General features: G+C 42.2%; 4 protein-coding genes across 24 annotated transcripts; 2 read left to right on the top strand and 2 right to left on the bottom strand.

Annotated features, from left to right (window-relative positions):
- Window positions 1–60,030: 60,030 nt before the first annotated feature.
- Window positions 60,031–101,753, top strand: OPTN (optineurin). 3 transcript variants are annotated; one of them, XM_072825815.1, is made up of 14 exons: window positions 60,031–60,204; window positions 67,656–67,832; window positions 68,443–68,645; window positions 72,784–72,966; window positions 75,526–75,599; window positions 77,512–77,646; window positions 85,634–85,736; window positions 86,965–87,080; window positions 88,490–88,639; window positions 89,002–89,095; window positions 91,955–92,113; window positions 94,678–94,808; window positions 96,756–96,835; window positions 100,851–101,753. In XM_072825815.1, exons 2-14 carry the CDS (start codon window positions 67,667–67,669, stop codon window positions 100,976–100,978), a joined length of 1,722 nt encoding a protein of 573 aa, XP_072681916.1. In that variant the 5' UTR covers window positions 60,031–60,204; window positions 67,656–67,666; the 3' UTR covers window positions 100,979–101,753. The 3 variants fall into 3 exon arrangements, with proteins under 3 accessions (XP_072681916.1, XP_072681913.1, XP_072681915.1); XM_072825812.1 differs by having other exon boundaries at window positions 96,753–96,835; XM_072825814.1 differs by having other exon boundaries at window positions 60,037–60,204; window positions 67,638–67,832; window positions 96,753–96,835.
- An 11,133-nt stretch (window positions 101,754–112,886) lies between these two features.
- Window positions 112,887–220,703, top strand: MCM10 (minichromosome maintenance 10 replication initiation factor). 16 transcript variants are annotated; one of them, XR_012030977.1, is made up of 23 exons: window positions 112,887–112,972; window positions 115,037–115,128; window positions 118,035–118,208; window positions 118,305–118,646; window positions 119,426–119,527; window positions 119,659–119,799; window positions 121,470–121,644; window positions 123,853–124,018; window positions 125,593–125,760; window positions 126,853–126,969; window positions 128,907–129,106; window positions 130,458–130,558; window positions 131,844–131,954; window positions 132,041–132,158; window positions 133,561–133,789; window positions 135,079–135,223; window positions 136,236–136,354; window positions 138,059–138,172; window positions 140,518–140,663; window positions 150,460–150,502; window positions 150,589–150,688; window positions 162,837–163,048; window positions 168,375–172,741. XR_012030977.1 is itself a non-coding variant. In XM_072825798.1 (22 exons), the coding sequence occupies exons 3-21, from the start codon at window positions 118,091–118,093 to the stop codon at window positions 150,670–150,672; spliced, it is 2,739 nt and encodes a 912-aa protein (XP_072681899.1). In that variant the 5' UTR covers window positions 112,887–112,972; window positions 115,037–115,128; window positions 118,035–118,090; the 3' UTR covers window positions 150,673–150,688; window positions 218,972–220,703. The 16 variants fall into 16 exon arrangements, 15 of the variants coding, with proteins under 15 accessions (XP_072681899.1, XP_072681897.1, XP_072681895.1 ...); XM_072825798.1 differs by lacking the exons at window positions 162,837–163,048; window positions 168,375–172,741 and adding an exon at window positions 218,972–220,703; XM_072825796.1 differs by lacking the exon at window positions 162,837–163,048 and having other exon boundaries at window positions 168,378–172,741.
- UCMA (upper zone of growth plate and cartilage matrix associated) lies at window positions 135,934–170,745 on the bottom strand. 3 transcript variants are annotated; one of them, XM_072825810.1, is made up of 6 exons: window positions 170,550–170,745; window positions 170,152–170,217; window positions 169,954–170,049; window positions 165,510–165,608; window positions 151,068–151,108; window positions 135,934–136,253 (listed from the first exon to the last, which is right to left on the bottom strand). In XM_072825810.1, the coding sequence occupies exons 1-5, from the start codon at window positions 170,605–170,607 to the stop codon at window positions 151,089–151,091; spliced, it is 339 nt and encodes a 112-aa protein (XP_072681911.1). In that variant the 5' UTR covers window positions 170,608–170,745; the 3' UTR covers window positions 135,934–136,253; window positions 151,068–151,088. The 3 variants fall into 3 exon arrangements, with proteins under 3 accessions (XP_072681911.1, XP_072681912.1, XP_072681910.1); XM_072825811.1 differs by lacking the exon at window positions 135,934–136,253 and adding an exon at window positions 149,851–149,986; XM_072825809.1 differs by lacking the exons at window positions 135,934–136,253; window positions 151,068–151,108 and adding an exon at window positions 160,128–160,559 and having other exon boundaries at window positions 170,550–170,741.
- Window positions 204,667–222,696, bottom strand: LOC140633368 (phytanoyl-CoA dioxygenase, peroxisomal-like). 2 transcript variants are annotated; one of them, XM_072825807.1, is made up of 9 exons: window positions 222,276–222,691; window positions 218,875–218,933; window positions 217,342–217,452; window positions 216,353–216,521; window positions 213,537–213,618; window positions 212,013–212,194; window positions 209,793–209,942; window positions 207,090–207,224; window positions 204,667–204,977 (listed from the first exon to the last, which is right to left on the bottom strand). In XM_072825807.1, the coding sequence occupies exons 1-9, from the start codon at window positions 222,348–222,350 to the stop codon at window positions 204,924–204,926; spliced, it is 1,017 nt and encodes a 338-aa protein (XP_072681908.1). In that variant the 5' UTR covers window positions 222,351–222,691; the 3' UTR covers window positions 204,667–204,923. The 2 variants fall into 2 exon arrangements, with proteins under 2 accessions (XP_072681908.1, XP_072681909.1); XM_072825808.1 differs by lacking the exon at window positions 209,793–209,942 and having other exon boundaries at window positions 222,276–222,696.
- Window positions 222,697–233,890: the final 11,194 nt, after the last annotated feature.

The raw sequence follows: 233,890 nt of genomic DNA, 5'->3' as shown, positions 1-233,890 counted from the left end.
AGATAGAAAAGACATGTAAAAGTGTAAATGCAAAGCATGATTCTGAACTGGGTCCTTTGCTATAAAGGACATTATTGGGACAAGTTGCAAAACTTGAGTAGAACCTGACATTTCAATGATGACAATATATCAGTGCTAATTTTTTATTTCTACGGCCTTGAGTGTAGAAAATGCACACTAACATATTTGCAGGTAATGGGGCATCATGGACCAATTTATTCTCAAATGGTTCCAGAAAAATTTGTTGGTACTAAACCTGCAACTTTTCTGTTAGTTTGAGGAAGTTTCAAATTTAAAAAGGAAGGAAAATTAATAAGTGGAATAATGTTTAAAAAGGACTGGCAGGAAAAATTTGCCCTTCCAGATATTAAGGTATACTGTGTAGCTACAATGCTTGAAATGGTAGTAACTATGCAAGAAGCAACTGGCATATCGGGAGAACAAAAGAGATCTTGTTCATAAGAACTTAATATAGTATGTGGGAACGACCCAAATTGCCAAAAATGAGGGACTGCTTTATAAACTGTCACACATTTATAGATTAAATATTTATCACAATTGAACATATTTTAATAAATTCCAAATGACATGCACATGATGTAATGCTAAGTGAGAGAAGAGTAGAAATGATCTGTGTTCACATGATGAATTCTTAAGGTTGTCTTGACTGTGGTGGTAGCCATATGGTCATTAATTTTGTTTCATAAATCTGTTCTACATATTTTCCTGACATTTGTTACAACAAAATATCTTTAAAGGACATCAAGACCCTTTATAATATGGACTATATTTCAAATATTGAGCTGCTAAATAGATCAAATTTTAGCAGTCTCCCATGCACATGAGGAACCATGTTCCAAAAAAGTTAAACCATTGCTGTCTGGGAGTGGATAGATACCAAGGCCAGGATGTGGACTCCTCTGTGCTTTGGCCACAGCACTACCCTGTGTCCTCAGCATTAGTGGTGAGAGGGACAACAGCTACTGTGATTACATGCCCCCAAAAGTATGTCAGACAGTGAGCTGCGCACTTTACACATATCACTCATCTAACCCTCACGGTAGCCTGCAAAGAGGATATATTACTCTCAGTTTTCAACTAAGGAAAAGCACACAATATTGGTGAATGAAATAGCAGTTCAGACCCTAGTGCACTCATTAGATGAACACTAATTTGCAGCTCTATGTCAGGCTCTGGAAAGATATTGGAGACATAAAGATGTTAAGACAAAATTCCTACCCTCCAGGAGCTTACTATCTTAATGGACTCCAAATTTAGGCCATTCCATCTATGCCTACAGCTGTTCTCCAACAGGAGTTCCTATCTGTTTTGCCTAAATACAGCCCAGTATCAAATACTTCTCCCAATAGCAATCAAGTTACCTCACCCCAAAGTTAGCAAATGAACAAAAAACCCCAGTAGCTATGATTTAGAGTTATCATATCTGAATTAGATTCAGAACTTTCTTTGTATGTTTGCCTATTCTTTTACTACTGTACATAGAGAATAGACCCAGAAAGATTGACCAGAGACCAACTTAAAGATAAAAGATGTTCTTCCTCTTATATCATATTTCCTACTCATGCAGTGCCTTTCTTGGAGGCTCCCAATGCAGCTATGTAAATGTTAACTCGTTCTTCCTTCTGGTATCCTTGGGAGGCAGGAAGCCAATGTTATTTCATAGATAAAGAAGCTGGAATCCCAAGTGGTGAAATGCCTTACCCGGGGTCACATAACTATAGGCAGTTAGGGGTGCTGGGAATGGGGCATGGGGTTAGGAGTCCCTGCCTGTGGCCCCCTGGCTCCCAAATGGGACCTCCTTCTTATGAAATAACTTTGTATGTTAAAACTGTTGGAATCTTGCCCCATCATAGGAATGTTATGGGACTGCTGAGAAAAAACATTAATGCATGGTACATTTTCAGGAGGTGGATTTATAATATGCAGCCACTGTCTATAATAGTTGAAAATACATCCAATTTGGAGACTAATATTTAGCCAAAATGACCCTTCCAGTGACCATGAGTCTATGACAATCTGTCCTATCGAGAAAGGACAGAAACAGGAGCCTAAAACTCATGGAAGACATCTCAATCTACGCCATTTTGGTGTCTGCATTTCAGGGGGGGAAATGAGCTAAGTTTGGAGTTGACACGTACCCCATAACAATGCAGTATGCTTCCTTCCTTACTCTACTGCCTTGGTGAAGACACTACCAACAGCCCCCTTCACGGCTGGAAAAACAGAAACAGGGAGACCAGTTGATTTTTCAAGTAATCAAGATGAGGCTTTAAGATTCTTGCTATAATTCTAAGTCCATCAAATCAAGTTCTCAACATCCTCTATGTAAATTTTCAAATATGAAATGGAAATACAAGGCATGGGTTGAGCATTTTATACTCTACTCTGTAATCATCACTCTGTATTTGTTTCAACATCTATGTTTCAACTACTATGGGCCAGGCACTATTCAGGTCCCTGAAGGAATAAAATGAATAAAATAGAGATCACATGCCCATATGGGGTACACACATCCACCAAAAGTCAAATTGATACTATCAATAAATTGGGGAGAGGAAAAATGGCCTTTGAAGGCATAACCCTTATCTTAGAAAGAACAGCTTGAAAATCTAGTTCAACATCTTCTTTAAACACCTTCATTTAAATGTATGTGTAACTGACAAGGTTAAAGTAAAGCATGCCAGGTGTCAGGTGAGTCCCTAAGAAGATACGCCCCCTTTATTTATGTTATAAATAACAACAAACCCTTGGAAGGACAGCAAAGTGGTTTTCACTGACCATCCTTTCACATCAATATCCTTGGAATGAAATGGTAAAAAAATAAAAAATAAAAAAAAATAAAAAGTCAAAGTTAAGGAGGGGTGGAAAGAGGGTATATATGTGATTATCATAAAGCTGCCCTGAGTTTCCCTGAGATACTGTCAACAAGTGGCTCTTTCCCATAGGAAGTGAAGTCTCCTGGGGAGATAGTAGAAGCCATGGAGGCTGGAGTGGAACAAAGTTTTTAAAAGGGAAGAGCCCTCCTGCTGACGGGAAGGCCCACAGCTGGGCCCACTCAATAGACTGTAAATTCACAAACTGTGCATCCTAGACCAATTTTCACCTCTGCGCACTTGCATGATATCTCAACTCATCAGTATCTGCTCAGGGAATGTGCACAGCCGATGGAATAGCATGCATGGGAAAGTTTACAAAGACTCCAAACATACATACCACTATGTGTTTTCAATCTGCTGGTTCAATGCTTTTGCCAGCTGACGGAAGAGTTAAAATCCTGTTGAAAAGCTTGCGGGAGAAATGGCTTCTTATTCTAGAGAAAGGATCTTACAGGATTTTTGGCTTGGTAGGACATTGTGATGACCATTAAGAAATGAATAGAAAGTGTGGAAGAAGTTTAGGTATTCTCGTGTTTACTACAAAAGCACTGTATTAAAGGACTTAACAAATATTGCTCTGAAACATAAATGAAAGTAGATATGCTGATTACAGCCCTTTTTGGGCATCTGATTCGTTTATAACAAACCCCAAAGGCATCACAATTAATGTTTTTTCCCTAAGTGATTTTTCACTTACACTCTGCATTTATTAACATTTCTATCTGTGCTCTCATTGCAAAGACGTAGTTGTGGTACTTCAGCAACTTCTATGCCTAAGGTAAAGTACTTTGTAGAAGAATATCTGCTTTTTCCAAATTTTCCATTACTGACTTTATTCCACTTAAAAATATTATGACTTAGCGCCAGTGACCCCACTTTTATATGTTACAGCTTTTAAAAATAAGCTTTCCAAATCTGCTTTAATAATATGAACACTAGATATAGTGACTGGCACTCATCAGGCGCTCAATGTTTGTTGAATGAATTAACGGATATGTATGTTCCATAGCTATAAATGTACAACTTCAGCTTTTTGAAAGTTTGTTCCACACTAAAACTATTTATTCAGTTTACGTGTTCTCTTGTGTATTGAATTTGTATGTTTAAACTCAAAAGGGTAAAAAAGAAATAAACTCCAAAGGGTGGGCTTTGAGGGGTAGATTATAGCTATGCTATAAAAGAACTAGAAATGTTCTGCTAATTATTTACAAATGAATTTTGTGGAAATAACTAAGCTTAACATTTACCAATACAAAGTACATCTAACTCTTCTGGAACCACCTTTTATTTTTGTTTGTTTGCTTTTCCTTTTTTTTATATAAATTTATTTTTTATTGGTGTTCAATTTGCCAACATATAGAATAACACCCAGTGTTCATCCCATCAAGTGCCCCCCTCAGTGCCCATCACCCAGTCACCCCCACCCCCCGCCCACCTCCCCTTTCACCCCTCCTAGTTCGTTTCCCAGAGTCTTCGTGTTCTGTCTCTGGAACAACCTTTTAAAGTAAACCCATTCAAAGTACACCTGTTCCTTCCCATCTGCGTACTCTTCTCAATCACAGCTTGATCTTGCCCCCATTTCTAGATCTTCACTAAAGAACAGTTCCCTCCATTTCAAGCGTCTTTGGAGTTAGTGCCCTCCTAGTTGTAGTGCCAAACTTTAGGAAAACTTGTCTTTAAAAACTCTTGCAGCTTTTTTCAAGAATAAGTTATGAGAATTTCAACTCAGACAAGCTCATGTCCTATGACCACCTTCTCTTAGTCTTTTGCTAAGGTGGTTCTGCCCAGAGGAGCAATTCCTTTGCTTAGTTCTCTCTCCTCCTTTCCATGGGGAGAGAATGAAGAGAGAAATACAGAGTGATCTGCCCTGAGAGTGTAAGACTTGTCTTGTTCCTCAACTGGTGACTTCCCCACATCTCATCACCCAATGGGTAGATTCTCCTTCAGGAAGATGGTTATTGCCGAGGGATAAGATTCTTCAGTCCTCTCTTTCTACTCTTCTATTTCTCTATCCCCTCCTACCTCCATCCTCCCACAAAGGATGAAGATTAATTGTTTTATTGATGAGATCCCAGGGCATTCACTAGGTCCCACCTACCAGTGGGCAGGTTCTTGGTACCTTTAGGGGTGCCAAGGGTAACAGGTTAGCAGACCTCTTTCTCTTCAGCCTCCTCCTGTGTAGACTGTGAAAAAGCTGAATTCTCAGAGCATTCATCTATCCTTTTCCCACCTCTTCCACACCTGTAACAGCATGCTAGAACAGGCTTGGGGATCCACACTTCTCTCTACTTCTCTCCCTTCCCGAAGTTTAACCTGAGTGGGTTGTGCCAAGATTTAGATTCATGGTGGAAAGTAGGAAACTCCTCTTAGACCATGAACCTAACATGCATGCTTCAACTCAGTTTTTACCAAAAAAACCAGCATTGTCTGGTACCAGGGACTGCTCAGCTATAAATATAGCAGCACAGGGCATCTCTCATTATATGAACATACATTATCTGATCTGTTGAAGAGAAGCAAAGTCATCATAAAGCAAAACTATGTATTGATAAACTGACTTTTTATAAAACTAATCTCCAACCAAAGCCCTTTTCATTCAAGACATCAATATCTACCCCACCATTATAGCAGATAATAAATTCAAATACAGTAGAGGTGTACTGTGGAAAGGAATGGTAAATACTGCAAAAGATGCAGAATTTCATGAAATTAATGAAAGAAATGTTGCAAAACTATTTGAAATATATGATGACATAGCACAATTTTCCAGTTAACAAAGAGAAAATAAACAAGAACAATAACATAAAAGATACTTTAAAGATACTTTTAATACTTTAAAAGATATTCAGGTCACCCGGGTGGCTCAGGGGTTGAGCATCCGCCTTTGGCTCAGGGCACGATCCCAGAATCCGGGATCGGGTCCCACATCAGGCTCCCTGCATGGAACCTGCTTCTCCCTCTGCCTGTGTCTCTGCCTCTTGTGTGTGTGTGTCTCTCATGAGTGAATAAATAAAATCTTTTTTAAAAAATATATTCAACTATCAAAAGATTAACAAGCACTTGGGAAAAACTAAATATAACTTATGAATACTTTTACAAAGAATAGCCCTTTGATTATATGGCAAAAGTCAAATGTGAAGTGAAAGATATTTTATCCTGTTGTTACACAATTTTATCTAAAAAGTATTAGCTTTCTGTTTGGCTTATCCATTGCTGTGTAACAAACCAACCATACATTTAATAATTTAAAAGAATGACAGTGTAATATTTCTCACAGTTCTATTAGTTCATCTGATAGTTCTTCCACGTCACATGTTATTGACTGGGATGCTGGATTGACAAGGAACTCCAACATGACATCATTCTCATGGCTGGAAGTTGGTGCTAGCCATTAGCTGGGTGTCTAACTTCAAGTGTTTTCTGAGGTCTCAGTTTTCCTCTGCATGGCTGCTTGGGTTTTTCATAACTTAGTGTCTACATTTCAAGAAGTACTGCCCCAAGAGAGCAACACCCAATGTACAAGTGCTTACCAAGTCTCCTATTGCATCAAACTTGCCAAATTCCCATTTTCCAAAACTGATCACAGAGCCAAGCCCAGAGTCAATGTGGGAGGGAATACCAGGAGATAAAGTTCACTGAGGGCCACCAAAGTACAGTCTACCCCAAAGAACCCTCTGGCTTCTAATGGGTCATGTCTATTCAACATTCAAGATACACATACCTTCTTCAAAGATCCCAAGGCCTCATCCCATTATGCCATCAAGTACAGACTCTCATCATCTAAGTCAGGTCTAGAAGCAACCAAATTCTCTTGAGTGGAGCTCTTTTTTTTTTTTTAAACAGTTTTGTAGTATTAACTATTTATTTTATTTTTTTTAAGATTTTATTTATTTATTAATGAGAGAGAGAGAGTGAGATAGAGAGAGAGGCAGAGACACAGGCAGAGGGAGAAGCAGGGTCCATGCAGGGAGCCTGACGCGGGACTTGATCCCAGGACTCCAGGATCAGGCCCCAGGCTGAAAATGGCACTAAACCGCTGAGCCACCTGGAGCTCTTTTTGATCTGAAGAAGTGTGAACTAAAGAGACAAGTTTTCTGGTCCTCACACAGCCAACATGCAATGAAGAATCAAAACAAAGAAAGCTGCAGTAGATACTTCTACTCAAAGAGGTTGAAAATGGGAGGCACACAGCAGTTACTGGTCCACGGCAATCTTGAAATCCAGCCAGGCACATGTAGCCAGTTTCTTGATAATGATTCAGTTCTATTCCCTGAGAATGATTTTCTGTGGCTCTAACCTCCACCCTCTGTGCTCTAGACTCTGTTATGAGCTATTATTTTCCAAAGAGAAATGACCCAGGGGTACATTTTTTTTTCTCAGCTTGCTTTCTCCTCCCCATAGGAGTTTGAGGATCTTGAGGCATCTTCTTATTTTGAATTATCTCTGTCCTTTTAATTGTGTAATTTAATCACATACTTTGTAATGTTTTGAGAGAGAGAGAGAGAGAGAGAGCATAGAAGGAGAGGGAAAGGGAGAAGCAGACTCTCCACTGAACAGAGAGCCGAACACGGGGCTCAATCCCAGGACCCTGGGATCATGATCCAAGCTGAAGGCAGATGCTTAACCAACAAAGCCACACAGGTGTACCACATACTTTGGTTTTTTTAGATATCAAATTATAATTCACCTTATTAAATAAAACCACACTCACGAATCTCTTTAAGAAAATCCTTTCTGTTTGGGACTCCAAATCAGAATCATATGGGAAAATATCCCTTAGATTCTTAGAGGTCTTCTTGTCTAGGATCTTTGAGATACTCCTCATATCTTTCAGAGGCCTTACTACAGACCTCGACCCTGAGGGTATATTTCACTACCAGCACCCTGGGTTTCATCTTCAAACCAGGCCATTTCTTATTTGAGAAAATTGTTTTTTATAGAGACTGGGGATGAAAAATAGCTTTATTATCAAACCCTCACATTCTAGCCCCTCTTTAGCTCAAATTCCGCTGGAAATTTGTACAGTTCCTTCTTTGGTAGAGCTTGTTCCCCCTGTGCTTTAGTATAGGCAGCTAAAAGAAGCCAGATGGTACTTTCCACATCCTCCCAGAAATCTCCTTAGCCACATCCACAAGTTCACCAGGTACCCTTTCTATTTCCCATAATACCACAAGCAGTTTTGATCATTGTTCTGCCAACACATAACTCAGGTTCCCTGTTCTTCAGCTTCCGATGGGAATTTCCTCACTAACTTCCAGCCTCCACTAACAATCTCCTTGTGATTCCTCCAAATTTCTCCCTTCCTTCTACAAGACTCAAAGTCAATGCCACATGTCATGGCAAGACCCCACTTTCAGGTAATAGTTTCAGTTCTAGTTATTTGTTCCTGTATGACAACCCACCCCAAAATTTAGCCACTTATCACAATTTGTTACTTCTTAGAACTCTGTGGGTTGACCTAGAGATTATTATGCTTCACATATTGTTGGCTTGAGATGTCTAAATGGACTCTAAGTGGAGTCTGTCTAAAATGGATTCACGTATGTGGCTGGAAATGGTACTAGCTACTGGCTGGGAACTCAGTTAGAGTTGGCTAGAGGGCCTCAGTTCTCCACCATGTGGGCCTCTTCCCATGGTTGCTTATGGTTTCTCATAGCATGGTGGATGGGTTCCTAGAAACATCCCAAGATAATAAGGCCCAATGTGCAAGGATTTACCAGTCCTTCACTTGCATCACTCTTGCTAATGTTCCATTGGCCAAAGCCAGTAACATGGTCAAGCCCAAAATCAACATGTAAGAGGACTCATACAAAGAAACATGGTTCATTGAGGGCCACCAAAATGTACCACACCCCTCAAGCCAACACTTGATTTATTCAGCAAATGATTAATGCATAATTATCATTATAAAATTATTTTATTAATTATGAGCTGAAATAAACTTTTATAAGTTTTTGTTTTATTTTTCGAAAATCCTGTTTTACATTGTCTACTATGACATTTTGGTTCCTACTTTAAGTGGATTCCATTTGAATGGACTTTTTCTGGTTATTCTATTTCCCATTTGGTTTTTGTGCCTTAGTTTCACTGTCAGGTCAAGATCCCTTTGCAGAAGAAGAGTCACAAAACAGAATCTGGGCATCACTAGTCCTTGGAAATAATACCATCATAATAGCATCCACATATTAGCCCTCATCCTGACACAGTTTCTTAACTTCACTCATAGAGAATTAAATGGTCACTCTCTCAGCAGCCAACTAGGCACTGGTAGGCAGATGTGGCTTGAAATTATATACAGTAATACCTTCCTCATCAAGCCTAATAACCTACAGCTTTAACAAACTGCTTCTGTCTGAGAATTCTTTTTTTTTTATTGTTTATTTCTTAATTTTATTGGTGTTCAATTTACTAACATACAGAATAACACCCAGTGCCCGTCACCCATTCACTCCCACCCCCCGCCCTCCTCCCCTTCTACCACCCCTAGTTCGTTTCCCAGAGTTAGCAGTCTTTACGTTCTGTCTCCCTTTCTGATATTTCCCACACATTTCTTCTCCCTTCCCTTATATTCCCTTTCACTATTATTTATATTCCCCAAATGAATGAGAACATATAATGTTTGTCCTTCTCCGACTGACTTAGTTCTGAAAGGCCTAGAGTCTATACAAAGAACATTTAAACAAAGATATACTTTTTAAATAGAGGTTTAATTTTGTTCTCTGCTACATGTGTAAGTTTTAAATGAAACTTTAAAGAATAAAAGCACTTCATGTTTTATAAGACTATGCAGTCTACATTTGGCATTGGATAGCTGGGCTATGTCTTCTTTACATAACGATAGAAAAAATCTGGAGGGTCTGAAATCACTGAGATTTAGGATGCACTCTCCATTTTTATTTAATCCTTGATGAAATTACAGGTGATTTGTAAAGGACAAAAAACAGATTTAAAGTCCAACTAAAAGGTATATATGTTGACCATTTTGTTTTTCTCCCATGAGATTCTCAGCTTAATCTATACTAGTCTATGTAACATAAGCTTTTTTTTTTTTTACCCCAGCATAAATCTGACAGGTAGTGTAACTGAAACTAATCAAAATGCTTCAACAGAGCCAATAATTTCAACAGTGCTGTTTTGAGCCGCCCCAAGGGTGTTGTTAACTATTTTTTCATTTCCTTTTCTTAAACAGATCTATCATCTTACCAGGCACAAACTTTCTATTCCTTTCACCTAACTTCATAAGCAATTAACAAAGAATGCCCCCGCTTTGGAGTTTTGTCATTTTAACTTCAGTTTCCATGGTAATCTCAGTCATTTTTAAAGGACCTATAAATGCTGCTTCAGTATGAGCTCTGTTTCTGTCACATTTGAAAACAAAACTTCCAAAGGCAAACAAGCTAGTCTGTCACCAAGCGAGAAGGTAGGACCTTTATTAGGGATGAGTTTGTGAGAAGCATCAGTGTCTGGGGTTCATACGTGAATTTCAATAGCAATTCCTCTGCTAACAGCATTTCCCAGAACCCAAAGTATACCTCAGGAGGTGGTCCACTGTACAGCAAACTCTTTCAACAAATGAATACTGTCTTATATTAAAGAATATAATGAGAAAGAGATTCAATAGCTTACTTCAGAAGTACTTTCTGTTAGTTATGATATATCAGGAATTTCTTCACATCCCTTAATATTGTGAAGTCTTCTCCTTTTTCTTTCTCTCTGAATTCTCAGTACAGTAAAACACTAATCATTCATTCACCCACAGACACCATTCATTGAGCAGCCACCATGTGCCCATATTGTATATCAACATTCTACTGGATACTTTATCATTTCATCACTGTAACCTTACAAGGTAAATATTTGCTCCATCTCATTGATAATGAATTAAAGCAATAAAGCAACTATTGATAATAGTTAAAGCAACTGTTGCTTTAACTTGCCCAAGTTCTCATGGTTATACAGCTAGTAAACGCTGGAGCCAGCATTTAAACCTCATACTCTATCTTCTCAATTAGTGATAGAAGCCAAGATCAACACTCCTTCTAGGGAGATATCATTATTCTGCAGTAGAATATTTACCATATGTTTGACTAGGACCCCTTGGCTTGCATGGCCAGGTTGATGCAAAAGACAGTGTCACAATGCCAATAAATCAGAGGAATAGCCCAAAACAGAATTTAGAACACATGTGACCCAGACCACCCAGACATTTGAATGACCTTATTAGGGTTTCAAGTTTATTTTTTTCTAATATGAGTACTCAATTCTCAATTCATAGAGCACCAACAGATGATAGAGAAGAACCAAACTTCTAGGAAATTAAATGGATTGTCTTATTTCTCATACACACACACAGGCACGTATGCGCCCACACGCGTGCGCGGATGCACAGGATCAGTAGAGTCCTACTACTAGCCCATAGGATCACCTCACATAATGTTGCCAATTTTTTAACAACCTAGACCTCATCCACTTAGTAAATGGTTTGGGCAGAAGTACAAGGAAGATTAATTGATGGCGTACAAGCACATAGAAATAGGAAATAGATGGACAGTAAAATCTAAAGGGCATTGCCTCTCTAATAGTCACATCTACCAAAACCAAGATTCTGCCCCTTTACAAACAAGGTATCTTTCCAGACATTGCTGGACTATATAAATGACCTGAGGACAGGAAGAACAGTGTCTTAGTCCCTACCACACCACAGTATCCTGCAAAATGACAGCTATATATTATTAACACTCAACAGATATTGATTGGAATTTCCCTCTGATTTAGAGTACCCTGTTCTACACCTAAGCCAAGTATGTGGGTATGTGATCAAGGATGAAAGTGGACCCAGATGAGTTACCAGCTTCTCTCCCTGTGCTGCTATGGTGTACTCTGATCCACTGCCTTTACCACAGGTTCTACCTCCAACTCTCAAACTTCTGGAAATTTCCACAGCATAAGAAAAGTTGTTTTGACGTTGCCTCAAAAATCAGTTTTGTTTTGTTTATTTGAATTCAAAACACAAATAACTAAAGGAAATTTACAAAACCCAGTCCTAGCATCATTTCAGGATGCCATAAATAGAGAGCACTGGTGCGCTCTCCATTTCCGGACCGTAGTCTTACAGATGGAGCCTTTACTGGGTGGAAGTGGCCTCTGCATGGCTTCAGTGCATTTTGCTCCTATTTCTGCTCTAGCATGTCTTAAAGTATTTTTTCTTCTAACTCCCCAAGAGCTAGACAAAAGAAATTCACTTTTTGGCATGACTCTTATCATGGTCTGGTAACTCGGTTCTGGAATGAATGACCATATCCTTCAAAAACACTTTGCCAGGACAGGCCTCCTACCCTATGGGACCCTTTCAAAAAAATTCAACTTTCCTGTGGTTCCACATTTGTCATTTTGGCTAGACCTGTGAGCTTTTCAAGGACAAGAAACATCGTGTTTATATATGTTCCACTGAACCAAGATTATTCTGCTTATTTGATTCGTATTAAGAAAGGGCGATGTTATCCAAAGGTATTTGTTAAAATATCAAGAATACTAAGGAGCTCCCAAATACATAAAGCAAATATTAACAGACCTAAGGGGAGAAGTAGACAGCAATATAATAATAATAGAGGACTTCAATACCCCATTTCCATCAATAGTAGATCATCCAGACAAAATCAATAGAAACCATTAAACACATTGAACCAGATGGACTTGACATTTAGAGAAACTTTCATCCAACAGTAGTGGAATACACATTCTTCTCAAGTGCACATGAAACATTCTCCAGGATCAATATTAAACCACAAAAAAGTCTTAATAAATTTGAGATTGAAATTATATCATCTTTTCCAATCACAATGGTATGAAACTACAAATCCATTAAAGGAAGAAAACTAGAAAATTCACAAATATATGAAGCTGAAACAACGTGCTATTGAAAAACTAATGAGTCAAACAAGAAATGAAAAGAGAAATTTAAAAATACCTTGAGACGAATGAAAATGGAAATGCAACACACTAAAAGTTATGTGATACCGTAAAAGCGGTTCTAAGAGGGAATTTTATAGCAATAGACACCTACATCAAGAAAAAAGAAAGCTATCAAATAATCTAACCAAGAACTAGAGTAAGTTAGAAGAAATCAAGCCTAAAGTTAGCAGAAGAAGAGAAATAAAGATGAGAGTGAAATAAATGAAATAGAAATAAAAAAGGCAATAGAAAAAATAGATAATCAAAAGCAGGTTTTTTAAAAAGTGTAAACAAGTATAGTCTAGACAAGGCTAGCTAGACTAAACAAGAAAAATAGAGGACTGAAGTAAATAAAATTATAAACTAAGGAGAGACACTATAAGTAATACCATACAAAAACAAAGGATTATATGAAATTACTATAAACTATATGCCAATGAATTTGACGAGGTAGAATAAATTAATAAATTCCTATAAACATACAACCAACCAAGAATGAATCATGAAGAAATAGAAAATCTGAATGGATCAATTCCTAGTAAAAAGACTGAATCAGCAATCCAAAATCTCTAAGGAAGGAATGTCCAAAATCTTCAGACTTGTCCAAATTCAGCAATACATTAACAGGATCACACACCACAGTCAAGTAGTATTTATTCTGAGGATGCAAGATAGTTTGACATCCACGAATCAATCAACATGATACACCACTTTAACAAAATGAAGGTTAAAATTTTTATGATCATCTTATAAATATATTTGATGTGGAAAATGCATTTGATAAAATTCAACATCAATTCATGACAAAAACTCTCAATGAAGTGAATATAGAAGGACTGTACCTCAACATAATATAGGCCATATATGACAAACCCATAGCTTGTACTCATACTCAATATCATATTCAATGGTGAAAATGGAAAGCTTTTTTTCTAAGGTCAGGAAAAAGATGAGGATATCCACTCTTACCATTTTTAATCAACATACTACTGGAACTCCTGGCCATAGCAATCAGACAATAAAAAGAAATGAAAGGCATCCAAATTGGAAATGAAGTGAAGAAGTAAAACTATCTCTGTTGAAGAAAACACAAGTAAATGGAAAGATATTTAGCATTCATGGGTTAGAAAAATTAATATTGTTAAAATTTCCAACTACCCAAAGCAATCTACAGATCCAATGCCATCCCTAAGATGGTATTTTTCATAGAAATAGAACAAACACTCCTAACATTTGTGTGGAAGAGAATTGTATGGAAAACAATAGTCAAAGCAATAGTGAGCAAGAAGAACAAAGCTGGAGGCATTACACTTCCTGATTTCAAACTGTATTATAGAATTATAGTAATCAAAGCAGTATAGTACTGGCATAAAAACAGGCACATAAATGAATGGAACAGAATAGAGAGACCCCTCCCAAAAAAAAAAAAACACCCATATGTGGTCATTTTTGACAAAAAAGTTAAAAATATGCAACAGGGAAAGGACCATTTCCTCAATAAATGGTGTTAGGATAACTAGACAGCCACATTCAAAAGAATGAAATTGAACCACTTTCTTGTACCACACACAAAAATAAACTCAAAATGTTCTTAATATTTGTATGTTAAAGACCTGAAACCATAAAACTCCTAAAAGAAAATATAGAGGGTAAGCTCCTTCACATCAATTTAAGCAATGACATTTTTTTATTTAACACCAAAAGCAAAAGCAACAAAAGTGAAAATAAACAAGTGGGACTATATAAAAGTAAAAAGCTTCTGTACAGCAATGGAAATCATCAACAAAATGAAAAGACAACCTACCAAATGCTGAAAAATATTTGTAAATCATATAAATGATTAAGCGGTTACTATCCAAAATAAATAAAGAATTCATACAATTCAATAGAAAAAAATAATTAAAAAGTAGACAGAGATTATAAATAGACATTTTTCCAAAGGCATACAACTGGCCAATAGATACATGAAAAGGTGTCAACATCACTAATCATAAGAGAAATATGAATCAAAAACACAATATGAAATATCACCTCATACCTGTTAGAATGCTATCATGAAAAAGATAAGAAATAAGTATTACTGAAGACATAGAGAAAATGAAACCCATATGTACTGCTGGAAAGAATGTAAACTGGGGCAGCCACTATGGAAAACAATATGGAGGTTTCACAAAAAATTTAAAATAGTACTACCATATGATAAAGCAATTTCAAAATATCCACTTCTGAATATTTATCCAAAAGAATTGAAATTGCTATCTCAAAAACATATATGTACTTCTATGTTCATTGTAGCATTATTACAATAGCCAAAACATGGCAATATCCTGAGGGTCTACTAATGGATGAATAAAGACAGTGAGATAGATAAATAAAATATTATAATATATAGAGATATATATAACACATGGAATATTCCATACATTACTCACATAATATTCCATGTAATATATGGAATCATGAAATATTATTAAGCCATGAAACAGAAGGCAATCTTGCTATTTGAGACAACATGGATGAAACTCAAGGACATTAGGCCAAGTGAAATAAGTAAGACAGAGAAAGAAAATATTGTTATAATCTTATATATGGAATCAAAAAGCAAAAACCAAACTCATAGACACAGAGAACAGATTGCAGTTGCCCAATGGCAGGAGGTAAAGGGATTGGTGAAATGAGTAAAGGTCATCAGAAAGTACAAACTTCCAGTTCTAAGATAAATAAGTCCTGGGGATGTTATGTAAAACATGGTGACTCCAGTTCAGGATACTGTATCACATATTTGAAAGCTGCTGAGAGTATAGATCTTAAAAATTTTCATCACAAGAAAAAAATTTTTGTAATTATGTGTGGTGATGGATGTTTAACTAAATTTACGAGGGTGATCACCTGGTGATATATACATATAGTAAGATCATTACATGACACACCTAAAATGAAGACAATGTTATATGACACTTATATATCAACACAACATATATTATTTAAAAAAAAGAAAAGAAAAGAACAACAAGGTGTTATGGTCACCACCCACATACAACTCATGGTTCTTTGACTTTAGGCATCCTACAGTTGGAACCACTTGGGATGACATTTCAGAAAATGGACTTGAACGGAAATGTTCAGACAAACAAAACCTTTTCCCCTAGGGAGAAAAGCAAAAAGGAGCTGAAGTGTCTAATACTACCAGGAAGTGCCCATCCACCAGTGTGAAGGAATAAGGAGAATGTGGGAAACAGATTGCCCTGGTGAAAAGAGCTGTTATCATGAATCCTACTTTATCTCTTTTGAACTGTGGACATCCATATGTTTACCAGTATTTCCAGAACATTAAAAAAATCCATAAAATATATAGAATTTTAAATTTCAGGTAAACTGTTCCAAACTTTGCACAGATACCTCTTTCCCAAAGGGTTTAAATGAACAGTTGTTTTTAAAACTACGCTTTCTCTAAACTCAACAGAAAGTAAAGGCCTTATATTGAGTACTTTTATCACACAATTAACATCCATATTTCTATATAAGATATTTAATTTTTTTGTGTTAAATTATTTTGATAAAAATTTCCAAATGTACCCCAAGAGTATAACAAACACCAGCTACCAGTTATCCACTTAATAATCATCATTTTGCCATATTTCTTTATCATCAATAACTTTTTTTAAGGCTAGAATAGATTAAAGCAAGACCAAGTTTTCAAGTCGTTTTGTTTCAATAGGCATGTTAAAAGAAAAGAATGCTCTAGCACATAACCATAATGCCATTAGCATCCCAACAAACTAACCTGATACCCAACTTCATAAAAGTACCTCAAATGTCTAAACAATCTTTTTTACCATAAGTTTGGTTGAAACACTATATAAGGTATTATGCATCTTAAGTCTCTTTTATATTTCTTTTTTTATTATTTTTATTTAAATTCAATTTGCCAACATATAGTATAACACCCAGTGCTCATCCCATCAAGTGCCTTCCTTAGTGCCCATCACTCAGTCACTCCATCCCCCCACCCTCTTCCCCTTCCACAACCCTGCGTTTGTTTCCCAGAGTTATGAGTCACTCATGGTTTGTCTTCCTCTCTAATTTTTCCCCACTCAGTTCCCCTCCTTTCCCTTGTAATCCTTTCACTATTTCTTATATTCTACATGTGAGTGAGACCATATGATGATTGTCCTCCAATTGACTTATTTCATTTAGCATTATACCCTCCAGTTCCATCCATGTCAAAGCAAATGGTGTGTATTCGTCCTTTCTGATGGCTGAGTAATATTCCATAGTGTACATATATTACCTCTTCTTTATCCATTCATCTGTCAAAGGACATCAAGGCTCCTTCCACAGCTTGGCTATTGTGGACATTGCTGCTATAAACACCAGGGTGCAGGTGTCCCAGCATTCACTACATCTTTTTTTTTTTTAATTTATTTATGATAGTCACACACAGAGAGAGAGAGAGAGGCAGAGACACAGGCAGAGGGAGAAGCAGGCTCCATGCACCGGGAGCCTGACATGGGATTTGATCCTGGGTCTCCAGGATCGCACCCCTGGCCAAAGGCAGGCGCTAAACCGCTGCGCCACCCAGGGTTCCCTCACTACATCTTTATCTTTGGGGTAAATACCCAGTAGTGCAATTGCTAGGTCCTAGGGTAGCTCTATTTTTAACTTCTTGAGGAACCTCCACACTGTTTTCCAGACTGGCTACACTAGCTTGCATTCCCACCAACAGTGCAAGAGGGTACCCCTTTCTCCACATCCTCGCCAGCATTTGTTGTTTCCTGTCTTGTTAATTTTAGCCATTCTCACTGGTGTGAGGTGGTATCTCATTGTGGTTTTGATTTGATGCCAAGTGATGTGGAGAATTTTTTCATGTGCTTATTCTCCATGTGTAGGTCATCTTAGGAGAAATGTCTGTTCATGTCTTCTGCCCATTTCATGACCAGATTGTTTGTTTCTTGGGTGTTGAGTTTGATAAGTTTCTTATAGATCCTGGACACTGGCCCTTTATCTGATACATCATTTGGGAATATCTTCTCCCATTCTGCAGGTTGTCTTTTAGTTTTGTTGATTGTTTTCTTCCTGTGCAGAAGCTTTTTATCTTGATGAAGTCCCAATAGTTCATTTATACTTTTTTCACACTAGAGCATTGCCCTCCCCACTTCCTCCCCATGCCGTTGGGTAGTTGAAGAAACTGGATCAGTAGTCTTGAAGAAATTGTCACACTATGGATGTGGTTTCAAAGCCACTCCTAAGCTCTGAACACTCTGGTCAGGTGAGATTTCCCAGAGGAACATTCTTGGGTCTTGTGGGCACTCTATTGCCTTGTTTAGTGAAACTGGCAGGTGTGCAGTCTGAGTGTCCACACAACCCGGTTCCCCTAGATCTCGGTGAAGGGATGAAACCGATCACTTAGAATCCAAGACACAGCTTTTTCAGGGAGGTCCCTAATAGATTTTACTGGAAAGCTGGAAGACCAGAGTAGCATTCCCATAACTCATTTATGAGAGAGAGCAGCCTAGGGCTGTGTAGGAGCTCTGCTGGGAAAGAACAAAAGTTGATTGTTGAAGAGGGGGGAAAAAACAACATTTATTTCCAGAAGAGGAAGCTCGTATCACAGACAAATATATAGGACTTACTAACGCTTAGAAGTAGGGGTTTAATGTCTCTTGTTGGAAAGGCACGTAGCAAGAAGCAGCCTGGGGTGCTCAGATGCGTTTGTTTTGTCTACCCAGCCCCATTCCTTTCTTATTTGCAACACAGAGCCCAGGATCTGCAGATTAGAAACAACAATCAAGATGATGTTTGTACAGCACCTTGTTCCAGGCAGTTCAGAGCACTTGGCAGGCAGCCTCTTGCTCAAGGTGCTAGAACTCCCAGGTGGGAGGGATTTATGGGCTGGCAAGGAGGCTTGCTCTGTACACCCCTCCCAGCAGTCCCAATGGCTTGTTTTGGCCACCTCTTACACACCTGCTTTCGAGGAGACTCCTTCAGTTCCCACTCAACCTGGACTTCTTTCCGGGGTCCAGTTTCCTCTCCACAATCCAAGCAAGCCGGAACCAGAGCCCCTGGAGTAATCAGAAATTAAACTCCAAAGATACACCTTTTGACAAACTGGGAGAACTGCCCAAATGCAAACATGCCTTTGCCTCGGGTCCAAGGAACAAACATTGGGCCGCTGCCAGCTTCATGCCAGGCTTAGCGCTGGGACGTAAAGGGCATGTTCCAGACCTGTCCTCTGGCAGCTGTCACTCTGGGCACCGCTGTGCTCTTCTACGCATCTGTGATCTGTCTCTAAGAAGTACTTCCCTAATGGATTACCACGTAAATTTTTATTCTGTCATTTACACTGTTGTTCAAAGTGCCTTGTGCTACAAATCGATAATAAATAATCTGAGATATGTAGTAGGTTTTGCCTAGGACTATAAAACATTTCACCAACATTGCCCATTAATAGTAAATTAACACCTTGTCTACAGATGGATAGTAGCAGTAGGGCAATAAAGTCAACAGATGGCAGAGGAAAAATTTGACCCCTCTACTAATTTGCATTCTGACCTCAGGCAAGTCACTCCCCACTCCCTGAACCCTGGTGTCCTCTCTCTACACAGCATTGTCAGCTGAAAGTCCTATGACCCTCTACTCCTCTCCCCACCGTATTTGGAAATGTCACAGTAACTGCAGCAGATGCATTAATGATGTTAGGGGCCAGGGCAGGGTGCTGTTTCTCCTGCACAGGAACATTTCACAGAAAAAGTTTTTCTGGCCCCAAATGTCAAAAGCCCCAAATTGACCCTGGGTGGTCACTTACACCCAAGTAAATGACCTCTAACCCCCTACCCAGTGTGACAGACTACGTACAACTGTCTCCGAAAGTTCAGCCACAAAGGGATTAGGCTCTATGTTCAAGCAGTCCGTCTCATGCTCAGTGACATTTCAGAGGGCATATCAGTACCAGAGGTGAGCAAAGGGAACCAGCAAGGTGACTACCATCTGCAAGGGCCCCACCCACTGTTTCCCTAGATTTGCTTTTTAAGTTCCACCGAAGAATTTAATATTTGTAACCCTGTCAACATGTGTTAACATGTTCACCAGCCCTAGATCAAGTCACAAAAGCAAGCAGGTCCCAGCCTGAGTAACCATCAAGTTAAGCTGTGCTCCGAAGTAAATAGCTGGAGCCAACCAATGAGAACAGGTTTAATAAGTTCCAGGTGGCTAACCTCCTAGTCATCTGCACGCGTGAACTTCCAGGGGGTCTTTGAGGCTGATCCCCGGCTATTTACAATGCTTCAGTTCTCTCTTTAGCAAATTATTTCTTTGTGTGTGCTAAGAGGCCTGAAATGATTTACCATCTATCTTAACTACGTATTTACTCCTTCACGACTGAGAGAATCCATCACTTTTAGAAATCCCACTTATAATGTTCTTGAAGGGTCAGCTTCAATGAAATACCTCACACTGAGGAATCAAAAATCAAGGCCCCAAAAATAGAGTAATTATTTTATATTTTATATATTTAATTAATATATGTCTAGCAGCTTGAGAAAAAAAAAGCTCTCCTCAAAAGTTTGCAAAACACACACACACACATAAAGCATAGAGAAAGTCAACTTATTCAGCCAGAAATATCTATTAACTTGGGCCTTTTGAGGTTAATTGAAACAGATTTAGCACTTCAGTTGGTTTCTAAGTCTTTGTCTTCAATTAAAAATAAAAACTGAAGCTGGATGATTGGTATTTTGACATGCAACCAAGTGTTATTTCTGGTACAACTATACAAACTAAAACGCCACTTGCAGCAAATCTTGTGCATTTTTATGTGAATGTTTGTTTCTACTCATCTCATCTTGGCTCCACACCATCGTATCTTGTTCCACATCAAGTATGCATATGTGTTGACTTCCCCTTCACTGTCTGTAAGTCTATTCCAAGCTTCTGGCAAAGAATCTTGATGGAGACCCCCAGGAGAGGCCAGCAGACAAGGACACTGCACGAACACCCATCACCAACTCCAGCTGGTGGGCTCACTAAGGCCATGAGAAGTGGGCCTCTCCAGACCCGGAAGATCCCAATTGGTTTGCTTTCACCTTGGACTAGAAAAGACTCCCAGTGGCAGTGAGACGTAATGGATAAAGTATAGATTTTTTACGACAGAGGACCCAGATCCAGGTGTTAACTCCACCATTTCTTGCAAATCACTTCAATCCTCTGAGCTCCAGCTTCTTCATCTCATGCAGCAGGCTGTGGTAGAGAGTAAATGAGAGAAGAGGGAAGCACTTCAAAGACTGCGAACCTACAAATTAATGCTAATTGTTGAGATGGTGATGGATGGACTGGGCTCAGAGGCCTGGACCAGCTGTGAGCTTCCTATTATCTGAGAGTTTCTTGGATTAGGGCAAGAATGATGTGAGGGCATGTAAGGCAGTGAACCAGGAGGTGTCCAGAGGTCAAGTTAACACCGTTGGTTATCAAGTCTAAAGGGAAAGAGTGCTGGGGCCAGGAAGAGGAGAACGTTAGGGGTAAGGTAGGACATTACATTGGGCAGTGAAAGACCTAGAGCTGGAATGATGGATGGATGGATGGATGGATGGATGGATGGATGGATGGATGGATGGGACAGACCAGAGCGAGGGCTCCATAGAGGGAGGAAGTGTGAAATGGGCATGGGGCAGGAGGGACAACCTGAAGCTGATTCAGGCCAAACATTGCCATCTCTGGGTCCATACCTTTTCCTTCTCCTTAAGTGCTACTAGACCCAGAGGCTTCAACTTCCTGCTCGGTTACCCCTGAAAATAATTTTTTTAAGTGACATGTCTTCTCAAACCCTTTAAGGTTAACATCTAAAATATCTCTTCATCGGTTTAAATAGTTACAAAGGATATAACTGCTGGCAAATGGATATACTCGACACTAAAAAATAAAACTCATATGACCTTCAAAACTGTTTCCAGTGCCATAGCAATTTGATATCCACCATAATTCATTTTAAATATAAACCAAGAAGCAAAAAATTATTTCATTTACTCCTAAAATTATATTTCCATTCTATTTTCCCCACATAAATGTATGATAATGTAATATTTTCTGCCTGAAATCCTTTTATTGATCACCCATAATTATCTGCAGCAAAAATATGTATAGAATTTGAAATTAATCTTGCCTGTTTTAATTAATTTGAAGTCAATGTTTAAAATTTCCTGTGACTATATAACTCTAGGTATCAAAGAAATATTTCCAGACTGAGTTATCATTATAGATATTATTAATATACAATTTATGAAAATAACAGAAATACAATGTTTGCAAATAATTATTCAACATAAGATGAAAAATTTTTTGGAAAAACTACTCGTCATCAGACTTCTTAGTAAAATAGATGGGATTTCTTATGAATATTATTCCCATCTTCCCATTACGGTTGCTACAGTTATTATAAGCACTCCGAGGCCATTTTCACAAAAGTAAGATTAGAATGGAAGGGTTTTATCATAGCTATATCAATTCCTGAGCCCCTTCTGATACGGTAATCTATCATCAAAGTTATTATTAATGATCTGATTCGCAGACAACTCCATTAAGTCTTCCCTCAATTTGCATGAAAGCAAAGAATTAGAAATCATCAGAGTTGCAAGATTAGTCAATAGACACATTCACGTTCTCAAAAAAAAAAAAAAAAAAACAGCATTTGTCAGGCACCCCAGAGAGCTGCGTATCCTGGGGCAACGGAGCATCACAAGAAGGGCAGCCAGTGTGCAAGAAGAACAGAAAAGAGGCTCCGCATCCTGCAGGAATGGCTCACTGCCACCCGGCTCTCTGCAGAGCAATTAGAGGCGAATGTGCCCATGGAAGTGGTGGACCTAGAATTTTTTTTTAATCCTTGCATTTATGTACTCTTAGCAAACCTTTGTGTTAATTCCCACAAGGTAGGTCTCCAAATGTGAAGCCCATTGGGCTAGGACCTGAGCGTCACTGGAGCTGGTGACCCTGGACAGCTGGGGCTTCTCTGACTTCTCCAAACGGCATTCTCCAAACTGGGTTTTGTGGAATTTTAGTGCCCTTTGAAATGTTAGAGATTCCCAGTGAGGAAGAACTCCCAGGTCAAAGATGCTTGGGAAAAGCTTCCTATTATTATGTACCCCTCTGAAGAGATTCACAATAAAATCTCAATATTAAAGGCTGAAGAAACCTGTCTCTTAAGCAGGTTGTTTTTTTTTTAATGCAGAATTTCCCAAACGAAATTTGATCCAGTCCCATTTTCACACACACACACACACACACATACCCTGGAGAATACCTAGTTATATATAAAGGCACCTTAGTAGTCTGCTATGGTCCTGACAGCTCCAAGCTGAATCTCCCGTGTCTTCCACTACGTGGCCTGACTTACCCAGGACAACTGCAGATCTCTCGAAAACACTCCAAGGAGACCAAGACCTCAGACTGCTTTGTTTCATGGACTCTGGTACCTACGAAGGAAATACTACCTTTTGCTGTTGATTTCCTATTGAGTTCATCCATTTTTATTTTTCATTTTTTTTAAAGAGCTATTTATTTTAGAGAGAGCAAGCACAAGTTGGGGGGAGAGGGAGAGGGAGAGAGAATCTTCAGACTCCCCATTGAGTGTGGAGCCTGACACAGGGCTCCATTCCAGGATCCTGAGATCACGACCCGAGCTGAAACCAAGAGTTAGATGCTTAACCAACTGAGCCACCCAGGTGGCCCAAGTTCATCCATTTTTAGATAGAGGCCCTGATAGAACAGGAAGGTTCCTAGGCTGTTGACTTTGGGTAGCAGCCTCTGGGGCCATGAACTTGAAAGTGCTTCCCAAAAAGCCACATGTGGATGATCAGCTTGGTGCTTTCCCAGGTGTCCCCCTGGGTCCCCTGGTCCCCTGGTCATAGGCATTATAGAACAAGCCAAAAGAGGGTTATAATTAGATGCAAAGTAAAAACCCAAACATATATGAGTGGGATGTGTATGTGGGAGAGAGACATCGTGTCTCCGTAGATGACTGTTTTTCATTATATCCATGGCCACGTGGGTTTTAACCATCTATTTTGAATTTTCCATCTTTTCGTTGCAAAACATGAAAAGTCAGCTATATAATAATAATGGTTATGAGCACACAAAGTTCATGTGTCACAGCTGGAGGGAACAGTCCAGGAACGAGGGCCAGGTCACCTGACGTGACTCCTGGTTTAGAACCTCTTAGGTATCTGATTCCTATAAGACATCACCATTGAAAGTAAACAAAAATATGCCCCTGCCACCCTTTCCCTTTATTCACCAGAAAGACTACCAGACTCCAAGTTAGAAATTACTCAATATCCTGTACATAAGCCCTGAACATGTTGGTTAGTGTGAAGATCCAATTAGACGCTTCATTTTTGACTGGAGCTCAAAATTCAAACAAATCAGTCAATACCTGCTGGAAAAGGAGTTTGGAGAGTGGGCCTGCAGAGCACCTTTCCTCTTGGAATACAGGAACCACAAGGTATGTCTGTGTCTCCATTTGCACTACACACCTCCTCAGAGCAGGCAAGGTGGATAGAGCCAAAGGTCAACAACGCTGATTACTGACTCTACCTCAGCCAGAACCCACTTTGCTCTTTGGAAACCTCTGCCCTCACCTGTGAGGCTGGAAACTCATGCATTTTTATGAGCCTCTGCAAACCAAGGTGCACAAAATTCAAAATAGCTGCAAGAAAAGAGATGAAGAATCAAAACTCGCTTTTGATTGAAACCACTTGAGATTTCTTGGAGAATTATCCCCCCTAATCCCTTTCGTGGGAAGAGAAAGGCAGCAGAAGCCAAATGATTGGCCTGCAGTGTCAGAGGGAGTGAGCCTGGGAATATGAAGGAAATAGAAGAGCCCTCAGCCCTCCAGGTGTGGGGTTCTAGGAGCTAAGGTTGGGAGAAAGCCCCCCTGGAGTAGCTGGAAATAAAGAACAGGAGCAGGACCAGCAGCTGGACACTCACTTGAGGGGAAGGAGGTTTTCTAAAATCCCCCATCAGCAGGCCGTCCCCATCGGGGTGGGGGAAATGCACAGGCAGCCAGGGGCTGTCACCTTTCCCTTGGCAAGGAAGGGACCCCCACCCCGTTTCAGGACAGCTGATGCCTTACATCCTGGCTCCATGTATGCGGGTGTGGAGCACAGCTGGAGCGGATTTTCAGCACGCCTGCCTCGGCCTCTTCCCCAAGAAACGATGTTCTCCGCACCAGCACAGCTCTGGGGGGAGTAGCTACGGGGGGCGGGGGGGGGGGGCGCGTAGAAGGAACCTGCGACTCCAGGACACTTTCCCATCCAGACCCACAGCATTGCCTAAATCTGTTGTTTTGTTTGTTTTAAAGATTGTATTTATTCATTCATGAGAGACACAGAGAGGCAGAGACACAGGCAGAGGGAGAAGCAGGCTCCCTGCGGGGAGCCCCATGCGGGACTCGATCCCGGAACCCCCGGATCACGCCCTGGGCCCAAGGCAGACGCACAACCGCGGAGCCACCCGGGCGCCCCAAAGCTGTTGCTCTGATTCCGCTGGAGACACAGCCGCAAACCTGAAAGGTGGACAGGTGAAGTCAGCCCAGGTGTTAGCCAGGATGTGAGGCGGACTGGAGGGAAACTCTGTCATGGTCCCGGAGGCGTGTGGCAGGGGAGGGTCCGGTTTCAGCCCGTGAAAGTGGCTGCGCCCGTGGTCGTGGCCGTGACTGGGGACATGGCCGTGCCTGTACATGTGGCCGTGCCCATGGACGTGGCTGTGCCCGTGGATGTGGCTGTGCCCGTGGACGTGGACGTGGCCGTGCCCGTGGACGTGGCCATGCCCGTGCATGTGGCCGTACCCATGGATGTGGCCGTGCCTGTGCATGTGGCCGCGCCCGTGGACGTGGCCGTGCCCGCAAGTCTTGCGACCGAGGGAAGTGCAGCCTGCAGGGGCAGCGGGCAGGCACGGCCACTGTCGCTGTCACTAGGAGGGAGGAACCACGTCAGGGGGACTACCCAAAGCTCTAGACGTTGGAATTCCTTTAAGTTATTATTCTGACTGCCCCCAGGTGAACCTCAAGTATCTCCAACCGCTATGTTTTATTTATCTATTTTGATCACGGCCTGCAAAGTAGGTTGTTTGCTTGGAGAGGAAAGGGGGACTTCTCTTTCAACACTGCTTTGACGTTAATATAACGCATCCCTCAGCACGACGGGTACTGGTGAGGAAAGCCCTGAGGTGTGGCAGAAAGATCTTGGCTTTGGTCGCAAAGGGGTCCTTCGGGTACAAATCCCAGCTCGGGTGTCTGGGCTTACAGTCCCAGTCGCAGTGGTGTGGTCCCAAAAGGGGGAATGACAGCGCTCCCCTTAAAGAGTTGTTGTCAGCATTGGAGACTATCTGTAAAGCACAGAGCACCAGGGGGCATACAGATGGCAGTTGTCACTACTGTTATTATGGTATGATTACTGTTCCTTCAAAATCAGGGAAACAGGAGGGGGCACCAGTCCATTAAGGACAGAGTGTAGATACCACCAAGGCAGGGCTGGGGTAGCAGCGGCAGCGGCTGCTGGAGATGGTGGCCAGGAGGTCAGGAGGTGGAGTGCCTGAGACAGGGAATGATCGGCGCCCCCACCCAGGGGAAGGGAGGGCTGGGAGGATGGTGGAAAGGTAACGTCCAAATCACCAGACAGGAGGGGAAGTACTAGACTGGGCAGGAGCAGGCTTCAGGACCCAAAGTTCTGCAACAAGATAAGCAGACATGGACCAGAGCCTAGAAAAGTGCTGCTGGGGAGGTGACAAGAGGGGCTCACTTGTCTAGGTTCCTCCTGCACAAGGTGTGCAGCTACTCACCTGAGGGGTAAGGATAGGAGGGCCCCTCCTCTGGGACTTTAGGAGGAATCTGGAATGTGCAGACTGCTAGGGTGTACGTTCTCCAAACTTTGTTTATTGCTTACCTGATGAAATTAGGTACTTTCCATATACATATTTTTATTTACACGTTATTCATCTGCATTGATTACATATAAAATATGGCTTAGATTTTTAAAACACATACATGAAATGGGGCACCTGGGTGGCTCAATCCGTTGAGTGGCCAGCTCTTGATTTCACCCTGGGTCATGATCCCAGGGTCCAGGGACTGAGCCGTGAGTCAGGCTCCACACTCAGCGGGAAGTCTGCTCCAGCATTCTCTCTCTCCCTCTTCCTCTGCTCCTCTCTCCCTCCCCACCCCTCTGCCCCCACTGGCTCACTCTCTAAAATAAATTAATTAAAACACACACACACACAGAGAGATCTCCTGTACAACACCATACCCATAGGTAAGAGTACTGTATTGTGCACTTCAAGATTTGTCAAGAGAGGAGATCTCATGTTAAGTGTTCTTACATAATTTTTTTTTAATTGGAAGTTTCAGTGGCTTTTTTTTTTCCCTGCCCCTCAGTGGATCTTCTTGCACACCCAATTTTGGATACTCCTCACCCCCAAAACGGGAGGTGGAGGAGGCAGGGGAAGGGCATTCGCCTCCATTCTCAGAAAGGTAACAAATCCTTTTTCTTTCTCTAATACCAGTCATCTGAAAGTGGAGTTATTCGCATTTTTTGTTTCTGTTTCTGTAGGTCGGAGAGGTAAAATCAGAGAGAGAGGAAAACGTTTGACTTATGTAATAAAAGCACACGGAGCCCACAGCAATGCTCTTTAGAAAAACAGGAGGTGATAGAAACAGAAAGATTACCACTTCTGCAAGTGAAGGATGTTGACTCGTTATCTTGTGTCACTTACCCCGTGCCTGGTACTTTGTCTGTACACCACTGGGACCAAAATAGGAGCTGCCTGCTCTGCTCCTCGTGAGGTGTATGGGCAGGCTCTAGGTCACACAACTCACCGTGTCAGTGGCACAGTGTGGCACTGGGTGCAGCCAGGTAGCTGTGGTAAGGCCCAGGGATCGCAGCAAAGGTGAGCCTCACCTGCTTTACCTGCTCTCAGTCCAGCTATGGCTCAGCCTTGTGTTTGTCCTATTTAGGGCCCGGATTCAGCCCTCCCCGTCTTCGTGCCTACCCTCCCGCTGCCTGGAATGCTTTGGTTCCTCCCCTGCAATCCTCTCCAGATACTCCTTAAGTCTACTCAACTTACAAACTCAGCTTAAGCTTTTCAAAATGGATCGCTTCCACTGATTTGCCCCCCAACTCAGTATCAGTTCCAAGAACTAGTTGTTTATTTGCATTTCTGTCTCCCTCTGTTTTGCCATGAGCTCCATGAGGGCAAGGAGTGGGTCCCCCTGGCCTAAGAGTCTCAAGCTGATGGGGGGGACTTCAGTAATTCATGCTCCTGGAACTCCCCCCAGTGTGGGTCCAAACTGGGGAGGCCTCAGCTCCATGTAGTCATTCAGGGACTCAGTGTGGTGCCAACTCTGCCACCTTCATCCTATGATTCCAAGGTCATGCTGGGCATTGATACCCAGCTAGAGGAGGAGGGGAAAGCACAGGAGACTCATCGGCCAAGCCTGGAAATGGGGAAGATGAGGATCACTTTCTGCCACACCACAATGGCCACAGCTCCGGCACTGCAACGGAAACCAAGAAGTATAGTCCAGTTGTGCGCCCAAGAGGTGAGGAAGCAAGCTCAGTGGTGAGCCAGCAGCCTCTGCCACAGCGTCCCTGGCCGACTCCCACTCCCTGTGAGCCCTCAACCCCAGAAGAGGTGGGTGAGCTTGCCTCTGCAATGAAGGCAGGGTTTTGCAGGGAGCTTGAGCACATTTTCTCTCAACATCTTTCCAGACTTGTGCACAGTGCCATCTGCTGCTCGGAATCAAAAGCAGGAAGGGAGGTGGCATTGGGTCTGGGGATCTGAGGAACCCGGTTAAGATAAAGAGCCAGAATTTAGTGCTCTGGAATCTTCACTGGCTTGGTAACCAGAGGAGATTAGAGGAAATTGATAAGGCAGTCATTTTCTTTTCTTTTTTTTTTAATTTTTTTATTTATTTATGATAGTCACAGAGAGAGAGAGAGAGGCAGAGACACAGGCAGAGGGAGAAGCAGGCTCCATGCACCGGGAACCCGACATGGGATTCGATCCTGGGTCTCCAGGATCGCGCCCTGGGCCAAAGCAGGCGCCAAACCCCTGCGCCATCCAGGGATCCCCAAGGCAGTCATTTTCATCTCCGACCAGTAACTGTGAGGACAAGGGAGAGGAGCTGCTTGGGTGGTTTTGAAAGACTTAATTTTTCTGTGAAATTACTAGGAGGTAAACAGAGAAATGAAAATCAAGAGGAATATGTGAACGTTCTTATGTTGGAAGGAGCTAAGTCCAAGGGAGCATTTGATTGGAGTCAAAAGACCTAGATTTGACCCCTGGCTTTGCCACTAGCAGGCTGTAGTTTCCTTGGTTTTAAAATGAGGGAACAAGAAGATATTTGTAGGGCAGCTCCCGTGGCCCAATGGTTTAACTCCACCTTAACCCCCCGAGGTGCGATCCTGGAGACCCAGGATAGAGTCCCACATCGGGCTCCCTGCATGGAGCCTGCTTCTCCCTCTGCCTGTGTCTCTGCCTCTCTCTCTCTCTCTCTCTCTCTGTGTGTGTGTGTGTGTGTGTCTCTCATGAATAAATAAATAAAATCTTAAAAAAAAAAGAAGATATTTGTAGACCCCCTTCCAGCTGGGAGTTCTAATCCAGTCATATAATAGACCCTTTTTTAAAAGTTTTTATTTAAATTCTAGTTAGTTAACATACAATGCAACATTAGTTTCAAATGTAGATTGAGTGATTCAGCACTTCCATACGTGACATCTGACATCGGGAAAAGTGTGCTCCTTCATCCCCATCACCTGTTTCACCCATCCCCCAGCCCCCCTCCCCTCTGGTGACCATCTGTTTGTTCTCTATAGTTAGGAATCTGTTTCTTGATTTCTCTTTTTTTTCCCCTTTTTTGCTCATTTATTTGTTTCCTAAATTCCACATATGAGTGAAATTATATGCTACTTGTCTTTGACTGACTTATTTTGCTTAGCAGTATACCCTCCAGCTCCATCCATGTTGCTGCAAATGACAAGATTTCATTTGTGGCTGAATAAATATTCCATTGTGTATATACACCATATCTTCTTTATTCATTCATCAATTGATGGACACTTGGGCTGTTTCCATCATTTGACTATGGTAGGTAATGCTGGTGTAAACATAGTGGTACATAGATCTCTTTGAATTTATATTTTCACATTCTTTGGGTAAATACCTAGTAGAGTGATTGATAGGTCATAGGGTAGTTCTATCTTTAACTTTTTTGGAACTGCCATCCTGTTTTCCACAGTGGTTGCACAAGTTCACATTCCCACCGACAGTGCACAAGGATTCCCCTTTCTCCACATCCTTGCCAACACTTGTTGTTTCTTGTGTCGTTAATTTTAGCCATTCTGCTAACAGTGAAGTGATATCTCATTGTAGCTTTGATTTCCCCGATGAGAAGTGAATTGAGCATCTTTCCATGTGTCTGGTAGCCATTTGGTTGTCTTCATTAGAAAAATGTCTTCTGCCCATTTTTTAATTGGATTATTGGGGGGGGGCATTGACTTTAATATGTTCTTTACAGATTTTATATCGGATATGTCATTTGCAAATTATCTTCTCCCATTCCATAGATTGTCTTTTAGTTTTGTTGATTGTTCCATTTGCTATGCAGAAGCTTCTTGTTTTGATGAGTCCCAACAGCTTACTTTTGCTTTCATTTCCCTTATCTCAGGAGACCTAGCTAGAAAAAAATTGCTAAGGTCAATGCCAAAGAGGTTACTGCCTGTGTTCTCTTCTAGGATTCATATGGTTTCAGGTCTCACATTTAGGTCTTTATCCTATTTTGAATTTATTTTTTTGAGTATGGCATAAGAAAATGGTTTTCCCAACACCATTTGTTGGAGAGATAGTATTTTTCCCATTGGATATCCCTTCCTGCTTTGTTGAAGATAAGTTGGCCATATAATTGTGGGTTCGTTTCTGGGTTTCCCACTCTGTTCATTGATCTATGCATCTACTTTTGTGCCAATACCATACTGTCTTGATGACTACAGCTTTGTAATAGAACTTGAAGGCTGGAATTGTGATGCCTCCATCTTTGTTTTTATTTTCCAAGACTACTTTGGCTATTTGGGGCCTTTTGTGCTTCCATATACATTTTAGGATTGTTTTGGTTCTGTGAAAAATGTTGGTATTTCGATATGGATTGCAGTAAAAGTGTAGATTGCTTTGGGTAGTATAGACGTTTTAACAATATTTGTTCTTTCACTCCATAAGTGTGGAATGTCTTTCCATTCCTTTGTGTCATCTTCATTTTCTTTCATCAATGTTTTGTAGTTTCCTGAGTACAGGTCTTTCATTTCTTTGGTCAGTTTTATTCCTAGATTTCTTATGGTTTTTGTTGCAATCATAAATGGGATTGATTCCTTAATTTCTCTTCCTACTGCTTCCTTATTGTTCTATAGAAATGCAACAGAACATGAAAGACTCCTAACTCTGGGAAACAAACTAGGGGTGGTGGAAGGAGAGGTGGGCGGGGGGTGGGGGTGACTGGGTGGCGGGCACTGAGGTGGGCACTTGACGGGATGAGCACTGGGTGTTATTCTGTATGTGGACAAATTGAACACCAATAAAAAATAAATTTATTAAAAAATAAAAAATAAAAAGAAATAAAAAAAGAAATGCAACAGATTTCTGTACATTGTTTTGTACCCTGTGACTTTACAGAATTCTTATATGAGTTCTGGCAGTTTTTTAGTGGAGTCTTCTGGGGTTCTATATATAATATCATGTGACCTGCAGATAGTGAAAGTTTTACTTCTTCCTTGCCAGTTGGATGTCTTTTATTTCTTTTTATTGTCTGCTAAGGCTAGGACTTCTAGTAATTATGTTGAATAAAAGTGGTGAGAGTTGACTTCACTGTCTTGTTCCTGACCTCAGGGGAAAAGCTCTCAGTTTTTCCCCAGTTAGAATGATATTGGCTGTGGGTTTTTCATATATGACCTTTATAATCTTGAGGTATGTTCCCTCTACACCTTTGTTGAGGGTTTTTATCATGAATGGATGTTGTACTTTGTGAAATGCCTTTTCTGCATCTATTGAGATGGTCACATGGTTCTTATCCTTTCTTTTATTAATGTAATGTATTGCATTGATTGATTTGCAAATGTTGAACCACCCTTGCAACCCAGGAATGAATCCAACTTGACTGTGGTGAATGCCTTTTAAAATTCATTGTTGGATTCAGTTTGCTAGTATTTTGTTGAGAATTTTTGCATCTATGTTCATCAGGGATATCAGCCTATAGTTCTCTTTTTGAGTGCTATCTTTATCTGGTTTTGAAATCAGGGTAATGTTGGCCTCATAGAATGAATTTGGAAGTTTTCCTTCATTTTCTATTTTTTGGATAGTTTGCAGAGAATAGATATTAACTCTTCTTTAAATGTTTGGTAGAATATGCCTGTGCAACCATGTGGTCCTGGACTTTTCTTTGTTGGGAGTTTTTTGATTACTGATTCGATTTTTTTTTGCTGCTTATCAGTCTGTTCAAATTTTCTATTTTTTCCTGTTTCAGTTTTGGTGGCTTATATGCTTCCAGAAATTTACCTATTTCTGGAAGGTAAACCTATTGGGATTGCCCAATTTTTAGCATATAATTTTTCATAATATTCTCTTATAACTTTGTATTTCTGTGATATTAGTTGTTATATCTCCTCTCTGATTTGTAATTTTATTTGGGTCCTTTCTCTTTTCTTTTTGTTAAGTCTGGCTAGAGATTTATCAATTTTATTGATTTTTTTTCAAAGAACCAAATCCTGGTTTCATTGATCTGTTCTATTTTTTAAATTTTGTATCATTTATTTCTGCTCTAATCTTTATTGTTTCCTTCCTTCTGTTGGTTTAGGCTTCATTGATTGTTCTTTTTCTAGCTCCCTTTGGTGTAAGGTTAGATTGTTTATTTGTGATTTTTCTTGCTTTTTGAAGTAGGCCTATAGTGCTATAAACTTCCCTCTTAGCATCACTTGTGCTGCATCCCAAAGGTTTTTGGACTGTTGTGTTTTCATTTTCTTTTGTTTCCATGTATTTTTATTTATTTCTTCTTTTATTTCCTTGTTGACCCATTTCTTGTTTAGTAGCATGTTATTTAGCCTCCATGTATTTATGGTCTTTCCAGATTGTTTCTTGTGGTTGACTTCTAATTTCATAGCATTGTGGTCAGAAAAGGGCCATGGTATGATTTCAATCTTCTTGAATTTGTCAAAGTCTGTCTTATAGCCTAATATGTGATGATAGATTCTGGAGAATGTTCCATGTACACCTGAAATGAATATGTATTCTGCTGTTTCAGGATGGAATGTTCTGAATACATCTGTTTAGTTCATCTGGCATATAGAACCCATTGTAAAGATGGTAGCTGAAGCCATAGAAATACATTGGATCCCCCGGGGAGAATGGCTTTTGTTTCCTTTTTAAAAAAAAATCCAAATCCATATGTTTTAACCTTCATATAAAAAACATCTATTTCTTGCATTTAAAGACACATAAATTGTGTATTTTTTAATTAGGTGAGGACTCACTGACTGATTGGCAGTTGGTGATGAGGGAAGAGAGTTTCTAGGTTGGTATAACAGGGCAGCTGATGAAGCCCTGCAACTAATAACAATAATAGTTAACCCACCTGTGAGCACCTACTGTGAGTCAAGCACATTCTAATTGCTTTCCATAGGTTTTCTCACTTTCCACAACAACCCCTGTGAAGAGCACAACTGTTGGCATCTTTCACAAAAGAGAAAACTGAGGAGGCACCTGAGTGGCTCAGTTTGTTGAGCATCTGCCTTTGGCTCAGGTCATGATCTCAGGGTCTTAGGATCGAGGCCCACCTTGGGCTCCCTGTTCAGCGGGAAGTCTGCTTCTCCCTCTCCCTGTGCTCTTTCCTCCCAACTTGTGCTCTTTCTCTCTCTCAAACGAAATCTTTAAAAAAGAGAGAGAGAACTGAGACTCAGAAAATACTGGTGGAAGAACAAATGAGGGAGGAAAATGACAGATGAAGACCTCTCCACCAAAATGTGGTGCTATGCTCCCTCTCACGGTACAGACTTGGTGCTGGGATGTGCACTCTTCCCCTGGCATCTAGGTGGCCTGATGGAGCAGGAATGGAAGTGGCATGATGTTAAAACACAGATATGCCCGTGCCATGCTCTCCTCGGCCCCTTCTCTTGACTCCATATTGATCCCAAGGCAATCTTGGAAGCTACCTATGGAAGATGGCAGACCCTTCTTGAGTCTGGATACCTAAATGACCTTGTAGAGCAGACCTCCTGTGCCACATGTCACCCTCCACCTCCTGGCCTACCTTGGAACATGACACAGATGAGAAATAAATTGTTATTGGGTAAGCCACTGAAATTTGGAAGTATCTTAAAACAGCAATTATAGAGAGTGAATATCTTGCTATATCTGAGTAAAACTGAGGGGGAAGTAAAGATGAGGAATAGCATCTTGAAATCGTTGGGAAAACCAGGGGATGGACAGCGGAGACACATGGGGTTGCCGTTAATGCACACAAATCCACCTGTGTGCTTGATCGTAAGTAAATAACAGAGGGAAAGAATTTTCTCCTTCTGCCTTCTCACCCCATAGCCATAGGCTCTAAGCAGGCGGTGAAATGGGAGGTATGAACCTGCTCATTCTCCAGGCGGTCTCATTTCCTTCATATGTCCTCACAATACGAACATCTCACCACTCCGAGTAGAACTCTAGTCTGTAATGAAACAGTTTTTTGTACATAATGGCACCAAATTGGAGCCAGCTGTTTCATCTCTTGTTCAACCAAAAAAAAAAAAAAAAAACAATGAACAAATCTCCCGTTGAAGAAATGTTGTTTTTCCTCAGACCCTGGTCTGAGAACTCAACCTCACAGAGGATGTGATTCTCCTGCGTAAGTCTGGGCATTACTGTTTCCAGGAGGGCAGCTAATTTGTGCGAGAGGATTGGCTCTCTTGGGGAGTATGAAGAGAGGGCCAAAGATGGAACCCTGGGGGCCCCAACATTTGGGAGGCAGAAGGAGGAATGTTCTTACAGGCTAAAGAGCAGAAGTGGGAGGTGAAGTAGGAGAAGGACCAGGAGTATTTAGTGCTCCCCAAACCAAAGGAGAACCGAATGCCACAGAGTGAATAACATTGTTTCAAATGTAAAAATAAAAAAAAAAAAAAAGCAAGCTGAAAAAAAGGACTCTGCATTTGATAATCAAACTATCACTCGTGACTGTTGCCAGAGCAATTTCGGTGGAGCTGCAGGCATAAAAATCAGACGTTGATGGATAAAACAGTGACTGAGCAGTGAGCTGGAGGGAGCAGGGCTCTGAGATGTCTGGTACTTGGTCAGGTCCGAAGGTCCGGATGAGCTCAGAGAGCCAGCCCCTTCATCCTCCACCACCATTTTCTCACTGTCCAAGTACTCTCGAACTCAGTTTCTTTATCTGTAAAATGGGTTTAATGATCCCTGTCCCAGAGGTTTCTGAGGATTAAATGAGAAAACAGTTGTGATGGGCTTTTAAGAAACTAAACAACTTGGAATGCAAGAGAAATTTTGGGCATTCCAGGTATTGCAAAATCTTCCTCTCAGTGAGGATAGCCAGGCAGCCCAGCACCTGTCCACAGGTGCCACACAATCCATCTCCTAGAACTGTATCACTGAAGTGCCCGAGGGTGATGATTTGAGGAACATAATCAGAGCAGCCCTGTGAAACCCCGTAGTTCCATTGCCGGAAAGCTGTTGAAGATGTTGTGTATTGCATTACAAATTCTCCTCCTAAGCTGACCTGGTGAGTGTCCTCCCAGGTCACAATGGTGTAAGTAATTGTGTTTCTCCTGAACAATGGGCCTGTTTTTATCTTGCAACCGATCACGTTCCACTTTTTTGCAGTGATAACCGGGAAGCTTAGAGACAAATGTGTGGTCCACCCATTGCAGGTAGAGAAGACACCATGTGTACATTTTTGTACTAGACTCCTCTCCAGTACTTTATGTCCTTGTTACTCTCATTTAAAATGTGTGATATTTTATATTACGCATTCTTAGAGTCTAAATGTTTGCTGTTACAAGAGAAGATAGAATTTTCTTGGGGGGGTGAATAATTTTTAGCCCCATATTATAGCTGATTTTCTTTTTTTTTAAGATTTTATTTATTTATTCATGAGAGACACACACACACAGAGAGAGAGAGAGGCAGAGACACAGGCAGAGGGAGAAGCAGGCTCCATGCAGGAGCCTGATGTGGGACTTGATCTCGGGTCTCCAGGACCAGGCCCTGGACTGAAGGCAGCACCAAACCGCTGAGCCACCCGAGCTGCCCTATAGCTGATTTTCAAATATATATTAATACCTCTCCAGTCTACCTAGATATCCTATAAAGCTTGTCCTTGTGTATCCTCCTTAATACCAGAGCTCATGACAGTAGCTGACACCAACTGAACCCCTGCTATGGGCTGTTCTAAGTGCTTTTATATGTATAAATTCATTACTTATCATAAGAATCCTACTTATGTCTGCTTTACAGATAAGACAATTGAGGCCCATAAAAATTAAGTAATTTTGCCAAAGCTACACAGAAAGTGATGGACCTAAGATTAAAAACCCAATTCTTTGGCTCCAGAGTCTGTGTCCTTTCTCACCAAGTATGGAGTTAGAAAAATGCCACTCCTCTACATGCTCAGAGACATAATACTTTAAATATTTGATTTCTGATGCTTTGTACGATACTGGCAAAAAGCACTGAGGAAGGAGAACAAGGTAGCTGAATTAATTTTTTTTTTCATGTAATGAAATGGGCCAAAGACAGCTAAGAAAATTACCATATCTAAACATAAGTATTAGGAATACAGCTCTCTTTGTTAAATAAGTGATTTTTGATTCAACTAATCTCCCTCCCCTGGCTTCAAACAGTCCTAATCTTTCTCTTAGGGTGCTAATTGCCCATACCTGTCATGTGCCTTATCATAATTTTAACTTTTTGAAGGCAGCTGGATGAAATAGATATCAGTCTATGAGGAAAACAGGTTATTTGTAATAAACATGTCATGTCAAGCGTTTCTACCCTTCATCAACTTAGCAAAGTAGAGAGTGGTCCAGTTGGATATTGAAAAAACAAGGAAATGACGTTGCTGGTTCAGGAATTTATGGCTTCTCACCCTTTATTTCTCCTCAGAAGGCAGTTAACGAGATTATACTTTTAATCGCTGGCCGTGCATTGCCACTCTGCTATCTTTAGAGTGGCATTGCACGGCTTATGGATGATAATAATATTCTTGCTTAATAAGGATATGAAGCTAATGCTGTTCCCACATTTCAAATATCCTACTCCCTCTCATCATTCAGGCCCCAGGCCATGTCCCACCCTTTCCACAGAATGGTTCCTCCTTCCCTGAGCATGCCAGCTCACGTGGACAAGACTTCTTTCTCAATCCCTGCAATACCCTTTGACACCCATACCATTTCTACAAGCACAATACTTAACACCTGACATTGTCATTCATGTTGCTACGAGAATCTGTAGCAGGCATTATAAGTTCCTTTAAGCAGGAACAGAGTTTCCTTATATTAACTATGTCCCACAGCACCAAGTTCAAAGGTAGGGCACCAGAAATATTAGGTGAATTATGTGTTCAGAAGAAAGGGAGGGAGTGAATGAATGAATGAATGAATGGAAAGAAGTTTGAAGGTTTCTGTGATTGACTAATCCTGCCTTTGCTTAGGGTAGTATTTCTCTAAGGACGGTCTTTCCACCTTCTGCTCTGAATTACTCGAAATGAAGAAATTAACTATAAATTCAAATTCCTGAGCTCCATCCCCAATCCCTACAACCAGAATATCTGGAGTTGGGGTAGGAATTTGCATCTTAACAATGTACCCCAGATGACTCTTTTATTTTAAGTAGGCTCCATGACCTGGAGCCCAATGTGGTGCTTGAACTCAGGATCCTGAGATCAAGACCTAAGCTGAAATCAAGAGTCAGATGCTTAACAGACTGAGCCACTCAGGTGCACCCCCAGCCCCCAGCCAGGTGAATCTTTGGCATACTACTGTTGAGAGCTACTGTCTTATCAGGGTATGTTTACAAGATATTTTTTAAATGATGAATTGGAATAATCTGGATTAAACACTGTTCCTTTCCATTGATTTTGTAATTAAGCTCAAATTTGTAACAACCTGGGTGTCATACTCTTTGTAAGAAATCAACTCTCATTGGGCTCAGCGGTTTAGCGCCACCTTCCACCCAGGGTGTGATCCTGGGATCGAGTTCCACATGGGGCTCCCTGCATGGAGCCTGTTTCTTCCTCTGTCTCTCTCTCAATCATGAATAAACAAATAAAATCTTTAAAAAAAAAAAAAAAAAAGGAGATCAACTCATAAAAGAAAGGGATTAAAAAAATTTTTTTTCGCAAGCAGTGTTGTAAATCCACTGGAATTGAGGTAAATCGCAAAGCCCATAATTACATACTATTATGATTCAATGACACTTCTGCCTGTAGCATCAGTTCACTTGAGTTTTTTAACTTGCACATTTCCCAAGAGAAGCCATATCCCTCTGGGCAAACTGTGGTAGGATCTTAGTTTGGTCTTCAATGTATGATCATTGGACTATCTCACAAATTCTCTCCTTGTGTCTTCCCTTTTGAAATGTCTCCATGTAGGGGCCCCAGGACACAGACAAAGAACCATTTTTCCAAACTAGGGCACTGGTTTGCTCTAGTGCTCTGGAAGCAGCTTCTATTCTGAGCAATAGGACGCCCCCAAACACAGCAGGAATAAACCCCTTCTTCATATCCTCCTCCTTATCTGATGCAGACTTTTTATTTCAATGGGAGATTTTTCTTTTTTATTTAAGATTTTACTTAGCACAGGGGAAGAGCAGAGGGAGAGGGATAAGCAGACTCCTCACTAAGTGTGGAGTCTCGAGGCACCATGGGGCTTGATCCCAGAACCCTTAGATCATTATCTGAGCCAAAATCAAGAGTTGGATGTCCAACCAACTGAGCTGCCCAGGCACCCCTTCAATGGGAGAACCCGGTAGGTCTACCATGACCACTCAACTCTATTTTGCTTTTCTCTTTCTGCAGTAGAGAACAGCCTCTCTCAGAACCCAAAGCTTTGATGTCACCTTCCATAACAGGCACTGTGTGCATATGGGTCCTTCCTAGTCTCTGAGAGTGCAGGAAAAATGCCTTGAAAGGAATTTCACTGAATTGGCTCTAGACAACTTTGAGTCTTTTTTCCTAATCCTCTACTTGCATGATAGTCATTGAAATTCAAGTCACCTGTTAGGATTGAAGAACTAGAGAAATGGGACCCTTTCTTCTGGAGTTTCCAAGTTAATAGTTTCAAAACTGAGTTCCCTGCTGTGGTCACTGGAGCACACTCTTTCATCTTCTCCAACATTTAAATTCTCTTTATAGGTTTTTAAATACTTTCTCAATACCCTTTTTTGAGGTGTTTTCATCACAAGTATGCACGTGCACACACACATAGACACAGACACATACAAGTTTCCCATGTCTGCCCCATATTTGGGCACTACTTTACTAGGCTATCTCTTGTGTTTCACCTACATTTCCATTATTCCACAATAGTGCCACATTCCAGGACAGGCAACCGTTTTCTTGTCCACTTCTTATTTTGATCCACAGGTCACACTAAAAGCAAAACAAAGGGTCTCAAGGGGCAGCTGGCTGGCTCAGTTCGTAGAGCACGTGACTCAATCTCTAGTTGTAAGTTCAAGCCCCACGTTGGGTGTAGAGATTACTTAAAGATAAAATATTTTTTAAAAAAGAAAGGGCCTCAGACAGACAATATAAGTGCCATGTTTAAGATGCTGGCTTCATAGAAATAGATTTCATGTTTTCCAGAGGACGATGTGCATCCTACTATAACCAGTCGTTTGGTGCCATCTGCTGGACACAAAGCATCGCAGGTTGAGGGGAAGCTGATCTGGTATAACGGGCATCAGGTACCCCCTGCATACCTGGAACTGTTCGTGCTGGAAGGATGCTCTCCATCCCTTTATGACAAATAAACTCCCCAACTTTTAAGAAATATCTCAAAAGCCAAGGGCCTTTTCTATTCCTATTTCCTCTGCACTTCATAAAGCGCCTTTGTTTATTTAGTCGAGCAAGTCAGGAGAACTAAGGAGCTCATGATAACCAACAATTAGAAGTCACGTTTCCTTTGTCACTGTGTCCTTAGAATCCAGCATAGCAACTGGCACATGGTAGCAGCTCTGGCCTTGATTTTGTTTTGTTTTTCTGGCATTTTTTAAAGATTTTATTTATTATTCATGAGAGACACACAGAGAGGCAGAGACATAGGCAGAGGGAAAAGCAGGCTCCTCGCTGGGAGCCTGATGCGGGACTCGATCCCAGGACCCTGGGATCACAACCTGAGCCAAAGGCAAATGCTCAACCACTGAGCCACCCAGGTGTCCCTGTTTCTGTGGCATTTTGAATGCAACTGTAAGCAAGTATTACCTGAGGTGGGTGCAGATGACTCACAGAGATCTTTATTTGAAGAGAGAGCTTTCTAGACTTCTCTGCCTCGGTAGGTCCTTAAAAGCTCTTAACCAGAAATCTTCCATATCTTATGTAATAAATCTTTATTAAAGGAAGAAACACCATAAGTAAAAACAAATCAGTAACAAACTCTTGGACGGGGGCAGGAGAGACTAAGATTTTGCATTCTAGATACTCCATGAAACCGAGCCTAAAACTGGAGCAATAGTAAATGCCTAAAATATATTTTAAAAACTGATAATTAAAATACTTGCTCAATGTGCTAGTTAATTTTATGTGTCAACTTGGCTCGGCCTTTAGTTCAAGTTGTTTGATCAAACACCAGTCTAGATGAGGCTGTGAAGTTATATTTCAGATGTAATTAATATTTAAATCAGTAACTGTGAGTAAAGCTGATTACCCTCCATAATGTGGGTGGGCCTCATCCAATCAGTTGAGGGCCTTAACACCAAAGACTAAAGTTCCCCAAAGCGGGAATAGCTTCCGGTCAAGACTGCAGCATAGAAACCCTGCCTGAATTTCCAGCCTGCCTACTCACCCTGTGGATCCCAACCCTCTCTCATCTCACTCTTTCTCCCCATATAGAGAAAAAAATTTTCTCCATCTGGAGAACCCCAATATATCCAGTACAGTACTTCAATGTGCATGCTACATCACTGGTTCTCAAACTGATAGGCATTAGGATACACACCATTTACATCATTGTCTCTGAGAGTACAGCCCAGGCGCCTGTATATGTAGTAAGTTCTACAGTTGGTACAGTAAGTTTAGCAATGTGCATTACACCGGGTTCGATTAAGACCTTTTTGATACACGTTATGTGCTTATTCTTTATAGCCCATATATATTCTTTTTTTAAAAGATTGATTGATTTGAGTGAGGGGAGAGAGGGCCAAAGGAGAAGAAGAAAGTGAGAAGCAGAGTCCCTGCTGAGTGCAGAGCACAATGTGGGGCTCAATCTCAGAACTATGAGATTATGACCTAAGCTGAAATCAAGAGTCAGATGCTGGAACACCTGGGTGGCTTGGCAGTTGAGCATCTGCCTTTGGCTCTGGGCGTGATCCTGGTCCCAGGATCGAGTCCCACATCGGGTTCCCTGCAGGGAGCCTGCTTCTCCCTCTGCCTGTGTCTCTGTGTCTCTCATGAATAAATAGATAAAATCTTTTTTTAAAAAAAGTCAGATGCATAATTGACTGAGCCACCCAAGCACCCCTAGCCCACCCATATTTTTTATGTGCTTAAAGAATATATTCTTTATAACCTGCATAGCTTATTCTTTATAGAAAGGGGAACTAACGTTTATTAAGTACCTCCCATGTGCCAAATCCTAGACTAGGCTTTGAGTATATTATCTCATATCTCACTCAACTCTCGTGTTATAGAGTAGACCTAGTTATCTCAAGGTTAGTAACCTGTTCAGGATACACATTCATTTGTTCATCAGATAATGCAGAGCAGCTGCTATGGGTCAGGCACTTTGCATGGCCCTGGAGCTGGCAAGGTGAATGAGAGACACGGTCCCCTCATGGAGCTAATTCTCTCGAAAGGATAACCAATAACAGTCAAGTGAACAAGAAATGAATACTGCCACAGGGCATGTGGATTGTGCCACCCAGGAAATGAGTAACGGGAGGTGACTGAGTAACTGGAATGGATCCACCCTGAGTTAAGTTAGTCACAGAGGGTGAACTTCAAGCTCAGACCTGCCTTTGTCAAGTTATACCGGAGCTGCGTGTGCAGCACCCCAGTGGAGGCATTTCAAGGAGGCAGGTCGACAGACCAGCATGAAACTCAAAGAGGTCTGACGGGGGATATAAGCTTAGGTGTCACCACGGAGAGATGGGACTTAAGGACATGGCAATGATGAAATCCCCTGGAGAGAGCTCACACACAGAAGCAGAGCCCAGGAGCAAGACCTGAGGAGGATTCCAGCCCCAGACATCAACAAGAGAGCACCTGCTGAGGCGAGGCTACCTCCAAACAGGCAGCAGGAGGACCAGGAGAGAGGAGTATCAGAAGCACAGCTAGTGCATGACGGGTCCAGAATTCAGATCTGAGGTCTGTGTCCATTGCTCACTGCATTCACTTGGTGCATTTGGAGAGTGGAGCATTGCGTTTGTATCATGCTCGGACAGCCACGCTGGCGTATGTTAGCTCAACTGATCCTAATGGCTTTAGAAGGCGAGCAAGGCAGGTGTTACTGTTTTACAGATGAGGACACTGATGCTCAAAGAGGTGAGGTAACTATTGGATGGTGGAGCTGGGACCTAGCCTAAGTCTTCAGATTACTGGCCAAGCATCTTTCCTGCTTAGTTCACATTCTCAAAGATCATTTTTATGACTTCTTTACCAACAGGGAAAATCTTGCCTTTTTAAGAAAGTATCCATTTGCATGAGATAGTGTGCAAAAAAAAAAAAAAATGTTGCAAATTACTGGTGAAGAGGTTATCTGTGCCAAATGTAGGCAAAGAGAATGCACCCATTCCAGTGTCAGAGATCAGAACATAGAAGAACAGGGAAAGAAAATATGGATTGCGGGTTTTAAAAATAAAAACTCATGTATTTTATTTTTTCTTGACCTAAAATCTGCCAGTCAAAGCTCCCAGGGCTTTCTCTCAACTCCTTGGCTTCCAACACATCATTTTAGTGACATTAGGGAGACAGCTAGCTACCTGCTGAAAGACCTGGGAGAGCTTTCAGCCTCAGGACCTGAAGGAAAAACTGGAACTTTTGACCTAAAACTTAGTCCATCGTCACTGAAAGCAGGAAAAGCACATCTCAAAGGCATCTTGTAGTTTTGGGGGACTGCACTCTCCAAACATGAGAATAGATAGATGACAGTCATCATGGCAGTATAAGTGGGAGTGGGGGCAGAGGAAGTGCTCTTTCAGCCATATGGCAAAAGTTCAGCTACTGAGACAGCTATGTGTGGGGACAGTCTTGATGAGCCCCGACCGTTTGAGTTACCTTCCCCGATGTGGAGGTAAATTCATCTTTGAGATGACTCCAGCTCCAGCTTCCATCTGACTGCACCTGCATCTACAAAACAAAATAGGGCAAGAGCTGCCTAGCAGACCCCATCAAATCCCAGATTCATGAGCAAAATAATTGCAATTGTTTTAGGCCACAATTGAGGGAGGAGCAATTGTTACACAGTAATAGGTAAATAGACAATTGTTAAACCCCCACCTCATCCCCAACACACACATGCAACTTTGATAATCGTATTTTAGTAATTAAGAAGCATTTATTGCTTAATTTCATGGGTACCTGGGTGACTCAGTCGGTTAAGCATCTGCCTTCAGCTTGGGTCTCATGACCTCAAGGTCCTGGGATGGAGCCCTACATCGGGATCCCTGCTCAGTGGGGAATCTACTTCTCCCCCTGCCCACTCTCTCTCTCTCATGCTCTCTCCTTCTCTCTCAAATAGTCTTTAAAAAAAAAAAACTTATTCTAAAAAGTGTTTTTTTTTATTAATTTCAATGAGAAAACCACTGTTCTATATATACAAAGCTGGGGGGATGCAGAGCAAACACATGATCTCTCCCTCAGAAGATTTTAGACTTATGAAAGAAAAACCAAGAACAAAACAAAACCCCATAAATACAAGGTTGTAAGTGCAGTAATCAAAGCCTGATGAGATGGGGCAGCTGACTCAACCTGCCAAATGGTCGGAGGGAGTTTCAGCTGAACTGAGCCTCAAAGGAAAAAAAAAGAAGAAGCCAAGAAACGACACCGAAGAGGTAGGCAGGGTTGTGCCTCCAAGAGCTCAACGCACTGGTAAGGTGCATGGATTGAATCACCCAGGAAGCCATCAACGTCATTTCTGCAGGGGAGTGGCATGGTCAGCACTGAGTTTAGCAGCTGGCTACAGAATGTCTTGAGGGGAGAGAAGTTTGGAGAGGGATGGGCTGAGAAGCACCAAGGAAGTTGGGGCCAGTGTGGACTGGAGCTGGTTTGTCCCATCTTGCAAAACCCAATGAAGTTTTTAGAAATTTGGGGGAAAGACTATTGGATGTCTTGAAATCAGCCATGGTGGTAGCATTTATGCCATAGACATCAGGCAAAAGGTACAAATCAAGGCTTCCCCTCAGAGCTATCTGTTAGTCACCTACCAGCACACTACTGATGGAGGCAGAGATGCTAACAGATTCCAAAAAAGCTTTAAAAATGTTGTTTAATGGGTCAGGTCTTGATGACTAAGTCAATGTGGGAGGAAGAGTCAGAGGTGCCCCTAATTTCTAACTCATACAACTGTCTGAACATCCATGACATGAATCGAGTTGAAGAATAGAGAGAGAAAACCAGTTTGGCCAAGGTGATGAATTCAGAGGTTGTAACATGTTGATTCTGAAGTGCCTAAAGGGTCACAGCAAGCAATCGGTCAAGAGGGTCTGAGGCTGGAAGAGACCAAGAGCAGGACCAGGAGTGGGAGAGAGACTTTCCAGGGTGAGGAAGGAGAGCGTTGAGCAGTAAGCATCAAAGTGCACTAAGAGGAGTATCGGGAAAACAAATTTCAGCTGTGAGGGAGGCCAGATGGAGCACTCAGGGCAGCGAGAAGAGAACACAGCAGCTACGTGTATGATCACAGCTGTGAAATGCAGCAGAGGCATCAATAAAATAACACAAGGGAAGCATCTATAAGTCGTGCATCCTATCACATCCCCTTGAGGTACAAAAAAACAGCATTTCTTTAGTATTCAGACCACAGTACGTTCCCAGCTGTAAGTGCCAGCAGCCCATTCTAATGTTCTTAAGGTTCCTATCACAGGTAGGATCTGAAACCCCCAGGCAGGCCTATACTGTGAAAGAGAACCATCCGAAGAAGTGTCACTTTACAGAGAAGGGGCAGGAGAGGTGGCAGCCCTCCACGGTGTCTCTGCTAAAAGCCACCAGTTCCATGCCAGGGATTTGAAACCATTGAGGCTTTTGATGTAGGATTTGGGAGGCAAGATTGCCTGTGTCCTCAGTTTTACCTTGAGCTATGGTGCTACATGCCAAAGTAGGGCAAAGCTCCAAGGTACTACTCGATGTCACACACTCACACTCACACACACACATACACACAATGCAGCCATTTGCCCCAAGACCCCCTATCCTTTGGTGTGTTTGGGACAGAAGCAATGACAGCATCGGTGACCTGCTGTGCGTGGAAAGCACCCCCCCCCATCAGGTACCCCAGGGTGCTTTCCCATCAGCTGATCTTTTTCTAACTCTCCCTGTCCCATTAATCATGCTAACACAGGTCAGGGCAACATATGTCTATGCCAAGTGTTTCCTGCAGGAAGAGAGGTAGGAGGGAGCTCACTTGGGGCCACCCTCCTGGATCTTGCCCATTTATTTACTTCATCCTGGGGGCAGGGCAGGGGGAGGCAGGGTGACTTAAATTTGGGAGGACTCAATGCTGCACATCACATGTATTCCCTCCCTTCTGTTTTTCTTCTCCAGATGGAGTTGCCCATGAAAGCCTGAGCTCTACTTTGCTCCCCCAGGGTCCCCAGGGGCGTGGTTAGCCGGGCAGGGCCTGGGCCAGGGTGTCTATAAAAACTTAGGGAGCCAGTTTCCCCAGTAGATAAGCCACACCCTCCAGCCAAGCCTTAATCAGTCAGAGGAAAATGTTAATTTTCCATCTGCCCTTCTCTCTTATCTTATTTCTCAATTTGTTCAGAAGCCAGGCAGGGAGGAAGATCTTAGACACAGCAAAAGGGCTCTCAGTCAAAAGCGTTCAGGAAATACTGACTCCTGTGTGAATAATTCATGTCAAAAAAAAAAAAAATTCATGTCAGCATTTTTAAAGGCCATGGAAAGGGAAAGGTCCTATTTTCAGAGCTCCCCACCCAAAGCCCCTGACAAAACCACAAAGAGAAAAGTTTCTAGTGTCTGTATCCTTCCTCCCTGAAAGGTCTTGTCCCTTGAAACCATCCCAGCAACATTTACCTATGATCGAGGTATGGGATCTACCTCAAGCCAGGGTCCCAGCCCCTGCCTGAGGAAAAATTAGTAAGTAAGCATGCTTGGGCACAGGTTCCCCAGAAACGTTGCAGCTCAAGAGCTAAAAGGGGCGATTCCCATAGCTCTTCCCAGAACAAAGAAAGTCTGCTCCTGGATGACTGGGGTGTCCCAAGCCAGAAATAGAAAGGGCTTGAAATGTCAGCTTCTTCTGCCAAAAAGCAATTCTTCATCCTGTTACACATCCATTGAATTTAGCGACGGGAGGTCCTCAGTGTTTTTGGACAGAGCCAAAGGGTTCTCAGCCAGAAACATTCAGGAAATACTGAATTCTGTGTGAATAATGCATATCAGCATATTAAAGGGCATTGAAATTTTGCTCCTAAATTTTGCTTAACAGAGACTTTTTGACCCACAATCATCCCTTTCAGGCCAAAAACCTATGAATGCCTTCAAGGAGCACTGAAAATTCAGGGAGTCCAATATCATTTAAGACATCTGGATACAGGGGCTCCTGGGTGGCTCAGTTGGTTAAGCATCTGCCTTCGACTTAGGTCATGATCTCAGGGTCCTGGGATCAAGCTCAGTGAGGTCCTGCTCAGTGAGGAGTCTGCTTCTCTCTCTCCCTCTGCTCCTCCCCCTGCTTGTGCTCTCTCTCACTATTTCAAATAAATAAATAAAATATTTTTTTTTAAAAAGACATCTTGGTACAGAAAATTAAAAAGGATGCCTAATGGTTGTAAAGAGAAGAGTAGAACCAAGACAGGCCTTTTTTACTTCATGATGGAGTTATTTTGGAAATGGTAGGGACCACCGTTATGTTTGTAGGCCAAGGGAGGAAGCCCCAAAAAAGGGATAGATGGTCAATAGGATAAACACAAATAATCTCAATCCCTCAAGGAGTTCATAATCAGGTAGCTTTGACTTGGTAAATATGTCCTGTGTCAATGTAAATGAGAGGAAGCCTCAAACGTAAACGTTGTAAATGCAAAATACATTTTCAGGTATTTCCAAAGATGTTGGCCCCCACCATTTCAAGTCACTCTTGCCGATATTTATTTTTTTAAGATTTTATTTATTTATTCATGAGAGACACAGAGAGAGAGAGAGAGAGAGAGAGAGAGAGAGGCAGAGACCTAGGCAGAGGGAGAAGCAGGCTCCCTGCAGGGAACCCAATGCGGGACTCAATCCCAGGACCCCAGGATCACAACCTGAGTCCAAGGCAGACACTCAACCACTGAGCCACCCAGGTGTCCCACTCTTGCTGATATTTAAAATGTAAGGCAGTTGTTCTTAATATTGGGGGTGTTATGAAAAAAACTTGAATTCCCTACAAAGGCTCCTACAATGAGCATCAGGGATTTACCCCTCATTTCCAGACTACTCCCCAGAGCTGTGGTCCAGAAGTCAGAAAGTTGCAGCTGCCACCCAGAGGTCAGCAAAATGCAGAAAACCATTCTCAGTGGTCACAGGTGTCCACAACCTGGGGACTGAGAACCAACAAAGGTATGCAAGAGGGGTACAAATCCACCTGTTGAAGCCCACATACTTGGTACAGCCATAACTTTCCCAGCCTGGCACAGATGGATGTTTTAATTTAAATTCAATTTTCCAACATATAGTATAACACCCAGTGCTCATCTCATCACATGCCCTCCCTAATGCCCATCACCCAGTTACCCCATCCCCACACCCACCTCCCCTTCTGCAACCTTTTGTTTCCCAGAGTCAGGAGTCTCATGGTTTGTCTTCCTCTCTAAGTTTTCCCCACTCAGTTTCCCTCCTTTCCCTAATGATCCTTTTCACTATTTCTTATATTCCACATATGAGTGAAACCATATAACTAACTGTCCTTCTCCTATGGACTTATTTCACTCAGCATCATACCCTCCAGTTCCACCCACATCGAAGCAAATGGTGGGTATTAATCCTTTCTGATGGCTGAGTAATATTCCATGGTGTATATAGACCACATCTTCTTTATCCATTCATCTGACGAAGGACATTGAGGCCTCTTCCACAGTTAGGCTATTGTGGACATTGCTGCTGTGAACATTGGGATGTGGGTGTCCCAGTATTTCACTACATCTTTATCTTTGGGGTAAACACTCAGTAGTGCTATTGCTGGGTCATAGGGTAGCTCTATTTTTAACTTCTTGAGGAACCTCCACACTGTTTTCCAGACCTGCTGCATCAGCTTGTGTTCCCACCAACAGTGCAAGAGGGTTCCCCTTTCTCCACATCCTCGCCAGCATTTGTTGTTTCCCATCTTGTTAATTTTCCCCATTCTCACTGGTGTGAGGTGGTGTCTCATTGTGGTTTTGGTTTGTATTTCCCTGATGGCGAGTGATGCGGAGCATTTTCTCATGTGCTTATTCACCATGTGTAGATCATCTTAGGAGAAATGTCTGTTTGTGTCTTCTGCCCATTTCATGACCAGATTGTTTGTTTCTTTGCTGTTGAGTTTGATAAGTTCTTTATAGATCTTGGATACTAGCCCTTTATCTGACATGTCATTTGCAAATCCATTCGGTAGGTTGCCTTTTGGTTTTGTTGACTGCTTCCTTTGCTGTGCAGAAGCTTTTCATCTTGGTGAAGTCCCTGTAGCTCATTATTGCTTTGTTTCCCTCGCCTTTATAGACGTGTCTTGCAGGAAGTTGCTGTGGCCGAGGTAAGAAGGGCTGTTGCCCATGTTGTCCTCTAGGATTTTGATGGATTCTTGTCTCACATTTAGACCTTTCAACCATTTTGAGTTTATCTTTGTGTATGGTGTAAGAGAATGGTCCAGTTTCATTCTCCTGCACGTGGCTGACAGATGCACTTTCTAAGCCCTATCCTGAAGCCTCATGGTAAGGGAGTCTCAGAAATAGAGTTTCCAGACTTCTAGCCTCTCTGACACAGGGTAGAGTATAAGACCATAGGGATACCACTTCCCCGTCCCTTCTCTATGGTCACCCCTGTCCCTCTCCCCATGAAGAATCAACAATGGGACATTCAGTGACAAGACCAGATGGAAGCTCTGGAAATCAACACAAGAGGAATCAGAACCCTGGAAGTGGGGTGGGTAAGAGAAAAGTACAGAAGGGTTATGGGCGACAGAAGGGAAAAAAGTAGGAGGTCTGAAGGGAAAGGGGCTTTTCTCCTGACCAGAAGATTTTGGCCCTGTTGGTGCAAGTATGGTCTGGCACCAGTGGAGAGTGGGAGCAGGGAGCTAGTTGCTTAGCAGAGCAGCCGTGGCTACACAGACCTTGTGAACTCTGTAATGGCTGAAGGCAAGATTTTTTTTTAACGAGTTCTTATTAATTTATTTGACAGAGAGAGAGAAAGCAAGCACAAGCAGGGGGAGGGGCAGAGGAAGAGGGAGAAGCAGGCTTCCCACCCAACAGGAAGCCCGACCATGGGGCTCAATCCCAGAACCCTGGGATCATGACCTGAGCCAAAGGCAGATGCTTAACCAACTGAGCCACCCAGGGCGCCCCTGACAGCAAGAGTTATATCTCCTTTCAGAGTTTAAGACAAGGTCTACACTGCTCCCTCCCTTTGGTGATCGTATAGTTGGCTGAGGAGCTCTATAAAATAATCAAATCCAGTTCTCCGATGATCAATGTAGGGTCTTTGTGTAAATTAGAAAAAGGAATTGCTTCCCTGGGGAGAGGCAGTCACACTCCACAGTGCACGGCTGGGTGCTGTGTAAAGTGCCAGCTGCCCGGCAGCCTGCATTGCTCCCCACGGCCAAGCGCCACTATGCCACCAATAGCCTGCACAATCGTGCGGAGCGGCCTCAGGCAAATCCTCGCAAGACTAAACCACAGTAAATTCACATTAGCAAATTTATATACAGAAAGTTTGGGCCGTCTTACTCACCATTAAGTCTTTTTTTTCCCCAGACTATTTATTTATTTAGTTGAGAGAAAGGAGAGAGAGAGCTGCAGAGGAGGAGCAGGGGAAGAGGGAGAGAGAAACTCAAGAGAACTTCAGGCTGAGTGCAGAGCCCCACACAGGGCTTGATCTCAAGACCCAGGAGATCCCGACCTGAGCTGAAACCAAGAGTGGGGCACTGAATGCCATCCAGACAACCCACCACTAAGTCATTTTTTATTGGCTTTTTCTTCCCCATTGGTTCTTAGTTATCATAAAAAGATTCAAGAGTTTAGAGACAGTGCTGAGAAGGATCAAAAGGATTTACATGCTATTCCAAAGATAGAAGGATTCCAAGTCCATAGCAGAGATACAAATCTTGGAATCAACGAAGGGGAAATGTGAAATGAGCAAACCAGTGTTTACAAACACAAGGAAGGAACATGGTGGGAAGACATCCCCTAAAATCCAGCAGAGTCAATATCGGCTATAATTAGCACCAGACACTAAGTGGGATGAATCATATCGAAAAATGAGTTTTTGATCTTGAAAGTTAACATGAGCCCCAGGGATAGAAGCTAAGCTGAAGATCTCCCACAGATGACATTCTAGAAATAACCAAAGCCACCAGGTGACTATTATGAGACAGGTTGTCTCTCACCTGCCTGCTCTTGTCACCAAAAAATTAGGCAAAGGAATTAAATGAGGCAATAAGCAGCATCAGCGAGATAGGATGAGAAAGAGGAAAGCATCCTTTTATTAACTGAATATTGAGATACATGTAGAATTAGGTTTAGAATAAATTTTCTCCTCAAATTCTCTAGGGTCTGAGTAAGGTCCAAGAAATATATAGCTGACCATATAAACTATATCTTGCAGCTTACATATAATGGCCAAATCTGTAGAGAGCCGGTTTTATATAACAAGTTTATTATTTAGCATGTATGAGCATATGTAATCAAATAAAGAACACAACCAGGGCAGCCTGGGTGGCTCAGCAGTTTAGTGCTGCATTTGGCCCAGAGAGTGATCCTGGGGACCTGGGATCGAGTCCCACGTCGGGCTCCCTGCATGGAGCCTGTTTCTCCCTCTGCCTGTGTCTCTGCTTCTCTCTCTCTGTGTCTCTCATGAATAAATAAATAAAATATTTAAAAATTTTTTAAATAAAATAATAATAAATCTTATTATTTAAGATTTAGCATGTAAATCCTTTTTTATCTTTATAAATCTTTTTTTTTTAATTTTTATTTATTTATTCATGAGAGACACACACAAAAAGAGGCACAGGTACTACCCCACAGGTACTTCACTTACCTATCCCACAGGCACTTCCCACGCCTGCCCCATAGGCGCTTCTCACACTTGTCCCACAGGTCCTTCACTCATCTATCCCACAGGTGCTTCCCACACCTGCCCCACAGACACTTCCCACACCTGCCCCACAGGCGCTTCACTCATCTATCCCACAAGTACTTCACTCATTTATCCCACAGGTACTTTCCACACTTGCCCCACAGGTGCTTCCCACACCTACCCCACAGGCCTTTCCCATACCTGCCCCACAGGTACTTCACTCATCTATCCCACAGGTACTTCACTCACCTGTCCCACAGGCACTTCCCACACCTACCCCACAGGTAATTCACTCATCTGTCCCACAGGCACTTCCCGCACCTACCCCACAGGTACTTCACTCATCTATCCCACAGGTACTTCAGTCATTTATCCCACAGGTACTTCCCACACCTGCCCAACAGGTGCTTCCCACATCTGCCCCACAGATACTTCACTCACCTATCCCACAAGTACTTCACTCACCTGCCCCGTAGGTTCTTCAAATTCCTCAGATAGGACTAGTCATCTTCCCACCAACACGAATGTCCATCTGTGCTCCCATCTCAGCTAATGATTCTACTGTCTATACAGTCACCCAGGGCAGAAATTCGTAATTGTCTTCAACTACTCTTTTCTTCTCATCTGTCACATCTCATCATCCTGAAATTGTCTGCTCCACCTGTATAAAAACTCCCAAATGTATCCCCCCTTTTCATAACAGAGTCCAATATGGGACTTTATTTGTAGCTGAGACGGAGGTCCCCGATTTCAAGCTTACTAGGAAAGGCCCAAATCTGAAACAAAATCCTCCCTGCTGGTGGATCCCTGGAACTCCTCTAACAGGCAAAGTTTTTATCACAATGTTAGAAATGATCTGAAATGCAAAAGGGTCTGGAAGGGTGACAGCCTGCATTGAAGCACACCAAGGTGTCACTTCCCTATCACATAGCCTTCCAGTGGGAGAGGTGATGGCACACACAGAGAGTGAGGCTGGGAAATCAGGGAGTGGGAGATCAGAGCAGGAAGGAAAGGGTGTAGGGGGGCAGAGAGAATTCGCTGGGTGATATTTCATGAACACATAGGCAAACAAGGTATGCTTGAGCCAACCAAGCCAGAATCAACTAAAATATACTTTTGCACTGAAGGTGAGTAAAGGAATTCATGAGGACATGAGCCAAGGCACAGGAAATGGTTTTATAAAAAGATCCACAGAGATTCTTCTCTTTTTTCTGTAATAAACAGAACGAAGCAGTTTCCCAGAATTTCAATAAGACCCACTGAATGGGAAAGCTCTACATTTATGTAAGATCTCTGAAATCATGGCAGTGGGAAATAATGCCTCAGCACTTCCAAGTTCACAAATAGACCTTCCTCTTAGAGTGTTCACAGCCAGCTTTTCAAAGCTTGGCCCCCACTGCCATAATATTCCATGAATATCCAATTGTCTCTGCAAGAAGCGTATTTTGGCTGAGACTTTTCCCCCCTCCCTGGGGTTGGATCACATTAACTTGGTGAAAACTGCTTTGTGTGAATTGCTTTATATGACTTCCACATTGGAATGACTCCTGTGTAATCAAAGTCATTTTTTCCCTTAGTTTCCAACAGAACCAGAAAGAGGAATGGATGAGGACAGGAATGTCAATAGAGTCATTGGTTGCAAAATGTAATGCTATATTAGCTGGAGAATTGACCCATGGACCTTAGGAAAGAAAGAAATGTGTTTCTGGCATCCACAGTTGCGAAGATCTGAGGAGACCAACCCTAGAGAAAGCTGATTTGCTTCTCAGCAGAATATCATGTCTATAAATTTAGTAACTGTCTACTGGCCTATGATGAGGGGAATAGGACCTCTGTCCACAAAACCAGAAAAGGGTGAATGTAGTGTGCTGAGGGGAGCACTGAGGCTTTGTGGGTACAGAAGGTCAGGGACAGTCCAGCTAAGATTTTGTGTCCAGGTTTATCATAGTCTATATGGAAGCCATGAATGAATACATTTTTTTCAAGACACCTGCGACTTTTCAAATTGCAAAGTCACTTATGATCATTTAACTAGCCAAGTATTAAGCCAGCTTTATAGAAATATGACAGTTAATTTTACGTGTCAGCTTAAAACTTGACTGGGCCATGGGGTACCCAAATATTTGAAAAACATGATTCTGGATATTTCCATAAGAGAATTGTAGCATGACTTTAACATTTAAATGAATAAGACAGAATAAAGCAGATTGCTCTGGTGTGGGTGGGTCTCATCCAATCAGTTGAAGGCCTGAATACAACTGGATGCTGACCCCTCCTCCCAAATAAGAACAAGTTCTTTCTGCTTGACTGCCTTCAGCTAAGGCATCAGTTTTTTCCTGCCTTTCAGGAACAACTTCATGGGTCTCAAGCCTGCCAGCTTTTGGACTGGAATTACACCAACAGCTCTCCTGGACCTCAGCTTGCCAACTGCAGATCAAGAAGCTCATCAGCTTCTATTGGCATAGCCAATTCCTTATAATAAATATATTATTTTGTATACATATAATTCAAATTGAAAAATCAAAATAAAATTGTACAGACACGGGCAGCCCCGGTGGCACAGCGGTTTGGCGCTGCCTGCAGCCCAGGGTGTGATCCTGGAGACCCGGGATCGAGTCCCACATCAGGCCCCCTGCATGGGGTCTGCTTCTCCCTCTGCCTGTGTCTCTGCCTCTCTCTCTCTCTGTATCTCTCATGAATAAATAAATTTAAAAATATTTTTTAAAAATTGTACAGACACACACATCTATCCTATGGGTTGTTTCTCTGGAGAACTGTGATTAACATATGAAAAAAGAAGTCTAAACTGAAATTCAGTTAATTTGGCATCTACTAAAACAGAATACCAAATATAATGGACCAAAAGGAATGCCGCTTTTTCAGTGTTGGAGGAAGCTAAGAGATCACCTGCCCCAGCGTCTCTACTGATACTGATACAAAGGCCAAAGCCCAAGGAACTTTGTCCCTTTCTTGTGTTCTCAAGTCAGAACCAGGTAGCCTGATACCCAGAACTGTGTCCCCTACTCCACCCTGCACTTCTGAGAAGTGAGAAATTTTATTCTAGAAAAGAGTAAGTGAGATGGAAAAAAGACCAATCACATGGGCTTCAACAGTGACAGATGAACTATTTAATCAGAAGCAAGGAACTCTGTAGAAAATGAGACACCCAGGCCATTTCTCACTCACCAGGCATACAACGAAGACAATGGCAATGCTTTGCAGACCATGATGAAGAGCTGTGGTGTCTTAGAGTGATTATGTTCCCGAATCACCGGTTCTGACTAATAAGTACTTTGATAGAAAATTTTGTTTCAGGAATTTTTAACAGTTCGATAGCAAAACACAGAAATAAGAATTGAAGGTGTAATCTACGCTCTGCTTTGACTTGAGAGAAAATGTGCCAGAGTCTAGGATAGTGTCTGTATGTACTTAATGGAGAGGAGCAGGAATTAATTGTTAGGTAGTAGCATCACTATGGTGTGTGTGTTTTTTTAATATTCACAGAGGACCAATGATCCCCTTAAAGATAAACACTGACTCCTCCCCAAAGAGTTCACTGTTTCAAGGTTTACAGTCATGAGGCAAAGGAGAGGAATTAAAAACAGACCACATTCACGCTGTGCTCTGGCTTTTTAAAAGCAGAGTCATTGTTCCTAGCATTCAGGATACTTGGCTTGCAAACTGGTGGCAGGTTAGACTCTGGTCCCACAGCTCTCTTCCGATGGAAGCCTCCACTACACACCTCATTCCTCCTATGGCAGATACCATTAGAAGAAATACACAGGCTCCTCTGAGTCCCTGTTTTCAATCCTTGGGGGTGTATACCTAGGAGTGGAACTGCTGGATCATGCGGCAATGCCATTGAACTTTCCCAAGGAACCCATCCTCAGAATATGTGGAGCCAATGATGAACTGAATCTAACTAAAATTCAAAGGAAGCCCAGACCCAGCTCAGCTGCAGAGGGGATGATGGCCATGGAGCTAGACCACCCATCCAACAGAAGAAGGGGTGTACCCTTCATCAGACCTCAGGATTATTTGCTTCTGGCTCCAGGGTGCTTTTTGGTGTTGTTTTTGCAGCTCTACTGAGGTATAATTTACATTCTATATATTTCACTCATTGTAAGCTCAATGTTTCTAATTAGGCCAATAGCACCATACAATGATTGTTACTATCAGTTTTGGAATATTTTCATCACCCCCCAAAATTCCCTTGAACTCACTTGCAGTCAAAGCCACTTCCAATCCCAGGTAACCACAGTGCTGCTTTCTGTTTCTCCTTCCCTTTTCCAGACATCTCATACATATGAAATCACACTACAGGTAGACCTATAGTATAATTGAGGTGTTTTTTTTTCATAGACTTTATTGTTAAGTTGCAACATACATGGTTTAATACAACAAAAAAGTATTTAATCAAGTGAAAAATAATAAACTGAACAATAAACAAATCAATACTCCAAACAAAAAATTTTCCACTGGAAGCATGTTACGATGGTATGGGGTTTTGTTACCACCTTACTGCAATTTTCCTATGTGTTACTAGCCTACATAATCATGCAGATGTGAATGGAAGTTTGAATGATTATATAAATAAAAAGTTTGTTTACTGCAGAGAATCATTTCAAAAGGAAGCCAAAGTAGGTTTGGAGAACATTATTCAAAAACTTCTCCACGTCGTTAGGTTCACTTTATAATCTACGAAGCTTAAGCTGTTCCTCTGGGTCAATGCCAACCTCTGAGAGGCACTGACAAATGTCTTTTCTTTGGTCACCCCAAGGCCAGATAACCTCAATCACAGTATGGTTATAGGCAAAGGGGCTGAGGCTCGACTCTGTGTTGCTCCTGAGACCACCAACCTCTACCCCTCCCATGCTGCCCTTCATCTGCTGTGAAAGCTCTCCACCTGATAAAGAAAATTTCAACTTATACTGCTGTGGGCTCTGCTCCTGGGATCTCAGGGAAGCTATATTTTTAACTTTTACCAAGATCAGAATGATTTAACCAAACTTCAGAGCACAGGCATTATTTCTGCTGTGAGCACACTTTATACATCTGCTTCATTAGCAAATTACCTAAAAGAAACATTTCTAGAGTTAAAGAATCTCCCTAAGTTTCCATATGTCTGGGCAGCCTGGCAGGCTCAGCGGTTTAGCGCTGCCTTCGGCCCAGAGCATGACCCTGGAGTCCCAGGATCGAGTCCCACGTCAGGCTCCCTGCATGGAGCCTGCTTCTCCCTTTGCCTGTGTCTCTGCTTCTCTTTCTCTTTGTATCTCCCATGAATAAATAAATAAAATCTTAAAAAAAAAAAAAAGTTCCCATACCTCTAAGCCCACAACTGTGTACATACTAAAACATAAGAGTTTGTAAGTTTCTGAAATGTCTTATGTCATGGTGAATTGTAACCCTTGATGTAAAAAAATATATGTATTTATTTAACCTGTATGTTGACCCTGTATCAAACATTCTTTCTCAGGAGCACTCTCTTCTTTGTGAAGATAGTGTATCCAGGGCAGCTGTCCTTACTTGGGCTCAAATAAAACTTTCTTCCTTTTTTTCTTAGAAGCTAAAAGTTGGGGCGCCTGGGTGGCTCAGATGGTTAAGCGTCTGCCTTTGGCTCAGGTCACGATCCCCAGGTCCTGGGATCGAGCCCTGAGTCAGGCTCCCCATTCAGCAGGGAGTCTGCTTCTCCCTCTGCTTGTGCTCTCTCTTTCACAAATGAATTTTTAAAAATCTTTTTAAAAAGAAACTAAAAGTCTTGTTCATTTTGCTTTGACACATACCACCTGGCTTCTCCCCCCTTCCCTCCAGGACACCTGGGGTAGATAAGGTATAGAATGATAGTTTGTCCAAGAGTCCTGCAAACACCCTTGAGGTAGGAACCAAGGAATGAACTGCCTTCTCCAAACAGAAGGGGTGAGAGGGTGGGGAGCAGCACAGAAAGCATCAAACAAGTGAATATCTCAGTAAATATCCTGCCACACTGCTCTGCATTCACTTACCACAAAACCACAACAGTGAACAACTAAAAGCGTGTTATAGTTTTAGTTTTATCTACCCTTAGATTCCATCTACTCACGGAAGTGCGAGAGGGAGGAGGCACCACCCTGGACTAGGCAAGCGAAGAAGCAGGGCAGGCTGTCCCACCAGCAACAATAGCAATGACACTGTGCCCCAGTGTTACTGTTACTTGATTTAGCCCTTCATCCTCACAATGGCCTTCGGCAGTCGGAGCTGTAGATCCAGATCCCTTATTTAAAGCCTTCGGAATAAGCTCCAGTTTTAGAATTCAGAATTTTTAAGAATTCAAAAATCTCAAAAACTCATTGAGGATTTTTAATATCTAAAAAGGTGATACAGTAATGTATTGCAAAGTATGTAATTTATATAACATACCTCCCCAAGAGTGTCTGAAGCAGATCTCATACAAACCAATTAACGCATCTTCAATGAAATAAATGATCCCACGAAGTGGTCTAAAGACTGCAAGTAACTTTCCATCGGTTTAGGTCAAGGTTTTGCCACCAAACGAAGTAAGAAAGCCTTTGGGTTCTCAGGACTTTTTGGATTTTACAGATAAAGAGAATGTGGCCCAGCGAGATCAGGCAACTTGCCCAAGGTCACACAGCTAAGAAGCTAAGAAGTGGCAGGGGTGCGCGATGCCTCAGGGCCCCCCTCCCTAACTCCCTCCACCAGAAACCCAACTCCAACCTCAGTACTCCTCAGCTGAGGGCAGCCTGTAAACGACCTTCCTCCTGCACCTCCCCGCCCCCAAATCCTCTTATACTCATTTTATCTTACCTTAATATGGTTTAAAATAGTAGAAGGAAACCCAGCGGGAGTGGGATTCACCCCAGAGACCCCTGCCAGACCCCGGGGAACTGAGTGTGGGATCAGGTGCTGCCTCGCTACCCTTCTGCCCAATTCTAGAGTTTATTCACTCACAGGTGGTATAAAAGACCGGGCAGGGGGAGCCCGACCAAAGCAGTCGGTATTGAAAGTGAAACTGAATCCTTCCGAAATCCCAGAAGAGGGCGCATCGGCCTTTTCCCATTTGGATTCGGCTTTTTGCCTTGCCTTCCAACCATTGGGCAGTTTGGACGCACAGCCACGTGCTGCGTATGACCACGGAGCAGAGTCAGCATCTTCATTACTAAATCAAGTTCTTTCCCCATATGAAGTCCTTCCCCCCCCCCCTTGGTTAGGGGTTAGGGTTAGGGCATGTGCCTGGTATTTTGCAGTTCAGAGGCTCCAGAGAATAAAACCCCAGGTTTCTGCTGGGGTCACGGTTGACGGTTAGAGTTAGGGTATAAGTCTGGTGTTTGAACTTCTTTTTGATCTTTGGCACAAACCTATTCTCAGACCCTCTCCTCCTCCCCTTCTCCCATTTCTGTTTTCTCGTCTTGCACCGCCCGGGAGGAGACCCTGCCCAGACCTTGACCTCACTATCACTTGCCTTCGGTGTCCTGGGTCTGCGTCCTTGCTCAACCCTCCTCGCTGTGCCTAGGATGCAAATTATTGTGGTTCTTTTTCCTTCCTCGTCTGGTTTCCTCCCTTTTCATCCTAATCCGGAGGCATCTTCCCTCCTCCGGTACAGTAGATCAATACTTCTGCTTGCCTAAACAATCCAGGTCACCCCAGTAATCCCACCTGCCAGGGGCACCCCAACCATGCCGGCGTCAACAGTTGGCCTGTCGCCTGGGACAAAAATCCTGCAGGCTTTGTGTTTTTAATGAAAGGTCTTTTTTTTTTTTTTTTTTAATTCATGAGAGACAGAGAGAGAGAGAGAGAGGCAGAGACACAGGCAGAGGGAGAAGCAGGCTCCAAGCAAGGAGCCCTATGTGGGGCTCGATCCCAGGTCTCCAGGCTCACACCCCGGGCTGAAGGCAGGCGCTAAACCGCTGAGCCACCCAGGCTGCCCTGAAAGGTCTATTTTAAGGGCAAAGTCGGATGGAAAGCCATGCAGGCTCAGTTTACTCCATCTAGATGCAAGGCTTATAACAGAGGTGGAGGGTTCGCGCAAAGCATGCCTCGGACGGCCTCCTCTTGCCGTGGGGCGCAGCGACCCCTGCGGCTCCGGCCTCCTAGAGGGACCCCAGCGGAGGAGACCGACTCCGCAATAGCCTTTAATTGATAATTTATTTAAATGATCACGACGGGTTACGGCCGTTCACAGGCCCGCGTAGCCGTGCTTTCCCGGGTCGGGACCTCTCCTAGATAGAGACGCCGGGTGGGACACCGTGCCCGGGAGGAGGGGGCGGGGCCTGCGGGTGGGCGGGGCCTCGGGGACGGGGCTGTGGGTGGGCGGGGCCTGGGCGGGGCTGCGGGTGGGCGGGGCCTCGGGGACGGGGCTGCGGGTGGGCGGGGCCCGGGCGGGGCTGCGGGTGGGCGGGGCCTCGGGCGGGGCTGCGGGTGGGCGGGGCCTCGGGGCGGGGCCCGGGAAATTCCCGGCGGGGCGGGGAGGCGGGCGCGGCGGTCAGCTGAGCGGCGCTGGGCGGGGTCGCGAGGCCGCGAGTCCGCCCGAGGCTCCCCGAGCGCGCTGCCGCCGCCCCCCGCCGGTGCCCAGGTCGGCGTCTGCATCCGGGTCCGGAGCCCTCCCCCCGCGGGCACCATGGCGAGGAAGCAGTGACCCCGAGCGAGGCCGGAGCGCGGGCAGGGGTGAGCGGGGCCGGGGGCGGGCAGGGGCGCGGCAGCTCCCTTGCGTCCTTGGAAGCGGTTCCCGCGGCCCCACCCCCCTTTTCCCTGCGACCCCGAGTCTGTCGGGGTGTGGGTGGCGGGGGATGGGGATGGGGCGTCCTCTAGACCCCCCGTCGCTGCCGCCGCCCGGGGGAGGGTTTCCAGGCCCGGGGGTGGGGCGGGGTGGGAGGGATCCTGACCTGGTGGGAAAGGGCATGGGGGGCGGCCCTCCCCAAGCGCCCCCCTCCCCTCTTTTACCGGCCCGGCTGACCGCAGGTGACTTCCTCTGTAGGGCACGGAGGTGGTTTAAGGGTGACATCCTCCCGCAGCTTGGGAATGATTGTACAGCCAGTTCCTCTCTGTGTGGGGAGTGGTTAAAGGGACACCTTTGAGAAACAACCACCAGCTCCATGTCTGTCTCTGGGCATGTACGTACATACACGGTGAACACTCAAGGAGGCTGAGAACCCCAAAGGAATTGTTTATACTGTCGGAAAGGTGTGAGCTGGAGGCGGAGTAAACATCGCTGGGAGAAAACGAAACCCAGATTCTGGTCTGGCCTCCTCCTCCTCCACCCCCTCCTCCTCCTCCAGGAAAACTGTTGTATGGAAATGTATGCCCCAGAGCTGTGGAAGGATGAACTGGAAAACAGAACCGTTGGCCAGTGAAGGTGGTGTTAGGTGGGACCTCAGAGCCTCAGATCTGGTTGAGCAGGGCATCCCTACTAACTCAGGAGCCAGCTCCTCCCCCTGCTCTTTGCTGAAGGAGAGAAGAGCTAGGCAGCCCTGGCTACCTCCCAGGATATGCCTGCCCAGTTTGTACTGGGCTGGAAAGATCCTGGAGCAGAGGCTGAAGCCAGGAGCTGTCCTGGAATGGAGAAGGTAAGTGAAGTTTAAATGTGGCCCGGAGAGAGAGGACAGTGACTGGAATCTTCCAAGTGACTGATCTGTTTTTCAGAACTGGGCCAATTCTAGTGGTTCTTTGTACATGGTACACAACATTATAAAAATAGCCTCTTTTTTTTTTTTTGTAACTGATCTCAAGTTGCATATTATGCTATGGAATCCAACTAAATCCTCCAAAAAACAAAAACAGGCTTTATTCTTGAAAGGAATTGGCCATTGTACTACAGAACCTTCTCCCTTAAGTAAGGATGCGTGGGTATTTTCTTCTCCTAGCCCTGCTTTTTCCGAAATTTTTTTAAAGATTTTATTTATTCAGTCATGAGAGACACAGGTGGAGGAAGGAGCGGGCTCCCTGTGGGGAGCCTCATTTGGAACTCTATCCCAGAATCCCAGGATCATGATCTGAACCAAAGGCAGAGGGCTTAACCACTGAGCCACCCAGGTGCCCTTCCAAATTTTATAGACACTTGGGTTATTTGATATGTTCTTTGGAATCAATGGGATTAGTAAATCCAAATGAAAAGGAAGGAATTAAACTCTGTTTTTTAAAAAGTGAAGTCTGTTTCATCCAGAGAAAAATATTTGGAAGGTTTGACATGTATATGAGGATGGAATGCTAGAATGCGTGTTACAAAATGACACCCAGATCTTTTAGGGATGACAAAAGAAACAGTATTAATTTTCAAAACAAGTTCTGAAAGTTGAGTTCGAGATTCTGGAGAGGAGTGCCGTAGAGCTGTAGAAAAAAATACTACTAGCACCGCTGGCTTTGTCACCTACAGAGCAGAAAGTGTTTTACAATTGCTAGACCTTAAAATACCTCGTTACGCTGTATTTTCATTTCATTTCAACGAACATTTACTGAGAGCCTGCTATGTGCCGCTCACAAGGAAAAATAAAATAGAGACCTTTGCTGAAGTTTGATGCAAGATAGACTGGAATGGGAGGATTATAGGACTTTGCAGAAAGAGCCAAGTGCTACTGGGTACTTAGAGGAAAGAACTTTAACACAGGACATGCATTTCAGCCGGACGTGAAACTGTCTGGTGAGTATTTGCCAGAGCAAAACTGTGGCCAGGCATTTTGTGCAGAGGGGAGAACAAAACAGAGACAAGGGCAGAGAAGCAGAAAAAATCAGGGAACTGTGAACTCTTTCATATGCCTTGCGTGTGAGTGGCATGGTGATGGGAGATGATACCAGTGGGTAAGTGGGGGCCAGACTCTGAAAGGCCATGTTTTTCTCATTTGGGAGCTGGAACTCTGTCCTGTATGGGAAGGGTTTTAAGCAGGAGAGTGACTTCCTGCTGGGAAAGAAACCGTGGTGGTAGTGGGACTGCAGTGTAAAGAGGTGAGTCAGACCACGTAGGAGGCTATTCAGCAAGTATTCTAGGTACTGGGGACACAGTGGTGGACAAAAGAGACAAAAATCCTGTACTCTGCGGAGTGCAGCATTGCTGTAATTGAGACAAGACAAGAAGGGCCTGACCTGAGCTGGCAGGGATGGGAGGGAGGTGCAAGTGCCAGCACTCGGTCACCCCTCAGACTCGAATGGAGCATCAAGACACTCCCAGGCTCCTGCATTATGTGATAAGGTTAAATCGATTTCCATTTTCTGTATGTTAGCGAATTACCAAATCAGAATACCATTTCTGGCGTAGAAGCTTCTTTTACCCTCTTAAAAGGATATATACTTTGAGTTCTTTTCCTCTTAATAGGATACATACTTTGAGTTCTTTTTCCAGGATGATAATAATTTTAGTTGATGCAATCTTGGGTTCTTACTCAGCCCTCTCATGATCCCAAACCAGAATTTGCCAATAGCCACTTATTGTTTCTGATCAAGAAATAGGTTTGCACTGTTTAAAATTAATTTATCCATGTGCGGATTAAGCCTGTGAATGCTTATTAAGCAAATTTGGAACGTCAGCCATAGCAAGGTAAGGGCCTGGACTTACTTTGTATTATGCTGGTTGGTCCAATGTCCAGGGAGTAGAAGTCCGCATAAGGCAGATTTTTGTTCGATACAAAATGACTTTCTGACAATGGTAGTGGTCCTCCAATCGAACGGGCTGTTGCCTGCTAGTCATTGCTCATATCTTCTGTCATTGAAGCCTTTCATGCCTGGTCTATATGACCATCTTCCGTGGAGACCAGATAAGACATTTTTGCATCGAATAAGTTGGAGTGGATCATTTGTAAGGCCACCACAGAAATAAGATTTAAGCTCATGCTCACATCCACAAAGTCAGGTCATTGATATAATTACTTGACTTGCGAAAGTAAAACTGACATTTAAGAATTCAAACAGATCTGAGAATAAAATCCAAGAGGTTTTGCTTTTGCTCTTCCACATTCCAGGTGGTTTGCCTTCTTCCTTACTGGTGAAATCTTGGCAAATCCTGTGCTAAATTAATTCACCCTTCTGTAGTTAAATACCACCTTAGCTTAGGAATGACACATTTCAGGAGTGCCTGGCTGGCTCAGTTGGTAGAGTTTGCGACTCTTGATCTCGGGGTGGTAAATTCAAGCCCCATGTTGGACATAATAGAGTTTACATTAAAAAAAAAAAAAAAAAGAACAAAGAAAACACTGACACATTTCAGATCCAGATTAGTTGGATTTTTATGAGAAATTCTGTTACTAAAAAAAGAAAAAAGAAATTCTGTTACCAGATAGAACCTTGGAATAAATGACTTAGTTTCAATTTCTATAACCTTTGAAGATGTGTGCAAGAATTTTATAATGCAGGGATCCCTGGGTGGCGCAGCGGTTTGGCGCCTGCCTTTGGCCCAGGGCGCGATCCTGGAGACCCGGGATCGAATCCCACGTCGGGCTCCTGGTGCATGGAGCCTGCTTCTCCCTCTGCCTGTGTCTCTGCCTCTCTCTCTCTCTGTGTGACTATCATAAATAAATTTAAAAAAAAAAGAATTTATAACACATCTCTGTGTTCAATTGAAAATAGCTTAAAATGATGTTTAAAGATTTAGAAAATACAGCTTTCTCTGATGGGTGTTCTACCAATAGATATTTCACATAGGCAGTGTATTCGTAACTCATAATGATGCCCCCAAAATACCTAAAATCATCGGATGCTTTTTGAGCCACCAAAAATCAAATGTATTGCTTTTGGTAAAAATTTGGTAGTAAGTATTTACATGCTTATGTTTGGCATATATGTTAACTTCTTATTACTCTGACATTTCAATTACCAAATAATTTTTCCTCACAGTGCTGGAAAATAAAGTGTTGGCAATGATTAGTACAGGCATATGTATTAGTGAGAGAGGGTGGCATGACCATAATGGTGCTGGGGTGTATGTGTTGGATGGTAGGGTTGGGCCTTCCTAGAAACTCAAGAATACTTTTCATTTGCTTTTTGAGCTGAAAGCAAATGTAAGAATCATCATTTGTTAGACAAGTCACTAAATTACCATAAGAGGTCACACATTTAGTTGAGGCACTCTGTTTTTTCTACTGTCCCCCTTAGCATAACCCTGCTTTTTTGCCCCTTCTGTCCTCCTAATATCTGGGCAACCTGATAAAGGTAGGAGCACTGATATAACTGGTAGAACCAATTTTTAACTTTATTGTGGTTGTGTCTAAAGGAGGTACAAAGGAAAGTCGAAGAACAATACCTGGATAATTTTCAAGAGAAAATCTTTCTTTTCTCCCCTCTCCTGCCCTTTTCTCTTCTCTCCATCTCTCCCTTTTCCTCTCTCTTGGAAAAACCATTAAGGAGAAATGTGTATATAATAAAATGAAACTAAACACACTGGTAGAGAACTGCTTAGGAACTTCTTTTAAAAAACATCTATTGAATGTTTCCATTTACTTTTGCAACGTGTGTTATAATCATTGAATACCTGAGCAAATTGAATGTTGACAAGTAAATGATCCACATTGTAAGGATTTAAAAAAAATTTTTTTTTGTTTAAACTCAATTTAGTTAACATGTAGTGTATTATTTGTGTCGGAGGTTGAATTTAGTGACTCATCAGCTGCCTAGAACACCCAGTGCTGGGGCTCCTGGTGGCTCAGTGGGTTAAGTGTCTGCCTTCAGCTCAGGTCATGATCTCAGCGTCCTGGGATCAGGCCCCAGCGCTGAGCAGGGAGCCTGCTTCTTCCTCTCCTTCTTCCACTCCCCCTCCACTTGTGCTCCCTCTATCTCAAATAATAAAGTATTTTAAAAAAGAAAAAAAACACCCAGTGCTCATTCCATCAAGTGCCCTTCATTAAGAAGCCCATCACCCATTGACCCCATTCTCCTACCCACCTCCCCTTTAGCAACCCTCAGCTTGTTCCCTAGAGTTAAGAGTCTCTAATGGTCTCTTATGGTTTGTGTCCCTCCCTGTTTTTATCTTATTTTATTTTTCCTTCCTTCCCCCTATGTTTATCTGTTTTGTTTCTTAAATTCCACATAGGAGTGAAATCATATATTTGTCTTCTTCTGACTGATCTCGCTTAACATAATACCCTCTAGTTCCATCCACATTGTTGCAAATGGCAAGATTTCATTCTTTTTATGGCTAAGTGGTATTCCATTGTATATACATATATACCACCTCTTCTTCATGCATTCATCTTTCAGTGGACATCTGGGCTCTTTCCATATTTTGGCGGTTGTGGACACTGCTGCTATAAATGTTGGGGCACACTGCCAGGGTAGGTCTCTTTAGTATTCCTGTTATTTAGTAAAAACCCACGTTTGTGAATATTAGCTCTAACATCATACTGTGCAAAAATGAATTTTATGGAAAGCCAGAAACTGGCTTTCTCCAAATTACTTTTGTCTAAATTATTTTATACAAATTATTGGGGGGGGGGAGCAGTCTCTTCTAGCCACTGAATGCTAAGAGCACACTTCAGCATAATCTCTTTTCTAAATGCATTAGAATACCTGAAACAGATACCTTCTAAGGCTCATAGTTGAATAATATGCCTCATCAGTGTTTTTCACTTCCTAAGATTGCCACCCTCATTAAAGCATTTCATGGGGCTGCCATTCTTCAGATGGCTGCTCTGGGGAGAAGAGCCATGGTAGTACTGTCTCTCATGGCCTGCAGGCTCCTTCAGACCAAAAGCAGGTCACCATCGGGCTCCCTGCTCAGCCTGCTTCTGTCTCTCCCTCTTTGCCCCTCCCCCAGCTTGTGTGTGTGCGTGCTCTGTCTCTCTCTCTCTCAAATAAAATCTTTTTAAAAAATGAACAAAACAAAAACAAGTCACCAGGCTCTTGAGTCCAGGGACCTCCAGAGAACCCTTAGGCGTTGCTTCCAGTTGGGGGGGTGGGGGGAGGAAGCACCACACCCTGTGTGTTTGGTTGCATCTTAATATATGGCCAGCAAGAATGACTCTTAGATGTTAATGATACAGTGATGTATCAGAGTGCACTTATCTCTCTCCATCTTTCATGACAAGGCTTATCATCATCTTCATGAAGCACAGAAAAGAAAAAGAAAATATTTGCCTGTAGCATGTCACCAGTTATCAGATTCCTGTGTATGCCCAGGTGGAAGCACATACTAAGTGGATTTGGGATACACTTGTCTATCTTATTTATATCCACATTGACCCCTGTACAAAATGAAGTGGTATGCTTAAAATATTCTCAGGACATGCAGTAAGTGGGCAAGATACCTTAGTCTTTTTAGTATGCCTTGCAGAATTATCAAATACAGAAGCATAAATATTCAGTAGCATCTTTATTGTATTACATGGCTGGGTTTTGGTCTTGTTAATTAACAATATTGCCAATATTGTTGCATGTCTTGTTAAGTGACCTTGGCTGAGCTATAAAGCCTCTGTGAACTCAGCTCCATATCCTAGAAAATAACTATCCAGTTGGGTTTTAGTGAGGATTAGAAACTGACATGTCTGGTGCGGTGATTCAGCACATAGTAAGCATCCAAAATATGTTTGTTCTCCCTTTCCACTTAGCCAAAAATACAAGAGATAAAATATGGAGATTTTGCAACAGTTTCGGCCAAAATAAAAAGAGCTGAGCTTTAAAGATTTGCATAGGAAAACCAATTTAAGGATCCTTTACCCACATGCACGAATATATGGAAGCTTTCTTGAATTCCTCTCTTGGATTCCCAAGTCTCATGATATCATTGTCTTCTCTCCCTCCTCCATCTAGTGGCCCCTCACCACACCCACAGACACACTAAAGCTAAAATACACTTTTTTTTGTTTAAAAGGAAGAACCAGGGCACCTGGGTGGCTCAGTGGTTGAGTGTCTGCCTTGGGCTCAGATCATGATCCCAGGGACATCAGCCTCCTTGCAGAGAGCCTGCTTCTCCCTCTGCCCTGTGTCTCTGCCTCTATCATTCTGTGTCTCTCATGAATAAATAAATAAAATCTTTGGGGGGGAAAAAAAGGAAGAACCAAAAATGTCCAAAATACAACTGGAGAGGAAATAGACAGCTTTTGGAATACTGAAGAGCAATTGCCAGTGGATCTGTGGGACTTGTAGGGAGACCCCTTGCTGAGAAAAGATGGCTCTATTTTCAGGTTGTGACATTTCCATAGGTCCTACTGCCATGTCCCACCAACCACTTAGCTGCCTGACTGCAAAGGGGGACAGCTCCAATGAAACCACAGGAAATGGACCCCCCAATCTGGCTCACCCAAACCTGGACACCTTCACTCCAGAGGAGCTGCTGCAGCAGATGAAGGAGCTCCTAACTGAGAACCATCAGCTCAAAGGTGAGCAGCACCTGGCCCCTATGTTTCTTCATTCACCCTGGGCCTTGGTGAATGAAATATTTTTGCAAAAAGGCTTGTTGTTGCATTCCCTCCTCTCTGTTTCACTAGCAGGAGCAAGAGCAGAGTTTAGCTTATGGTAAGACTAAAATTGTTTCCATTGTTCAGTTTGAGATACAGGTAAGAATAAAAAGCACTTGCATACCTCAGGCAAATGGCATAATGACATGTAGTCCATTTAGAAAGAAACAGGAAGAAAGGCTACTGTTATTACAGAGTTAGTCCTAAATAGTTCACAGAAGGCATCCTCTGTCTCAGGCCATGGCCTCTGGCAGGACTAGTGTTCAAATGAGTCCTCTAGCATGTGTGCTGTAGTAGAGGTATCCAAACCCATTTTGTTTTCTGGAGTCTTTGAAGCACTGGAAATGACACTAGACCCCCTAGTCCTATCTGGAAGCAAAAACCACCCACCTTGGTCTTTTTCTGGCCAACCCTGGGGTCCAGGCCAAGCATGGCGTCTTTAGATTTAGAACTATGTGTGAGGGTGGTCTTGGAGGTTGGATTCATCAAATCGATACTGATGTAGGACAATCTCATTCCGAACCCCATGCAGAAGCCATGAAACTAAATAATCAGGCGATGAAAGGGCGATTTGAGGAGCTTTCAGCCTGGACAGAGAAGCAGAAGGAAGAACGCCTTTATTTTGAGGTACAGAGCAAAGAAGCCAAAGAACGCCTCATGGCTTTGAGTCATGAGAATGAAAAATTGAAGGAAGAACTTGAAAAACTAAAAGGGAAAACAGAGATGTCTCTTAAGGTGAGCAGACTGATCAGTTGTGATTTGATTTGATTAATATTTAAAGTGTAATCTCACTTGTCTAGACTTCTAGATCAAAACCTTTCATGGTTCAGGCTAGATGAGTATTTTGCATCTTCTTGAAAGAATTGTTCTTGCTGAGAAGGCTGGTTGCAATATCAAGGGTCGTGTACAATCTCTGTTGGGGGAAGGAAATTTGTACAGTTTTGACCATATTGATTATAGTCAAAAGAAGGTTGTAGTCATCAATCAGTATTTTGTATTCATTATAGATGATGCAGGAAAACCTCTGCCTAGAACCATCCAAGTGTTAGTTTCTAGTTTCTCTGATATAAAATAACATTTTAAAAGTCTGTTACTCAGAAGTTTTACTTACTGATCTTATCCTTTCCCCAAGCCTAAAATAGAGATTCCTCCCTTTACATTTTACGTCTGTTTTTGAGAAATGGCGTGACATATGTCATGTTGTGATAGGAGGCTATCAGGTTGTCACATTTTCATTGACCCAAAGAATCTGAGAAATGTGCCCATAGCCAAGAGTGGATGTCAAAGATGTCAGTGAAAAAATATGTATCAGAACACATGTGAGGGCAGCCCAGGTGGCTCAGCAGTTTGGTGCCACCTTCAGCCCAGGGTGTGGTCCTGGAGGCCCAGGATCGAGTCCCATGTCGGGCTCCCTGCATGGAGCCTGCTTCTCCCTCTGCCTGTGTCTCTGCCTCTCTGTGTCTGTCTCTGGTCTCTCATGAATAAATAAATAAAATTAAAAAAAAACCCACATGTGAACCACCTGCCCATATTCTAAGGCTCACTGGATATTGTTCATTAGGGTGCACATCTGCCGTTCCTTCCCAACCTGGAACTTAGCAGCCCCCTGAAGGATAGAATCCCAGACATCAGTGATTTTCCTTGAGATACCTTGAACCCTGTTGATCTCTTATTTCTTGGGTAAAGTATGCAAACAAAGAAAAATAAGAAGAAATAACAAAAAAGGGATGATACAGAATAACATGAAGAATGAAAAGTTGTTTAGAGAAATTGTGGTTTATGTCAGTGCTTTATTCATCAGTCCCTGCTCATGGGATGATGTGAACATTCTGCTTTAATATACTTACATTTGTATAGGAAATGACTCATTGTTGATTAGATTTATCACATCTGATGCTTCAACTTGTCTTACACTTCAAAGAACACTAAGTCACTTCTTTGGGGGAAATCTCTTAGTATCTAAATATTTTCAAGATAGGACCTAGGATGTATGAATAATTTTCTGCTCCCTGGAAGAAAGTATCTTACACTGTTTTCCTCTTTTGGCTTTGGGGATGTGAACTGACAGTTGTCATCAGCCTGGTGGGGCCTGTCATATTGAGGAGCCTTCCGGAAGCAGTTTGTCTGCTTGAAATAGTCTGCCTATGGGTTTTCTGAAAAAGTCCTAGTATTAGAAGAAGTTGAGAACAGAAGCTAGAGCTCTAGACAACTTCTTTCAATGCAGAAGATCAGGTGAAACAAGCCATAAGCAAAAGCAGGACTCAGAAGTGAGTCCTTGGGACAGAGGTATGGGTGCTTGGACAAAGAGATATTTATGGGTCTTTAAAACCCTTGGTCATCAGCTTTCTCCCCCTTAAATGTGCCTTCCAGGCCTGCCTATTACCTCCCTGTCTCTTTAATTTTTATTTCATGGACCGGTTGAGGTGATTTGTAAAATCGAGGCTCTCATCTTCCTGACTTAAAGCTCTCAAAGCCTCTGACTTGTCTCACTCTTGCTGTCCATCCTTGGTGCTGTTCCTCCAGGGATTCCCCTCCAGCCACTAGGGCCTCTCATGTGTTCTATGCCACACAACGAAGGGATTAGGGAATTTCTTTTGGAGATCTGCCTTCTGATCCTTAGGGTAAGGCTGAGGTTTTAATGGTTCTTTCCCATTTCACAGAATTATACATTATAAGCATCTGTAGAGAGAACTTTTTAACTTTTAATTGTACCAATTGCTAGGCAGAGGTCATTAGATGGATGTTTCCTCTAGGATTCTAAAATGGCATGTTAGTCTGGGCGGATTTCCCGGACAGCAAGATGAAGACATGATACAAGTACACAAGAAGGAGAGCCATTGTGTTGCATGAAAATCAATGGCCGGCACTCAAAAGTGGAAAAGACAGTAACAAATAGTGGAGTTGAGGTTGATCAGAGAGATTAAAAAGTGTGACTTCTAGTCTAAGAAGGGAATGGAAAGAGTCTCAAGTAGTAAAATGAAGAGAGATTTAAAATGTTATTTTGTGAATTGTTTTATGGCCAATCAAGTAGATTCAGAATTTCCAAACAATGGTGAAGGGATCCTTACCATTGCAAAAAAACAAAACCTGACAAGTCTGCAATTCTAGGATCATCTTATATCCCTGGTCCTTGGACACTTGCTTAAAACTCTGTTTCCTACTCTTATACCAGGGTGGTTTTAAAAATCCATTCTGGGCCACCTGGGTGGCTCAGTTGGTTGGACATCCAACTCTTGATTTCGGCTTAGATCGTGATCTCAAGGTCGTGAGATCAAGACCTACGTCAGGCTCTGCACTGGGTAGGGAGCCTGCTTGGGATTCTCTCTCTCTCCCTCTGCTCCTCCCTACCCTCGCTGACATGCTCACTCACCCTTTAAAAAGAAGAGAAAAAAAATTCCATAAAATGTCCTCAAAGGGGTCCAGTAAGAAAATGCAAAGATTCCTAAAAAAAGCATGGCCTTCCCCTTACCCACTTGCTTCCTATTTCCAGGCTAAGCACCTCTTCTTTGATCTCCCCCACCCCCTTCACATTTACATTTCTTTCAGATGAGTCATTACCTAGAGAGGATGCAGAGGCTGATAACCTTTTGCTGCACACCTACCTCTTCAGCCTCACAAAGAGTTCTTTTCTCTCAGGCCCATAGTGGTTTCCTGGCAAGAGAACACTCCCAGTAAAGGAAGAGCACGATCTCACTGGTGTGAGGGGTGCTCCCATGATACATGTTAATACCTTTCCTTCCAGGTTTTAATAGTTCATGGACCAGCTGGTTTATGCATGTCCTCTCTGGTGCTTTCTTGGTTTTGCTCCCAGCCTTTGGGTCTGTTTGCAGTTCCTTAGGAAATCTATTCACAGGCATGGGTGTGTGTGTGAGAGAGTTTTCTGAAGTGTTGTCATTCTCTGATAATCTCAAGTATATATTTCTGGCGGCACCATGCCCAGAAAAGCAGTGACAGTTTCCTGAGGAGGAAATCAGAGAGGCCTGCCTAGTAGGTCACAGCTGGAAGGTACCACAGAGACCATGTAGCACCTCATCTTCCTAACTCAAGAAAACCAAGCCCAAGACATTAAGTGAATCTTCTCAAGGCAACACACACAGGGATTAGCAGGGTGTAGACTGGAATCTGTTTACTCTACCCCGGAGTGAGAACACTTCATGTAAACAGGGTCCATCTCTGACAACTTTGTCATGTGCAATAATTGTAATGAGGAACACAATACATACTGGTGTTAGCAAAATATGAATACTTACCAATGTTTATATAGGCTGAAAGTTAATTTTTTTACCTTTGGTAGCACCCTCTGAATGTTCAGTTTTCTTATTCTCCCCAGGGTTACTTTTAGCAACCTAAAAACACCATCATAGAGTATGATAGCCACCAGCTTGCATGCCTGAGAGAATTTTGGACTTTTCATGGTCTTTTGCCATTCATGTATCAAGTAATGAAATATTTTGGTCCTTTGGCTTCTGATTGTCCATGATAAGTATGGGGAGAGTAGGGTTGGGTCTGCATCTGTGGGAGAGGAAGAAAAGGCAAGAGGTTGATTCTGGTAGCTTTTTGTCCTTTTTGACATTTTGGACTACAGTTTAACAGTCTACCATTGACAAAGTCCGATTGGTCATTTTCCTATCAGATTATTCTGTGGGCTAAGGAAGCTTCTCTTTCTTGGCATGAGGTTATTTTAACTTTCTATTGTTTGGCTATAATAAAATAATGTAAAATTTTCCATTAGAATTGATGTATCAATATAGATCTCCAAGAAAAGGCTAGAATTGTCTACCATAAGGCATTGTTGCCTTGCCAGTGGGTGTGGGGACACTTGAGTGTGATGGCCAGGTGTGAGTTTGATTCACTTTCTTTTTGTCATTTCCAGGACCTGGCTGGGGACCTCAAAGCCCCCAAGGCAGAAGCAGACCAGGAAGTGGAACAGCTGAAGACCCAGGTGGCCTATCTTCAAGCTGAAAAGGCCGATCTGCTGGGGATTGTGTCTGAACTCCAGCTCAAGCTGAACTCAGGCGGCCCCTCGGAAGACTCCTTTGTGGAAATCAGGATAGCTGTGAGTGTCCCAGCTTTGATTCAGTTTTAAGCAAATTACAGAACCTCACCTAGACACCTAGATTACACCCTATGTCTCTTCAACACATGGAAGCCAAAAAGTGGAGAAGTTTCAACATCAACATCGCCAAGATAAATTGGCTCTTGTTTTTAAGTAGCACATAATCCTGGGGCACCTGGGTGGCTCAGTCAGTTAAATGTCCATCCAACTCCTGATTTCAGCTCAGGTCCTGATCTCAGGGTCCACTCCCTGCTTGGAGTGTGGAGCCTGCTTGGCATTCTCTCGCCCCCTCTGTCCTTACCCCTGCTCACGCGCAAACATAAGCACTCTCTCCCTCTGTTTCCCAAAAAAATAGTGTAATATAATTCTCGTGAGGTTTATCATGGCTGAAATGGAAGACAATTGATTACCTTTTATGACAAAAGAGATAGTTTCTTTTTCCTTCCCATAGGTCCTGGCAAATTAGACATTTTATGTCTGACCTAAAAAACAAAAGAGGGCAGCCCGGGTGGTGCCGCCTTCAGCCCAGGGCGTGATCCTGGAGACCCAGGATCGGGAACCACATCGGGCTCCCTGCATGGAGCCTGCTTCTCCCTCTGCCTGTGTCTCTGCCTCTCTCTCTCTCTCTCTCTCTCTCTCTCTCTCTCTCTCTCTCTCATGAATAAATAAAATCTTAAAAAAAACAGAAAACATAAACTTTTTCAGACCAGGTCCTCAGCTGTGTCTGGCATTGCACTTAGATGAGCAGAATCCTGAGCAAGTGCAGTGAACTGACTTTTAGACAGTTTTTTTTAAAGATTTTTTATTTAAGATTTTATTTATTTATTCATGAGAGACACAGAGAGAGAGAGAGATTTAGAGACAAAGGCAGAGGGAGAAGCAGGCTCTATGCAGGGAGCCTAACGTGGGACTCGATCCCATGTCTCCAGGATCACACCCTGGGCTGCAGGCAGCACTAAACCGCTGCACCACTGGGGCTGCCCTTTAAGACACTTGTTAATAAGAGAACCCTTTTTTCAGACCAGCCTTACAAGGAACCTCAGTTTATTAAAAACAAGAAGTGGAGAAAAGAGTGAGCAGAACCGCTGGGGTTGTGATTGAGGGTCCACCTTGGCTTTGCCCCCGCTTCTGACAGCAGCTGCCCGGGCACCTCCGGGAGCAGAGTTGGGAGCCCACGGCATCTGACACATTTTGGTGAAACCAAAACTGAAGTGAGATCAGTGACGTGGTGTGCGCTGGGCCATTCTTGAGCGCATGAGTAGCATCTGTTGTGACCGAGTCTGGGTGTGTGGGTGGTCCCGCTAAATGAAGAGCAGGGCAGCTAGGTGATGGTCGCTACATGAATAGCGAGGGAGAAAAACAAGGATTAGACCTTCTGTGATACACACTGTGGCATTTTAGCTTTGTCAAACTGCACATCTGACATAGGAAAAGAGATAGCGCCTCTGAGAAAGAAGCATGTACCTTGTAGATAATATCTGGGGAGCTTGTAAAAAGCCAAACTCCTGGGTGTGTTGGAATTATTAGCGTATGACTTCCTTTGCCTTCCAGTTCGTTTGCTGCACTAAAGAGTAACAGCCTGGGGAAAGGGCACTTAATACCTCGGCTCCCCATGCCCCCTAATAAATCTTTGGGTGTCTTCAAAGCAGTTGAAATCAGGAGAATTGAAATACCAGATGGAAAGCACACTTCTGTAGACAACCAAAGATGATGAAACACAAGTTTGATCAAATAGCTTTTACCTTTTGCAAATAACTGGCAAAATTCAAGGAGGCCAAAGAACAGATGAGAAGTTTCCAAATGAGGCTTCTTCCTTTGAGGTGCACAGTTAGCATAATATGCTGCTTCACTGATCTGATGACTGACAGTTATTTTTAGCGTAAACATGCTTTTCTTGCCTGGCTTCTGTGAACTAGAAAACATTGCCCAAGATTTAGGAAGAATGTACACATTCAGAATTATCTAGAACCATCTTTGTGCATTTTTGGAAGATTTTCCTGCTAGCTCATTAAAATATAAGTGTCTTTCAAATCATTTAACTGGTCTTAGACTTCTTGTTCCTTAAGTGGCCCACGATGTGTTCACATTTCTGATAGGAGCCAACTTTGTGCTTTGGGAGCTTTGCCCACAGAAAACAGCCTCTTTTTCAGCATTGCTTCAGCAAGTTCTGACATTTTGCATTTTAAAGGCCTGTACAGGGAAGGCGTGTGGAGTTGTCACTAGCTCTATATGACCTTAACTTGAGAGAGAAGGGACCTGCCAAGGAGAGGGAGGAGATAAGCTTTCATGTGTTTGGGGTCAGGTTGACTATTCTGGATGAGACACCAATCTTCACACCTTGGCCTAGATATTTATAATCCTGACAGGGTGTGCAGGGTGAGGGAAGAAGGGTAGATTTCCATTCCATTTCCTTGACCTTGGTTAAACATCTCGCATTTAAATGTTGGTAGGTTCCTTGGGTTGCAGGTCATCAAATTCTTGATCTTTTGCCTTTTTCTCTTTCATAATTTGTCTTGCAGACATTATCATGTTAAAGCACTTTCATTTCTGCCTTTACAGGAAGGAGAAGCAGATGTGGCAGTGAGAGAAATCAGGACAAGTCCTGGTCCCACGAGAACTGATTCCGTTGACACGTATGTGAAGAAGGGCTAGGGCCGTCGGAGACACCCTCGGGCAGTCTTGTCACTTGCAGCTCGCCACTGGGAGGTCAAACATCTTGGCTGCACAAGTTGATTCTTACTAATTTATGCCTTTTAAGAATGTCGGTTTGAATGTGATTTGGTGTTGCAGCCCAAACTGGCAGAGAATAAACACTATGTGTGATGCCTTTGTGGGCTAACAACCCTCACCACTCTGTTGAGAGGCATTTCATCTGCCATAAGATGAGAAGTGAAGACAAACTTGTCCTTCATCAAAAGACTCCTGCTTCCTGATTTGTTTATCAGCACAATTTGACCTGGACCAGGCTGTCCAGCTCGATAAGTGGGATGTTATCATTTTGTCTTCCCTGTTCATTCCCAAGGATAAGCCCAGGTGACTGATACTGAGTAATCTCTAGTGAGGACTGCGAGTGTTCTGAGTCACCGCCTTACCCAGTGGCCAGATGTCTTACCCGTGGCGTCTCAAGTTGACCTGTTCCCAGTAGATATTACGTAGCATACATCTTAAATGGCAGAGGGGCTTGGAGGAAGAGATGGCAAAGGAGCTGGGCATTTGAGCCTCTCCCCATTGCAGGCTATTGACTCATCCCATGTAAGCAGGTTACTGTTGTATTAGTCTATTTGAAAGAGACAGTTACCAGAGAATTTCTCTAGGAATCTTTTCTAAGGCTTTTAGTATCTTTTTTTCTATAACTTGACGAATGTTCTTATAAAACATGAAAATGGGCTAGTTTTTTTTTCCCCACTTATGCTCCCAAGCCCTTGCATCAGGGAGAAAATAAGTGTTAGTATTCTATCATCAAACAGGGCAGTTGGTATAAATGAAAGTTACTCCCTAGCTTAGTTAGCAGTTCCTCAGCTTTTCCCCTGTATTGCTTTTTTAATATCGAAAGACTTTCCTGGAAGTGGTGGGAAGGAAGAAAGCCCTGTTTGAAATTTCCAAGCCACTTCCTCGTCATTTATATCAACCTGCCAAAACCACTTCCTCTTTTAAGCCACAGGTTTGTTTTTTTTTTCTCTAAGGTTTTATTTTTAAGTGATCTCTACACTTAGCGTGGGGCTTGAACTCACGATCAAGAGTCCCACGCCCCTCCAAATGAGCCAACCAGGTGCCCTGAGCCACAGTTATGTTTTAATAACAGCTTCCTTACCTCATTTGAAAATATATTAAGGAGGCAGAGATTGATTTCTGGGTATGGAGTTCAGAGTCTGGAACTGGGATTTAATCCCGGCTGTTTATAAGAGGTGTGAACTGGAGTAGGTGCCATGAGCATCGGTGCAGTCACCCGGGAAGTGTAGTTACTGCACCGGTGGTCCTGGTTTTGTTTATCATCCAACAGCTTCTTGATGTAATCAGATTTCAAAGTCAAGGAAAATATTGTACATTATCAACAGTGCCTATATTTCTCTGCTGTAATTACATGAAATCAAAAACAAACACTATTTTCTTCTCCTAACTTGAGAATATCAAGTTAGAGAAAGGCTGGTGGTCCGCATGTCGCCAGGCTGCACGCCTGCTCGTAGACTTTGTGTGACTTTCCTCTTCTATAGGAAGGCCGGGCACAAGAAACCAGGGCCACCTCTGCTCCACCATTCTCATGGGTACTGGGTTCTAATGTTATGGGCACACTGGCTATTTGGAGAAAGTGAGCGTGCGCATGCAAAGTGAGCCTACCCGAGAGCCCCCACTCCTTTCTTGGAAAGCACAGAGGAGTATGGCCCCAGTGGTCACAGGGCCAACTGCGTTTGGTCTGTAAATGAGAATTATTTGGAGAGTGTTCTGGAAAGAAGTTCCTTTATGTTGGTTCCTGTTACATTCTTAGACACTTTGACATTGGTGTTTTCTGATGAAAACCTGTTAATCTTTATACTGTTCTTGATGTAGGAACAAATCTACAGAAGGTGCAAGGAATTATTTGGAATTTGAGAAATTAACTGTGAGCCAGCTCCTGCTTTGTCTAAGGGAGGAAAACCAGAAGGTGGAGAGGCTTAAAACTGCACTCAAGGAAGCCAAAGAAAGGTATGAAATAGGTAACTCTAAAGTATGCATACATTGCTTTTTTTTAAACAGTTTTGTTGAAATAGAATTAAGACACCAAATAATCCATCCATTTGTGTATAGAATATTCACAGGTTTGCAGCCATTACCACATGATAATTTTGGAACATTTTTTCCTCCAGATAAGAAACCCAGGACCTATTGGCACTGATTCCTCATTCTTCCCAGTAATCAGTTCTCTGTCTCCAAGATTTGCCTTTTCTCAAGACTTCATATAAATGGAACCATTTAATATGTGGTCTTTTGTGGTTGACTTTATTTAGCGTCATGTGTTCAGAGTTCATCTATGTTGTAGCATTGTATCAGTTCTTCAGTTCCTTTTTCATTGCAAAGTAATAGACCATTGTGTGACTAGTCAGCATCTTGTTTATTCATCATTTTGTGAACATTTTGGTTCCCACTTAATATTACTTCTGAACATTCATGCAGTTTTTTGTGTGGACATTTTTTTTAATCCCCTGGGGGCATCTACCCAGGAGTGGGATTACTGGGTCATTGGCAACTGTGTGTTTGATAGTTTGAGGAACTACCAAGCTGTTTTCCACAGTGACTGCGCCGCTTTATGTTTCTACCAGAAACATATGAGGGTCCTACTTTCCTCTACATCCTTCTTAACCCTTGTAATTGTCTTCTTGATTATAGCCATCCTCATGGAGTTAGAGTGGTACCTCATTGCGATTCTGATTTCATTTTCCTAGTGACTGATAATGTTGAGCATCTTTTCATGTAGGTCACTTATAGATCTTCTATGAAGAAATATCTATAAAAAAAAAGAAATATCTATTGAAGTCCCTTGCCTATTTAAAAAAGTTGGATTTCCTTTTCATTACTAAGTCATAAGAGTTCATTATCTATTCTAGATGCAAATCCTTTATGAGGTATATGACTTGTAAATACTTTCTCCCGTTCTGTGGATTACCTCTTTACCTCTTGGATGCTATCATTGACAGCACAAAAAGTTTTTTTGGATGTAGTCCACTTTATCTATTTTTCTTTTGTCACTTGTGCTTTTAGTGTTTTTTCTAATGAACCATTGACTAATCCAGGGTCACAAAGATTCACTCCTATATTTTCTCTTAAGAGCTTTTTCATTTTAGCTCTTACATTTAGGGCTCTGATCTATTTTGAGTTTGTGTGTATGATGTGAGATAGGGGTCCAACTTCATTCTTTTGTCTGTGGATATCCAGCAGCACTAATACCATTTATTGAAAAGACCATTCTTTCCCTCACTGAACTGTCATGACACCCTTGGTGGAAATCAGTTGGTCGTAAATGTAAAGATTAATATCTAAACCTTCAATTTTATTCCTTTAATGTATATGTCTATCCTTTGCTAATACTACACTATTTCAATTACTACTGTTTTGTAGTAAATTTTGAAATCAGGAAGTATGAGTTCTCCAACCTTGAAAGATCATTTTGGCTATCCTGGGTTTCTTGTTTTTCTGTATAAATCTTAGGATAAGTTTGCTAATTTCTGGGGGTGGGGGGAACCAGCTGAGATTTTGTTAGGGATTGCATTGAATCTGGAGTTCAGTTTGGGGAGCATTGCCATCTTAATAATATGAAATCAATTGATCCATAGAAGATAACGCATAGATTTATTTAGGTCATCTGTAATGTATTTCAATGATGTTTTGTCATTTTCAGCATACAGGCCTTAAGCTACTTTTCAAAATTAGTTACTATGTATTCTAGCCTTTTTAGTGCTGTTATACATGAAATTGTTTCCTTAATTTCATTTTTGGAGTATTCTTTGCTTGTGTACAGAAATACACAACTTTTTTCCTTAATTTCATTTTTGGAATATTCTTTGCTTGTGTATAGAAATATCACAACTTTTTTATATATTGTACATTGATCCTATAGCCTGAAACCTTGCTAGAATCATTTATCAGCACTAATAGTTTTTTCAGTGGATTCCTTTGCATTTTCTTTATATAAGGTCACATCATACTCAAAGAGAAAGTATTACTTCTTTCTTACCAACAAGGGTACCTTGTATTTCTTTTTCTTGCATGATTTCCCTGGCTAGAACCTCTAACACAATGTTAAATACAAGTGGAGAAATGTTAAATACAACATGGTTGTTTTGTTCCTGATCTTAGGGGGAAAGTGCTTTTACGAAGTATATATTAGCTGTAAGGTTTCATAGATGCTTTTATCAGGTTGAGAAGCTCCCATCAATTTCTAGTTTGTTGCACTTTTTATCATGACAGGTTTTGAATTTTGTGGAACACTTTTTCCATGTCTATGGGGATGATTACGTGGGTTTTTTAAACTTCTATTAATATGATGTATTTCACTTATTGATTTTCATATGTTAAACCAGCCTTTCATTCATGGGTAAATCCCATTTGGTCATGATGTATAATCCTTTCTATATGTTGCTAGTTTGGGTTGCTAGAATTTTGTTAAGGATTTTTACATCTTTATTCATAAAGGGTATCAATCCATAGTTTTCTTGCCTTGTGATGTCTTTGGTTTTGGTAGAAGGGAAATACTGGCCTAATAGAATGTGGTATACGTGTATACACATATGCACTTACTTTGGAGTAAAATTCATCTGTGTTATAGAGTTGTGAAGTCAATGAATTCTTATGTGCAAATGCACTTTTTAGAAATGCAAAATGCAAAAAAAAAGAAATGCAAAATGCTAAACCATGTAAGACATGGGAAAGGTTATGCAATAGGGTTCCCGTGATTGCAACATTTAATCATAAATATACTATGACATAATTAATTCTCTCAGACATTATAAATGGCTTGTTAATCTTAAAATTATAGCACTGTAAGAATTAGCACTTTCTAACTGAAGCAACTTAGATTTTTTTTTAAGATTTCTTTATTGGGGGTGGGGGCATAGGGCAAGGGAGAGAGTGTCTCAAGATCATGACTTGAGCCAAAACCAAGAGTCAGATGTTTAACTGAGCCACCCAGGCACCTGAAGCAGTTAAAATTTTTAACTATAAAAAGATCTTTTCCTAAAATATGAAACATAAGTTATTTATTCAGATGAGGTTAACCTGGAAGACACATCAGCAGTGGTCCAATAACTTATTTGATAGCTTGTTTCAAAAGCTACAGAGGGCATGCTGGCTGTTCAATCCTAGGGGTTTACATCATATCCTACTGTTGTCCCTTAGAAAATTTCAAAGGTTGACTTCTAGGAGACTAGGGCCATGTATTCTAATAGAGCAAAATATTCATCCTATCTTTTAGACAAATCCCGAAATATAGTAACATGCATAGATAGATGGTAAGGTAAATAAAAGCACCCTTTTTACACCTTAATTACCACAACTGGTTTTTAAAGAGAAGATGTTCCACTTTGAAGAAGACCATTACTACCTATGAATAATCGGCATGTTTGTATGAAGGTAGAGGGAGATGCCAAGATGATACCATGTGGCAGGACCTAGAAAGCAAGTAGGTCAGACACCAGAGAGAATACCGCTAGACTCCTAACATGTCTGAATGTAACTGAGCAATTTCTCCATTGGGGAAGAGCATGGAGAAACCATGCAAATTTTAAAGATGTAATTATGCATAGAAGTAAAAAAAAAAGTTCCATAAGAAAAGGAAAAGTGTTCAAGGCACAGAGTTCAACTGAGTACTCCCTGTGTGTGCCTAATAACGTAAACACTGGGTAGTTATCTAACTGAATTTCAATATAGCCAATTTTGGAAATGGAACAGGTAAGCTGGGTCCAGGAGCATCTGTGGTATGTGAGTTCAGCTAATTGTGTGTTACAATTCAGTAGGATTTAAGTCTGGTGCATGGAGGTAATTTAAGTCTGGTGCATGGAGGTAATCATGTTTGTATTCTGTGAGCACCTTTACTCCACCGGTGTTCTATCCACCATTCTCAGAAGTCAAGTTTAGCCAGTAGTTCATGCATACTTAGACAACATTATTAGCTTTCATGATGAAAGTGTCAACTTAGGAATTTGCTAATTATACCTCCTTCATATGATGTATGTAATTCCTACTTTCAGAATAATTATAGCCTTCTCTCTGCAGCTATAGCTCTTCAGATAGCACTAGGAAGTCAGGCATGCCTTTGAGATGGCTCTGTTTATTCTCCCACCTTAAGCACCTGTAAAGGGTCCCTTTCTCAATAGTATTAAATTTCTACTCTGTAAGCCAGCCTTCTCTCAGTATTTGGTAACTGGCAAGTCAACAGTAGTTAACAAGACTTCATGTTCTCTGGGTGGGTACCAGAATGGTGATTTCTCCCTTGCTGGGATAGGCCCGAAACCAAGAAATTAAACCCCTGATACCTGGACAACTTGGCTTGCTTTCCAGGCTGTATAGGATACAATGAAAATGTATTTTAAGACCCAACATGTCTCTCTCTCAGACAAGTGAGTCTTCAACTATTTTCATGAATCACAACAAATGGGTATAGACAGTATAAAATTTATTCTGATAACTTTTAGGAGACTTGTGGGGAAAAGGGATCATAGATTGAGGTTTTTTTCTCATTGTTTTCCAGGATTAGTATTTCATGTAATTTGCATTTTCTAAACAAATTTGAACTGATAGCAAGTAAAGAGGGGGAAAGTGCATAGCAAGAGAATCAAGAGGTAGCAGAGACAGTCAGTCCAAGATGAAAATTTGCCCTAGGAAAGTAAAATAAATGATCATTCAAATGTAGATCAGAACCCTAGGTCATGCTTGAGTGACATGAAAAAGGCTCATCTATCAACCCTGCCGCAGCTGGCTCTTAACCCATTTAAGCCTGTCTTAATGAAACAGTGCCTGTGCACCAGTTAGCCTGCCTTAGCCTGAAACAATGCCTGTGCACCAGCTAGGTCTGGCACTTTGCAATGGCTCTAGCTATTTTGATACTTACCTCCATGCACCAGACTTAAATTACCTCCATGCACCAGACTTAAATCCTACTGAATTGTAACACACAATTAGCTGAACTCACATACCACAGATGCTCCTGGACCCAGCTTACCTGTTCCATTTCCAAAATTGGCTATATTGAAATTCAGTTAGATAACTACCCAGTGTTTACGTTATTAGGCACACACAGGGAGTACTCAGTTGAACTCTGTGCCTTGAACACTTTTCCTTTTCTTATGGAACTTTTTTTTTTACTTCTATGCATAATTACATCTTTAAAATTTGCATGGTTTCTCCATGCTCTTCCCCAATGGAGAAATTGCTCAGTTACATTCAGACATGTTAGGAGTCTAGTGGTATTCTCTCTGGTGTCTGACCTACTTGCTTTCTAGGTCCTGCCACATGGTATCATCTTGGCATCTCCCTCTACCTTCACCCTAAGGAATTCCTTCACTGTCTTGTGTTCCATCACCTGTTTCCTGAATCCATTGTCTTTCCTACTCTTTTTTGAATGTTTTTTTGTGTTTTTTTTTTTCAAACACAGTTCACTACATTTCCACTAACTTACTGAAAAAGAACATATGGGCAGTATATTTTCTGAGACCTGTATATCTGAAAATCTCTCCTGCCTTTATACTTCATGGATAGTTTGGCTGGGTATAAAATTCTGTAATTGGATAAGATTTTACCTCCACGTTTCAATAACATTGCTTCATTGTGTCCCAGCTTCTGGTCTTAATGCTGAGAGACCCACTGCCATCCTGGTTCTTCATCTTTGGGAATGAGACTTCTCATGTGCTTTGGTTTGAGCCCGTTTTTCATCTGTTTATTCTGGACACACTTGGGCTTTTCGTTCTGCAAACTCATGTCCTTCAGTTCTTGAAACATGATCTTGAATTAATTTAGTGATAATCTCTTACCCTCAGTTTTCTTTGTTCTCTCTTTCTGGCATTATTAGTATTTTGAATTGGATCTCTTCTAATTTTCTTAGCTCCTTGTTCCTTTTATCTCTCTCTTTTTTCCCCTTCTGCTAGATTTGACCAACTTTGATCTTCTGATTTTTGCAAGCGAGAACCTTTGAATGTTCCTTTTTACTGTGTTCTACTTTTTGTGGTTATAATGTTTCCTCCTATCTCTAAGGATATTAGTGATACTATTTTGACTTTTTCCCTCCACTGGCATTTTCTATTTTCAGTAAGTTACTTTTTCTGTTTCATATTAATATTTTCCTTAAGTGTCTGGCAATCTTGGCTGTTTGACCAGATTTAGCAGAATTATAAGGTGTTAGAAGCTGAGCACATCTAAGGAGATCTGGCTGGGAGGTTTCCTTGGGGAAGCCCCACATCAGGAATTTTAAATCTTGGGGCATTTGGGTGGCTCTGTGGTTGAGCATCTGCCTTTGGCTCAAGTCGTGATCCCAGGATCCTGGGTTCAAGTCCCGCATCAGGCTCCCCACAGAGAGTCTACCTCTCCCTCTGCCTGTGTCTCTGCCTTTCTCTCTGTGTCTCTCATGAAAAAATAAATAAAATCTTTAAATGAATGAATGAATAAATTAATTAATTAATTATTTCTTTAAAAAATTTAAATCTTTTCCCTTATCCTGGTTACATACTACAGAGGAGACTCTTCCAGCCTCCTGCCTGGAAGATGTTGAAGTTCTTGAGATGAGTAGAAAAAGGTGGGTGAAGGTCTTAGTGTTCTGTGTGTAACTGTGTGTCAGTTCCCCTTATGGAAGAACCCACTTCTCATCTCTAACATCTCAACCCAGAAACCTTTTATTTTGTGATATTCTTTCATTGTAGGCTCCACACCCAGCTTGGAGCCCAACATGGTGCCTCAACTCACCACCCTGACATCAAGAGTCAGATGCCCAACTGACTGAGCTACCCAGATGCCCAACTGACTGAGCACCCTTTCTAGTTCCTCTCTTTTTTTTTTAAGATTTTATTTATTTATTCATGACAGATACAGAGAGATAGATAGAGAGAGAGAGAGAGAGAGGCAGAGAAACAGGCAGAGGGGGAAGCAGGCTCCATGCAGGGAGCCTGATGTGGGACTCAATCCCGGGTCTCCAGGATCACACCCCAGGCTGAAGGCAGCACTAAACCACTGGGCCACTGGGGCTGCCCCCTTCTAGTCCCTCTTAAACAGGCTCCACCTTTGTCCCCGTGTCCAGAGGAATCTGATGTCACTGACTCCTGAGCCTTCGGGTCACCATAATGTCAATTGGATTATATCTTGGCTTTCCCTGCTATGGCTTCAGACCTAGCCTTACTGGGCTGCCAAATCAATTCATTCATAGCCATGCCCCCTAAATCTTGCTGTTATTTTCTCTCCCTTTCTCTTTGTTCTTGTATGTTATGGCTTTTTTTTTTTTTTTTAAGATTTCATTTATTTATTCATGAGAGACAGAGAGAGAGGCAGAGACATAGGCAGAGGGAGCAGAAGGCTCCCTGTAGGGAGCCAGATGGGGGACTCAACCCCTGGGCCCTGGGATCATGACCTGAGCCAAGGGCAGATGCTCAACCACTGAGTCACCCAGGTGCCCCTGTATATGGCTTTTTAAAAGTCATTTTGGTGGCATCTAGGTGGGAGAAAAATATATTCAGTTCACCGTTTTTAACTAGAAATCTCTTCTTTCATTTGCATTTCTGTTGGGCTGGCCTTCAGGTGGTTATTATTCAGTATAAGAATGTTGGTACTTTTTGTCTATTTTTCCTTTCTCTGCTGAATCCTTATAAAGGGACACACTCATGTAACACACATGCATGCAGGTACATACACACAAAGACAGATTTTAAAAATATTTCTGTGTATTACTGAATACACAGAAAGAGGCAGTGTTTTTCAGTGTTTGTGATGATTTATGCCCATCTTTTGCCTCTGCATGAATTCATGCTTTAACTCCTGTCTAGCCAATTTTAGGATGAAAAGCTAAGCCCAGAAAGGTTAATAGAGTAAATGTAGAGAGATTTTGAAGCCCCTGATCCTTTATCCAAATTTCAGACAATGTTCTTTTTAGTGTTTCTGCAATTGTTATTCCTCTTAAAGCCAAAGAGAAAGTAACTTTAACATATTCTGTATTTTTCAGAGTTTTATATTTTGAAAAGAAAGCCAGTGGTGGTTCTGAGATTGAGACCCAGACAGAGGAGAGCACAGAAAAAGAGAAAGAAGAGGAGAAAGGCCCAGAAACTGTGGGTACTTAAGTTCTAAGGCTGTTGTCACACCGCCATTGTACATAAGAGTCATATCTGAAGTCAAGTCTTGTGCTGTTATTAGCTTTAGAAACAGAAATAATTTTAATGTTGGATATATTCTGTTTCTCTCATATTTCCTTGTTCTGATTTGAATTTCATCCATAGTAAATTGTAGTGAGATGTGTTCCTATCCCAGTTATTGTAGGGAATCATACCTCTCTTCTTTTTTTTTTAAGATTTATTTATTTTAGAGAGCAAGAGTGTGCGTGAGTCAGGGGGAGGGACAGAGGGAGAAGGAGAAAGAGAATCCCAAGCAGACTGCCCTCAGAGGGCAGAGCCCAACACAGGGCTCCATCTCACCACCCTGAGATTAGGACCCCAGCCCAAATCAAAAGTCAGATACCCAACCAACTGGGTAGGCTGCCCAGACGGCCCTATCTCTAAACTCTTCATGACTGATTTTCTTTCCTAACTTCGTGAATGAAAAGATCCACCAGCAAAGAAAGCAATTTTGTCCACTTTATAATGAGATCACTTGAGAATATGACCCAGAAACTTGAGATAAAATTGAAAGACCTTGATTCTACCCTACTACTGGTTTGAATGAAATAGTTTGAATGAAAAGGTTTATGTTTCTGTAGCCAGTGTTCTGTGGCAACTCAGAGATGTGCATTGGAGCCTGTCACACAGTCTTAAGCTAAGGGAAGGTTGACGAAGCCAGGAGGTTTTAAGTGCCGCAGTCATCCACATGAAAGACATTTATGTAAGATGCTCACTTTAGCCAGTTCATTTATTCAGCAAATATATGTTGCATGCCTACTATATGCCATGCTCTGGGCTGAGTCTCCTACTTTGAGAGACCAGAGAATATTTCAAACACTGAGATCAAGAGATAACCAGTTATGACAGTGCATCCAAATTGATCAGTTATGTAAGAAAAACAGTTTATATATAAATATTGCCAGATGTATTAGTGATTATATATGTAAATTACATATTATGAAATGTAAAATGTTATCTGTAATTAGTAAATGTAAACATATAAGGGAACAGAGTTGTATCTAAAACATTTCTTTTCATGTAAGATATTTAGGGCATTGATTGTCCAAAATTTAATCACCGGTCTTCATTGGATACTAATGGTTCACTCTATTTTCCCACAAAGAGAGTCATTTAATCTCTGATATGAATCACTTGTGCATGTTTGGAATTTCTTGAATGACAGGTTGGCAGTGAAGTGGAGACATTGAACCGTCAGGTGACAACCCTATTTAAGGAGCTTCAAGAGGCACATACAAAACTCAGTGAGGCTGAGTTAATGAAGAAGAGACTTCAAGAGAAGTAAGAATGAGAGATGAATTTTATTCCCCTTCAGAAAATGGACATTTTTACAAAATGTATTACTATGTGTAAAAATATGGCTTTGTTACTATGTTACCCAAAGAAAAATAGAAACCTAATTAAAATATGAATTCAGAAAATGCTAACATCAAGATTAATGTACAGGTTCATTTATAAATATGAAATACTTGCGGATAGGGGGATGGGGCCCAGGGAAATCTGATTCTGCTGTTCAGAGATGTTTGTTATGCGTACTAGAGTCTCTGTGAGGACCTGTAAAAAAGCAGTAAGCCCAGTTTTCTGTGACTTATGTGAGCTGACAATATTGATGTAAGCAAACATAAATGAAAACTGCCAAAGAGAAGGAAGAACTTGAGTGAGATTTATTGAGGACAAAATTCATTTTTAGTCAATTATGAAGGCTAATATTTAAACTGAGACCTTTGCATTTGCTTGTTTTTCTTGATGTAGCAAATTACTTGAAATTTAGAAAAGCTAAGTTGATGTTGTTCTTTTGGATTAGTTGGCAAACATATATCCAGCACAACACATGAGTGTACGTTGCCTTAGAGCTACAGTATTATGGTAATCTGGCACAGCCTAGCAGCTAAAGGACTTTGGACAAACAGACTTAGTTGACATATGGATCTGGAATTTATCTGTGGTATTACCTTGGGCAAATTATATATTAAGCCTCTGTGAGCCTAGTTTATCATTTGTAAAACGTACGCGTGTTGTTATCCCTACTTCATAATATTGTATTGAGATGTTTAACATGCTTGGCATTAACGCCTTGCATATAGCAACCATGAGTTCATATTTGCTATTATTATATTGAAATTCTCTTTCTGAACTTAGGGAGCTTCCTTTTCCCTTATTAAATCCTCGCCAGAAGTCATATTCTTTGTGCTTAAGGGAACCCAGACTTCTTAAAATATTGCAGATATCCATGGATCACTATATGAAAAGCATCTTTAGCCAATTACTATTTTGGACTATATCTGACCAACAAAAATATACTTGCGTGACTACTGAAGACAGTTATTCCAAGCGGGCCATAGCTTGTGTGGTCTTAGATCTGCACTTTTTTTAATGTTAAGCATAAGGGTTCAAAATTGTGTAAATTTCTTTTCAAAAAAAAAAATCTGTATTTTTTTTTAATGTTTAGTCATGAGGGTTTAGAAATACTACTTGCTTCTGGTAAAGAAGCAAGGAGGATAAAATATTTTATTTTTTTTTGCCGTTATATCCTTGAAAAATGGAAAAATGAAAAATCCTAAAAAAAAAAAAAAAAGAAAAATGCAATCCTAAATTTCTTTGTGTTTGCTACATAATCTTGGGATTTATTTAAAAGCCACTGAGAAATAAAGGAGTGTTGTTTATCCTCATGAAAATTTGATATTTCTTAGATGTCAGACCCTTGAAAGGAAAAATTCTGCAACCCCATCAGAGCTGAATGAAAAGCAAGAGCTTGTTTATAACAACAAAAAGTTGGAGCTACAAGTGGAAAGCATGCGATCAGAAATCAAAATGGAGCAAGCTAAAACCGAAGAGGAGAAGTGAGTATCCCATGACTGAATGACCCCTTGCTAGGAGAAGATAGAATAGTACTTTTATAAGATTGGAATTAGGATTTAACAACAAACTTTAAACTTTTCTATGTAATTGAAGGAGTACTAAGAGACTTTTCTGAGGAGATAAAATTTGTTCTGCTATAACAACATTATTAAAGTTCCTTGTAACCTATAGATTTTTTTTTAAATATTTTCTTTGAGAGTAAGAAAATGTCAGCAGGTGGTGAGATGGTAAAGGTAGGAGAGACGATTTTGCTAGTTGAATGCTCGGAAGAAGATTGAAGAACAAATCTAAGTTTTTATCATATTTCCCCCCAATATTCAGTTTCTTAATTTCTTTTGAATAGGTCCAAGTTAGCCACTCTCCAGTTGACACATAACAAGCTTCTTCAAGAATACAATAATTCATTGAAAACAATCGAGGAACTGAAAAGGAAAGAGGTACTCATAGAAAAAAATTATTTTCATGGCCCCATAACAAACAGGCTGTAAACATTTTTATATGTAAAGCAGTTGTGTTAATCCTTGAGTCTGTTTTTCAAAGGTTGTTCTTCAGTTTTATAGTTGATTTCTTGTGTCTAAGTGCGTAGAACTTCTGATGGTCCACCTGTGTATAATTTGCTTCATGTGCAAAGATCGTGCTAATGTCCTACAGTCAGGGAGTAAGTTTTTAGCACTTCTTTTTTTTTTTAACATTTATTTATTATTTGAGAGAGAGAGAGCATGGTGAGCCTGGGCAGAGAGAGAGGGAGAGAGAATCTCAAGCAGACTGCCTGCGGAGCACAGAGCCCAACTCAGGGCTCGATCCCACAACCCTGAGATTATGACCTGAGCTGAAATCAAAGAGTTGGCTACTTAACCAACTGAGCCTCCCTGGTGCCACAGCCTTTAGCATTTCTAACAGGGTGGGTTTGTAGGAGAGCTACCAGTGTGGGCTCCCACAGGAACAGGGTGCAGCAAGATTGTGGGCTGCCACTGGAGGGGTTGTCTCCATGGAGCTGTTACAGGGCTAGCTTGCTGCTGTCAGTGACCTGGAGACCCTGGATTCACCAGATTGCAACTTACATTAATAGAATGCCAGTGTGGTGCAGCAGTTTAAACATGGGTGGATTTGTGAGGTGTGATAGGCATTTTAGTTAACCGGGTGGGGTCAACCTTTTCATGCTACATATGCATATCAAATTGTCACCCTGTTCACTTTAAATATCTTACAATTTAATTTGTCAGTTTTACTTGGATAAAGCTGGGATAAATAAGTGAAGATCATGGAAGCTTTGAATTAGTAGAAGGGGGTCTTTGAGTTTAATATGCTTATAAATGTACTCTTCATTTTTCTTTTTTTTTTTTTAAAGTTGTATTTCTTTTGAGAGAGAGAGTGTGTGCACAAGCGGAAGGAGGGTCAGAGGGAGAGAATCTTTCAAGCAGATTCCCTGTTGAGGGCAGAGCTCAGTGATGCAGAACTCAATCCCACAACCATTTAGATTATAACCTGATTCGAAACAGATGCTTAATTGACTGGGTCATTCAGACATCCTTGTTGTTCTTCTTTTTTTTTTTTTTTTTTTTTTTTGATAGAATATTGTTCCTTTCTAGAAGCTAGTAAGTTTTTTCATTATTTATTTATTTGTATTTAATTGAAGTCAGTTGACCTACAATATCATACTAGTTTTCATTGTCTAACATAGTGATCAGATGTTTATACACATTATGAAATGCTCATGATTGTAGTTACTATCTGTGAGCATATAAAGTTATTACAATAGTATTGACTGTACAGTTGATCCTTGAATAGAAAGGGTTTGCACGGGTCCACTTAATGTGCAGATTTTTTAAAATACAGAACTATAAGTGTGTCTTTTTCTTCTTTGTTGTTTTCTTAATAACATCTTTTCTCTAGCTAACTTTATTGTAGGAATACAGTATATGATACATATGTGTTAATCCACTAAATTATTGGTAAGGTTTCCTGTCAACCATAGTCTGTTACTAGTTAAGTTTCTGGGGAGTCGAAAGTTACATTGTGAATTTGCGACTCTGCAGAGGGTCAGTGGCTCTAACCCCTATGTTGTTCAAGGGTCAGCTATATTCCCTCTGCTGTACTATACATCCCCGTGACTTATTTATTTTATAACTAGAAGTTATGTGCCTCTTGGTCCCCTTCATTCCCATATCTCCCTCTCCTCTGACAACTACTAGTTTATTCTCTGTATTTATGTTTGTTTCTATGTTTTGTTTTTCAAATTCCACATATAAGTGAAATCATATGGTATTTGTTTCTCTGACTTACCTCACTTAGCATAGGTGGACCTCTAAGTACATCCCTGTTGTCACAAATGGCAAGATTTCAGTCTTTTTATGGCTGAGTGATACATCTATGTGTGCGTACATGTATAGATCACATCTTTATCTATTCAGCTATTCGATGGATATTGAGGCTGCTTCCATATCTTAGTATTGTAAATAATGCTGTAGTAAAAATAAGCATGGATATATCTTTTTTAATTAGTATTTTCATTTTCTTTGGATAAATATCCAGAAGTGGGATTGCTGGATCATAGGGTAGCTCTATTTTTAACTTTTTGAGGAACCTCTGTACTGTTTTCTACCGTGGGTATACCAGTTTGCATTCCCACCAACAGCCCAGCAGGGTTCCTTTTTCTCCACATCCTCACCAACACTTGTTCTTTTTTGTCTTTTTGACACTAGTCATTCTGACAGGTGTGAGGTGACCAATTTTTAATATAAACATGTTTCTTTTCCTCTGACTTCACCAAGTAACAGTAATATCAGTGGGGAAGATGACAGTATCAGCAAGTTACAACCTCACTGAGATCAGGGTTTGTTATTATTTCCCTTATTTCAGTGGGTTTTTTTAAATTGTTTTAAACTAAGAAAATGTAATTTGCAAGCTATAAGTTAAATGAATACAATTTTCTGAGTAAGTTATCATTGATTGCTAATTAACAGAACAGTTTAGAAGCCAATCACTTAAAGAAATTAAACTTCATTTAATATTTTACTAAAATAGGTTAAATTAGGGGCCCCTGGGGGGGCATAGATGGTTAAGCAACCGACTCTTGGTTTTGGTTCAGGTCGTGATCTTAGGATTGTGAGATCAAAGCCTCACGTTGGGATCTGCACTCGGCACGGAGCCTGATTGAGACTCTCCCTCTTCCTCTGTTCCTTCCTGACCTCACTTATGCCCACATGGGCTCTCTCTCTCTCTCAAATAAATAAATCTTAAAAAAAATAGATTGGATTATTTCACAGCCATTTCTAGAATAATCTTGTCTCTTTCAGTCAGAAAAAGTGGATAAGGTGATTCTGCAAGAACTAAGTGAAAAACTGGAACTGGCAGAGAAGGCCCTGGCTTCCAAGCAGCTTCAGATGGATGAGATGAAGCAGACCATCACCAAGCAGGAGGAGGACCTGGAAACCATGACCGTTCTTAGGGCTCAGGTAAGCTGTGGTCTGAAACATGAATTGAGTAAGGCCAACCTTTATCGTATTCTCATTTGGAAAAGCAATCGTGTTTAAAATATATTTTTGGATTTTATATAATTCCCACCAATATATTAAAAAAAAGTTTTATTGAAGTATATCATGTGTGGAAAGTGCACCAAATTTTTAAGGGTATAGTTCAATGAATTTATCCACTTATGGTTGATAGGTAGTTAGCTTATTTTCAATTTGGAGCATTATGATTATCGTTGCTCTGACATTCTAGTGCCTGTCTCTTTGTTTGGTTTGTGCGTTCATTTCTGTTGGGTGCATATCTCGCTAGTGGTGGAATGGCTGGTTCATGGAGTACACATATTACTCAGTGTTACTAGATGTCGCCAACAGTTTTCCGAAGTCGTTGTACCAGTTTTTACTCCTATCAACAGACTCCCCATTGATCGACATCCTTACCCTTACCTGTATTATCAGAATTTCAACCCAAGCCCTTTATAGCAATTCATTTATTTGAGTACCTCATGGTATTGTTGTCATATCCTTTGTCCTTCTGACATTGGTTGTGTTTTTGTTTTTTTTTAAAGATTTTATTTATTTATTCATGATAGTCACAGAGAGAGAGAGAGAGAGGCAGAGACACAGGCAGAGGGAGAAGCAGGCTCCATGCACCGGGAGCCCGATGTGGGATTCGATCCTGGGTCTCCAGGATCGCGCCCTGGGCCAAAGGCAGGCGCCAAACCGCTGCGCCACCCAGGGATCCCCAATTGGTTGTGTTTTGATAGGTACTCTCACTCATTCAGCCACTGCTTTTTGAGCACCTGTAACATGAGCCACTGTTGTCATTGCAAGGCATGTATAGGAATGGACAGAACGACCCAGGTCTGACTGGCTTAAAGCTAATCAGAGAAAGAAGTAAGACTATAACTCAAATTGAGATCTGATTCAAAAAACCCCATGATGCATCAATGATAGCATAAAATGTTGGACCATTCACAGATGGCAGGAAGTCCCTTAAAATGACCTTTTTATTACATGGTTGTAGTGAGGGGAGGTTGGTAACTAAAACTGTGATAGAATATTTAAATTTTTATTGATTTTACTTTTAGAGATAAACATTTTTATCCTAGAACCATAAAATTTTGGGGGAAAAAACTCATTTTAAATCTGGAAAGCTAAAAACTGGTGTTAGAGTAATGTTCATTTCACTCTTGAGTTCATTTTTACTTTAGAATTTTGTAACAGGAAATCATATCACGCCATAATATTTATATATTTCTAGATAAGAAATTACCCTCCAGGGCAGCCCAGGTGGCTCAGTGGTTTAGCACCGCCTTCAGCACAGGGCGTGATCCTGGGGACCCAGGATCGAGTCCCATGTCAGGCTCCCTTCATGGAGCCTGCTTCTCCCTCTGCCTATGTCTCTGCCTCTCTCTCTCTCTCTCTCTGTGTGTGTGTGAAATAAATAAATAAATAAATAATAAATAAATAAATAAATAAATAAATAAATAAATAAATAAATAAATAAAATATTTAAAAAAGAAAGAAATTATCCTCCAATTTAGCAGCTGAAACAACAACAAGCATTTGTTATCTTCGAGTTTCTGTGGGTTGGGCATCCAGGAGTAGCTTAGCAGGATGATTCTGGCCCAGAGCCCCTCATGAGGCTGTACTCAAGATCTGTTTCCAAGCTGGCACGCTCACATGGCTGTGGGCAGGAGGCCTGAGTTCCTCACCCTGTGGGCCTCCAGGGTGTACACAGGCAGCTTGCACACCCTCATGACATGTCAGTGAGCTTCCCCTACAACAAGTGACCCAGAAGAGAACAAGACAAGCCACACACCATCCTTTCTGCAATATCCTAGTGGTTACACAGGTTGGCTCTATTCATTGTGGAAGGGGACCACATAAAGGTGAGGATCACTGGAGCCATCTTGGAGGCTGGCTACCATTGTGGGAAATGGCATAGAATGTGGGCATCAATCTTGGTTCAAGTGCTGGTTTAATCACTTACCTAATTTACCCAAGATTGAGCGCTGTTAAACTTGTAAATGCGAAATGAGCATAGCAATTCCACATTGCTACGTAGAATTTTTTGATAAAGTGAAATGAGGTAGGAATACAGGCACCCAACATAGAACCTTGTACATGTTTGGAATTTAATAAATAGTATCTATTTATTATTATTATTTAAAATTAAATTTAAGACCAGCCTTTATAAATATAACTGGCAGAGTAAGTAAGCTATTAAGCTAATCTTGAATATTATTTTTTTAAGAGGCCAGAGAATCTTGCTGAACAAATGTTACATGTGGTATTTAAACCACCTATATCAGTGTCATTGTCAGGTTCTAATTGTCTAACATGCTCACACATGCGCGTGCGACTTGTCTCCTCTCTGAAGGTGGTTGGAAAGTCTCAGTCGCCACACTGGTTTCCAGCAGGAATATGTGCACCCATTACTTACAAGGCATATCATATGAGGCAGCACTCTGTCTGCACCCCATCACCAGGTGGGTGAATCTACATTTGCCTAGGTGGTGACTTCTGCCTCTTTTACCTTCTATCAGATGGAGGTTTACTGTTCTGACTTTCATGCTGAAAGAGCAGCAAGAGAGAAGATACATGAAGAAAAGGAACAGCTGGCGCTGCAGCTGGCAATCCTGCTGAAAGAGAATAATGCTTTTGAAGATGGAGGCAGGTAAGGCTCGGGAAGGCTCAGGGCACCCACCTGGAGCCCAGGGCACAGGCTGAGGACAGGTGGCCTGTCAGAGGTGGTGCTTAAGATGAGCTGTAGAAATCACCCTGAGTACACTTCACTTGATTGTGTACCTGACACTCAGCATAACTTAGGAAGCTTGGCAGCATCTTGTAGGAACATGATAAGTTCTTTGCTTTTGGACGTGCTGTATAAACATGACCACATGTGTTCCAAAGTCCTATCCTGCCGTTGTCAGTGACATATAGTCTTAACACTTTAAACAATTCTGTAATAAGCTTTAAAAGGAAATATTGCTCAAATTACTTCTTTCTTTTAAGTTTCCATTTTGAGGGGCTCCTTGATTGCTCAGTGGTTGAGCACCTGCCTTTGGCTCAGATCCTTATCCCCAGGTCTTAGGATTGAGTCCCGCATCAGGCTCGCCACAGGGAGCCTGCTTCTCCCTCTGCCTGTATCTTGTCCTCTCTCTGTGTCTCTCATGAAATAAATAAATAAAATCTTTAAAAAATATAAATTTTCACTTTGAGAAAAATTTGGAACAGAGACATAGAAAAATACAGGGAATAAAATGACACCATGATGTACATATATTGTTGAGTAGTTGACAGTTACATATATTTGTATGTCAACTGTAGTTGACAGTTACATATATTTATTTGCATCATGTGTATTTTATCAAAAGAAAAAAGGGTGTCATAGGCGAAGTTGGAGGCTCCTCTGTTCACCACCCTTCATTAGTGTTTCTCTCCTTGCCCCATACTGCCTGGATTTTGGGGAGTAACATACCCATCCGTTTTATGCTTTTATGTAGTATCAATACAATATCTATGTCATGTCTTGAAACAAGGTAATATTAATTTCTCTATGCTTAAGCTACAAAGTGATCACCAAGTATTGTTCTACAGCTTGCTTTATATAAATAACATTGTGATTTTGAACTCTGAGGGTGTGTGTGTGTGTATGTGTGTGTTATACACGTGCAGATATATTTCATTTTCTTTAATTGCTCTATACTGTCTTGTTTCAGAAATATGCCACTTTTTTTTAATCCATTCCCTTATCAGTTGACAGTTTGGTCATTTACTAGTTGATTTTTAAAATCTTAATTGTTAGTATCTTTCACTAAACTATGTCCTAGTGCCAATAACATTTAAAAACTCAGGTTAGGGCAGCCCGGGTGGCTCAGCGGTTTAGTGCCGCCTTCAGTCCCGGAGTATGATCCTGGAGACCTGGGATCAAGTCCCAGGTCAGGCTCCCTGCATGGAGCCTGCTTCTCCCTCTGCCTGTGTCTGTGCCTCTCTCTCTCTCTCTCTCTCTCTGTGTGTGTGTGTCTCATGAATAAATAAATAAAATCTTAAAAAATATATATTTAAAAAAAAAAAACTCAGGTTAAGGGGCACCTGGTTAAGGGGCTCAGTCGGTTAAGTATTTGCCTTTGGCTCAGGTCATAGTCTCAAGGTCCTGGCATCGAGCCCTACATTAGGCTCCCTGCTGAGTGGGAGCCTGTTTCTCCCTCTGCCCTTACCCCAGCTTGTGTGTGCTTGCTTGCGCTCTCTCTCTCTCAAATAGTCTTTTTTTTTTTAAGATTTTATTTATTTATTCATGAGACACACAGAGAGAGGCAGAGACACAAGCAGAGAGAGAGAAGCAGGCCCCCTCTCAGGGAGCCCAATGTGGGACTTGATCCCAGGACGGGGATCACACCCTGAGCCAAAGGCAGATGCTCAACTGCTGAGCCACCCAGGCATCCCAATAAATAATCTTTAAAAAAAATTTTTTTTAAACCTCAAGTTAATTCTTAAGATCTGTTTTTTATGGACCTTATATCTTTTTTCAACTCTTTTTTTCCAATACTGTTGAATACCTGCTTAATGTTGCCATATGTCAGGATTTTAGAACATCACTGTGTGTTACTTTTTATCCCAGTAGGCAGTCTTTGATGGAGATGCAGAGCCGTCATGGGGCAAGAACAAGTGACCCTGACCAGCAGGCCTACCTCGTCCAGAGAGGTGAGTCGCGTGTGATTGTAAGTATTCAGGGTCTCAGAGAAGACCTATCCTATGAAGAGAATGCTTGAAGACAAATTTCACTACATTCTGCACAATTCCAGCTCAAACTACGAAAGTAAAGCGTGCCTTTCAGTATTACTTCCCCAGTACCCCGCTCTCCATACCTTACCAACTGAATCTGGACACCATACTTCTTCATGCTGGCAGTTAAGGCCTGGCATAGCCCAGCTTTTAACCTTTCCCCCTCTAATTCCCTACAGTTGTTAGCCAAATAAATCACTCCCTATTCCTTGAACTTGTACAAGGCTAGTATACCTCCTTATGCACGTCCTTCCCTCACTCACGTCCCTGTCTCCCTCCCGTCTCTTTCCAGTGAACTCCTACCCCATCTGTAAAACCCATTTCAAATACTATCTCCATGATTCCAGCAGAATGTGACCTCTCCCTCCTAAATTTTCAAAGTACTCTCTTCCTGTTGTAGCACTTGTCTGCTGTTTTATATTATAATTCTGTGTTCTAAATGTGCTCCTAAGTACCATATTAACTAAGCTCTCTCAGAACTCGTATCTTTACCCATTACCTAGTATTATGCAATAATAATGTGAGCATTTACTGAGTTTACTGTGCACAAGTACCATGCTGATCACTTCGTACACATTATTTCTTGTGATCCTCACAAAATTCCATGAGTTATAAATGATCACAATCTTCCAGAAGATGAGATTAAATAACCTAGGATCACAAGGTTAGTTAGGGGCAGAACTGGCCATGGAACCTAGGCTTATCCGACTCTAAATGGTACTATCATGTAATAAGTTGTCATCTAGTTTTTTATCACATCCAGACTTCAGTTGTCTAAGTGAAATTGATCGTGGCCCTCATTAAAAGTATGATGCTGTGTTTATTACATGGTTTAAATACATTAGTCATAATGTTCTGTAACATATAATAAATCCCTATGTTATAGTACATCAGTGAAAGGAAAGTAGTAGTCTTTCTACTACTAGAGAAATCTAGTAGTAGATTTCTACTACTACTGGAGTCTAGATTTGAAAAAACGTAAAATTCAAGGGGTCGAAGACTGACATAGCTAGACAAAAAGTCACATGGCCACTGACATGAATCTTAGTTTAAGATGCCATCCTAAATTTCACATAAAACTGGCATTTTAACCTTTCTTTGATGGTGGACCAGTCTGAGTTCCTTCCACATGCCAACTGATTACCAAGGCAAATTCCCATCACAGTGTTGGGAGCAGCAAGGAAGCAATGTTAGTGTGTGTCATCGACTGTTAAATCTTTAGGAAATTTCTCCTAGTATTCCTCCTACCCCCTTCTCTTCCTGTTCCCCCACCAAAGTTCTTTTACAGGAAGAAATAGGTTAAAGTAATTGAGGTTGAAAATAAACACAGTATTCATGGGGCGTATGTGGAAGTAGCAGGTAGACAGACGTGAACATTGGCCTCAGGCATGGTTAGCGTCACAGGGTGAAGCTGTGCTCTTCTTTGGAACTACATCTACCCACCTGAGCACCATCAGACATTTTCTCTAATCCGATTTTAAGTATCCCAGAAACACCCGTCTATACCTCTTTTATCAAAAGTGCCTGCAACATTGTTTTGAGTCCAAATAGACAATCTCTTGCACCTGAATTTCTTAGAGGAAGATTTTCTTTTGTCATAATTAAAGAAGGCACATGCCTATTTATGTTTAAAAAAAAAAAGTCAAACACTCTTTGACTTGTATTTATAAACTAAAAACCATCACAGAAAAAAAATAAATAAAATAAAAAAATAAAAACCATCACAGAGTACAGATTTAGTCATGATAATCCTACATGCTTTTTGTCTTGTAAAAAGCAACATTCCAAATAGAGACTGCATGAAAATTTTTATTTTTTTATTATTATTTTCTTAGCTTCATAACAAAGGTGCCTTATCTTCACCATAAGTCATCCTTATTTATGGTCTTCTGTGGCCGTCAATGCATCTGCCCTGATCCAGGACTCTCAGCTGAGAACTAAAAGGGAACTAAAAGGTACAAGGCAAGGTCAGGCCTGCAGCAGTGTATAGCCTAGTTGGAGAGACAGGCTCTGCACAGAAAAGGATGGATTCATAAAACAAGATAATATTTAAGTAATAGAAATAATGCTGCTGGAGGTCAGAGGACAGGTTGATGACTGAGGACCAGGGGAGCTGAGAAAGGCCTTGAAAAGGTGTGACTTTAAGCTTGAACTTGAAGCTAGGATTCACATAAGCACAGGATGAGAATGAGGGGTCCAAGGCGGAGAGGAATGTGATGTGTTAACAGCAAAAACCTTGGGCAGCCCCGATGGCTTAGCAGTTTAGTGCCACCTTTAGCCTGGGGTGTGATCCTGGAGACCCTGGATCGAGTCCCACGTCGGGCTCCCTGCATGGAGCCTGCTTCTCCCTCTGCCTGTGTCTCTGCCTCTCTCTCTCTCTCTGTCATGAATAAATAAATAAAAAATCTTAAAAAAAAAAAAAAAGCAAAAACCGAAGAAGTTTTTTTTATAGCAAAAAGCCAGGAGGTACAGAGAACCCATTAATGGACTAATAGCAACAATCAAAGTCTGAGTGTCGAAACCTAGATCAGCACCTAAAAAAAAAGGCACAGATGGAAGCAAAAAAGTTTAAAAATGAAGAATCAGCAGTCGCTGATCAGTGACCAGTTGTCATCTACAGTGGAAAAAGTTGGCTGAGCCATGATCTAGGATCATGATACCACGAGAAAGTCCCCAGCTTTCAGAACTCATGTCTGGGGATCAGTATTTCTATTCAAGGGTGCTTCTGGAATTTGCTGAACACACACTGTCTGCAATAGTCTCACATGTTATTCAGTTCAAATAATATGCTCAGAAGCCAAAAATTATGTATAAGGTTGCTTCCACTGTCAGCCTCCAAAAGCAAACATTTCAGTGGGCCAACTGAAAGTCTTGAGACCAAAATGGTTTGCTTTGGTCCAGAAAGGTCAGACCAAGGAGATGTCCCAGGAGCTGGAAGTCATTTCCAGTTTTCACACGTGGGACCTACTTAGAGTCAAGGCTTATCTCAAACATTCTTTATTTTTTTGAAAAATTTATTTCTTTATTCATGAGACACAGAGAGAGAGAGGCAGAGACATAGGCAGAGAAAGAAGCAGGCTCCCTGTGGGGAGCTTGATGCAGGACTTGACCCCGGACCCCAGAATCACACCCTGAGCTGAAGGCAGATGCTCCACTGTTGAGCCACCCAGACATCCCATATTTAATTTAGACCTGACCCTCAGTCCACTTCCAAAATTGGACAAAATGACATGACCTGTTGTTTTGTTCTTTCTCATCATTGACTTTGCCTGAGCAGCCTTTACTTATTCTTAAAACTCCTCTCAAGTGCAACAGGTCTCGTCAGGGGACCTTTCTCTGTCGTCCAACTAACCCACTAACAGGACACAGTGTGACACTTCCGTCCTGCACTCTGCTGTCATTTTTCTCGCCCAAAGTCCCCACCGTCTCTGTATCCCTCTCTACAACCTCCCAGGTACTCAGACCCATGGGCCAAATGAATGTCATTATTGTCTATGCTTCCAAGAAGGTTCGCACTGTTGTGAGATTTCCTGCCCACATGCTGCTCACTGTTTTCTCCACCTTCTCTTCAGCTCATATCCTCATCTATCTTGTTCCTTCCCTCAAATATTCTTGTTTTCATTAGAACACATATTGTCCTGTCCCTAGAACTGAAACCACATATTTTCACATGCCTACAACCTGAACTAGAGCCCAAATCACAAAGTAATAGGAAAGCAGGTACCATTTTGGGAGATTTTTCTCTGTGTATAGATTTCTTAAGTTAATAAGGACCTCCCCTCCCCCAACAAAAAAACCCTTTATTCACTCCCCACTAGGTATCAGTCGCAGAGCTTAATGGGTGTTAACATTAATCACCCATTATTAAAATCAAACAAAGTCACTTGCAATGTGAAAGAAATGGAATAGCTTTTCATTGAATGCTTATTCCCAGGAACTGAGGATAGAAGCTGGCAGCGGCAGCAGCAGCGTAATATTCCGATTCATTCCTGCCCCAAATGTGGAGAAGTTCTACCCGATATAGACACACTCCAGATCCACGTTATGGACTGCATCATTTAAGTGTTCAAATGTAACTTCCCCCAAACCGTTGGTAAATATCAGATTTTTTCCTCCAAGAGTTGTGCTTTTGTATTATTTGTTTTCACTCAAACATTTTGCCTCATTGTGTTTTAGGAGAAAGAAAATCAAAATGTTCTAAATAAGACATTTTCTGTGGATTTCCTTAGAATCCTTAACATACGATTCTTCTGATAATAGATTATTTCTTTTTTCTTTTCTTTTCTTTTCTTTTTTTTTTTTTTTTTTTAATGTTCTGTGTATGTGAGCTAAACTGTTCATGAAGCTAATGAGTGTGAGACATCATGGGACAGAGTTAATGTAACCAAAGGAAGAGGCCTCACAGATAAACTTTGAGGATCTTTTCAGGAGGCAGGAAAAATGATCACAGATTTAATCAAGAAAAGGACCTTTGTAGTATTTTTTAAATAAATTATATTGTTATTTTTCTCCATCCATTTAAGACACCTCTGTCTGGGGTTGTGTGTATGTTGGGGTTTTATTGCAGCCACAGTAATTATACCAAAGTTATGATATGGCTCTTTTCATATGAGCACTGTGGGCTTTTGCTTGATTGTTAGGACGAGTTACACTGGCATACATGAAGTACATACATTAGGTTTGCTGGTTTCATGTGCCACAGGTATACAGGCTTATATAGTAGATGGTTTATTAATTTCTAAAAAGCACTGTTTACTGTAAATTTTCCTGGATTAAGCTGTATATATATAATCACAAAACTAGGTATTGCAAAATAAAATTTTGCTTTTGAATCGTTCATATTGTTTGTATATGACTGGCCAATTTCATGAGACATGTTTCCCATATTCAGCTTCATATAAGCGTAATACTTACTCAGATCTGTTTTGCGAATTCTGTGAATATGAGCAAATCCCTTTACTAGAAACAACTGTGTGTTGTTTGAATTTGAAATTATTCTTGCTAAGGAGGTAAAGAGAGAGGGATTTGCTGTATTTTGTAAACCCACAGTTTACTGAGATTAACTAATACTAGGCTAGTCATAGAAGTAAACAATGTCTTTGTCTATATCCTAAAACATTTAAAAGAAAATTAAAAGATCTCTGTTTGGATTTGTTTTAATAATATCTCTTAGGCAACTTGATTTAATACACACACACACACACACACACACACACACTGTTCTTCTAGGAATGCCTTCCCTCAAGGGGAACTGTTTTACCAGACCCTAACCTGCTGGGATATTATCAGAGCCTGACTGACCTGGAGGAAAGGAGATACCCAACTCCAGCCCCGCTCTAGCTTTACTCCTCTCACTCAAGGAGGAGAAAAAAAGTCTGAGAAGCACTTGTAAGGTCACAGCCCAGAGGCAGAAGCTCAGTAAGACTGAGAGCTTATCGTAGGACTGTGGAATTTTTCTCACCCATACCTACCTTACCACCACATCAACAAGGTGCTTGTATAATAATGGGATTACAACTGGAGAAACCGCTCATCTTTGGGTGTATTGAAGAAGAAGTATATAGGGAAACTCAAAGATAACAGAACAAAACAAGGACACCAGAGGAAATTTTAGCCTATAATACCCATAGCTGCAGCAGATAGTAAACATAGTCCAACTCTTAACCAGGTAAACATAAAACCTCACACTACAGACTTATTTACCTCAGTTCCTTTTACCTACTACATCATTTCCATTTTTCAACAAGAAATTATGCTACATACTAAAACACAAAACACAGTTTGGAAAGATAGAGCAAACGTCAGATATGATGAATATAAGACTAGAAATTTAAAACAACTATGATTAGTATTGTAAGGGCTCTCGTGGGAAACGTGACAACATGCAGGAACAGAGGGGTAATACAAGCAGACACATGGAAATTCTAAGAAAAAATTTAAAAGATATACTAGAAATCAAAGGTGCTATAACAGAAATAAGGAATGCCTTTCATGGGCTCATGAAAAGACTGAACATGCCCGTGAAAAGAATCTGTGTGCTTGAAGCAATGTCAATAGAAACTTCCAAAATTTAAATGCAAAGAGAAAAAAAGAATGAAAATAGAATATCTAAGAACTGTGAGACAGTGTTTTAATGTAATATATGTGCAATGAGAATATCACAATAAAAAGAGATTGTATCAAGTAATTATGACTGAGAATTTTTAAAAATTAATGACAGATACCAAACTACAGATAAGGAAGGTCAGAGATCACCAAGCATGTTAAATACCAAAAAATCTTCGCCTAGGTATATTGTATTCAAACTGCAAAAAATCAAAGGCAAAAAGAAAATCTTGAAAAAGCCAGAAGGAAAGAAAACTTACCTTTAGGAGCAAGAATACGAAATACATCAGATTTCTCTTCAGAAACTATGCGAGCAATAAGAAAGGGAGTGAAACATTTAAAGTATTGAGAGAGAAAAATCACCATGTAACTCTGTGTTTATGGAAATTGTTCTTCAAAAGCGAAGGAGAAATAGCTTTCCTAGACAAATAAAAACTGATGAACTTGTTGCCAGTAGGCCTGCTTTGTTAGAAATGTTGAAAGTTCTGCAGAGAAAATGGAAGCTACATGGGTAGGCAGCCCCACTGGCCCGGTGGTTTAGCGCACCGGCTTTGGCCAGGGGTGTGATCCTGGAGACCAAGGATCAAGTCCCATGTCAGGCTCCTTGCATGGAGCCTGCTTCTCCCTCTGCCTGTGTCTCTGCCTCTCTCTCTGTGTGTCTCTCATGAATAAATAAATTAAATCTTTAAAAAAAAAAAAAAAAAGGAAGCTACATGGGTCAGAAACTCAGATCTACATTTAAAAAAAAGGAAAATCATTAGAGAAACAATAAATGAAGACAAACTCATGTTTTCCATATTATTAATTGAACAGATTAACAGTTGGTTCAAAATAATAATAGCCACATGTATTTAGTGATTATAGCTAATGGATTAATGAAGTGAATAATAGCAATATTATAAGGGATGGAAACAGGGCAAGCAGGATATTCTATTACAGGGTATTTGCGTTATACATAAAGTGGTATAGTGTTCCATGAAAGTGAACTTGGATTGGTTGTTTACATTGCAAACTCCAGTGCAACCACTGAGAAAAGAAATGTTAAAGAAGTTTATGCTGAGATATGCTAAGGGAGGAGAGAAAATGGAATAACATAAAATGTTGAGTTAAAATCAGAAAAGCCAGAAATAGAATGAAAGACAATAGAAGAAAAACAAGGGCAATGGATAGAAAACAGTAACAATTATAGTAGATATTAATACAATTATATCAATAGGTTAAATATCATTGGTCTAAATATACCAATTAAAAGACAGAAATTGTCAGAGTGGATTAAAAAAAAAAAACAAGCTTCACCTATATGCTGTCTGTAAGAAACCCACTTTAAAGACACATAGACTGAAAATAAAGGGTGGAGAAAGAAATAGCAAACTAGCACTAATTAAAAGAAAGCTACGGATGCCTGGGTGGCTTAGCAGTTAAGCTGCCTTTGGCCCAGGGTGTGATCCTGGAGTCCCGGGATTGAGTCCCACATTGGGCTCCCTGCATGGAGCCTATGTCTCTGCTTCTCTCTCTGTGCCTCTCATGAATAAATAAACAAAATTTAAAAAAATAAAAAAGCTAAAGTAACTATACTAGACTTCCAAGCAAGAAGAATTGTCAGGGATAAAAAGAGATTACAAAATGACGAAAGGGTCAATTCTCCAAGAAACATAACAGTACTTCCTGTATATACACCTAACAACATAGCATCAATATACATAAAGCAAAAACTGATAGAATTGCAAGCAAAAATAGATGAATCCAGTAATACAGTTAGAGAATTCAAAATCTCTATCAGTAACAAACTGATAAAAAGTAAAAAAAAAAAAAATAAGTAAGGATATAGTTGAACTGAGTAACACTATCAACAGGATCTCACATCTACAGAATACTTCATATTCTAAATATAGCAGAATATGCATTTTTCTTAAGTTCATGAAGAACATTTCACCGTGATAGACCACATTCTGAGCCATAAAATACAGCTTAACAAATTTTTTAAAAATGCAAGCCATACATTATATGCTCTCATACCACAATGGAATTAAGCTAGAAATCAAAACCAGAAAGATACCTGGAAACCCTCAAACATTTGGAGATTTAACACACTTGTCAATAATACGTGGGCTAAAGAAGAATTCTCGAGAGATTTAAATAAATTTTAACTAATTGGAAATATAACACAAAATTTGTGGCTGAAGTGAAAGCCATGTTTAGCAGATATATAGCATTGAATGAAAAGATCTAAAATCGGTAATTGAAGCTTCCACTTTAAGAACCTAGGAAAAGAATGGCAAATTAAACACAAAATAAACATAAGAAAATAAATAATAAAAATTAAAACACAAATCAATGAAATTCAAACCAGGAAATCAGTAGAGAAAATCAATGAAAATGAAAGCTGTTTCTTCGAACTAGGGGTGGTAGAAGGGGAGGAGGGCAGGGGGTGGGGGTGAATGGGTGATGGGCACTGAGCGGGGCACTTGACAGGATGAGCACTGGGTGTTATTCTGTATGTTGGCAAATTGAACACCAATAAAAAATAAATGTATTATTAAAAAAAGCTGTTTCTTTGAAATCAACAAAATTAATAAACCTACCTAGCTTAATTAAGAAGATGGAAGACACAAATTACCAGTATCAGTATACCAGCAATGAATGACTGGAACTTTAAAAACACAATAATAGGGATCCCTGGGTGGCGCAGCGGTTTGGCGCCTGCCTTTGGCCCAGGGCGCGATCCTGGAGACCCGGGATCGAATCCCACATCGGGCTCCCGGTGCATGGAGCCTGCTTCTCCCTCTCCCTCTGCCTATGTCTCTGCCTCTCTCTCTCTCACTGTGTGACTATCATAAATAAATAAATAAAATTTAAAAAAATAAAAAATAAAAAATAAAAATAAATAAAAATAAAAACACAATAATAACAACACATTAGGGGCAGCCCCTGTGGCGCAGCGGTTTGGCGCCGCCTGCAGCCTGGGGTGTGATCCTGGAGATCCGGGATCGAGTCCCACGTCGGGCTCCCTGCATGGAGCCTGCTTCTCCCTCTGCCTGTGTCTCTGCCTCTCTCTCTCTCTCTGTGTCTATGAATAAATAAATAAAATCTTTAAAAATAATAATAATAACACATTAGTACCAAAATATTAAATACTTAAGTAGAAATCTAATAAAATATAAGATCTAATTAAAGGAATCAAAGAGCTAAATAAATAAAGTGATATTTCGTATCCGTGTATAGGGAGACTTAGTATCATCAACTTGATCTACAGAGTCAATTACAATCCCAAGAAGTTATTTTGTGGTTGTTGACAAAGTGATTCTAAAAGTTTATATGAAGACACAAAAGACCCAGAATAGCCAACAGATTATAGAAGGAGAACAAAGTTGAAGGACAGACACTACCTGCCTTCAAGACTTACTCTCAAGCTACAAGAATCAAGATTGTGATATTGATGAAAGAATAGACAAATATATAAATAGAGCAGAACAGAGCACCCAGAAATAGACCCAGATAGTCAACTGGTCTTTGATAAAGGAGAAAAGGCAATTCAGTGGAGAAAGGATAGTATTTTTAGGGAGCGATATTGGATACCCACGTAAAAACAAAACGAAACAACAACAACAACAACAACAAACGAATCAAGACACAAACCTTATACCTTTTACAAAAATAAACTCAAGCCACAGACTGGAAGTCAATCTTTACAAAACATTATCTGATGAAGGACTGGTATCAACATATACAAGGAATTCTTAAAACTCAGCAACATGAACGCAACCCAATTTAAAAATGGGCAAAAGATAACAGATACCTCACCAAAGAAGATATATAGTTGGTAAATAAACACATTAAAAGATGCTCGACAACATGTTATTAGGGAATTGCAAATTTAAACAATGAGATACCACCACACACTTACTAAAATGGCTAAAATTCAAAACACATCAAATGCTGGAGAGGATCATGAAATAACAAACTGTCATTCATTGCTGGTGGAAATGCAGAATGGTGGTTTGGAAGACTCCAGGGGTTTCTTGTAAAACTAAGTGCACAATCCTTGGTACCTATCCAAATGAATTGAAAAGTTATGTCCACACAAATCCTGCCCATGAATGTTTACAATAGCTTTATTTCATAATTGCCCAAACTTGGAAGCAGCCAAAATGTCCATCGATAAGTAAATGCATAAATAAACCATGGTACATCCATACAGTGGAATATTATTCAGTGCTAAAAAGAAATAAGCCATCAAACTGCAGAAAGACATGGAGGAACTTTAAATGTCTATTGCTAAGTGAAAGAAGTCAATCTGAAAAGGCTGCATGCTGTATGATTTGAACTGTACGGCACTCTGGAAAAGTCGTAACTGTGGAGACAAGATCATGGATTGCCAGGGGTTAGGTGGAGGGAAGGATGAATAGGTGAGAGCACAGGATTTTTAGGGCAGTGAAACTATTCTGCATGATACTGTGATGGTGGATACATTTGTCAAAATCAATTGAATGTATAAGTATGAATCCTAATGTAAACTGTGGACTTCAGTTAAGAATAATGTGTCAGTGTTGGCTCATCCATTGTAACAAATGTCCCATACTAGTGCAAGATGTTGCAGCTTTTAAGTATAACAGAAATCAAGTATATGAACCAACATTCTTAATGGAATAACAAAAGGTACCAAAACTGCTTTGCTCTTAAAAGCAAATAAAAAATAGAAATAATTGTAGTCTTTTGAATCCTTTGATTTAGAGTTTATCATTTTAATAATTACTGAAATAACATTATGTTCTCATTGCAAACATGTTAGTCATCACTGAGTAGCTTTTTTTTTCTAGCTAAGTACTTGCAAAGCTGTGAAATACACAAAAAAATATTCATTCAGAAACTCTCTGTAAGTTGATGGATTTAGATAGCAGTTTGGGCTTTTTAAATATATGGAGCCATAATTATGGGTAAAATTTATTTTGTATATATGTACATGTATTATATTTTAGTAGTAGTAGTAGTAATAGTAGTAGTGGTGGTGGTGGTGGTGGTGGTGGTGGTGTTATTATTTGCTGGGTTTATAACCCAGAAAGGAAGAAATGTGTTGAAGAAGTGGAAAAAATGTGTTGAACAGTCTTATGAATGAATTAAAACCAGCACGGCTACTGGTTTTATTGGCTTCCCTTTGGAAAATATCAGTTGAGGTAACTACAGGAAGGAACATTCCTCCTTGTTTAAAGTAACCTCTAGGTTGATTAAAAAGCAACAGATATTTCCTTGCACAACAGAGACAATATTCTGTTAGTAAAATCAGGGCGATGGGATTTCCCCTCATTCTCTAAGTAGAGAGGTTGCCTCTGAGCAAGGATAACGTTTTTCTCAGGACAGGATCTTTGTCCTCAGACAGACTCAAGTTTTGGGATAAGACTCTAGAGAGTTCTGCACATATAGCAAGAAGACATGAATGCAGATGTAAACAGATGCATGCAGGGAGGAGTTGGTGGTGGAGGAGCTTTGGAAACTGGCTATTACTCTCAGTATAAGGTCTGACTTTCTGATTTTGAATAGCATTGCCTGCCAGGCCTTGGATGGAGGAAGTGGTTTAATCACCTGGTGCATTAACTAGATAGACATACTCAAGGACATTCTGCTTCTACAGCCTCTGCTTTGGAGAGCTCAAGTACACTCACTTCACCACATGCCAGGCCCACGCGTGGAGCCCTGACATATTCTCCATCTTCCGTCACATAGTTTAAAGGCACCTGCTGAAATCTGCACTGTCACCTCAGAATGAACTGGCCATCTCGCTCCTGTCCACAGCAAGCTCCTTCTGGACACTCCAGTCCATTTCTTGAGGCGCCAGGTATTGCCAACCGGGCCATCATCCTCTCCTTTTCCTGTGAGAGGTCACTTTCTTCGGCCAGTTCTTTTGTTCCCAAAGCAGACAGACTTTCCTGTCTGGTGTCCTCTAAAGCTTTAGAACCACTGTTGTAAAAGATGCAGTGACCACAAGGCTGAATGCAGAATGTTGGGTCCAACCCTCAGTTTCTGATTCAGTAGGTCTGGTGTGAGGCATGAGCATTTGATTTCTCACAAGTTCCCAGGAGCTGCAGCAGCTACTCCTCCGGGGACCAGCCCTGGAGAAGCCCTCCTATGTCATATTGATATTTGCCATTTCCTTCTTAACACACTCTTTCCTCAGCATCCTGGGCCATCTCTTTCCTGCAGCTTCACCACTTACACTGGAAAACTCTGGGGCCAGGATACAGGCAGAGATCCTACGTGTAAAGTTTTAAAGTTTAGAAATAAAGCTCATAGTCTCCTTGGAGTTTCGTACAGAAGCATGGCACCTTGAGAATTGGGCCCCAGCCCTGCAAACCCTGCTTGTCCTCTCACCTGGACTCAGTTCTGTGTAGCACTTGGCAGCCTCTCTCCACCCCTCCCTGCTGTTCAAGCTCCCTTTAACTCCCACTCTACCCACAGCCCACCCACCACCAAATAGCCACCCCTACAACAGAGGGATCTGACCTCAAGGACAGCTAGGGGAAGAGGACACGCCAGGCCTCAAAGCAGACTCAGAGCCATTGGGTAAGAAAAAATCCCAGGGTCCCAGGATTAGAGCTTTGGCTATCAGGGGCTGCCCAGGGTTTGGATGAGTGCATCCCATCGGCCCTGGGACACCTCACCCTGTGGAGGGACAGTGACATAGCTAGAAGAGGATCAACATAAGGCCACATGAAGCTTAGGCCTAGACCTAGGGCTAAGAGTGGCACTGCTTTCCTAACCACTCCAGCTGCTCCTGTTCAGCTTCTGTCGCTGGCTCACATGTCTCAGGTTTCTGGCTTTCAGGTTCTTAACTCAGAGTGTCTTTGGGAAAATACGTGAGTCCCCTCAGAAGGTATACAAAATCTTGAATGTAGGAATGTACATTTTTCTTGAGGAAGAAAAAACATTTTCCTTCTGTCCTCAAAGGCGTCCGAGATCACCTATGCCAAAAAGATAAGAACCACTGCAATACGGACCTCTCTTTTGAATCCCACATCTGCAGATCAAGTTTTTCTAAAGCAATATCTTTCATACCTCGTTCTGAAATCTAAAACCAAGCCTGTCTTCTCCCCTAAACCTGTTCTATGCTTCCTATGTCCCCTACATCAATGGATTGCCTCAAAAACCACCCTAAACTTTGGTGTTTTCCTACCTTTCTCCCTTCCATCAGTGGGTCCTGAAACTACTCTCCTAATTCTTTCTCAAAATCACCCCAATAATAATCTATCCCTCACTGGAGGGAAACTTGAGAGCTTAGATCGGTACTATCTTCTACTTCTTGCATGGATTTGGGTGCAAAGTAGACCTGGAAAGTCAAGTTGAAGAAAAGAACTTTGGGAAACAAATCAGAATTAGTCCAGGAATGTCTGCATAATGGCCAGTAAGTCTGTGATGAACCTTTACAATTAGATGTGGTGATACATTTAATTTTCTTCAATTTGATTATATAGTTCCTCCATTGCTGTGAATTTCTCAACACTAGCCGCTCTCGAAAGTGGTATTATTCCCATTCCTGGGACACTATAATAAGCTCAGATAATAAGGAGCATTAATGCTCCATTAGGACACAGGGAAAAAAATCGATGTAGATGGTATCCAGACTGTTTATTTTCATCCTAAAGCTGATTTTAGTTTTTCTGAAAACAAAGTCAAACACAATGGATACAGTCTTACATGGAATAACTAGTGGGGCGATGCAGGGCCTGAACAGTGGCTGCAAGAGGGGGGATTTTAAAAAAGACTTAAAATGGTTATTTGCAAGTCCCAGGGAAAGACAAAAATATGCTCTCACTCATAAGTGGCATTTAAGAAAAAAAAACAGATGGGGGCCACCTGAGTGGCTCAGTAGTTGAGCATCTACCTTTGGCTCCAATCCTGATCCCGGAGTCCTGGGATCACGTCCCCACATCGGGCTTCCTGCAGGGAGCCTACTTCTCCCTCTGCCTATGTCTCTGCCTCTCTCTCTGTGTGTCTCTCATGAATAAATACATAAAATAAAAGAAAGAAAAACAGACGAACATGTGGGAAGAGGAAAAAGAAAAAAGAGGGAAACAAACGATAAGAGACTCAATGATATAGAAGCAATGGAGGGTTGATGGAGGGAGGGAGGGGAGATGGGGCGAAATGGGTGATGGAAATTGAGGGCACTTGGGATGAGCACTGGGTGTTGTATGTAAGTGATGAAGCACTGAATTCTACTCCAGAAACCAATATTGCACTGTACGTCAACTAAAATTTTAACTAAAAAGTTAATTTTAAAAGTCATTTGTTCCATCAAAAACTCTTCTGCTTTAAATTCTGTTAAATTATGTAATTATTTAATAAGCTAACTTTAATTCTGCACTTAAACACGGCAGTCCTCAGAATTAGGTACAAACACAATTTTTAGAATGTAAATACCTAACAAAGTCTGAATTTTACTAAAAAAAAAAAGAAAAGAAAAGGCAGCTCTGTGAAAAACATGGTCTCCTAACAAGTTAACCTGACGCCAGTTACAATTCTGCAAGTCTGTGTACTGTCACAAATTCCTCGGTCAAGAGCGATTTCTACCGCATTAAAGAATGTCATCTAGACTTCAAGTCTCATTTTACAGACGATGAAGCAGAATCCCAAAGGGACAAGTTGCTTCCCCAAGGTCACACACAATCAAAAGTGAACCAGATTTGTGTTCCCGGGTCCAGCCATCTGCACTGAACACAAGAGGCTGTGAAATAACCAAGTAGCTTATTCAGATCCCTCTAGGATCCACCAACCACAGGACGTTTGCATGGGCGGGAGAAACGCCTGGAATGTGCGCCCTGTAGGAGAGTTCCCGGCCTCAGGCCTCACCCTCCGGGTGGAGGCTCCTCAAAGGGTTAAAAATAGAGCTACTCGGGCAGCCTGGGCGGCGCAGCGGTTTAGTGCTGCCTTCAGCCCGGAGCGTGATCCTGGACACCGGGGATCGAGTCCCACGTCGGGCTCCCCCATGTCTCTGCCTTTCTCTCTCTGTCTCTCATGAATAAATAAATAAAATCTTTAAAAAAAAAAAAAAATCTCCCCTACGACCCAGCAATTGCACTGTTGGGGATTTACCCCAAAGATTCAGATGCAGTGAAACGCCGGGACACCTGCACCCCAATGTTTCTAGCAGCAATGTCCACAATAGCCACACTGTGGAAGGAGCCTCGGTGTCCATCGAAAGATGAATGGATAAAGAAGATGTGGTTTATGTATACAATGGAATATTCCTCAGCCATTAGAAACAACGAATACCCACCATTTGCTTCGACGTGGATGGAACTGGAGGGTATGATGCTGAGTGAAGTAAGTCAGAGAAGGACAAACATTATATGGTCTCAATCATTTGGGGAATATAAAAAATAGTGAAAGGGAATATAAGGGAAGGGAGAGAAAATGAGTGGGAAATGTCCTAACTCTGGGAGATGAACAGGGGGTGGTGGAAGGGGAGGGGGGCGGGGGGTGGGGGCGGGGGTGGGGGTGACTGGGTGACGGGCACTGAGGGGGGACTTGAGGGGATGAGCACTGGGTGTGATGCTTTATGTTGGCAAATCGAACTCCAATAAAAAAAATACAAAAAAAAAATCGAGAAGGAGGCTCAGAAGGACTGCCCCAGAGAGCGTGAGGAATTGCGTCCGACCTCCGGTGTAAACGCCCTGCAGGACGCTCGGGGGCGCCAGAACACTGCGTCTAAGGCGCCCGGCTTCACCGGCCGGAAACTTCCCGGCCGCCACCCAAGAGGGGCCCTCGTCACGTGGGCCAATCAGATGGCTCTACGCAGCCGGGCATTTCGCTATCTCTTCCGGGTAGCTCACGCCAAGATCGCTGACGTAGCCAATCACGCGGCCTTACGTGAGCGTGCGTCTGGCGTCAGGGGAGGGGTGCGGCCAAGTTGGAATTTTGGCGGGTCTGGCTGCCGGGCGGGAGCCGGCGCGGAGGAGGGTAAGAAGCGGGGCCGTGGGCGTGTGGCTGGTCTCCGACGGCTGGTCCCGGGAGAGCGTGGAGTGGAGGGTGGGCGGCGCGGAGCCCCGGGCGGTGAGGCGGGCGACGCCGGCGCGGGGCGGGCGAGCGAGCGGGCCGCGGGCGGGTGGGCGCCGCGTGAGGAGCGTCCGCAAGGTGGGGGCGCCGCTCGCCCGGGCTGAGGGGGTGCCGCGCGGTGGGCCTTCTCTCTGCTTTAGGGGCCAGGTTTGTTGTTGGTTTTTAAGATTTTGTTTACTTATTCCTGGTTTTTAAGGCTTTATTTACTTATTCCTGAGAGACACACAGAGGGAGGCAGAGACGCAGGCTCCCTGAGGGGAGCCGGATGTGGAACTCCGTCCCGGGACCCCCGGGGTCACGCCCTGGGCCGCAGGCCGGCGCTCGACCCCTGAGCCGCTCAGGCACCCCTGTTTGGGTTTTTTCCTACAGGAACCTTTTTAAATGCCTGCCGAGTGCCTGCGATGTAGGCATTGAACAAAAGAATGTTTTTGTTCGTTCATTTTTTTTTTTTTTTTAATTCACGATTGGCTCCTAGTCCCTGAAAGTGTGTTTTGCGCAGGCCTCCAACATCACTTACGCCCTGCAGTTTAGGCAATAAAGAGAATATGGGGTAAGGAGCACACCGCAGTGGAAAGTGCTGTAAAGTCGCGGAGAGGGTGCGAGGCTTGGGGGGGACGCTCAGAGAAGTGGGAGCCTGTGGGGTGAGAAGGAGCCGGGGGAGCCTCTCCCCAAGAGCCCGAGGCCTAGGGAGCACTCCGTGTTTGGAGGAAGCTGAGGGCAGGCTGGCCTGATGGAGCAAGAGGTGGCGAGAGGGAGTGTCCATTTCTTCATAGACTTTTAAATTTTGTTCTAAGGCAAAAATCATTACAGAATCTTTTTTTTTTTTTTTTTAAGATTTTGTTTATTTGAGAGAGTGGGCGTGCAAAAGTGAGAAAGGGAGAGGCAGAGGGAGAAACAGACCCCCGCCCCCCTCCCGGCTCAGCCCCAGGACCCTGAAGTCAGGACCTGAGCTGGGCAGATGCTTAACCAACTGAGCCACCCAGGCAGCCCCCGGCTAAGGAATCTTTACTAAGGGAATACCACGGTTTACGTTCCTAGAAGATTATGAAGGAAAGAAAAGATTATTGTGGCCACTGTGTGGAGAAGAGGTAATAGAGAGACGAGACCAATACCAGAAGCTCATGCAGTCGTTGAGGCAAAAGACTGAACGATATTTTGGAGACAGCCGCTATGGGCTCATAGCAGTTGGGTGGTCCTGGACGTGAGGGTGACGTAGAGTACACGGCTCTGGGGGGAAAAAGACGCTTGGTCATAGGGATGAATGAGACCGTTTGCTTACCCTCAGGAAGGTTACAACCCAGCAGGTTTCCCAGGAGACAGTACAGTGTGGTGTACACAGTAGTTCCATAGAAATATTTGTCGAGTAAATAAAAAGGAAGCATCATAATGAATGTTTGACGTTGGACAGACCAAGATTAGCTATGAAGTTCGTATTAGTTGAATAGTAATGTAGAAGAAAATTTCCTTTTTTCCCCTCACAGTTCTTAAAATCACTTAAATGAAATAAGACAAGTGCACAGAAGTATACGAACTTACCTTACTTAGCTCTGCCAAGTGTAGGTTTTGCTAAGTAGTACTGAATTGAAATCCTGATGTGACAAGGGTGCAACTAAATAAAACCACTCACTAGACTGCTGTGGATAAGGTAACTGTCACATGTGTCACAGTCAGTAAAATGGGATAATAGCTCTAATATTTAAGCCACCCTCAATAATACTTGTTCCCAATTTGTCCCATCCACATAATCTAGTATCCTACAAAGGACTCCATATTGCAACCAAGTTTCTATAACCACAGTGTGAAGTCGTGATAAAGTGGGATGGTGTTGGTGGTGGGGATGAGAAATGGCCAGATTCTGGATGAGTTCTGAGCTTCAAGCCCATAGGATTTTGAGATCCTAAGTTTATTACATATGCTTCGTGAGAGAGCAAACAATCAAGAGTGACTTTTCCCATGCTGATCTCGTAGCATAGCCGAGATTCGACATTATTGCCATTTCCTGAGCACCTGATTCTCCTTCGAAGTTCTCCATCACAACTGTTCTCTTCGCGGCATGGATGGTAAGTTCTGTTTGTTTCATTGAAAACCACCCTTTTGTCCACAGTAGATTTGTTATTTATTCTACTTACAAAAAAGCAAAAGTACCACACCCTTGAGTATTGTCTGAGTGGTTTAGAGAAGATCTCATGTCAGTGAATGTTGCTCGTTTTAATCAGGTGGGATTTTTTTCTCCTGGTAGTGGTGATTGTCTTTTATAATGGTAGTTGGTTCTAAGGTCTCTGCTAATATTAAATGTCTTAGTCCTCTGAGCAGCCATATTTTTTATCCTGGAAGACAGATGTTTAGTATAATTTGTCACAGATGAGACTACCAGAGCAGGGGTTTGAACCCAGGCAGTCTGACCTCAGAGTTCACAATTAGTATTGAAATCTGTTGAGGTAAATTTAGTCTAACTCTGAATTAAACTCTTGTCCTTTCTAATCTTACTTTGTAAGGGTACGTACAAAATTTTACCTAGTAAAGAGATGCTACTGTAATTAGCAGAGCTTAGCTTGGGAGCAGCACAAAAATGATGATACTGGCTGCAGAGAGACCCTGACTAATAAAACACATTTTTTTTCTGGTTGTGTGATTGCGCTCATTATCTGAAACTGGATTTTGTTTTTAAATCCAGGTTTATTATACCCTGCCCTTTTCTTTCTTTCTTTCTTTTTTAATTTATTTATGATAGTCACACAGAGAGAGAGAGGCAGAGACATACGCAGAGGGAGAAGCAGGCTCCATGCACCGGGAGCCCGATGTGGGACTCGATCCCGGGTCTCCAGGATCGCGCCCTGGGCCAAAGGCAGGCGCTAAACCGCTGCGCCACCCAGGGATCCCTACCCTCCCCTTTTCAAAAAAAGTAGAACCAAATGTTGTTGAAACTCTTCCACTATGATAACATGTGACATTGATTATACCTTTGGTAGATTAATAATGTCCTGTTTCCTAAAATCATCAAATTATCTTCAGGGCAGTTAATGTATATATATAAAGCATAGTTATTTGCTATGAGACAGTTAAGAAAATAAGTGGCAAATGGTATGTGTTTTCTAAGAAATCATTGTATCTAATAAGCATTCATTTGGTTGGCACAGTGTTAACAATTTGGTCCCATATAGATGAAATCGAAGTGTTTACTGGTGCTAGGGATACACGTTTGAACAACATTTCTGCCTCCATTCTAGTACAGAGAGCATGATGATAGCAAGTAGGAAAATACCAGGTAGTTTGTAAGAGAGAAGAAGCTAGAATGAATTTGTATGCTGAGAGGAATGCTCCAGAAGATAGGGAATAATGGGCGATGTTGGGAAGAGAGCTGGTGATTATAGGCTGAAGTCCCTGAGGAGCTGAGAGGAAGAGGGTCTAGTATATATAGCAGAGTGAGGAAGCAGGGAGATTGGGTCAGCATACCATGCAGAAGACAGGATTTTTGGTGGTGCATGAGTTAAACCAGGATGGGAGTTATCACAGGATTATCTCTGGTGCTCTCCTGAAAGAAAATGGGGTTGAGGAAGGATATGGAGGCCAGTTGGTAAAATTTGTCACCTGGGGCTCCCAGTGGTGTGAGCCAAGGTCTCTTTTTAGGGTGTGCTCTCTTCCACAGCTGGGAACAAGACAGAGGAGGGTCTTTTGGCAGTCTTGAGGCAATGTGGCAGTCTCACCCCTTGCACAGGGAGCCAGACTGCCTCTTCTGTCTTGCTGCACCCTGCAATTATGGAGTGTTTGTTGAGTAAGCAATTCAAATTATTATGCAACCTTTGACTTCAAACTTTAGACCCTTTTATCAGATTCTAGGCCATAAGTTTGGCTACTGGTCATTTTCCATCTGATGAGAGTGCAGAGTGGTGGGAAGAATACTGTTTGCTAGCCTGGATATCTCCATCCTAAGCCAGGATCCTGTGCTGACCTGTCTCACCACACATGGCCCTGAACAGGCCTTTGACCTCTCTGGACGTCAGCCCTTGTCTTTGAAGGGAAGAGGATGCATGAAATATCCTTGATGTCTTTGCTTTAAAATGGCTCAGATTTATAAAGGATTAATGCCCAAATAGAAAAAACGGTCACAGAAAATAAGCAAATCAAGAAAGAAGAAATCCAAAGGGCCAATACAGTAAACAATTCTTTGCTTTGTGAGATTTCTGGAAATGCAAATCAGAACAATGAGATGCCTTTTAAAATCATCAGACTAGCACGAAATTTGAAGTGAAAGATATTAGTGAAGGGGTAAGGGAGAAATGGTACTTGCATACAATGCTAGTGAGAGTATAGCCACTTCGGGAGCAGTTTGACAGTGTCTGGGAAAGATGGAAAGTATGCATACCCAGCAGTCCAGCAATTCCAGTTCTGATAGGTATTCTCAGGAAACTCACATGTATGGCAAGGCAGATTTTTGGTTGCCACCTAGTTTGTGGTGGGAAAGTTGGAACTAGCCCATCTGTCCTTAACTGGAATGTGAGTTAATAAAATGGGATGGTCTTATGGAATGCCATCTAGCAACTGAAAGAAGTAAACTAGAAGTCTGTGTTTTGATTTAGATCAATCAGATATGCAATGTTAAATGAAAAAGTATGAAAAATACCTGCCCCTTCCACCTTAGCCTGGTGCCCACTAAGCACTTGGGAAGAGGAAAGATGAACACAAGACAGCAGAGTCATTTCAGTTGCCTTTTTTTTTTTTTTTTTTTTTTAAGATTTTATTTATTTGTTCATGAGACACAGAGAGAGAGAGGCAGAGACACAGAGGGAGAAGCAGGCTCCTCACAGGGAGCCTGATGTGGGACTCGATCCCAGGACCAGAATTACTCCCTAAGCCAAAGGCAGATGCTCAACCACTGAGCTTCCCAGACGTCCCTCAGTTGCCTTATTTTTTTTTTTTTTTAATTTTTCTTATTTTATTTTTTTTAAATTTTATTTATTTATGATAGTCACACAGAGAGAAGAGAGAGAGGCAGAGGCATAGGCAGAGGGAGAAGCAGGCTCCATGCACCGGGAGCCCGACGTGGGATTCGATCCCGGGGCTCCAGGATCGCGCCCTGGGCCAAAGGCAAGCGCTAAACCGCTGCACCACCCAGGGATCCCCCTCAGTTGCCTTATTAATGGTGAATGTTTTAATTCTCTGTGCTTTTTCTCCAAAGCACATTTGATACTTCCATTGATACTTTTTCTCAGGTTTATTTTCGATCCTTTTTCCCCAGGGGAGGAAGATGACTTATCTCTGCTCACTGCACTGCTGGAGGAGAATGAGTCTGCCTTGGATTGTAATCCAGAAGAAAGTCACCCCTTGACCCAGGAGGATCGTGAACCCGACGCCTATGATGAGCTCTTTGATGCGGATGACGATGGTGAATCTTACTCAGAGGAGGCCACTGATGGAGAACTGGGAGAGACTGCAGTGCAAAAGGAAAATTTGGCCACTCTCTTTGGAGATATGGGGGACTTAACAGATGAGGAAGAAATTCCCACACGGCAGTCACCTGAAAATAGAGTCCCCCCCGCTCCTGCTCCCAGTCAGGGGAAAACTAATCAAGAGTTGCAAGGTGCCCTAACTACTAGCTTTTCTAATTTCTTCAAAATAGACTAGGTGGAGCCTGATGGTTCTCATCAAAGTAGCTGCTGAGTCAGGTGGAGATAAATGGCTTGGCAAAAAAAAAAAAGCGTGGAACTTAGATAAGACACTTAAGGCAGGCATTTCAGCACGTAGAGGCCCCCTGTCTCAGTGTCAGCCAGCTATAATTGGTCCTTCCCACAATGGCTCCAACATCTTTCGTGCCTATTACCAAAGAATCTTACTTAGAGATTTGTATGTGGAGCCAGGGTCAAGACTGCTGGCTCTTCCACAGTCTGTTTGGGCAGGAGATCCATTTCTGAACAGAAGCTTTGAGGAGCGCCCTTTTCTTATTTGCGACATCGGCTCACACAGTTTGAAATTCTAATAAAATTCAGTGGTTGGATGTTTCTTATGGTAAAAGAGCCCTTATTTATTGTATATTAATTATGGTATTCAGTTTATAAAATAATAATCATTCCCTGATACCGAAAAACTTGTTAACTGGGGATATGGATCTATGATATTTGTCAGTAGTACCAGTTCCTAACCAGCTTAGGTATTATAGGCTTGATTACTGAAAATACCAAGTTTCTTTCTCTGAGGGGCCTCTTTGAGGTACAAAAGTTGGTGGTAGTTCTCAGTATGTGAATATACTGCCTTAGAGTTTCAAGGTGGGGGAATGGCACCAAAAATAATTCCAGCATGTTTATCACGTATTAATATTTCTTCTATTCTGGATCTTAAATCAGTATATTTTTTCTTTTCTAGATGAACTAAGGAAGTTGCAAGAGCAGATGAAATGTTTGCAAAAACAACTAGAAATAGCAACAATTAAACAGCCTACAAGTTCACCCCTTCCACCTAAATCTGGTAATCAGACTGTTAATTCTAGGAATACTATGCAATTCCATTATTAAGAAATTATAGCATTACTTCTGCATCCAGCTGCTGGTAAAATAGCCTTTGAGCCCCTTTCTGAATTTCCTTTTCTTTTAATAAAGTAGATAAGTCATCACGTCCACCTCTTAAAGAGAAGAAAGTTCAGAGAATTCTGGAGTCGACGTGCTTTTCTGCAGAGCTTGATGTCCCTGCTCTCCCAAAAACCAAACGAGTGGCTCGGACACCAAAGGTTTCACCTGCAGGTATAGTACTCAAGGTCTCCCTGGTTTTTCACTACTTTTGCTCTATTTGAAATTCACTGTCATATCGGTCTGCAGGGAGCACTGTCATCTCTGCCAATGGGAGAGGGCCAGAGCTCTGTCTTGTCTGCCTATTGAGAAAAGTAAGTTTGTTGGGAATGAGAGCCATTGCTGTATTTTGTAATCTTTTTCTACATCTCAAAGTGCTTAGAAAATCCTTAGGTACAAAGTGGATATTCACTAAAACAATGAATTGAAGTTTTCTTAAACTCTGTAGTCCTGTAGTTGAATTGTAAGTATAACTACTGGCTTGAGTTCTCGTGCAGTCTAGAGATTGAATCTTTGGGCTTGTGAGTTCAAGGCACAGATTCCTTTCAAAATGGCTAAGTTTTATTTGAAGCCAAGTTGTATTAAAGCAGACGGTCCATTCTTTGGAGAAGATTTCTTTGTCTGGAGTAGAAATGTACACTCAGATATCATTCTAGTTCAACCCACATATAAGCACACAATTAAAATGGAGAAAATATGTAAGCCCTACATACTGATTTTGTTGCATTGCCTCAGTTTGCAAATGGTGGTAATAATTCTTCAGAAGATCTAAGACAAAATGGTCTGGATAACAAGCTCAGAGTAAGCAGCATATTCCTAACCATTCATGTTCAAAAAGGCCCTTTTGAATAGCAGTGACGTATGACCTAATCGCAGGGAATAGCAGCTTCTCTGTATTTATATTTGACATAAAATATATATTCTGCATATCCACTTATGAATGGCATCCTTTCCTTTAGGACCTTTGACATTACTAAGGTATTTCATTAGGTCGTGTCCAAAGTTTAGTTTTAAGGCGTGGGGCATGGGTATGCTTTCTAGTGATTCTAAAGTTCTAGGATTGTCCTAGCTCCTAGCTTGGAAGCAGTGACCCAAAGTTTCTTTGAGGGTAAACAACAGTGTTATTTATAAGAAAGTGGTATTTTTTAAGGAAAACATTCACATTTTCTGACCTTCAGGAACATTATCAAACACTTCTAGAAGAAGAAAAATACAGGGATATTTAATGCAAGCAAGGCAATAAAATACCCTGGTTCCCCTAGATCACCATCACCACAAATAAAATCAAATGAAACAATGGAATGAGATGAAACCAGAAACGAGAGCTGACTTTAGGTTTTCTTCAGGTAGAGGTTGGTCTGCACACAAATCACTAATCATTGCTCCCTGAAGATGGATCTTACTCCCTTGTGGAGTATACCACAGCACTCTGTATGGGGAATACTCAGGAAATGTCATTGCAGAAAGGAACTGTGTTTGAAAGCAGCACTATAGTACAGCCACCACCTGCTACATGTGGCTAATTAGGCTTTAATTGGATGCAGTAAAATTAGACATTGATTTCTTTAGAAACATTCATCCATTTTAAGTGCCCGGTGCGTGTGGCTGGTAGCCACCCTATGAGACCGCATCGGTATAAAACCTTCGCATTGTCACAGGAAGTTCTTTCGGACTGCACTGCAGAGATTTGGAGGGTAGTACAGAAATGGTCTTGTGGGCTTCCTTTGTTCTCAAGATTTGGTTATTACATATGTTGATTTAAAAAAAAACAATATTATATAAACAAATTTTGTAAGGATCAGTATGATTTTTTTTTTCCTTTCACTTTTATGTTAAATTTCTAGAGCCCAAAAGCTCCTCTTCAAGAATGACAAGTACATCCCCTCAACCACTCCGAACTACTCCTGGAAACAAACCTAGTGGGATGGCCAGAGGTCAAAATGCAGGGACCCCTAGGAGTTCTGGGGAACCGGCTCAGACAGTAGTCTCCGTGGAAGCCTTCTCAGGCCTGAGGCTCAGGTCAGTAACTGTAAAGGCGTCTCACTTGGTTCTCATGCCCCACTAGATGCCTGTCCTCCTTCCCAAGGATTGAACCTTCTAGAAATGACATGTTTGTACAGCAGATCCACTTAACACCAACATCTCTTTAATTTGGCAAACGTTGGCAGTAAGACTAGCCATAACATCCAGTATACTTCACATGTGAAATGTCTAAAGGCGATTTTTTCTTATTTGAGTGATGAATAAAAGATGATGTATCTGTAAAAGGGAAATGGACAAGTAAATAATAGTATATTTAATCAGAAACTGTGATAGAGATTATTTTTAAGTCCATAAAGGTGTATCCAGTTTAACCAGAATAGTAGTGACTTCTTGTAACTAATGTTAAGAAAAGGACCCTGTGCTCTTTTTCTAATAACTTTTAAGGCAAACTTATGTCCTTTGCTTCAGTTATAACTGTGGGGAAATTAAGATACTCAGTTAAAATAGGAATAAGTCCCAGGATCATTTGAGTTAAAAGCTTTTCAAATCTTCTGTGCTCCATATCACTACTCCATTGTATCTCTATTCTGTCAAAGCCCAGGGCAGAGCAGTAATTCTTACTCTGAGACCAGATTGCTTTTAGTATAGTCCATCTGAGTAGCTAAGTGCAATCCCTTTAGAACACCTAACCCTTGTCAATCTAAACTAAAACTACTAAGGTCTTAAATTATATAATATTGAGCAGAGGGAGAATAAGCTGCCACCATGAAGTAAAAGCATATTGTAAAGACTCCATACTCTCCAAAATTAGAAGAAAGTATTCAGTATCTTAATTACATCTGAGACAGTCTGTGGGCTGGGATACAGTAAGAGCTATGGTTTTCACTGCAGGGTTTTTTTGTCTTAAGGTAAACCACCCCCAGCAAGATGATAGTGCCTGCTGTAACCAGTTCTCTGTTGAAATTTCCCACAGAGAGATGTTGCTAATGAAAGTGTACATGCAGTAGTCAGCCCAAGCTTCTGAGTGGCCTACAGATTTAGGGGACCACAATTGTTTGAATCTCTTTGTAATTGTTGTACCTGGATCTCAGGCTCTGAAAATACTCCAAAGGGCAGTAACGTGATAGTAATCTATTAATTCACAGAAATCAAGCCACAAAAAGGATTTCTCTACCTACATCAGTGTTTTTCTCCCGAATATTCTTCATTGCTTCAGAGTTAGCTCTATGACTTTTTATTTCTAAAGATCTTTGAAATAATCAAAAGGCATGTTTTATTCTGGTTTTTCTTTTGTTTTTGAATATATAATATGATCTAGTACGGAATAGGTATTAATATTCCCCTAGAGAAAAATAGCTTTTGCAAATCCACCAATGTTTGGCCAGTCATTAGGATTAAGAAAATATTAACTGAAGCTAGATTATAAGCTTTTATTTATTGTTATATGAAAATGTTGGGTTAAAAAAATCCAATTAGAAATTAAAGACCCTGGGCAGCCCGGGTGGCTTAGCAGTTTAGCGCCACCTTCAGCCCAGGGCCTGATCCTAGAGACTCGGGATCAAGTCCCACATTGGGCTCCCTGCATGGAGCCTGCTTCTCCCTCTGCCTGTGTCTCTCTGCCTCTCTCTCTCTGTGTCTCATGAATAAATAAAATCTTTTTAAGAAAAAAAAATTGTAGACTCTGAAATTATTACAGAATTGATGAAATTTAAATCTTATTTTTAATATCAATTCATTTTGTATTAAAGTCAAAAGAGATTACTTTCAAAAGACTATTATAACATATGTTATCATTTATAAGAACTTAGAGTGTGTACAGTCTTGTTTTCTGTATAAGCTCCAGTTCTCTATCCAAGTAAGGATAAACTAGCCTTAAGAATTATCTTACTTTGGGCACCCTAGGTGGCTCAGCAGTTTAGCATTGCCTTCAGCCCAGGGTGTGGTCCTGGAGACCTGGGATCGAATCCCATGTCAGGCTCCCTGCATGGATCCTGCTTCTCCCTCTGTCTGTGTCTGTGCCTCTGTCTCTCTCATGAATAAATAAGTAAAATCTTTTAAAAAATTATTTTTATTTATCTGCCATAAAAATCTTTCCCTTGTCCATACTATATAACTAAGCCTCTCTGAGAACAAGTACTTCAGAGAATATTTCTATCCGTAACGTCTCTTCTAACCAACCTGCTACAGTGCTAAGTAATCTTTTATTAGAATGATAATCTAACCATTGCTGGTTTCTTGACCCAGGCGGCCTCGAGTGTCCTCCACAGAGATGAACAAGAAAATGATTGGCCGAAAACTGATCAGACTGTCTCAGCTCAAGGAAAAGATGGCAAGTGAGAAGCTAGAAGAAATAGACTGGGTGACTTTTGGGGTTATATTGAAGAAAATCACTCCGCAGAGTTGTAATAGTGTAAGCCATCTTACTGATTTCTTAGCTGCTCCATCACAAGCTGACCGTGGGGATTCATGTTCTTGATTTCTCTACCCCAAGCCTATTAGTTTTTATTTTGAAATAGCTGCCAGTGAGTTCACAGATTGCCTCACCATCGTTGGATTGCTATCTGAAGGTTAAATACGTAAAGAATGTCCTACTTACAGACCTGATTGTACAGGGTCCTTGGGCTTTTCACTGTATTATTCCTGCCGTATTTCACTGGTCATTGTTTTGGTGGCACAAGGGTTGCCCCTGTGATACTGTCATCCCATTTGAGGGGGAGAGGTCGAGTACCTGGATCCTCTAAAGAGCCTTTCTAGAAAGAAGAGGTCAGCCTCAGAAGTTCTGAAATTGCTGACTGTGCCAGCACAGTGCATATTACAAAATATCTAACAGATTTTAAAATTGCAGTTGACGGAGAGGTAATAAGATGACTTTGTGGTGTGGGAAGTCAGTAAACCTGCATCCTAAGCCCCATTCTCACTAGCTATGTGGACTTAGCCTGACCTTTAATCTTTAAGTACTTTCATTTCCATATTTGTAAAAGGAAGGAAATGGCTTTTGTTTATATCAGAATTCTCTTCCAGCTCTCAAATACTAGGCTTACTCATGCACAATCCTGATTTCATTCTCTAATTGAGATCTTGGTCAATCTTATATTGTTCTGCAAGTCCTGCTCTAGCCCTCTTACTGTTAAAAGTGAAAGTGAACACATCTGGTTCTTTTAAGTTCTTAATTGTGTCACTACTGGTATTGTGGCTGGTAATGACTAATGACACTGGCTGTAATGATTTGAAATGATAGGTGTAAAATTTTATTTGAACCCTCCCAAGAAAGGAGTTGTACAAATCCATGGAAACATAGTTAAAACACTTGAATCCAGTCAATAACTCAGCATAACCTATAACCACACCCATTCCAGGATGCCTGTGTGAAATAGCTTGATTGAATATTCAGATTATTTTGCCTTAAAAAAAAAAAACTGAAAGTGGACATTTTTATGTAAGTGGTTAGCATTTTGAGTTGCATTTCTTCAGATATAGAATACTTCTGAAATTTTACAGTTAAACATAAACCAGTTGTCTTTAAATATGCTTTTGTTTTTCTTGTAAGTTAGGCAAAGATTGAATAGCACAGAGCTGACACCTTTTTATTAATATTAATAATATAATTAATCAGTGATAAATAACAGATCCACTAAATTTATATCAATAAGTCATTAAATGGTAGTGCCACAACTTGACTGGTCCTTTTAATATTGTGTGCATGTAGTTAGAAAGGTGGTGCTATCCCATTGACGATTTAGACCTGAGAATTAGAGACTTCACTAACGTGTGTGCTTCTGGCTTGTCTTAATTTCATTTCTAAAATGAGAAAGGTAGTAAATACTAAAGCCTAGAGGTAGGATTAATTCACAACAAACAGGCATTTTCAAGATTATACAATAAGACTGGTTTATGTTTATATATGTTCCCACAGTAGAGGACTTGAAACACAGTATAGCCCATTGTGCAAAATTTATTAAAAAGAGGGGTAAATATTTATTCCAGGGGAAAACATTTAGTATCTGGCGACTGAATGATCTCCGTGACCTGACACGGTATGTGTCGTTGTTCTTATTTGGAGAAGTTCACAAAGAACTCTGGAAGACTGAACAGGGTACTGTCATAGGTCTGCTCAATGCTAACCCCATGAAGCCCAAGGATGGTTCAGATGAGGTAAGAATCTGTTTCCATGATCTTTCTTTCTCTTTCTCTCTGGTTTTTACAGCTGAGCCAAATTCTGTCAAAAACTGGTCCATCTCCAGAACTGAGTCATGCTTTTATATATCTCCAGTAATCTAGCTTTTTGTTTGTTCCTCACCCACCAATATTCTGAACTTCTGTTTACTCTTAAATGTTTCACAACGATTGCTTTCATTAAATCTTTCCACATTAGTTCCAAGTTTCCTAGAGTGTTTTAAACTGTTCTGCTCAGGTCTCCTTACATCTTCTTCATAGATCTCCATTGGCGGCATCAAGCAGGCAGGATTTTATAGTTGATTCCATTAGTTGTACAGCCATAACTGCAACTTAGAACCAGAGTGATTTCATCTTCTCAGCAGCAGCAGAGGTTCCTGCTGCTATAGCCTGAGATCTATTGTGAATAGCAACAGACCTTTTCTCCATCCAACCAGCAAGAAGTATCATTTTGTTGTTACTATATGTTATCATTAATACAATAAGGGAGAGTGAGAATCAAAATTATTTTCTTTTCTTCCTTTTACCAGAGAACAGCAACAGATCTTCCATCCTTACATATTAATCCCAACATAGACAATGTAGTGATGTCAGGGCCAATGTCTATGAGCCTCTCAGCCTTCTCCTCTTGGTCACTGCATGGCTTTGAAGCTATTGCCCTCGTACCACCATTCAAGGCAGGAGTGACCCAGCCCTGCCCTGTCTGCTTTTTTGGGACCTCCTGAATCAGTCTCCTTGGCCAGAACGCAGTCCTGTGACCATCACTACCTGCAAGGGATGCTGGGAAAATGAACAGGATCCGTCACCTGAGGCTGAGCGTTGGCCCACGCAAATAAAATCCAAATTCTGCAGCAGAAACAAAGGAGACAGGAGAGAATGGATACTAGATAGAGAATTGAGCATATCTCCTATACTCCTATTCCTAAAGCTGCTCTATAGGGTCCTGGCTTCTAATTCCTATAGACTGCTACAGCCTCGCTAACTCCCACCAGCCAGCCTCTTACTCATTCTTGCTGATAAAAGGCCATACCTTTGTCAGCTTTTAACTCCCATTCTGTGTCTTCTCTGTAGGTGTGCTTGTCTGTTGATCATCCTCAGAAGATCTTAATCATGGGTGAGGCTCTTGACCTAGGAACCTGTAAAGCAAAGAAGAAGAATGGACAGCCGTGTACACAGACTGTTAATTTGGTTGGTTTCAACTCTGTTGGGATAGTTTCTGATGAGGACGGGATCTAATGTGACTAGATTGTAGATAGCATAGTGGTAATGGTCAATTTGGAACAGAGTTTCCTACATAACAGAAAGCACAAAAGTAAGAAAATTCGGTGTGTAGTTAGTAACTGCCAGTTTAAAAAACTGAGGACAAGAGAAGGATTTAATCTCTCAGGAAAGTGATCTTTTATTGCCAACTGACTGGAAGGTATAAGGAAGACAGATTTTTAGTTTGCCCTAAATTCTGAGCAGTGCCAGAGATCAAACAATGATGAAATGCACTGAAAACCTTATTTTCATTTCTTTAAGTCCAACTTGTATTTTCTTAGAGCCTTTTAAAATATAAGTCATAACTTAAGATCCTCATGTACCATACAATTCACCCTTTTATGTACAGTTCAGTAGTTTTAATGCTGAGGTGTGCAGTTATCACCACTATGTAATTTCAGACCCCACCTCACCCCCACGAAACCCCATACTCCTTAGCAGTCACCCCCCCATTACCTTCTTCCCCCAACCCCTGGTAAGTACTACTCTGCTTTCTGTCTTTATGGATTTTTCTCCTTTGGACATTGCATGTCATGGAAATGTACAACACGTGACCTTTTGTGTCTAATTTCTTTCACTTAGCACGATGTTTCTGGGATTTGTTCACATTGTCACATGCATCAATATTTCATTTTTTCATGGTCAAATAATATTCCATTGTATGCGTACAGCAGTTTGTTTATTCATTAGTCATTGGGCATTTTATCAATAGTGCTGCTATCAGCATTCTTATTATATAGATGGATGGATGTTTTTAGTTTCCTTGGAATTTCTGGGTTGCCTGGTAACCTCATGTTTTGGCTTTTGAGAAACTGCCAGACTGGTTTCCAAAGTGGCTTTTACATTCTCACTAGCAGAGAGGAGGGTTCCATTTTTTCCACCTCCCAGCCAACCCTTGTTTCTATGTGCTGCCGATGACAGCCATTCTAGTGGGTGTGAAGTGGTGCTACTTAGAGTTCTGTGAACAAATTAAATGGCGGGTTTTGGTTTCATCACCTTTTAGTTCCCTCCTTGCTTCCTAATAGATGAGCTAGTGAGCAGGAAATAGCAGGAGGGAGATAGTTGGAGAAAGAGGTCTCAAAAGAAAGTGCTTGATGGATCTCCACAGACCAGTGTGATCATTAAAACCCTATTGTTGCCCATCTAAGGCCTCACCCAGTAGAATGTTAGCATGTTTCCCCTTTTTTTTTTTAAGAGAGAGAGTATGCACGGTGGTGGGGGCAGGTGGTAGGAGTAGGAGGAAAGGGAGAGAGAAAATCTTAAGCAGACTCCACGCTCAGTGTGGAGCCCAACATGGGGCTTAATCTCACAACCCTGAAATCATGACATGAGCCGAAATCAAGAGTCAACACCTAACTGACTGAGCCATCTGGGCACCCCTGATTTGTTTTATTCTTAAATCAGTTTGTATTGAGGTAAAATGCACATAACCTGTAATTAACCATTTTAAAATGTACACTTGAGTGATATATTCAGCATGTTTCCTCTTGTGCAACCACCAGCTCTCTACTTTCAAAACCTCACTACCCCACAAAAACACCCTATACCCATTAAGTAACCACTCTCCACCCCGCTCCTCCATCCCCTGGTGATTGGGCCTAGTGTATCTGACTTCTTTTATTGTCAAGGTAGAGCGAGGGCTTATGGGGTGAACAGTATCATTTTTTCTTTCACCCAACTAGAGCTCTCAAGTGGAATTTCAGAGAAGTCACTGCATAGCTGCACTTGAGGAATGGCCCTGGAGATCAGTAGCGGGGCTCTACACTCAGTAGCACCCCATGAAGCTGGGAGAAAAGAAAGTGTTTATTGACACTGTCCCCGGGTATGTCACCATAATCCTGATGCAGACACTCTTCCTTTTACAGAATGACTGTGAGTACTGTCAATATCACATCCAGGCTCAATATAAGAAGCTCAGTGCCAGGCGAGCTGACCTGCAGTCCACCTTCTCCGGAGGACGAATTCCAAAGAAGTTTGCCCGCAAAGGCAGCAGCCTAAAAGAACGGCTATGTCAGGATGGTTTTTACTATGGAGGGGTTTCTTCTGCATCGTACGCGGCCTCAGTGTGAGACATTCTCTGGGGCTTCTTTCAGGACAGGGATCTTGCTTGTCTCCTTATAAGAACAACCAAATGGTTGTACTTCCCTGTAATGGTCCTAGAAGACTTGTACAGGTTTGCTCTTTCATAAACTCACTGCCCAGAACAAGGTAGACAAGGACCTCCTTTATTCCCAGGGAAAGAGGAAAACACAGGAGGTGGAGGGAAATTAGGTAAGTTGTGTCATGATGGTCTTTAACATAGAGCCCACACTTCTTTGGCTTCTAAGGTAAATAGTGCAACTTTGTCAGGGTTGATTATACGGCCACTAAAAGTCCACTAGTCCTAGTGTTGGCATCCTCTAAGTCCTTTCCCTCACAACTCCTACATTGAAATGATAGACCTCTTAGAGGCCATGTTTAACTCAGTGAAGTAATAGCAGTGAAGCCTCACATAGGATTGGGATGCTGCTGAGGCAGACATTCGTAGCCTCTCTCCTGGGCATGTCAGGCCTTCCATAGAGTCCTTGAAGTATGTGATCGATGGCCTTGTCCCTGTAGAATAGAAAGCACATCTGAGGACATGGCCAGTGGGAACCTGTCACAAAGGAGCTACCACTGGTTGAGAACAAAACATTTTGTTTCTAGGCTCACAGAAATTGGGCAAGGGAACTCTCACCTCTTGCCTAATTTATCATATCAAGCACATTTAAAATAATGCTTGTATTTTCACAAACTACAAAAAGCAGTTCTACATTATAAAGATGTATCTGTATATATACAGTTCAGCCAAAAGGAGACAATAAAAACTAGGTGTAAGATAATCATTCCTTGCTATATATCCTTCTAGATATGTTTCCAGTAATACAAAATGAGATCATACTGCATCTATACTTTGCAGTCCCCCCACCATAAAATAATTACTGCTTTCATTATCGAATATGCATTTACGGCATTATCTTTAGCAGCTACATTGTTTTTTACATGGCTCTGTGATAAAATAGTTCCTTGTGGATAAACATTAATGATATTTCTAACTTTTAACATTGAAAACAATATTTTACGCCATTAATATCCTAAGTTTTTGCCTAGTCCTTAATTTTTTAAGGTAAATTTCCAGACTGCTTGATCAAAGTGGTGGCATATTTTTTATTTTTTTTTTGCCATACTGCTTTTCCAGAATGGCCTTCACCAAACTTGGAGGTTGCCTGACATGATGCATCAGCACCTATATTGTAGGACTATGGTATTAAGAAAGTTTCCTTATATAGTGCTTTGAGAAGCTTCGACAGTTTGTAATAAATGAATACTTCTGTGCTTTCATCAGAGCATTAGATTTTAGTGACTGTCCTTTGGGGGGGTGACTCTTGTCATTTCAGTGCGGCTGCTGTTGCTCCTAAAAAGAAGATTCAAACCACTCTGACTAATCTGGTGGTTAAGGGGACAGACTTGATCATTCAGGAAACCCAACAAAAACTTGGTAACTTTGTTTCTCAATACTATATTTCTTTCTGTAGCTTAAATATGTAGTCTTTAGGATTGAAAATGGTCACAGTCGTTCATGCCCTAAATTATAAATACCCAGTCATCACTATAGTTACCGAGTAATGTGGCCTAAGCTGAAGCAATCAGGCTTGCTTGGCTGCATCTTAAGGAAAGCATCTTTTTAATCATAGCTGAGTCTTTATGTAGATGCTGTATAAATTTTCTTTTCTTTCTTTTTTTTTTTTTTTTTTTAAGATTTTACTTATTTATTCATGATAGACATAGAGAGAGAGAGGCAGAGACACAGGAGGAGGGAGAAGCAGGCTCCACGCCGGGAGCCCAACGTGGAACTCGATCTGGGGACTCCAGGATCGCGCCCTGAGCCAAAGGCAGGCGCTAAACCGCTGAGCCACCCAGGGATTCCCTAAATTTTGATATATCTGGTCTAACTCTTAATGTCCAGCATTAGAATCAGTAGTATAAGGTTCCTGGCCAAACCCATCGTTACCTTCTTGTTAAAACAGATCTTACTCAAAGAATGACACCTCTGCCCTTTTCACTTGGGGCTTTGTTCCTAACAGTAGTGAGGGCCTAGCACAGACCCTACCCATAGTGCACGTTCCAGACATAGTGTATGAAATGATCCCACAGACACTGGTGTTCTAATCATAACTTGAAATAAGATCTGCTTGTCATGCCTTCAGAGTCCTATTAGTTTGATGTTAGAAGCTAAGGATTCTTTTTTTCTCTTGGCATTCCATGTACTTCATTTACAAATGACTGGGTTGTGAATGCAGTTTTATTTTTTTTATTTTTTAAAAAGATTTTATTTATTCATGAGAGACACAGAAAAAGAGGCAGAGACACAGGCAGAGGGAAAAGCAGGCTCCATGCAGGGAGCCCGACATGGGACTCGATCCTGGGTCTCCAGGATCATGCCCTGGGCTGAAGGTGGCGCTAAACCACTGAGCCACCCCGGCTGCTGCCCTGAATGCAGAGTTTTATTTTTTATTTATTTATTTATTTAATTATTTATTTATTCATGAGAGACAGAGAGAGAGAGAGGTAGAGACACAGGCAGAGGGAGAAGCAGGCTCCAGGCAGGGAGACCGACATGGGACTCGATCCTGGGTCTCCAGGATCAGGCCCTGGGCTGAAGGCGGTGCTAAACTGCTGAGCCACCCAGGCTGCCCCTGAATGCAGAGTTTTAAAAGTAACATCATATAATCTCAAACTGTTGGAACTTTGAGTCCTCTAAAGCTGATGTTTGTATATTCCAGGAATACCCCAGAAGAGCTTGTCTTGCTCTGAGGAATTCAAGGAACTGATGGACTTGCCTACATTTGGAGCCAGAAACTTAAAACAACATTTAGCCAAAGCCAGGTTACCAGGTAGAGTCAGCCTGCCCCTGCTCCTGTGCCCACGCCTGCGTTCCCACAGCCCTTCGGAGCCCCTCAGTCTGTGGCTTGTGTTTCAGGGATAACAGGAAGCCCGAAACCTGCTTTCCAGTCTGTCTCAGCATCAGCCCTCTTAAAGCAGCAGAAGCAGCACATGCTGGAGATGAGGAAGAAGAGGTCAGAAGAAATACAAAAACGGTAAGAATAATGGGTTTAATATTTCCTATTTAGATAGTTTATCTCTGGGATCCTCAGAACGTCTTAATGGATTTCCAAAATGTGGCTTTAAATTTTTAGATGCTTGGATAGCTTTTTAACTTTGAAAGTTCCAAAGCAATTTTAACATAACCTAAGAACACAGCCTTTCGGGTTCTGTATCTCTGACTCACGCTGGTGAATTTGAGACCAGGTGGTACAAGTTATAGTAATTAACACCCCAACACCCCGGGTTAGAAGGGAAAGAAGGAACGCTTAAAAAGGGTATTGTGAAAGGGAAAAGCACATGTTGACCTCTATCTCTCATTTTTTAGTTCTACCACAGTTTTTTTAAGTACAGGCTAAGCCAGTAAATAGATTTTACAGTTGTTCACGTAAATGATAAAAGTGAGGCAGTGAAAGTGGAGAGTCATTTTAGAGGCAGAAACAAGTGGAAAATGGTGCAGAAGGTAAATGAATCAAAGATTCTTAAACTCAAGTTATCAGAATAGTGATAAGAGTATCAGTTTAGAGATGCTTAACAGGTATGGAGCACATGCTATACATCAAATCAACGGTGTCTCTTTTAGTCCTTACCATAGTCTGTGAGATGCTGTTATCCTTGTTTTATGAGTGATGTAACTGAGTGCCAGAGAGCTGGTTGGTGATGGAGTCAGGTTTGGACTCATTCATACCTGTTCTGCCCTAGTTAAAACAGTTAGGCTGCCCCAGATCTGGGCCACTGAAAGGTAGATGGTTCAATAAATAGGAAAGTCCACTTTAAGCTACCAGGAAATTCTTTGGAAAAATCCAGAGCATAGATTTGGCTTCAGGCAGGTGAGTTTGAGGTGCTGATGGAATATCTCTGGAACTAGTCATCAGCCTGTCACTTACAAGCAGTAGGATCTTGGCCCTCAATTCCTTCATCTGTAAAATGAGAGTTCTGGACTACATAATTTGTGGCACCTGTTGTTTTTCATTAGCCCTTTTGACTGCTTACAAAATAAGTCACCATGTGAATTATGTCTTTCTGTGAAGGATTTTCACATATATCCTGTGTGTTACCTTTTCCCAGTAAACTAAAATGAGACCTTCCATGAGTTTCTGAAGGTCCCAGCTAACCAGAGAGCTGGGAATACAGCACACATCTCACCTTCAGGGCTATGTTCTGTTGAGAGGCACCCACAAGAAAGCCAGTTGGCAAAAATCAGTTCTAAATTGCTAAAACAACAAGAGCTTATGCAATGAATAGTCAGTTACCAGAGTTAGGAAAGCCCGCACATTCTCAGTGTGTGCTGGTCTTGACCATGGAGGAGCAGCTATTTTACTAGTGACTACTTACCAGCTGGTGGCCTATCTACAGTGTCCCAGTCAGCATATTTTGTGACTATGTATTTCTTTAAAGATTTCTCCAAAGCTCAAGTGGGATCAAGAGCCCAGCCGTGACACCCTCTTCTCAACGGGTCCCTTCCCAGTCTCTGCAAACGGCGGCTGTGTTGCCCAGCCTGGAAGGAGCACCAGCCACACAGATGCCCAAGCTGGGGCGAGGCATCTCAGAAGGAGATGACGTTCTCTTTTTTGATGAGTCACCACCACCAAGACCAAAACTGAGTGCTTTAGCAGAAGCCAAAAAGGTGAGTGGCATCAATTTTTTTTAACATTTGAATTTGCATTCTGTAGGCTGTAGCTGGAGTTGAAAGAGAGTAATAGATATTTATTGATCATGAAAATTAGAGTGAAAGGAATATCAAGTGATAATGGCATCAACATAATGCCACTGGTTCAATCCAAGAACGTTACCCATTCTCAACACTGTTCCTTGTGAGGCTGAGGGAGATGGTCTAAACTCTGGCTGGCCTGAGGGAAGCAAATTCTGGGAATTATTAACACAAGACTGTAAAATGGTGATTTACAGAATCCTTCTTTGAAAGAAATCTTACACAGGAGCTAAGTTGCTCTGATTGCCATGCTCAGAGCCCCACTTTTCAAACACTTCGTGAGTCAACCCGAGCCCCAGTAAGAGCCTGTCTTCTCTTTGTCCTAGTTAGCCACTATCACCACTTGAAGGGCAAAGGCTAGTCATAAGCCAGAGCTGCACCTGCAGTAATGATAGTGATAAGAGCACCTGTGATCTTGGGTCATGAGTCCAAGCCCCACCACAGGTGTAGAAAAACAAAAAGCCCTGTAAAACAAAACGATTGGACATGTGCTTGTGGTATATACACACATGCTGTTTAGTCTGTATAGATTCGTGCTTTGCCCACATTCTCTCATCTGCACAGCCTACTAAACACTATCATCTCCATTTTATAAATGTAAAACCTGAGGCTGAAAAATTAAGTAATTTACATAAGGTTACAAACTAGTAAGTAGCAGAGCTAGAATCTTATCCTGATTCTGTCTGATTGTAAAACAAACTTCCACAGTGTTTATGTGGTTCCTCTATGGTTCCTGAAGGCTGTAGTGTAATGATTTTATTTTTTTTTATTTTTATTTTTTTTTAGTGTAATGATTTTAAACTTGGTATTTAAGTAAGCTGAAACTTTATTAGCTTATAGAGCTGTCTCCATACTTTAAAAAAATTTTTTTTATTAATTTTTATTTATTTATGATAGTCACACACACAGAGAGAGAGAGAGGCAGAGACACAGGCAGAGGGAGAAGCAGGCTCCATGCACCGGGAGCCCAACGTGGGACTCGATCCCGGGTCTCCAGGATCGCGCCCTGGGCCAAAGGCAAGCGCCAAACCGCTGCGCCACCCAGGGATCCCATACTTTAAAATTTTAATAACTGGGTAATGTTATAAAGAGAAGATATATTTTGCTAATTTATATTTGAGAATAGAATTCACTCGTTAATAACTAGAAAAGGGGTACAGGGCTTTAGATAACTGTCTCATTAAGATTTTTTATCTTTTTTCTAGTTAGCTGCTATAACCAAATTAAGAGCAAAAGGCCAGATTCTGACAAAAACAGACCCAAACAGCATTAAAAAGAAGCAAAAGGACCCCCAGGATGTCCTAGGAGTGAAGGACCGTGTAGAAAAGAACCACAACTTTTCTCCTGAAGGTACTGTGGGTTTTAGAGTAAGCAGTGGGAAGGCCGCCGCCATCTGTAAGATGTTCTAAACCATAACCAGCATCCCTGATACCAGAAGTTTTTGTTTTACTTAAATTTGCCTCTATTACAGTACCTAAATAGAATTTCTGCAACTGGAATTGACCTTTTTTTTTTTTTTAATTAGTTTATTTATTTATTTATTTGAGACCGAGAGAAAGAGAGAGGCAAAGACACAGGTAGAGGAAGAAGCAGGCTCCATGTAGGGAGCCTGATGTGGGACTCGATCCCTGGTCTCCAGGATCACACCCTGGGCTGAAGGCGGAGCTAAACCGCTAGTGCCACTGGGGCACCATTTTCAATGATCACATTAAGTTGAAGTGAAATTATACACAATCTAAAAGCTTAAGGAAAAGATTACTTGGGACGCCTGAGTGGCTCCGTGGTTGAGCATCTCCCTTCAGCTCAGGACATAATCCTGGGGTCCAGGGATCGAGTACCACATCCGGCTCCCCACAGGGATGCTGCTTCTTCCTCTACCTATGTCTCTGCCTCTCTGTGTGTTCTCATGAATAAATAAATAAAATCTTAAAAATAAATAAGAAAATGATTACTTATTAGATCTTTGTACAGAGATATATTAGTATAAAGATTTACTTTGAAAGAAGTAGAATTTGTTTCCAAATTGCTATTTTTATTTTAAAAACTATGAAGTTGGCGGTGACATTTTATTATCGGTTTGTAAAAAGGAGTTTTCTTGACATTACTTATCATCATAGTCTGTTCCTGTCTTAAGAATGGAAGAGATTCTAATCCAGTGGTTAAATCTGCCATTCCCCATATGCTAGGGCCTACTTGTCAGCTCACTCCTCAAGAGTTTTTCTCTGCTGGTACCGATTGGGGTAAATTAAATTTGAAGGGCCTTGTTGTCAGAGATGGAGAGAACAGGAAGAAGCTGAGTCCATGAGGCTCCTTGGCTTCCTGAAATTTCTCAGTGACGGCTACTGTTTCCTTTCTGCTCTAGCTGAAGATGAGTTGGAGCCTGCCAGGAAAAAAAGGAGAGAACAACTTACCTACCTGGAATCTGAAGAATTTCAGAAAATTCTAAAAGCAAAATCAAAGCACACAGGAATACTCAAAGAGGTAAAAGCCAAAAAAAGGTCAAAAATGATAGTGCTGCCCTTCAGACTCGCACTTTGTCATGGGACTAAGAAGAATATTTCTTCGACCTCAGCCAAGACATAGTTTTGTCTGAGTTGACTTCAAGGAACAGGAACATTCTTGATAGAATTTAGCTTTGCCTCTGTCCTTGTGAAGAATATCATTTATCTTAATTTTAATAGACATCGATGTTATAAAAATGTTGCTTTCTAGGTATAGCTTTGAATTTATCTTTCAGTGGTTTGCCACTATAGCTGTTCTTTTGAATATCAGTATAGGGGTACCTGAGTGGCTCAGTAGGTTAAGTATCTGCCTTTGGCTTAAGTCATGATCCCAGGCTGGGATTGAGCACCGAATTGGGCTCCCTGCTCAGCGGGGAATCTGCTTCTCCCTCTGGCTCCCCTCCTCCACTCTTACCCTCTCACTCTGTCTCTCTCAAATAAATAAATAAGCTTTTCCCAAAAAAGGGTATCCATATCCTATGTGTAATGTAAAAATGAGAAAAGGAAATATTTGTATTAAAAATATATATTTGATTACATAAACATGTAGGCACAACTATCCCAGAAGAAATAAGAAAGTTGTCAGAGGGTTGGGTTATAAACGTAAATAAGACAAATAGAAATGAAGCCTTAGGTGTGGGTTTTTTTGGTTACTTAAATACCATGGGTCTGTTTCTCTGACAGTGTGATTTTTTTTTTTTTTTTTTAACAATAAATACTCCAGGGAACCTTTTGAACACACCAAACTATGGTTGTCCCTCTATATACACGAGTTGCCTAGTGTGCTCTTGGTATATTCAATGTATATTTGAATGATGCACAAATGTTGTAGGGTCGTATATAAAGCAGTTAGTTTTGAGAGTTATAATGGGGTTTTTCATCCACATGGGTACCTTCTAAAACAGTCAAATGAATCCTTTCATATCAAGGGACTGTTTGGTGCATTGCGGGTGCAGTTTCCCTGGTCCCTGCGAGTAGCAGGGAGGGGTAGCAATCATTGGGATAACAAAACAAGGGCTCCCACCAATTTTTACGGTGTCTCCATTAGTGCCAGTACTCTGAATGCTCTGCTCTGAATGTTGTGCTTTTGATAAAACTACTGACTAATCAGACAGTTGTGTATCCTACCACTCTACCAGACCAGAAACTTGGCCCGAAGAGGTGCCGAGGCCATCCCTGAGAGGTTGCAGAATTGAGCTCCTGGTCTTTGCATCCACCAGAAGCCTTGGGCCTTGTGCAGCTGCACTAACTCCCGAGCTCTGAATATCTCTTCCCTCACCCAAGGATGGCTCCTGCCAAGTGCTCGGTCTAGAAAATAGTATCAAATAGACTCGGCTGTCATAAGTGGAGAGGCACTGAATACCTTCCATAGCTTGAGTCTATACGGGCACAGGAGAAATAATTCCCTTCTGGTGCACACACTCAATGTGATGACGCTGTTAATAATGTTAGTATTTAAGTTTGTATTTCGTGTTTTAAAAATCACCAGGTGCCTTCAAACCAGTTCTTGGAAAAAGTAAGAGCTTATGTCTACTTATGATCATCTTTTGGTTTGCAGTTCTTTGAGTTCTTATCAGGTGTCCTCATAACAGCTTGTCTCTGGTGGTTTTTACTATTATTGAATTGGTGCCTGAGTACAAGTTGGATTTGGTGCAAGGTCTCTTGTATGCCTTGTCATTTCCAGGCTGAGGCTGAGCTGCAAGAACGCTATTTTGAGCCATTGGTGAAAAAAGAACAAATGGAAGAAAAGATGAGAAGCATCAGAGAAGTGAAATGTCGAGTAGTGACATGCAAGACGGTGAGTGGAGGAGATGGTTCTAACCCTGGGCCCTATTCTGAGCTGTTGTGACTCAGCAGAACATGGAGATATATAGGATATGGGGCCATGTCTTGTGACTGGAGTCCTGCACAGGTCATTTAATTAGGCTGGAAACCAAGTGGTTCACGACAGCCAAGGACCTGGCTGCCAGCTGACTTGGTCTCTGAGCTCTGGTGGCAGAGCAGTGGCAGTGAGATTCTTCTCTCATTTGACCACAGCTCCTGGTTCTGCAGGCAAGCCTTGAACGTTGGATCCAAGTTATTCTTAACTGTCCTTCTCAAGTTTCTAGCACATCCATAGTCCGTGGTTCACATTCCTGGGACATGTATGATTTCCTTTGGCATCACATGTTATGACCAACTACTATTGTTCCTTTCTACTCAGGGCTTAACTTGCTAAATTGAATCTCAAGGCAAAGTGTAAATTGCATTATTTTCAGTGTTTGCAGAATTTTTACACTAAATCCATTAGAAAAATGATAATACCCTTGTCCATCAACATTGACAAATAGGACCAAAAAATAGTTCTTGCAACAGTATCCTTTCATTACCACTCATTTTATACTGCCTGGCTAATCTTCCTTGTAAGCATACATAAGAGGAGGAAGAGGCTTAGCTTACCAAGTACAATTTTCTCTGTCTTTATTCCTTTTCAAACCTCTGACTCTCCTTTACATACATACGTACATACATACATACATACATACATTTATTTTTTATTTTTTTATTTAAGATTTTATTTATCCATTCATGAGAGACACAGAGAGAGAGGCAGAGACACAGGCAGAGAGAGAAGCAGGCTCCATGCAGGGAGCCTGATGTACGACTCAATCCCAGGACTCCAGGACCACACCTGGGGCCGAAGACAGATGCTTAACTGCTGAACCATCCAGGGATCCCCTCTCCTTTACATTTAGAGGATGGCCCTGAACCAGCTGTCACCCCAAAAGGCAGGGCTGCCTTTGAAAGTTCAGAATAAGTAACAGTTTTACTTCAGATTAACAGATTTTATGCTGATACAATGGCAAATCTAAGGACATAGCTGGTGTTAGTTTCCCATTGCTGCCCAAACAAATAACCACCACCTTGATTGTTTTAAAAGACACAACTTTTTTATTTTGCTCTTCTGTAGTCTCTGTGGGTCTCACAGGATTAAAATCCAGGTCAGCCAAGACTGTGTTCCTTTTGGAGGTTCTAGGGGAGAATCCATATACTTGCCTTTCCAAGCTTCTGGATCCCACTCATTATTCTTTGGCTTGCAGCCACTTCCTCCATCTTCAGAGCCAGCCATGGCAGGCCCAGCCCTTTTATCACATCCTCTGACTGCCTCCCTATGGTATTCCACTTCCATTTTTAAGAGCCCTTAGGATTCCATTGGGCCCGTCTGATAATCCAGGATCATTTCCCAATCTTAAAATCCCTCTTTGCCACATTATCTAAAATGCTCATGGGTTCTAGGGAGTAGGGTATGTATGTCTTGGGCGGGAGCATCTGTTCTACCTACTACAGCTGGCATACCACTCTGCTCTGTATTTTTATGAGGCTGCCAGAACCAAAAGTTACCAGAAACCATATGGTCTGTCCCAGCACCTACCTGTTTCGACGTTCACCCTTCATATCCTTCCTTCCTTTCATTTAAATGTCTCATACAATTCCATTTATGCCAAATACAAAACCAGACAAATGAATCTCTGCTGTTAGAAAGCAGGGTAGTGATTATGATTGGAAGGGGGCATGGGGAGGGCTTCAGAAGTACTGGGGAGGTTCTCTTAGTATGGTGCTGCTTTTTGTTCCTATTTTATTCAGTCATTCTGAGGATCAGAATTACAAGTCAATTATTATCATCTCCATTTGATTTTGCTGCCTGTGAAAGAGGAGTAATTATAAGCTTACATCCTTTTCTGAGGCTTTTTAAGAGGAAATGCAAGGGCTACTGCATAGGCCCCACTGTCGGTGTCCTATAACCAAGCAACTGGAGTGAATTTAGGACAGACCTAATGAAGCTATTGAGAGGTTCCCAGTGCTTTTGTCTTGATGTTACAGAAGGTTATTGTACTTCATTCCTGCCCCAAAATTGTGTCAAACACAAGAAAAAGTGGCATCATTCTGCAAGACTTGAGAAATCATAGGCATCACCACAGCTAGTAGATAAGGCGGTGCTCATAGCTACCTGGGTGGTGGTAAGAAAACAGATAAGCTCTGCTCATAGCTACCTGGGTGGTGGTAAGAAAACAGAAGTTCTCTGGAACAGAACACCCTCCTAACAGCCAGTTTCTCCTTCAAAGCTCTTGACCAAATGTGTACCCTTCTATTGATTATATGCAGTGCGCCTATACCCACTTGAAGCCTTTGGAGACCTGCATCAGTGAGCAGCACGACTACCACTGGCATGACGGCATAAAGAGGTTTTTCAAGTGTCCCTGTGGAAACAGAAGCATCTCCCTCGATAGGCTCCCCAAAAAGCACTGCAGGTAGGATTGCCTGGTGTTCTTTAACCTTCTTTCCAGTTCCCATATGATGCCATTCTACTGGAACATTGGTCAGTCCATTTTGAGGGTCAGGCCTTCTTTCCATCCCTCTCACAGCTCCGGGTCATCTCTAAAAGCTCATGGAGAGAAGGGACCCTTCCCTCGTCACTGCTTTATCCCCAATACTTGGTATAGTGCCCACCCCATGGTGGGTCCTGACAAATGCTTGTTGAATAGATGACAGAAGTCATTTCTCTGAATGTCCTGGAGTTGCTGGGACAAGAACTAGGGAATCAGAACCAGGATATAATCTTAGAGCCATGAGCTAACTAATTTCTGTGGCCACTTTTGCCTTGGGAGCATTGGTGGAGCATTGGTTGATATTCCCTTTAGGATATCTATTCCATTCAGTTTTTCTAGTTGTTCTCAAAGCACTTGTCTAAGGTCTATCCCACTCAGAAGTAGAATTAGGATCACATTTAAGTGAATAAAACAATTTTGTGGAAACTAATAATAATGTCTTTTGTGGGGACTAATAATGTCTTTATATATGAAGTCATCCCTTTTTAAGATCATGAAGTATCTTTCCATTTATTCATCTAATCCTCTGGCTTTTATTAATTTTTAGAATTATCTCCACTTCAGATGTTGAATATTATTAATTCTTAGATGAATCTCGTTTTTGTTGATGCTGTGAATGGCAACTTATTTTTTAGTATTTTGTTGTTGCTTATTGGTGTAGAGAAATGTTATCAAATTTTTTATATGTTGATCTTGCCTCTGGCAAGCTTATTAAACTCTTATTAAACTAGTAATTTGTCTGTTAATTTCTCTATGTAGTTCATCATCCACAAACAGGCAGTTTTACCTGTCTTGTTCTCATCCTTAATACCCTCTATTTCTTTGTCTTTCCCAATAGGGTTGGCCAGACCTCCAATACTTTGTTAAATAATAGTGATGATAATGGGCTTTCATTTCTTTATCTTTAAGTGAATATATCCTTCACAGATTTCTCCTCCAAGTGTAGCCTTTACCAACTTAAGGAAAGTTCTTGTTATTTCCAGTTTACCAAGATTGTGAGTAGATATCTTTTTTTCATTTTATGATCTTATCCTTTAGCTTATCAGTGTGTTGTTACTGACTGATTTCTATATGTATTTTGCATATTAACCCCTCATCTGATAGATGACTGGCAAACATTTTCTCCTGTTCTATAGGTTGTTTTTTCATTCTGTTACTTGTTTTTTTTGTTTTGTTTTGTTTTGTTTTAAGATTTTATTTATTTATTTATTCATAGAGATGCAGGGAGAGAAAGAGAGGCAGAGACACAGGCAGAGGGAGAAGCAGGCTCCATGCAGGGAGCCCGACGCGGGACTCGATCCCAGGTCTCCAGGATCACGCCCTGGGCTGCAGGCGGTGCTAAACCTCTGCGCCACCGGGGCTGCCCTCATTCTGTTACTTGTTAATTTTGCTATGCAGAAGCTTTTGAGTTTTGATGTGGTCCCATTTGTTGATTTTTTGCTTTTGTTGCTTGAGCTTTTGGCATCGTGTTCAAAAAATCAGTGCCAAAACCAATGTTGATGAGCTTTTCCCCTACATTTTCTTTTAAGAGTTTTATAGTTTCAGATCTTACATTTAAGTGTTCCATCCATTTCAAGTTAATTTTTGTGAGGGATGTGAGATAATGGTCCAATTTCCTTGTTCTGACTGTGTTTCTCCAATTTTCCCAGCACTGCTGGTTGAAGAGACTGTCCTTTCCCCATTGGATATTCTTGGCTCCTATGTTGAATAGCAGTTGAAATATTAGTTGACCATATATACTGGGATTTAAATCTGGGCCTTCTGTTTTACTGGTCAATATATCTATTTTTGTGCCGATATCATACTGTTTTTATTACGATAGCTTTGTAGTATAATGTGAAATCTGGAAGCATGATGTCTCCAGCTTTGTTCTTTTTTCTCAGCATTACTTTGACTATTGAGGATCTTCCCTGGGTCTGCACAATTTTTAGAGTTTGCATTCATTTGTTCTTCTGTCTCTCTCTTTGAAGAATGCCTTTAGTATTTTGATAGGGATTACATTGAATGTCTGCAGATTCCTTTGGGTAGTTTGGCCATTATAACAATATTAATTTTTTCAGATCAATGAACTGTGGGTTGTCTTCCCATTCATTTGTGTCTTCAGTTTCTTTCAGGAAAGTCTCGTAGATTTCCATTCACTTCCTTGGTTAAATTTGTTACTAAGCCTTTTATTGTTTTTGAGTATATCCTGAGTGTAAAGGAAGGCAATTGATCTCTGTGTGTTTATTTTTATTTATTTATTTATTTATCTATTTTTTTTTTAATTTTATTTATTTATTCATGACAGAGAGAGGCAGAGACACGGGAAGGGGGAGAAGCAGGCTCCATGCAGGGAGCTGGATGTGGGACTCAATCCCGGGTCTCTGGGATCTGCCCCTGGGCCAAAGACAGCGTAAACCGCTGAGCCACTGGGGCTGCCCTGTGTGTTGATTTTTTATCCTGCTGCTCTACTGATATTGTTAATTAACTCCAGTGTTTTTTTTTGGGACTGACTCTGGGATTTTCTACATATAAGATATGTCATCAGCAAATAGTGACAATTTTACTTGTTCCTTTCCAATTTGGATACTTTTTATTTCTTTGTCTTACCTAATTGCTCTAGCTCTAGCAAAGATTTCCAGTACTGTACTGAATAGGAATGGTGAGAGTGTGCATCCTTGTCTTGTTCCAGATCTTACAGGATATGCTTTTATTTTATCCCCTTGAGTATATAATGTTCTGAGTTTGTCATATGTGACTTTTATTATGTTGAGGTATGTTCCTCCTATACCCAATCTGTTAAGGTTTTTATTATGAAAGGGTGTTGTATTTTGTGAAATGCTTTCTCTGTATCTATCAAGATGATTGTGTAATTTTTATCTTTCATTGTGATGGATTAAATTTGTTGACTTGAAAGAAAAATAAATTTGTTGATTTGTGTATGTTGAACCATCCTTGCATCCCAGGGATAAGTCCTACTTGGTCATAGTGTATAATCCTTTTAATGTGTTCTTGAATTTGATTCACTAATGTTTTATCGAGAATTTTGATCTTTATTATTTCCTTCCTTCTGCTAAATTTGGGCTTAGTTGGTTTTTTGTTTTTCCTGGTTCCTTGAGGTATAAAATTAGATTATTTGAGATGTGTCTAATTTGTTAATATATGCATTCACTGCTGTAAACTTTCCTTTTAGAACTTCTTTTGCTGCATCCCACAATATTTGATTTGCTGTATTTCCATTTTCATTTGTTTCAAGATAATTTTTTATTTTAACCCAGTGACTGCTTAGATATGTGTTGTTAAATTTCAACATATTTGTAGATCTTCTCACTTTCCTCTTGTTGATTTCTACTTTCATACCATTGTGGTTAGAGAACACAGCTGTATGATTTAAGGTTTCTTAATTGCTAAGATTAGTATTGTGCCTGTCCTGTGATCTACTCTGGATATGCTACCTGCACTTGAGAAGAGTGCATGTTCACTGCTGTTGGATGGGTGTTCTGTATATGTCTGTGAAGTCCATTTGTTTTAAAGTGTACACCAATTTCCATGTTTCCTTGTTGATTTTCTTTCTGGGCAATCTATCCATCATGATACTGGGGTACTGAAGTCCTCTACTATTACTGTATTGTTATCTGTTTCTCCCCCTAAGATCTGTTGGTATTTGTTAATATGTCTCGGTGCTCGGATGTTGGAGCATACAGATTTACAATCATTCTGTCTTCCTGATGTATTGATTGACCCCTTTATCATGACATAATGACCTTTTTGTCTCTTTTCAGCTTGAAGTCTATTTTTGTCTGATGTAAGGATGGCTCTATTTGCCTTCTTTTGGATTCCATTTGCCAGAGATAACGTATTCCATCCTTTCACTTTGCGCCTGTGTGTTGTTAGAGCTGAGATGTGACCCCTGTAGGCAGCATATGATTGGGTCGCTTTCTTTCCATCTAGCCATTCTGTGCCTTTTGACTGATGGATTCAATCCATTTAACTCTTGGATGATTATTGATAGGTCAGGATTTACTACTCTTTTTTTCTTCTTCTTCTTCTTCTGATTTTTTGGTCTCCGCATTGTTTCCTTTTCCCATTTCTGCTTGCTTTTTAAGTTAGTAGTTTTCCATGGTGATTTGCTTAGTCTCTCGTCTTTTATGTTTTGCGTCTCTGCTCTAGATCTTTGCTTTGTGGTGACCATGAGGTTTCCATAAAACATCTCTTCAGTAAAATACTCCTTTCTCTGCTGTCAGCAATTTATCTTCACCTATAAAGCTTATGTCCTTTTTCTCTTCCTTTGATATTTTATGTCATAAATTATTTCCTTTGTGCTGTGATGTCATCACCAAGGAGTAGCCATAGTTCTTTTTAATGCTCTTTTGCTTTAACCTTTATACCATAATTAAGAGTTTAATACAATATTCCAGAAAAAATTAATTTTCTGATTCTGACCATTTATCACTTTAATCAGAGTTTCATGTATTTCTGTCTGTTTCAGCTTGAAGAGCTCCTTTCTGTGTTTCTTATTATGAGGCAGGTCTAGTGGTGATAGACTTTTCAGTTTTTGTCTGTCTAGGAAAGTCCTGATTTCTCCTTCCTACCTAAATTTAGGATAATTTTGCAGAATAGAGTATTCTTGGCTGGCAGTTTTTAATCTTTGAATATTTTTCATGTCATTCCACTCTTTCCTGGCCTGTAGAGTTTCTGCTGAGAAATCTGAGAGCCTAATCCTTTGTAGGTTTCTACCTCCACCCCACCCCACCCCACCCCCCTGTTGCCTTTAAATTTTTTTCTCTATCATTGACTTTTGACAGTTTTGATACAGTTTTCTTGGAGAGATCTTCTTGAATTGAGATAAGAAGGTGTTCAACTAGCTTCATAGACTTTGTCCAGGTTTAAGGCATTCTCAACTATTATTTCATTTAAAAACTCTGTTCATGTCCTCCTCTCTTCTCCTCCTGGAATACCCATCATTCTTACTTGAGCTTTTCCAGTGAAATCTATTTTCTACATGGAATCTCAGAGGACTTCATTTCTTTTTTAAAACATTCGTTCTCTCACCTCTCCCATCTGCATCATAAATTTTTAGGTTTCGGTCTTCTGGCTCACACATTCTCTTTTCCATCTGATTTGCTGTATTTCCAATGCATTCTTTTACATTCTCCATCTTACTTAGTTCTTCCACTCCAGAATTTGTTTAGTTCTTTTTTAGAATTTCTTCTGTGAAGTTCTTCTGTTCATTAATTTTATTTCCAAGGTCTTTCTAAGTTTCCTTGTAGCTTGCTGAATTTCTTCATAAAAGCTCTTTCAAATCTTTATCAGATCAGAATGTTCTTTGGACTCTTTTGCTGGAAAATTGTCGGGTTGTTATTGTTTTTATTTTTAATACTAAATTACTGTGATTTGTCATGGTGTCTGAGGAAGAGTGTCTCTGCCATCACATTTGATGTAATGAGCCCTTTTCTTACTTAGGCAAAGTTTTGTTCACTTTGATTCTGAACATTCAACCCCTTGGTAATTAGGAGCCTTTCTTTTGTTTTCCAGAAGGTGGCACCATAGCATGTGTATTTTGGTTTCTCTTGGCAGAGTGCACTAAAAAAGTAAATAAAAATAGAGTGGGGGGCTGTGGCCAACTAAGGGGAGGTATGTACTTAGCACTCTGGACTTTGAGTGAGCCCAGAAGTCCATGGGCCTGAATCCCTGGGCAGGCAGGAGGAGACACTTCCCTGTAGTATCTCCAGCTGAAGAAGCTGCAGGATGGTGGCGGACCCCCACTTAGCACCTTCACTCTCTACCTCCTACCAGAAGGGTGTTGCTGACCTGCCATCTCTATGACCACTCCCCTCCTTCTCTGTTTTTCCTGCTCCAGTTCACCCCTGATAACCTGGTATGCTGTGGTCAAGTACATTTTTTTTTTTTTAAGTTGTCCAATTACTTGTAAATCAAAGGGGAGAAGAAAAAGGAATAGCTCCCCTTTTGATGATCACATCACCTTCAGAAGTATCCTTTCATTCTTTGCGTAAACCCTACCTGAGGGGATCCCTGGGTGGCTCAGTGGTTTAGCGCCTGCCTTTAGCCCAGGGCGCCATCCTGGAGTCCCAGGATCGAGTCCCACGTCGGGCTCCCGGCATGGAGCCTGCTTCTCCCTCCTCCCGTGTCTCTGCTCTCTCTCTCTCTCTATCATAAATAAATAAATAAATAAATCTTAAAGGTTTGTTTTTTTTTAAAGTTAGCATTTAAAAAAAAACCTACCTGATGTTTTTTTTTTAATCTGAAATTCTATTTATCCATTCCACTCATCTCACCAGTTCTCTGTATTTAAGAGTCTGTTTTTTTTGTCTCTTTTTTTCTTTGTCCATTTGTTTTGTTTCTTTTTTTTTTTTTTTTTAATGTTTATTTATTTATGATAGTCACAGAGAGAAAGAGAGAGAGAGAGAGGCAGAGACACAGGCAGAGGGAGAAGCAGGCTCCATGCACCGGGAGCCCGATGTGGGATTCGATCCCGGGTCTCCAGGATCACGCCCTGGGCCAAAGGCAGGCGCTAAACCGCTGCGCCACCCAGGGATCCCTCATTTGTTTTGTTTCTTAAATTTTCTCTGACTTATTTTACTTACCATTATACCCTCTGAATCCATCCATGTTGTTGTAAATGGTACAATCTTAGTCCTCTCTATGGCTGAGTAATACTGCATTGTATGTGTGTGAGTAGGTAGGTATAAGTTTCCATAATTTGATTAGTAAATAATGCTGCAGTAAACAGGGCTGCACATACCTTTTCAAATTAGTGTTTTCATTTTCTTTGGGTAAATCCAGTAGTGGGATTACTAGATCATAGGGTAGGTCTGTATTTTATTTTTTACTCCATACTGTTTTCCACAGTGGCTGCAGCAGTGTGCAGAGCACCATATCCTCAACAACACTTGTTATTTCTTGTCCTTTTGATTCTAGCCATTCTGACAGGTGTGAGGTGATATCTCGTGGTTTTGAATTGCATTTCCCTAATAATCAGTGATGTTGAGCATCTTTTCATGTGTCTGTTGGTCAACTGTGTGTCATTAGAAAAAGGTCTATGCATATCTTCTGCCCATTTTGATTGGATTATTAGTGGTTTGGGGGTTATGTCAAGGATTTCTTATTTTAGTATGCAGTTATATTCAATTAGCTAATATTTTATGAAGGTTTCAATTGCCTAGCTCCACTTATATGCAGATTTTTTTTAATAACTATGGTATAGTACCTAAATGTATTTTCTCTTAGGATTTTCTTTCTTTTTTCTTTCTTTTTAAAGATTATTTATTTATTTATTCATGAGAGACATACAGAGAGAGAGAAGCAGAGGGAGAAGCAGGCTCCATGCAGGGAGAGAGAGAGAGAGAGAGAGGCAGAGACACAGGAGGAGGGAGAAGCAGGCTCCATGCAGGGAGCCCAACATGGGACTCGATCCCGGGACTCCAGGATCATGCCCTGGGCTGAAGGTGATGCTAAACCACTGAGCCACCCGGGCTGCCCAGGATTTTCTTAATAACATGTTCTTTTCTCTAGCTGACTTTATTGTAGAAATATGTGTTAATTGACCATGATCAATAAGGCTTTGGTCAGCAGTAGGCTATTAGTAGTTAAGTTGTGGGGGGAGTCCAAAGATACATGCGGATTTTCAACTGCACAGAGGCCAGTACCCCTATTCTCTCTCATCTTCTTCAAGGGTCCACTTGTATATTTGTAAGTGAGTTAGACGTGTTTTCAACTGTAAAATTATTTAGTTCCAGGCCTGGGTTTGGGGTCCAGGAGTAGCTTGATTACCATTTCAATTTCATGGTCTCTTCTGCCAATTTCAGCTTCAGCTTTTTTTTTTTTAATTCATTTTATTTAGGTTTTCAAATATATTAACATATGGTGGTTCCTAATAAATTTTCATTGTTTTTAAACTCTTACCCCTTTTTATTAATAGGCACTTTCTATGTTTTGTGCTATTATATCTCTTCTCTTGTTTATGATCAGCTTTGACATAAGTCTTGTTATTCTCTTTCTCTTTTCAGAAAACCATCTTTTAGCTTTCTTCATATTTATTGATTTTCTTTCTGTTTTACTGATTTCTGTCTTTATCTTTCTGTCCTCCTTGTTTCTTTGGGTTTTCTCTGTATCCTTTTGACAACTTCAGCTAATTGCTTATACTCCGCTTACTAGTTTTTAACTTTTCTTGTTCCCTCGTCAATGTGTTTAAAGCTACATGTTTCCCTCTAAGGAGTCCTGCTTCAGTGTTTCCCATTACATTTGGCCTATAGTTAAAAAGTATTTCTTGGGGGACCTGGCTGGCTCAGTCAGAGGAGCTTGCAACCTCGGGGTTGTGAGTTCAGGCCTCACATTGGGTATAGAGTTTACCTAAATAAAAATTTTTTAAGTATTTTTTAATGCCTTTGATGACTTCCTGTTTCATCTAAGAGTAATACTGTTTAATTTTCAAATATAGGAGATTGATTTTTACTTTTTTTTTTTTTTTACTTTATTGACTTATTCTTAAAGGATCAAATATGATAATGAGTCTTAGGCAATTTCAAGATCTCCTTAGACTTCCCAAGAATGTCCCTCCAGGATAGTGTCACCTCCTACTTGCTTGTATTTTGTGTTTTGTTTACTTCCTGGAACTCATACTTCACTTCCAAGTTTCTCCAGGGCTGATTGGGATTGAGGAGCTCCAGACCCCATGCTAGTTCATTACCTTGTCAGGAGTTGGTTTGTGTAATTGTTACAATCTGGATTATAATTTTTCAAAGTATCTCTCTGTATATTGATACCTTTTTTTTGTATATTGATACTTCTCTGAAATATTTTAACAGCAAGAGCTTCTATAAAATTGAGGATCAGAAAAATTCCATGAATAAGTAATAAGTACAATTCACAAAGGGAAGAGCAAGATGCTTTTTCATCCTGCAGGCAGTGCTATTATTTTTGTCACAACTGCTTTTCTAGACTTTTTCTTGTCAATTCTTGATCTAAAACAGAACAAGGCAAACTTTTTCTGTCAAAGCCCAGATAGCAAATATATTATGCTTCATAAACCAGGTGGTCTGTTTCATGACTACCCAGCTTGGTGTTAGACCTCAAAAGCAATGTAGGTAATACAAAAACAAACGGACATGGCTGTGTTCAAATAAAACTTTATGTACAAAAGCAGGTAGCTTTATTTCAGCAGAGTGAACGTTGTGGAAAAATAAGCTTTCTGTGTAGTAGCCATATCTCTTCTCAGGGTTGGACTCGAACAAAAGTCTCTAGGCCCTCTGAACAATAAGAGAGTAAACATCTTTAAGTTTGAAAAGGGAGGAAGGATTGGGCAGATCAGAAGGAAGATTCAACTTCTCTTATCACAAGCTTTTAGTTCCAGAAAAGGGGAACGGGGGAAGCCAAAACTACATGGCATCAGAGGGCTAGCTTCATATTCTGTGTCTCTTTCTGATGCCCATCAGTAGAAGCCACTCTTGTGTTTATCACCTGCCATGTGCATACCCTGTTACACTATGATTTCATATTCCATCTTTGAAGTATCTAGCTTTTTACAAAAGATCTGAAGACTATCTCTCAAATCATTGGACTCTGTATTTTCAGTAGCGTTAGAACGTAACCTGTAATATGAGTGTTACCTCATCTTTTGTTTGGATGGCAGGTTCTCTTCCTGCAAGTGCAGTGAACCCAGTTGTTTTTAAGTATCAGCCCATACTTCACCATTGAGTGAATCTCATCTGTTCTGTTTCAGTAACTGTGGCCTCTTCAAGTGGGAACGAGATGGAATGCTGAAGGTAGGTCATTTGCAAGGTAACCAATTTTAGTGATCTGTGCAAATAATGTTGATCCATTTCTCACTAAACTATTTTCATTTTTCTAGGAAAAAATGGGCCCAAAGATAGGAGGAGAAACCCTATTACCAAGAGGAGAAGAACATGCCAAATTTCTGAATAGCCTTAAATAGCCCTGACTTCAAACAGGTACCCACGACCTACATTGTTTCTTACGGCTCTGGAAAAGCAAGGGTATTGGCTCCGTATTGCTCATATTCCTGATTGACACAGTCCAAACAAGTACTTGTTAAACCTACATGTTTTGCCTACTTAAATTTGGTATCAAAGCAACAAAACAGAAAATAACAATGATCTTTAAGTGATGAATCAAATTACTGTTTTCTCCCATGTTCTTGCTACTGATGGCTGCATTTGTGCAGATTTTTTGCTCAGAAACTGAAAGGTAAATTGAGAGCTGTGTTGCTGTATGTCTTGGGTTATATAATGTGTAGCGTTGCTTCTTGATCAGAGTAAAGTTCTCGTATTTATATGGGCAAACAAAAGTAAAAGAATTAATTTAGCTCACCCTGGATAGGTTGTGTGACTTCTAGGCTTCTGTTTTCTTACCTAGAAAATGAGGAGGCTTGGAGTAAATGATGTTGAAGTGTACTTTTCAGCACTCAAATTCTGCAAATAATACAACTTTTCCCATATGGATAATTATATTCATCAACCTTGATATAATCTTGATATATTGACATCAAAGCCAGATTCCTTCTCTCAATTCCATTCTTACCTTTCTTTTGCTTTTCAAATATAATAATTCACTGCCTCATGTGGCATTTAATTCATATTTATATGGTTTGTGCCTTTACAATATTGTGGAGCTCTTTAATAGAAACACCTAAAATCTCATCATTCTAAAGTACACAGCTTTGTTTAAATGTGGCTTAAAGAAACTTCAAAACCTCTAACCAAAATGAATGCAGAGTTTAAGAAGGTGTGAACAATGAAAAACAAAAACGGCACCTGGGTGGCTCAGTGATTGAGTGTCTTCTGCCTTTGGCTCAGGTCATGATCCCGGGGTCCTGGAATCGAGTCCTGCATCAGTCTCCCTGCAGGGAGCCTGCTTCTCCCTCTGCCTATATCTCTGCTTCTCTATGTCACTTATGAATAATAAATAAAATCTTGAAAAAAAGAAAAACAGAAACATCTCTGAAAGACAGGGAGTTTGAGATTTGCAGATATATTTTATCATACACATCAAGAATTGTAGGTCAAACCTTGTTCAAAGTAGCACCCAAAAAAATGCTGTTTAGGAGATTCCTACACCTGGGCAACCTGCTTTTCCAAGTGAATGCTGATACCATCCAAAGATCGAGTAAATTGGTAAGATTATTATATTGGGATTTTAAATTCTATCTAGAAATAGATCAGGTTTCCCCCATGATGGTATTATGGTAAGGCATAATGCTTACAGGAGCTCATTGTGGGAAATGTTTGTTTTCAAGAGCCAGAACACATTGTACATGCCTTAGATTTCATCAAATTCTGCTCAATAGGAGTAGAAGGTGCTGTGTCTGACCCTTTGCATTCCTCCTAGGGTTATATTGTAAAAGGTATATTTTTAGGAGTATTTCACTTCCCAGGAGCTGTTTGTTTTAATTTTTAACTAATGAAGAAAAGAATAAAGTGTTTGATTCTTAATAAGGACCAAAGGCACTTGAAACTGTGATATTTTTAATGGCTTAGTTAGTTTATGCCATAAACTTAAATTAGAACAATGTATGTGAAGAAGTGCCTGACAAGGACTTGAACACCAGCAATCCCATTCATATGAAAGAAACGTACACATTCCTGTTGGACCCAAGGGCGCCATAAGAGTCTCCCCGTTCACTTGTATATCATAAATAAGTATTATAAGGTACTATAATAATTTAAAAAAATCATCAAATTCTCAGTTACTCTAGATGTTGGAGGGCTTTCATTGGAGGTCTCATAGAGTACTCAACGATGAGAAGGGGCGGAGGGCCAGAAGGGGAACTTACTTGTTTGGATTGAAATTATGATTCATCAGTGAGATCAGTCTTTTAATACTATTCTGTTTATCAATGTATTAAATGCTTTTATATAAGTCCAAACATGTGTTTAATTTTTCCTTACCCTGTCATTGGCAATGTAGGGTTTATTATGTGATCATAGTCCATCCAAACAGAGGAAGTACACAGTGATCTAAATTAGCAAACAAAAACTTTTTAGCAAAGTTGACAGGAAGAGATAACATGAACTGGACTTTTACGTAAAATGAATGAGGATGCAAGTGAAGCTTGATGTGTATAGCAGATTAAATGTGCCTGAGGGGATCCCTGGGTGACGCAGCGGTTTGGCGCCTGCCTTTGGCCCAGGGTGCGATCCTGGAGACCCGGGATCGAATCCCACATCGGGCTCCCGGGGCATGGAGCCTGCTTCTCCCTCTGCCTATGTTTCTGCCTCTCTCTCTCTCTCTCTCTCTGTGTGTGACTATCATAAATAAAAAAAAAAAAAAATTTAAATGTGCCTGAGAACGTGGATTTTTAAAGTTTTTTTTTTTTTTTTTTTTTTTTTTTTATTTATTTATGATAGTCACACAGAGAGAGAGAGAGGCAGAGACACAGGCAGAGGGAGAAGCAGGCTCCATGCACCGGGAGCCCGACGTGGGATTCGATCCCGGGTCTCCAGGATCGTGCCCTGGGCCAAAGGCAGGCGCCAAACCACTGCGCCACCCAGGGATCCCAGAACGTGGATTTTTAAAAGTCAGGAGAGTAAATCTGTTTGCCTAAGTGTGTCACTCATAGGAGCACATCAGAGCTGTCCTTGACAGGTAAAATAGACATCTGATCCCATGGGTAGATGTTTGGAAACAATACAGCTCTCAAGGATGGATGGCTCAAAAAATGAAATTCTATATTCACCAATATTGAGGAAAAAAACAGTGATATATCTAAAGAAAATAATAGATACAAAATGGAAGAAATAGGTTGATTTAATAGCAGTTTGTGGAAAAGTTGTGAAAGTTTTAAAATTTAAAAGAAGCTGAGGGGCACCTGGGTGACTTGGTTAAGCTGCTGGCTCTTGGATTTTGGGTTTTTGTTGTTGTTTTTTTAATATATTTTATTTATTTATTCATGAGACACACAGAGAGAGAGGCACAGACACAGGCAGAGGGAGAAGCAGGCTCCATTCAGGGAGCCCAACGTGGAACTTGATCCCAGGTCCCCAGGATCCCGCCCTGGACTGAAGGCAGTGCTAAACCGCTGAGCCACCAGGGCTGCCCAAAGATTTTTTTTTTTTTTTTTTTTTTTTTAATTTATTCAGAGAGAGACAGAGAGGCAGACACAGGCAGAGGGAGAAGCAGGCTCCATGCAGGAAGCCTGATGTAGAACTTGATCCCCGGTCTCCAGGATCACACCCCGGGCTGCAGGTGGCGCTAAACCGCTGCGCCACCGGGGCTGTCCCTGGCTCTTGATTTTGGCTCAGGTCATGATCTTGGGGTCCTAGGATCAAGGCCGGAATCAGGCTCCACACCGGGCTGGGAGTCTGCTTAAGGATGCTTTTTCTCCTCCTCTCACTCTCCCTCTTGCTCACCTTCCAGTCAAATAAATAAACCTTAAAAAAAAAATGTTGACAGTATAGACACAACGCCAAACTGTATAGATCAAAATGAGAATGAGCCCTGCTGTGCCCTACACAGGTTAGACCACACAGACTTACATTTTGTCTTACATTTTGTAACCTTGTTTTAAGTGTGTTTCTGTTTAGACACCATTTTAAATAAATATTGTTGATACACTAATGTGGAGCTCACAGAAAGCAGCACTGTAAATCATGACTGAATGAAGCTGATCTTAGCACATATATCTTCTCCACATGGCACACCACACAACCTTCCTCTACTGAAGAACACTAGATAACACTTAAACCATTATGCTCAGGGCCATTTTGAACAGCAAGATCATCCACAAAAAGCACAAAAATGTGAAAAACATGACAAAAAAGGACATTTGCTTACAGTATCAGGGCTGAAATGAGCAAGAATGTCAGTTTGACACCAGCTGGGAGTGTGTACATTGGGTAACTCATTTTTCATTGCTCTGCACATACATAGATGACCAGAAAGACCCCACAAGTAATGATTTTGGGGTTACTAATAAATTTTAGCAATTAAGGGAATCCACGAATAATAAGCGACTGTATGATTTTTTTCCAAAACAAGACCAGATTGAGTGTGTCTCCTTTTTGCAGAATTAGGAAATTGATTTAAGGGATTCGAAAATGTGAGTTGAAACTCCGATTGGAACAAAGGCTGTGGTAATATTGCTTGAGCCAAGACTTCTCTTTTGGTATCTTTCTTTCCAGTTTTAGTATCTGTGCTGCCGAAGCAAGCAAATATTGGTCTTTTTCTTAATCAGCTTTAGTAAGGCCTAAATTTCACATAGTAAAGGCACACATTTTAAGTGTATGATTCATTAAGTTTTGATGAATACAGACATCCAGGTAAGCACCACCACAAGCAAGATGTAGGACATTTCCATCCCATCAGCAGGTTTTGCGATTTCCCTGTTTTCCACCCCCATCACAGATCCGCTTTCTATCCCTGAAGTTTCAACCTGCCTTTTGAGCCTCACTTAAATAGAATCCTGCAGAACACCCCCTTGTATTTGGCTTCCTTCATTCAGTGTATTTCAAAATGTATCCGTGTAGGTGCATGGATCAGTAATTCATTGTTTTTTTATTGCTGAGTATTTTGCTGGATGGATATGCCCCACAATTTATTTATTCACCTGTTGATAGACATTTGAGTTAAGAGTATTTCCAGTTTGGGGCCATTATGAATAAAGCCTCTACCAATATTCAGGTAGAAGTCTTTCTTTGGTTATGTGTTTTTGTCTCTTAGGTTAAATATCTAGGGATGGGATTTCCAGGTCAAATGGTAAGTATATGTTTAGCTTTTTTAAAAAAAAAGCTGCTAAACCAGGGTGGTTCAATTGGTTAAGCATCTGACTTCAGCTCAGGTCATGGTCCTGGGGTCCTGGGATCAAGCCCTGCATCAGGCTCCCTGCTCAGTGGGGAATCTGCTTCTCCTTCTCCCTGTGCCCTTTCCCTCTGCCCCTCAAATGAATAAATAAAATATTTTTAAAAAAGGAAAGAAAGAAACTGCCAAAATATTTTTCTAAAGGAGTTGTACTGGGGCGCCTGGGTGGCTCGGTCAGTTACATATTGACTCATGATTTCAGCTCAGGTCATGATCTCAGGGTTGTGAGATCAAGCCTGCCTTAGGCTCTGTGCTGGGCATGGAGCCTGCTTAGGATTCTCCCTCTCCCTCTGTCCCTCCCCCTGCCTCTCCCCCTTGCACACGCTCTCTTTCTCTTAAAAAAACATTTAAAATAATGAGTTTTGAAGGCACCAGGCTTGCCTCAGTGGAGCATGCAACTCTTGGCCTTGTAGTTGTGAGTTTAAGCCCCACATTGAGTATAAAGGTTACTTAAAAATAGATAAAATCTTAAAAAGTAATAAAATAAATAAATAAAAATAATGAGTTTTTGCCAATTCATCCTTCAACAAATTTGTTTTTAACCACTTACCTGGAATCCCTATAGGACTAGGGGAGAGTAATGAAAGAACAGAGGAGTCCAAAAGGCCACACTTTTGACAAGGCCAGTCCCTAATAAAGTATAAATTGCTTCATTACTGATTTCCTAGTAAATGTGGGTGCCCAGATTCCCGCTCGTGTTACCTTTGGCATGTTTGTCCCTACCCAGGAAAAATGACTGATTGGTTTTCAGTGAAGGAATTCTGGGTGGAATTTGAAAATATTGAGGTATAATGGGGTCCTTGTTAAGGATGGGGGTAAAACGAGGTAATAGATTGCTTTTTTTTTTTTTTTTTTTTTTTGTCAGAGTTCTTTATCAAGGGCCAACGTGCCAAGCATAGCCATTGAAGAGGCAAAGACAGACCGTTTTATTGTCTTAAACTGGTTATTCAACCCCACTGTCCTGGATTCTTGACATCAGTATGGCCTGAGCATTCCTTCCTGCTGGTGTGGGTGGCTGTGGGTCTGAATCCATCAGCTGCCCTCTACCTAGTTGCTGGACCTTTTACCAGAAGGCATTTAGATGTGTTATCACCAGTAGGACGCAAAATGTGGCTCCTCCATTTTCATGGCTAAGGTGGAGAGCAGTGCTTTGCTTTTTCTTTTTGTTTACATAACTTGGATGTGTAAACACACACATTCCCCCTTGTCAATTAGGGTTACCAACCGAACGGCTCAGAGACTGGATCTGGCCAACCAAGAAGACTGTTTCAGTTCCATGTGGTTGATGTAAAGTACAAGGTACTTTCACCTGTACCCCTGACCCAGCAAGCAGCTTGCGGACTGGCCTCGGGATCAGAGCGAGCCGTCAGCTCAGCTTGCAGTGCTTGTGCCCAACTACCAGCCCTAGTTGGTTGACTCACCAGGTCTTCTCTCATTTAGTAACCCAGCTAAGGACAGGGATGTGTTGCTCCTACATGCCTCTCAGCGAGAATTTCTCATCTAGGTGTGTGATTAGGCACTACAATGAGGAGCCCCACGCGCTAGAGCAAGACAGAGGCAGGGATCTGGTCTGCCAGTCAGGGGTGCAGTAGGAAGCAGATGGGAGCCCACGCATGCATCTCCTGCCCAACAGTTCAGAGAGGAACCTCTCTGACCTTTTTTTCTACACAAGCTGATGAATGTCTCCAGTTGAGATCAGAGATGGGAGGTGGCTAACAGCAGGCAAACTCCATTCCTTTCTGTTGAGATTTATGTTTTGAAACTTCGAACTCTCCCTTCTCAAGTAATTTGTCTCATCAGGTAATAAGTAAAAATAATAATAAAATATTGAGCCATCTGCAGAGTTTCTCATTTAAGGCTGCTGGTCCTTCCATTGAGGCTTTGGGGTTGTTGGTAGAAATGTATGGCTGCTATACATGGGTGTGATTTGGAGGCTAGACCTGAAGGGGATGTTTGCTGTCTGAGGAAACCCCATGGATTGCATATCCTGAAAGAGTTCCCCCTTCCTAGCCTTTCCCCCAATATTCTCAGTCGGCTTGGTATAGGAAAGGATTGGCAGATGTGTACAGTGACAGCGCATAGAATGTCTTCGAAGAGAAACCTGATTTATCCAGTTTAACGTGTATAAGTCCTGACCCATCATTTCATTTCCAGAGGTTTGTCTTATTAATAGAGGCATGGGTAAGTAAAGTGGCATTTTCACTGACATGCAAAGGGAGCAAAGACACACACAAACACCCCACACACACCCACACACACACACACTCGGGCCATGTGATGAAAATACAAAATGGGTTTATTGAGAGATAACTTAGGAGCCCAGACAATTACCTGAGCACCCCCTACCCCTTGCCTCCCAAAGAAGTGTGCTTACGCTGCAGAGAGCCATACCAGCTGCACCGTGAGAAGGTTTATGGTAAAAGGACCTGATTCGATGATGATCTCCTTGTTTATGGAAAGAAGCAAGGAACATGCCTGTGACAATATAATAATGGGCTACGTGGTCTAACTCTTGTTAGATCTTGTTAGAAAGAGGGAGCTTTCAGGGACTTCTGGGTGGCTCAGTGGTTGAGTGTCTGCCTTCGGCTCAGGTCGTGATGTCAGTCCTGGGATCGAGTCCCACATTGGACTCCCGGCAGGGAGCTGCTTCTCCCTCTGCCTCTCTCTGCATCTCCAATTCTGAGGGAAGTTTTCCTTATTCTCCTGGTTCCCTTTTGGAAGCATTCTAGTTTGATCCAACTTAGATACCCACAGACAGTGAAGGCATATGTTGGTAGCACAGCTTTAGCATACACACTGTGGAGCATAATCAGAGTATTCCAGAGGCTCAGCTACTAGTCATCATGGTTAAGGCACATTCAACACAAGTGCGTCATGCCACTGAAAAATTGGGCACTGCTTTGGCTTTTGTGCAGGGACTTGTGCCCCAAGCCTGAATCTCCAAAGTATGAATCCCAGGACTCCTGAGAAGAGAAGGGCCCCTCCATTCCACCTGCCCAGGTGACAGCGTTTAATGATAGAGTGTGCCCTGTGCCACTGTTACCTCCCTGAGGCCAGTTCAGCTCCTGCTTGGAATTTGTGAGAGAAAATAGAGTGCTAACTATAGATGAAGTGATTTTTGGATATGCATGTTTGCTTAATTGCTAGGTTTTATCAGCCTTTTAAAAGATTACTTAGGGACACCTGGGTGGCTCAGTATTCTGCCTTTGGCTCAGGTCATGATCTCAGGGTCCTGGGATCGAGCCCATTGGACTCTACTTAGTGGGGAGTTTGCTTCTCCCTCTACCTCTATGCTCTCTCCCCTGCCTCAAATAAATAAAATCTTTTTTTTTTTTTTAAATAAAGATTACTTTAAAATACATGCATTTGGTACAAAATGTCCTGCTCTGATCAATCATCCCATCCCTGGTGAAGAAGTATTTTACCACAGCTGAGCGGCTTTTCCTTAAAGCAAAGTCCCTCTACACTGCCCTGAGATCCCAACCTCAGAAGCAGGGTGGACTGGCTGGCCAGGGACCCAAGTCTCAGGGGAAGCAAAGGAACCGGGGGTAGGAGCAGGGAGATGGCTGAGAGAGAATGCTTCATTTAGAGTCCTCTGTATTTTCTAATATACTATGACCCCACAGAGGTGCCTGCTATAATTGTTCTTGATTGTTCTGCATTCTTAGTGTAGAATTGCTGAGGGTAGTTGAGAGCAAGGGTAAAGTAGGATAGTTGGTGAGTCTGGGGCTGGAAGCAAAGTGGTTTGGAGAGAAGAAAGGATCACTGTAAGAAGCTGGTTGTGTCCTCCCCCACCCCTTTATTCAGTATGACTGCTGTCCTTACAAAAAGGTAGAGCATGCAACTCTTGATCTCGAATTTGTGAGTTCGAGGCCTATGTTGGGTGTAGAGTTCACTTTGAAATGATATTGAGAAGAGATAGAGAAATACAGAGGGAAGAGATGTGAAGACACAAAGGGAAAGGTCCTGTGACAACAGACGTGGAGATTGGAGTGACCCTGCCAACACCCAAGGAGTCCTGCAGCCACCAGAAGCTGCAGGAGGCAAGGCAGGATCCTCCCCTAGAGAGAGAGAGGGGGCATGTGTCTGTGCTGACGCCTTGAATTTGGACTTCTAGCCTCCAGAACTGTAAGAGAATACATTTTTTACTGTGTGAAGCCACTGGGTTTGTTATGCAGTGTTATAGCAGCCTTAAGCTAAGGTGTGCAGGCAGTAGGAGGGAAACTGAAGTACCTAACACCAAGCCTAAATTTCTTCTGCTTTATTGTTTTGGTTACAGTTGGCCTTGCTGTAACCCTGGCTTCTGATTTGATGCTGTTAAGGAACCGCAGTTGAACCTCAACATGTCAGAGACATGGGGAAGCATCTGGGCCCAGTAACTCCCAGAGAATGGTCTTAATCTAAACAATTGTGTGAACATTTCTGTTATGCTTATGTGACTTGGTGACACAGACTGAGAAGAATCCTGAGCCATACTCCTTGAGTTCAGGCTTTCAATGCCTAAGTCAGAGTAACTTGTCACTAGGGGAGACAAGTTGGCATGGCTCGGTTTGATGAGTTTTCAGAAGATAATACTCAGGGTCAACTGAGCACATTTATTTCTAAGCTGTAAGCAAACATGTCATCTTTTCTTTTTACTGTGATCCTTTTCATTGTTCTACAGGACAGGAATCTTACTGTGGGAGACAATGGCCAAGTAAGGGGAAGTCACTGTTAGTTTGGTGCTAACCCCACAGATGCAAAGAAGCAAAAGCCGGGGCATCTTAATCAGAGCAAAAGGCTTGTGTGTTTACCACACCAAGCCCCAAGTTGAGACCCTCCAAAGAGGCCTGTTTGTGTGGAAGCGTTGTTCAAACACGTGGGGTAGGTATGTGAATCTCAGTCTCCATCGTCTTGGTCAATAAAGATGTCAGATGTGGTGGCGATTATAGAGATACGATGGGTACAGGCCATCATAATGCCACTGGCGCCACTGCTCAATAGCTTCCCGGCTTCTCTCTTCCTGTTCTGGGGAGCAGAGGTAAAGTCATCGTGTTAGTATGGAGAGGACTCTGGTCTGAGGAGAACCACCAAGCAGTCATCAACCCAAACTGCCTACCCTGTGATGACATGAACACACTGTGCCTGCTGGGTGTACTGGTGACAGAACAATCTGAGCTTGAAAGACCTCACAGAACAGAAAGTCCAAAAGCCCCATTTTGGGGACCAAGCCAGGCAGGAGAAAGAGCTGGTAGCCAGGAGAGCCAAGATCAAGAACTATTTCCCAATTCTGTGCTCTTTCCCCTACACAGCCAGCAAAGCAGGGAGAGGTAGCTAAGAAACAAAGTGCAAAGAGGACAAAACAGCATGGAAAAGAGATGACAGCCTTTACGGTTGAAAAACTAAATCACGGAAAGAACTATCAACTTCAAGTGATGACGTTATAAGTAATTTTTTACTTACTTATAACTAAGTAATAAGTAATAAAATAAGTAATTTTTTTTCCTCAGGCTTTAAAAAGAAAATTATGTTTTAAAAACTAATGAGAAGGGATCCCTGGGTGGCGCAGTGGTTTGGCGCCTGCCTTTGGCCCAGGGCACGATCCTGGAGACCCGGGATCGAATCCCACGTCGGGCTCCCAGTGCACGGAGCCTGCTTTTCCCTCTGCCTGTGTCTCTGCCTCTCTCTCTCTCTCTCTCTCTCTCTCTGTGACTATCATAAATAAATAAAGAAAAAAAATATTAAAAAAAAAAAACTAATGAGAAAATGGGGTGGATGAAGTGGAGGGAAATTTGATAATCGTTGATTCTGAGTGATGGTTATATGGGGATTCTTTGAACTACATTGCCATTTGAAAATTTTCAAAGTAAAAGGCTAAAAGAACAGAAGGGAGTTTTTAGTGAGTAAAAGAGTCTTATTTAATGAGTAAGAAAGTCTTGATTTTGCTGCCTTTAATCAGTTCTCTGAATTACAACTTCGTTCAATTGTCAAATTAGGCTATCCTGATGGCCAAGTCCACACTGCCCGTTGTTGGTAGGGACCACTAAAGCACAAGCATACAAGTCCCTCAGTGTGTAAAAAGGCAACCATAAGGCTCCTCAAAAGTTCAACAGCATTACCACATAACCTCACAATTCCACTCCTAGGTATATAACTAAGAGAAGTGAAAATAGAGACAAATGAATGGATAAACAAGAAGCTATACACACACACACACACACACACACACACACGTATGTATTATTCAATCATAAAAAGGAATGAAGTTCTAATAACATGCTACAACATGAGTGAATCTTGAAATGCAATCAGTGAAACATGCCAAAAGACCCATACTGTGTGATTCCACTTCTATGAAATACCTAGAACAGACAGATTGGTAGAGACCAAAATGTATTAGAGGTTAGCAGAGACTGGGGGGAAGGAGGAACTAACTGTATTATAATGGGTACAGAGTTGGTCTTTGAAGTGATGAAAGGGGTTCTAGAAATCCCTAAGTGTTGCTAGTTGCATAACCGTGTGAACGTACCACATGCCACTGACTTGCACACTTGAACATGGTTATGATGGCAAATTTTATGTAGATTTCTTTGCCCCAATTTTTCAGTGTTTGTGGAAAATGTTGGAAGGATAAGTTTTAACAGAAAAAAGATAATACTAAAGATTCAGAACCCCAAAAGTTGTCCTTGTCTACCTCTTACTTTTTTTTTTTTTAATTTTTATTTATTTATGATAGTCACAGAGAGAGAGAGAGAGGCAGAGACACAGGCAGAGGGAGAAGCAGGCTCCATGCACCGGGAGCCCGACGTGGGATTCGATCCGGGGTCTCCAGAATCGCGCCCTGGGCCAAAGGCAGGCGCCAAACCGCTGCGCCACCCAGGGATCCCACCTCTTACTTTTTTAAGTGTGGGCTTCACCACCAAAAAGCCTGTGAACCTGACTTTGGTACTTGAGAACCTCATTCTCTGGGGCATTGGGTGAACAGGGTGGCCCGGTGGCATCAGGGTTTGGAGAAAATGGGTGTCCCCATGGTCCTTAGACACCCATGAGAATCAGATGCCCTCAAGAAGAAGGACCCCTTATTACCACTGGGTATGTTTCCTTCCTATGTGAGCTAAGAGTCAGTGCTACCCTTGATCTTAGAAATCCCTTTTGGGACTTAGTAGCCCAGAGCTTAGAGTCAGGCCCCAGCTGGGCTTTGTGAAAGCCCATCAGACCTTTCTCAGGCCAGATAGATCATAGCTACTCTTTGCCGATCTTAAGAGGCTGATTATGACATAGAAGTTGATTTTTTTTTTTCTCCAGATCATGCCAATTTCTTCATACACCATTCCATTTAGACAAATTGAAGGCGTCTCTGGCAAAGGTGCTAACAGCATGGCTTTTGTGTAGGGGACCACTTGCAGCTGAGCAGCTTTAGCCAAGCCAGGTGTCATGCAACCAATCTCAGATGGGCTGACCCAAGCTTCTTGCTCTGAAGGTGGAAGCAGACTTTGGCTCCCACACAGACCTTAGAGGTAGGAGCTCAACACAATTTATCCTGGCACTTCCAGAGGCAGAACTCAAAGGCCTAGCGGCATCTTTGGCTCATAAAACTGGTGATTTTGAGTAGAGAAGCAACCCGAGCCACAACATTCCCAGAACAGGTCCCATGTCCTGGATGGACGGATGGGCTTTTGAGATGGAGTGCTCAGGCTCTCAGGAAGGTCACTCTGGTCCAGATCACGTGCCTAAACTTCCTCCTTTGGAAATCCTAGTCCTTTTGTTTAGCCATGGTCATCCCTCAGCTTTTGCTTTTAAGGGGTGGGGACAAACCTGCAACTGCTGCCAGTTATTCTGAGAATAAGTGACACTGTCAGATCATGATAGCCAACTGAAAAACCAGTGTCCTGACAGGAGTATGTGGGGGCCTCAGCACTACCCCAGGGTCAGGATTTCACCAACCTGGCTACCATGCAGCAGTTTTCTGGGACATACGTGAGGGAAGAGGAGGAAAATTGAGATGCATTTCATGTCATTTACTCTCAGGTCGGCTGGACCTGCTCCATCTTTTTGCCTCCTTTTATCCAGCTCTGGGGAGACTAGGGAGTGGGGGTGGGGCACACTCTCCTTACTCCCCTCACTCTGTCCATCTGCAGGGACCAATTCCTGGATCGAAGAAGGTTCCCCCAAGACCTCCACACATGTGATTATCCTTCATTTATAAGAACATTTCTAGGCTGGCAAACATACCTTGTTTCAAATCCCTGACTAGCTATGGCAGGTTGGATATTCAGGCACGCTTTCTGAGCCTGAGTTTTTAAAACAAAAGCACAGAAATTTTAAGACCCAAGAAGCTGGTTATAAGGGTTGGGTAGTTCCAAATAGCCTCCGTCAGAGCAGGTGTTCAACCAGTGACAACAGCTCTGTCACTACAGTGCCCTTAGACCCACAGCCTGGCCTGTGGAGTCTTCATCTTTGTGGGTAAGTCCTGAGGCCCCTAAATGCAGTCTCCTCTGCCTTTGGTAGAGGGCTGGTCATCCCTCAATTGCCTGATCCCTTACCCCAAGGTTTTGTTCATTGTGAACAAAAACAGTGAATATTCTCCACCCAGATGCTAGGGATTTGGACCTGAAACATTTACAAATGCCCAAAATAGATGACTTAAAAGAACCAAAAAACCCTGAAGGAATTTTTGCTGGCCATATTCTCATTTTTTAAATGCTTCACCTTAAGTTGTTCACAAAGGTAAATAAATGTCCAACAGAAATATTTGCCCCTGAGTTACAACAGCCTGGGGTTTTTTCCAGGATGTTCCCAAGAAAGCTTGATTTGGTAGGATCCAAGCCCAGCACCTGTTTGCAGAGCTCCAGTGCCACTTGTGAGGCAGTGGGCATGGGGCCTGCAGCCCTTGGGTACCTAGTGATTGTATCCTGTTTCTAAGAGATGCCCTTGGAGAGAGTTACCCCCCAAATCCACAAGAGCATACAAGCCAGGAGGCTTATGACTTAAGAATGAAAATCAACTCTCTAGCAAAGGTCACCTAAACTGGAGCCTTTTCTCTAAGCTCATGGGCATTAAGGAGCTTGCTTGGGAACATTTCCATCTTGAAGTGTTAGGAAAGACCCAAATAGAAATAAACATAAATACATACCCTGGACTACTAGCCTCAACCCTATTCGATATTTCTATGGGGTTCTGCTCTGGGTGACACTTGGGAACACTTAATAGATGCAAAGTCCCGTCCCATGCCTTGGGAGGGAGACTGGTTCAAAGACAGAACCTTCCTCTGCCTACACCCAGCTGCCCCACGGAAGACTTGGTGAAATAAGCATTTCCTAAGAGAGGGAGGAGTCCTGTCTGCCCAAGGGCTGAGGCAGGGAATGATGTGTGCTGTTTGCCTGGCAAGAGACTCTGAGGCAAAGGCCCAGGCTTAGGAAAGACCAGTCGCGTAAGGGCACAAGCAAAGCATATAAAACTTACAGTGTGCCCAACATTGTGGGTGAGTTGTTTCTGAGGTCAGGTTTCCTGGTTTGGTTGCACGAGTCAGGTAAGACACTGATTATTAGAGTGATTAGGTGAACAAAGGCCAGAATGAGTAGTTCCTAGAGCCATCACGTTGATGTGAATCCAGGGAGGTGGAAAGTGAGTTTGAGATCTTTCCAATCCACATGTAACCAGAGCTAAGTCACCAGTGTAGGTGCCAAGACAGAGAACATAGGCCTCCGTCGTGATCCCCCAAGGAGAATGAGAAAATACAATCAGCCAGAAATTCCCCGAGCCTGTGGAAATCCAGGTGTTTCCTCCCTCTTCATGCCTTCTCAAGTTCGGGAGCCATTTGTGTGACTTTCTTCCTTCGAGACTCCAATAGAGTGAACTGAGGAAGGAGCCTCTCCTACCCCTCCCGCCTTCAATTACAATATAGGGAGAAGTGGAGGCAACTTTTGATTTTCCCCCAAAGACCCACTTCCTTGAAGATGCTGGTGCTAGAGTTCTTACCGTCATTTTGTTCCTCTACGAAGTTCTCAAACTCATTCCCTTGTTCTTCATGGTACTCTCTCCGCAGCTCATCAGCCCGCAGTTTCTGCCTGTTTTCCGCTGGGAAAGCGCAAGAAGTGAGAATTGCCTTCAAGAATGGGGGCAGTTGTACACATTTAGGGGAACACAAATCATTTTGTCTGAGAAACTTTAACCTTCAAGAAGATGATTTACTCCTGAGACAGACTTTAAAACGTGAAGGACCCAGGAACTCACCTCGTCCAAGCACTGCGTTTTGCAAATGAGAAAATCAATTTCACTTCCCTCATAAAATTAATGGTGCATTTAAGTATACTGGGCCAGTTAGAAACTAGAAATCCAGTGATGAGAAATGAATTCTAGGGGCGCCTGGGTGGCTCAGTGGTTGAGCATCTGCCTTTGGCTCAGGATCCTGGAATCGAGTCCCGCATCAGGTTCCACACAGGCAGCTTGCTTCTCTCTCTGCCTGTGTCTCTGCGTCTCTTGTGAATAAATAAATGAAGTCTTAAAAAAATAATAATAATAAAGAATTCTAGGAGGGAATAACCAACTTAAAGTAAATTTCACATTGGAACATCTGGGGGGCTCTGTTGGTTATGGGTCTACCTTCAGCTTAGGTCATAATCTCAGGGTTCTGGGATAGAGTCCCGTTCAGTGAGGAGCCTGCTTCTCCCTCTTCCTCTACCCCTCCCCCTACTCGTTCTCTCTCTCTCTCTCTCTCTCTCTCTCGTGCTCACTCTCTTTCTCACTCTCTCATGCACTCCTTCTCTCTCAAATAAATGAAATCTTAAAAAATAAAGTTAATTTCACATTAATATCTTCAAGTCCATCTTTGAGCACTTGTTCCAGCCAAAATGTGTGCCAGGCACAGATTAAAAAGGCAAGAAAGATTCTGTTCCTCTATTTTAGAGGCCTATCGTCTGGTTAAGGAGAAAGATACAAAAATAAGTCATGCCCAGCATTATGGCTACTGTGATAGAAACGTATGCAGGGCACAATGATGGTAGGGATGATAAAATTAGGTAGGGCAATCTGGAGGATCCTTGATATTTGTGCCCTTAGGCAGTTACCTCCCTTTATGTGGGCTGGCCTTATTGACTCTGCTAATGAACAGAAGATGGCAGGCATGATGGAATGTGGCTTCCTTCTTGGGAGTCCCTTGCTCTGAGGGAAGCCAGCTGCCATGCAAGTGATCTTCTGGAAAGGCCCACTCAAGGCAAGGAACTGGTGGCCTTGACGGGTAGCCAGCAAGGCGTAGAGGCTTGCTTGAAGGCAGATCTTGCAGTCAGGCCTTGAGATGACTGTAGCCTGGGAGGGACGCTGACCCTGAGGCCCCCAGCTAAGGCATATCTGGACTGCTGATGCCAGCGACTAGGAGTCCGTAAATGTGGTTTTAAGCTGCTAAATTTAGGGGCCCATTGGCACACAGCAGTAGGTAACTGGTACAGAATATAAGGTGACCAGGTAAACTTCCTGATGAGGAAGAGACCAACTGCTTATTTTGTAAGGCAATGCATTCTAGTAAAGGTGACCGTTAACGTGTTTTGTTTTTGTTTTTGTTTTTTTTAAGATTTTGTTTGAGAGAACAGGGAGGAGCAGGAGAGAGAATCTCAATTGTAGAGCCCGACGCAGGGTTCGATCTCTTGACTTGAGCTGAAAGCCAAGAGTCTGACATCTAACTGAGCCACACAGGTTCCCTGGCTATAAACTTTTTATGAGAAATATTAGTTTGAGATGATAAAATTGGAGGGGAGGAGGGTACACCTCTATGGTCAGAAGAAATACCCACAATGATAACTGAAAACTGTCACCCAACCGTACCTTGAGCCCCAGCGGGAACCCCCACCTGAATCACTGCAGCTTGTCCAGCAGGTGCAGCTGTCTCTGCTTTAATTTAGCCTGAAAATAAATCTTTCTAGATTGGAGGCTTTTTTTTTTATGTATAATAGTTTCCAGGTTCATCCATTTCTACCCTTAAATCTTGACCTCTTTCCATGTGAGAGCTCTAGTTGTCTGAACGAAATTACTGAAAGCTCTCTTAGTCTCAGAATTGTTTTTAACTGGGCTTCAACTGAACAAATCCACAACAGCAGGAAGGCCATGTCTGATGCCAGAGGAACTGGCCCCTCAAGGACAACTCTACTCTTCTGGTATGACCACATCAAAGAGGGGAGACTGAGGCGCTGTTGTCCCCACCAGTTTGGCTGTGCAATAGGAAGTCCGGGGCAAAGTGGTGACAGAAGCCAAGAAATTGAGGAAGCCATTGGTTTCCTGCCCCACCCCACATTACAGTGGTGCTGGCACAAACAACACAGTATTTCTTTGTGAAATGATAATACCATAAACCATCTGAAATCTTTGAAAGTTAAGGGGCTTAGAGTAATACATAAATAAATACTAGTTATTTATATTATGTTATTTTAACTCAGAGTAAAAGTCCAGTTACCTGTGAATTGGTCTCACTGCAGATTCCTCAGGGAAATCCCATGTTTTTCCCACACTTGCCCCTTTACCCACATAGTTGTAGGACTCTTGAGACTGGCGAAGGAATTGGTACTCCAGTCCTCCCCCATGCATCCACCTCCCCACCACCACCACCAGCTTGCCCCACATCCATACATTTCTCAAGAGGGAATTGAGGCTCAGAGAGAGGCAATGACCTAATCAAAGTTACACAGCTGGTCAGGGCATCGCTTGGGACGAGCAGAGCCCCAGGTGCCCATGCTCCAGGCACCAGAAAGCCACTGGGGATGGCAGACAAGGGGGTCTGGAGTGTAGGAAGCAGGTGCTTAATGAGCCATCACCAGTTCCTAACCAAGCATTTTCTATTCCTTTGTACTTCAAAAGAAGCGGTCTTCCCAAGTTGCCTTTCTGGAGGAGCAGCAGATTGGACTCTGGACTCAGCGATGGCTACGGACAATTTAAGTCCTGGGTCAGAATGCCATGTTAACACCATGCATCCTGTGCACTGTGTACATCCCTTCTCAGGTTCTGCATTGTATTCTCAGCGTCTCCTCTCATCCCAGAGGAACGTCTCGCATCTTTATCCAGAAGATTAGAGATGTCAGATGCCTGTTTCCTGGTTCCAGATTGCATTCTATCAATGTTACCTGCCTGTTACCCAGCCTGAGACATAACTGGGCTCTGTTCTCCTGCCCCTGCACAGGAGTTGACTGGGTGACAGCAGGTGAACTCAGGTGTGTCCTATGTCTTCACTAGGCTGTCCTGGCCCCACCCCACCCTCCACCCACCCACGACTGACACACAGAGCTTCTGTTTGAGGAGAGGACCCCATGGCTTCATCACACTCCTCATGGTTTTGAATCAGCTTAGGAGAATGGAAACTATTCGCCTCTCCCAAATTCACACCTGTTCCCCACTGGAAGTCTGCCAGGAGGCCGCTTCTCTGATCTCCATCACAAACTGCCCGGCCTTCGTCACAGCCCTTCCAGTATTCGATGTTTGCTAACTTCTAAATCTCAAGTTGTGAGAGGCCTGGAGATTTTCCCAGTGTGGTTCATTCTTATCCAGTTGGAGGGGGTGGGAAAGGAATTTCATCTCCAAGCCTTTTTCATTATTTGAAAACAGTCTTGTTATTTTTGACGGAGCTTGTAAAGCTTTCTGAGTGTGCCGAGGGACACAAAGAGTTTATTCAGACACGTGCACAAGTAATGAATCAAGCCACAGCCTCAGAGACAGAGCTCAGAGTCCTTGGAAGAATCTAGTCCAAGGGCAGAAAACTCAGATGCCTTCCAGGGTCAGCAGGTCATGGAAATGAGGGTCCTTGCCAGGCAGGGGACACCAGGGCCTACTTCAGACTGAGAAGGAGACACGCTTCCAAGCTCAAAAGTCTTCCAAATGCATTGGAAATGAAAAATTACAAAAACAAAAAACCCCACAACCACTGCTGGCTGAATACCACAATTTCAGGAGCTTATAAATAAAGAAACTTGGGGCCAAGGGGAGGAAGTGGCCAAGGCCACTTAGCACAGCTGTCACCAAGCCCACAGTCCGAGCTCCCGGTCCTGTGTGCCCTCTCTCTACTATAGTGCCATTTGTTGCTCTTGCATGGGGGGCACTGCCCGATACCCCCAGAAAGCACACACCCAGATACTGCATTCCCTCTTGACTAGAACATAATTCTTAACATTTAAACTTTCTGGAATTGGGAAGAGTCTCATCCCTATCAGGTGCATTCAATGTTGCACTGTCTCTTTGTGTGTTCCTTACCCTGATGGGGCAGTCCCAAGATGTGACCTGCAGTTGAGGAAATGTGGAATTTCTAATTCAGAGCCGCTGTCACTTTGATACCCGATAGTCTATGTGGAACCCTCCCTCTGGGCTCCCTTTGCAGTCCCCAGAGCCCAGCTGACTGTGAGAAAGGAATGGGAGGTGGGGGTTAGGTGCAGATCTCCAGCATCCTTACCATTGGCCTCATCTCGGGATTTGGGGGACCGCTTGTCACGCTTCTTGAGGAAATTTGAGGCATCTGATTCCTGCATGAAAATCTTCTGTTCCGCATCTGAAACCCGAGAGAGGCCAGTCATGACCGACGCAAGTTCGCCAGGGCTACTACAGTGGCTGGCCCACCTGCTTTGCACCCTTCCGTGACCCTTGCACTCACCTTCCTGGGCCTCTTGTTCTGCCACCTGCTGGGTACCCACTGATGCACCAGTCCCCTCCTGCAGCACTGTGGGAAAGCACAGCATTGAGGGCTGCAGCACCCCAAGAGGAGCCTTTGCCCACCTCACCCACAGCTGGGCTGGGACAGTCCTTCCTGAACACTGAGACTTGCCAGGCCCCATTGTGGGGCCCTGGGTCCCTCACATCCTAGCTGCAGAGCAGTCTCCCCAGGAAACCACCAGGCAAGCTGTTCTTTCTATGTTATGTTGTGTTATACACACACATAACACACACACCCCAGGTACTACAGTAAGCACACACACACACACACCCGATCTGGGCCAGCTGAGAAGCCTCATCTAACACCAATCCATCCTGGAGCCTCCCCCTCATACTCACTGGTCAGGAGCACAGCAGCCAAGAGACCGGAGGCAAGGAGCAGCTGTCTCCAGGCCATCTTTGCCGGGGGCTGAGACTCCGTTAGGGAACCTCAGGGCAGAGAGGGTTCTACAGGACTTGAAGCCGGCCGCCAGATCCTCACTTCTGTGCCAGGCATGCCAGGAGGGAGGGAGGCAGGAGACCTGGATGCCCCTGGCAGGGGTGGGGAGGGGTGGGGGGGAGTAGGAGGGGTCTCAGTTGTGACTTCCATTGGCTGCTCCTTCTGGAGCACTGGAGATGTTTTTGGCATCATGCAGACCTTCACAGAAGCAGAGCCTGTCGTGAGGCTCTAGCCGAGACAGTTTTGAAGTGGCCTTTCCAAGATTCTGCACCCAAAGAGTTGCTGTTGGAATTCCCAGCCCAAGAATCAGGATTCCGAAGACTTCCAAAGAGATCCTGGCATCTGCTTCAGGGAAGGTGGGGACTCTAGTCCTGGAGGCTGAAGCCTGTGGGGGGAACCGGGTTTCAGTGGGAGATTGCCTGAAATGTCAGGCAAGGAGGGACCAGAAAGCCTGGAAGACCCCCTCAGGTGACTATCACATGGACATATAGGCTGTTACGACAGTAACCAGAGTACCCCTCACCTTGAAGTATCCCCCAGCTGATGTTCACTGTCAAGCAAAACATAGACTCCTGTGCTGGGGTCCCAGCGCCCTTTCAGGACTTTGAGGGAAGAGTGCCAATTCGCCTTTCACTGCAAAGAGAGAGCAGTGCACAGTGTGTGAAGAGCCCACAGTTGAGCATGTGTCTCTGGAAGGAGACAAAGGTACACTCCATGTAGGGAAGGAAGTGAGTTCCTAGAAGTGAGAACGCTAATGGGATCATAGCTCTGTGTAGCCATCAGGGTACAGTCCCTTTGGAGGTATGTTCTTGACATTCTCCTTTATTATGAACGATCCTCAACTCTCTTACTAGCTGAAGAGTTGCACTTTGGACATTGTTTATAGAGTTTTCTTAATGGTGACCATCACTAAACCTAGAGCACAGCCCACACCTACCTGAAAGTGTGGGGAGATGGAGGGTACCCATGGGAGTCATGTCCCCCAGTTGTCTCATCAGTGAACTTTTTGGCCATACCCGAGGTGGCAAGGTTAAGTGAGGCCATTTCAAAGAAATGCAGACAGTTCAGTATTTCCAGAGCCCCGGAGCCTTTGGGGAGCAGGGGTTAGGCAGGGCTGAGGTCACAGGAAAGAGTTTGGTCTCCATCGTCGTGAGGCAGCCTAGTGTGTGGGTTACAAGCACAGACCCTGACCAGGCTCCCTGGATTCAACTCCAGCTCCAGGCTTGGCCAGCACACAGGCCTTGGGTAGATCATTTACCTCTTCATGCCTAATCCCCTCCTCTGCCACATACTGATGTGAGGATTAGAGTTAATGTACCCAAAGTCAGGATGGTGCCTGGCACACATGGGGCATTGGATATGTGTTTGCTGTCATGACACAGTCATGAACCACTGAATGATTTTGAGCAGAGTAGGGACACAAGGGGATTTTTAGGAATACTGCCCTCCCAGTGATGTGGAAGGTGGGAGGTATTAAACTCTAGGACTTAGAGAAGGCTTTCACAGTAGACCAGGTGGGACATGATGTCAGGAAAAAGACAGGAGGATCAGGAATGGAGAAGACAAAACATTTCAAAAGACTGAAGAAAGAATTGATAGGGCTCCACTGATTAGCTAAGGGCAGCGAGAGGCTGGGAGATGTGCATTCAGATGGCTCCTGTGTATCTGGTTTGGGGAACCAGGCAGATGGATGGCAAGACCATTCAATGAGGCAGAGAACACAAGAGAAAGTTCAAAGGACACGCATTTGACAAGTCAAGTATCTGACACTTGTGTTCTAACCAGATCTCCTAATAGCAAATCTAGTGCTCTTCTCATTTTCTCACAACCATAATATTGTGACTATACTAAATCATCACCACCGTCCATTTTAGGACACTTAACCACGCCAAAAAGAACCCCCATACCCATTACCAGTCTCTCCTCATTTTCTCCAACCCCCAAAGCCCAAAGCAACCACTAATCTGCTTTGTGTCTCCGGATTTCCCTGTTCTGGGCATTTTGTCCAAATAGGATCATACAGTGTGTGGTCCATTGTGACTGGCTTCTTTCACTTCAAATACTGTGTTCAAGGTTCGTTTATGTTGTAGCACATGTCAGTATCTCATTTCTCCCTGCTACAGAAAAATCTGTGTACAGATATGCCATATTTTATTTATCCATTCTTCATTTAATGGGCATTTGGTGGTTTCTACCTTTTGACTATCATAAATAAGGCTGTTACGAACATTCCTGTGCACAGTTGTGGGTGGACATACATTTTTATTTCTGTGGGGTAGATGCCTAGGAGCAGAATTGTTAGATCACATGGTTCCTTCATATTTAACTTTTGAGGGACTCTCACATATTTTATATCTTCATTTACTCATCTTTCTTTCATCTTTCTTATGAAGTCTCTTTGAAGAGAAGTTTCCATGTTGTTCTACTAAAATGATGCCCAGCACAGAATAGGTACTTCATAAATATTTGTTGACTTATTCAATGAAAATAGTCTTGGGTGAGGGCATTAACAGGAAACATTTATAAGCTTATTTCAGTGGGCTATTCATAAACCCACACAGAGACTCAAAATTTCCAAGTTAATGTATCCATGGGTTCAGGATTGTTCTCAAGCAAACAGGAACAAATTCTGTGGTGCATTTATAGATTGCCTTAGAGAGTAGCCAAGTTGACTTTAACATTTTCCTCCATTTGACTAAAGTTTAGACAGGTTTCTTCCTGATGGCAGGCCCCTGACCTCCCTTTTCTTAGAGCATTTACTTTAGAAAACTTGCAATTTATAAATTCTTTTTCTGCCCCTCTGAAATCTATGCAGATCTTCTTCCAGTCTTTTGCTGGTCTTACAGTCCAGGAATATCTTTCTCAGGGACCTGGAGACCTTCTTTTTGAGATGAAAATATCACAGGAGATAGCATCCCTATCTCCCAGTCTCTGTGGGAGGGTAGACACTTGGCTTTGGTGGGCACCTCGCTCCAATTGTGAAGGGCAGGTAACAAATGCAGGTGGCCTGAGATTCCCCTGACCCCACCTCTTAAAAACTCACCAGGTCCTTCAGTGGAATTGAGTTTAGTGTCACTACACTATTGCAATATCCCTGAATAAAATCTTCCTTGCCTTTTTAACTTTGTCTTTTACAATCTTAACTCTGAAAAAGTCATTGATTCAGCATATCACCTGATCCACCAGGGCCTATGGGCATGACTTATGTAAGTCGAAATGGCCCTTGGGGACAGTGTACCCAGCCAAATGAGATCACTAGATGCTATGGCCCATGGTAAATGTTCTCCCAAAACAAATATGTAAATCCCATTTTCAGCACCTAATATTAAGAATATATTATGCTCTGGGGCTCCTGGGTAGCTCAGTCAGTTGGACTTCCAACTCTTGATTTTGTCTCAGATCATGATCTCAAGTTTGTGAGACTGACCTCCTTGTCAGCTCCACACTCAGCAGGGAGTCTGCTTCCCCTTCTCCCTCTCCTTTTGCCCCTCCCCCTACTCACACACTGTCTTTCTCCTTCTCTTCTCTCTATAAATAAATGGGTCTTTAAAAAAAAGAAGAATATATTATGTTCTTTCATGTTATTTCATTTTCAATGGACTAATTATGTTCCTAAGCTCATTCCCCCTGCCCATTTGGTAGGGTGAGTTAAGGATTATACCAAAAGAGGGACTCATGGGACACCTGGGTGGCTTAGCAGTTGAGGGTCTGCCTTCAGCTCAGGGCATGATCCTGGAGTCCTGGGATCGAGTCCCGCATTGGGCTACCTGCGAAGAGCCTGCTTCTCCCTCTGCCTCTCTCTCTGTCTCTCTCATGAATAAATAAATAAAATCTTAAAAAAAAAAAAAAAGGAACTCATGACCCTGGGAACAAGGAGATCCCCAGAACTCAACTTCCTCAGGAATCCCCGTAGCAAATATAGATGAACAATTTTTTCTGCCACCTCCTCAGGTTGCAGGAGCAGTTAGAAAACCTTAGATGTGAATGTGAAGGCTTGTTTTTTGGGCAAGAGGGTGACATTTACAAAAAATGTCACACCTGGTTTGATGTTCCTGGAGCTAATGGTGTTGACACAGTGGGGTGTGGACAATGAGAGCTTCGTGAGTCAGGACAACATTTCTAAAACCTTTCTTGTTGGTTATTTTCCTGTGAAATACATTTATTTCTCTCCTAGAGTGTCATGGAGCTTATTTATAGCTTTTCTCCTCATGTGTGACAGAATTTTATTAGCTCCTATAAAAATGGTCTCTAGTGGTCTCCCTGTGGAACTAAGTCTGACAAGAATTGTCCCCTTCAGAAAAAGCCACGAAATATTCTACAGCTGCATAGAGTACTGCCAGGAGATCACTCGTATCTGTGTTGATCTTCATTCAGCAGGCAAGCACTGTGTTGGCTACAATATTCCTAAAATATTAAAATACTTTCTTATTAGTGGATAAATAGCCACTTTCTTGAGCCATCTTCCCAAAGCCCTCTTCTGCCCCAAGTGCTCCAGGCTCTTCTCCATAACCCATGCTTTCCACAATCCATTCTCAAAAGGGGTGATGCTTGGCCCAGCAGGGAACTTGCAGAACCCTGCTGTGCTCCCACAGCTCACCTTGATTCTGATTGATCACTGTCTGACCTATGCCAGCTAAGCATATTTCCTGTCACTCTGAATTTAGGGCTTTCTGATCATCCACTGATCCTCTGAACTTGCCTTGTGTTTTGTCTACCTCTCAGGAGCAGTGAAGAACACCTCTGTTCTATTTTCCATATGAAGTACTACCCCCAACCACCATCATAAATTCCGTGCCAGGGCTCTTGGGTGGCTTGGTCAGTTTAGCATCTGCTTTTAGCATCTCAGCGTCATGGGATCAAGCCCCACATCAGCTCCGTGCTCAGCGGGGAGTCTGCTTCTCCCCCTCCCCCTGGTTCTCCCCCTGCTCATTCTCTCTCATTCTTTCTCTCAAATAAATAAAATCTTAAAAAAAAAAAGGGGGGGGGATCCCTGGGTGGCGCAGCGGTTTAGCGCCTGCCTTTGGCCCAGGGCGCGATCCTGGAGACCCGGGATCGAATCCCACATCGGGCTCCCGGTGCATGGAGCCTGCTTCTCTCTCTGCCTATGTCTCCGCCTCTCTCTCTCTCTCTCAATGTGTGACTATCATAAATAAAAAAAAAAAAAAAAAAAAAAAAGGCAGCTCAGCGGTTTAGCACCTGCCTTTGGCCCAGGGTGTGATCCTGAAGTTCCAGGATCGAGTCCCACATCGGGCTCCCTGCATGGAGCCTGCTTCTCCCTCTGCCTGTGTCTCTGCCTCTCTCTGTGTGTCTCTCATGAATAAATAATTAAAAAAAAAAATCCCACATCTACTACAAACCCACCATCCCAAGACCAGATTCCCAAGATACAGCCAAGGCAGGCTTTGCTGCTGCCCTCAAGACCCCTGATGTACATTGGGGAAGAGACTGAATTTCTGGATTCTGCCATTGTCATCAGATGGGGGTCTCTAATGTTCTCATTCTTGAGATGGATGGAGGTACATTCACTTTACTCTGAAGGGTCTAGAGATGTGGACCTCACATTTGCACATTCAGGTCTCCGTGGTGCTGTAAAAATACACGGTGCCTGGATGTCAACATCTGTGTGTGTGTGCACATGAATGTGTAATCAGTACATGCTGATTAAAAATCTCTGTATTTTATTTTTTCCAACTTTATTTAGGTATAATTGACAAATGGAAGTTATATGCATTTAAACTGTACAACTGATGTTTTGATGTGTACATTGTGGAATAATCATCACAATTAAGCTAATTAACATATCCATCACCCCAACCTGTAAGGCTTTTGTTCAGTTTATGTGAGGTCTGAGCACTGATATCTTTTACAATCATTGGAGGTGGTTATGATGAACAGCTAAGGCTGAAAACCACTGGTACAAGTATATATGTGTATATATATATATATATATATATATATATATATATATTATACTTATGTAGGGATACACATTCACATACTCATCCAATTTTAGATTTTATTTATTTGAGAGAGAGCACAAGCAGGGAGAGGGGCAGAGTGAGAGGGAAATGCAGACTTCCTGCTGAGCGGGGAGCCCAATGTGGGGCTCGAACCCAGGGGCTCGAACCCTGAGATCATGACCTGAGCCAAAATCAGATGTTCAACTGACTGAGCCACCCAGGTGCCCCTCTAATTTTTTATTAAAGTGTGTGTGTCTGTGTCTGTGTCTGTGTTGGAAAAAAACTTATAATAGGAGTGGTCTTGATTTTCTTTAGTTTTTTGAGTTTTTTTTTTTTTCAAGTTTTGTACAGTGTCGTGCAATCATTTATAATCACAAGAAGCCAACGTGCTGTTTGTAAAATAACTTTACTGACCTTTCTAGATCAGCTCAGCTTTCTGTCTGAGCCCCTTCAACACCCAACAGACTTCTCTCCCCTAAATTCCTTCCTGCCTGTGGCCATTGTAGTGCCTCCAGCACTTCACAGAGACTACAGATGCTTACTCTTTGTTCATGCTGGTATAGTGCCTCCCCCAGCCAAGGAGTGCCCGGAGGGAAGGGTCTGGCACATCTTTGCAGGGACAGAGGCATTATTGATAACTTGGGCCTGAGCTGGTGCCAGGAGTCATTCAGTTCTCTGAACAGACACTCTCTCTCTCTGGAGATGAAGCCCAGAGCAGCTTTCTGGTCTCCGGATGGGCTATCTAGGAGAACGGAAGGGAAAGGATGGATGCATTGGCAAGGTCTGTGGAAGAACATACAAGTGAGGTCTGTGGGATAAGAAATGTGGGCCAAGCTGACTAGGGTTTCTGTCTGTCCAGGAATCTGGTGAATGTATGGCTTGTATTCTGAGTTCTTCACAGTTCTGGCGGCTTGACACATCTTGAGGCAGACCCAGGGAGGAAAGGAACTGAGTCACGTCAGGAAGCCTATGTAGAGGTGAGCTGTGCCAGAGGAAAACAGGCACACTGGTCCCTGCCTTGCCATCCTCATGGGGATGGCTTTGAAGGCAAGGCTCTGTGGGGACTCTGTTTGGTAAGTCCTGCATTGGAAGTCTGAGAAACCAGAGGGACTAGAAAATGGCAGGTAAGATCCCTGGCCTTCTTCCTCCTAGTAAATGTCAGAATGCATCTTACTTGGAAGGAGAAAGTGTCATCTTATGTGACTTCCCAGTTGTACCCTAGCAATGGGGAATATATTAGGATGTAGCTTCCCTAAATTTTGGACACACTAGCACAGCAAAATGCTTGAAGACAAAAGGGTACCAGAGTCAAATAAATTTGGGAACTACTAGACTATCCCTCTCCTCTCTAGCAGATTCACAATGCAGAAGCATATTAAAGGCTCTAACAAGTCCTGCAGCTGGAAAATCCCAGCATGCCTCCAAATTTAGTTGACCATACCATCTTAATTGATGGTATACCTGTTAATATTCAGGGTCCATTTTGGGAAGATCTGAATCAATTACTTTACGGCAAGAGAGTCCATAGCTAGAATGGTATTTGTCATTAATCAATTCCCTTTCCAAGAAAAAGCTTAATTTGGGGCACCTGGCTCACTCACTCAGTAGAGCATGTGAGTCTTAATTTCAGGATTGAGTTTTAGCTCCATTTTGAGTGTAGAGCTCACTTAAAAATAAAATCTTAAAAAAAACATAATAAGTATTACATATTTGGGTCACTGTCCTCAAATAATATACTGGCCAATTGACAGATTATTAACTGGAAACAGTTGTGGGTTTTTTTTAATGACAACATAATAAGCTATGAGCACCAAAGTCATTGATAGGGATATAGAATTGTCCAGAAAAGAGAGTGGTCAGTGTAAGCAGGAAAGCTTTTAACAGAGTGCCAGTGTAAAGAAATACGCAAGTCTCTGAAGGATGAATACAGTATGCTTCAGGATAGAGAGTAGAAGAGAATCATGTCCCTCCTATGTCCAACTTTGGACCAGATTGGAAAGATTCTGAATTTGAGGCCATCTGTTCTGACCAGCAAGAATATCAGGAAAAATGGCATCTCATCATATGACCTAGTTAGACTCTGATAAGCACCCTTTTGAAAAACAGCCCAATTTAGGGCATGGAAGCTCAAAAATCATTCATTTGCATATAAACAAAGCCTTGAACATATAATAAACCTGTCCTAGAAACAGCAGCCCTTGACATCTCCTTACATGCACACTATCCTTCATGTTATCGATTCTCCCAACATCTCTGGGAACTCAGGGCAAGTGGCAAGCTGTGGCCATTGTTGCCAGGGCAGGCTCCTGCCCCAGCTCTCTGCTGCCAGATAGCCTCCAAGGAAGGCTGGCTGGCTTCCTTCTACCTAGCTCAGGAGCCTGGCTCTTAATTTTGTTTCGATCTGTTTATTGTTTTCACTGAAGTAAAACAAGGGAAGGGGCTACTATAAGATCGTACAGTGTGTTAACAGCATGAATTGTCCATGCTGGTAAAATGGTTAAAATTGAAAAAGAAAACGAAGTCCCCTGCCCCAGATCTTTGCCACTGGCACTTTTTAGCACAGTTGATTCCAGGGAAGGCAGCTAGAGATGGACAGGTAGAGAAGCAGCTCCTGGAGACATGGGCTGGAGGGAGGCTGATCCTTGAGGCTCTCATCTTTATAGAAATAGCTGGGGAGTGAGAGAGGCAGAGACTGGCTGTCATGTGGCACAAAGAGGGTAAGGGGACAGAATCTTCCAAGCATGGAAAGAGCTATTCAAGGAAAAGGTAAGAGGAAGCTTATGTATGATCTTGTAGAGTGTCTGGGTTGTCCCAAGGCCAGAATTACTACATTTGATTCTCAGAACAACCCTCAATGCCGTGGTGAGGGGACTATCACCATTTCAGAGATAAGATTGCTGAGGCCCTCTTTTTCTCACTGGGGTCCTAGACAAATTAAAGAACAAAACAGAAGGTGGAGGTTAAAACATCACCTTTATGACTCAAAATCTAGAGTGTGAGGAGCCACCAATGTATATGAGTTCCAGTTGCTCTACATCTTCACCAACATTTGGTGATGTTACTGCTTTTAATTTAGCCCATTGAGTGATTGTTATTAAAACTATATTATGCTATAGTTTCAGTTTGCATTTTGCTGATGACTGAGGATGTTGAGCTTTTTTTCATGTTTTTACTGGCCATTTGTATGTGTTCCTTTGTAGAGTTCCTGTTCAGGTCTGCTCTTTTTTTTTTTTTTTTTTTTTAATCGGTTTGTCTTTTTATTATAGATTGTTTATGTTCTTTTTTAAAAATTTTTTTTTTTTTATGATAGTCATACAGAGAGAGAGAGAGAGGCAGAGACACAGGCAGAGGGAGAAGCAGGCTCCATGCACCGGGAGCCCGATGTGGGAATTCGATCCCGGGTCTCCAGGATTGCACCCTGGGCCAAAGGCAGGCGCCAAACCGCTGCGCCACCCAGGGATCCCCTGTTTATGTTCTTGATATGATATTTTGTCAGATATAAAATTTTTAATGTATTTTTAAGTACTTTGTACAAGGTTTCAAAGGTCTTCTCTAATTTCTTACACAAGTTTTGTATAATTGGGGTGCCTGGGTGGCTTAATTGGTTAAGCACCTGCCTTTGGCTCAGGTCGTGATCCTGGAGTCCTGGGATCCAGCGCGACATCAGGCTCTCTGCTCAGCAGGGAGCTTCTCCCTCTGCCTATGTCTGTGCCTCTGTCTCTCATAAATAAATAAAAAGCTTTTTAAAAAAAGTGTATAATTCACCTTGAACTGATTTTTGTGTATGGTATGATATAGGAGTCAGCATTTGTCTCTTCTCATTTTGGATATCCAATTGTTCCAGCACCATCTGATGAAAATTTTTTCTTTCTCCATAGAATTGCTTTGCTGTGTCTGTCAAAAATCAGCTAACCATGTATCAGTGTGATTATTCTGTTCCATTGATCTGTTTGCCTCCCCTGATGTCAATACCAATTGTCTTCAGTTCTGCAGCTTTTTATGTCTTAAAGGCACATGGCCTAAGACCTCCAACTGTGTTCCTTCTTTTGCTATTCTTCATTCTTCTCTACTTCCATATACATTTTAGAAGCACTTTAGGTGGATTACTTTGGGGACAATTGCAAGCTTAACAATATTGGTCTTCCAATCAAGGGGCATAATGTCTCATTCCATTTATTTTAATCCCCTTTAATGCCTGTCAGCAATGTCTTATTACTGTTCTGTATAGAGGCCCTGCACAGCTTTTGTTGAATTTATTCCTAGGTATTTTATGGGGGTTTTTATGGAATCTAAATTTTTTATTTTTTAATTGTTTGCTGTTAATATATGCATATGCTATATATTTTTGTGTATTGACCTTTTCTCCTGCAATCTTGATAAATTCCCTTTTTTTATATTAGGCTTTTGTAGGTCCTTAAGGATTTTCTATGTACACAGTCATGTTATTTGTGAATAAGAGTTTTCCTTCTCTCTTTCAAATCTGTATGCTTTACATTCCTTTAGGGCAGTGGCTAAAGTCTATGATGAGAGGCTGCATAAAAGTGGAAGAATACCATCTCGAGGAAAGTATAGTTTGTCCTCACTAAGTGTGGTGTCAGCAGTTGGTTTTCTGCAGGTGTCCTTTATCAGAATGAGATTGTTTCCTTCTACTTCTAGCGTGCTGGGCTTCTTGTTGTTAATGTTCCTGGGTTTTGTCAATTGCTTTTACTACATCTACTCAGATAATATACAGGTTTTCTCTTATTACCTTCATGTGATGAATTACAATGATTGACTTTCAAATGTGAAACCCACACACCCTGTATTCCTGGGGTAAACCCTACTTAATGCTACTGGATTATCTTTATTATTTACTGCAGAATTGTACTGTGCTCGTATTTTATTTACAGTTCTTGGATCTGTGTTTTAGGCTATTGGTCGTAGTTATTACTTTGTAATATCTTTTACTGATTTCAGTGTCAAGGGAATGCTGGCCTCCTTGAAGGAGTTAGGGAGTGTTCTCCTCTCCTTTCTCAAAAATGTGTGTAAGATTCATATTATCTCTTGAAATGTTTGATAAATTCACCAGTGAAGCCATTGGAGCTCACAGTTTTCTCTGAGCCTGGAGTTTTGTGGGAAGTTTTAAATTACAGCTTCAGTTTTTTTTAACAGATATAGATATGCAGATATATAGCTATTCAGATCTTCTATTTGATGCAAGCTGCCAAATTAATTGGAAGAAAGCTGGACATAATATCCTGTTCTTTTTTTTTTTTTCCTGTTCTTAACCTAGTCCCATTTCTGTGCTGTGTATTGATGTCCCCTCTTTCATTCCTAAAATTGGAAACTCACATTTTCATCTTTTCTCTTTATCAGTCTTGCTTGGTGTTTATTGATTTTATTGATCTTTTCAAAGAACCAGCTTTTGTTGTCACTGATCCCCGCCCCCCATTGCTTGTTCATTTTCTATTTAATTGACTTACACTCTTTATTATTTCTTTTTTCTTATTTTTCTGTCTTATTTTTTGCTAGCTCCTTAAGAGGAAAGCTTAAATCTAATAAGCTTATTTCTTTTCTTCTTTCTTCTTTTCAAAGATTTTATTTATTCATGAGAGACACACAGAAAGAGAGAGAGAGGCAGAGACACAGGCAGAGGAGGGAGAAGCAGGCTCCATGCAGGGAGCCTGACGTGGGACTCGATCCCAGGTCTCCAGGATCATGCCCTGGGCTGAAGGCGGCACTAAGCAGCTGAGCCACCCAGGCTGCCCTCTTTCTTCTTTTCTAATATAAACATTTAAAGTCATAGAGTTCTCTGTCAGCACCACTCTCTAGTCACATATCACAGATTTTGATATGTTGTGTTTTTGTCATTGGTTTCTAAATGTTTTCTGAGCTCCCCTGTGACACCTTTGACCCGTTCATTATTTAAAAGTATTTTGTTTAATTTCCAAATAGTTGGGAATTTTCCAGATAACTCTTTCAATAAATTGTATGATCAGAGAATCTATATGTATGATTTCAGTCCTTTGAAATTTATGGAGACTGGCTGTATGGCCAGTGTTTGGTATATGTCGCTAAAAATCTGGGTTCACTTTGATTCCTGCAGTTGTTGAGTGTCACATTTTAGCAACGTCAAGGTCTAAAAAAAACTTTAAGGGGTTCCTGGCTGGCTTAGTCAGCAGAGCAAGTGATTCTTGATCTCAGGGTGGTGGATTCGAGCCTTATGTTGGACATAGAGCCTACTTAAAAACAAATTTTGTTTTTTAAGAACTAGGATTCTCCTCATGCCTTTTAAGGTGGCAGCTGCAGTTTGCTTATAAGTTTAAATAATTACAAGTGATTTTAGGCATTTTATAGGCATTCATATTTTTAAGTAAAGTTCCATATTGCTCTTTTAAATGTATCAAAGGGAGGACAGCCCGGGTGGCTCAGCGGTTGAGCGCTGCCCTCAGCCCAAGGTATGGTCCTGGAGACCCTGATGGAATCCCATATCAGGCTCCGGGCATGGAGGCTGCTACTCCCTCTGCCTGTGTCTTTGCCTCTCTCTCTCTCTCTCTCTCACTCTCTCTCTCTGTCTCTCTCTCTGTCTCATGAATAAATAAATAAAATCTTTTTAAAAAATTAAAAAAATAAATGTATCAAAGGGAATCCAAATACAGTAGTGATTTTATCGCCACTATCATTCATTTTCTTTAGAAATAAAGGCATGAACAGGCTCTTCTTTAACAGTTGGAAATTTGACATATTTTCCTCTTTCTCCTTGAACTCTTATTTCCAATCGATTGGCTGAAATGGCAAATGGTAAGACCCTAGAGCCTTTCCATTCCACTTCTTCACAAATATTTTCCTAATGCAATATGTCTTTAAGCTTGTAAGTCATTCATTTATCACCCTGTCATTCTCCTTTGTCAGTGTTTTGTTGTTTGGGTTTTTTTTCCTGACACCATAATCCCTAGTGTTAGAATTTTTTCTTCTGGATTGAGAGTTGTCATTACAGTTAATATTCGTGCATAACTGATCAAACAACATATTTACTACTTATTAAATTAGAAACAACAAATGATGACTTGTAGATGTTAGTCATTTAACACTTCTTTGTGAAATGAGTGTCATTGCAAATTAGATTATATACATATGGGTGGCTCTTATTGCTAGATTGGGACAAGATTTAGCAACAGTTTTTCCTATTTTTTCATTTTTATTGACAGAAGAACTGATGAAAGTTTCTCTTGTAAATACATAAAGCAAGGATTTTTAGTATCAAAGCTGTCACCCAATTCTTTTAAAGTCTTCTGAATTACAAGCCAAAAATCACATAGTGATCTATCATCAAATATTATTTACAAAGACCTATACCAGCTGACAGGTCTATTAGACCTTCTTTGAATTTTGATGAAAGCAAGGAATTGGAAACCAATAGAGTTTGAAGAGGATTTGTAACCTGTCATTAGAGTCATTCGTTCTCCTAGATTCTGAAAAATAGAATAAGAAGAACTTTATAAAGACTTCTAAAATATTTATTATTAAATTCTTCTTTGCTAATAAAATATTTTAACAAAAATTTCATCACTAGCATGCCTTCTGTTAATTTTATCGAACACTGGGAGCTGCATATTTTGTTCATTGCTTCAGGGGACATGCCACCTAACCAGGTTGCAAAGAACAGTGTGTTGCCCCATTATAAAGTCAGACCAGTCCTCGTCTGCAGTGGGGAGGGGTCGTCAAAAGTAATCAAAAGTTTGGCTTTTTTTTTTTTTTTTTTTTTATGATAGTCACTCAGAGAGAGAGAGAGAGGCAGAGACACAGGCAGAGGGAGAAGCAGGCTCCATGCACCGGGAGCCCGACGTGGGATTCGATCCCGGGTCTCCAGGATCGCGCCCTGGGCCAAAGGCAGGCGCCAAACCGCTGCGCCACCCAGGGATCCCTGGCTTTTTCTTAGATTAAATAAATCTGCCTAATGCACTTCCTGGGACAACCATCTTCTGAATTCTGCTTCTAAGACAAATAGATAAATCACAGAGCCTCACTCTGCAATGAAATCAGTCCCCTTGCCTACAGCTTTTCTCTCTGACATTCTTTTTGCTTTACTCTCACCAGAAGTTCCTCAGAAGCAGATAGTTCTGGAGGGTGTTACTCCCTGGAGCAATGAAATCAGAAAGATATCGGAAGGTCTTTTGTTAGAAGTAGAAAGGAGGGGACTCCTGGATGGCCCAGAAGTTGAGCCTTTGCCTTTTTGCTCAGGGTGTGATCCCAGGGTCCTGGGATTGAGTCCTGCATCAGGCTCCCTGTGGGAAACCTGATCTCCCTCTGCCTATGTCTGTGCCTCTCTGTGTCTCTCATGAATAAATAAGTAAATATTTAAAAAAAAAAAAAAAAAAGGTGGAAAGGAGAACCTGCACCTCCATCCAAGTACATTCTTGGGCAGAACATCTTTGGGAACAAAATGTATGGAAATAGAGGACTTCAGTCTGGATCCTCTTAAAAGGGTCTGTGGCCCATACACCTAGCTAGACCCCAGTCACCACCGTCTGAAGTTCTCTGGCCTAAAAAGCCTAAGGCAGGCACAGAGTTAGAGGTGAGGGACTGAAGAGGAACCAGCAGGGGGGCGCTGAGAAGGAACAGCCCGTGGGTTAAAAGATTCAAAAGAGGAAGGTGAGTTCATGGCAAAAGGAACCACACACTTCTGGTCAGCATGGGCACCCATGCTCAGAGGGATCTCTAAGGGTTTGGAAAGCACTTCTTTTGGAGAGTCCCAAAGTGGCTTTGCGGAGGTCTCTTTGGTGAATTTGGCACAGTAATGTGCCCTGAGGCACGAGGGGTTACCTGGGCTCCTCCTCCTCCCTCATCGTCCACTTCTCCCTTCTTCCATCTCTTCTATGTTGCCATCCACTCTAGTCCCTTTTTCCCTGAATGCATTTGCCCTGATTGAGGCTGTCACCTCTACCACTGGTTTTCCTGCTTCTACTCTCATTTCTCTCTTACTTATCCTGCAAACTAAGATTGTGGAGTCACTGATCTACATTGCAAATTTGATTGCATCACACCACAAGCCTTTGCCAACAGAGCTAAGATTTTGTCCAGTCCTCTGTCAGTTGTGGGCTTCTGGGGCCCATGGACTTCCATCTCCAGCCCCAGGGGATGGCTCTTGATTTGTCAGGCCAATCAAGTAATCCTCTTGCGAATGACTGGTTTGAGAAAGGGCATATGAACTTGAGGGGTGAGAGGAAGCTCACTGGATTGGGGGTGATTCTGGTTCAGGATTCTAAAGAGGGGCACCTAACTGGCTCAGTCAGAATAGCATGCAGCTCCATCTGGAGGTTGTGAGTTTGAGTCCCGCGTTGTATGATGTAGAGATTACTTACAAAAAAAAAACAAAAAAAACAAAAAAAAACCTTTAATTAAAAAAAAAAGAGAGAGACTCAAAAAAGAACAAATTCTTTTCCACCTCTGAATGCTGTGTGAGGATGCAGTGCCTGAGGCCACTGCAGCCACTTTGTGATTGTGAGCAGCATGATGAGGACAGAATAGGAAATGGGTGAGAATAACCTGGGTCTTTGATGACACTGAGCATATCATACCCTTACTCTGGGCTTCCAGTTATATGAGTTAATCCATTTTGTTACTGGTTGCCTCCAGAATCAACTTTTTCTGTTACTTGCCACCAAAAGCATCCTGAGTGACTCATCACTGAATATTGAATAAATTCCAAATTACTTTGCACAGCAAAAAAGCATTTTTCATCATCTGTCCCATTTTACCTCCTGGTCCCCATCTTCCCGCTGTCTCCCCCTCTGCACTCTAGCATGTCTCAACCCTAGCCATACCCTGGGGATTGATTCTCCCTTTCTTCAGACCCTCTCCGGTGAGCATCCTCTCCTCCTTCCCCATCTGGCAAAATCTTTTTAATTTTCTAAGATTGTTCTCAAGCATCCCCTTCTCTTCAACACCTGACCCTCCTGACACTTTCTCTACTTTGTGGCCCCACTTCTCACTGTCCCCTTTTCCATTCCTTTTCCTTGTTCTTACCTCAGTTTTAGGACCAGCCTCACCCCAAGCATTTAGATTTTTAGACAGTTTCCCTGCCACCCCCCCCCCCACCACCAACCCTTCTCCAGTAGACCCGGAGTTTCCTGGGAGCAAAGACCACCTCTTCCTCAGTCCTGGGGCTCCCAGGGGTCACGACAGTGCCCAGCATGGCATGGTCACCCATATATATATATTTGTTGCAGGGGATTTCTGTGGACAACTTGGAAGAAAGCTGGAGATGCAGCAACAGACGCATGTGTTGGCTGGCATCTGGGTTTCTCCATTGAGGAAATAGCATGAAAGGGTGTCTGTGTGGACAGTGCAAGTGTGTCAACAAGCGGGTGAATGTGGGCTTGTGTGAGGGAAGTCTTCTGTGTAAGGGTGTGTGAAAGGGAGTTTGTTATGTGACTGGAGGAATCTGTGAAACTGTTTGGAGTGCAGTTCTGAGGGCTGAGTCAGAACTGTGGTGGGAACATAAGTAAATTTTTCACATCACTCAAAAGCGTGGTCAGCCTAAGATCTCTTCTAAAGCTGTCTTTGCCATCTTGTAAGTCCTAGCATCCAATCCTCTAATTATTTCATTTCCACTCATCCTGCCCCAATTTCCCACATCCCTTTCAAGTCACCTGCATTTAATGAGGCAAAATGTTTCTAATAATAAGCAGATTATCACCTATTATATACATAACCCGGTGTTTTAAAAAAAAAATAATGAGCGAATGGAAACAATCTGAGGGTCTCCCAAGCTCTGGCTGATGTGAGTGTTTTTCCTTTTGTTTTTGTTTTCTGGTCCCATCTGAGCAAAGAGGGACCAACACAGGATTAGGGGCCCATGGGTCACCCTCACTGAAGCTGGTCTGGGACATCCCTCTTCCCTGCCTGATTCTAGCAACATCCTACTTACAGTTGTTACTGATTTGGGGGTGGTTTTCTTTGTTTTTAGTGATAACATGAACTTCTTTTTCTTTTTAAGATTGTATTTATTTATTCATGAGAGACACAGAGAAAGGCAGAGACATCGGCAGAGGGAGAAGCAGGCTTGCTGCAGGGAGCCCAATGTGGGACTCAATCCCCAGACTCCTGGGATCGATCCCCAAACTCCCAGGATCACGTCCTGAGCCAAAGGCAGAGGCTCAACTGCTGAGCCACCCAGGCATCCCATCATGGACTTCATTTTTTTTTAAGGTTTTATTTATTTATTCGTAAGACACACACACACACACACACACACACACACACACACACACAGAGGCAGAGGGAGAGGCAGAGGGAGAGGGAGAGGGAGAGGGAGAGGGAGAGGGAGAGGGAGAAGCAGACTCCATGCAGGGAGCCCAACGTGGGACTCCCGGGTCTCCAGGATGACGCCCTGGGTTGAAGGCGGCGCTAAACCGATGAGCCACCCAGGCGGCCCTGGACTTCATTTTTAAGATCTTTGCTAAATTGAAGTCTGAATAGACTTCTCAACAAACAATAAGAACAGGAAAAAAAGTAGCCAACACCCTTATTTCATTTTCAAGACCACCCCAGAGGCTTCATCATATAAATGAAGAAACTGAGGTCTAAGATGTTGAGTGACGCTCACAGTGAGTCAGTAGTAGAGCTGGGATTTTACCTCTGGCCTATCTGAGGGGCATCTTTAAGGAAATCTCTAAGAAAAGCTGAGGACTGTTGTGGTTTTGTTTTGGGCTTCTTTGGCTCTGTGGGAGGTCTGGGAAATGCCCACAGACTGGGAAATGCTGGCCAGGAGGGGAGTCTCCAAGGCACCTGGTGAGGAGAAAAGTGTTTTTTCAGAGGGTTAGCCACACCTCTAGGACTGAATCACAAAGACCCCAGGATCTGTGCTGCCCTGAGTGCCTGACTCTGCTCAGGCTCAGAGCTGTGGGCGGTTAATGCAGGGGCACCCACCCTTGCATGGCCAGGACTTCATCCAGGTGCCCCATTTGAAGTCTTTCTAAGCGAGGAGAAACCTTTTTCCTGAGGTTATTAGGGTTTGGTGTATATATATTCCTTTCTAGTATCTTAGGAAATTTGGGTGTGTTTTCTTTTTTCAGTATTAAAAGTTTTCTGTTTTATTTTTTAAGACTTAGGTAAAATACATATAACGGAAAAGTTACCATTACCATTAAGTAAAAGGTACCATGAAAGTCTTAACCATTCGACTCCGCCAAGTCTACACCCATCACATGCAGGTCTCTTTTCATTTTCCCAAACTGAAACTGTCCCCATTAAACACTAACTCCCCATCCTTCCTGCCTCCAGCCCCTGGCTGCTTCCATTCTGCTCTCTCTGTGAATATGACTGCTCTAGCTGCCTCATATAGATGGAATCATTTGATACTTGTCCTTGTGACTGGCACATTTTCTTTGGCATAATGTCCTCATGATGCATTCATGCTGTAGCATGAGTCAGGATTTCCTTTCTAAGGCTGAATAATATTCCACTGTATGTTTACACATTGGGTTTATCCGTTCATCCCTTGATGAACACAGTTGCTTTTGCCTTTTAGCTACTCTAAGTAATGCTGCTGTGGACATAGGCATACAGAGATCTCTTGGAGACTTTGTTTTCAGTTCTTTTAGATATCTATAAAAAATGGAACTGCTGGATTGGATCAGTGCATTTTTCTGTTTTGTTTTATAATTTCTTTCTAAGAATAAGTCTTCTTTTTAAAAAATTTTATTTATTTATTCATGAGAGACACAGAGAGAGAGAGAGGCAGAGACACAGGCGGAGGGAGAAGCAGGCTCCATGCAGGGAGCCTGACATGGGACTCGATCCCGGGTCTCCAGGATCACGCCCAGGGCTGAAGGTGGTGCTAAACCGCTGAGCCACCCAGGCTGCCACAGTGCATTTGTTTAATGCAAGTTTCTTTCTTTATTAAAATTTCTTTCTTTTTATTTATTTATTTATTTAGTAATCCCTATACCTAATGTGGTCCTCAAACTCACAACCCCAAGATCAAGAGTTGAATGCTCTTCCGACTGAGCCAGCTGGGTGCCCCTAGATCAGTGCATTTTTAATAGAGATGTGTTGCCTAGTATATAGACTGTTCTAGCCACAGCTACATTGTCTGGTCAGCTTTTTTCCCTGCCTTTGCCTCACCTAACCCATACCTCTTGTTCCTCAACCTTCATCCCCCACAGCCCGAGACACTTGATTGGGTACTAGCTATACTAGCCTTACTTAAGGGAGAAGCTGACAATGCTAAAAAATAATTGGATCAGGGCAGGGCACCTGATCTAAAATGAGCCAGTGAGCTTCTTTCCTAGGAATTCCTGGAATTTATTTTATTTTATTTTATTTTTATTTTTTATTTTAATTCCAGTAGAGTTGGGGCACCTGGGTGGCTCAGTGGTTGAACATCTGCCTTTGGCCTGAGTCGTGATGCCAGAGTCCTGGGATCGAATCCTGCATTGGCCTCCCCACAGGGAGCCTGCTTCTCCCTCTGCCAATGTCTCTGCCTCTTTCTGTGTCGCTCATGAATAAATAAAATCTTTTAAAAAATCCAGTAAACACAGTGTTATGTTAGTTTCAGGTGTATAATACAACAATTCCATACATCTGCTGGTACTCACCACAAGTGCATTCCTTAATCCCCTTCACCTATTTTCCCCATCTTCCCCACCCCACCCCACCCCCTGATAAGCAAACAGTCTATTCTCTAGAGTTAAGAGTCTGTTTCTTGGTTTGTCTTTTTTTTCCATTGCTTGTTTGTTTCTTAAATTCCACATATGAGTGAGATTCATATATGGTATTTGTATTTTCCTGATGTACTTCACTTAGCATTATACCCTCTAGCTCTATCCATTTATTATAAATGGCAAGATTTCATTCTTTTTTATGGTTGGGTAATATTCCCTTGTGTAAGTATACCACTTCTCCTTTATCCATTCATCAATCGGTGGACACTTGGGCTCTTTCCATAATTTGGCTACCGTAAATAATGTTGCTATAAACATAGGGGTACATGTATCCTTTTGAATTAGCGTTTTTGTATTTTTTGGGTAAATGCCCAGTACTGTGATTACTGGATCATAGAGTAGTTTTATTATTAACTTTTTGAGAAACTTCCATACTGTTTTCCAGAGGGCTGCACCAGTTTGCATTCCCACCTACAGTACATGAGTGTTCCTTTTTCTCTAGATCCTCATCAACCCTTGTCTCTTGTATTTTTTTATTTTAGCCATTCTGAGAGGTGTGAGGTGACATCTCATTACAGTTTTGATTTGCATTTCCCTGATGATGAGTGATGTTGAGAATCTTTTTTTCATTTGTCTGTTGGCCATGTGTCTTTAGAGAAATGTTTGTTCATTTATTCTGCCCATTTTTATTTTTATTATTATTTTTTTTAATTTTTATTTATTTATGATAGTCACAGAGAGAGAGAGAGAGAGAGGCAGAGACATAGGCAGAGGGAGAAGCAGGCTCCATGCACCAGGAGCCCGACGTGGGATTCAATCCCGGGTCTCCAGGATCGCGCCCTGGGCCAAAGGCAGGCGCCAAACCGCTGCGCCACCCAGGGATCCCTTCTGCCCATTTTTAAATTGGATTATTTGTTTTGGAGGTGTTGAGTTGTATTAATTCTTCATATATTTTGGATACTAACCCTTGATCAGGTACGTCATTTGCAAATATACCCATTCCATAGGTTGCTTTTTAGTTTTGTTGATTGTTTCCTTCGTTGTGCAAAAATGTTTTATTTTAATGTAGTCACAATACTTTATTTTTGCCTTTATTTCCCTTGCTTCAGGAGATGTGCCTAGAAAAGTGTTGCTATGGCTGATGTCAGAGAAATGACTGCCTATGCTCTCTTCTAAGATTTTAATGGTTTCTTATCTCACATTTAGGTCTTTAATCCATTTCAAATTTACTTTTGGATATGGTGTAAGGCAGTGGTCCAGTTTCTTTCTTTTGCACATAACTGATCAGTTTTCCCAGCACCATTTGTTGAAGAGAGTTTTTCCCTTTGGAAATTCTTTCCTTCTTTATTGAAGATTAATTGACCGTGTAACTGTGGGTTTATTTCTGGGTTTTCTATTTTGTTGCATTGATCCATGTGTCTTTTCTTGTTGCCAGTTCCATACTGTTTTGATCATTACAGCTTTGTAATATAACTTGAAGTCTGGAATTGTGATACCTCCAGTTTTATTTTTTCAAAATTGCTTAGCTACTTGAGGTCTTTTGTGATTCCATATAAATTTTAGGATGGTTCGAGTTCTATGAAAAATGCTGTTGGTATTTTGGTAGGGATGACAAGGAATCTGGATTTTTTTTTAAGATTTTATTTATAAAAAAAGATTTTATTTATTCATGAGAGACACACAGAGAGAGAGGCAGAAACACAGAGGGAGAAGCAGGCTCCAGGCAGGGAGCCTGAAGTGGGACTCAATCCCAGTATCCCAGGATCACCGCCCTGAGCCGAAGGCAGACACTCCACCACTGAACCATTCAGGCGTCCCAGGAATGTGGAATTTAAATAGATATTTTCACCATCTGACTGCTCCGTTGGACAGGAGAGACATAAACTCAGCCCTGTTGATGAAAGCTCTTATCTGGCATCAGCTGGGGCTCAGGAGAAGCTGATCATGGGGAGAGAGGACAAAGCAGCTGGGAGAAAGGAGACTTGGATTCCCTGAAGTACTATGTTCCTGCCCGGAAGCTGCAGCCCAACTCTCTAAATGTCATGGCATGGCCCAGGATCCTTATCATAAAAACCCCATTGTGCTCAAACTAATCCCTGCAACCAAGGTTTACTCAGCTAAACACACATGCCCAACCTAAAAACACTTTGGACTTAATGACTTGTTTCTGTCATAGTATCTGCTATTTTCTGCAGGACCAAAAAACAAAAACGACTTCAAGCCCCTTAGCTTATTAGCCTAGTGAAATACATTGTTGGTTTTTAGCACCAACAGTCATTATCATGAACTTTTAAAAACAATTTTTAATTGCAGTACTATATGAATACATTCTCTTTATAGAAATTAAACGATTATAGACATTTTAAGGTAAAGTATTGTTAGAGGTTTTTAATTCTCCTTTCTTGGTTAACAGTCAATAAATTGCAGACACATGTATCAGCCCAGAGAGGGCCCCCCCCTCCCCGCCTTGAGCTCAGGGTTTCCTCATAGCCCAGAGGTGAGTTCATTGAAGTCAGAAAGCGTGTCCTAATCATCTTTATGTGCTTCACACTCCATGTATGCCTGTGCCCAGAGTGTTGATAATTGAATGAATGAATGAAATCAGAGGATTGGACTATATGATCCTTAAGACTCTCTCTGTTACGTCTTGTGTATTCTGATTCTATAAACTATTCATCTGCCCACTGTTGTTTATCAGTGGATTGCTAGACACAGTTTCTGTGCATACAGTAGAATCCCTTTACAATACCAACTACCATAAACACGATCAATATCTATATTAAAGATTATTCTTACTGTCTGCCATTGTTACTTAAAGAAATATAAGTTGAATTGTAGTATAGCTGACATTTTGGAAAATTTTGAAGTTCTTAACATTATACGAAATAAAATCAATCGCCAAAAATGTGTAGATGATCTTTTAATGCATTAGTCCAATGATGAAGTGGTGAGGACTCCACAGCCCGATTGCTGGGGTTTAAATCCTACCACTTGCTAGCTGTATGACCTTAGGCAAGTTACTTAACCTTTCTGTGCCTGAGTTGTCTCTTTTGTAAAATGGGGATAATGATTGTATTTAGACTGTAGAGTTGTTGCAAGAACTGAAAGCATCAGGATGGGGAACTTGGGTAGCTCAGTCAGTTAAGTGCCAGACTCCTGATTTCAGCTCAGGTCCTGATCTCGCAGGGTTGTGAGATTGAGCCCTGCATCAGGCTCTGCCCTAGGTGTGGAGCCTGCTTAGGATTCTCTCTCTTTATCTCTCTCTCTGTCTCTCCCTCCATGGGCTCTTGCTCTCTCTCAAATAAGTAAATCTCTCTTTTTTTAAGATTTATTTATTTATTTATGATAGACATAGAGAGAGAGAGAGGCAGAGACACAGGAGGAGGGAGAAGCAGGCTCCATGCCGGGAGCCCGACGTGGGACTCAACCCCAGGACTCCAGGATCGCGCCCTGGGCCAAAGGCAGGCGCCAAACCGCTGAGCCACCCAGGGATCCCCTAAATCTCTCTTTTTTTTTTTAAACAATACTACAAATTCCAGGCTCACAGCACTGCCCAACGCATAGTAAGGCATAATATAGGTAGTAGCTGCCATTGCTTTTACTAGTTAAAAGGAGAGATTGGTATTGTTCAAACATAACTGAACATGGTACAGATGCACCACACAGGAACCTCAGAAGCTGAATTCCCCAGCAAATACCTGGAGAGCCAGAAACACAACCCAGGAGGGAGAAGGGAAAGACTAAAGCTAAATTGCTCAACTGCTGACTCACTCTTTTTCCTGCATCAGGGACTCCAGGAAGCCTCTGTGTGGCCCTAGGATAAAGAACAGGCTGTTCTGTTGTGACACACTGGCCACGTGCCACTCACTTCCTCCTCTTTCCTGCCGCACATTCTCTTTCTGGTCCCTGGGCCACTGCATTCCCCAGTAAAGACTTGGGATCTCCACTTTTGCCTCCACCCATGATGTTTAAGGAACTGGGGCTAACATAGACATTTCGCATTGCATATCCTCCACGCTTCACGAAAGAAAATAAACCACAGCCCATGGTTTTCTTTGGAATTATGGGTAAGGAGCATCAACAGGGGTTCTGAATGTGGTGTGGTAGGAAATGCCTAGACTGGGAATCAGAACTCTTGGATTTACCAGTCTCCTCTCTTGCCCAACCAAACTCCTTTTCAGGGAACATATTACCATAAAATGGAGCAACATATATCCTTCCTCCCTACTTCACACTTGTGAGGATTCGTACATACCACAACTAGTATTTATTCAGTGCCTGCTGTACTATATGATCTCTTTTGATATTCCACCCACAAACTGGATGGCTTTACTTTGAAAGACAGGCCTTATCACTTCCAGTTTTCAAATGAACACTGTAAGGCCCAGAGAGGTTAAGTGATTTACCCAAGGCCACGCAGCTCATTAGCAGTAGAGCCAGGAATTAAATGCAGATTTGTCTGACCTCCAAGCTCATCATCTTTCCACCGCTATTCTGCTTGTCCAAAGAATGAAATGCATACAAAAAGATTTTAAGCTCCATCATAATAACATATTAGTAAATGCACAGTAAAATGTACTCTGGGAGTTAAAGACACTGCGAGCCACATTTATTCTCATAGAAGCCATGTTGAGTCATTTTGATCTGGAAATAAGACAGAAATCAGTGACTTAGGGAGACAAGTTACTCTATCCTGTTGGTCCCTAGTCCTTCATTCTGCTAGAAGTATCTCCAAACCATCCTTGCTGTAATTTTTGAAATTGTCTCAGGCCACTAACAAAGATCTGCTCTCTCTAAACTATGAGAGGTGTAAATTATACCAAGCCATACCAATTCTACCGAGAAACAAAGGAATCTGGACGCTGGAAAAATAAAGACATATATTAAAACTATAATCGTGTTTGGAAGTGGGGTACCAAAGAAAACAAGCAAAGCTGAAGCTCCTGAAGCTTCATCAGCTGCTTGAAAGCTTTAAGGTGTGTGTTGTGGGTTGAGTTGTGTTTCCTAAAATTCCTAACCCCCAGTAACTCAGAATGTGACTGTACTTATAGATGGGATCATTAAAGAGGCAGGTAGCAATAAATAAGGTCATTGAGATGGGCCCTAATGCAGTGTGACTGGTGTCCTTGTAAGAAGCTATCAGGACACAAGATGTGTGGAAGGAAGACCGTGTGAAAACACAGGGAAGATGGCCAGCTATAAGGCAAGGAGAAAGGCTCAGAAGAAACAGCCCTAACTGCACCGAGATCTCCAGAACTAGAAGGCTGTTACTAAGCCGCTCATCTGGGATATTCATGACAACAGTCCAAGCACACTAATCAGTGTGTGTGTCATGAACAAGACTCATGGGCTTCCATTCTTTGTGACCACAGTCAAGAGTAGGAAACCCATTTTGCATTGTGACCCAAGTTTTACACACAGAAAGTTTTACAAAACAGAAGCATTGCTTTCCCTTACTTTATGTGGTGCTCTCTCATTTCTTCTCTGTTTTTCATTTTAGTCTGTCATTTTATTTAGCAGTTGAGGGTACAGGGGCACCTGGGTGGCACAATCAGTTGAGCATCCAACTCTTGATTTCATCTCGGGTCATGGTCTCGGGGTCATGGAATTGAGCCCCATTTTGGGCTGTGGGCATGAAGTCTGGTTGAGGTTCTCCCTCTCTCCCTCTCCCTCTGCCTCTCCTCCCCCACACACTTGCTCTCAGTCTCTCACAAAAAGAAAATTGAAGAGGTGACCTACTGAAGTACTGACAGTGACCCCATAATGGATGCCCACATCAGCCTAAGGAATGCTGCACCAGGCCAGAGCTCCTGTGGGCCAGTGTGCTTCCCAGGTGATGGGTGATGAGCCTCTGTCCTATGAGGGCTGAGACAGGCACCTAGGACACAGCCCTTCCCTTCATCACATTCACAAGGGGTTTTACCTTTCCTGTGCAGGAAGACTGTGATATCCAGGTGTGTGGGTGTTACAGCAGATGGTGACACTTTGTCCGTATTCTTTCTTTTGGCAACTGGATCTTGCTTTGCGGCAGCCCCAGCCCACCACAAAGTGTGGTCTTAGGATACGTGGTAACATCCTAAAATAGAGAACCAGAAAGGCCCATGTTCCTTATGTGTCCACCACTGCAACAGCCAGTCATGGCATGTGACTCACACTCTGTCCCCAGAACCTGTCCCTAGGGCTTTGACTCCAAAGCAGGGGCTCCAAGTTTGCAAGGGCTAGGGGGCAGAGGCACATAGATCACTCATAGCCACTGTGCTGGTCTCTTGTCCACTGCATACCTGGCACCTGGCACCCCCACCCCCTACCCCTGCCAGCCACACAGCAGTTCCCTAAGCCCTGGAAAGCCTGCTAACATGATTTGATTCCTGTCTCCCATGGTTAGGGTCAGTTTCTGTTGTTTGCAACCAAGATTTCTGATGGATACTAATGTGTACACTTAAGTAGAGTCCTTCAGTACTGTGTATCTCCCACCCCATTGCCGAGCAGCTCCTTTCTGGCCTACAAGTTATACCAGAAGAGTCAGGGAACAAGTCTTCACATGGTATGCCAGAGTTGATCATGAACAATTGGCCATATTGAGGAGAAAAAAAAACCCAAACAGTTGCACATCACATAAGGAAGCAAGCTGTGCTTTGCACCGGGTGGGGCTGGGCTCTCCAGCACCTTCCTGTTAATCTCGAAAAAACAGGGAGGTCTACTAAAGCAATGCTCTCACAATGCCAGGTGCTTTCTGCCAAGGCACACTGGCAATTGTTTGCTATTCGTAAATAGACATATTCATCCAATGCAGGGCAGGCAAACAGACCCCCTGGGGTCAAATCTGGCAGACTGCCTGTTCTTGCAAACAGAGTTTTATTGGATCACAGCCACACCTCTTCATTTACCTGTTGACCCTGCTGTAACAGCAGAGCTCAGTAGTTGCAGCAGAGTATAGCCCATGAAGCAGAAAATATTTACTCTCTGGCTCTTGACAGAAAAAGGATCACCCAACTCCCAACCTAGGGCAGAAATCCCCAAATCAACCAAGTTTGTGTTTCTTAGTGTCCGGTTCCTAGATTGCTCACAATCTTTTAAAGATTTTATTTATTGGGCAGCCCCGGTGGCGCAGTGGTTTAGCGCCGCCTGCAGCCCAGGGCGTGATCCTGGAGACCTGAGATTGAGTCCTGCATCGGGCTCCCTGCATGGAGCCCGCTTCTCCCTTGCCTGTGTCTCTGCCTGTCTCTCTCTCTCTCTCTGAATAAATAAATAACTCTCTTTAAAAAAAAAAAAAAAAGATTTTATTTATTTATTTATTTATTTATTTATTTATTTATTTAAGAGAGAGAGCGCGAGCAGGAGCAGGGGGAGGGGCAGAGGGAGATGGAGAAGCAGACTCCTCACTGAGCAGGGAGCCCGACACAGGGCTCAATCTCAGGATCCTGAGATCATGACCCAAGACCTCTCAATGTGTTCCATTTATCTGTGTGTTTATGTTTGTACCAATACCAAGATAAAGGCAGATGCTTAACCCACTGAGCCACCCAGGCGTGCCATGCCCTCTGTTCATTTATATACATATATATCTATGTATATAGGTGTGTGTGTGTGTGTGTGTAAGTTCCCAGTGTAGAGCTTTATAATTCAACATCTGTATATACCACAGTGTGATCACCATTACAGTTTAGTTACCAAACATCATCATGCAGTTGGCTTCCTTCACATCATTTGCCTACCCACCACCTCCTTCTCCTCTGGCAACTAGTAGTCTGTTCTCTACATCTTTGAGTTTGATTCTTTGAGTTTGTTGGGTTTGGGGTTTTTTGTTTGTTTGTTTGTTTGTTTTTTTAGATTTTACAGAGGAGTGAAATGCTATATTTTTCTTTCTCTAACTTATTTTACTTAACATAATACTCTCACATTCAACCCATGTTGTCATAAATGGTAAGATTTCATTCTTTTTTGTGGCTGAGTAATATTCTATTATATAAATATACCAGATCTTCTTGATCCATTTATCTGCTTCTGAACACTTAGGTTGTTTCCTTGGCTATTATACAAAATGCTGTAGTGAACATAAAGGTAAAACATTATTGAATTAAATGTTTTTGTGTTATTTGGATAAATATTGAGAAGTGGAATTGGTGGGTCCTGTTGTTTTGTCCTTAATTTTCTTTTTTCTTTTTTTTTTTTTTAAGATTTTATTTATTCATAAGAGACACAGAGAGAGAGAGAGGCAGATACACAGGCAGAGGGAGAAGCAGGCTCCCTGCAGGGAGCCCGACATGGGACTGGATCCCAGGTCTCCAGGATCAGGCCCTGGGCTGAAGGTGGCGCTAAACCTCTGAGCCACCTGGGCTGCCCTGTCCTTAATTTTCTTAAGGAGTCTCCATAGTGTTTTCCACAGTGGCCACACCAATTTACATTCCCTCCAACAGTGCATAACGGTTCCCTTTCTTCCTCATCCTCTCCAACACTTGTCTTTTTTGTAATAGCCATTCTAACAGGTGATGATACCTCATTGTGGTTCTGATTTATTTCCCTTATGATTAGTGATGTCAAGCATATTTTCAAATGCCTTTTAGCCATCTGTCGTCTTTGGAGAAATGTCTATTCAGGTCTCCTATCCATTTTTTAAGCCGGTTGTTTGTCTTTAAGTTGTTGAGTTGTAGGAGTTTCTTATATATTTTGGGTATTAATCTCTTACCATTTATATGACTTGCACATGTCTTCACCCATTTCATTGCCTTTTCATTTTGATGGTGGATTTCTTTGCTGGGCAGAAGCTTTTTGGTTTCGTAGTCCCATTTGTTTATTTTTGCTTCTGTTTCCCTTGCCTTTGGAGTCATACCCACAAAGATGCCACTAAGGCACACATCAAGGAGTTTACTGCCTTTGTTTTCTCCTAGGAATGTTACAGTTTCAGGTCTTACATTCAAGTCTTTAATCCACTTTGAGTTAATTTGTGTGTGTGGTGTCAGACAGTGGTCCAGTTTCGTTCTTTTGCATGAAAACACCATTTGCTCAAGAGACCGTCTTTTCTCCATTTTATGTTCTTGGCTCCTTTGTCAAAGATTAATTGTTCATACATCTGTAGGTTTTTTCTGGGCTCTCAATGTTTCCGTTTATCTGTGTGTTGATGTTTCTACCAATACCATACTATTTTGATTACAATAGTTTTGTGATATAGTTTGAAATCAAGAAGGGTGATACCCTCCAGCTTTCTTCTTTGTCCTTAGGATTGCTTTGGTGCATAAGGATCTTTTGTGATTCCATACAAGTTTTAGAGTTATTATTTCTATTCTGTGAAATATGCCATTGGAATTTTGGTAAGTATTGGACTGAATCTGTATATTGCTTTGGGTAGTGTGGACATTTTAACAATATTAATTCTTCTTATCCATGAGCACATACTATCTTTCCATTTATTTGTGTGTTCAGTTTCTTTCATCAGTGCTTTATAGATGTTAGTGTTCAGTTTTCACCTCTTTCGTTAAATTTATGCCTAGGTATTTTATTGTCTTAGATGTAGTTATAAGTGGGATTGTTTTCTTAATTCAAATGTTTCATTATTAGTGTATGGAAACACCACAAATTTCTGTATATTGATTTTGTATCCTGCAAGTTTACTGAATTTATTTTGTTCTAATAATTCTTTGATGATTTCCTTAGGGTTTTCTATCTATACATATCATGTCATTTGCAAATATTGGCAGTTTATTTCTTCCTTTCCAACCTAACTGCCTTTTATTTCTTTTTCTTGTCTAATTGCTGTGGCTAGGAATTCCAGTACTATGTTAAATAAAAGTGGCAAGAGTGGGCATTGTTATCTTGTTCCCATCCTTAAAAATTTCCTCAATCTCATTATTATCAAAGGAATGCAAATTCTTTTTTTTTAAGATTTTATTTATTTATTCATGAGACAGAGAGAGAGAGAGAGAGGCAGAGACACAGGCAGAGGGAGAAGCAGACTCCATACAGGGAGCCCGACGTGGGACTTGATCCCTGGTCTCCAGGACCATGCCCTGAGCTAAAGGCGGTGCTAAACCGCTGCACCATCCGGACTCCCCCTTATTTTTTTTTTAAAGGAATGCAAATTCTAATGATCACTTACATGTCATTTTCCTCTTACATAGTCAAAAATTAAAAGGATTTGGACCATCTAATGCAGGCACAACTTAGAGAAAGAGACACCCTGAGCCGAGAGACATTCTGAAATGGGACAGCCCATTAGAGTTGCCTTGAGTTGGGCTGAGAAGTGTCAGCCTTGACACCCCCTAAATAGTACCAGCTGTAACACTGTACCAGCCACTGTGACAGTACCAGAGCTGCCTTGGCCACTTGACATTGGCCAAGGCAGCTCTGGAGCTGAGGCCCTCTCTTGAGGGCCGACACCTGAAGAACATCTGCTGACAGCCCTTCCAAGACTAGAGATATATATTTTTTTCTTTTGTTTTGTTGTTTTTTGTTGTTGTTGTTTGTTTGTTAGGGAGAGAAAGCGCACACACATATCAGCTGTTGAGAGGGGGTGGTAGGGAGAAGGAGAGGGGGAGAGAGTCTTAAGCAGGCTCCAGGCCCAGAGCACAGGTGCAGAACCTGATGTAGGGCTTGATCTCATGACCCTGAGATCGTGACCTGAGCTGAAATCAAGAGTCCGACACTCAACGGACTGAGCCACCTAGGGGCCCCAATTCTTTATTCCTGAAAAGAATCTAAGCAGTGCTGCATGCCCCGTACCATATATTCTCCTGTTTATCTTCTACTGTCACCCTAGAGGTCAGACATATGTGTTGCTACCTTAGATTAAGGAAACAGGCTCAGGGACATTAACTTCCTAGGAAGTGGCAGAGCCATTCCACCCCAATATCAAAACCTTCATGTTCCTGTGAAATTCCCCTCCTCCAAAGCCTCCAGAAGGACCATCATGTTTGGGGCGGGGGGGGGGGGGAGCAGAATCATTGTGCCAGGGTTTCATTTGCAAGGCAACCACAAGTCCTGCATGCTTTATTAGCATGATCATCATAAACAATAAACATAGAAAACAGCTTTGTAACATCATCACTCCCTTCTTTTTTTTTTTTTTTAAAGATTTTATTTATTTATACATGAGAGACAGAGACAGAGGCAAAGACATAGCCAGAGAGAGAAGCAGGCCCCATGCAGATAGCCCAATGTGGGACTCGATCCCAAGACTCCCGGATCACGGCCTGGGCCAAAGGCAGGCACTAAACCGCTGAGCCATGCAGGTGTCCCGCATACATAGATATTATTCAGACTTCAAAAAGAAAGAAGTTTTCACACATCAGCTACAACATACATCAACTCTGAGGCCATTATGTAAGGTGACTAAGCCAGTCACAGAGTAACAAATACTGTAGGATCCCCCTTGTCTGGGTTATCCGTGTAGTCAAATTCATAGAGATGGAAAATAGAATGGTGGGTGCCCGGACCTGGAGGAAAGGGAATGGGGACAAAGTGTCCCATTAGTGTTTAATGGGACAAAGTTTCAGTTTTTCAAGACGAAGAGTCCTAGAGATGGATAATGGTGATGGTTGCACAACGATTAGAATGTACTTAATGCCACTGAATTGGAGGCTTAAAAATGGTGATGACGATAAATTGTATGTTCTGTGCATTTTATTACCATTTTAAAATTCTTTAATAATATCAAAACTAGAGGTGACTGGGGGGCTCAGTCAGTTAACCATCTGCATTCTGCTAGGTCATGATCTCAAGGTCCTATCCACCCCCACTTCAGTTCTCTGCCTGGCAGGGGTATATTTCTCCATCTCCCCTGCTATACCCCTGGTTTGTGCATAGGCCGTCGTTTATAATCTCTTGAAAAACAACGCAAAATAAATTTAGGGGTGCCTAAGTGGCTCAGTTGGTAGAGAGCAGACTCTTTTTTTTTTTTTATAAGATTTTATTTACTTATTCATGAGATACACAGAGACAGAGAGAGAGAGAGAGAGAGAGAGAGAGGCAGAGACACAGGAAGGTGGAGAAGCAGCCTCCATGCAGGGAGCCCAATGTGGGACTCAATTCTGGGACTCCAGGATCACGCCCTGGGCCAAAGGCAGTTGCTAACCGCAGAGCCACCCAGGTGCCCTGAGAGCAGACTCTTGATCTCAGGTTTGTGAGTTCAAACCCCACATTTGGTGTAGAGGTTAGGGGCCTACCCTCTCTATTTGGGAAGGCAGGATCTTAACATGGGAAAAAAAAATCAACCCTTCTGGAAAAGTATCAAGGCCAAGTGGTGGGCTATGCTGTACATACAGGATGGGTACGGGATCTGAGCTGCAGGCCTGCCCAGGGTTAGTAGGAAAAGGTCTTGCACAGGTGGATTTGGTTTGAACCATGCAGCCATATTACTAGGATTGGCTTTGGGAAAGGTTACCACGCTTTGTTGATTCAATCAGAAGCTTTTCAAACTGCTTCAGTCTGTGGCTCACAAAGGAGGAACTCCAAGCAGATACCAGGAGCCAAGGTCTGTTTTTCTGAGGCTGTCAGTGCCAATCATCAACGAAAGGGACCCTTTCTATTTGTTTTGGTCTGCACTTGGAGTACCTCCTATAGCCCTTTGAAGTGAGTCTCTGGGGAAATAAAAGGTTAGCCCAGGATAAATCCCTCCCCTTTACAGCCACTGGGAAACCAGGCTGCTCCTCATTCTGCCAAGATCCGGTGGTAATCCCGTCCCAGCTCTCCATTCTACAGCTGATCCTCATGCCCACCTCTCCCAGGTGGGTCCACACAGACAAAAGGAGCCGTCCTAACTCCTCCACTTGTTGTCTTTCTTTGACATCTAGTCCTATTGCGCTTTGCGCTGAATAGGAATGGATGCTTGGATGTTTGGGAAATGAATTAATAACACCAGGGACACAGAACAAATGGGAAATAAATTGTTTCCTGAGAGACTAGTTGGCAACCAGAAATGCCTAAGGGACATAAACTGTGCTGTCTGCTTTCCTTTTTTTTTTTTTTCTTTTAAGATTTCATTTATTTATTAATGAGAGACATAGAGAGAGAGAGAGAGGTAGAGAACAGGCAGAGGGAGAAGCAGGCTCCATGCAGGGAGCCTGCTGTGGGAATCAATCTCTGGACTCCAGGATCACAACCTTGGCTGAAGGGAGGTGCTAAACCACTGAGCCACCCAGGGATCCCCTGCTGTCTGCTTCCCCGTTGAAGTTTATTTTTTGATAAGTATTTGAAATTTGAAAAGAGTTCGAAAGGTTTTTGCTAGAACAGGGCTACATACATGCTGATTACACTGCATTCCTTATGTACATTTTATGACCAATTCTTCCATAATCCAATTTCCTTAAAGCCTATCAGGGGTTGTCTTGTCTTTTCCAGTTTCCAGCTGGATATGAGCTTAAACTGTGGCCCCCTGGCACCTGGATGCTCAGTAACAAGCATCTACCGTTGTCTCAAGTCATGATCTAGGTTCCTGGGGATCGAGCCCCCATTAGGCAAGGAGTCTACTTCTCCCTCTCCCTCTGAGCTCTCTCTCTCAAAGAAAGAAAGAGAGAGAGAAAGAGAAAGAAGTAAAAAAGTGTCCTCACAAAGAAACCAACAAAAAAGGTGAACGTACATTTGTGCACAATGTACACAACTTGTGCTTAGCAGATTGAAAAAAGGGGACTCCTTGTTTTTCCTGATCTAAATTCTAACTGGTATGCTTAATAATCAGTAGTATGTGTCTTTGCTGCTCTCAGTTGGTGTAGAAACACAGCTCTGTATTACAAGAAAGTCCCCATGGGGCACCTGGGTGGCTCAATGGGTTAAACATTTCTGCCTTAGGCTCAGGTCGTGATCTAAGGGTCCTGGGGTTGAGCCCCCTGTCAGGTTCCCTGCCCAGCGGGGAGTCTGTTTCTCCCACTCTCTCTACCCCTCTCACCTGCTGCTGCTTGTGCCCGCTCTCTCTCTCTCTCTCTCTAACATAAATAAATAAATAATCTTTAAATGAAATAAAACAAATTTCCCCAGTTCGTGCCCATTAGAAATCGAAAGTAACAATTTCACTGTACCTTGAGAGAGTTTAGGTTTCATTCATAAATGCTGAGGGTTTCCAGCTGCCTAACTCAATAAAAACTAGCAGAGGGAGTCACTTTTGTCTTCCTTGTTCAGCAACAGAGAAAGGGATTTGGAAAGATCCTGTCTATTTTAAGGAGGCTGGCTGGGTTGGAGTAGTCATGCAAGGGACCCCTGTGTCAAAGCATGAGCATCTACCCTCGTCCTCTCTCCACAAGGCCCTCCATTAAACGTGTGTGTAGAGGACAGTGTTCTAGATCTGAGAAGTCTCTCATGCCATGAAATCTGGTGGTGGGATTTCCAGAAGAGGGATGCAAAAAAGTCAGCAGACCCTAGTTTAAAGCATTCCTTCTTGCTTGGGCAAAGAGCTAACTGAATGAAAGTAACTGAACACACTTAAATTAGACATCAGTGACCTTTATTAGGTGCAAAGTAGTATTCCTGACGACAGTAATAGGCCAGTGTTACATCTGTTCATCCATTAAAGCAACAGCCCCTCACCCAGAGCTAACCAAATCCCATAAAGTTCCCTGTAAGTGCGTTGTGATCTTCATAACAAGTGGCAGGAAAGATTAGGACAGCTCATTAATAAAACATGTTCCGTAGGCATCTTGATTCCTTTTGGTTTTCTCTCAAAGAGCTCCAGCAGGCGGCTACTTCAAAGGCTAATTCTTCGTCCTTTCACCAGCCGGGCTCGATATCTAGACACCTCCTGGAAATAAAGCCAAATACAGTGAGTCCATGGAACACTGAGAATCTGTTGGGCATCGGACAAAGAAGATTTCTAGCATCTACCAATAGTTAAATGGAAAAACTCTCACAGTGGTCCTATCAGTAAATGAACCATATTCTCAGACTCCCAATAATTTACTTGTCAATATCTGAAATCGTGTTGAACAAACTGAGAGAGCCAGAGGCCAGCCTGTGCTAATTGGTGCTCCTGTTGACTACAGGTGTCCTCAATAGGCTGGGCAGGCTTTTGGTAAAGGAGACCCCACTCCTTGTCTGGCTTTCCTTTAGCCACTCGCTGCCTCATCTAGAGTGATCTGCTCCTCAGTGAAAATCAGGTCATGATTTGGTATTGGGTTGATTTGGTATTATTGCTTTATTCTTAATCAAACAACTGAGACTTTTGATTCAACAAGCTTTCTGGTTTCTTGTTTATTTTTGAGCAGACAGCAAGGTCTGGTGGAATGCTTAATTTCAGAATTCAACCTGACTCTGAAATGTAGCTCTGTCACCTGCATCACTTCTGGTAGCCTCTTGGACTTTTCATTTTATCCTTAAGAGCGGGGAGGGAGGGGCACATGGGTTGCTCAGTCAGTTAAGAGCCCAACTCATCTCAGGGTGGTGGGATGGACTTCATGTTGGGGTCCTGGCTCAGTGGGGAAACTGCTGGAGATTCCCTCCCTCTCCTTCTGCCCGTACCCCCACATCCTGCTCACGTTCTCTCTCTCTCTCTCTCTCTCTCTCAAATAATTGAAATAAATACTGGAGGCAGTTCATTCATTTACAACCCTGACAAATTGCTAACACAACATATGCTTTTTTTTCCTGCTGCAAGAATCAGTGTGTTACCCGGAAGCCCCACTTGACAAAATAGGATGCCTTCATAAAAGCGTTTTAAAAACTGGGCAAAGAGAGAAGGACAAGACTTCCCACCATCGGCAAATGTGAAATGAGAGCCTCTTCTGATATGGGGTGGATTCGTAGGTTCTAAAGGGAGAAGGGGCCAAGGGGGAAGTAAGATTCTTCAGCTGGGAATGACTTTCAGAAGGTGATTCCCAGTGGCCCAGTAGCGTAGTGCTGGTGTGCGGTACTCTTCACAGTACTAGAGGGGCCGAGTTATCATTACATTCAGTCTACGTGGAGGTCCTGTCACCCCCTAGGAAAACATATATTGGTGATTTCTGCAAATTGGAACATAGGATCAGCTTCTTGGTTCGGAGGCTAAAATGTCTTTGTCTACCAGGCAAATATGTTTATTTCTTTGGCTTGACTGTAATTTGTCTGGGGATCATCGGCAGCACTGAATGCCCACTAGCTACACGCAACTACTTTACAAGTGTTGTGTATTAAGTAGCAAAGCATATGAAATAATGTCTCATGTCCCCTCTTGATAAGCATCAGTGGTTTCTGCCATCAGCTCCGTGGATCCCCAGATGCTAACTGACCCACACAGAAACCTGCTTGAGAATTGCTTCTGGGACAGTTATTGGATCTGCATATATGTAAATACTCTGTTGTAGAGAAATTAAGGGAGGCCTATGGGTAACATCCCAAACCTTTAACTTTCCTTATGTGCATTCAGAAGGTGGCTTTTGTCGTTCACTTGCTCTCCTCCAGATCTGCTGTTTCCTTTCCTACCTGCCTGTCCTGGAACAGGATAGCCTACACAGCACAGGGCGGCCAAAAGACATAAAGAAGCCTGGGAAGCTCAGGTGCACCATGTTGGGGAAGCAAGTATTAGCTGAAATTCTCAGTGGATCTCAGCAAGGCTTCTGCACGGTGCTCTAAACAATGCACATTATGCTTCCAAATTAAATCAGGGATAACAGAGTTGCCTGGTGGCCCATTTGGTTAAGCCTCTATGTTCCACTTAGTTCATGATCTCAGGATCCTGGATTGATCCCAACATCAGGCTCCCTGCTCAGCAGGAAGTCTACTTCTTCCTCTCCCTCTTTCTCTCCCCACTGCTCATGCTCTCTCTCCCTCTCTCTTTCTTTCTCAAATAAATAAAGAATATCTTTAAAAAAATAGATATGAGTATTGTCATGCATTGAAGAAAATACTCTTATAAATCTTTCATCTCATACAAACGTACCTGCAAGCTGGTATCTTTCGGAATTCCGTATAATCTGTGTACTAACTCCATAACTTCCCTCTCAACGATTTCTTGACTGGTGCCTTTCACATCGATGTAGTGGCAGTCAGCACTGGCGAAATGGCAGGAAATTGCCTGTGCAGGGTGAAATGATTAATATTGGGGGAGAAAAAAATCTGTTAACAGCAACAACCAAACAGAAAGACTTCTTTTAGAACATCAGCTATTTCACTAGCATTTGATTTCTAGAATGTTCCATCGTGTCTTGGATTAGTCTCTTTGGGGTTGGAGTCTTTTCTCCCCCTAGGTACAGCTAAAGGCTGACTGAGAAATTCCAAGAGGTTTTAAGCTCCCTGGGATACCTGTTTTCAAAATGGGCAGAGAACATAATGACAAGAGTAAGAGGACTTTAAACATGTGATTTATCTAGCGAGTGCATGTCCTCGAGTCCTACACAGGAATGGGTTCCAGGGTTCTTCATCCTCTTCTTAGTCACAGAAGTTAGTTACTCAGCTGAGTTTGTGGTGCTTTGTTATTTTAATGTCTAAAGATCAAGAAAAAAAAAACACAAAATACCTTGCAAAGGAAAATAATATACACATCCACTCCTGTCAAATCAAAAGAACATTTGAAGTCCAATAGCATTCATATACGGCACTCATCTTGTTTCCTTCTGAAGGTAAGAGGAGGTTACTTAGTTCTCCCCATTCTTTTTTTTTTTTTTTTTTAAGATTTTATTTATTCATGAGACACAGAGAGAGAGGCAGAGACACAGGCAGAGGGAGAAACAGGCTCCCCACGGGGAGCCCGATGCTGGACTCAATCCCAGGACCCCTAGGATCATGACCTGAGCCAAAGATAGACACTCAACCACCGAGCCACCCAGGTGCCCTGGTTCTCCCTATTCTTGAAAAGGTTATCAGCAGATAAACTTAAAACTCACTTTCCTCGTCACATGTTAGCTCTCTTGTGGTGACTTCGCTTCTCAGGTCTGCCTGTTTTGCTCGCAACATGAGATTTTTTTTTTAAGATTTTTATTTATTTATTCATGAGAGACACAGAGAGATAGAGAGAGAGCAGCAGAGACACAGGCAGAGGGAGAGGCAGGCTCCATGGAGGGAGCCTGATGTGGGACTTGATCCGCGGACTTCAGGATCACGTCCTGGGCTGAAGGCTGCGCTAAACCGCTGAGCCATGGGCTGAAGGCTGCGCTAAACTGCTGAGCCACCAAGGCTGCCCTCAACATGAGATTTCTAGACAGTGGTATCACAAACATCATTTCCCATGGATGCCCCCACACTACACCAAGGAGTAGTGACACCTGAGGCCAGAGGCGATAAGTACATTACTATATACGTGTTTTGAAGTCTTTTTGTAAGGTTCATCTTTTCCCAAATTGGTAGTTGAAAATCTATTGAAAAAAATTGCAGTGTTAGGATGTTATCAACCACATTACTTGGTTTTCTTATTTACCTTTTAGGTCCTACAGTAATCATTTTATACTATTTTCTAAGGATTCGACATGAAATCTTTCAATATGTAGCTATCCTATATTACTTTATGATCCTGATCATATAGGAAGTAATACAATTTTCTAACTCATACAGAGTTTCAAACTATTTATCTTAGCTTCCTATTTTGATACACATATACCTAAATTTCCATTTTTCATTTCAAGTTGAATGTTGACACCAAGGATACATGATAAGGCCCAAATTCATGAATTTCACAACACTCACATTATTTATGTCTTGTTTCTGTACCGCCTGCTTGTATACTTCTGAGGGTCATGCTGGTGGGGAGTCTGATCTAGTCTTTATTTAAAATTTTGGCATTGTGTTCATCAAAGATATTTTTTTGCATTGATGTTGATTTTCTAAATACTGCCTTAAACTATCATTTAACTTGATTGTTGAGGTATTTTAGCACCATCCTCCTAACCCTGTTATATTTTCCCTGGAGGAGAGGGCTTTCTTGCCTCACCCTCATCCTGGCCCTGTTGACCTGGTGGAAATATGAATGAATAGAAGATGAAACCTGGTAGCCTACCCTGCACCTAGGGAGACAACGGGTGTTGGTGTGACAAACTGGCACACTTCACTCAACCCCAAAACCCCCTAATATATTGTAATAAGAGCCATGTAATGTGGGTAATGTCAGTCCACAGTGCTGTCAGAGCTGCTGAATTTTTGAGAAGAGAGAAATCTGGGAATATGGGAAATTTTGTCAAATCTTAATGTAAGCAATGAAATCAATAGGTTTTTAATATATTCATAGCTAAGGGGCGAAAAACATGGCTCGCTGCTAAATCTTATTTCTGGGCAGCCAATTCAATAACAAAGCTATTATATACTGCCGTCATAAACGGTTCCTATATCCATTTCCCATTTTAAGATTTTAGTACATCAGCCATTGTTTCTGTCTCCAAAAGCACAGGCTGTGGGCTACCAAATATGTTCTTTCTCTGAAGCAATTCTATGAATGTTCCTAATTCAGGATCAGTAGGATTGGGAAACTGAGGTCACTCGTCTCCTATTGATAACTTAGCAAAAAAAGTATGAGGTATCAAATATATTTCCTGGTAAATAAACCAGAGCAAGAGCAGTTTAGTTAAACATCACAAATCTCATAAAGTTTCACATATCTTGACATTTTTGCTTCTAACCTATTCGTCTTTGGAAAGCACGGTGATGTAATGCATACCTTGCGGTATCCTTGAGTTTTGTTCCAGCCAGATCCGTGGATGAGCAAAGGATGAAAGAAAACGGTGTCTCCCTTCTCCATCACAAGGTGCACGCAGGGGCTGTTTTCATCATAGTCCTGGATCCCATAGAACATTAAGTTCACGCCCCCCTAGAACGCATAAGAGAACCCAACTCTGTATTTGAGGAACCCAATGACTAAAAATTTTATCAATGACTCATTAGGAAAAGCAAAGGTTTCCTAAGCTCTTCCAAGAGAAAGATAAATAGATTCTTAAAAGGTACTGCAAATATACAAAAGCTTCTCAGATGTGTGGCTGTGAAAGTCACATTGTGATATTAAAATCATGGATTTAGGGAGGCAAAGGAAGATGCTGAAATTTCCACATACCCGTCATAACTGTATTATATTTGAGGATCTAGATCAACGTTGCATGTTGCAGTTAACATGGGAGATCACCTTTCAAGCCTGAATGTATAATCATTCTTTCCCAGGATGATATTCTCCTCACCTAGAACTTTGCCTGAATCATTCTTCTATAACTCAGGAGTACCTCTAAGAAGCTAACTATTCTCCCAAACCAGCAGAGAGAAAATCTCAATTTTTCTCAGCTCAGAAAGCACTGGTGTCACATCCAGAGTAAGGAAAGAAAAACAGTAAATTCAAAGATCCTGTTTTTATAACTATTTCCCAAGTCAGTTATTTCATTAAGTAATAGTTATGGTGGAAGGACGGCATCACATTTCCCTTCCTGAGACTATGCCACATTCTTCTGGGGAAAGGACTGCTTTCCTGCTGGACTCAGTTGTGGTTTTCATCCAGTGCACTTCTCTCCTGGCCAGAGTTGATACGTGACCTAAGCTAAGTCAATCTAACCTCCCACTGTGGTCACTTTGAATCTGAGCAGAGGATGGAAGGCACTGGTCATGATCACAGTTCAGTTGACCCCACTAGGTGCCCCACCCTAAGTGTTCCCACGGAATATAACCCCCACTTTCCCGCTCATCAGAGCTAGCCAGCCTTTCCATGGACTCAGCAGGTGCCTGCCACCCTCCAAAACACTCCGTTTGGCTTAAGTCAGCCACAGCCCACTTCTGTTGCCTGCACCAAAGTTTCCCCAAAACTCAACTGAATTTGTGAATCTCACAGTTTCCATTATATCAGAATCCAGACCCCCAGTATTTTCCTTGGCACTAATCCTCAGCGCAAGAATCTAATTGAGACAGAAGTCCTGAAAGCTATATTCTTTACTTCCTACAGATCACATCCATTGTTCCTGCCTTAACAACCCGTGCTCTATCCCATTCTGACCATCATTATGGGATTTCAAGACCATATTGTCTGATACCTAAAACACTTATCACCTCCTCTCTGGTTTCTCTGCCTCTGGACTCTCACCTCCAGTATATTCTTCTCTAGGCCTCTAGATTATCATTATTGAAGGACCAATTTGATGTCACCATTTATGGGCTCAAAAGCTTTCTATACTTCCAACAGCACTAGCTCAATCCATAAGCCATGCAATGGTTATGAATGGAATACTACTCATGCTTCCTCAGGGTCTTCGTTGATCTCTCTAGAGAGAAAGAGATGATTCCTCTCTCTTCTTTATGCCAAGAGCCATCAATCAGTGAGTAAGAAGTACTCGGCACTTGACACATGCACATGGTGTTGCAAATGTTCCCTGATCCTAATTCCAAAACCATGTTTTCTTAAGAAGGAAATGCCATCTCATTGTTAAAGCTCTTTATGGATACTGTTGTAGAATCAAAACAAAAAATATTATGGTTAAGATTTCTCCCTGGGACACGTGGGTGGCTCAGCACTTGAGCGCCCATGTTGGGCCCAGAGCATGATCCTGGAATCCTAGGACTGAGTCCCACAGTGGTCTCCCTGCATGGAGCCTGCTTCTCTTTGCCTATGTCTCTGCCTCTCTGTCTTGTGTGTCTCTTGAATAAATAAATAAAATCTTAAAAAGAAAATAAAGGATTTTTGCCTCTAGAGGTCCTGGTGGCTCAGTCAATTTGGTGTTCAAGTCTTGTAGCCAGCTCAGGTCATGATCTCAGGGTGCGAAGTTCAAGCATATATCTGACTCATGCTCAGCAGAATCTGCTTGTCCCTTCCCCTTCCCTTCTGTCTCTCCTCCCCTCTTCTCCCAAATAAAATCTTAAAGATAATAACAACAACAACAAAAAAGATTCCTCCTCTAACAAGACATACCTCCCAGTTTGGATAATCGTGTGGCTTCAGAGGGCCTTTGTGTGTGCCTGGAAGCACACACAGGCAGCCATTGTTCCTGTCGATGTGCTCCATGGCTGTCCAAGCACAGACAATTTTATTGTTGGGCCTGAAGGGGAAGTAGTGCAGATCCTGATGCAAGGGATGGCGGGATGTCTTCTTGCCTGAAACAGATCCTGCTGTTAACACACACTCGCATCTCAGATTTCATCTCTTTTGCCTGCAAAACCACGACAATGACTTCCTGAAAAACCCAAAGAAGTGAAACAACATTACAGAAAATCAGTCCAGAGAGATAAGCATCAAATTCGAATATCAAATCCAAAGGGCAACTCCAGATCCTCTACTTTTTTTCTGGGTTCCTGGGAGCCGAGGACGTACTGACACACAGCATTCACTAGCAATTCATACACTGAATTGTCATGAACTCTATTGTATTTTATTTCTTTGTAATTGTGGTTTGGGTACAGAGCAGAGTACCAAAAAAAAAAAAGTTTTAATACTTGAAGAGAGTAACCAAATTGGAGGTTCTCTGTTAGCCTTGTAAGTGGCTGATGCAAAAAAAGTATCATTAACTAAATTAATAAAAGGTTTCCAAAAAGTACATCACAGAACGAAAAGCACTTGGTGTACATCACTATGGAGGACCACAGCTCCCTCAGCCATGTTTATGTTTGTTTTATGTTTTATGACGTCTCTAAACAAGACATCCAGGGTAGGAAAGATTTGGTGATGTTAATTAAACTACAAGCCTGTCAAATAAAGTTCTCCTGGCTCTTTTTCTCCAGAAAAAGTGGAGAAGGATAAAGGATCTTGAAGGATCAATTTATCACAGGTAGAGCAGAATTTCTCAGCATGGTCCAATGGCTGGGGATGGCTTCAAAAATGCAGATTCCTTGGAGCACCTAGGTGGCTCAGTCAGTTAGATATCTGACTTTTGATGTCAGCTCAAGGCTTGATCTCAGGCTCATGAGTTCAAGTCCCGGGTGAGCTACACAAAATTTTTTTAGAAATACTCATTCCTGGGTTTTAGCTTTCAAATCGCTTTCTGTGGTAATGAGATCTTAGGAGCTACATTTCAGCAAGGACAAGGAATTTTAAGAGCAACTGTAGTTTGTGATTCATAAATATAGTTTTAATTTTGTTAGTAATCATAATATCTTCAATCAGAAAAGCAGAATTCACCCTATCATAGGTGAGAATGGTTAACAAACCTTACAGGTGATGATTATAATAATAGCAACCGATGGTATATGAACAGTCATGTTTATTTAATCGCACTTTTTAGAAGCAAGCCTGTCTTCTGAAAAAGCAACAATAACTCTCCAGTTAATATCTGAAATAACTATTCTACCTCAACTATTATGATGTGTGCTGTTTTGAGACGTAAATGAAAGTGTATAAATATTTATTTATCAAAGTTTAGCAGTATTACACACAGCTATAGTTGGAATGCTTGAAACTTCCTGTTTGTTTGTTTTTCTCCTTGAAATATGAGTCTTTTACCAGAATCTGGCGGTTTGTTTATCAGCATTGTATGCATGGCCATAATATTGGGTCCAGTGAAGCACTCCACATATTTCAGAATCTAAGAGAAAACAGGAAAAAAAGTTTCACAAAAAATCAAATAAACAGGCCCGTGGTACAAAGTACAATTATTTATTACAAAAGCCAGGACGCCAATAGTTATGCAAAACACTTGGTAGAAGTTCCTGGGTAACTCAGCTGGTTAAGCATCGGATTCCTGATTTCAGCTCAGGTCATTATCCCAGGGTCATAGAATCATGGGCTAGGTTGGGCTAATTGCTCAGTGGCAAGTCTACTTGTGTTTCTCTCCCTCTGCCCTCCCCCCCCCCCGACTTCTAAACTTCAGTGACTCAAGAGCCATTTTATGATGTCTAGCATATGTTGCTAACTGCCCAATATTAGTCAATAATTTTCCTGAATAGCAGCCCTGGTGGCGCAGCGGTTTAGCGTCTCCTGCAGCCCGGGGTGTGATCCTGGAGACCCGGGATCGCGTCCCACGTCAGGCTCCCTGCATGGAGCCTGCTTCTCCCTCTGCCTGTGTCTCTGCCTCTCTTTCTCTCTCTCTCTGAATGAATAAATAAATCTTTTAAAAAATAATAATTTTCCTGAATTAGCTCTTGTCTTATCCTGATTAATAGTATTCTTGAAGTGATAAGTTTAATGCCCTGGTTACTTTTTCCAATACACATTGAAATAAATATCCAACTACTAAATCATCCCTACCTCCAAAAAATCATTTCATGAACCAGCAGGTGCATGGTGCACACTTGAGAATGGTGGGAACCCTGGAGGCCTCATCAGGATTCATGTAACACAAGTTGCTTCTAACTTCAGGCTTTTCCTCTTTGATCAATGCTCACAAGTTCCATTGCCATAGCAGGATTTAAGAGTGAGGAGAATGGATGGTTCAGTTAGGCAACATCCCCTTTTGTCCCCAGCTCAAGGGGGCTGGACATCATAGGTGGCCTGTGTATACGGTCTTCTCTCAGGAGGGAAATTTTCTGTCTATTTTTTATTTGTTTAAAGATTTTTGTTGAAGATTTTATTTATTTATTTATTCATTAGAGACAGAGAGAGAGAGAGGCAAGACATAGGCAGAGGGAGAAGCAGGCTCCATGCCTGGAGCCCGACATGGGACTCCATCCTGGGTCTCCAGGATCACGCCCTGGACTGTAGTTGGCGCTAAACCACTGAGCCACCTGGGCTGCCCAGATTTTTTTTTTTTTTTTTTTTTAAGTTTTAAGCAATCATCACACCCAACCTGGGGTTCGAACTCAAAACCCAGACATCAAGAGCCACATGCTCAGGTCATCTGGGTGGATCAGTTCGTTAAATGTCCACCTCTGGATGGGGCTGAGATCATGATCTCAGGGTATAAGGGTCCAGCCCTGTGTCTTTCTAGGCACTCAGCACTCAGCAGGGAGTCTGCCTGAGGATTCTCTCTGCCTCTCCCTCTGCCCCCTTCCAGTTCTCCTGCCTAAATAAATATGTAAATCTTAAAAAAAAAAAAAAAGGCGCATACACTTAAATAATAAAAAATGTCGCAGCTCTCCCCACTAAACCAGCCAGGTTCCCACATGAGTCAAATTATCTAATAGCTCTTGCGGTTATAATTTCCAAAATGTTCTATATGCAAAGTGCCGCATAAAACTATTCAAGGAACACATGGGTGACTCAATGTTGAGTATCTGTCTTTAACTCAGGTCATGGGGCAGCCCTGGTGGCGCAGCGGTTTGGCGCCGCCTGCAGCCTGGGGTGTGATCCTGCGGACCTGGGATCGAGTCCCGCATCGGGCTCCCTGCATGGAGCCTGCTTCTCCCTCTGCCTGTGTCTCTGCCTCTCTCTCTCTCTGTGTCTATGAATAAATAGATAAAATCTTAAAAAAAAAAAACTCAGGTCATGGTCCTGGGGACCTGGGATCAAGTCTCACATCAGGCTGCCCACAGGTGGCTTATTCTCCATCTGTCAATGTCTGCATCTCTCTCTGTCTCATGAATAAATAGATAAAATGTTAAAAAAAAGAAACAGTAATAATATGTAAGTGATATGGAAAGATGTGTGAGGTCTATTATAAGTGGACAAAACACAGTGACAACCAGTACGTTCTGTGTAACACAAAAGGTGGGGGGTTACGGATGCATTTTCATGACCATGAAAGAATTCTAGTTGAATACACCTAAAAGCTTGGCAGTGAGTGGGGCTGAAAGTTGGGAGACTTCACTTTACATTTTCTATATTATGTGGATAACTTTATAAATATGATTTATGCTTAAAGAATAATTTTTTAGACAAGTTTAACTCTAAAGACCTACTTAAACCTCTACTACCAGATTCACAGAAACAAAAGCAACAATAAATGGATGTACAGTGAGTGGGATCTGCAATGTGACTCCTGTTGATATGCCCATATTCAGTGTGAGAGAGGCTCCCCCTCTCCACTGCAGAATTCCCGCCCTTCTCCACCAGGTTAATTACCAAGCGCCAGAGCAGGGTATCTCCACCTGGCCAGTATTGACATTTGGGGCCGGATAATTCATTAATTGGGGGGAGGGGCTGTTCTGTGCATTATAGGCTCCCTGGGCTCCATTAGCGGCATGCCCAGGCTCTACAGACCAAACCTTGTGACAACCTGACAGGGCTCCAGGTGCCACCAGATGTGCTCCTCCAACTGAGATCCACTGCTCTACAGCCACCAGAGAGGGGCTCAGATAAAGGAAAAAGCAGCAATGCCTGAGGCAGGCATGTCGGTGGGCTGTTAACCTAAAAACAAAGAAAACACAGGAAGGTTCTCCAACCTCAGGGAGAGTGCAGTATCTGAAGAGTTCCTTGTCGTCTTCGAAGTATTGGATCTTTGAAATCATCCTTTCACTTGGAATATATTCTGATTTTGCAATGGACACATCTCTCATTATCATCATTTGTTCTGGTTTCACCTCCCCTCTGCAGATCCTTTCAAACTGGTCCCTAGGAAATGAAATTGGCAGATGATGTCATTACTGTAGGCTCCAGGCACCTGCCTGGCCAGTTCTGTGGAAAGATCCACAAAGATTGAGGAGATGGTGTCTCTGCACCAAGTTGACCTCCAGGCCAGGCTGAGCAGCTCTGAGCATAGGGTGAGGAAATGGCCAGCTCACAAGCCCCTGCCTCCTCACTGTGAGGCCAGAATTCGCTGTGAGAACTCACATCTTCCTTAGCCTAAGAAAACAGTGGGGAAAATCTGTGATTTGGTTGCATCTGAGTAACAATGGCAAATACTTCTCTCCTCCATTCCATGGGCCAGGCCCGGTTGGAAGCACTCTGTGCGTCTTTTACTTTATTCAGTCCTCACAACAACACTAGGGCTCAGTACTATTATCCCCGTTTTTTTTTTTAAAGATTTTATTTATTTATTCATGAATGACAAAGAGAGACAGAGAGGCAGAGACAGGCAGAGGGAGAAGCAGGCTCCATGCAGGGAGCCCAACATGGGACTTGATCTGGGGGTCCAGGATCAAGCCCTGGCCTGAAGGTGGCGCTAAACTGAGGAGCCACCAGGGCTGCCCCTATTTTCCCCAATTTACAGATGGGAAAGGAGAGGCATGGAAAGTAAGTTGCCCCAGGCACACAAGATTAAGTAGAAGGGCTAAGATTAAAGCCAGCCTTACTGGTTCCAGAGCTCATGTTCCCAACCACGTCCCAAGGAACCAATCCCTGAAAAATATCTGAACACGCACACTCTCCTCTTACCCATGTTCCCAACGCAAACATACAACATATTTTGTAAAATAATGAAAGGTTACTGTACCTAAAGCGTTGAATGTCAGCGTCAGACACCAAATTTTTAATGACAAGAAACCCATTTTCTTCATAAAATTTTCTCTGTTCTAGGCTTAGGACATCATTATCCCGAGTATACCTAAAAGAAAGAAAACTTTCAAATTATCATGGAGCCAACTCATAATCAATCCCGAAGCAAGAGTCATGTGCTCTTTCTTCTGAGTGAGCCAGCTAGGAATCCCTAATGTGAACATTTATTTTAAAAAGTTTTAAATCCAAAACAATAACTACTGTCACCAAAAAATAGAAAAACAATTAATGACTTATATCTAGTCAATGGGATAGGTAGGACTCAGGAATTAAATGTGAAGAGCATGTGCCCCAGGTAATTTCCTGTCAGGTCATGATCTTAAGGGTCCTGAGATAGGGCCCCATGATTCCTACCTGCTAAGGGGAAGTCCACTTCAGAATCTTTCCCTCTGTCCCTCCCCTCACTCACTATCCCTCTTGCTTTCTCTTAATTAAAAATCTTTTAAAAAAAAATGAAGAATTTAAGAGCATGAACAGTGATTATAATATATAGTTAGATTTGTGCAAAACCAAGACACTACTTGGAAAAAAATGAAAAATAAAAAAAGAACCACATGTTTTAAGTGATTGCCTTTATGTAATGGAATTGTGGGTGGTTTTTTTTTCAATTCCTTTTATTTCTCTGATTTTGTAATTTGTAATTTGTCAGGAATATTATGAGTTTTCAGGTGGGAAACAATCCAATAGATCTTATATTTTAAATTTTATTTTACATATAACACATTTTACATTTTATATTAAATCATACATACTCAGAAGAAATCAAAGTGGCAAAAAGCAAACTCAGTGCATAGCATATGCACAGCTCAGAGCACCCCATCCATTATTCTAGATCAGAATTGTGGCTCTGTGATAATATTCCATGATTATCAAGTCTTCCACGAGAAAGGTAATTTAAGATAAGCCAAAGATACCAGCTGATAGAGCAGTATGGCCACAAACTATAGGCTAACTTCAATGAGACGTAACATGCCTGAATTTGAAATAATCAGACTATTAACTTCTGATATTTTTTGCCTTTCTGGATGTTAAAATACATATAAGTATTAAAGTCAAGGTCTTTAACATTTTCCCTAGGTTTAAATAGAACAAGTCCTGGCAACAGAGGATTTCTATAATGAATAATATTTTTAATTTTATTTATTCTCTTTAGGGAGGGAGGATAGGCAGGGCAGGGTGAGGAGCAGAGAGAAAGGTGCAAGCAGACTCCCTGCTGAGCACAGAGCCCTCCATGGGGCTCCATCCCACCATCCTGAGACCATGACCTGAGCAGAAATCAAGAGTCAGACACTTAACCCACGGAGCCACCCAGGGGCCCCACCCCCTGTGTAATAAATTCACCAGGCAACATGATCTGTTGTATTTTATATCTTAATTCCCACTAGAAAAAGCTGTGTGTGTGTGTGTGTGTGTGTGTGTGTGTATATATATCTCAATCATATGGTTTTTAATGACCATTAGATCTACTTACTGGAATTGTGGAGGATGGAAGCTGTTTGGAGACACAGCTCCCGAAGTGGGGTAAGCTACCTACAATATGAATTAAGGCAAATAAAATTAAATTTCAGAGTCAGCATTTTCTGGAACCCACAGTTGGCCCTGGATTAGCCCTCATCCGGGAAGACACACAGAGCTGATGACAGGTATGCGCCCTTGCTTCCATCATTTCAATTCACAAAGTCCTGAGGAGGGGCTGGAAGCCCCAAGACCTTTATCAGCATTCCAGCTGCCCAGAGCAGGTGGCCTGGACCCCTGGGCTCAGTAACTGGTCCAAGGTCACCCAGCAGAGAATGGCTGAGCCCACACTTGAGCCATCATTGTTTCCTTCATAGATTTCCCTTTCTATGTGACTATTCCTTCCACTAAACTGCTGAACAAATAAACATTGTAAGGTTCATGTCTAAAGGTGAGGAGAGGAGCACCTGGGTGGCTCAGTGGTTGTGCCTTCGGCTCGGGTCCTGGGATCGAGTCCTGCATCAGGATACCTGCATCTTCTTCTGCTTATGTCTCTGTGTGTCATTCATGGATAAATAAATGAATGAATAAATAAATAAATAAATAAATAAGCAAACAAATAAAACTTTTTAAAAAGAAAATAGAAGTGAGAAGAAACGTGCTTCTCACAAGAGTTATTGAATTTATTGGTAATGCAGTGCAAATATGAGAAACAGTTTAGCTGGCTTTTAAAAAATATCTTTTTTTTTTTTTTTTTATGATAGTCACAGAAAGAGAGAGAGAGGCAGAGACACAGGCAGAGGGAGAAGCAGGCTCCATGCACCGGGAGCCTGATGTGGGATTCGATCCCGGGTCTCCAGGATCGCGCCCTGGGCCAAAGGCAAGCGCCAAACCGCTGCGCCACCCAGGGATCCCCTAAAAAATATCTATTAAATAGACACTGGCTGCAGGAAAAGTGTGATCCATACAATCAAGTATAATTTTAAATATCCTAAAGAGCCAGGAACTCTAGAAAATCTTTGTAGTTTTCTTTTTTTTTTTTTTTTAAAGATTTTTATTTATTTATTCATGAGAGAAACAAGAGAGAGAGGCAGAGACACAGGCAGAGGGAGAAGCAGGCTCCATGCAGGGACCCCGATGCCAGACTCGATCCTGGGACTCCAGGATCACGTCCTGGGCCAAAGGGAGGCACTCAACCTCTGAGCCACCCAGGTGTCCCTCCTTTTTTCCTTTTAATTTTTTTGTTTGTTTCTTTAGCTTAAGGAGTGACTGTCAGAATGTCACTACTCATAAACATGTTATTTTTGTCATGTCTTTATGTAACTGGGGACAGTATTACTGTCAAGGAGAGAAACAGCCAGGGACACAGAACTGCCAGCCAATGTTTGTTCTCCCTGAGGCAGAGAGGATAATGACCTTTGTCAGCTGCTAGCAAGATGTGGCCAGAAAGCAATATTCCAGTCCAAAATTCTTCCTACCACTGTGTGTTTTGGTGGTGGTAGTTGCTTTTCTCTAAAAAATGTTTTAATGGTGTGGAAATGGGTATTATATAAAGCCAAATGTTTCTGGTGTTTACTACATAATATTAGTAAACATGAAAAAAATAGATGCAAAAAGCTGTACATTCAGTATGACTATAATTATGTAAATTCATAGAAAAGAAACACACCAAAAAGCTGACTGATAATGATCTGTGAGTGGTGGAATTATAAGTCATATTTATTTTCTTCTCAATGCATATCTGCATTTTAAAAAAGCCTTATGGTTTATGCCTTAAAAAAAAAAAAATCCCTGCTTTGTGCCAGAATCCACATCTCTTTAAGACCAGTTAAGGCTGGGAAGAAACTGCCACAGGATTTCCAGGATCCTCTCTAAGCACTAACCACATACACATTCATTGAACATCTTGGCAGAGCTGTCCGATACCAGAACCTCCGGCCACGTCTGTCTATTTAATATAAAGAGAATGAAAATGAAGCCTGCCCTGGCCATATTTCAAGTGCTCAATGGCCACATGTACTGGACAATGCTGGTGTAGGACATTTCCAGCATCAAAGAAAGTTGATTGGATAGTGCTGTTCTAGGAAACATAGATGAAAAAAAAGCAAGAACCAGCAGGATCAGAATATCAGATTTTTCTTTCTTTCTTTCTTAAGTAGGCTGATTGCCCAGCATAGAGCCGAGTGTAGGGCCTGAACTCATAACCCTGAGATCAAGAGCTGAGCTAGAATCCAAGAATCAGATGCCTCGTGGACTGAGCCACCCAGGGGCCCATGATATCAAATGTTAACAGCAGTACCAGACTGGACCCAGTTATCCCTAGTCCCAGTATGTTGGTGCTTCTCACTGTTGGGCATGTATCCGAAACAAGTGAAAACAGATGGCTGGGCCCCACTCCCGGGTGTTTGGAGTCCAGGGTCAGAGATGAGCCTGGAATCTGCCTTTCTAGCAAGTTTCCAGCTGCTGTTGACGGTGCCCGTCCCGGGAACACACTGCTTTAGTTAAATGGCTTCGGTCAAGAGTGTGCCTCTCCCCTGGCCTGGGTTTCTGCTTTCTGGCCCGTCGGATGAGATCACCTCATCAGCCTTGTGGGAGGGCGGCTGGACTTTCGTTTACCGCTGCATCGCGGCTTGGAACTCAGAGCAATCCTACAACAGCCAGTCTCATTTGTAGGAAAGGTTTCAGGACCCTGCCCACAGCAGGACAGAGACTAGTCCCGCGGCTTAAGGGAAAATCGCGCGCAGCGTTTCCCAGGCTCCCCGAAGTGGCCCCCAGAGGGATCAGGAGACCCGGTTCTATCCGGCAACTTGGTGTCCCTGTCCTGCAGCGACGTGTCCTGGATGCCACAGCAGTGGCGCCCACGGCGCCTGCGAGCTGCCCTCGTGAAGGCCGAGGCCGCGGAGAGCGCGGGCCCCTGGGCGCGGCGGGCGGCGGGCGGCGGGCGGCGCACGCAGGTCCCGGGCAGGAGGGGAGCGCCGGGGCCGCGGCCAGAGCGGGCTCCCCCGCGGAGGGGGCCGGCCCGGCCCGAGGGTCCCGCTGCCGCCCGCCCGCCCGCCCGCCCGGCCGCCCCGGGCAGCTCCGCGCGCGGTGCCGGGCCCGTGCTTCGCCTTTCCCGGGCTCCGGGCGGCCGCGGCCAGAGGCCCGGGGAGCTGCGCGCACGCCGCCTGCTCTCCGCCCGCAGCGCGGGGCCCCGGGCCCGGGACGGCGCGGACGCCGGGGGCTGGGGGCGCGCATCAGCCCCGGGGCCCGCACTGCCCGCGCCCTCCCGGCGGCCGGATGCCCCCTGCTGCCTGCCGCCCTGCCCCCCGCCCCGGGCGCCCGGAACAGGCGGGACCATCACGGGGACGCGGGCGCCGACCCAGGGGACCCTGGAGGCCACCCCTCCTGCAGCCCGAGCTCCCGCAGCCCAAAGGATACGCCGGTCCTGGCGGAGGTCTGGCCGAGGTGTCCCAGCACGACGCGCAGGCGGGCGGCTGCCTGGCGCTGGTTCATGGCCGCGACAGGAGACGGCTCAGCAGGGCCTGACAGCTGCTGCAGGGCTGGGCGTGGGGGGGTGGGGGCTGATGAGGAGCAGTAGTGGCCCAGGCGGAGCGCGTAGAACTCCCGGATTCTCCGTCGTGCGGAGATGCCCCGGGCCTCCTGGGTCCACGCACTGGGCGCCCCGGGCGGAGAGGATGGATGCCCGCACACCCTGCTCCTCGAGATCGCAGAGATCCTCACTGCCTCCCAGAGCAGAGCAAGTGCTTTTCAAGGGCTTCTAACCCGGTGAAGGTCGTCCAGGGAGAAGTGAGCCAACACATGACCCATGCTCCCAACCGGGACTTTCAGTCTGTTTAATCCCACGTGACTGTGCCCCTCCCTCCCTGTGCAGATGCTCTGACAATTCACATGGTCGTTCACCCATACAAGTAAGGTGCTGATCCAAAGAGGAATTTGGGGATCCAGTCTGAGGATGCCGAAACATATTGGCTTCTCATTCAAGAAAAAGAAAGTCCCTGAAGGAATGACTCTGAAGCTAGTGTGATCCACAGTCTAGTATTTTAAATTTTCTAAAACTCTGAAGTTTTATCTTTCTCTCTCTCTTTTTAAATTCATTTATTTGAACTAATTTCTACTCAACATGAGGCTCGAACTGACCACCCCAACATCAGTAGTTCAGGATCCACCAACCAAGCCAGGCCTTCCCTTCTCTTCCCTTCCCCTCCTTTTCTTTCCGTTCCGTTCCAACAATTCAGTTTCTTTGGGGTAAGTATGCATGATACTGCCACCACCATCGAGGTCATAACCACCATCCCTTCTCAAAATTTTCTCCCATACTCTTCACCTCACTATTTTGTTTGTATGTGGGAAGAACACAAGATAAGATCCACTGTCTTAGCAAATTTTAAGTATATATTGCAACATTGCTAGCTGTAGACACTATGCTGTATTATAGACTTCTCGAACCACTTATGTAGCTTCACTGAAAGTTTGTAGCCTTAAACCGTCACCTCTCCATTCTCCCCTCTCTTTAACCCCTGGTAACCACCATTGTCTCTGCTTCTGTGAGTTTGACTCTTAAATTCCTTGGGTAAGTGGGAGAAGGAGGTACCTGTCTCTCTGTGACTGGCCTATCTCACTTAACCTAGTGCCCTCAAGCTGCATCCATGTTGTCACAAAATGGTAGGATGTCCTTCCTCACTAATGCTGAATCATATTCCATTGTATGTGTGTACCTTGTTTTCGTTACCTTTTCACTTGTTGACCACCACTTAGGTTTGCTTTATCTTGCCTCTTGTGAATAGTGCTAGGTGGAGGTGGGAGTGCAGATATCTCTTGGAGATCTAATTTCAGTTCCTTTGGATAGATACCCAGAAGTGGGATTACTGGATCATATGGCAGTTCTTTTTTTATTTTTATTTTTTTTTAAATAAGAGAGACACAGAGAGAGAGAGAGAGAGAGAGAGAGAGAGGAAGAGACAGAGACCTAGGCAGAGGTGGAAACAGGCTCCCTGCGGGGAGCCCAATGTGGGACTTGATCCCAGGCCCCGGGATCACCACCTGAGCCAAAGGCAGACGCTCAACCACGGAACCACCCAGGCGCCCCTCATATGGTAGTTCTAGTTCAAATTTTTTGAGGAACTTCCATACTGCTTTCCATAATGACTGTAAGAACTAGAAATTCTTTCTAGAATATCTTTTCATCCAGTCTCTGCAGATGATTGACATAGCATCTCATTGTTTCTTTTTTCTTCTTCATTTTTCTCATTGTTTCTTTGTCTTAAAGAGTTACTTCAGGAATGTCTCACCTTAGAAATATGTCATCATTTTGGTTTCTTCTTAAGATTTTATTCATCAATTTGAGAGAGAGATAAAGGAAGTAGGGGTTAGGAGCAGAAGCAGTGCGACAACAGAGTACATGCTTAGTGCACAGCCTGATACAGGTGTCAATCCTAGAACTCCAGAATCATGACCTGAGCTGAAGGTGGACGCCTAACCAACTGAGCCACCCAGGTGCCCCCCATATGCACTATTCTCTCTAGTGAGAAAAGGTGCAAAATTACTGTTGAAAGTAAATTATATTATCTATGCAACCAATACCTTGTCTAGAGAAAAAGGGTGCTCCGAGCTTGGGGGATGAGAAGCTCAAGGAGGTAGGTTGGGGGAAATCTAGACCTCTCTCTGTGTACCCACATACATGCACACACAAGATACTTATGTATCTGAAGCATCATTATCTATGCTTGCTTTATTACTTCTAAAAATAAAGAAAAGCATCGCAGTAGTAGTACAGTATAGCTATTCTGGTCTCTCTTTACAGAATAAAACTGTAAAACTTAGAATTCGGTTATAACTCCTTGAAAGGCAACGCTAAATTCAGACCAAAACTGCTGGCTCAAACATCTCAGATCAGAACAACTTAAAGCACTCCCATTTATTCATCATAAGGCATGCAGAATTGCAGACTACAACGTACTAAGTTATTTTAAAAATATTTGGCCAAAAAGTACATATTGCTTACACAGTAAGTATTTCAGCATCTCTTCCTAGGCAGAATTCCAAGTTTCAACACAGCCTGCGCAAATATAACAAGCTGAGCCTTGATATTGACAGGTAATTCCTGTTGCCCATAGGAATAACCTACCTCACCAGGGCCGTGCCCTTTCAGACTGTAGTTTAAAATGCCGTGCATTTTAACAAGCTGTATTTTTGTGGGTTTTTTTGTTTGTTTTTTGTTTTTTTTTAATTTATTTATTCATGATAGTCACACACACAGAGAGAGAGAGAGAGAGAGGCAGAGACACAGGCAGAGGGAGAAGCAGGCTCCATGCACCAGGAGCCCGATGTGGGATTTGATCCCGGGTCTCCAGGATCGCGCCCTGGGCCAAAGGCAGGCGCCAAACCTCTGCGCCACCCAGGGATCCCAACAAGCTATATTTTTGGATAAATCGTAGGATTTAAGGAGAACAACTCACTATACCAAGGTCAATGTGAAGTTTTAAAATGCTATCAGGAAGCCAAATAATTGTCTATTTATTAAGTATTCACCAAATTGGAAGATCTCCTACACAGATTTTGCTAAGAGGTCAAATATTCAATCACTTGATTCTTCAAGGAACTCTCCAAATTCTTGGGCGTGGGTGCGTGTTTGCTGGGCCCAGAGTGGTGCTGCCAGAGCAACTGCACTTTCCTTCCCTCCTTTGCCTCTTCCTGGCCCTCTGGGACACTCCTCAGATCTGTGGTCCCAACTTCAGTGCACGGAGCCACCTGGGATGCTGGTGGAAGACAGACTCCCTGGGCCACCCAGAACTCGGATCCTGCGGGTCTGTGGCGAGACCCGAGACCGTGCCCGTGACAAGCACCCCCAGATGATCTGGAATGCACTCTGGGAAACCCTGCTTTAAAGACCAGTTCTTCCTCCTCGGGATCACATGAATCACACAGACCTGCATTTTACAAAATCCAATCTTCACGAAGATGATTTCCTCAGGGACATCATCTGCTTAGCTCCCTGCCTCTCAGGAGACCTGCCACCGAAGAAGCCAGCAGCATTCAAGACATGATGGACATTCAAAAGAATTCAGATTTAGTCATCACCAGTATACCAAAAAAAAAGAAAAAAAAAAAAAAAAAGCCCAACAGTATGTTCACCTTACTCAGAGGTTTCCAACACATTTTATTTTGTAGAGCACTGGTTTGTCGCTTTTGAGGACCAACATGTGTATAAATCCCTGTCGGGTCCCGCACAGCGTACTTATGGCTTGAGTTCCAATCCCACTTGCAGAAAGGCTGCCCTCTGGCTCCTCGTGGAGGGTGCATCCAAGCCGAGCCTCTTCTGGGGCTTCATCTCCAAGGGGCGCTTCCTTTGGGGAGGACAGGCAGGCTCTGATGTCCAGGCTTTGGTGCCTGGAGGCAGGAGGCGTTGGGAGGCTCCTGGGCCAGGTGCTGTTTCTCTCAGGCGGACACTCGAGGAGTCAGCGCTTGTGCTTAATGACCACAGTCCCTCTCGCTTTTGTGGGTTACAACAGAGGGAAGCCTCTGTTCTTAAGTAACACGGATAAACACCTTTTTAGATCGCCTATTTGTTCTAGAACTACAAAATTTAATTCAAGAAAATATAGGTCCCATAAAAGACTTTAAAAAGTTTCTTTTAAGATTTATTCACTTATTTGAGAGGGAGGGAGGGGGAGAGAAAGAGAGAGAGAGAGAGAGAGAGAGAACATGCACACAGAAGGAAAGGGAGAAGCAGCCCATGCCCCACCCTCTCAGCTGAGCAGGGAGCCTGACTAGCTGGGGGCCTGATCCCAGGATCCTGAGATCATGATCTGAGCCGAAGGCAGACATTTAACCAACTGATCCACCGAGTCACACCTTCACTGAAAGAAATCTTTAAAACCAAACAAGAACTTTTCCTCTTTGATTTGATTTTCTACATGGAATCCTCCTTTTACACAAGACTTCTTGTATATTTTTTAACTTAAAATCAAGATCATGAAAGAGTGTATCCCTAAATATCTAGATGCTGTCAGTGGCTCTGTAATCTTCAAAACAGAAAAAGCTGAAACCTGTTACCAAAGCCTTCAAAGACAGAAAAGTGTATGGATTAGTAAGTAGAAATAACACATCTGGAAAAGTAGCTATTCATACTTTACCAAAAGTTAAAAACTGGCAACCACTGATCTTTTTACTCTCTCCACAGTACTGCGTTTTCCAGATTATCAGAATTGGGATCCTAGAGCATTTGATCTTGTCAGATTGGCTTTTTTCACTCAGAAATATGCTTTTAAGGGTCCTCCATGTCATTTATGGCTTGATCGCTCATTTCTTTGTAGAACTGACTAATATTCCTTTGCCTGGGTGGACCTGTTTACTTATCCATTCACCTGCTGAGAGACTTCTTGGTTGCTTCCAAGTTTTGGCAGATACGGGTAAAGCTGTGAAGAGATCCGGGTACAAGTTTTTGGGTGGACAGAAGTTGTCACATTCAGTTCGGTAAATACCAAGGAGCAGGACCGCTGGATCGTATTAGTATGTGGGTTTTTTTTTTTTTTAAGATTTTATTTATTTATTCATAGAGATGCAGAGAGAGAGAGAGGCAGAGACACAGGCAGAGGGAGAAGCAGGCTCCATGCAGAGAGCCCGACGTGGGACTCCATCCAGGGTCTCCAGGATCACGCCCCAGGCTGCATGCTTCGCTAAACCACTGCGCCACCGGGGCTGCCCTAGTATAGGTCTTATAAGGACTTTGTCCCAGTCTGTGGCCTGTCTCTTCATTCTTAGCATCTTTCACAGAGTAGAGATTTTTTTTGGTATAAATTCCAACTTGTCAATTTTTTCTCTGAGGATCATTGCCTTCGGTATTGTATCTAAACAGTCATAACTAAAACTAATGTCCTCTTTCATTTCCGATTTTGATTATTTATATTTTTCTCTTTTTTTTCTCAGTTATTCCAACTAAAGGTTTACCCATTTTATCTTTTCAAATGATCAGTTATTAATTTCATTGATTTTTTTTATTTCAAAGATTTTATTTATTTATGATAGACATAGAGAGAGAGAGGCAGAGACACAGGCAGAGGGAGAGGGAGAAGCAGGCTCCATGCCGGGAGCCCAACGCGGGACTCGATCCCGGGACTCCAGGATCGCACCCTGGGCCAAAGGCAGGCGCTAAACCGCTGAGCCACCCAGGGATCCCCTCATTGATCTTTTCTATTATCATTTTCATCTTTTTCATTTATTTCTGCTCTGAATTATTGTTTCCTTCTCTTTATAATTCCTTTAGGTGTAAAATTTTATTGTTTATTGGAGGTATTTCCTGCTTTTTGAGGTAGGCCTGTATTGCTATTACCTTCCCTCTTAGAATCATTTTGCTGCAGCTTACAAATTTTGCTGTATTGTATTTCTGTTTTCATTTGTCTCTAGGTATTTTTCCTCCTTCGATTTCTTTGATGACTTGTTGAGCATGTTGCTTAATTTCCACATTTTGGGGGATCTTTGTGTGATTAATTTTTATTTTCATACCACTGTGGTTGGAAAAGATGCTTGAGATAGTTACATTTTCCTAATTGTCCTGTGTCCTTTGTGTGCTCTGTTGTAGAGAATGTCCCATGTACATGTGAGAATAATATGTACACCGCTGCTTTGGGGTGGAATGTTCTACATGTATGTATTAGGTGGTTCTGGTTTAATTGAAAACCATCAATTCCTTATTGATCTTTTTCTCTGGATGATGTATCTTGTACCCACCTACATTGGGGAAAGGGGCCTGGGTGTAAGTTACTCCGAGTTGAGATAACCAGGGATGGGAAGCAGAGGGAATGCTGCTCTGGAAATAGTAGACAAGGACTGAGACAGCAAGTGAGACCCAGGCCCCAACCTGCCACAGGGAACAGCCTGCCTTGAGAGCCTTCCGGAGCCTGGCCATTTTCCTGGAGTGGTTCCAGTAAGCCTGATGAATTACCCACTTCTCAGGAACTTCACAAACTGTCAAGATGTGCCACGTTCCTGTCTGCATGATATCTAATTAATGGTGCCCTCGTTACATACTTCAGACATCACCCCTGCCCAAACCCTCGTCCCCACCCTCCTTCCTCCCTACCTACCAGGACATATATCAGCCCCTCTCAGTGGGTTCAGGACTGGACATCACATTCTGCTTCTGTTAAAATCCCTGAGGCAGGGAATAACAACATGGAGTCAGGCATGCAGTGAATGAGAAAGAAAAAATAGGCTAATCTCTCAAAACATTTGAGTCATGTATGGCTATGTGAAATCTTTTCTACAACTTTTATAGAAGAAGGTGTACCTAGAACTAAGAAGAAACCAGCATTTAGCTGGTCAGTCACAGAAAGCCTATAAAGATGGGACAAATCCTCAATCTCATTATTATGAAAGGAATGCAAATTCTAATAACCACTTATATGTTGCTTTCCTTTTACATAGTCAAAAATTAAAAGGATTTGGACCATCTAATGCAGGCACAGCTTAGAGACACCCTTGGCCAAGAGACATTCTGAAATGGAATGGCCCTTTAGAGTTGCCTTGAGTTGGGCTGAGAAGTGTCAGCTTTCATACCCCCTACGCAGTACCAGCTCTAACGCTGTACCAGCCAGTGGACACAGGGCAGGGACATGACCTAGACCAAGGCAGCTCTGCAGCTGAGGCCCTCCCTAGAGGGCTGACAGAAAGAACATCTGCTGACAGCCCTTTCAAAGCTAGAGATAATATTCTTTTTTCTTTTCTTTTTTGTTTTTAGGGAGCGAAAGTGCACACACATATCAGCTGTTGAGAGGAGGTGGTAGGGAGAAGGAGAGGGGTAGAGAGTCTTAAGCAGGCTCCAGGCCCAGAGTTCAGGTGCAGAGCCCAACGTGGCGCATGATCTCACAACTCAGAGATCATGACCTGAGCTGAAATCAAAAGTCGGACACTCAACAGACTGAGCCACCCAGGGGCCCCAATTCTTTATTCCTGAAAAGAATCTGAACAGTGCTGCATGCCCCCACAGTATATTATCCTGTTTATCCTCTACTGTCACCCTAGAGGTCAGACATATGTGTTGCTACCTTACAGTAAGGAAACAGGCTCGGGAATGTTAACTTTTAGGAAGTGGCAGAGCCAGAGTCCCAAAACCTTCCACGTTCCTGTGAAATCCCCCTCCTCCAAAGCTTCCAGGGGGACCATCTGTGTTCAGGGAGGGGAAGCCCAGAATCATTATGCTAGGGCTTCATTTGCAAGGCTTTCCTCTGTAGAGTCAATCAGAAAGCGTGCCTGCTTTATTACATGGTCCTTATAAACAATAAACATAGAAAACAGCTTTGTAACATCATCACCCCCCTTCTTAACACCAGCTCATTTTTTTAAACTTGTCTAACCCTCTAGCTTAAACCTAGCTATCCTCACAATCGGTTTGTCCCTGAGTCATTGTGAAGGCATAGTTAGCATCCAGTTGTCCTTGGAAGTACGAGCTAAGATTTTTACCTTAGTTAAAAATATCTAACACAACACCATCTCACCTCTGTGAGGATGAATACTGCCAAGAAAACCAGAAAAATAAACACACAAAAATAGAATAACAAGTACTGGCGGGGATGTAGAGAAATTAGAACTTTCATGTAATGTTGGCAAGAATGCAAAACGGTGCAGCCACTATTGAAAAACAGTATGAGGGTTCCTCAAAAAATTAAAAATAGAAAAACCATATGATCCATCAACCCCATTTCTGGGTATATATACCAAAAAATTGACAGCAAGTTCTCCAGGGGCGCCTGGGTGGCTCGGTCACTTAAGTGTCTGATTCCTGATCTCAGTTCAGGACTTGATCTCAGGGTTGTGAGTGCCTCCATGCCTTGCATGGAGCCTACTTAAAAATATGTATCTTTGGGCGCTTGCATGGTTCAATCGGTGAGTGTCTGCCGTTGGCTCAGTTCATAATCCCAAAGTTCTGGAATCAAGTCTCTCTCAGACTCTCAGTAGGGTACCCACTTCTCCCTCTGCCTATTGTCTCTCCCTCCCTCTCTCTGTCTCTGATGAATAAATAAATATTAAAAATATACATATAAATATATGTATCTGGAATAAAAGAAAGCAATGTGTCTAAGAGATATTTGTACACCATGTTCATAGCAATTTTCACATTTGATGAAAGATGGAAGCAAACCACATGTCAACAGACTGATGAATGGATAAGCAAAACTGGGTATATCCATACAATATAATATTACTCAGCGCTCAAAAAGAAGGAAATTTTCACACATCACCTACTACATATATCAACTCTGAGGACATTATGCTAAGTGACATAAGCCAGTCACAGAATGACAAATACTGTAGGACCACCCCCTGTCTGAGTTATCATTGTAGTCAAATTCATAGGGATGGAAAGTAGAATGGTGGGTGCCAGGACCTGGGGGAGAGGGAATGGGGAGTTAGTGTTTAATGAGGACAGAGTTTCAGTTTTTCAAGCCAAAGAGTCCTAGAGATGGATGACGGTGATGGTTGCACAACGATTAGATTGTACTTAATGCCACTGAATTAGAGGCCTAAAAATGATGATGATGGTAAATTGTGTTATGTGCATTTTGCTACCATTTAAAAAATTCTTTAAGAATACTGAACCTAGGGGCTATTGGGGACACCTGGGGGCATGCTCATTTACTTAAGCCTCTGTCTTCTGCTCAGGTCATGATCTCGGGGTCCTGGGATTGAGCTGTACTCTAGGTTCCCCACCCTGTGATGTGTCTGCTTCTCCATCACCCTCTGCCCCTCCCTGTGCAGGATCCACCCATGGCCAAAAACAAACAAACAAAAAACAAAACTGGGGGTGCCTAGCAAGCTCAGTTGGTAGAGCATCTGATTCTTGATGGCAGATTCATCAGTTCAAGGACCAAACTGGGTATAGAGATTACATTTTTAAAAATGAATAAAACTTAAAAAATAAAGAATATAAAACTAAAACTTACAAAATGTTGAATTCAACGGAAACATTTTCTAGAGTTCTGATGAGTGAGCAAAAACTCAGCCACAGTCACCACTTTTCCAGTGCCCCGCCCCCCCATACCACCACCTATAGGGGAGAGGTTTGGTGAAGAGAGCCCTGGAATTTGAAGTGGTTGGAACTGGGACACCTGGGTGGCTCAGTGGTTGAGCATATGCCTTGGGCTCAGGGCATGATCCCACCCAGAGTCCTGGGATTCGGTCCTGCAACAGGCTCCCCAGAGGGAGCCTGCTTCTCCCTCTATCTATGTCTCTGCCTCTGTGTGTGTGTGTGTAAGTCTCATGAGTAAATAAGTAAAATATATTTCAAAAAAAAGGAGAAGTGGTTGAAACATTCAGAAAAAAACATGTCTGGGAACCATAATGGGTACCGTGCAGGTAAAGTGTCTACATTTCCAAGAAGACACTCTCTTATGTAGGAGGGACAGCTACAAAAATGAGAAGTTTGGTGTTCACATTGAACAAGCCATAAATAGTACGTGCCTCGAGTGTGAGTGTGCTGGAAGTGGTCACGGGGGACAGGAGGGGCAAAGGAATAGACAGGGCTGTCAAAGAGCCTACCCTCTCTATTTGGGAAGGCAGGGTCTTAACATGAAAAAAAAAGAACATCATCCCTTCCGGAAAAGTCAAGGGCCAAGTGATGGGCTATGCTGTACATACAGGATGGGTACGGGAGCTGAGTTGCCGGCCTGCCCGGGGTTAGTAGGAAAAGGTCTTGCACAGGTGGATTTGGTTTGAACCATGCAGCCATATTACTAGGATTGGCTTTGGGAAAGGTTACCACCCTTTGTTGATTCAATCAGAAGCTTTTCAAACTGCTTCAGTCTGTGGCTCACAAAGGAGGAACTCCAAGCAGATACCAGGAGCCAAGGTCTGTTTTTCTGAGGCTGTCAGTGCCAATCATCAACGAAAGGGACCCTTTCTATTTGTTTTGGTCTGCACTTGGAGTACCTCCTATAGCCCTTTGAAGTGAGTCTCTGGGGAAATAAAAGGTTAGCCCAGGATAAATCCCTCCCCTTTACAGCCACTGGGAAACCAGGCTGCTCCTCATTCTGCCAAGATCCGGTGGTAATCCCGTCCCAGCTCTCCATTCTACAGCTGATCCTCCTGCCCACCTCTCCCAGGTGGGTCCACACAGACAAAAGGAGCCGTCCTAACTCCTCCACTTGTTGTCTTTCTTTGACATCTAGTCCTATTGCGCTGAATAGGAATGGATGCTTGGATGTTTGGGAAATGAATTAATGGACACCAGGGACACAGAACAAATGGGAAATGAATTGTTTCCTGAGAGACTAGTTGGCAACCAGAAATGCCTAAGGGACATAAACTGTGCTGTCTGCTTTCCTATTGAAGTTTATTTTTTCAAATGTATTTGAAATTTGAAGAGTTAAAAAATGTTTTTGCTAGAACAGTGCTCCATACATGCTGATTACACCGTATTCCTTATGTACATTTTATGTACAATTCTTCCATAATCCAATTTCCTTAAACCCTGTCAGGGATAGTCTTACCTTCTCCAGTTTCCAGCCAGATGTGAACTTAAACTGTGTGTCCTCCTGCACCTGGGTGCTCAGTAGGTTAAGCATCTACCTTTGGCTCATCTCATGATCTAGGTTCCTGGGGATCGAGCCCTCATTAGGCAAAGAGTCTGCTTCTCCCTCTCCCTCTGAGCTCTCTCACAAGGAAAGAAAGAGAAGGAAAGAAAGCGTCCTCAAAGAAACCAACAAAAAAGGTGAACGTCCATTTAGAACAACTTCTGCTTAGCAGATTGAAAGAAAAGGACTCCTTGTTATTCCTGATCTAAATTCTAACTGGTATGCTTAATAATCAGTAGTATGTGTCTTTGCTACCCTCAGCTGGTGTAGAAACACAGCTCTGTATTACAAGAAAGTCCCCATGGGGCACCTGGGTGGCTCAGTGGGTTAAACATCTCTGCCTTAGGCTCAGGTCCTGGGGTTGAGCCCCCATCGGGTTCCCTGCCCAGCGGGCAGTCTGCTTCTCCCACTCCCTCTGCCCCTCCAACCTGCTGCTCCTTGTGCTCTCTCTAACATAAATAAATA

The sequence above is a fragment of the Canis lupus genome, chromosome 5 (assembly GCF_048164855.1).
Source record: "Canis lupus baileyi chromosome 5, mCanLup2.hap1, whole genome shotgun sequence".
Classification (NCBI taxonomy): Eukaryota; Metazoa; Chordata; class Mammalia; order Carnivora; family Canidae; genus Canis; species Canis lupus.
Note: the sequence above shows the minus strand (reverse complement) of the source record. Positions and strands in the feature narration are given on the sequence as shown.

Coding starts and splice junctions, on each gene's coding strand:
- OPTN (XM_072825812.1), top strand. CDS start 67,667: ATGTCCCACCAACCACTTAGCTGCCTGACTGCAAAGGGGGACAGCTCC. Junction 77,647..85,633: donor CTCAAGGAAGCCAAAGAAAG/GTATGAAATAGG, acceptor TGTATTTTTCAG/AGTTTTATATTTTGAAAAGA. Junction 85,737..86,964: donor AGGAGAAAGGCCCAGAAACT/GTGGGTACTTAA, acceptor CTTGAATGACAG/GTTGGCAGTGAAGTGGAGAC.
- MCM10 (XM_072825798.1), top strand. CDS start 118,091: ATGCACCGGGAGCCCGACGTGGGATTCGATCCCGGGGCTCCAGGATCG. Junction 121,645..123,852: donor TTCTCAGGCCTGAGGCTCAG/GTCAGTAACTGT, acceptor TTCTTGACCCAG/GCGGCCTCGAGTGTCCTCCA. Junction 150,503..150,588: donor AACGAGATGGAATGCTGAAG/GTAGGTCATTTG, acceptor TCATTTTTCTAG/GAAAAAATGGGCCCAAAGAT.
- UCMA (XM_072825809.1), bottom strand. CDS start 170,607: ATGGCCTGGAGACAGCTGCTCCTTGCCTCCGGTCTCTTGGCTGCTGTG. Junction 170,218..170,549: donor GGCTGCTGTGCTCCTGACCA/GTGAGTATGAGG, acceptor GCTTTCCCACAG/TGCTGCAGGAGGGGACTGGT. Junction 170,050..170,151: donor AGAACAAGAGGCCCAGGAAG/GTGAGTGCAAGG, acceptor CTCGGGTTTCAG/ATGCGGAACAGAAGATTTTC.
- LOC140633368 (XM_072825807.1), bottom strand. CDS start 222,350: ATGAACCAGCGCCAGGCAGCCGCCCGCCTGCGCGTCGTGCTGGGACAC. Junction 218,934..222,275: donor AGACCTCCGCCAGGACCGGC/GTATCCTTTGGG, acceptor TTCATATTGTAG/GTAGCTTACCCCACTTCGGG. Junction 213,619..216,352: donor GATACTGCACTCTCCCTGAG/GTTGGAGAACCT, acceptor GTTTTCTCTTAG/ATTCTGAAATATGTGGAGTG.